The sequence below is a fragment of the Bubalus kerabau genome, chromosome 2 (assembly GCF_029407905.1).
Source record: "Bubalus kerabau isolate K-KA32 ecotype Philippines breed swamp buffalo chromosome 2, PCC_UOA_SB_1v2, whole genome shotgun sequence".
In the NCBI taxonomy this organism is placed as follows: Eukaryota; Metazoa; Chordata; class Mammalia; order Artiodactyla; family Bovidae; genus Bubalus; species Bubalus kerabau.
The window spans coordinates 123,527,587-123,771,379 of record NC_073625.1 but is presented as its reverse complement, the minus strand read 5'-3'; the positions used below and the strand labels follow the sequence as shown (position 1 = coordinate 123,771,379).

General features: G+C 38.8%; 1 protein-coding gene across 1 annotated transcript; it reads right to left on the bottom strand.

Annotated features, from left to right (window-relative positions):
- Window positions 1–577: 577 nt before the first annotated feature.
- Window positions 578–176,036, bottom strand: P3H2 (prolyl 3-hydroxylase 2). The gene is made up of 15 exons (XM_055568708.1): window positions 175,418–176,036; window positions 44,370–44,522; window positions 41,993–42,182; window positions 31,771–31,902; window positions 29,825–29,967; window positions 28,880–28,969; window positions 27,007–27,047; window positions 24,634–24,728; window positions 17,996–18,123; window positions 17,103–17,198; window positions 16,393–16,543; window positions 15,399–15,516; window positions 14,130–14,205; window positions 7,047–7,187; window positions 578–1,622 (listed from the first exon to the last, which is right to left on the bottom strand). Exons 1-15 carry the CDS (start codon window positions 175,889–175,891, stop codon window positions 1,530–1,532), a joined length of 2,121 nt encoding a protein of 706 aa, XP_055424683.1. The 5' UTR covers window positions 175,892–176,036; the 3' UTR covers window positions 578–1,529.
- Window positions 176,037–243,793: the final 67,757 nt, after the last annotated feature.

Sequence of the window (243,793 nt, the reverse complement as noted above, 5' to 3'; positions counted from 1 at the left end):
TGGCTGTGCTGGGTCTTCATTACAGCGCATGGGATCTTTGATTTTCACTGCAGTATGTTGCAGACTTTTTTGCAGAACTCTTAGTGCAGGATCTTAGTTGCAACATGTGGGCTCTAGCTCCCTGACCAGGGATGGAACTTGGGTCTGCTGCACTGGGAGCAATCTTAGCCCCTGGACCACCAGATAAGTCCCTAGAAAATGTTTTTATCTGTTGGTTTTCTTAAGGGCTACAGCCTCTACCACTGCCCATCAAAGAGGCAGGTGATCTCCCCTGGCTTAGTGGAGCAGACTCTCTCGGCTAGAATAACCCCATTCCCCACCCCCGCAAAACACTGTCTTGGTAGTATCTTCCTTAGAACCAGCATCAAGGACCCCAGATATTCTCTGGATTAACATCTTTTTGCTAACCATCCCTGTTTCTTCAGAAGGAATGCTCATACGTTCCTTGCAGCCCCAAGCCCCTGCCAACAAAATGAACCATGATCCAGTATTATCCCTGGGTGGTCCCCAAAGTTCCTGTTTGGATTACCTGGAGATAAACCAAACATTTGGGAGAAGAAAAACAAATGCTGGATATTAAAACAAGCCTCCCTTTATTAAACAAATCAGATACAAACACTAAAATCCATGAGCTGGAGAGCACCAAAAGTGGGGGAAGGGGTAGGGGGGGCTCAAAATACACTCAGATGAAGAGTGGAATGAACCAGAAATCCATTTTTTCTCCCTGAAGAACAAAATATCCCTCTCTCGGGCAAGGTAGCCATGGTGCCCACTTTCAGGTGGGATTAAAGATTTTCTTCCAGAATCGCTGGGATGAAGAACCATTCTACTTCAACCCTTGAAAAACACTTTTTAAAGACAACACTCCTAGGGCAGTCCTTTCTGGACTAGCGCATAGTGGAGACTGAATCAAAGCTTCCAGTGTAAGGGTGCTGTATCTAAAAACACCAGAGTCAAAAACTGCACCCAGGCCTGGGAAGGCTGACCCCTCCATCTCACAGTCTTCATCAGAGTTGTCCCTTTGCAGAGCCCGGGGGGCCTCAGGGCAGTGACTTGAAGCAGTTCTGACCTCACCATGGACTCTTCAGAGTCACAGCCGTCAGCTCTGGGAGAGACAGTAGCTGAAAGTCACAGCCAGAAAGGCCTTCTGAGTCCCATCACATTCTAACTTTAGATCTGGGCATGCATGGGAGTCGTTGTTTCGCCAGGAATGGACTTATTCTTTCTGCTTGAGTTTTAGGATCTGCAGCAAATGAAGTGTGTGTGTGTGTGTGTGTGTGCGTGCGCGCGCGCGCGCACACGTGCACACACAGTGGGGAAGGGGTGACTGGGCTTTGAAAGACAATCTGCTGAGAAAACCAAGACAGACAGACAGACTGAGGCAAAGAAAGCATCCTTAGGCACAGAAGGGAGATTTGCTGATTCATATTAACCTGTTAATTTATACCGTGGCTCTGTACAAAAATAAAAAAGTTCTCATAAGATTAACAATTTAAATAAATATTTGATAGAGACTCTTTTTCTCATTTTTATAGCTCATCTTTGGGATTGATATTCAGTTCGTGCTTCCCTTGCTGTTCTTGATCTAGGATTGCGATCACTTCATCGGCCTGTATTCGCTCCTGTAAAAAAAGACAATATAAACATTGCTGTTACAAGCGATGCCAGTGCCAGATGCTCCCCCAACATTTCTAGGTATCATCTGTACATGAATGGATGCTAAATCCAGCTAAAGGTGTAGCCTCATTCTATCCCTATCTAGGTGCCTTCTCCTGACTTCCCTGTATACTCAGCAATTACCTTCCAAGACTACTCTCTTGTCAAGAAATCTTATATATTCAACTGCAACTTCCATTTCTAACTTGTGGTCCCACAGACATCTCCAACTCAGTTCTCCAGCTCAGTGGTCAAGCTGAATTCTGCAGCTTCTTCCCTGCAGACCTACTCTGTCCTCTTCACAGAATTCCTCTCTCAGTAAAGACCATCAGGACTTCCACATTCACCCCAAAGCCTGATGATAGTTTCTTGGATCTGATACACCACCTAGTCCTCTCTGTTCTGCCCCTTGTTTCTGCCCCTTTCTTTTCAGTACATGTACTGTTGCCTTAGAGGAACCAGAGATCAAATTGCCAACATCCGCTGGATCATTGAAAAAGCAAGAGAGTTCCAGAAAAAACATCTATTTCTGCTTTATTGACTATGCCAAAGCCTTTGACTGTGTGGATCACAATAAACTGTGGAAATATCTGAAAGAGATGGGAATACCAGACCACCTGACCTGCCTCTTGAGAAACCTGTATGCAGGTCAGGAAGCAACAGTTAGACTTATTTTCTTTCCCACACATCATTTCTCACTACCTGAAAATCCTTCAATTGTTTATTCTTTATTTATGTGTTGTCTTTTTCCACTAGAAGTTAAGCTCCATGAAAACAGGGAATCTTGTCATTTGGGGGGCGCTGTTCTATTTCCTGTGCCCAGAAAAGCAACTAACATTTAGCAGGATGGCTCAGTGGTAAAGAATTGGCCTGCGATGCAGGAGACACAGGAGACACAGGTCCTATCCCTGGTTTGGGAAGATCCCCTGGAGGAGAACATGTCAACCCATTCCAGTATTTTTGCCTGGAGAATCGCATGGACACAAGAGCCTGGTGGCTATAGTCCACAGGGTCGCAAAGAGTCAGACATGTCTGAGTGACTGAACACAGCACAGCACAGTATAACAGTTGATGAATAAATACATGGGTAGATGTCTAACATGCCAAAAATGTCTCTCCCTTAAGAAATCATGCTCATCCTTTAAGGCTCTTGTTAAATGCCATCTCCTCCATGAAACCTTTGCTGGTTCCCTTTTTCTGTCCCGTGAACACCATGCATTTTTGGCTCTAATAATTCTTGCTGAATTTTGCCTTGTGTTTTAATTACTCAGGTCCCTGTATTGTCTCTTCACTTTGACTTCAAGTTCCCTGAAAATAAAAGTTATGCCTAAATAATTTGCATCTCCTGTAGGTAGTCCCCAGCACAGTTCTCAGCATAGTAAGTTATACAAAGAACTTGATTATTCTATGACTTGATAATAAAATCCACTTTATTCAAGAGTTTGTAATTGAGCATAATGTTGACATAAAAGTACCTACAAGGACCAGATATACTAAATAACATAAAACTAGTTTTCATAATGTCCAAATAAAATGTGTGAGTGTGTGTTTATTTATTTGCATTTTATTTATCCAAATAAAATGCATGCTCAGTTATGTCCAACTCTTTGCGACCCCATGGACTATAGACTGCCAGGCTTCTCTGTCCATGGGATTTCCCAGGGAAGAATACTGGAGTGGGTTGCCATTTCCTCCTCCATGGGATCTTCCCAACCCAGGGATTGAACCTGCATCTCCTGTGTCTCCTGCATTGTAGGCAGATACTTTACTTCTGAGCCACTAGCGAAGCCCCTGCATGAGTACTACTTTATTAATGCAGGGAAAACACCTCGTTGATTAGCAAATTGATGTAGATATAAAACACTCCGATCTGACCGCACAAGAGACTGTTGCAATTTTGTCTCTCTTGAAAGAAAAGAAGTTTAAAAGAGAGATGGAACTCTCTAAAAAGGAATCAAAACTTCTAATTTTGGGCATCCTTAAGAATTTATGATGCTTAATACTCCTTGAGAATGTAATGCCTTTAAAGTAAACTCTAATGAGCATGTAAGTCCGCCAGCTCTGATGATGTCTTGAAAGGCAGGCTTTCTTTGCTCAGGGATTTAACCTGAAAGGAGGTGCCTAACTCCTGGTTCAAAATTGGGAAAGGAGTACATCAAGGCTGTATGTTGTCATCCTGCTTATTTAACTTATATGCATAACACATTATGCAAAAAGCCAGGCTGGATGAAGCACAAGCTGGAATCAAGATTTTGGGGAGAAATATCAATAACTTCAGAGATGCAGGTGACACCACCCTTATGGCAGAAAGTGAAGAGGAATAAAGAGCCTCTTGAGAAGGTGAAAGAGGAGCGTGAAAAAGCTGGCTTAAAACCCAACATTCAAATAAACGAAGAGGATGACATCTGGTCCCATCACTTCACAGCAAATAGATGGGGAAACAATAGAGACAGACAGACTTTGTTTTCTTGGGCTCCAAAATCACTGCAGCTGGTGACTGCTGTCATGAAATTAAAAGGTTCTTGCTCCTTGGGAGAAAAGCAATGACAAACCTAGACAGTATATTACAAAGCAGAGACATTACTTTGCTGACAAAGGTCCATATGGTCAAAGTTATGGTTTTTCCAGTAGTCATGTAAGGCTGTGAGAGCTGGACAATGAAAAAGGCTGAGCGCCAGAGAACTGATGCCTTCGAACTGTGGTACTGGAAAAGTCTCTTGAGAGCCCCTTGGACTGCAAGGAGATCAAACCAATCAATTCTAAAGGAGATCACCCCTGAATATTCATTGGAAGGACTGATGCTGAAGCTGAAGCTCCAGTACTTTGACCACCTGATGTGAAGAGAACTCATTTGAAAAGCCCCTGATGCTGGGAAAGATTGAAGTAGGAGGAGAAGGGGACAAGAGGATGAGATGGTTGGATGGCATCACCAACTTGATGGACATGAGTTTGAGCAAACTCCAGGAGATGGTGATGGACAGGGAAGTCTGGCATGCTGCAGTCCACGGGGTCGCAAAGTATCAGACACGACTGAGCAACTCAACAACTCAGGGACTCTCAAACTTTGTTACACATTGAAATCATCTGGGGAACTTTTAAAACTTCCTACACCTAAATTAATCAATCTAGGATTTTTAAATGTGGGGGCCAAAATGTCAATAGTTTGTAAAGATTCCCAGTTGACTACATTGTGGAGCAAAGTCTGGGAATCATGTCATAGGCAAGATTTTCCTGGTAGCTGCCATAGAAGCTCTGGTCATTTTCTTCTGTGACCACTAGATGTCGCCACAGCCTGGAGACTAGAGGATTTTCCCTACTACTTTCCAGGTTAGGAAGGAAAAAAGAGAACTTTGTATTGTGTGTGTGTGTGTGTGTGTGTGTGTGGCGGGATGGGGGTGGGGGGTGGGGGGCTTATTTTGATAGAAACAAATATCTTGAAGGAGAGGCTGAGATACTGAATAATAAAACATTAAATGTTTGTTTAACACTAAAGATTAAAAAACAAGAGACAGTTCTCCAACAATGTCGTTATCTCCACTGTGTACTCATGTACCTAGATTCTTTAGTCAAGAAGGGGTGATGTGGGGAACACTGGCATTTTGGCCGTGGAGAGGCAAGAGGAGAGAGGAATTACATGTAAAGGCGACTACTCAGTCCCTTGTGATGTTTTCAGATCTCTCCCTGCCCTGCTCCCTCTGTCAGGAATATTCTTTCTCTCTTTTGTGCCCAGCTGCCATCCTCTGCTCTTTTAGGGTTGCCCTATGCTAACAATCCTGGAGAAGGAAAGGAAAATGGCAATCCAGTATCCTTGCCTGGAAAATCCCATGGACAGAGGCCTGGTGGGCTGCCGTCCACAGGGTCGCAAAGAGCTGGGCACAACTGAGCGACCAACACTTTCTATGTAAGTCTCCTTTGATATCTCCCTACAAATGCAGATGGCTGTCTTCTCCCCATCAGTTTCCTGTGGCCTCTCCAAGCTCCTTGTGGTCAAAGCCCTGCCTTGTTCATCATGTACCCCCAGGGCCCACCTAGTGGAGTTTTCCAAGCACACAGTAGATCTTTTATAAACATTTGTGAAACATGTGAAAGAATGTTTAGAAATGAGGCCTAAAAACTGAGTTAGGTTTGGATGGCAAAAATAGTATAGAGAAATTCATTTTAAACTGTTTCTGATGCAATTGGATCCAATTGAGGGATCTAAAGAGGAAAACTGGTTCGCATCCCGGTTTAAAGACTAGAATTTCATAGCTTCATTAAGACTCAAGGCTGGAGGAGACTTTGAAGTCACTTGGTTTAGCCCCTGCCATGAAGATTCAGGTTCAGGCTCAGCTTTGCATGCCAAGAAGTCGCTGAGGCTATGATTAGAGTCATCCAGTGACAAGTAACTCTGTGCTTCCAAAGGAGAGACTTCTACCAAATGGTGGAGTCGGTTTGAAAGTTATTCCTTATGCTGAGCCTAGATATTCCTCCCAGGGGCTGTATCTATAGGATTTAATTCATTCCTCTATAGCTTCACGTGCTATGCCTGCTAAGTCATTTCAGTCATATCCAACTCTTTGCGATCTTATGGCCTGTAGCCCTCCAGGCTCTTCTGTCCATGAGATTTTCCAGGCAAGAATACTGGAGTGGGTTGCTATGCCCTCCACCAGGGGATCCTCCCAACCCAGGGATCAAGCCCAGGTCTCTTATGTCTCCTGCATTGGCAGGTGGGTTCTTTACCACGAGTGTCACCTGGGCAGACTTACGAACACTATAACCTCTGCTCCGAACATCCAGAAGGGTGAGATCACAGTCTCTTATCCAGACTAAGTGTCCTCAGTCACTTCTAAGACAATAACAATATTTTAATATTTAACTTAATAGTAGTAAATAATAAATTTTCATGTCCTCTCATTGTCTTCGATAAGTGTTTCATAAATGATTCGGTGAACTTTTTAAGGGTTTGTTGAGACAACAAATCAGTCTTCTTGGTGACCAGTGGAAAATGATTGCGCTCTCTGGATGCTACAATTTGTTAATAAGCTCCGGACTAATTTAGGAGAGTGCTGAATATCACTGAGATGTCTATTTCTGCAAACATTCACTTATAAAAACCCATCTGATCAAGAGCTGCATTCTTAGCCCCTTTTCCTAAAACTTACAGTGCAAAAATCAGATGTGTAATTGTTAAGTCATGGATCTGATTAAGAAAATGTGTTCTTGCTTAGAAAACAGGGCCAGTACTGGAAAGCAGACAGAAAGGATTCTGTAAAAGTTTTTTCCCCCATGATCTCTTAAAATTGCTGAAGGGCTATGAATCAGCTCATAAGAATTTTCAGATCAATTAGTTCGTGAAGCAGTTCTATAGGGTGTCTCATTGACTTTCTGAGGGCGAGGGGTCAGAAACTCACCAATTCTCTATAAAGTGGGTCCAAGGTAAACCACAGAGCCACAGCACACCTCTGGCCCTTGGTGACTGCCTTCACCCCATGTGGGTTCTCTCCTCCAGACGAGAAGCTGATCATGCGCCCACACTTTGGTTTTATAGAGGCCTGAGGAAGAAAGTGAAAATATGACTCTCAATTTGAATACTGTGAACATTCCTACAACCCCCCTTCTCTAGCCTTCTGCTCAATTACTTGAGTCAAGTTTTGTCAAAGAACAATGGAATCCTGGGGCTGAAGAAGACACAGACTGTTTCCAATTTCCTGATCTATAAGACAAAGATAAGGTCAAAATAATACCTAATTCAGGAAATAAAGTTGTCAGGTAAAATGGTCATCACAGTCCATGGCACGTGGTAACTGCTCAATACGTGCTGTGTTGGTAGCTGGCAAACGCCTTGACAGCAAAGGCTTTCTCTTTTAATTCATTTCTCTAATTTTGGTACCAGCACAGCCTACGTAAATATACATTTAATATTTGTGGGATGACAAAAACAAATGGAGGGGAAATCTGGGGTGCTGGTAATTATTACAATTGATCTAGGTAGTGGTGTGTATGCTCAGTTGTGTTTGACTCTTTGCAACCCCGGGGACTGTAGCCCACCAGGCTCCTCTGTCCATAGACTTTTCCAGATAAGAATACTGGAACAGGTTGCCATTCTTCCTCCAGGGGATCTTCTGGACCCAGGGATGGAACCTGCATCTCCCGTGTCTCCTGCATTGGCAGGCAGATTCTTTACCACTGTGTCAGCTGGGAAGCCCAGGTAGTGATGCACCCTTTCTAATTCCTTAATGGTGCATTTATGTTTGTGGACTTTTCAAAATACAAAAGTTTAAAAAATTCAAGTCTAATCTAGTTGCTATTTTAATTCCTGTTACAATATTCCTGCCCTGGAGCCCTCAGCCAATACTTTTATACCCCTAGTGATGAGAACACATCACTCCTTTGGGTGACCCATTCCATAGCCTCTAGGGCTCTGAAATGATTGGCACAGTCCTTCCAAGCCTGTGCATGGCTCAGGTGGAGTTGATTAGGGAGAACAAGGTATGAGGGAAAGAAGCACTGCTTAGATCAAGCAAACAGGCTCCCTAAACCAAATAAGCTGAAGCAATGGGATTTTAGGGGTCTTGCTTTCATATTTAAAGTGTCTGATCTAAGCAGAGTTCATTTTTCTTTCTTGAGAAACATAGAAACCAGACTTATTCCATAGTACAGCTTAGAAATAAAAGCAGGAAAGTGGTACCAATTGTTGGACTATTTGATAAGATGGACACATTCTAATTAGCTATTTTCTGAATTGACTTGAGTTGATAGATGCCCATAGAAGAACCTTTGGTTCCCTTCACCATAAAATTCAATGGCTAAGTTTTCTTACCGACAGCTTCAGGAACAATAGTTGGAAAATTTTCTGAAATTCTTGAATGTTAACTAACTTAAGTACTCCCAGACTGTGTGCCAACAAGTGGAAGGTCAAAAGTAAGTGGAGAAGTGAAGAATCCTGAGACCCAGGTGTGTGTGTGTGTGAAAGGGAAGAGCAGGAAAAAACAGTCACTTTTCTGGTTACTCCTCTATTCTCAATAATTGAGGAGTGATTTGTCTTTGCTAGAGAGAGTCATTTTTTTAAGCAGCTTTATCAAAGTCAAAGTAACTTTCTGATGTAAATTTAGAGTTTCCTAGTTACTGGTGCCTTTTGTATCAATCTGATTTTGTGTTTCTGGAGGAGGAATTCCTACATAGAAACAGCAAAATCACTGAAGCAAATGAGGCAGGACAGGAAAGCCTTCCTATATACATGACTTTAGGATCTACTTTTAAGTTTTCTGAGCTGCTCATCCCCTGGTGCTGGTCAGGACTCACTTTTCCACATGTGGTTGCTATTGCTTCTGTGTGATTATAGAGTCTTGGCATCAGCATCTTCCAGTTCTAAAGAGAGGGCATGGGGACAACTTAATGCTTTGTCTCTGATGGAAGAATTGAAAGTATGTTTACACATGAAGGACTCTGGGAAAGCTTAGGAGAAGAAGCTATCAATTGCTTGAAGCCATTGGTATTAGTTATAGGTGCGTGGGGTGACAAAGGACTAACCTCATCAAATGGAGAGAATCACCTCTCATAAATCAGGTATGTGAAGAAATAAACAGGTTCCACTGGTAATGTTGCTTCTATGAGAAAATGTATTCTGAAGTTTAGCTAAATGATTATAAACACACTTTTGGAACACAGCCTCACTGAGTTTAGTTTTTCATGAAGTAAATGGAACTCATTAGATTTTATCTTTTTCAAACTTGCACAGAGAAACTAAAATTCCTAAATAACTGTGTTTCACAAATATACTGCTGTTGAAAATAATCCATGTTTTTTCAAAGTATGATAAAAGAAAGTTCATTTTGCTTTATATCTAACTGATGATTAAAGTCAGAGATGGCTCTGTGCTGTACTTGTCTTGAATAAATGTAAATCTTAAGCCACCAACCAGTATTTATACAACTTCCAGATTTTTCTTTTAATGTTTTTTGGCTACACCACACAGCTTGCAGGATCTTAGTTACTTGTACGTGCATGCTGCTAAGTCACTTCAGTTGTGCCTATTTGCAACCCTATGGACTGTAGCCTGCCAGGCTCCTATGTTCATGTGATTCTCCAGGCAACAATACTGGAGTGGGTTGTCATGCCCTCCTCCAAGGGATCTTCCCTATCCTGGGGTCAAACCCGTGTCTCTTACATCTTCTGAATTGGCAGGCGGGTTCTTTACCACTTAGTTCAGTTCACTTGCTCAGGCGTGTTCAATTCTTTGCAACCCCACGGACTCCAGCATGCCAGGCTTCCCTTTTCATCACCAACTCCTGGAGCTTGGTCAAACTCATGTCCATCGAGTCGGTGATGCCATCCAACCATCTCATCCTCTGTCGTCCCCTTCTCCTCCTGCCTTCAATCTTTCCCAGCATCAGGGGCTTTCCTAAAGAGTTGTCTCTTCACATCAGGTGGCCAAGGTATTGGAGCTTAGGCTTCAGCATCAGTCCTTCCAATGAATATTCAGGACTGATTTCCTTTAGGAATGACTGGCTTGATCTCCTCGCTGTCTAAGGGACTCTCAAGCATCTTCTCCAACACCACAGTTCGAAGGCATCACTTCTTTGGTGCTCAGCTTTCTTTATGGTCCTACTCTCACATCCATACGTGACTACTGGAAAAACCATAGCTTTGACTAGATGGACCTTTGTTGGCAGAGAAATGTCTCTGCTTTTTAATATGCTGGTTCTAACTATTGTTTCCTGACCTGCATACAGATTTCTCAAGAGGCAGGTCAGGTGGTCTGGTATTCCCATCTCTTTCAGAATTTTCCACAGTTTTTCGTGATCCACACAGTCAAAGGTTTTGGAGTAGTCAATAAAGCAGAAGTAGATATTTTTCTGGAACTCTCTTGCTTTTTCTATGATCCAATGGATTTAGCAAGTTGATCTCTGGTTCCTCTGCCTTTTCTAAATACAGCTTGAACATCTGGACTTCTTGGTTCATGTACTGTTGAACTGAGCTTTACCATTTCTCAGGGAGCTTTACCACTTCCCAGTAGCTTTCCCACTAGCTCCCTGGGAAGCTCCTTAATTCCCTGCTGCTGCTGCTAAGTCACCTCAGTCGTGTCGGACTCTGTGCGACCCCATAGACTGCAGCCCGCCAGGCTCCCCCGTCCCTGGGATTCTCCAGGCAAAAACACTGGAGTGGGTTGCCATTTCCTTCTCCAATGCATGAAAGTGAAAAGTGAAAGTGAAGTCGCTCAGTCGTGTCCAACTCTTAGCGACCCCATGGACTGCAGCCCACCAGGCTCCTCTGTATCAAATCCCAGTTCCAGACAGGGAGTCCTACCAATGAACCACCAAGGAAATGGCAGATTTTTTGAAAGTAAAGAATTTAGAACAATTTTCTTAATGGAGCCAAACGTTGGGGTATTTCCCTGCTCCAGAAATAAATCAATTTTCCCTTCAGAATCAAAGAGGGGAGAGGTAAAAATGAAAACTACCCATTTCTCTTTGTTATTGGCACTCGTTACCTCAGAATTTTAATTAGCTACAAAACGCCCCTAAACTCCAGCATATGCATTCATCTAAAGTATAACTTATTTCTGCAAATATATCTCTCAACTTGGAACTTTTTCATCAAAACATTGTTTAAATTAGTACTTTTGTGTATAGTTACACCTTTATCTTAAAAATATAAATATCTAAAAGGGGAGTAGTGTCTGATTTCACATCTTTAAAAAGCAAAATTACAATGAGCTTGCATTCAGAAACTGGTGAATTCATATATGTTAGTGATTCATTAAATTAAGGATTTATACATAGTATTCCCGGCTGGTTCACTTTCAAACATTGGGCATTTCCAAATTTGGCCACTAGATGGAGTAGAAGCAAAGAAATCTTCCAACCACCTGTTTGATTCCCTTTCCAACTGTGTGAGATGTACGCATTTCTGAACCTGTTAACAGAGCTCAGAAATCAAATACGTTCTGCACAGAGGATTTTCAAAAGGTGATAGTCGTGTATCAGGATTTAAACTGAGTCCAGATCACCAGTCTTGATTTAATTTCCCAGATCATGAAACATCAAAATGCTGACATGTTAAAATTTAAGCTTTTTACCAAAAAAAAAAAAAAAAAAAAGTTTGAGGCACCATGACCTTTTAAATTACAGTATATTAAACTACATGGAATATTTTTCTTAATTATATTAATATTTATGGACAATTTTAGCCAGAATTCCCATAAGTTTTCCCTTTAAGTCTGATAATACATTTTTTTTATATCATCTGCTTAAACCCCAGTTGGTATGACATGAATGATACTGAGAGTACAAATATGAAGTAAAATACATAAAACTCATATAAGAGTTGTGGAAATAGCCTATATAATGGGAAATCCTTGAAGTTTATCACATACATGTTTCAGTAATTTTAGCTTTGCATAGAGGAAAGAAATGTGTCATAATCTATTTACAATTCAATTATCTCCTCAATCAGAAATTCTGTTTTTTCACCGTCCATGTTTTCTACATGCTGTTTGACTTAAAAACCAAAGATTCTGGCTATATGGTTTATAAGTGCTCAGTAGGCTGGTTTTCCAAAGGCATTCGTTTATTTAGGAACATCATGGCTGATTTTAACTTTTGATTTTTAGTCTATGATGATGTGTTTAGAATCTCATCCAAAGTGTGAACATGTAACACATATGTGTCTGTGTGAATGTATATATATCAAGTTTCAAGTATAGGTTTACTTACCACCATAATTATGTGAATATATATATATATACATATATATATATATATATATATACATATATATATATATATACATATATATATATATATATAAGCCTTTGACTGTGTGGATCACAATAAACTGTGGGAAATTCTGAAAGAGATGGGAATACCAGACCACCTGACCTGCCTCTTGAGAAACCTATATGCAGGTCAGGAAGCAACAGCTAGAACTGGACATGGAACAACAGACTGGTTCCAAATAGGAAAAGGAGTACGTCAAGGCTGTATATTGTCGCCCTACTTATTTAACTTATATGCAGAGTACATCATGAGAAATGCTGAGCTGGAAGAAGCACAAGCTGGAATCAAGATCGCCAGGAGAAATATCAATAACCTCAGATATGCAGATGCCACCACCCTTATGGCAGAAAGTGAAGAAGAACTAAAGAGCCTCTTGATGAAAGTGAAAGAGGAGAGTGAAAAAGTTGGCTTAAAGCTCAACATTCAGAAAACGAAGATCATGGCATCTGGTCCCATCACTTCATGGGAAATAGTTGGGGAAACAGTGGAAAAAGTGTCAGACTTTATTTTTCCAGGCTCCAAAATCACTGCAGATGGTGATTGCAGCCATGAAATTAAAAGATGCTTACTCCTTGGAAGGAAAGTTATGATCAACCTAGTGAAAGTGAAAGTGAAGTCGCTCAGTCGTGTCAGACTCCTAGCAACCCCATGGACTGCAGCCTACCAGGCTCCTCCATCCATGAGATTTGCCAGGCAAGAGTACTGGAGTGGGTTGCCATTGCCTTCTCCGATGACCAACCTAGATAGCATATTAAAAAGCAGAGACATTACTTTGCCAACAAAGGTCCATCTAGTCAAGGCTATGGTTTTTCCAGTGGTCATGTATGGATGTGAGAGTTGGACTATGAAGAAAGCTGAGCGATGAAGAATTTATGCTTTTGAACTGTGGTGTTGGAGAAGACTCTTGAGAGTCCCTTAGACTGCAAGGAGATCCAACCAGTCTATCCTTAAGGAGATCAGTTCTGGGTGTTCATTGGAAGGACTGATGCTGAAGCTGAAATTCCAGTACTTTGGCCACCTCATGCGAAGAGTTGACTCATTGGAAAAGACCCTGATGCTGGGAGAGATTGAGGGCAGGAGGAGAAGGGGACAACAGAGGATGAGATGTCTGAATGGCATCACCGACTCGATGGACATGAGTTTAGGTAAACTCCAGGAGTTGGTGATGGACAGGGAGGCCTGGCGTGCTGCAATTCATGGGGTCGCAAAGAGTCAGACACGACTGAGCGACTGAACTGAACTGATACATATATATATGTGTGTGTATATATATATATATATATATACGCATATAATAATTTGTATAATGACAGGTATGATGACCAATGCTCGCTCTAAGCACACAGGACACCAGGGTACATGAAAGTCAATCTGTAGAGACACGTGACTTATCCTAGTAGTGGGTGATTTAAGATCAGGTGTTTTTATGTCTCCATCAAATTACTTGAAAAAGAATCTGAAGACCTACGTTCTGGTTCTAACACTAACTATATGATCCTTAAAAAGTATTCTTTAAATCACCCATATGTAAAATGAACAAGAAGATTTTTATTGATGATTCCATTTCTAACATTTTATGATGTATAAATTTGCTGGATCTCTGTTCACCTCTTGAATTCTCAAGCTCAGGAATATTTGAAATCCAGCAGCCCTTGGAAAATGGCATAAGTGAGACTGAAAAATGCTAGATAAATTTGCAAGAACAGACTTGCTTACAGTCACAGTCTTGGCGTCCATCTCAGTGAATATGAATTCTCCTCCTTCAAAGTCATCATTCATATATAGGAGAGCACTGAAAGAAGAAAGGGAAATCATTTGTCCTCTCATATACCTGCACAACATCACTGCAGAATCCTGGACACTGGACATGAACCAACCGGCCTGATTAGTAAGTTTCCTCCGAACTAGAGATGAAAATGATTGACCTTCCTAAACTTCAAGAGTAAGATCAGATGTAGGGTCATATAAAGTGAAAGTGAAAGTCGCTCAGTCATGTCCAACTCTTTGCAACCCCACTCCATGGAATTCTCCAGGCCAGAATTCTGGAGTGGGTAATAGCCTTTCCCTTCTCCAGGGGATCTTCCCAACCCAGAGATCCAACCCAAGTCTCCCGCTTTACAGGTAGATTGTTTATCAGCTGAGCCACAAAGGAAGCCCAGGGTTATATAGGAAGTATTTATTCATTCTTACGTTAAAATTTTAATTATATTTCAAACCTTATTTCAAACCTGAAACCTTATCTCAAACCTCAAACCTTATTTCAAACCTTTATCACTTTCCAAAGTAAAACCTAACTAGGTTTAATCTAGCTCTTCGATGTTGCCCACAGAATCGAAAACTCTCTTCTTGTCTTTTATGCTAGTAACTCTGAAGGACGCAATTTTTCCTTAAGCAGCTGGAGAGTTCCAAGGGGTGTAGCCTAGCCTTGCAGGTAGGGGGCGCTCAATAAACGTTTTTGTATAGAGCACAGTGTAGTTATGAACACATTATAGTCATGGTGACTGCATCTCCTGATGCTTTCCTTTACACAGTAAAATATCATTCAATAAGAGAATACATTTTTTTCTCCTGAGTTTCCAGTTTCTTATTTACAAGACGCAGACATAAGTAAATGATGTGATGAGATCCCTCTGCATGTTGAGATGCATCTCCTCTGTTCTCAAAATAAGATGCATATACCACAAGGATATATTTAACTGAAAGCCAAGTGAGAAAAAAAAAACACATAAACTTCACTTTTTGGTATGAAAACAAAACGGATGTTCTGTGAAATAGGATGCAACAAAATGAGCAGGGATTTTTAACATAAAAATACGACATGCTGAAGGCACATCTGGGTGTGGCAGCTGCTTAAGAAAATTATCTGAGCATCTCTGCTTCATCGAGATGAGTGTGATGACAGCAAAACAGATCAGCTTCTAATTTCCATGGAGTTTTGATAACTGTTGGGCAAAAGTTTTATTTTGAAGCAGGCGCTGGTGGTACCTATAGTCCCGGAATGTGTAAGCAGGAGGCTCCTTCCAGCATTCATTGGCCTCTGGATCCAACAGGCAGTTGTCAGCATGGATGGGATGACTGAGGTCATTTCTTCTATCCTGTTGACCTGCCAGAAAAGGGAACAGGGAAGCATGAAAGATGGAGTGCCATAACCTCCAAGAGCAAAACTGACAATCTATCTGTCTTCTCCTATGGATGATGTCCCTTGCAAATTTGAGGAGTCAGAAGGCAGAGCAGACTAAAGAGCACTGGGCAAGTGCAGTCAAGTGATTCTGATCCTGTTTTGATATGAACTCGTTTTAAAAAACTGTAGGCAAGTCGCACCTGTCTTCTTCAGCTATGAAAGCTCTCTATAAATATACATGCGGAAATTCCATGCATTTCACGTGCTGTGCTTTGTGTGCAGCAGTAAAAGGTTGAGGATAACATGCCAATGTCAAAAAGAACAGAGTTTATGCAGCTGAGAATTCACAAGTGGAAAGTCTACTTCTGTGACAGTCTTTGCCCCTTCCTCCTTAGGAGGGTGTTGAAGAGAAGATGTGGAGAAGAAATAGTGATGCCAGGGAGTGAGGAGGTCTCTGTCTTTTTAAAGAACATTTCTTTTAATGTTTCCTTTATCTTGCAAGCACTTCCCCTCAATGCTTGTGGACATAATGGGGACTGTAATTTCCAGGTTCTTAAACCCTGAAAAGGGAAACCTAGAGCAGAAAAGTATTTTTTTTTTTTTAATGTGATTGAAACAAACAGAAGCAATGGATTTGGAAAGGAACACAGGCAGAGTGATGGCCTTCCAATAGTTTAGGGAAGAGCAAAGTAGAAAAAGAGGGAAGGGAAAAGTCAGAATGAGTAAGCTTTTTTTGTTTTAAAAATGTAGAACTCTTCTGTATCAAGTCTGACACATTCCTAGAGCTTTGTTCCACATTGTTTTCTTTCTCATTTCACAGAGAGTAAAAGGGAACAAGTCCAGACTCTGAGATCTCACCAGACAGGGCTGTGCGGCAGACCATGTGCGTATAGGAAAAATACAGGGTTGAGTTCAGCATGAAATAGGATTCTACAATCTTTCGAGCCTTCTCGCTGATGTCATAAAACAGACGGGCACTCTTCAGGGGGACTCGGCCTTCATAACCAAACTGAAGAAAAGGAAGAATGTTAGAAACCACTGGGTTGATTGGAGGGCTTGAGGAAATCAGACGCCAATTATTGAGGAAATCATTAAGCCAATATAGGATGCTCAGCTCTCTGTTGGCTTGTGGGAATACTACTACAGACTTGTGGGTTTGGGTTAGGAAAATGAGCCCTTGAAAGAAGCCTAATCACAGAGGGAAAGTTAAAAGTTAATCACCCTCTTTTCTCGCAGAACACTTCCATCACTCCTTTCCAAAAACATTTCTAGCAGTACAGAATGATAACTTGAGTATGTTTTCACCATTGTACCTTGAGCTCCTTGAGGACAAGGGTATTGTATATTATTTGTCAGATGCAAACTTAGGAAATTACAGAGTTTGTAAGTTGATAACTGAATGGATTGATAAATAAATTAGAAACAATGAAGGTGTCATTTCATACTTGCTCCCTTCAACAACCTGATAGGTCTATATCCTAAACCCTTCCCTTCCCTGAATCTGGCATTTCTAGAAGATCTTGCATTAACACTTGGGAATTTAAATCCAAAAGAGTTTAAGTCTTTACTTTGAGTGCTTTCAGGACAGTTGCACCTTCGAACTTTTCATTGGGTGTATGGGGTGAAGTTTTTCCTCTGTATCCATCACCAACGAGCATGATCCCCTGGAAGCAAAATACAAGATGCTCTATTAATGATGATTATGGATTCATCACAACCCCCTTTCTGCCTTGATTGCCAGAAAACTGAGAACCAAAGTCAATAGTCAAAACCATCCCCATTTTATTCCAGGATTCTGGTATCAGTAATTCTTCCAATCAAAAGAGGGATATTTACTTAACTTTCACCCCACATTTATATTATCAAATGCCACCACCACATGCTGTAGAAATAGCTAGAATATAAATAATTAATATATTGACTGTGCTGTGCTGTGCTAAGTCATTTCATTTGTGTCTGGCTCTGCGTGACCCTATGGACTGTAGCCCACCAGGCTTCTCTGTCCATGGGATTCTCCAGGCAAGAATACTGAAGTGGGTTGCCATGCCCTCCTCCAGGGGATTGTCCCGACCCAGGGATCAAGCCATCGTCTCTTACATCTCTTGCATTGAAATGCAGGTTCTTTACCACTAATGCCACTTGGGAAACCCAATATATTGATTAATTTCTGTCAAATATAAAGACATTTCCCCAGTGACTTCAAATCATAGGGGGACACATGCTAGATACTGAAGTCCTAGGAATTAAGCCTCTAGCTCTTCCAGACCCAACAGCCACGTCCAGATCTGAACAAAACTACAATGACCCAACCCAAAGGCTCTGAAAGTGCCTCCACAATCAATGTCCTTCTCCTATAGAAAGTAGTATTTCAGGCCTGGTTCCCTGGCTTCAAGTAAGCCCAGGATCAAAGCACTCCCAGGCTGAGGCCAGGCCAGCTCAGCATTAGGCTTCCGGTCCTCACACTGGCCACGCTGTGCAGCTCCCGGCATTGCTCCTCCGACAGGACGTTATCCAGGAGGACGCGCTGAGTCCCGTTCAGCTGCTCCGAGTTGTAGACAAACGTAATGTTCTCATAGAGCAGAGGGCCACCTGCAGAGACAAACACATGGCTGTCCTTGTTATCTCTGTCCCTAAGCTGGGAAGGCTGGAACACCCAGCAGCTTTCAATGTGCAGTTCAGGAGAGTCGGCTTCCTCACTAATACCAAGGAATGCAAAGGCAGAACCACACACTGGGAAGCTCTAGAAGCTCAATATAGATTCAAGAAAAAGGGAGATGTCTGGCTAGCAGGTTTCTCCATGATGTCATAATTAATACGTATTATTATACATATAATATAATATTTTTTCACTTGATTCCAGGGAAGATTCTGCAAAACAGACTGGGCATCTCATGGGATTCTGCTCAGAAAATCATAGAATTTTCCAGAATTCTCTCAGCAGTTGGCCCCTCCCTTCTCCACAGCTTCTCAGTTTCTACTTCAGCTACAACATCTCATACAATTATCGGATGACAAAACCTCAAGGTAGGTGAAGACCTTTAAAAAAGACAGCAGGACAACCACACACTTGGGAAAAAAGAAAAGCATTTCCTTGACATATTTGTGCTGTCAGTTTCACAAGTATCTAGAGCAGTGCCTTCACCAGGTAAGTCAGGGAGCAAATGCACATCAGGAGAGTCACACTCAAGTCACCTGACTCCTTCTTAGTCTTCTTTCCACCACCTATTGATTACAGATGGTCTGGCTTTTGGAATACTTATTTTTATGTGCACACACACACACAGTTTATAAAATTAGCCCCACATAGACTCTTCAAAATGTGGTGCTTTGGGGCTACATTTTATGTGGTGAAATTACAAAATCTAGATCTGACATGGTCCTTTCCTTACAGAGAATAAGACTGAAGGACAAAGCCTCTGATGGTGAAGAAATCTTCCACTGTAGCAAAGTACAACCATCTTGAACCAGAAAACTGAACAAAAAAGCAGAACTTGTTTTTCTCTTCTTTATAATACTCCTAAAGGACCTGATGTCTGTCAACAGCAGCAGCTTACCATGGAGGCCACGGGGGTGGGTGGGGGTCCCACAGTTGTTTCAAACGAGAAAGAGACAATTGAAATTGATGTCTACCCTCTGGCTTTAAATTAGATTGGTCAAACTAGGGAACAGCACTGAATGTTACTAGTCCAGTTGGGATAAAAGAGTCACTACAGCCCATGATTAATGGAATATTAAAATAATGAGTCAGTGTTTCTCAGTCTTCAGTAATGTATGGTTATCTCTGCTGACAAATTATTTGCACTGCAATTTTACTTTCAGATTTGCAGTCATAAAAATATGAGTACAGTATTTATTTTTACAGCTTCATATAACTATCATATCCAAACCAATTTACAAGATTCGATACAAGCAGAACCATAAAACCAGCTAAATTCAAATCAACAGTGTTAATAAAATGGCTAATGTTATTTTGTGGAAACTAAAAGGCGATGTTCCACATGAATATTCTACTGAGCAGTCTGGCCCAGGTTCTTCTGAGCCGGCATTCCTCGGAGTGCTTTCGGTGCGTAATGACTCATTCTACTACAAGTTTTCTCTGTTGAAACTACTATGGAATCTTACTGGACCATGAGGAATTTTGGCCTTCATCTGGTCCTAATACATTATTCATAAGTTTGTCCTACTTCATTTCTTATTAGTCTTTGACCACTGAAGTGTTATTAACAGATACCAGTGTGACAGTAACTGCATCCGTACCCACTGAGGTATGAAATCTCATGGCATCCTTGGCTAGAAGTGGTTATTCAGATGATCCACCAGTTGCTCCTCTTCATTTTTCTAACTGGCCAGCAAAATTTATAAATATAGAATTTCTTGGGAGCCAGGAAAATATCAATATACCCACAAGCTCCCAGTTTTAGTAACAATCTTTTGGATAAATAGAAAATATACGTACAAAGTCAATTTTTCAAATTCAATATTTCTCAAACTTTATACTACAGAGAAGTTTTTAATGAAAAAAGAGTTTCTTGATCAAATATGTTTGGGAAGTAGTGGGTTAAACAACATTTAAGAGGATATCGTAGAACTTTAAATATGTGAACAGCCATTATAAATATCCTAAGCATCAATATAATATGCAGCAGTTCTCACCATAAAATAAGCATAATGTCCACCCTTTCTTCCTCTCCTCCTTTGTCTCTTCCTCTTTCCTCCCTACCTCCCTTGCTCCTTCCCTTCCTTCCTGTCCCCCCTTCCTTTCTATGGCAAAGAGACTCTAGGTTGGCCCCTAATTATCACTGCCAACTCGTACTCATAGGTTTGTGTACTTTGCTTCTCTCAAGTGTAGATGGGGCCTGGAGTTTGCTTCTAACTAAGAATATGGCAAATGTGATGGGATGTCACTTCTTTGATTGGTTACATAAAATTGCAACTCCTATCTTCTGGTTGACTTAACCTGTCACCTTCTCAGCATACACTCTGATGAAATAAGTTGCTATATTGGACAGACTCACATGGCAAGGAATTGAGGGCATCCTTCGGCCAACAGTCTGCCAGAAACTGAGAACCACAGTCCAATAGTCTTTAGGAACCGGATTCTGCTCTTGAACTTGGAAGAAGATAGTTCTTCAGCTTTAGAAGAGATGTCAGTCCTGATCAACACTTGATGAAACCTTGTGACAGATTCTGAAGAATGGATCCAGCTAAGCTAACCCCAGAGTCCTGCTGTCAGAGACCCAGATAGTAAATGTATGCTGTTAAAAGCTGCTACCTTAATTCTTGGAGAAGAGCATGACAACCCACTCCAGTATTCTTGCCTGGAGAATCCCATGGACAGAGGAGCCTGGAGGGCTATAGTCCATGGGGTTCCAAAGAGTCGGATACAACTGAAGTGACTTAACATACACACACATACCTTTGTGCAATTTTTTTTTCACAGATTGGAATGGACTTCTTAACAAAAAACACAGTTCACTTGAGAAAGGTTGCTGTAATCCATATAGTTAAGATTTATAGGCAGTTCCTCAAATATTAAAAAGCAAACTGCATATTCTATTTCCATTCAGAGATATAGAGAAAGATGTTCCTTTAACAAAAAAGACAAGCTACTTGGAGATTCACTGGAAATAATTTTCTAGTATAAAATTCAAATAGAAATGGAAGACAGACCAAGGGTTTAGTGGAACAGGTTGGTTTGTACTTTGCTGTTTTTCTCATTTTCAATATTGAGAGTATATTACTTTAAATATATTTAGCTTATTTTAGAGCATGACTTCAAAAGTTACCTAAAACTAAGACATTCAGAAAAATGCCTACCATGCTCTGTATAAGTATTTTCTGTGATGATGATGATGATGATTGAATTGGTAAAATATGCCTGGTATATTGTGTTAAGCTCTGAATGAGATCTCTCTCTAAATAAGCACATGACATACTGGGGTATTTTTAAAAGCAGGCTTATAGTTCAAGCTCTTTTCAGGGCAGGAATAGAGAGGCAGATGTAGAGAATAGATGTGTGGATATGGTGGGGGAGTGGAGGGATGAACTGGAAGACTGGAACTGACATATACACACTACTATATGTAAAACAGATAGCAAGTGGGAAGTTGCTGTTTAGCACATGGAGCTCAGCTTGGTGCTCTGTGATGACCTAGATGAGTGAGATGAGGGGCGTGTGGGAGGCCCAAGAGGAAGGGGAGATGTATATGTATACACACATATAGCTGATTCACTTCATTGCACAACAGAAACTAACAGAACATTTAGCACCAACTGTATACCAATAAATAAATTTTTTAAAGTCATTTATTAAATTATTTATTAAAAATAAAAAATAAAAGAGGGCTACTGAGATATTGCAAAATTTCCCCAACCATGCCATAAGTAACATAACAAAGATCAAGTTAAGGGACAAAGTGTAACATGGAGTCTAAAATACCTAAGCTCCAACAGGCTCAGGCAGAATCTATACTAGAAATCTGCCTTTCATGTAGCTATCACAATCACCACTAAACACAGAGTTTCATACAGAGGTTTCCCACATATACATTTGACAAAAGACAATCAAAAACCTACCTACTGATCAAAAGAAAAATATATATAAAAGGAAAAATAAATCCTGCCATTCAAAAATGCACATGGTAGAAAAAATTCTACCAGCCTATGAATGACTAGTAGCACACTAGACAGAGAAAAACATTAAAATAAAAATAAAAATGTAGTCCAATAAGTTGTGGTTCCTGGGATCTGATTTGATGGGTTCAGCCAACTCTTAACCACAGCCCAAGGAAAGTTAGTTGAACAACTTAATTCTTCTCTCATTCATAAAGTATGTGCCTGGCTCTGGCTCTCTCATTGCAATAAAGAAGAATCATCTAAGAAAATGCTCCTTTGTGTTCACTGCCCATGACATAGCAAGAAGATCTCTTTTATCGTAATACAACAAGGTTATACAAGTAACAACAGGAGTGTGCTACCAAGCTCCTATATGAGCTCAGTCCCTCAGTTTACAAAAGACTTTTATGTTCATCCTCTCCAAAGAGTTACTATTTTTCTGTTACATGTGAGGATCACAAAGCTCAGACAGAATGAGTCTCCAGTTACCAGTTACTCTGGAGAACATCAGACTAAGATAAGCTTCCTGATTTCAAGGTCAAAGTTATTTCTACTATACCCCCACTGACTCAGGGATTATTATCAAGTGGGGTTTTTGGAAAACCGGTGGTTGAAAAAAGAATGGATAAGTGACAGATGTTTTTAATAAGATGACATGCATATTCCATGGACTGGAGTCACTCTGGGATGCAGTAGCCCTGAGTCACTCCCATCTAAATGCCTGGCAATCATCCAATATGAATACTATTAAATACTGTTAGATAACCAGAGTAGATGACAATATTTTTGTGGAAGATGAGAAAAGGTGAAATATATTCTACTCTGGAAGCATGTATTCTTTTGTGCTTCCCTGACACACGCTTTCAGCCAGACTGATGTTGAAAGTGTTTTCTGGTTGGGAACTTAACCTCTGTCTACCACTGTACGTAATTTAGACCTTATTTTGATCTCCAGTGACTGCACAGAAGGCTTTCAAGTAGCTTCCCAGAGAATATTCTAAGATCCTAAGATTAGCTCATTCAACTGCAGAAATGATAGAATTTGATAACCCAGTCATTCATGACCTTGCTCCATCCTGTGTAGTCTTCTGTTCTACTCTTCCCACTAGCTTTCCTAGTCAGTTTCTGGACATCAGATCCCCTGGTAGCCAGGCACAGGGGTTGGGGAGAAAATGCTATGAAATTTGGCGACTGTCCTAAAGTTTCCCTGACTTTTACAGCAAAGTGCCCGGCTTACTGGCATTCCCTTCCTGGGTGATTTCTCGGCTTAATTAGCAGCATGAACTCTGGCTGACCATGAAGCTCCCTGGCACTTGTAAAACAGCCTGGGCTTGGTGGCCACAAACTGAGGTCCAGGTCAGATTAGATGAGCATATTATCCTGTTTACTGCCTCAAAGTGACTTGGAAGCTGAGGAAGGAAAAGGGCTGGGAAATGTGAGAGGTGCACAGAGCCAGATGTTTTCAAATCACTTAGAGGAAATGTGCTGACAGCTCATTTGTCAGGGAAAGGAGGACTGTACTTCTTCTCCATGCAGGTTTTTGAAAACTTCTTATCTTGCAATGATTTAATCAATGGGGGATACATTTTGGATATCTAGACATTTCTATGTTCCATCATCAGATGAAGAGGAGAAAATGAGATTTGGATTCAAAATCCTCCTCATGCTAATATGAGCTCTGGGGCTTTGAATGGGTGAGTAAGTCTCTGTGACCCTCAGTTTTCTTGCCTGTGAAGTGGGGAACACTTGTCTCACAGGAGATGCTACCAGTATTAAAATGAATTGTATATAAATTTTCTGGGAAAATTGGGAAACATATAGAGGTAGTAAAAATTGTAAAGGATTGCTACTGTCGTTTGTACTACACTTGCCAATAATTTATGATAACAATAATGTTTAGCTCTATTTAAAAACTACTTTTGGCAACACTCCACCTATGTCTCCATTCATTTTGAAGTTATGCAGGTAGACATCTAATATCCTGTTCTTTCCTTCTCAATGCCTTTGTGGCATTTGTTGTATCCACTTGAATGGCTTCCTCCACACTTCTGTCAATCCAATCTAAATTCTACTGATTTATCAGAGCCCTGATCAGATATATGCCTTGAGGATTTTAGGTTAACTAATCCAATATCTCTGTGACGTGTCTCTTCAAGTTCCTCCCAATACACAGTCTAGTCTGTGAGTTTAGCACTCATCTGCCATGTGAGGGAGGCAAGACAGGTAACCTCTGCAAGCCTGGGGTACTCAACTCAGGACTGCACAATCATACAGTCCCTGCCTAACTCACAGGACTCCTGTGAGTGAATTTGGAAGCCCTTTTGGTTAAAATCAAAGGTAATAATATACAGACCTGAGACATTCTTGCTACAATTTGCTTTCAGAATTTTAAGAACTGGAGTAGTTTAGTCCTATTCTTCATTTTTCAGTGAAAATGTATTCTGCCCTGTTCTGGGTGAGAACTGGCCTAGTCAACAATACTTACCCTCTCTTAGGTCTCGGTCTACCTTGGGCAATGACTTTTTCCCCATTGACAATCCATGAACTTCTGCCGCCTCCACATTCACTCCTGAAGGGACCCTGCCCATTAAAAAAAAAAATGTTGTTGATATTTGGCAGAAATCAACACAATTCTGTAAAGCAGTTATCTTGTAATTAAAAAATTAATTTAAAATTTAAAAAAGTTGAAATAGCAATATCCTATTGAATAAAATTGTTCAAAGGCAAAGGATACCTTACCCAAGTAGTCTATAACTTCATATTATACATTTAGATCATACATAAGTCCCCATCTTTCAAGATCAAATTAGATGTCATTGCTTCCATGAAGCTCTTCTCTATTTCCCCAAAGAATGTGCTCTATTTCACTTCTCTAAATCTTTTTTGCAACCTTTGTATTCCTTGTATCCATAATGTAACTCCTTGACATTAGACTTTGAAAACCAACACAGCAGGAAAAAAATGATTATGTACATGTTTATGATGCTAGGAGCACTGTGTGTATAATGCTCAATGTGTTCTTTGTCTTGAACATAGAACAATGATCAAACTGACATAAATCATGTTTGGGTGTAGTGGGTCTTGAATTTTCCAAGAAAGAAGACTCAATTCTGTGTCAAACTTTGTAAACACACTCATGATAGCATGTGATCAAACTGACATGATCATGAACAATGATGATCAATGAACAATGATCAAACTGACATAAATCATGTTTGAGTGTAGTGGGTTTTGAATTTTCCAAGAAAGAAGACACAATTCTGTGCCAAACTTCGTAAATACACTCATGATAGCATGTTGCCCTTTCTATATATACAAACTGAGCAAATCTAAATATGTATATCGCATTCTTGGATATCTTGAAAAATTTTGAGGCTACCAGGGGGTTGAGCCTGGCATGTTGTAGTTCACGTGGTCATAGAGAGTTGGACATGGCTTGGCGACTGAATAACAAGGGTTGAGCTCTTGAATCTTATAGGAAGACTGTAAGATTTTGAATAAGAAGATCTGGATCTGCCAGTCAGTCCTTTGTGCTGAGACACTGAGTCCGAGTCTTTTGCCCTGTCAGGGCCTCAGTTTTTTGATTTTGATAATAGTCTGGACCTCATGATCTTGTGGATTAAGAATGTGTATGCTGACTCTTGACTCTCTGTGACTCCATGAACTAAATAGCCCACCAGGCTCCTTTGTCCATTTTCCAGGCAAGAATATTGGAGTGGGTTGCTGCTTCTCTTGTGTTTCCTGCATTGGCAGGCAGATTCTTTACCATCTGAGTCACCAGGGAAGTCCTAAGATAGCTGAGTGCATATCAAAGAAATGATTTCAATGAGCCCAGGCACGTCCATCTTCCCATACAAAGGAAAATGCTAAATTAACTTGAGATGTTTTTCTTTAACAGTAGTTTTTTGATGTTCTGACTACCTGGTTTTTGTAACAAAACTCCTATACATCCTGGTTCCTCCCTTAGCTCTTTGGAGTAGTCCCTCAGAACAATCTTAGAGTCTGTATCCTGGGCTTGCAGTCTTCAGAAAATTTGCTAAATAAAACATAACTTTCAGCTTTCAGATTGCATTTTTTTTTTCAGCTGACAAAATCAAACATGTAACTATCAGTCCAACGTTCTATGAGTCCTTGAACTTCTTGGAATATGTAAATTTTTGACATCTATCATTTTTTAAAAATGCATTTATTCATTTCTGATTGAGTGCATGACACTCAATATTTTAGCTTGCAGGAAAACTTTCTAAGTGTGATGCTTTCAAATAAATGCAGTGAGAAAATTCTGCATTAAAAAGATAATTTTGTTGCTTTCTTTCCTATTAATAAATCAAAAATAGCATCCAACTTTCTCTGATTTAGAGTCATAGAATGTTTAGCTATCAGAGATTACCTGATTCAATCCATTCACATAAGGAAAAACAGGAAACCCAATTTTGTTTTTTGTTTGTTTAGTCGCAAGTCATATCCAACTCTTTTGCAACTGCATGGACTGTAGCCCACCAGACTCCCCTGTCCACGGGATTTCTCAGGTAAGAATACTGGAGTAGGTAGCCATTCCCTTCTCCAGGGAAGCTTCCCAACCCAGGGATCTAACCTGAGTCTCTTGTATTAGCAAGCAGATTATTTACCACTGAGGCCCCAGAAAAGCCCCGAGACTCAGAGAGGAAGATAAATTATTTAAGGTCCCTCAGAAATAAGAGGAAGAGCTGAGGCCAGAATGCAGAAGTCCTAATTCCCAGTTCAAAGCTCTCTCAATTATGTCCTGTTACCTATTCCCTAGAGCCAAAGTTCTTTATGATAAATATAATTCTAAGTGTTCCGTCTCTTTAAAAATAAACATTCTATATGGAGAACTTACCTATTCTCGTCTTGTCTTCCTCCATAACGAATCCAATAATTCTGTTTTAAATTAAAAAAAAAAAAACTTGGTAGTTTTGTCACTAAAATTCCATGTACAGAGATAAGATAAAGTAAAACACTCAAAAGACCTAAAATATTAGAAAACTTGCATATTTTATAAAGCTATAATATACTTATTTATTTTAAAAGTTTAATGAAAGGAAAGGCTAAGGTTGATGCAATTTTGGCAAAGACAAATGGATTTAAAAAATAAATAGCATGGAATTAGCCTAGGAATCCACCTTTTTGTCAAAGCAAGTTATTTAGAATTTGGTGGCAGGAAGACACTTATAAAATCATTAAGTATAACTCCTACCTTTTTTATAAATAAAAGAAACAAAAAAATTTAGTTTGGTTAATCATCTGTATAGGATCATAAAGTAGGTGATTTTTTCCCTAGGATCATTTGGGATAACATAATTTTCACAAATAGCAAGTAAGACTGGAGATAAACATATTAGAAATGTACATTAAAATCATCTTAATTCTAAAAATGTGCCAATAAAAATATAAACAAAAAGAGATGAAAAAATGTATTATATATAGGATATATTACAAATAGTGCTTTTTAAATAGTAAGTATAACATGTAAATATATAAATTACTTGTATAATAACCAACAGATAACTGAAAAAAATACATGTCCAGGTAATTCAAATAAGAGGGAAAATAATCAATAATAATTTGTGAAAATTGATTTTTGCTGATCATCAAAGGAACATAAATTAAAACTAGTGATGCACTATTTTGCACACAATGTATTAGGAATGTGAATGATTTTAAGATGTTATTTCTCATTGCTGAGATGTTCAGGGTAAACTATACTATAAAAATTTATGTATTTCTAAGAATAATAAAGGTAGCAGAAAACTCTCTTAGAAAAACAATCTCAAAACTTTAAACCTTCTCATATCTTTTGTTGGCAGAGTTATCCCACTTCTGGGAATTTATTCTATAGATATTTAGTTCAATAGAACAAAAATACTTAATGCACTCATTTTGACAAGAAAAAAGGCAAACCAACTGTTTAGCAAAAGGAAAATAATTAATTTCTTTATTTTACATCAATTGTTGTTTAGTTGCTAAGTTGTGTCTGACTCTTTGCAACTTCATGGACGTAGCCCGTCAGGCTCTTCTGTCCATGGAATTTCCTGGCAAGAATATTGGAGTGGGCTGCCATTCCCTTCTCCAGGGATGATCTTCCTGATCCAGGGATCAAACTTGTGTCTCCTGCCTTCGTAGGTAGATTCTTTACCACAGAGCCACTAGGAAAGCCCAACACCAACAATAGGTGTAACTAAAAATAATTTTGAAAGGTGTAATGATATAGAAATTGCTTATGTTATTTGAAGATCAGAACAGAAATCTGTCTATACTGTGTCATTAGTTCTACAAAAGGAATATATTCCTATGACTAATATTTAACATGCAACATGGGCAAGTGGAGAAAGACCAGCATGATGGGTAGTACAATTGTGTTTGATTTTGTTCTTTCAAAGTCTTTTTAATTTTTAAAATGTTTAAGAGAAAATACAAAAGGTACAGAAGTTAGGAAATAAAACAGTCCTGAGGCAAACATATCATGTATAAAACACTTCTTTCCCATGCAAATATATTTGCTTTGACTTTAGCGCTCAGTGCATGGAAATCTATTAAAGTTTGTTAAAAGTTCATCACATATACAGAGTAAACACGCCCTGCTCCCAGTTTTTTTAATCGCAAAGTTGGGGATTAGAATCATCAACAAGTGCATCTGGGGAGTAAAATTATAAGTAAGAAGTACTCTGAATAGTTCTTTTAAATAACTGTTCCTCTCTCCTCTTTGCTCTTACTGGTTCAGTGTATGAAAATCCCAGACCCTCTGCAGCTGATTTTATTAGTTCTGATTCCAGTTTATGTCGCTTCACAAACATCGCCAAATCCTATAGAAAAAAGGAAAGAAAACGTATATTCAAATAACAGTTAAAGGTTAAATGTAAGTTTAAATAACACTTCAGGTATGATTAATGTTCAAAACAGAGACATTACTTTGCCAACAAAGGTCCCTCTAGTCAAGTCTTTGGTTTTTCCAGTAGTCATGTATGGATGTGAGAGTTGGACTATAAAGAAAGCTGAGTGCTGAAGAATTGATGCTTTTGAACTCCAACTGTGTTGGAGAAGACTCTTGAGAGTCCCTTGGACTGCAAGGAGATCCAACCAGTCCATCCTAAAGGAAATAGATCCTGAATATTCATTGGAAGGACTGATGCTGATGCTGAAACTCCAATACTTTGGCCACCTGATGCAAAGAACTGACTCATTTGAAAAGACCCTGGTGCTGGGAAAGATTGAAGGTAGGAGGAGAAGGGGATGACAGAGGATGAGATGATTGGATGGCATCACCGACTCAATGGACATGAGTTTGAGTAAACTCCAGAAGTTGGTGATGGACAGGGAGGCCTGGCATCCTGGAGGCCTGCTGCAGTCCATGGGGTCGCAAAGAGTCGGATACGACTGAGGGACTGAATGTTCAAGTGGAAATATTTTTCTTTAGACAGTAAAAAAATGAGTTAAAAAATACCAAAGCTTCAAAAAGTATCTCTATTTCTGCAGATTTTGACAAGCTAGCATGTGTGTGAAATATAGGCTTTTATGACTAATATTTAAAGTTAGAAAGAATAGAATCCTAGAACCTTTACTCCGTTGTTAGCTATCTTTAAGAGAAGTGTTATATTTCTGCCAGCTCTCCCCAGAGCACCCAGCAGGATAAAGAGTTTCTTCTCAGACATGGGTCTCACCTCTCTGGCCTCGATAGATGCTGGGTCAGCCCTGTCACCCAGTAGGCTCTCATAGTAATCCACATTGTCGAGGACATCCTCGTCATCCGGATGCAGTAGAAGATAGGCTTTGGCACACTCCAGGGCTTTTACATATTCGCCGACTGAAAAACCCAGGAGTTGGGGCGTTAGAGTCAGCCTAGAATTTTACACAAAATTTTTAAGAGACATGTCAACATGTCTATGAAAGTCAGCATTAGATGATCAAAACAGGGAAGGTGCTACCTATTGCACAGCACAGGGAATTCTACCCAACACTCTGTAATAACCTATATGGGAAAACACTCTGAAAAAGAACAGATATGTGTATACGCATAATTGAGACACTTTGCTGTACACCTGAAACTAACACAACATTGTAATCCACTGTACTCCAAGATAAAATAAAACTTAAAAGAGGGAAGATACTGTGAAGTTGCAAAAACAGCTGCAGATAAGAGGAAGGATGGGATTTCAGATATTCCAAAAGTACTAATTTTGGTCTGCTATGCTGCTTGATGTCTTCAACAAATTATCAAAAGCCTATACCCAAAAATGTTTGTTGGCAATTTATATTATTTAATCCTGAGCAGAAATTTTGGAGTTAATTTTGATTTCTGTACTGAATTTGAAAACATGATATCTAAGACCAACTTCAGCAATCCAAATTCTAGTAATTGCTTTTAAACATAAGGTATTCACTCTCTCTCTATTTCTCAATAGGATAAATGGAAATTAAAACTTTATGGAGATATCAGTTTTCACCTAATATAAGATTTGGGAATATCTAAAAATTTGATAATATATTTTGTTGCTGGGCAATGAAAAAGGTACTCCATGTGGAGGAAAAATTGGCAACATCTGTCAAACTTACAAATGAATAAACAGTTTGATGCAGCAACTGTACTTTTGGAAATTTATTCTATACATGTTTATGTGCAAATGTAAATGACATACATACAATATTTATTTTATCATGATTGTAAGAGTAAAATATTACAAACAAAATAATGCTCATCAGTAAGGTGACACATGAAATAAATTATACTATGATGATAACCAGATATAAATATGAAAAATTAATAATGAAGTTCATTATGTATTTAAACAACTAGATTGAGCCAAATAAAACTGCCAAAACTTGACCATTTTTAATCAAGCAAAAGGGAATTTCATAAGTTCAATCTACCAAAAAATATCTGATATGTATTGTTAAGTGAAGAAAACAATGTAGTGGTTGAGTTGTTGTGAAGTCGCTCAGTCGTGTCCGACTCTTTGTGACCCCATGGACTGTAGCCCACCAGGCTCCTCCATCCATGGAATTTTCTAGGCAAGAGTACTGGAGTGGGTTGCCATTTCCTTCTCCAGGGGATCTTCCCAACCCAGGGATCGAACCCAGGTCTCCCACATTGCAGGCAGACGCTTTACTGTCTGAGCCACCAGGGAATGTAAGAACAAGTATAAGTAATGCATTATCTTCTATTTATAAGAGGAAAACATAAGTCAGAGACTGGGCTTGTGTGTATGTGTGTTTGTGATGTTTCTGTATAAAATTTTGGAAGAGTAAATAAGAAACTGTGGATTGTAGGACATGAAATTAGGTTGTAGGGAAAAGAAATAGAGAAGCTTTTAAATATTTAATTTTTTAAGCCTGTGAGTATATTATTTTTAAAATTAAATTTAAAAGTCACATAAAATATCAATGCAGTATAACTTTCAGGGCATTGTCACAACATTCGTGCACTTGCAGTTTCACCTTCTGCTCTTGTTCTGAGCTGCAGTGACATGAGGTGACAGAGAAAATGCACCCACTCCTATCTCTTGATTACAACTGAGGAAGGCAGAGGGCCAACTCACAACAATTCAATGTCTGCTATGGTAAGCCACACCCCTCCCTTCAAGGTCTTCACAGATGATCCATGCTTTACCTCGGTAGTAGGCAAACTGTAGGTAGTCATAGTGCAGGGGAAGAAAGTTCTCGATTGGCGAGAGGCGGCCGGGGCGTGTGGCAAGTTCTCTCACACATTCATGCTGACAAACCAGCACCTGCATATAGTGATCTGGAAAACAAGAGCCAGGATGTGGGTCCCTCTCCACTGCTCAATGACCAGACTTCAAAGTGAGTGCCATGGTCACACATGGTACTCTAACCACACACTCTGAGAGCAATATCATTATTATTATTATTATTCTCACTTATGACCAGAAGTTGTTTTCATGGTGAAGAGAAAGCAAGTGACTTGTCAAGGCTTCCTAACCAATGATCACTAGACTAATTACTGAAATGAAATGAAAAGTGAAATGAAATTGCTCAGTCGTGTCTGACTCTTTGTGACCCGATGGACTGTGGCCCACGAGGTTCCTTCATCCATGGAATTCTCCAGGCAAGAATACTGGAGTGGGTTGCCAGACTCCAAATCTTCTGGCTCCCTCCTCCATACATCTCTCTTTCTTTCTGTGATCCTTGTCATGGCTCTTGAAATTGACACAGGTTATCTCATCTCACCCACCCCCAGCTGAATAGTGACTTCCTTATTTAACAACTTCAGGTCTTTCTTTGGGCTTAGATGGTCTGAGGTGTCCTGGAGTCATGATGGGAAGTTCAGACCCCAGTTATGTTAAGGACCAGATGAGAGAAAGGAACTACTCTGTACATGGGGAGACCATACAGAGAAGTGAAGCCACAGTGCTCCTTTTCTTGGTTAATATTTTCAAGCAACCTTAACTAAAGGAGAAATAGAAACAACACTCCTTTACATCTATTGACCAGGAACTTATTCTCAGTTCAGTTCAGTTCAGTTCAGTTGCTCAGTCTTGTCCGACCCTTTGCGACCCCATGAATTGCAGCACTCCAGGCCTCCCTGTCCATCACCAACACCCGGATGCTACCCAAACTTATGTCCATCTAGTCGGTGATGCCATCCAGCCATTTCATCCTCTGTCATCCCCTTCTCCTCCTGCTCCCAATCCCTCAAAGCATCAGGGTCTTTTCCAATGAGTCAACTCTTTACATGAGGTGGCCAAAGTATTAGAGTTTCAGCTTCAGCATCAGTCCTTCCAGTGAACACCCAGGACTAATCTCCTTTAGGATAGACTGGTTGGATTTCCTTGCAGTCCAAGGGATTCTCAAAGGTCTTCTCCAACACCACAGTTCAAAAGCATAATTCTTCTGTGCTCAGCTTTCTTCACTGTCCAACTCTCACATCTATACATGACCACTGGAAAAACCATAGCCTTGACTAGACGGACTTTTGTTGGCAAAGCAATGTCTCTGCTTTTGAATATGCTGTCTAGGTTGGTCATAACTTTCCTTCCAAGGAGTAAGTGTCTTTTAATTTCATGGCTGCAATCACCATCTGCAGTGATTTTGGAGCCTAGAAAAATAGTCAGCCACTGTTTCCACTGTTTCCCCATCTATTTCCCATGAAGTGATGGGACCGGATGCCATGATCTTATTTTTTGGAATGTTTAGCTTTAAGCAAACTTTTTCACTCTCCTCTTTCACTTTCATCAAGAGGCTCTTTAGTTCGTCTTCACTTTCTACCATAAGGGTGGTGTCATCTGCATATCTGATGTTACTGATATTTCTCCCAGCAATCTTGATTCCAGCTTGTGTTTCTTCCAGTCCAGCATTTCTCATGATGTACTCTGCCTATAAGTTAAGTAAGCAGGGTGACAATATACAGCCTTGACGTACTCCTTTTCCTATGTGGAACCAGTCTGTTGTTCCATGTCCAGTTCTAACTGTAGCTTCCTGAACCTGCATACAGATTTCTCAGGAGGCAGGTCAGGCGGTCTGGTATTCCCATCTCTTTCAGAATTTTCCACAGTTTGTTGTGATCCACACAGTCAAAGGCTTTGGCATAGTCAATAAAGCAGAAATTGATGTTTTTCTGGAACTCTCTTGCTTTTTCAATGATCCAACAGATGTTGGCAATTTGATCTCTGGTTCCTCTGCCTTTTCTAAAACCAGCTTGAACATCTGGACATTCACGGTTCACGGATTGCTGAAGCCTGGCTTGGAGAATTTTAAGCATTACTTTACTAGTATATGAGATGAGTGCAATTGTGCGGTAGTTTGAGCATTCTTTGGCATTGACTTTCTTTAGGATTGGGATGAAAACTGACCTTTTCCAGTCCTGTGGTCACTGCTGAGTTTTCCATATTTGCTAATACTGTTGGTGTTTTAGTAACTTAAGTTGTGTCTGACTCTATGTGACCCCATAGACTGTAGCCCTCCAGGCTCCTCTGCCCATGGGATTTCCCAGACAAGAATGCTAGAGTGGGTTGCCATTTCTTCCTCCAAGGGATTGTTCCAATCTAAGAATTGAACCCTCGTCTCCTGCTTGGCAGATGGGTTCTTTACCACTGAGCCACATGGAAAGCCCCCTAATACTATAGAAATTGGTAAAATAGGAGAAGGATGAAAAGTAAAGAATCTGAAGGAGCACTTTGTCTCTTTTTCTTTGTTTCCCATTCTTTGTCCCCATTCTTGTCACTTGCAAACGGGTGGGGATCCTGAAGTGTAGCAGTTTTCATGCTCCTTTTATTAACAGCTCTGGGTTCTAGCTCATCCAAGCAGGAGCTAAGGAAACACAAGAGGCTAATGTCCCAGAAAGAAAACCCTTTTTATACTTTGCCCTGACTCTGATTTTTACAATAAAGAAGGAGGCAGTCTTTTCCATTAAGAAAACAGTCCATTCATGCTTGTGCAGAGTGAGTTCTCTTGAGAATAATGATAAAACTTCCCTACTTTATTACTGTACATTCTAATTCACAACTGCCTCTTTTCAAGAGGCTGTCTATTAGGCAGAGTTTGGCTTATATCTGGATGACCTTGAAGACGGAACACAAAACAAAACAGAAAGGAAATACATGTTTTCTGGTGTGTAGGACAATGTGCCAGTTCTCTAAAACCTGGCTAATCAATCCAATATAGGACAGACAATAGCATCACTATTATCCTTTGGTTCTTAATTCCACTTTGAGGATGTGAGGAGAAGAATGGGTTCTGTTTATTTGATTAGTATGTTGGAAATAAATAGCTAGATATTTTATTTCTTAAGAAAATAACAAACAACTCTCAAATGTTTCTCCTAGTTTTGCTGGCCATTTGCTTTCCTCTTTACCTTGTAATACACACTACTAATTTCAAATGACAAGCAAAAGGAAAAGGTGGGAAATATACACAACACAATCTGAATGAAAGTATTTTTCAAAGCAAGGTATAAAAAGCAGCAAAATAAGACTGATAAAATTATATCCTTTAGGGCTTTCAATGAACATGGCTAGCAATAAATAACTTCATTCAGAAGTCATTTGTAGTTTTCTCCAATTTTCAACATTCTTCTAAATCTAAAATTAAAAAATTCTGGCTTTCTAAATACATTCTGTAGTTAAAAAGCCAATTTTACTCCTAATTGAAAATAGTTTTGAATCTGATAGGAATTTACATGGAGTAATGATATCCTTTTTATTAGTTAGATTCCTTGCCTCTGTTCTATATCAAATTTTATTGTGCAATTAATGTTTTAATATGTTTGAGACTCAAGATACTTGTATGGAAATACTTTTAAAGATTTCTATCTCATAATAAAGTGGATATGCTTCAAATTCCCAAGAAGACAACATATTTCTGTAACATATAATATTTGATTGAACTTGAGAGACTATGATTTTTTTTATTGCTGTTCTTTATTGGAAGTGGAGTGATGGTGGTGGTAGCTGTGTAAAGTATTAATAGCCTGAGTTAGGAGACTTCTATTCTTTTCCAGCAACCAAGAGCTGTGGTGACCTCAGAAATGACAAAATGTTAATCTGTAAGAATTTTTCAGTCAATTCTCTTAAACCAGATATAGGACATTTGCCAGAACTGTTCCATGGCCATTGGTAGAGGCAGGTGTAGAGACAAATGCGGGCATGAAAACAGGGCACCTATCCTTAAAAACAGAAGATAGTAAACTTTAATAAAGGAAATCAGTGAACCAAATAATACCGCTGCTACTGCTAAGTCGCTTCAGTCGTGTCCGACTCTGTGCAATCCCATAGACGGCAGCCCAGCAGGCTCCCTCGTCCCTGGGATTCTCCAGGCAAGAATTCTGGAGTGGGTTGCCATTTCCTCCTTCAGTGCATGAAAGTGAAAACTGAAAGTGAAGTCGCTCAGTCATGTCCGACTTGTAGTGACCCCATGGACAGCAGCCCACCAGGATCCTCTGTCCGTGGGATTTTCCAGGCAAGAGTACTGGAGTGGGGTGCCATTAAAAGTAATCAGTGAACTAAAATGGACGGGAGTGGGTGAATTTAACTCAGATGACCATTATATCTACTACTGGGGGCAAGATTCCCTTAGAAGAAATGGAGTAGCCCTCATAGTCAACAAAAGAGTCTGAAATGCAGTTCTTGGATGCGGTCACAAAAATAACAGATGATCTCTGTTCATTTCCATGGAAAACCATTCAAGATCATAGTAATCCAAGTCTATGCCCCAACCAGTAATGCTGAAGAAGCTGAAATTGAATGGTTCTATGAAGACCTTCTAGAACTAATAACCAGAAAAGATGTCCTTTTCATTCTAGGGGACTATAACACAAAAGTAGGAAGTAAAGAGATACCTGGAGTAACAGGCAAATTGGCCTTGGAGTACAAAATGAAGCAGGTCAAGGCTAACAGAGTTTTGCCAAGAGAATACACTGGTCATAGCAAACAAGTTCTTCCAACAACACAAGAGAAGACTCTACACATGTACATCACCAGATGGTCAATACCAAAATCAGACTGACCATATTCTTTGCAGCAAAAGATGGAGAAACTCTATACAGTCACCAAAACAAGACTGAGAGCTGACTGTGGCTCAGATCATGAATTCCTTATTGCAAAATTCTGACTTAAATTGAAGAAAGCAGGGAAAGTCACTGGACCATTCAGTTCGGTTCAGTTCAGTTGCTCAGTCGTGTCCAACTCTTCACCACCCCATGAATCGCAGCACACCAGGCTTCCCTATCCATCACCAACTTCCGGAGTTCACTCAGACTCACGTCCATCGAGTCAGTGATGCCATCCAGCCATCTCATCCTCTGTCGTCCCCTTCTCCTCCTGCCCCCAAACCCTCCCAGCATCAGAGTCTTTTCCAATGAGTCAACTCTTCGCATGAGGTCGCCAAAGTACTGGAGTTTCAGCTTCAGCATCATTCCCTCCAAAGAAATCCCAGGGCTGATCTCCTTCAGAATGGACTGGTTGGATCTCCTTGCAGTCCAAGGGACTCTCAGGAGTCTTCTCCAACACCACAGTTCAAAAGCATCAATTCTTCGGCGCTCAGCCTTCTTCACAGTCCAACTCTTACGTCCATACATGACCACAGGAAAAACCATAGCCTTGACTAGACGGACCTTTGTTGGCAAAGTAATGTCTCTGCTTTTCAATATGCTATCTAGGTTGGTCATAACTTTCCTTCCAAGGAGTAAGCGTTTTTAATTTCATGGCTGCAATCACCATCTGCAGTGATTTTGGAGCCCCCCAAAATAGTCTGACACTGTTTCCACTGTTTCCCCATCTATTTCCCATGAAGTGATGGGACCAGATGCCATGATCTTATTTTTCTGAATGTTGAGCTTTAAGCCAACTTTTTCACTCTCCACTTTCACTTTCATCAAGAGGCTTTTTAGTTCCTTCTTCACGTATGACCTAAATCAAATCTCCTATGATTATAGAGTGGAAGTGACAAACAGATTCAAGAGATTATATCTGATAGACAGAGTGCCTGAAGAACTATGGATAGAGGTTCAGGACAATGTACAGGAGGCAGTGATCAAGACCATCCCTAAGAAAAGGAAGTGCAAAAAGGCAAAATGGTTGTCTGAGGAGACCTTACAACTGCCTGAAAAAGAAGAGAAGCTAAAGGCAAAGGAGAAAAGGAAATATATACCCATTTGAATGAAGAGTTTCAAAGAACAGCAAGGAGAGATAAGAAAGCCTTCCTCAGTGATCAATGCAAAGAAATAGAGGGAAACAATAGAATGGGAAAGACTAGAGATCTCTTCATGAAATTAGAGATATCAAGGGAACACTTCATGCAAAGATGGGCACAATAACAGACCTAATAAAAGCAGAAGATATTAAGAAGAGGTGGCAAGAATACACAGAACTATACAAAAAGATCTTCAGGACCCAGATATACATGATAGTGTGATCATTCACTTAGAGCCAGACATCCTGGAATGCAGTCAAGTGGGACTTAGGACGCATCATTATGAACAAAGCTAGTAGAGGTGATGGAATTCCAGTTGAGGTATTTCAAATCCTAGAAGATGATGCTGCTAAACTGCTGCAATTCAATAATGCCAGCAAATTTGGAAAATTCAGCAGTGGCCACAGGGCTGGAAAAGGTCATTTTTAATTCCAATCCCAAAGAAAGGCAATGTCAAAGAATGTTCAAACTACCGCACAATTGCACTCATCTCACACGCCAGCAAAGTAATGCTCAAAATTCTCCAAGCCAGGCTTCAAAGGTACGTGAACTGTGGACTTCCAGATGTTCAAGCTGGATTTAGAAAAGGCAGAGGAACCAGAGATCAAATTGCCAACATCTGTTGGATCATAAAAAAAGCAAGGCAGTTCCAGGAAAAATATCTACTTCTGCTTTATTGACAATTCCAAACCCTTTGACTGTGTGGATCACAACAAACTGTGGAAAATTCTGAAAGAGATGGGAATACCAGACCTCCTGACCTGCCTCCTGAGAAATCTGTATGCAGATCAGGAAGCAACAGTTAGAACTGGACATGGAACAACAGACTGGTTCCAAATCAGGAAAGGAGTACGTCAAGGCTGTATATCGTCACCCTGCTTATTTAACCTATATGCAGGGTACATCATGTGAGATGCTGGGCTGGATGAAGCACAAGCTGGAATCAAGGTTGCTGGGAGAAATATCAGTAATCTCAGATATGCAGAGGACACAACCCTTATGGCAGAAAGTGAAGAAGAACCAAAGAGCCTCTTGATAAAAGTGACAGAAGAGAGTGAAAAAGCTGGCTTAAAACTCAACATTCAGAAAACTAAGATCATGGCATCCAGTCTCATCACTTCATGGCAAATAGACGGGGATACATTGAAAACAGTGTGAGACCTTATTTTGGGGGGGCTCCAAAATTACTGTAGATGGTGACTGCAGCCATGAAATTAAAATACCCTTGCTCCTTAGAAGAAAAGCTATGACCTACTTAGACAGCATATTAAAAAGCAGAGACTTTGCCAACAAAGTTCTGTCTAGTAAAAGGTATGGTTTTTCCAGTAGTCATGTATGGATTTGAGAGTTGGACTATAAAGAAAGCTGAGCCCAGAATTGATGCTTTTGAACTCTGGTGTTGGAGAAGAGTCTTGAGAGTTCCATGGACTGCAAGGAGATCCAACCAGTCCATCCTAAAGGAAATCAGTCCTGAATATTCATTGGAAGGACTGATGCTGAAACTGAAACTCCAACACTTTGGCCACCTGATGCGAAGAACTGACTCATTGGAAAAGACACTGATGCTGGGAAAGATCGAAGGTGAAAGGATAAGGGGGTGGCAGAGCATGAGATGGTTAGTGGTTAGATAGCATCACTGACTCAATGGACATGAGTTTGTGCAAACTCTGGAAGATAGTAGAAGACAGAGGAGCCTGGAATGCTACAGTCCATTGGGTTGCAAAGAGTCACAACTTAGCGACTGAATGACAATAATCTTTGTATCATGACATATTATAACTAGATTTATTATGGCAATCAGTTTGAAATGTGTAGGCATATACATTTCTAAAATGTAAAAAAAAAAAGGCCAAACAAATGCAAATTGATTTCCAGTTTACTTCCTAGTCTAAATTTTGATAGACATTTCCTAATTATCCCACTAAAAAACCTCAATATTTTGACTTATATTTTCACAGATACAGAGTATTATTAGCCCTTTTAATGTCTAAAATATGATTAATGGATATATAGTCTCCTCCCTTCTTTCCCTCATCCTTTTCTTCTTTTCTTCTTTCCACCCATTCATTTAACAAATATTCACTGAACACCTGCTATTTGCCAGTCACTGTAAGTAGGCTAATGGAAAAGGAAATGGCAACCCATTCTAGTATTCTTTCCCAGGAAATCTCATGGACAAAGGAGCTTGGTGGTTGACAGACCATGGGGTCACAAGAGTCGGACACGACTTAGCAACTAAACCACCACTACCATAAGTAGGCACTGAGGATTAAGTACTTAAGAAGATTGGACAATAGCCAAGTGATAGAAAATATTTTCAATTTTCTATGAGTGGAAATGAGTATGGCATACCCTAGGAATTAAAAGAAGTACAGCAGGAATGGATTAAAGAGAGAAAGAGGAAGAAAATATATACTATTATGCAGTGATGAAAGTCTTTGTTAAAGGTTTTGGATTTCAAGTGCAATGGAAGCCACTGGGGGTGTCTAGCGATGTCAGTATGTCTATAAACAGAATTCCAATTTTTTGAAAACTGTCCTGTCTGCTCTACAGAATAAAACCTGATCAGAACATGAGGACCAGGAGGGAGGCTATCACAGCAGATTAGTCAAAATACACTGCTGATTTGAGCCAGAAAAGTAGCAAAAGGAGTGGAAAGAATTAGAAAATCTTAAATGCTGTTAGGAAGCAGCCTCCATCAAAGTTTAGTAACAAGTGGGAGGGGAATGAATAGGAATTGAAGGAAATGTATAGTTAAAGATATCTAGGGCTTTGGTTTGAGCTACTAGATGAGTGATGTTTTCAATGAAGACAGAAAACACTGGAAGTTGGGGAAAGCAAATTGACTTTATTAATTTGGATTTCTATGAGTTTGTGTGTGGGTAAACATTGTTTTTCATGGTTTTATAACTTGGAACATAGTATATACTCAACAAATATGTATTAAAGATTTATTATTGACTAAATAAACTTTGTCAATTTTCAGCTGTGTAGATCTTCAAAGTATAGGCTTCAGAGTGAGAAAATCCTAGGATTGATTTTCAACTTCACCTTAATCCCATTACTTAATCTTTCTGAGGTCTAAACTGCTCATTTAAAAGGGGAGAAGAAGGTGAATAACAATACCCACAGGGAGTTGTTTAGAGGATTAAAAGAAATATAAAAGTGATATAACTATATAAAATGTATACTGCAACTGCTAAAAAAAAGTTGCTTATTGTTATTACTACCAATAAGCAAAAATAAACTGTTACTAATAATAATTCACAGACTGTTTAAATATTAGTGATAGTAACTGTTTACCTATAAACGTTTTGCAACTTTTGACTTACCATTAAAAGTCAACTTGATTTATAGTATTTTTTGTATTTATCGATCTTTTAAATTCTTTTTCTTCAACCTTCTCATCTTTTGTCTGAGAACTATCCTTTTGTTATATTAATATTCTCTTACATTTTCTTCTAACAGTTCTATTTATTATATTAGTATAATACAATTTAAACTAATACTAAACTAATATAATACAATATAAACTAATATTGTATTAGTATAATACAATTTGTCTTTGTGTATTTTTTCATATGCAGCAGAGAACTCACTTCCCACCATAACATTAGGTTAGGTTAACTAGTCAACCTCCTCAGTTAATGTCACTTTGTGATATATTAAATCCCTGTATGTAATAAGTTATTCATTTAAGTAATTGAAGAAAACTATACAAAAGTATTCACTACTACATGGGTAAACATAATGAAAAATTGCAACTTTCTTAATATTCATCAGTAAAAGACTGGTCAAATAAATTATGCTTTCCCCATATAATGCAGTAAGGTAGATCTACATGTACTTACATGAGAAGAAATCCACAATATGTTGTTAAGCATAAGTAAAACAAAAACAAAACATATACTTAAAAGCAGTATTTATAATATTGACTCATTTTAATAAAAATTAAATAATAATTATAATAAATACATAGATATTTAAGTATACACATGAAAAATCTTGGGAGCACAGTCACCTAAATTTAAACTAGGGAAAATAATTCATGGGAGACATGATGTGATATGTACATGAGAATCTTTTTACACTATTTAATTTTTACAATACATACTTCTACATTGTTGGAACAGTTTGGCATCTAGTTTTTTCTACAATCAGAAAATCAAAGAAAAAATAATCTTTACCTGCAATGGCTTCATAGAGACCAGCTTTGTACCCTAAGTATTCATATTCCTCAAATCTCTGAGGACCCTCACACAGGGCTCTGCACTCCATGTCTTCATTGAAATATTCTCTTAAAGCTTGTTCAAAGTACTTGATAGCTAGTTCAAAGTCATCAGCCTCATAGTGTTTGACTCCTGCACTGTAACTCTCCTAGAAAGAAACAGAAAAAATAAAAATTTTAAGACCACCCAAGAAGAACCTGAATGGCAAGATGCAGGCAGATTCTAGATCACTTAGGAAGTGGGGCAGGGGATTCTTTCACTGTGAAAGATAAAGAAGGGTCTCACTGGGAGATGAAGGGTAACTGCCCTGGCTTCAGTTCAGTTCACTTCAGTCGCTGGCTTCAACTCATTATAAATGAGAAGGGATTGACTGAGTAAGCCTACTGCTGCAGCATCAGTCAATTTCATTTTCTTCCTGAGATCACTCAAGACTTTGATTTCTAACCTGTTTGAATGTAGGTAGGGCTATGCAACCAAGTGCAGGAAGACTGATGTGGATGGATGAGATGCTCATTTCCAAGCCTGGTTCAATTTTTTAAAAAAGAAGAAAAAAGACTTCCATCTAAAATCTTCCTCTCTTAGCCTTTTCTTCAGTCCCTTGAAGGTCATACTTTGAGAATAGTGATTTCATTTAAAGGAATAATTGTATACATGCATGCTCCATCTTTGCATGGCAGAAAGCAAAGAGGTGCTGAGGAGCCTCTTGATGAAAGTGAAAGAGGAGAGTGAAAAAGCTGGCTTAAAACCCAACATTCAAAAAACGAAGATCATGGCATCTGGTCCCATCACTTCATGGCAAATAGATGGGGAAACAATGGAAATGGTGACAGACTTTGTTTTCTTGGGGTTCAAATATCACTGTAGATAGTGACTGCAGCCATGAAATTAAAAGATGTTTGCTCTTTGGAAGAGCAGCTATGACAAACCTATAGAGCATTTTAAAAAGCAGAGACATTACTTTGCCAACAAAGATTCAGATAGTCAAAGCTATGGTTTTTCCAGTAGTCATAAATGGATGTAAGAAGGCTGAGTGCTGAAGAATTGATGCTTTTGAACCGTGGTGTTGGAGAAGAGTCTTCAGAGTCCCTTGGACTGCAGGGAGATCAACCCAGTCAATCCTCAAGAAAATCAGTCCTGAATATTCATTGGAAGGACTGATGCTGAAACTGAAGCTCCAATACTTTGGCCACCTGATGCGAAGAACTGACTCACTGGAAAAGACCTTAATGCTGTGAAAGACTGAAGGCAAGAGGAGAAGCGGGCAACAGAGGATGGGATGGCTAGATCATATCACTGACTCAATGGACATGAGTTTGAGCAGGCTCCAGGAGTTGGTGATGGATAGGGAAGCTTGGCGTGCTGCAGTTCATGTGGTCGCAAAGAGTTTGACATGACTGAGTGATTGAACTGAAATGATGCTCAGTCGCTCAGTTCTGTCAGACTCCTTGTGACCCTATGGACTGTAGCCCTTCAAGCTTCTTTGTCTATGGAATTTTCCAGGCAAGAATACTAGAGAGGGTTTTCATTTCTTGGGGGACAAGAAATGTTCTTGGGGGATCTTCCCAACCCAGGAATCGAACCCATGTCTCCTGCATCTCCTGCATTGACAGGCAGATTCTCTGCCACTGAGCCTCTTGGGAAGGAATAATTATGTAACTTTGTTGTTGTTTTTCCATCTCTAAGTTGTGTCTGACCCTTTGCAACCCCTGGACTGCAACACACCAGACTTCCCTGATCATTATCTCCCAGAGTTTGCTCAAACTCATGTCCACTGAGTCAGTGATGCCATCCAATCACCTCATCCCCTTCTCTTCCTGACCTCAATCTTTCCCAGCATCAGGATCTTTCCCAGTGAGTTGGCTCTTTGCATCAGGTGACAAAAGTATTGGAGCTTCAGCTTCAGCTTTATGTAGCTTTAAAAAAATAAAAAATTGAAATGTATGAGTACCCTGGAAAAACCACTGAATTGGTTGCTGGGAAATCATGGGGTGACTTTGAGCAATTCACATGGGTTTCAACTCCAGTGGGTAAAATTAAAGTGCTGAAGGTGGGAGGCATGGGGACACAGGGGAAGGCTGAGGCTCACAAAGGGCTACAAATATTTATGTCATGTCTTACTTTTCACCATATCATACTGCTTTTCTAAGTTAATTTTAATTTCTGTCTCAATATTTTTAGCCCTGCACTACAATGTTCCATCTTAAAGTACAAAAATGAAACTGTATTGGAAATTGAGAATCAGTGTGAGATATCCACTCATAGGAATTTGCTCTGAATCCATTGAACCTTGGTAGCACTAGCTCCTCATGGTTAGTGCAGGATCCCCAAAGCTTACCAGGTGTGGTTTGGCCTCCCGATCTACCAGCTGGAGGTCTTCAACTCCTGCCATTGTTCTGTAATTCTCGATGTTCTGCTGCATTTCCATGTGCTCGGGGTTGGCCATGAAAAATGTGTGTGCTGCGGCCACTGCCTTTTCCATCTGGTTAAGCTATAAAGAGGGGGAGAAAAAAAGGACCAAATGAAGGCAAATATTTCTAAACCACATTGAGTACCAGTCCAAGGGTTCACAGACTGAAGGTGCCAGGGCTGGGTTCATTCCCTCCACCCAGCCTCCACACTAAAGGGCAGGAGGTTAATAAACAAGTGCTCCTAAAATGATATGTGGGTATGGGTATTTTGGCTATGGTGAAAACGGATAAACGTGCTTTGTTCTAAGTTTGTTCTCTTCTCCCTCATTTCGAAGCCATCTGTGTTTCCTGGCAAATTGAATCGACATGCTTCCGTTTGTTTTTTGATTGATCAAAATTAAAAACTGCCAATGCTGTGCCATGTCTGATTCACATTCTCAATATTTTTGTCTCTTTTCTCTGATTTTCTTTTTGTTCCTTTTGGCTTTAATCCTGACAATAGAGGAATAAACCGTGACTTTCTGAAGTATAAGATTGGGGATACATTCCACTACACCAAGTTTGCTATAAAGGCTTTAGAATATGAAGAACACAGATTTTAAAATAATTATTCCAATCCATACAAGATACTAAATATAGTACAGAAAATGTACTACTATATTTCTTTGATTAAGAAATTGATTCCAAACTTACACTTGGATTCTCATCAGTACAAAAAGAAGGATTTTCAATAAAATACAAAGACACTATAAATCTCCTCTTAAACCACTTAATATGCTGTTCCCCATGTAACATGCAATGGTGTATTGTTTTAAACAAAATGAAAGTAAATTTGTTTGATTTAATACATTTTGCCCTGTTTTCTCCATGGAGAATATCTATAGACAGAGTCTGACCTCAATTCAGAAAAGTGAATAGTCACACTAGGACTAGTCATTTTCACAATGAAATATAAATTACATTAGGTCTATTTTGAAGTGTCAGTTCAGTTCAGTCACTCAGTCATGTCTGACTTTGTGTGACCCCATGAACCTCAGGACACCAGGCCTCTCCATCCATCACCAACTCCCAGATGCCACCCAAATCCATGTCCATTGAGTTGGTGATACCATCCAACCATCTCATCCTCTGTCGTCCCCTTCTCCTCCTGCCTTCAATCTTTCCCAGCATAGGGTCTTTTCGAAAGAGTCAGCTCTTCGCATTAGTTGGGCAAAGTATTGGAGTTTCAGCTTCAACATCAGTCCTTCTAATGAACACCCAACACTGATCTCCTTTAGGATGGACTGGTTGGATCTCTTTGCAGTCCAAGGGACTCTCAAGAGTCTTCTCCAACACCACAGTTCCAAAGCATCAATTCTTCAGTGCTTAGCTTTCTTTATAGTCCAACTCTCACATCCATACTTGAACACTGGAAAAACCATAGCCTTGACTAGATGGAACTTTGTTGGCAAAGTAATGTCTCTGCTTTTGAATATGCTGTCTAGGTTGGTCATAACTTTCCTCCAAGGAGTAAGCGTCTTTTAATTTCATGGCTGCAATCACCATCTGCAGTGATTTTTGAGCCCCCCAAAATAAAGTCAGCCACTGTTTCCCCATCTATTTGCAATGAAGTGATGGGACCAGATGCCATGATCTTCATTTTCTGAATGTTGAGCTTTAAGCCAACTTTTCACTCTCCTCTTTCACTTTCATCTAGAGGCTCTTTAGTTCTTCTTCACTTTCTGCCATAAGGGTGGTGTCATCTGCATATCTGAGGTTATTGATATTTCTCCTAGCAATCTTGATTCCAGCTTGTGCTTCTTCCAGTCCAGCGTTTCTCATGATGTACTCTGAATATAAGTTAAGTAAGCAGGGTGACAACATACAGCCTTGATGTACTCCTTTTCCTTGTTGGAACCAGTCTGTTATTCCATATCCAATTCTAACTGTTGCTTCCTGACCTGCATACAGGTTTCTCAAGAGGCAGGTCAGGTGGTCTGGTATTCCCATCTCCTTCAGAATTTTCCACAGTTTGTTGTAGTCCACACAGTCAAAGGGTTTGGCATAGTCAATAAAGCAGAAATAGATGTTTTCTGGAACTCTCTTGATTGTTCGATGATCCAGCAGATGTTGGCCATTTGATCTCTGGTTCCTCTGCCTTTTCTAAAACCAGCTTGAATATCTGGAAGTTCAAGGTTCACGTATTGCTGAAGCCTGGCTTGGAGAATTTTGAGCATTACTTTACTAACGTGTGAGATGAGTGCAATTGTGTGGTAGTTTGAGCATTCTTTGGCATTGCCTTTCTTTGGGATTGGAATGAAAACTGACCTTTTCCAGTCCTGTGGCTACTGCTAAGTTTTCCAAATTTGCTGACATATTGAGTGCAGCATTTTCACAGCATCATCTTTCAGGATTTGAAATAGCTCAAATGGAATTCCATCACCTCTACTAGCTTTGTTCGTAGTGATGTTTCCTAAGGCCCACTTGACTTCACAATCCAGGATGTCTGGCTCTAGGTGAGTGATCACACCATCGTTATTATCTTGGTTGTGGAGATCTTTTTTGTACAGTTCTTCTGTGTATTCTTGCCACCTCTTCTTAACATCTTCTGCTTCTGTTAGGTCCATACCATTTCTGTCCTTTATCGAGCCCATCTTTGCATGAAATGTTCCCTTCATATCTCTAATTTTCTTGAAGAGATCTCTAGCCTTTCCCATTCTGCTGTTTTCCTTTATTTCTTCGCATTGATCACTGAGGAAGGCTTTCTTATCCCTGCTTGCTATTCTTTGGAACTCTGCATTCAGATGCTTATATCTTTCCTTTTCTCCTTTGCTTTTCGCTTCTCTTCTTTTCTCAGCTATTTGTAAGGCCTCCTCAGACAGCCATTTTGCTTTTTTGCATTTCTTTTTCTTGGGGATGGTCTTGATTCCTGTCTCCTGTACAATGTCACGAACTTCCATCCATAGTTCATAGGCACTTTGTCTATCAGATCTAGGCCCTTAAATCTATTTCTCACTTCCACTGTATAGTCATAAGGGATTTGATTTAGGTCATACCTAGTGGTCTAGGTAATGGTCTAGTGGTTTTCTCCACTTTCTTCAATTTCAGTCTGAATTTGGAAATAAGGAGTTCATGATCTGAGCTACAGTCAGCTCCTGGTCTTGTTTGTGCTCACTGTATAGAGCTTCTCCATCTTTGGCTACAAAGAATATAATCAATCTGATTTTGGTGTTGACCATCTGGTGACGTCCATGTGTAGAGTCTTCTCTTGTGTTGTTTTGAGAAATGAAATTCACTGTTACTGAACAAGTAAATATGGAATCATGGAAGGCATAAAATATTCAACTGAGTTGGCTTTTGACAGTCTGGCCCTCAAGTATCTGTAAGAAATCCTGAGCTATTTCATGATATATAAAAAATCTTATCCATCACTATAGAAAACATAAACTGCTGTATTTTAAGATCTGACATCCTTATCTTTGTCGAATAATAATAAAGCCTTCCCTTTTTAATTTGCATATTCTTAGCTACTGCTCTTCCCTTCATTCAATCTTCCCTGATACCAGTTTTGCCTGCCACCTTTACTCTTGTTCTCACTTCAGGGGTTTCAGAAATTATTTTTGCTGTCAAAAATCACTAATTTAGGATTTCTTGTTTCTTCATTAATTAAAATTTCCTTAATTCCTCATACACCAACACAGACAAATATGAATTATATGGACTCTACATAATGCCAAATATATAGATACAGAGGAAGAGGAATAGGTTCTAAATTGGGTATATATTTACACTGACTGAACAAATGAGCCTGAAAAAAGTCATTTAAACATCTGTGTCTTGGTTCTACATTAAGAAACCCCCATAACACCACCTACTACATAGGCTTTTGGAAGAATTTATTGATACTACATAGGATTTTGGAAGGATTTATTGATAGTGCTTCAGGAATCACTAAAACCTTGAAAAAATAAATAACAGGATACAATTTATATATGATCTATTAATTTCAAGGAAGTAAATATATCCTCATTAATGCTGAGTATGCATAGTCTGAAACTGCCATAAAAATGTATTTTATGAGGATATAATAAGATAAGGAGGTCGGTGAAAATGGCCTCCATTTAAGAGTCGACTATAAGTTATGAACATAACAGGTTAGCATTGACACACTCTAGTTTTATAACACCAGCCATTAACATTGAATGAACATATATTTTTTACCTTCCTACCTTCATGTTTTGCTCAGACTGTACCCCGATCTTGAGATCTTTTATTTTTTGTTTTTTTCTTATTGAAATCTAACATATCCTATAAAGGCAAGTTTAAATCCTGGCTTCTCTAAGAGATTTTTTCTCAACCCTAAAGCTATAGTCAAGCACTGCTTATCATCTTACCCTCATTCCTCTACTGACACTGATGAGACTCTGCCGTACATGGCACTTAGCTGACTACACTTGTTACTCCCAGTAAAGCTCTCTGAGGATAGGGACCACAGGACTTATTTATCTTTTTTTCCATCTACTTTATAAACAGATGATGTCTATGATATGTCCAAGTAAAGATAAAAACAAGTTCTAAGAAGCAAATTTACACACAAATCAAAAGGTATATTACATATGAGTATGCTTCACAAGCTATAATGGACTAAAAAGATGGAAGCTTAATAGCAAAATCTCTGAAGTTATTATTCACACTGAGAGCTTCCAATATTGATTATCACTGATGAATGTGATTCAATAGCTCTTGAAAATGGTCAGCCAACACTGACAAATTGGTTCCTTCTCTTAAATTTGACCACATTAGTTTCTTTGCTTATTTGGTGCTTTCCCTATTTATAGCCCATTATTAAACACAATCCCATGTTCTCCAATATAAATATAAAGAAGATTCCATGACTTAAGTTTAATCCATAAAACTGGCTTTTAAATTATTGTGAACCAGTTCAGGAAACTAGCATTGTCTTCCAGAGACTATAAAACAGGCCATTATTTTAACTGGAAGCCTGATATCTGTGTACACCTTTTTAGAAATTAGATACACACACCTAACACAGTAGGAAAATCCAGGTGAACATGTGTATGCTACATATACAGCTGAACTGTTAGATGGAGATTATTATAGGGTCTTATAAGAATTAGGTTTCAGCTAAGGAAGATTCTACCAACTATTCCACTGAAACAAATAAGAAGCTAACTGCCTTTAAAGGCTTCAAATTGGATTTCCTCTAAGAACAAATTGAAATATACCCACAGGAGAGAGTAACTCTAGTGTGAGGGTAACTCCATGCATTAGAAATATAAACTGTAAAATAAAGAACAGCTGGAGAAAGGAGGATGATTCAACAAGACGGCATGACAAGTTTAAGGGAGTTTGCTGCTCTACCGTGATATGAGAAATACTGTTAAGAAATGCTTTGAGAAGCACTGAGCCATTTCATCTCAGGCTATGCAGAGCTAAGGCAAACATTTTCTCCTGCCAGCCATGCTACATGGAAAAAAACTAATTAAATCAACACCCTGCTGATGTTTGGAAGTTACTCTTCCCACTGCTGAGTGAATCAGACTCTTGCTGTTCAGTCGCTAAGGTGTCTGATTCTTTTGACCTCATGGACTGCAGCACACCAGGATTCCCTGTCCTTCACTATCTCTGGGAGTTTGCTCAAACTCATGTCCATTGTGTTGGAATCAGACTCTACTGACTCAAAAATGATTTTTCACAATAATAAAGTAGTATTTCAAAAATATACATTGACTACTTAAAAACCTTCAATAGCTATCTAATGACCACTGAGGTAATCTCAGAAACTATGTTCCATGGCATTCAGGACACTGTAGGATTTGGCCCCTGCTCTATCTTTCTATTCCTATTCACCACTATGCAACTTTTCCCAGGAAATTTCTAGAAAATTTCCTAGAAATTTTATAATTTCCTATCCTCTTATTCAAGAAAACACAGATAGACCCAGAACTCCAGCCATACCAAGTTCTTTATTTCACTCATTCACTTATTCAGCAAATATTTGCACTAAATCTATGCCAGGCACTGTGAAAGTCAATGAGAATAACTACACAGCCAAAATAGACAAAACCCCCACTTTCCAGGTGCTTATGGTCTCATCCAAGGGGACAAGCCTTAAATAAATAAATCATTAATGAAAGTAAGTGTAGATTGCATTAAGTGCTACGAGGAAATGAACAGACCGTCCAGTACAAGCTGATTGGGTTGGGATAGGACTCCGTTAGATGAATTAGTCAAGGAAGGACTCTGCAATGGGATTTTTGAGCTGATACTTAAATGCTGAAAAGCCAGTCATGAGCAGAAGAGGTGGAAGAGTGATCCAGGCAAAAGAAAGTCAAGGGCAAGAGCCCTGAAATGGAAAAAGTCTTGACATGTTTCCAAAGCAGAGTGGAGACTAGGGAGAGTGACTTGAGAAGTCAGAGAACAGATCGCTTGTAGGCTATGGTAAAGAGTTTGAAAATGATACCATCAACTCAAAGGACATGAGTTTGAGCAAATTCCTAGAGATAGTGAAGGATGTGGAGCCTGACGTGCTGCAGTCCATGGTGTCACAAGGAGTCGGACACAAGCGAGCAACTGAACAACAACAAAACTAAGTGCAAGAAGAAATCATTAAGGAATTTTAAGTAATACCTAATTCATATTTTCAAATGATAATTCAGACTGCTACATGGAGAAAGATCTTGGGTAGCAGGCAGGAGAACATTTCAGTAATGCAGAGCAGAGGTCATGTTTTTACATAACAAAATAAAAATAGGACAGCACAGGTTTGCCACCTCCCTCCTCCTTTTCCACCCATCCCTCTTCCATTCCTTTCTCCTCCTTTCCATTTTTGCCCATTCTTGACATAGCAATGTTTCTCAATTCAGAAAGCAGACACATAGCCCAAAATGAAACAATTCTAAAATTTTCAAACTTATTTTAGGAAAGATGAACAAATTCCTTCGCTTCTGAATTAGCATAAATATGAAGCTCAAGCATTTTGAATATGAGTTTAGAACAGCTTGTAAGACATGTGCAAGAAAGGAAAGGGATTGATTCTAAAACACATTAAAACACATTGAGAACACTGTATACTTTTGAAACAGAGTATTTAAGATAATGTTGGATCTTCTGAAGCCTTTTTATACAGTCAGGGTAAAACATCAAGCCTGAAATAAGTAATTTCAATTCTTGTATTCAAGCAACATTTTCAATAAAGAGGGGAATTCTTTCTCTATTTTTATCACCCTAACTGGGAATTCATCCGATACCATGCATTACAGTTTGATGCAATGCTATTAAAATATCTTTTTATCTTGGCTCTTTGCTTAAAATTCCACAATAGTAACTTAAGAGAATTTTTAACCCCATGTGAAGTTTCTTACCTACTACCAAACATGTAAATAGACAGTGAAGACATCCCATTTCTAAGCCATAGTGGAATTTTTAAGCTTGATTAGCAGTATAATCACACTAGCTGGAAGGAAGGGAAGTCACCAGATTACAGCATATCATGCAAAACACTAAAAATTTATGGGCTAAAAACTTCCATCTTTCTTTTATGAAGCAGGAAGATTTTTTTTTTTAATAATAGTGACACCCAATCTTTTCATAGATGTTTCAGCTCTTGTTAATGTCTCCAAATTTACCTCAAATTTTTGCTAGCCCAAAGTTAATTTTCCTTTAAAAACCACATCAGTAAATAAGTAAATTTTACATAATTGAAGAACATATTAAAAGAAGACTGTTAAAGACCCACCAAATTTTAAAAAAAAATTGAAAGCAGTTTGTTCAAACCACTGAATTAAACTAAATCCTACTAATTACAGTGTTCCAAATGTAAAGACCAGGCTTTTCAATGAAAATTCAAACTCAGGAAATTCCCCAACATTTCCATATAATGGAGTCAGATTTTCAGAGTCCAAAAACAGCTATATGAAGAATAACTTTACATTCTTATTCCACCACTTCTGGTGAGGTTACTGGCCTTTATGTTGCTAATTTAACTTGTAAAAAGCCCCATAAACTGAGCTATTTTCATAATTCAGCTATGCTAGATAATTGTTTGATTTTCCTAATTCATATAATTAATTTTAGCAGACATTGAGGACTACGTGATAGCCTGTGTTGTCCTTGTTGTCGTGACTACTAAGAAGCTCAGAACTAAATTTTATTCTCATTTGCATTAACTGTATTATGCTGTGTTCTAGTATATCAAACTGAAGCTAGTATATTTTCATTATTTTCTTTAAGTTTGTTTTTGTTATTTTTCCCCATTTCAAAAATCTCATTATAGAAATAATTGATTTAGCAAGGTAACTTCAAGTTCTTTTGGACACAGAAAACGTATAATTTACTCAAAAGATAATGCCCCACAGTAAAGGAAATTTCTAGTAATTAAATTCTTTCCTACTTGTCAAGGTAGAACATATAGAATTTTTTAGCTTTAAAGAACATATATTAATTCACAAATTAGGTGTTCATGTTAATATAGAAAGGGAACTTATCTTTGCATGTATGGAATGTTAGTCTAAAGTGTAGTCATGGTTATGAGTAAATATTTGTAGCTTTCAAAATGCTGTTTGGTAAGGATTAGATGAGAAATGACACATTTAAAGAGTAACGTTTTCTCTTGAGGATTAAGTTGGAAAGGAAAGATATGTTTTTTAAAGCACTTTCTTTTGCCAAACAGCTTATACCCTTATTTATTGTCCTGAGCCTGATTAATAGACTTTTGTTTTTTCTAAACACTCTGGTGCAGTTTTAATCTTATGTTTACAACTTAATGTTAAACACAGATAGTAACTTGCCACCATCAAACGAGCTCTGTGGAACAACAAATCTATCAGTTAAGCATGCTAGATTTCTTATCTAAATAAAAACCATATTTTAGGGTAAGGAAAACACTAAAGTAAAGAAGCAAAACTTTTAAACGTGTTATTTCATATTGGAGACTATTTAAAACAAAAAGTCCTTGACTTTTTGAGGAAAACACACACACACACACACACACACACACACGGAACTCAAAGCATTAGCCAAAAAATATGTGTGTGCTTAATTTGGACCAAACCTCTCAAGCTGTCTGTGTATTATCTAAGTTCCTAACAAGACAGCGGCCAAGACTTGGATGGCTGCTGGGTGAGCAGAGAGGACTATCTCAGTGATGCAATGTGGAAAAGCCCTATTTACCACATATCAGATGAAATTGATGTGTGGTTTATTGGTATGCCACTGTTATTTTTGGTTTTAAACATTAGGACAGGGTAAGACTGCACTACTGAGAAAGCGTCTCAACTTCGGTGGTATTGTCCAGAAGTCTCCCTTGAGGTGTCAGGGAATGACTAATGGTTACCGAAAAGTAAGTTTGGGCCAAGACCTCTCTGACATTTGCTTCCTGCTACTGTTTTTGGAGACACAGTTTTAATCCTCTTTGAAAATGTCTTTGGAAGGTGGCTGTCACTCATTTTCAACTCCAGTTTTGCCAATGTCACATGTCTATTGTAGTAGTCATTACTGCCATGTAAAGAATCTTACTCATGTCTGATTTTGAAAAATAAATAAATAAATAAAAATCTAATATTTCTCTTTGTGAGCTCAGAACTGCACTCTCCTTTGTGACTCCCATATCATGTGAGCACCATTTTGTTTGTGAGCTTGTTAATAAGAATTTAACCTTGTATGCTATTGTATAGTTTGCAACACAATTTACAATACTACTGATAAAAATTAAAATAATAAAAATGAATCATTTATCAAGTGTATATTCAATTCCTCTTGTGAAATTCTTGAAAAATGTGGAAGATGAACCCCTACCTCACCTTAGATCCAGTACAAAAGTGGTTGACTATTATTTACAAGAACACATTATAATACAAACAATGATCTATAGCTTCACGGGGAAATAGTGCTGGCACAGACTGAGTGGCCCTTAATGAACTCGATGGTATAAAAACAAAGTTTGTTGTTCTAACTGTTCACGCATGCTTAACTTCTGCCTGGTTTTCATTATGATAAATGGAGATGAGTGCTGTCTATCCCTAGTGACCCATTAAAAAAGTTCTAGCTAGCCATCACTTTGCTCGAGCCAACAGCCTAATTGCTTACAACCAGAGTTATGTCTCTGTAGTCATCAGCAGCCAGATCATATGTTTTTTTCACTCCAAACTGTACAAAGGTGCAATCTTTTTAATTTATCTGTCAAATAACTGACAAATGATTGCAAATGCAAATAAACTAAATTCGGGCTTTCTGCTTCAAAGGTATCCTTTAAAAATCAGCAGTGAAAGCTTAAAATAGATCTGACACTGATTTTTTATTTCTTGAGAATAGAAAAGCTTTTCCAAACTTTTATGTATGTTAGTCGCATGGTTTTGTGAAATAAAAAAGTGACGGGTATAAAATGCTTGTCATAGATGAGAAGGAATGGGAGAACCAAGGACTGAGACTCAAAGTTTGCGTTTATGTTCTGTTTCTCTTGTAAGCACTCAGGTATCCTAAGTGGACCACAGATGGAAGAGTATGTGCCAGGGAAAGGAAGTAACACACTGGGCTTTGCCTCGATAAAAATTGTAACAGTACTAGGATAGCACTAAGAGACAGCTTGCCAAAACTGATGACTTGGGGAGGGGCTTTGGAGTTTAGTGAGTATATAGAAAAATTCAGTCATTGCAATTTCTCTTTCTTTATTGAGGTGGATCATTTTTAAAGTCTTATGTTGAATTTGTTACAATATCACCTCTATTTTATGTTTCAGTTTTTTGGCTGGGAGGCATATGGGTTATTAGCTGCCCCACCAGGGACTGAACCAGCACCCTCTGCATTGGAAAGTGAACTCTTAATCATTGGGCCACTAGGGAAGTCCCATGTTGTGACAGTTTCTAACATCTTTTCATTTTGGTCTCCCTTCCATTTTGCGTTTATGAAACAAAATTTAACTTCCTACCCAAACCAGTCCACTGTGAGAAATGTAAGAAAAGCAAACAAGCAAAGCAAACACTTTCACACGTGCACCTTTTTGGGATAAATATGCCATGTTCCTCTATGAAATACAAACTTTTTCTTACTCTTTTAAGGGTGGAGAGACTTACTTCAAAAAGTATTTCAAAGCCTTCGTTTCAGCTCATATGGAAGAAAGCACCATGGCTGCAAATCAAACGGAGAGTCACTCCAAAGACCACTCTTGGAGGGGACTTCTAAAAGAGTCTAAGGTCCTTTCAGGGTTTTAACCCATCAGGCAGACTAATGGGGACTCTTAACCTGACAGCCCACAGGGTCTTACTAAAGAGGTGGTTTTTGATGATAAGAGTTCTTTCAATGTTTCATAAGCTCCTCTGGCATCATTCCTGCATTTTGTGAAACATTCAGCCACAGCAATAACCTTAGGCTATACTGTAAATTAAGTATTCCTGCATATGCACAGGTTAACTATAAACCCAGACATTTCCTCCATACCTCAGTCAATAGACTATACTGGAAAGAAGTTCCAGTCAATTTGAATTTCTTAGGAGGCTAAAGCTTGTAGAGAATTTGCTTACTTATTAAACATATCAGGTAGCATTCATTTTCTGTTACTTTGGTGGCAGCTGCATTGGTCTTCTGAGAACTAACTTCTATTAACCATAGATAACCCGGGCTAGAAAGGCCCTTTAAATCATACAGTACCATTGCTTCATTTAATGTGTGGATAAAACATTTGCAAAGAAAATCAGGAGCAAAACTATAGTTAGAATCTGTATCTTTTCTTAAAACATTCACAAACACATACTTCGGATTTTAATCCCGTAATTTCAAAGTAGAGGTGGGTTCATGCATATCTGGCCCATGTAAAAAGTGTTTGCTGATCACCTCTTCCATAGAAAGAACTATGATAAGTGTTCTCTGGGGATATAAATTGTTTATAATATTGTCCTCAATCATTTGTTAAATACAGCTCAACAGGACAAAGAGACACACAGATTATTAATCTCAAGAATTCAGACTCTATGTGATTAGAGGGGAGAGTAAGTTACACTCAACACAGTACTATAGAAATTGAAAGAAATTTGAAACCACAATAACCTATAATGTACAGGAAAGACATCATTGAGAAAGTGGGATTGAGACTTGGTCTTGAAGAAAGGAAACATGTGTATATCTCAGATGCAGAATAGGATGAGCTGAAAGAAATAGGGATGACTCAAATATTCTTATAGAAAAGTAATTTGGCTGAACTGGCTCATGCAAAAGGTCTAGATTGCAGAGTAATGGAAAACAAGGTTGAACAGGGATGGAATTTGGTGCTCTTTGAACACTAAAGTGCTTTGATTTTTTATTCTTGGAAAAAGAGACTCAGATGTATCTATGTGTGCATGTATGTGAGTGTGGTCATGAAAATCTCCCCTGCTTCATTTCAAAAAGAATTTGGAAAATAACAATTACAATATTTGAGGTAACTACAAAAAACTTTTTCTTAAGATTTTGTTTTTTTGGAGCTCTTTTAAGTTCAGAGCAAGATTTAGAAGAAAACAAAACAAAACAAAACAGAGATTTCCAATATCCCCTATGCCACCAAACAAGCATAGCCTCTCCTATTATCAGCATCCCTAACTATAGTGGTATATTTGTTACAACTGAGGAACCTATATCAACACACCATAATCACCTGAAGACCACAGCAATCACTCTTGGTAGTGTATATTATATGGATTTAGAGAAATGAATAGAGACAAGTATATATCATTAGGGTATTATATAGAGCATTTTTATTTCCTAAAAATCCTCTGTTCTCCAGCTATTCATCCCTCCCCACCCTAACCCCTGGCAACCATTGATCTTTTTATTGTCACCAAAGTTTTGCCTTTCCCAGAATGTTATATAATTATAATCACAGTAGTGTGTCTTTTCAGATTGGCTTCTTTCATTTAGTAATATGCATTTGAGGTTTCTCTGTCTTTTCAAGGCTTCATAGCTCATTTTTTTTTAGCATTAGTATCTGGATGTACCACAGTTCCTTTAGTTATTAACCTACTAAAGTATGTCATAGCTTCTTCTAAGTTTTGCAAATTACCAATAAAGCTGCTACAAACATCTGGGTGCAGATTATTGTGCAAAAACAAATTTTCAACTCCTTTGGAGAAATACCAAGGAATGAGATTGCTGGACGGTGTAGTAAGAGCAGTTTAGGTTTATAAGAAACCACCAAGCCATGTTCTGGAGTGACCTCACCATTTTGTATTCCCATCAACAATGAATGAAAGTTCTTATTGCTCCACCTTCTTGCCAGCATTTGATGTGAGTGTTCTGGATATTGGTCTAATAAAAGCATATTAGCATTTCCTTTTTCCTTGGATTTGCAATTCCCTGATGAAATATGCTGTAGAAAATTTTTTCATATGCTTATTTATTATTTGTATGTCTTTATTGGTAAGGTTCTGTTAAGGTCTTTATTCATTTTTAAATTGGGATGTTGGTTTTCTTATTTTTGAGCTTTAAGAGTTCTTTGCATATTTTGGGTAAGAATTTTTTATGTCAAATGTGCCGTTTGCCAATATTTTTCCTAGTCTGTTGCTTGTGTTCTAATTATCTTCCCACTGTCTTTTGCAGAATAGAAGTTTTAAATTTGAATGAAGTCCAGCTTATCACTTATTTCTTTCATGGATGGTGCCTTTGGTATTGTATCCAAAAAGCTACTTCCATATCCAAAGTCATTTGTATTATCTTCTAGAAGTTTTATATTTGTGCATTATACATTTAGATCTATAATCAATTTTGAGTTAATTTTTGGGAAGGACATAATTTTTTTTTAAAGACTACCTTTGCTGCATGGTATTGCCTTCACTCCTTTGTCAAAGATCAGTGAATATATTTATATGGGTCTATTTCTGGGCTCTTTACTCTGTCCTATTGATCTACATATCTGTTTTTGTGCCAGTACCATACTGTTTTGATTACCATAGCTTTGTAGCATAGTTTCAAATTTGAGCACGTGATACATCCAGCTTTGGCTGTGTTATGTTTTGTATATTTTTCAAGAGTTTTTTGGCTTTTTGTGGTCTTCTGTGATTCCATACAAATTTTAGGAGGGTTTGCTCTGGTTTTGTAAAATTGTCCTTCATATTTTGATAGAAAATATATAAAATCAGAAATTAATGACAAGAAAAAATTGAAAAAAATAAACACATGGAAACTTAACAGCATGCTACTAAACACAAAATAAGTTGATGGATAAATCAAGAAGGAAATTAAAAAAAAATACCTTGAGACAAATGAAAATGGAAGCACAACTGTCCAAATCCACAGGATGCAGCAAAAGCAGCACAGTGAGGAAAGTTTGCAGTGATACAGGCCTCGCTCAAGAAGAAAAATCTCAAATAAACAATCTAAATATATACTTAAAGGAATTAGAAAAAAGAAGAATAAGCAAAGCCCAAATTTAGTAGAAATGATCTTTATAAAAAGATCAGAGCAGAAGTAAATAGACTAAAAAACAAAAAAGATCAGAGAAACTAAGATATGTTTCTTTGAAAAGATAAAGCATAATTGACAAATCCTTAGTGAGACTCATCAAGAAGAAAAGAAAAAAAGAGAAAAAGTTTAAAGAAATAAAGTTAGAAATAAAAGAGGAAAAATTACATTGATTGCCACAGAAATTCAAAGGATCATAAGATATTCTCTTATGAGAATATTCTCTTATGAGAATTCTCTTACTACAGATAATCATTTCACCACACACTGTATAACTTAGAAGAAACTTCCACTGTATGTAGAGTCACACAACTATCCAAAACTGAATTGTGAATAAATAAAAAAATCTGAATAGACTGATTTCCTAGTAATGCAATAGAAACAGTAGTTTTAAAATCTCGCCCAAAATAAAAGTCCAGGTCCAGATGACTTCACAAGTGAATTCTACCAAACAATTAAAGAGGAATTAATACTTATCCTTCTCAAAAAAAAAAAAAAAATGAAGAGGAAGAAATATTTCCAAATTTATTTTATGAGGACAGCATTACCCTAAAACCAAAACCAGACAAAGACATTACAAAAGAAGAAAATTATCGTCCACTATCCCTGGGGGATATAGATGCAAAAATCCACAACAAAATATTAGTAAACAAAATTTAGCAGTGTATTAAAAGAATTATATGGGGCTTCCCAGGTGGCACAGTGTAAAGAATGTGCCTGCCAAGGCAAGAGACTCAGGTTCAATCCCTGGATCACAAAGATCTTTTGGAGTAGGAAATGGCAACCTGCTCCAGTATTCTGGAAAATTCCATGGAAAGAGAAGCTTTGTCAGCTACAATCCATGGGGGTGGAAAGAATTGGGCACAACTGAGCATGCACCCATGCACTCACAAGAATTATTTACTATGAATCAAGTGGGATTTATTCCAGCGATATAAGAATGATTTAACATTCATAAATCAATCATTGTGATGCACCACATTAACAAAATGAAGAATAAAAGTCATATGATTACCTCAACAGAAGCAGAAAGAGTATTTGACAAAATTCAGCATCCATTTATGACAGGAATTCTCAACAAACCCCTCATAGAGGAAACATATATCAACATAATAAAGGCTATTTATGACAAATTCACAGCTAACATCATACTCAACCCTGAAAAGCTGAAAACTTTTCCTCTAAGATCAGTAAAAAGACAAGGATTGCCACTCTCATCACTTTTATTCAAGATAATATTGGAAGTCCTTGCTACAGCAATTAAAAATAAAAAGAAATAAATGGCATCCAAGTTGTAAAGGAAAAAGTAAAACTGTCACCATTTGAAGATGACATGATACTATATATAGGAAGTCCCAAAGACTCTAGTCCTCCTGAAAAAAAAATTAGAACTAATAAGTAAAGTCACTAAAGTTGCAGGTCCCTTCCCCCAGGTCACTTAGTCTCTGATAACACTAAAGCAAGTTAGGCACTGGTTAGTTTTTCCTGAGAATGAGCCTTGTTTAGAAGAACAAAGTTTCTCTAGTATACTTCAGAATGGTTTCTTGTCCCTTGCAGGAAACATGAGCAGATTTTTCTTTAATACTTAGTTAGAACCCAGTTGAGTTCCTAGAGGTAAATCTCACAATATTGAGTGTGCCCCTCTATGGCTGCCTCCACCAGCCCAAAGTTTTTAACTCTCAGAATTGTCCACACTGAGCCAAATGCAATTTGTTGACTACAGTTCAGGATTTCCTACCTCTGCACTGATTCCCTGAAAGGTTTCTGCTCACGGGTCTCTGCTTCATAAGCCAAGCCAACCTGTATTCATCACTTTATCTTTCCAATCTTGGAAGCAGTTGGTTTGCTCTGTAGTCTCAACCTCTTTTATGGATCCTAGTATAATTGTTGATTTTACTGTCTGTTTAGCCTTTACTTGTTGCTAGGATGATATGGCAACATCCAAGCTCCTTACATGCAGACCTGGAAATCAGAAGTCGGAAATACATTTCATTTCTCATCAGGAAGAAGAGTATAAGAATGGTGCTATATCACCAACTTGATAGCCTTCCTCTTGTAGAAAAGTTAGCCTGGTTTTTGTAGGATAATCTAGGAGTAAAGAGAAACTGGAGAAAAGGTAAAATTCCTGGGAAACATCGTAATATTTTTCTTATAAAAAGAAGAAGCAAGTTGATTGTCTTGGCTTGAGCTGTCGTAATGAAATACATTGAATGGGTGGCTTAAACAAAAGATATTTATGTTCTCATATTTCTGGAGTCTGGATCTCTGAGATCAGAATGCAAGCAAGGCCAGGTTTTGGTGGAAACTCTCTTCTTGGTTTGCAGATGGTCACCTTCTCCTTTTGTCCCCACAAGTACTGAGCAAGCTTTCTGGTGTCTGTTCTTACAAAGGCATTAATCCTATCCTGAGTGTCCCGCTCTCATGACCTCATCTAAACCTAATTACCTCCTAAAGCCCTCATCTTCAAATGCCATCAGGTTGGTAATTAAAGATTTAACATGTTAATATTGCGGGAATCCAATTCTGTCAACTGCATTAGTCAAAGGAAATGTAAAAATTAAGAACATCCTTAAAATTTCAAAGGCAGTCAATTTTGGAAAATGATCGAAACAGCAGTGGAAATCAGCTTTTAGGTGATTCCAAAATTTTACTGTGGGTTGAAGAAAATAATCATTTCATTTCGAACTAGGTTGTGTTTGGTATAATGGGAGGCATGCAAAAGAAGACAGCTCTTTAGCAGTGAAAAATCTAGACTGGAGAACTGATCTGCGGAGGACTGGGCAAGGCCTTCACTTGAGGCACACTTGGAGTCTATGGTTAGAGAAAGTAAGAAAAGACTTTTTAGGATGAAGCCATGATCAATTATTACAAGTAACTCAGAGCAATCCACAAGCACAGGGAAAAAAATGTCATTGAGTTTGTAGTTAACCTTTATCTTGCTAAAAAGTGTACTTTCCTGGATGGTCATGAGACAATTAAAACAAAAAGTTTTTGTAGTTAATTGCCTTATAAACTGTATTAAAGGGTAAACATTTAAATAGAGGAAGACTTTTAGAATCTTTAATATGCTACTGTGATTGTTCATTTCTATGAATGGAATATATATATATATATATATAATATATTAGCCAGAAAGCCACCTTCCTGTTTCAGTGACTCAATGGACTACCAATCAATTTTCTGAGACTCTACTTCGTTGGTATGAATATAGCAACCCACATTTTGGGTAAACTCCATTACCTTTGATGAAAGAACAGCCTTAAATGTAAGTGAGCCCAGAATCACAAATGCAAAGACTGAAATGATCCTTAGACATCATTTGGTGTAAGACTTCCTCCTCTATTATACTTACATGATTAAGATAACTAAAAGATCGGGTGAAAAATTGTTTTCAGGGTCACATGAATCCTAATAGAAGTGTTAGATCTTACAACATGCTCTTCTGATTCCAAAGTTAACGGTGTTTCTAGTAAACTTCATTTCATGTAAGACTAAGTGGTCAATCCTCCATATTCAGCAGGAAGATAAAGAATGTACCATTTTAGACAAGGACATATAAAAAAGTTCACCTAAAAAGTATCCTTCCAAAAGACATAAAAGAATGTTTTTCTTCATGCCACCCAGAGTAAGCCAAATTAAAGCTGCCAAGTGGCTGCTAATGAGTACAGTAGAGAACTGTAGGATTGGGTTCAAATGAAGAACCTGTTTGAATTGAACTACAGCCTAGAAAAATCATATCAAATAAACTATAAAATTATACTCAGTGGTTAAAAAAAACTCAGGGTTTCTGATTTTGATTTTGTACATTCTGTGGGTTTACATTGGCTTCTTTCCCCTCAAAATGTTACTTTGTGGCAGAGTTTAGCAGCTGCATGTTCCCTTTGTACTAAGAAAAAATTGCCATTATGAACTTCCACATATGGAGTTCAATGTTCCCACTTCATTTGCGTGGGACAATATAAGCTTTGTACTTCTAGGGAAGGGCTTCCCAGGTGGCACTAGTAGTAAAGAACTTGCCAGTGCAGGAGATACAAGAGATTCAGACTCAGGTTCAATCCCTGGCTTGGGAAGATCTCCTTAGGAGGTCATGGCAACCTCCTCCAGAATTCTTTCAGGGAAAATTCCATGGACAGAGGCGCCTTGTGGGCTATAGTCCATGGGGTTGCAAAGAGTCAGACACAACTGAGTGGCTGAGAACACGCATACACTTTTAAGGACACTGAGGTTCAGGCTACTTTACTTTGTCGTTCGGTTCAACCCAACCAACATTTAATGAAGTCCTAAGCTGGGTATTGGGTGGGTGCAGATGGTAGAGGAAAAGTGAGATAATTACTGCTTTTTTAGTAGCTAATCCGGGGGTAGGAGGCTTCCCAAGTGGCACTAGTGGTAAAGAATCCACCTGACAATGCAGGAGACATAAGAGAAGCAGGTTCCATCCATGGATCAGTAAGATCTCCTGGAGGAGGGCATGGCAACCCACTCCAGTATTTTTGTTTGGAGAATCCTATGGACAGTGATTGGGCTTCCCTGGTAGCTCAGACGGTAAAGCGTCTGTCTGCAATGCAGGAGACCCAGGTTCGATCTCTGGGTTGGGAAGATCCCCTGGAGAAGGAAATGGCAGCCCACTCCAGTATTCTTGCCTGGAAAATCCCATGGACAGAGGAGCCTGGTAGGCTACTGTCCATGGGGTCGCTAAGAGTTGGACACGACTGAGCTAAGGGAAGAAGATGGACAGTGAAGCTTGGTGGGCTATAGTCCATAGGGTCACAAAGTGGTGGACATGGCTGAAGTGATTTAGCACGCATGCACACTGGCAGGTAGAGTAGGAAATCTGACAAACACCTATAACTCAGGGTTGAGTGTGGCACTATAAGAGAAATCAAAACATATACTATAATTCTTCATGGAGATATTATTATGAATATGGCATTTGTAACAGACCCTGAAAAGTGAATGGAATCTCAATAGAGGCACCAGGAAGGACATTTCATCATTGGAGAGACACCAATAAAAAGTATTCTCCATGTATAAGGATTAGTTTTTTGGGAGTACAAGTGTTGACAGTGCGGTTTAGAATATATGAGAATACTTAAAAATTAGGCTGAGGTCAGCATGGTATGGGTATGAAGTTAGTTACATGTTTTGTCATACTCAGAGGAGCACTTGAAACTTTGAGAGCAAATAGAGTGACTGAAATCTTTTAAAACTCACTTCCCGAAACATTTCCATCTCATTGGAAAGGAGTGAGCCTAGGTTACTGGGGTATACTAGGACAGTCTGTAGTGAGATAAGCAGCTAAGATCAATCCACTGAGCTCCAGGTGCCAGGTCACCCCTCCCCCTCCAAATAGGTCTTGATTTGGCCTTGGATCCTGATTATTATGGAATAGGTCACATAATCACACTCTGAAAGTTACAACTGGTCAAGCATGCCAATAGAGTGCTAAATCGCTGCATTTCCCATTACTGGAAGACCAACTTTCTGTTAATCTAAAGCCAATTTAAGGTTTTCAAAGCATAAAGCCTTTTAAAGACTCCATGGCAAGTCCAATTTTCAATCAGAAAGGAATCTAAGCCAAATTATTTAAATGAATACAGCCTTTCATTTAGGAGTTGCCATCTCTGCTCTTTCTACTCAGAAGAACATGTGGTCCTACTCCAAAATAAAATAAGCAGCGTTCATTCTTTTCATTTGAAAACACTCCCACAAGGCACTAAAGGAATTCTCCCTTGCCTTTCCTTAGAGACAGTGAGGCAGAGAGATTCTGTTACATTTTCATTAATCTTTGCTTCATGCCCACATGATCAGATGAAGTCTTATAAGAAAGGGAATATGAATTGCAATGATTAACCTTGTGCTTTCCTGTTCAGGAAGTGAGGATGCTGAGACCTATGAGCAAAATGGATCCCTAAATCCTACTCTTCCTACTCCCAGTTCTAGTGGAAAAGAGTGAGTTAATGAGTGAAGTCACTCAGTTGTATCTGACTCTTTGCGACCCCATGGACTGTAGCCTACCAGGCTTCTCCATCCATGGGATTCTCCAGGCAAGAGTACTGGAGTGGGTTGCCATTTTCTTCTCCAGGGGATCTTCCCAACCCAGGGATCAAACCTGGGTCTCCCGCATTGCAGGCAGATGCTTTAACCTCTGAGCCACCAAGCTCAGAGCAAATGTTCACTTCCTTAAAGGGAAGAAAGTAAGTATGTGTGTGTGTATACTTAAGATAAACAGCAGTGCCCTACCACTTATTTTATGAAAAATTTAACATAACTAATCTCAAGTCATTATCATATGTAGGCAGAGCAGATGTGAACGTCCCGATTTCCACAATGACAAAAATATCTCAGAGAGGTTAAATATTTAGTTGCTACTATTATTGAGCATATAATATGCCAGAAACATGAAATAAATGTCATATATATCATCATATCTATATGTGAATATTTGTATTTACATATTATCACATTCATATGTGAATTTAGGTGACTTCTCACCCTAGGACCTAAGAATGTGACTGTATTTGGAGACAAGGCCTTTAAAGAGGTAACTAAGTTAATGGCACCCCACTCCAGTACTCTTGCCTGGAAAATCCCATGGATGGAGGAGCCTGGTAGGCTGCAGTCCATGGGGTCGCTAAAAGTCGGACATGACTGAGCGGCTTCACTTTCACTTTTCACTTTCATCCATTGGAGAAGGAAATGGCAACCCACTCTAGTGTTCTTGCCTGGAGAATCCCATGGACGGAGAAGCCTGGTAGGCTGCAGTCCATGGGGTTGTCAGAGTTGGACACGACTGAAGCGACTTAGCAGCAGCAGCAGCAGCAAGTTAAAATGAAGGCTTTAGGATAGGCCCTCATCCAATCTGACTGGTACCTTTATAAGAAGATGAGGACACGGAGAGAGGTATCAGGAGCACCAACGCACAGAAGAAAGGCCATGTGAGGACACAGGGAAAGGGGACTACCTGCAAGCCAAGCAGAGAGGCCTCCAAAGAAGTCAGTCCTGCAGACAACTTCTAGACTACAGAACTGTAAGAAAATGAATGTCTGCTGTTTAAGCCACCCAGTCTGTGGTGTTCTGTTATGGCAGTCTTAGCAAAGTAATATATTACATTCTAAAAGTGAAAATAACAGTGAGGGAGGAATCAATAACTTTATTTACAATTGAGAAAACTAAAAACCATAAGTAGCTGAATCTAATTTTAAACCCAATGCTGTCTTACATCAGAACTCTGGCCCTTCATCTCACTGTTGTATCTTCCCAAGTGATAAGCTGATCAATGACAATGCTAGCAACTAAATTAGAGTATTATATCTTTTAATTCAGGGTTCTTTCCATAAAAATATCATGAATTATGTTGGTAGGCCAGTTTTGACTTTAAAAGAGAATGGGAAACAAAGTTAAGAAAAAAATAGAGTTCCAAATGAAAATTAAAATAGCTGTTTCCTTTATAATTTCTCAGGATAAGACCAAAATATTCAAGGCAAATGAATCTTCTTTTCTAGGCATTCTGGAATTGCACAGCTGTTTTAATTTATGGTACTTAAACCTCTCAGTTTGTTTTATTCTGAAAATAAATTTGATCAAAACTCTTCCTCTAAGCATTCCTTTCACTTTATTATAAGCACAAAGTTTTCCTAATGCAAAAGCTCCCAAAGGGAAGATACTTCCCTGGTATTATTTTAACTAGCTGGTAAAGTTCCTGAAAAATGCTGAAAATGCATAATACCAGGGAACTAGACAGAGAAAGCTGCCTGGGAAATATCATCCCAATTTTGTTAAGCAGAATTTCTGAGACTCCACACTAACGCTGATCTGATTAAAAGTGAAGTTTATAACAATAGGAATAGACTAAATCATAGCATAATTATCTCGTAGAATATTATACTGAGACTAATGAGCCATGCAAAGATGTTCATGATACATGTGAAAGAAAAAAAGCAGACTATATAAAGCTATGTATAGTAGGAATCCACTGATGTTATCAGTGGATTTTTTTATCAGTTCATAAAAAAATTTCATACATCAAATGCTAATAGTAGCTGTGTTCAAGTGGAGTCAGGGAACTTAGGACTTAATAATTAATCACTATTGTTTATCTTGTTTTCTAATTTTCAAACACAAGTATATGGTATAGGTGTGTTATGTGTTATGGTATAGGTGTGTTAGGAAGAAACAGGATGGAAGTCAAGTGGGAAAGTAAGCAAAAGTCAAGGTTTATCATGAATTTATCAGGAAATCAATATGCCAGGCCATTTTGATTTCTAGAATTTTAGTAAGACAAATGAAATTCTAAGAATCTGTCTGTGTGTGTATGCATAAAGGGCATCATATTTAAACGTACAAAGGCCCACAGTATGGGGAACTTCTTGTAAACTCCTGTTACCCTTAATCTATTTACTGCATTGAAGCCAGAATGATGTTTCTAAAATGCAAATCTGATCTTATCTCTTCCTGGTCAAAATTTTCAGAGGATCCCCCACCCCTCCCCGGTCTAAGGATAAATTCATATTCCTTAAGTATCTCACAAGCTCCTGCCTAAATGGCCCTGGTCTACCTGCCAAGATTCACTTCTCACTGTTGTCTGTTTCTTTCACAACTACAGCCCTGTTGAATTTGTCTCAGTTCCATTTACACTCTTCTTTCTGAGTTTCTATGTCCCTTTCTTTCAAAAAATTCTCCCAATTTGCGTCCTAATTTTTTTCTTACTCATCTTTAATGGTTTGCTTAAACATCATTTCCTCTGCTGTGTCTGCATGAATAAACAAATCTCACATGCCTGGACAGACTCCTGAATTCCCCTCACAGTGCTTCCCTCAAAGTGTTGCAATCATCCATTGATGTGCCTGGGTGTTCTCCATTGGTTCTCTGAGGGGCAGAGTTCTGAAGATGTTGTTTACTAGTAGACAAAAGAAGATTATGAGATTTTGCAAGTTAAAAAAATTAATGCATTGTAAAAAAAATAGAACAATAGTCTCTCTTTTAATTTGAGGGCATACTCAACTTACAAAAAGCTGTGTCTCTCTGTAGCTCTGATTGGCTATTACATTGCTAGGGATTAACCTCCTTGGCACATCTTGGGTTTTTAGTAACTGGATGAAAGGCTGTTCATGAATTTGTCCACGCATCATACAGTGAAGAGTTTTGCTTAGTGTGTCCCTGTAGGCTAGTCAGCAATTACACATGGCAGGCATATGAGGTGTGAGTGTATCGCTCAATATATATCAATAACAAGAGAGTGAGAGATGATAGCATCATCAGAGGTAAAATAGTAGCCAGACAATAATCAGATAGTCATGTGCAGAAGAGAATGATGTCGGAATGCAGAAAGAACACTTAAAATATGTGGCATTTATTATATCATCAATTTTTCCAATTATGGAAGCTGATTAAAAATTATAGCACTATCCTGACAGCTGTTTTCTGAAAGGAGTTTGGTTCAACGGGAACTAGCAAGTCATTCTTAAACAATTTTTTTAAAAAATAGAGCAAGCTAATGGTAATGATAAGGATCTGTTAGCAAACTAACTGAAAGACATTTACTCAAATAGGCATAGACTTCAGTCAGCTACCCAATGACAAATTCATCGCTGAAAAGACAAGCAGGTCTGTCTTCTTGCCCTATGGGTTGGGGAAAGGGTGAGACGAGAAGAGAAAAATAGACAAATAAAACCTACAAATTCCAACAGAAAACAGATTTTCCTTGTAAATACTTTCCCGTAGGACTTCTGACATCCTTTAGGGAAATGATTACTTTAACAACCCTGCCTTTGCATGCTGCTGGGTTTTCAAATACTTTTTCCAGAACTGGAGGGTAAATGGAATGGTCCTGACTGCCAAATGGTGATGGGTTCAAAATCCTTGATGAGAAGAGAAAATTAAGAGTCAATTAAATAATCATTTCCTCATTTTTGCATATGAAATATTACACTGAGACCAGGAATTTGGTTTGGTTTAAGTATCAGCAAATTGGATTTGATCCAATTTTTTTAACAGGAAAAAAATATTTATTTTTTCTTTGTATTTGTCCTCAGTAAAAATACTTCTTTGGGAATTTACTGTCTACGATGGAGAAAAGATTTTGGTGGCAAAATTTAGACAATATGAGGAACACTGATTACTGAAAGGTGAAGAATTAGGGAGAGATACACGGAGAAAAGTTATGACCAACCTAGACAGCATAATAAGCAGAGACATTTCTTTGCCAACCAAGGTCCCGTCTAGTCAAAGCTATGGTTTTTCCAGTCGTCATGTATGAATGTGAGAGTTTGGAGTACAAAGAAAGCTGAGTGCTGAAGAATTGATGCTTTTGAACTGTGGTGTTGGAGAAGACTCTTGAGAGTCCCTTGGACTGCAAAGAGATCCAACCAGTCAATCCTAAGAGAAATCAGTCCTGAATATTCATTGGAAGGACTTGTGCTGAAGCTGAAACTCCAATACTTTGGCCACCTGATGCAAAGAACTGACTCATTGGAAAAGACCCTGATGCTGGGACAGATTGAAGGTGGAAGGAGAAGGGGACGACAGAGGATGAGATGGTTGGATGGCATCACTGACTCGATGAGCATGAGTTTGAGTAAGCTCCAGGAGTTGGTGATGGACAGGGAAGTCTGGCGTGCTGCAGGCCATGGGGTTGCAAAGAGTTGGACATGACTGAGTGACTGAACTGAACTGAACATGAAGAATATAATATGTGCTGGTCTTTAAGGAGAAGATGTGATTTGGATTGAGATGTAGGCACTTAGCAAAGGTTTGTTAAACCAAAACAATAAATGAATGAATGAATGAATACTTATTTCAGGTCTACATGAAATTGGAGAACTTCTTGAATTTTCTTGTCACCAAAATTACATTTTCCAGTTTTAGTTTTTAATATAATTTTATTTTCCAGTTGCATTATTTTAGGAAATAAAATAATTTTTATTCTTTCTGATAAAAAATTAGAGGATCAAAAGGTATGGTTATGTGAGGAAGCATATCACTGGGGAAAGGGAAGTAAGACTATATGAAGGAAGGGAGGCTTGGCATCAACCTTGACAGATGGATAGGGTTTGACAGGTGAAAATGGATAGAAACATGTGTTCTAAGAGAAGTAACTATAACTGAAAAAGCATGCTATGTATTGACAGAGAAGTCCTTAATTGGCTGCAGCTGAGGTTGATGATGGACAGAGTGAGAAATTAGGCTGAAGAGGAGATTTTCATTGTGAATGTACTTGAATGAATGAACAAATATAGACATCAACCCTGAGCTCAGAACATCCTCTGTGGCTTAGGTCAAAATGAGGGGTTCACTGTCTTCTATGCCATTCATGGGGTCTTATGACTCTTCCAATGCCTTGGTCTTAGCATGGAAACCATCTTTATAATTCTGATCTAAATCACTGTTCCCAATAGCCAGCATCATGCTCTCAAGCTAATGTCTTCAACTGCAGAAAGTTCTTTGCAGAGGAAAGAGGAAGGAGATACTCAGGTAACAAAGTGTGAGGCCAGGACACAGGAGACTTGAATTCTAGTTCTGGTTCTGCTGCCAACTTGTTGAGTAACCTTAAGTAAGCCAATTAATACCTCTGAATCTGCCACTTCACCTGTAAAATGAATGGGACCAGATGATCTTTAAGATGACTTCTAGCTTGCTACCTTTAAGTAAAAAGATGATATAAATTTCAAGAATGAAAGGCATAAATAGCAAAATCAACTTAATCCATTTTAGGAATTAACTGTGAAAAACTTAAGAGTGTTTCAGTATATACAAGCTTTACCCAAAGACCCTTTGGCTCACCCTACCTCCCTACACTCCGTTCAGTTCATTTCAGTCACTCAGTCGCGTCCAGTTCTTTGTGACCCCATGGACTGCAGCATGTCAGACTTCCCTGTCCATCACCAACTCCCGGAGCCTAGTCAAACTCATTCCTATTGTGTCGGTGATGCCATCCAACCATCTCATCCTCTGTCACCCCCTTCTCCTCCCACCTTCAATCTGTCCCAGCATCAGGGTCTTTTCCAATGAGTCAGTTCTTGTATCATGTGGCCAAAGTATTGGAGTTTCAGCTTCAGCACAAGTCCTTCCAATGAATATTCAGGACTGATTTCTTTTAGGATTGACTGGCTGGATCTTCTTGCAGTCCAAGTGTTGCAGAAGAGTTGTAGACTCTTCTTCAACACTACAGTTCAAAAGCATCAATTCTTCAGCACTCAGCTTTCTTTATAGTCCAACTCTCATATCCATACATTCCTGAAGAACAATTCATTCTCATCCCGGGCTCTTCCTTTCATGGCAATAAGACTGTATTCTACTAGAAATACAATTTATCTAGGAATCTGGCATGAACTCTCTTTGTCTACCATTCTCATCCCCTTTTGACCAACCTCAAACTATTCCTTAAGCTAAAATATCTACTTGAGAATGGGTTCAGCATTTCTGGTCTTTTCCAAACTGGCATATTTAGGATCTGGTTTAGTTCAGCATCATTGCACTCACCATAGGCTCCTTACAAAAGGCAAGTTGGGGCCCTCACTACTTGAACCTTTTAAGGGTGTTCCCAGAACTAGCTAGGTTCAGCACCTTTGAAGAACCACTTTGGAAAAATCATAATTGCTATATTCTTGCCTGGCCTTAGATTCTTCCCCAAGGATAGCACCGGAGATGAATGGTCCACTGGAAGTAAACAGTTAGGAAAATCTGGATAGAGGAGTTTGTGTATATATTTGTGGTTGGAGGAGGAGTATTTGCATTCTGCTTCTTGAATGAGTATTTTCCCTTGGAATTCAGGCATGCTGGTGGTTTCTAGTAAATGCATTTCTCTTTAGTTCACTATTCCATCTCCTAGTCCTCTTGCTCAATCATCATTCACTCTATCTCTGCAGGAGAAGAAACTCACAATAGAGATCACTGGTGGGATTTCCTTTTCATTTGCTGATTTTGGTATGTGATGAATCATAATCTAATTGCCTGGTGTGTTTAATGAGAATAATAGTAATTTTTAATTTTTATTCTGTTTACCTCATTTTTTAATCTGGAATGTGATTTGTGGAAAGAATAAGTTCCTAAGTTACAAATCTAATATAAATTTACTATACTCCCACTGCTTTTTTCCATTCAATCTCATTGCAATTGAAAAGATCTTAAGAGTCATTTGGCCAAAGCTCTACCCTCTCTTCTGGTGCTTAATCCTCTGCAAAGTTCTATCAATGATCATATGACTTCTACTTGAATACCCCCAGTGACAGGAAATTCACAACCTTCCAAAGCAGCCTATTTCAGCTTTGGACAGCTCTGGCTATTCCAGTGTCCTCTCTTATGCTGACCAGTATCTCTCTTAAAATTTCTACCAGCTGGTCTTCAATCCACTAGCCACAGTCATTTCAAATAGGTCTTAAGGTAGCCCTTCAAATGTGTGTACAAAATCAATGAGTCTTTTCAGCAAAAAATGTGGTTCCCTTAAGAATATTTTACCAGTGGCTACTACTATGCTATCTTAGATCTGAAGCCAGATAGGTGGCAGCACTTTGTCACGGGACCTGCTCCACCTTTTCCTTCTGTGTTCCATTGCATTTGGTCCTCAGTCCTTTCCAGCTGTCCTGTCAGTCAATAGTCTCCCATATCCTAAACAATTTTGTTCATGGAAGCAGTATATCATATGGCAATGCCATTTATTTTTCCTTCATAAATCAGACAGCCATGACTTAAGCAGTGCAGTGAAATTCTACCTACAAGTACAAATTTAAGCCACCTCAGCTGCTGTCTCAGGAAAGAAAGAAAGAAAAAAAATTACTGTTGGTTCTCCAGTTACCAAGTTTGGGAATCATCCCAAAAAACATTTCAAAAGGAGATATTATTTCCAGAGGGCAAATAGCACACACATGGGATGGGAAAGTTTTGTTGATTCTATGGAGCCAGTTAACAGCATGGTAAATATGTCTAATTCCTGACAATAACCAAAACAAGTCCCAAAGACAGCTTGGTTAATGTGAAATGAATTTAAAAAGAAATTCTCCTCTGGATTTCTCCTTAGCACATTCACTGCCAGAAGTACACAGTTATGTTTGCTATCAAGCCACACCCCTAAGCCACAATACATTATACATGTGGTATGAGATGTTGAGTGTTGTTGGTGCTACAGCTCCTGTTAGTCTTGGAACAGGAGTCAAGCTTTGTTTGTGGATTCACAAGGAAACAGATGAACACTATAACTCTCCACAGTCTCTATTTTCTGAAAGGTTGATCTTCGACTTGATCTTGTCTTTGTGATTAAAGCCAAACTTTTCAGAATACTGCAATGGTGAAAATTGATCCCAAGTGGGCAGAAAGTTAATGCCAGAGAAAACTCTCTGATGCCATAGACCCATATACACCCATATACACATACATATTAATTTAAGTATAAGTGATTTGAACAAGTCCGTGAAAATGAATGTGTTTGGCTTATCTATCCCATGAATTGTCAGATAAGTGAAGACACAGTGGCCAATTTTATAGTCTTTTTATGAAGGTATCCTCTTATTATCCTCTTATTAGTCTGCTTTTTCAATCAACTGTTTAAGAATTATATGAAACTTTATAAGGAAGTGTTATTCTACTCAGTTGTGATCATTTCTAATAAGGGGACATTTAATTTATTTTCTTAGCCACTGCTGTCTGTTTTGCTAATTATTCACATTTCTCACCAGTTCAGTCTCACTTGTACACAGATGCATATTTCTGCAAAGTAACAATGATAATAGTAACAGTAATAACAATAGTAATAGTTACCATGCATTGTACTGTTGTGCTGAACACTTAAAATATATTATCATATTTAGTCTTCTTAACATCACTATGTCGGGATTCCCTGGTGGCTCAGTGGGTAAAGAGTCTGCCTGCAGTGCAGGAGAACTGAGTTTGATCCTTGGATTGGGAAGATCCCCTGGAGAAGAAAATAGCAACCCACTCCAGTATTCTTGCCTGGAAAATTCCATGGTTGGAGAAGCCTGGTGGCTACAGTCCATAAGTCTCTATAAGGTGGGTGGTAATAATCTCATTTTACAGATGAGAAAAACAAGACTTAAATTTTCAGGTCATTCTAACTCCACAACTTCACACTGATAGTTTGTTTTTAAACTATAAGCATAAGGTTTGTTGTTGTTGTGTAGTTGCTAAGTTGTGTCCAGCTCTCTGCAATCCCATGAGCTGTAGCCCTCCAGGCTCCTCTGTCCATGGGATTCTCCAGGCAATAATATGGAGCGGGTTGCCATTTCCTTTTGCAGGGGTATCTTCCCAACCCAGGAATTGAATCTGTATCTCCTGCTTGGCAGGCCGGGTCTTTACCACTGAGCCACTTGGGAAACCCATAAGCATAAGGAAAAAATGAATTATAAGTGGTTGTGGACATATTTTCAGATGTTAATACTTGGATTGTTACATTCCTCTCTTTAAGTTGTTCAATAATTTAGAGCAGAGTAAATGTTTCTCTTTCCCTCTAATACAGATGTCTGCAAGCTCCTTATATGGTAATATGCGAGATTATTATGGAAATAGATGCAGAGTTCATAATGCCACTGTGACTAACGCAGGAAGAAATCATTAGATTCTGTACAACCCATCCCTATCCAAAATATACACTGGAGACTTAGAACACAAAGGAACTTTAAACTTAGTTTGACCAAGGGCTCCCTTGAAAAAGCCAAGAGAACTGCCATTCATTCAATAACTGGGAAGATTCAGTACACTCACTTCTTTGACCTGACATTTAAGGAAAGGTTGGTTAAACAAACAGAGGAGGAAACCCCCATGGGGAACTGGCCCTCCCAGTGTCTGTGAACACAGACTCCTCTGAGGCAATGGAGATTAATGACACCAATATTACTTTTAACCACATTTCCCCCTAGAATAGACATCTATTTTTATGCCAAAATACAAGGTATTTCTTTCTAATCCAGAAGTACAATATCAGAGTTTCATATTCAGAATGCTTGGGGAGGTTAAGCTTAGTTTCCAGAACTGAGGAATGGTCAAAACACTCAGTGGTATTTGTTCAGCGATTTATTGATTTAGTCTTACATGAGAATATTCCTTTACCATAGATGGCAGGATGCTCACGGTCATTCCCACTTCAGCTAACCCTTGAACAGTGCATGGGCCCCATCCTCCATGAAGTAAAAAAATTCATATAGGTTTATATTCAGCCCTCCAAGCAGTTCCCCTATACCCCCAGGTCAGCATCTTGGGATTCAACTACTGAAACCAACGTGGATATAAGTGGACCCATGTGGTTCAAACATGTGTTGTTCTAGGGTCAAGGCTATTGTTAGGTCGACACTTTGCAATAATAAGCAGACAGATGAGGTGGGTCTGTCTTACATTTACAGAACCTTACCCAAGTCGCCACACTTCCCTCCTTAGTTTCAATAACCTCATTAATGAAAGAGCAATGATGATTTCTAGATGGTCTACTTTGAGGAGCTGCTGTAAGGAACAAATAGAAAAATCTATGTGACTCTACTCCAAATCCCACACATTAATGCATATACAAACAAACATAATTGATGTTGCTGCAATTATTTCTATTTAAGTATGTCTTCTCTTCATTCTGATAACAAAAACTTGTCATATTTCCTTGTTATTGGATAGGCATTCAGTGGATGTTAATGATAGTGATGAGAATGAAATTTATAACGACTTGCACAGTAGACACACTTCTGTTAGTAGTCATGATTACTGGCAGCAGGAAGCAGCATAAGCCTGAGGACTTTTATTAGAAAGGTTCACAGTTGGTCTACTTCTGTAATAAAGTGGGATTCCAAAGTTTCTTCCATTAGCTGTAGGGCCCACTACCTCCAGAAAGCCTGGAGGTTTCTGGTACAAACAAAGGTAGTAATTCGAGAAACCTGTATCAGATGTCTCCATGGTACTGGACACAAAATCAGCATACAAGTGGGTTGTATGAGTGAAGTAAAAGTCAAAGAGATTTAGGAAAAAGTAAAATCAAGTAAAATATTCCCTTCGGGAAACACTAGAAGAATTTTCCCAAGAGCCAAGATGCTTCTTTTCCATCTTAATCCAATCATATTTTCCTTCTTCTTTTTTTTTTTAATTGAAGCAGCTTACTGGATCCCCAAACATAGTATCAGCAGTAACTTCAAAGAAGCTACAATGAGTCCTTCAAGAACTTTCCCTCATTAGCATCGTTTTTATGGCTGAACAGACCTGACCTCCAGGTCTCACCTTAAAAGTCAAAGCTTTCCCCTTTCATGAAAGCCTCCTATGTCTGATCAGTCCCAGCTACACAGCAAAGTTAAATAGGGTCACAGTTAAGTGTGGGTCTCTAGTGTGAAGCCCATCCAGGGGTGGGGTGATTTTTCCTGTGCAAGGCCTACTTGGGCAGCTGCCATAGAACATTTTGAGTATTTAAAGCCCACTGAAATGCCTGAAGCCTAACTGGCCTTTCAGAAAGGCTTCCTAAGGAGTCATTTTTCCAAGGAGGAGTAGACTCAGTCAAAAATGTAAAACAAAAGGAAGCAATGTCTACAGAGTCCCAGTTAAAATGCTGTAGTGAAAACTGGCTAGTTCTGGAGTTGCAAGAAACTTTGAGGCATATTTCAGTACAAATCCCACAATTTTATAAAAAGAAACTGAGACCCAGAAAATGGGAATTATTTTCTTAAAGTCACTTGGGAAAACTCCATCCCCAAGACCCTAACTGATTATACTTATACTACTTGAATCTTCCAGATGTTTAGTCTTAATAATGCCCAAATACTACAGACATTTGGAAACCCATGCTTACAGAAAACCCAACGTGAAATGTTTCCAAATAATAAATAATTTGGATTGAAAAATCAATATAACAACAAAAAACATTTGGGCTATTTCAGAAATTTCACACCAGTTATATAAATGTTTTAATCTGCTGAAGTAAACATATTAGAAAGTACAAACGTGGTTCCTTTTCTTATGCCATCATTGTGGCTTACTAAAGCAATAATAATTTGCTTCTGTCTCTGTTTATTTTTTTGGCATTTCTTGAGCCTGGAAAAGTGAAATTCAATTGGCCTGTATCACTTTGTTTTTAAAGTCTTCCTTTTTTGAGATTGTCAGCACTGTTAAAATACCTAAGTCCAAAACAAACACATTTTTTTCGTTCATAATTTCCTTTTTTTAAAAAGTAGCTTTCTTTTCTCTGCAAATATTTTATTCCTAGATCATGTAAACCCTTTCTCAGCCAGTTTTAAAAAATTAAGTCTATATTTAAATCTTAAATTGTAGAAATTTGTAATATTCATACGGACAAATACTTATCCACCTGTCTAGACACTGGCCATCCAGCCACCCATCCATTCATCCATCCATCTATTCCTTGACTTCCTTTTTGTTAGCTTATTTACTTAAAAATTACATTCTTGAGAATTCTTATAGCTCCTCATAGTATTGTTATAACAATTAAACTGAAATGAGCCGAGTTTTGTAAACAACCTATCATATAGATATGACTTCTAACATCGCAATATGGTTTTTCAATCAGTGGAATTCATGGCCCTGATTATAAGCTCAATGAAAATTTACTGGGTATATAAAAGTATAACATTAAAAATTTAGGCTAGGACAGAACCTCTAAATTTTATTTAAAACATTAGACTTTCTAAAAGCCAAGCCCTTTTAGGTTATTATGAGTTATTAAATTAACTCATTTAATCCACATCATAAAATGGGTACTGTTGTCATTCTCATTTAAATGCAGGGAAACTGAGGCACTGAAAGTTAAAGGAAATTGCCCAAGCTAACAGAGCTAGAAATAACAGAGAACATATTTCCAATCCAGGCAGTTTGGCTCTGAGGCATGTGGTTTTAAACTATGATGCTTAATTAATTCCATGTGTCACCTAGCTACAGAGAGAGAAATGCCCAAATAGGTAATATCTTGCTATGAGGTACAGATGATATAAATTTGCCTTGTGGTATTATACCTCTGTGTTCTATCCATAAGAGCAGTCAGGAAAGCATATCATAGCCAGCTAATTCAAGCCCTATGCTAGAGACTGGCTATCTGGGTACCCGAGAAGTCTAAAATAAAAGAATTCACTGTGAGAAATTTTGACCATATAATAAAACAACAGATTATAAAGAAGGAGGTCATTAGTTAACCTGCATTGTAAATATGTGTTGTATTTTCTATAAGATAAAATTAAGTAGTTCTCTAAATAAAGAAAATACTGTTAATATTACTGACTCTTACATGAGTAGTGGACTCATACACTTAATTTCCAGTCATTCCCTGCTCAGGATTTCATGTAGCTGTCTTGCCTGTCTCCAAATGCCAGTGCATCCATGTGTGCTAAGTTGCTTTAGTCATGTCCGACTCTGAGCCTGCCAGGCTCCAAGGTCTGGGGGATTCCCCAGGCGTGAATACTGGGGTGGGTTACTATTTCCTCCCTGAGGGCATCATCCTGACCCAGGGATTGAACCTGCAGGTGGGTTCTTTACTACCAGTGCCGTCTGGGAAGTCCTCTGGATGCTGGTACATGTGTTTTACTCACAGGAGGTCCTCTGTCCCAGGTCTGAGCAACCACCCTCCTCCCTGTTATCACAGAAAACAGCTTTAAGACCAGGTTTCTGCCACCTTGTTTGCCTATATTGCTGCCTGAGGCCTCTATCCTCCATTCCTTGGCTTTTCATTAGATGTGACTCTCCTATTTATGTCAACAAGTTCCCTTGATTTCCAGAAGAGTGACTGATCATCCCCACAATTTTCATGATTTGAAACCCATGCCTAATAAGAGGCAAATAATAAATGTTAGTTCTTTCCTGAAAGGAATAATTGCCATATTTGGTAAGAGACTAGGAAAGCCATTCTCATGCAGGATACCCAAAAATGATTCCTTTCAGTCCTACTTTCCCAGAGCACAAAGCCAGGGTTAAAGTCAGGATTGGGAGGAACAGACATCCATGTTTAAAGAGCTTGCTGGCCAAGCCCTGGAGTCCAGAAATCCCCCATCTCTTCAGTTGGCACACTTGAACAGGATGTTCTTTGCAAGAAGTTTCCATGCTGAGATGCTCTTATCCAGATCGTTAGCCACAGATCAGACTAAGAGTTTGTTTGACCACAGATGTCTTGGCTTAATCTTTGTAGTGCCCTACACTGGGTTTGGTATGCAGTGAATGCTCCTAGAATTAATTGAAACTCTATGATTCTTAGAATGGAGACCCTGTGTTCTATTATGATATTATCATTTCTGCTTTTATTTAATCTAGGCAATGGTTTTTCCGGTAGTCATTTATGGATGTAAGAATTGGACTATAAAGAAAGCTGAGTGACAAAGAATTGATGCTTTTGAATTGTGGCATTGGAGAAGACTCTTGAGAGTCCCTTGGACTGCAAGGAGATCCAACCAGTCCATCCTAAAGGAGATCAGTCCTTAATACTCATTGGAAGGACTGATGTTGAAGCTGAAACTCCAATACTTTGGCCACCTTTGCTGGGAAAGATGAACTGGCTCATTTGAAAAGACTCTGATGCTGGGAAAGATTGAAGGCAGGAGGAGAAGGGGACAACAGAGGATGAGATGGTTGGATGGCATCACCGATGGACATGAGTTTGAGTAAACTGTAGGAGTTGGTGATGGACAGGGAGGCCTGGCATGCTGCAGTTCATGGAGTCGCAAAGAGTTGGACATGACTGAGCGACTGAACTGAACTGAACTGAATCATTTTCTCTTAGTTTCCTACAAAGTCCATTTTTAAAAAATCCAAACATATCTCTGAGATTATAAGAAAAGAAAACAATGATGTGTCAGCACCTGTGCTAAGCAAGTCTAGGGAGAGGAGAGTGAGGAAGACAAGGGAGAAATCTCCAGAAGCCAAGATAGAGGTAGAAATTCTGAAATTACCACCTACTCACAATGTCACTAACAGGTCTTTTTTATTTTTTTTTAGGCTTTTGCCAACTCCTAGAAAGCCGGCCTCGGAGAAGGCAATGGCACCCCACTCCAGTACTCTTGCCTGGAAAATCCCATGGATGGAGGAGCCTGCTAGGCTGCAGTCCATGGGGTCATGAAGAGTCGGACACGACTGAGCGACTTCACTTTCACTTTTCACTTTCATGCATTGGAGAAGGAAATGGCTACCCACTCCGGTGTTCTTGCCTGGAGAATCCCAGGGACAGGGGAGACTGGTGGGCTGCCATCTATGGGGTGGCACAGAGTCGGACACGACTGAAGCAACTTAGCAGCAGCAGCATCAAGGACTAGAGTGAGGGTAGATAATATTTACTGAGTGTCTATGGAGAATTTAGCATCTTGCTGGCATCTCACATATACTATCTGATTTAATGGAGCTCTCAATAACAGAATGGAAAAAGCTGGTGATGCCAACAGCTGAGACTGATTCAATTCGCCATGAAGTGGGCTAAGTTGATTCAGTCCTGTCCCACTCTTTGTGACCCTATGGACTGTAGCCTGCCAGACTCCTATGTCCATGTGGAGTCTTCAGGCAAGAATACTGGAGTGGGTTGGCAAGCTTTCCTCCAGAATACTAGAAGTAGAAAGTGAAAGTCGTTCAGTCGTGTCTGACTCTTTGTGATTCCATGGACTGTATAGTCCATGGAATTCTCCAGGCCAGAATACTGGAATGGGTAGCTGTTCCCTTCTCCAGGGGATCTTCTCAACCTAGGGATCAAACCCAGGTTTCCCACATTGCAGCCAGATTCTTTATCATCTGAGCCACCAGGGAAGCCCAAGAATACTGGAGTGGGTAGCCTATCCCTTCTCCAGTGGATCTTCCCGACTGAGGAATTGAACTGGGGTCTCCTGCATTGCAGGCGGATTCTTTACCAGCTGAGATACTAGGGAAGCCCTATTAGAGGTAGACCTCTAATTTAATCTCCTGCTGATAATTGTTAAGAAGAACATTTTAGGAACTCAAAGAAATCCAGGAATTAAAAACAAAAAACAACTACAGACTGTTATCCATAATTATTCTTTAATAGCCCCAAGTGTACAACTTCACTTGGTGAGAGCTATATATTTGCATGTCAGATTGTGGTTAAATGTAGTCGTTCAGTCGTGTCTGACTCTTTGTGACCCCATGAACTGTAGGCCACCAGGCTCCTCTGTCCATGGGATTCTCCAGGCAAGAATACTGGAGTGGGTTGCCATTTCCTTCTCCAAGATTGTGGTTAGTCCCTCACAAATGATAATCCTCTAGAAATGCCAATAGACTACAGGAAGTTAATGACTTTCCTTTTTTTTTTTTTTTCAATTAAAGTATCTGATCTGTGTTTTGCATTCAACTTAATTTTGGACTCAAAATCATATTTAATGATAAATATTAGAGAATTGTTAGCACAGTGCTATTAACTCTGTTATGGAAATTTGATCAATAAGTCAAGATATGACAAAAATTATAAAAATGAAAGTGACAAAATGTATCACTATTTGAGGAAAATGAAACTATTTGCTAAACTGTTAGATTTAATGAGTTCAATGAAATAATTGTATAAAAATTGATCATATAAAGATATTTCATTTTCCTATATTTAGTAAACAATTTAAATATATAAAGGTAAAACTATAGCATCTACACACTGAATATGCAAGGCTTTAAAATGATTACCTCTATAAGTTATATATTACAGCTATATGAAGAAAACTATAAAATTTTATTAACAGGTACAAAAGACCTAAAAATTAGAAAAACAAAGATTTGCTTAGAGCTTGACCAAATGATCCTAATGCTCACTTAAAAAACTGAAAATATCAAAGAGATAATATTTTGAAAATCCAAACCAATGAGGCTAAACTTGCTATGAAAGATTCACAATTATGAAAACAATCCAGTAGTGAAAGACAACTGGACAGAAATCAATAGAACAAATTAAATAGTCCAAGAATGGATCTTAGAATATAAAGGAAATTACTACAGTAAAAATGAGGCAATATCAATTAATGAGAATAGTACATGAATTCAGTTAATGATATTAGAAAAATTGGTTGTTATTTAGAAAACATCATTTTGATCTTAGCCTGATATCAAACTAAATAATAAACTGCAGATGAAGTAGAGTTACAGGCATTAAAATGCATTACAAATTATATATTTTAAAAATTTAGGATAAAGATACATGTGAATATTTCTTATACATATGTAAGGATGATTTTATTATGTTTAGAAGTGATAGAATACACAGTAGACTTGAAGCCAATTAAATATTAATACCATAAAACAAACTATAAAACAACTAGAATAAAATACTTGTAGCTATTTCTGATTTTCAGATAACAATTTCTTATCTAAATGATAAAACATATCACAAGTAAAAAGGTTTCAATGTCAATGTACATAAAATAGAAAAATAAAACCAAAATAAACCCTAATGTATATATAATAAAATAATTATTCTGGGAGAAATATTTTAAAACAAATGTTAAAATCTTAATATACATATATGGAGTTGTTGTAACATTTAAGCCAAAAATCACTAAAATTAATAAATATGAGCAGGTACTCAAAAAGCAAAAAGCAAAGGAGAAAAGGAAAGATATATGCATTTGAATGTAGAGTTCCAAAGAATAGCAAGAAGAAAGCCTTCCTCAGCAATCAATGCAAAGAAATAGAGGGATACAATAGAATGGGAAAGACTAGAGATCTCTTCAAGAAAATTAGAGATAACAAGGGAATATTTCATGCAAAGATGGGCTCAATAAAGGACAGAAATGGTATGGACCTAACAGAAGCAGAAGATATTAAGAAGAGGTGGCAAGAATACACAGGAGAACTGTACAAAAAAGAACTTCATGACCCAGATAATCACAATGGTGTGATCACTCACCTAGAGCCAGACATCCTGGAATGTGAAGTCAAGTGGGCATTAGGAAGCATCACTATGAACAAAGCTAGTGGAGGCGATGGAATTCCAGTTGAGCTATTTCAAATCCTAAAAGGTGATGCTGTGAAGGTGCTGCACTCAATATGTCAAAAAATTTGGAAAACTCAGCATTGGCCACAGGACTGGAAAAGGTCAGTTTTCATTCCAATCCCAAAGAAAGGCAATGCCAAAGAATGCTCAAACTACCACACAATTACATTCATCTCACACGCTAGTAAAGTAATACTCAAAATTCTGCAAGCCAGGCTTCAGCAATACATGAACTGTTAACTTCCAGATGTTCAAGCTGGTGTTAGGAAAGGCAGAGGAACCAAAATCAAATTGCCAACATCTGGTGGATCATCGAAAAAGCAAGAGAGTTTCAGAAAAACATCTATTTCTGCTATATTGATTATGCCAAAGCCTTTGAGTGTGATTCACAATGAACTGTGGAAAATTCTGAAGGAGATGGGAATACCAGACCACCTGACCTGCCTCTTGAGAAATCGGTATGCAGGTCAGGAAGCAACAGTTAGAACTGGACATGGAACAACAGACTGGTTCCAAATAGGAAAAGGAGTACGTCAAGGCTGTATATTGTCGCCCTACTTATTTAACTTATATGCAGAGTACATCATGAGAAATGCTGAGCTGGAAGAAGCACAAGCTGGAATCAAGATCGCCAGGAGAAATATCAATAACCTCAGATATGCAGATGACACCACCCTTATGGCAGAAAGTGAAGAAGAACTAAAGAGCCTCTTGATGAAAGTGAAAGAAGAGAGTGAAAAAGTTGGCTTAAAGCTCAACATTCAGAAAACTAAGATCATCATGGCAGCCCATCCCATCACTTCATGGCAAATAGATGGGGAAACAGTGTAAAACAGTGGCTAATTTTATGTTTTTTTGGACTCCAAAATCACTGCAGATGGTGATTGCAGCCATGAAATTAAAAGATGCTTACTCTTGGAAGGAAAGTTATGACCAACCTATACAGCATATTAAAAAGCAGAGACTTTGCCAACAAAGGTCTATCTAGTCAAACCTATGGTTTTCCCAGTAGTCATGTCTGGATTTGAGAGTTGGACTATAAAGAAAACTGAGCACCGAAAAATTGACGCTTTTGAACTGTGGTGTTGGAGAAGACTCTTGAGAGTCCCTTGGACTGCAAGGAGATCCAACCAGTCCATCCTAAAGGAGATCAGTCCTGAATACTCATTGGAAGGACTGATGTTGAAGCTGAAACTCCAATACCTTGGCCACCTGATGCGAAAAGTTGACTCATTTGAAAAGACTCTGATGCTGGGAAAGATTGAGGGCAGGAGAAGAAGGGGATGACAGAGGATGAGATGGTAGGATGGTATCACCCACTCAATGGACATGGGTTTGGATAGACTCCGGCAGTTGGTGATGGATAGGGAGTCCTGTCATGCTGTGGTTCATGGGGTCACAAAGAGTCGGACATGACTGAGCAACTGAAGTGAATTGAACTCAACTCAAAAAGGGGCTTACAGGTAGTATAGTGTAAAGAAGGAGCTTGCCAATTCAGGAGATGCAGGAGATCTGGGTTTGATCTCTAAGTCAGGAAGATCCCCTGGAGAAAGAAATACCAACCTGCTACAGTATTCTTGCCTGAAAAAGTCCATGGACAGAGGAGCCTGCTGCTGCTGCTGCTAAGTCGCTTCAGTCATGTCCGACTCTGTGTGACCCCATAGACGGAAGCTCACCAGGCTCCCCCGTCCCTGGGGTTCTTCAAGCAAGAACACCATGTTGCCATTTCCTTCTCCAATGCATAAAAGTGAAAAGTGAAAGTGAAGTCGTGTCCAACTCTTAGCAACCCCATGGACTGCAGCCCACCAGGCTCCTTCATCCATGGGATTTTCCAGGCAAGAGTACTGGAGTGGGGTGCCATTGCCTTCTCCGACAGAGGAGCCTGGTGGGTCACAATTCACAGGGTCACAAAGAGTTGGAAACAATTGAGCAACTGAATACATACACACAACTAACAAAGAAACAAATTCAGGCTGGTAACAAATGTTTATTTGCCGGGAGCCGGCGAGAGACATTCCACTCGTGACAAAGGTCGGAAGGAGGCTCGGCATACTCAAAGTCGGGATCAAGCCTCAGGAGTTCCCCTGGATATTCTCGAGCATCTACCCCCCAAAAACCAGAGTCTGCCTACTTTATTGCTTTGTGCTCTCACCTCTGACTTTACTGGGGGCTGTACCCCACCACCATCTCTCTCTCTCTGTCAAAGAGTTAACTTACAGCTCCAATTAATAAAGTTCCTGGGCAACTAGGAGTGTTTAAATCCAAACCCCTCAGATGGCTCTCTAACTTGCCTGACAAGTTTACCCGGACTCCTACAGCTATGCATATGATTGTTTACAGTCTCCCAGCCTCGAGAGGCATGGGAAGCTTAAGATATTCAAATAGCTTAGAGCCTCTCAGAGAGTTAGAAACTGTCAGAATAAAACTAGTAAAAGATTTCATTGATGAGCCAATGCTTGTTGCCAAGTTTTCACATCCCCTGTATTGTATCCTTGAATGTGTATTAATTAATATAGTTGGTATGTAGAAAAAATAAGTAGTGGCCTTGGTGTTAGCAACTTTAGACCCTTAAGGTAATAAATTCTTTCCTTTGTTGTAAACCCATTACACATCTGCCCTATAGGAATGCAATTTTATCTAACACCTTCAGAAGATGGCGCCAAACCTTAAAATAATTACTCTTAGAGAAAATAAGTCTTTGTTGATAAGTCTTTGTCAAGAGTCATAAAATGTTAATAGGCCTTCTGGCCAGAAGATGATGTAAATCACCTAAACCATTTGTATATGATAAATTCGCAGGAAAGAAACCCTGGTTTTTGATAAGGATCAAAGACTGCTGACTTTGCATCCCCTATTATCCTCTATGTGTAACTTAGGGTATATAAGCCCCTGTTGAAAATAAAGCTACGGGCCTTGCTCGCCAAAGCTTGGTCTCCCCATGTCATTCTTCCCCTCAATTTCCAGCTGAGTCTCCATCTGGAGCACGGAAATCCTCTGCGACCATTTATTTGCCTGGGCTTCTAAGACCCACTCGAGAAGGTGTCTAAGGTGGGGCACCTTCCGCTATTCGAGAGGGCGCCTGTGGCCTCCGTGGTCAGAGCTAACCTGGTGTCACGGGTTATATTGATTTTCCTCATAAACCAAGCTACTCAGCTTCTTTTCTCCACTGAATTTTCCTACTGAGCTATCCTCATTCTATTACTCTTTATATCTTTGATAAATAAATAAATAAATAGGTTGCCGAAGCCATCTCTCCTTTGAATACCCTGGATCAGCCAGGGCTGGACCCCGGCATTTATTTATTTATTTATTTTATTTTGGGGGCTCCAAAATCACTACAGAAGGTGACTGCAGCCGTGAAGTTAAAAGATACTTGCTCCTTGGAAGAAAAGCTATGACAAACCTAGACAGCATATTAAAAAGCAGAGACATTACTTTGCCTACAAAAGTCTATCTAGTCAAAGCTATGGTTTTTTTCAGTAGTACATATGGATGTGAAAGCTGGACCATACAGAAAGCAGAGTGCCAAAGAATTGTTGCTTTTGAACTGTGAATTTGGAAAAGACTCTTGAAAGTCACTTGGATTGCAAGGAGATCAAACCAGTCAATCCTAAAGGTAATCAACCCTGAATATTCATTGGAAAGACTGATGCTGAAGCTGAAACTCCAGTACTTTGGCCACCTGATGCAAAGAACTGACTCATTTGCAAAGACCCTGATGCTGAGAAAAAGTGAAGGCAAGAGGAGAAAGGGACAACAGAGGGTGGTATGGTTGGATGACATCACCAACTCAATGCACATGAGTTTGAGCAAGCTCTGGAAGTTGGTGATGGACAGGGAAGCCTGGCATGTTGTAGTCCATGGGGTTGTATAGTCAGATATGACAGAACAACTGAAATCAACTGAACAAACATTTAAATTTTCAGTTAAGATCAATAACAAACTTTTTTAAAGTTCAACTTCAATAATTGATCAGTACTCACTATAGGTTCCAAGATCATGAAAGACAAATATTGACTGAGACACCATCACACACGCGTGGAGACTAAGCAGACATACAACTGATACAATGCGGGATCTTGGACTGAGTCATGGAGCAAAATAGTGACAGTACTGTAAATATTGATGAAACTGGAATAAGTTCTGTAGTTTACTTCATAGTATTGGCATCACATGTTAATTTCCTGGTTTTGATCATTGAATATACCATGGTTTTAGTAGTTAATAAGAACAACAGGGTAAATGACATCTCATTTTTGCAAGATGTCTGTCCTATTTTTGCAAACTTTCTATAATTCTAATATATTATTTCAAAACACAAAGTTAAAAATTAAATCACCATGTGACTAAAGGGGAAAAAAGAAAGCAAAATAAGAAGTGTTGTGTGTTACCAGTAAAAATAAACTACAAAGTTTTTCTCAGAGAAAAAATAGCTCAATTGCATAAGAAACAAAGAATTACAAACAAGAATTAAACCCTATGGTTTAAGAAGTTTACAAGAGTACAGAAGCCTGTCTAGCCTGAAATCCCATGTTTATGTTTCTTTTCCCAAGCAGAAGGGAGTAAAATTCACATCCTATCACTCAAGAAGAAGTTTTCCCCTTTTCAACAGTTTTGTTCTTTCATAGTAAAACATTCAATAAACATAAATTTGCATACAACAGTTCCCTTGGCAACCAGGGAAGCTCATATTTTCTACTTTTGGATATATATTTAATTTCCTAACATAGTTCTCCCTACAATTTCATATTCATGTTATGAAATACTTTTTAAAGTAGTATTCAAACTGAATCAGATCAGATCAGATCAGTCACAAAAAGATTTAATGTTTCCTATCAAATGGCAACATAAGACTCCGAATTATGCAAAAACGAGAAGGCAATGGCACCCCACTCCAGTACTCTTGGCTGGAAAATCCCATGGACGGAGGAGCCTGGTAGGCTGCAGTCCATGGGGTCGCGAAGAGTCTAACATGACTGTGTGACTTCACTTTCACTTTCACTTTCACTTCCATGCATTGGAGAAGGAAATGGCAACCCACTCCAGTGTTCTTGCCTGGAGAATCCCAGGGATGGGGGAGCCTGGTGGGCTGCGGTCTGTGGGGTCGCACAGAGTCGGACACGACTGATGCGACATAGCAGCAGCAGCAGTATGTAATAATGTTGTGCAGAGGGCTAATTAAAGAGGAGGCTGATATACCTAATCACATATCAATAACTGTTCCTCAGAATATCAATCAAAAGTTTGACAGTAATGATAGAGATGCTCAAAAATAGTGACAGCCAGATTTCTATTCTCCATGGTGATTTTACCTCTAGACATATTAGGTCCAGCCATTAAGTGGTATAATTTGAACAATGATTTACCTCAGAAATTGGACATCACCTTTCACAATGAACATGGGAATTCAGCAGTTTCTATAGGATGGGAGTTTCTGATATAAATACAAATATAGGGAAATATTCACAAATATTCCAGGTAATTCCAATCATTCAAAATATTTTTGAAAACAAAAAAGTAGACTCAAAACTTCAAGAATGTCTATAAATGAGGCTTTGATTTCACTTATAGATATTGTGGAGGACTTTCCAGCTGACTCAGTGGTCAAGAATCAGCCTGCCAAGGCCAGAGTCACAGGAAACGTGGGTTCAAACCCTGGGTTGGGAAGATCTCCTGGAGGATAGAATGGCAACTCACTCCAGTAGTCTTGCATGGAAAATTCCATTCACAGAGGAGAAGTGTGACAGGCTCCAGTCCACAGGGTTGCAAAGAGCCAGACACAACTGAGCACACACACGCACAGAATTGTTGAAACTTGAGGAACAAAGAGATAAATAGTAGTCAGGAACTGGGGACAAAAGAGGGACTGACTGTAAAAGGGCAGCATGAAGAAGTTTGGGGGGATGATGGAATCTCTGTATCTTCATTTTGGTGGCAGTGGTTACTTGACTATCAAATTATCTATCAATTATCAAAATTAATAGAACTGCATACCAGGAGTAAATTTTACTACATGAATATTAGAAATATATTTGAAATATTTTACTGAATATTTCCTCTCCTCATCCTCCTCAACCTTTTCCTTCTTCCTCTTCTTGTCTCCTCCTCCTTCTTCTCTTTCTTCTCCTCCTCCTCCTCTTTCCCCTCTAATCCCCCTCCTTCTCCTGGTCCTTTTGTTTCTAATTTGCTTCCTTTGCCATTAGAAAGAGTTGGCCAAAAAAAGGACTTGGCACCAAAAGACCAGCATTTGAACTTTAACTCTTCTGCTACTTGTTGCACGATGTTAGAAGCGCATTTTAACTTCTCTGGTACATTATAAAGAAAGTGAGTAATAGCAGAATCGACACCCCACCCATACCATTGTATCTGGGAACTGTGTGAATTTATTGATGTAACAGACTATTAACATTATCACATTTTATATGACTATAAAGCTCACTAAAGAGATATAAAAAGTTTTAATTCACTAAAGATTACAGGGTCTTAAATTCTTTAAAATTTTATTCTCTATTTTGAACTCTGGATTCTATTTTGGGAGACATCCTCTTTGACATTCCCTTTTGGTCCATCTGCTATGATCTATAAATTAATTTCCTGTCACCCATCAAGGATCCTATGGGTTTCCCTTTTACTTCTGCTATTTTGCTGATACTGCTTACAGGACCTTTGCCTTAATTCTCACTAAAAGTACCAAGGGTAGAGGTGTTGTACTATTGATAAATCAAAGTTATTCTTTTTTTTTTTTTAAGTGTAGAGCTCAGTGAATTTTTTTTTTGGCAAAACAATACAATATTGTAAAGTTAAAAAATAAAATTAAATTAAAAAAAAAAGTTATTCTCATTTAAACAAAAGCAAATGACCAAGAACCATCTCTTGAGCTTAAGGGGATTGAGGGATTTGAAGCAAACCCAGATCTCATGTAGGAATGTCTTGTTGGGCTTTTTCCCCTTAACTTATATGACTAATTATAAGTGATATTTGGAGTTAGGGCTGGGAATAAGAGGTATAAGCAGAATATGTGCCCAATTGTTAACTAAGTTTAAGTCATAGATGGTACACTGAAGTGGAAGAGTCCCTAGAAACTACCTACCTACCAGTTGGATGAGTATCTTCTACTAATAATTTTATTCTATTACAATCGCTGACTCTATTGTTTTGCTTTTGCATCATTTGGCTTCCCATTTTTCCATATTTAGAATAAAATTTACTTCTGAAAGTCCTAGCTATCCCTACTACCTCTTTCTTACCTCTCTAATATGAAGTGGCAGTTTCTTTTTGTCATATAACTTTCCCTTTTTCAAATTCTTTCTCACTTTTGTCTGCTAGTCTCATTTTGAGAAGTTTGCTCTCCACTAATGATGCATTCCACTCATCTCATGTGTCCCCGATCAAATACTAAATAATGAGCATACACAAACTATATATATATATATATATATATATATATATATATATATATGAGTGTGTCTATATATGTATGCTGCTCCTAAGTCACTTCAGTTGTGTCCGACTCTGTGCAACCCCATAGATGGCAGCCTACCAGGCTCCCCTGTCCCTGGGATTCTCCAGGCAAGAACACTGGAGTGGGTTGCTATTTCCTTCTCCAATGCATGAAAGTGAAAAGTGAAAGTGAAGTCATTCAGTCGTGTCCGACTCTTCGTGACCCCATGAACTGCAGCCCACCAGGCTCCTCCGTCCATGGGATTTTCCAGCCAAGAGTACTGGAGTGGGGTGCCATTGCCTTCTTTGCTATATATGTATATATTTAAATAAATAAAACACTAGTTAAATTCCATCAGAACAAACTCCAAGAGAGTGATCCAGTAATTTCTCACTTTTGAAATGTGCTGAAATGATTATTTCCTTAATGATTAACAACATTTAAAGTAGTATATCACTTTATAGTTGACAAGCTGCAATCTATAGTTATAATTACATCATGCTTACTATAATCTTGTGAGATCATTCTTTTTATCTCCATTTTAAAAATAGTAACATTGAGTCTCAAAAAGAATATGAGAATTTAGGATTGCATGGAGGAGACAAGGCAGGGAATTCCACTCCTAATGTAATCTCAAAACACATGCATCTCCATTCTTTCCACTTCTTCCTCAATCTCATTCACTTAACCTACCATTAACCTTTATTCAAAGAAAACAAAGTAAGTTCTTCCAGTTTCCCTTTGTAGAACCTGACACAGGCCAGTAATATTCCCAGCTCTGCCCTAGCACATGGTCCCCTGCTCCTGCCCTGACTATAATACAGACCAGGCAGTGGCCATGGTATATTAGATAGTTATGTTGATTCATTTAAAAACAAAGGCCTCCAAACACATGGAAAACCTATAAACTGGAGAATCATTCTTTGAAAAACTAGGTTGACAAAACTGGCAAGATAGGAAGGATATGTTGACTTGATCACACAATATAATTTTTAACTAAAAAAAAAAATGTATCATGGATTAGCAGATGCAGAAGCCCAAGTAACTTAATACAATAGTAACCATCTCTATAACACATATCTATTATTATTATTTATTCTGGTCAATCACATAACCCATCTCATTTGACTCTCAGAAGGGAAAGGATTATCTGCCCACTTAAAAATAATGATACTGTAGTAGAGTAACTTGTCTGAAGTCACACAAATAGAAAGGAAAGCATTAAGTACTATAATTTATGCCTTTTCACTCCAATTTTAGGATCCTTTCACAAAGCACACTGTCTTCCCTAAGAGGAGAAACAATAAGTCAAATATGCATTAGTGATTCTTAACATTATTGTAATACTAACTAAGCAATTAGGATCTAGTGTAGCTCAGTCAGTAAAGACCTATTTGCAATGCAGGAGACCAGGGTTTGATCTCTGGGTCAGGAAGAGCCCCCAGAGAGGGAAATGGCAACCCCCTCCAGTATTCTTGCCTGGGAAACCTCATGGACAGAGGATCCTATTGGGCTACAGTCCACGGAATTGCAAGAGCGGGACATGACTTAGCAACTGAATCACCACCATCAGTGTAAACTTTAAAAAAATTGACATAATTTTTCTCATATATACACATGTGGATTTTGCATGTAATACAAGTGGATCTCATAGACCCCCTAAGTCTCAATGAAAATATGGACTCTGAGGGAATATCATTCTGCTCTGGATAAAATCTGCAGAAAATAATAAAATACTATGATTTGAGATTTTAGCAAATGGATTATTTTTTACTATCAATCCTTTTCCCTCAGTCTCAATCCCTCAGTCTTTCAAACCTACGCATTCCATTTGCATGACACTGCTTCCCTCTTATAGTTATTAATCAGCATGCTTTTCAAGGTTATTTTAAATTACTGACACACAGTAGTCATTGGAAGTATGAATGTTGATGATTCTATGGAAAAACATTTTCATAAATCAAATCATAAGCAATTTAACTATGGAGGTTGTGACTAGTTCTTTTTTGGTTGTTTTTTCTTTCCTTCTGCTGTCATATATTGCAGCAGACATTCAATGTTTGTTAAATGAAATAATGATTAAAAAAGGCGGGGGGCGGCGATGGATTATTCCCACTGCAGTGAATAAACGGAAGCTGTGAGCTTCTACCCAGGGAGCTAAGTACACAAATGTGATAAGTCTGGCCTCTACCACAAGCACCCTTTCCTTCCCTCTCCTGACTATGATCTGGTGACATTCAACACACTCAGAAAATCCTCTAGTACTTTTTGCTTATTCTACCCTCAGTTCAGTTCAGTTCAGTCGCTCAGTTGTGTCTGACTCTTTGCAACCCCAACAAAAGCAGTTGCCTATGGGTCCTCTCTCTCACTTAGTTCCCCCAGCTGCTTGGTTGCACTGGTCCCTTGATATTCCCACTACATGACTACCTCATGGTGTGCAATGCCTCTCTCTCTCTCTCCAAGCTGTGAATATAATACGTTTTGTTTTCCTAAACCTCTTTCTTTTCTCTTCTTGCAACCGTACCCGACTAACCATCTCATAAAAATGCAAAACACACTGAAATGGTTTCACAAAATCCTCATCTGCTGCACCCAAAGACACAGCAAGTCAAGACTGACACTGGCATGGAATCGTGATTAGTCCCAAGCCTCCTGGAGACCATGAGTGAGTAACAAGGGAAGATACACAAGGTGAGAACCTTTCAGCACTTGACCTGCTGAGGTCTCTCTGCCTCCTGAGTATCCACTTTACCTCCAAACTTCAGGCACGACTCGGTATTATCTCAATCATCTCCCATATTCTAGATAAAAACCTAGATATACACAGGAAAAACTCACTCCAGAGTGGGAAAAAAAAAGTAAAAGACACAAGCAAGAGTCAAAGAAAACAGCTATCTAAAATAAAAGCTAACTATTTTTCAGTTCAATTTCCATTTAAAATTCCAGGGATGAAATAAGGATAGCAACTGGCATTGTAGCCTAAAGAAAGTTGCTCCTCTAAGGTGCATTAATCATCAAAACCAGAGATGGAAGTGACTGCATAAGCCATTTATTTCTTCCTCAAGGCAAGCCAGAAATACACCTTATAGTTTCCTTCCTAAAGTACATACAGTATTATCATATCCTGAATAGAACCATATGCCATAATAATTCATATTTTATGGACGAGACAGAGGTTAAAAGTTTGAAGAATAAACTTTAGACTCAGTATGCTTCATTATAACTTTCTTTAATTTTTTTAACAATTGAGCACTACAAGGAAGGAAAATTTTATGGGACGTATGATGGCTGAGTTTTCCACTAATAATAAGACTCCTGCAAGCCCTCCAAACACTATTGCCAGTTGTAGTTAAATGGCAACTGACAGTTAAGTGAAAGCACATATTCCATTTTAATATGAGTGATTCTGTACATCAGTATAGTGTGTGGCAGTTTGCAAGAATTTAATGCATATAATTTTGATATCATGCAAAGTAGCATGTTTGAGGTGTGGTGAAGGTTTTAACTTAAGACATGCACATCTTTTAGTTCTTTGGTTTTATACAAAGTGGCCTCAACTCACAGCAAACTGAATTATTGTCTGAAAAGCTACTGGCCTTGCAGACAGATTGAAATCATATCTATCATTCTATATGCAAAAAAATGAGTTAACCAACATGCAATCCATTCAACAAATACTTATTGAGCGTCTACTATATAGCTCCTATGTAAGAGACATTTAAAAAGCTCCATTTGGTGACTCGTGTAACCTTTAGCGAAGCACTAAAATCTGCATTCTACACAAGTTCTTAATTTTTTATTTTCATATCCTGTTTCCTTTAACCTTATTAAGAGTGCATTTTCACCAAGAGGGTGGGAATAAAGACAAGAAAACTTTACTGCCTACTCAGCAAAATGTTTAAAATCTCAGTCCAATAAAGGGTCCTGAGAAACTCACAGCTGGCTTCAACTCAGTGAAATTACGGAATGAAAACAGTGTTTTTGTCAAAGCCTGCTTAAAAGTTTCCATGCCTGACTTGCAAATACTTAAAGGAAGTAATAGCTACTCTGCAACCTGAAAGGTCCCAAAGACCTGGGTCAATAGCTCAGCATCTGGTCTGGTCACTGTTTACCTTCTATTAACATTTTAAAACTTAAATGAAGTAATTTCTCTCAATTGCTTTTATATGGCTTTATATGTCCCCAAGGACAGAGAGAGACAATCTGCCTTTATTGGCCATAAGGACAATTTTGAATTGTTAAGTGGAAAGTAATACTATAAATGGAACTTAGACTTCATGATCACAGGAAGTTCAACTTTTTGAAATTTCTCAACAAAAGAAAGTAATTACTTTGTTTTGCTTACCTAGTTTTTTTTTTTTTTTTTTTTTTTTTTTTACAGTTTAGAATCACATAACGCAAAACATTCCTCAAAGGGAAATATGTTAGTGTTAAAGTCTATAATTGCCTCAATGTCATCTGGCAATTAACTGCTTTTAAATACCATAAACTGGCCCCAATTTTCCCAATGCAGTTGTTGGAGCAGTGCAGAGAGTGGGAGGAAGAAAGATATTTATTTTGTTGAAGACCTATCTGGAGTAGAGTCCCCTGATGTGTAACTAACCTAGCAGACAATGAATAGGAATCTCAGATTCTATACTGTGTTGGGGACTGGGGCTCACTGGATATTTGCTGATTTTTAAAAAACCAATCCAGTCCATAAAGTATGTTGCAAGTATCTATAAAATTGCAATAAAGAGAGCAGAAAGAGTACAGTGTCAGGAGACAGATGACATGGTTACAAACTTTTTTTCACTTGTTTACTTTGAATTCTTGTCAGGACACTCTGCAAATGTCATAATGTGTGTGTGTGTGTGTGTGTGTGTGTGTAGGAGTATGTGTGTCCGTCTATCTCACAGGAGTATTGCGAGATACAACAAAGTATATCAAAGAATGTTACAAATGCTAAAGCTAAATAGTAATGTAAGAGATTATTGTATTTGTAAGGAATGATTTTAAAAATTAATATAACATCTTCCTTCAGAAAAACTTATAAATAAAACTATAATACCATATTTTCTATTTCACATAATTCCCAGTTCCTACATTAAAATTTTTGGCCTGGATTTAAAGGACAGTTTCCTATTTTACATTGGCATAGTTATTGTTACCTTTTAAGGGTATGTGTGATTCCAGAATGCTGACTGTTCTTAGTAACAAGAGGCAGTGAAAATTTGTCCCCAGAGCTCCACATTCTGGAGGAAACTGATGAAATCTTATGTTTGCTTTTCACGGAAATTAAGAAAAAAAGAAAAAGAAAAAAAAAAAAACCAGTTTGGTAGAAAGCCCAAGTAGGAAAGGAAGCTGATGACTCTATTGAAAATGAAGGTAGGTAGAGATTTTCATTTGACATGGAATCATCAGAAATGGTCACTGTATTTTTTACCTAAAATAATCTCCAGTAACTGAACAGAGCCAGATATATAGCCTTTTAGTGAAGGCTTGTGAGAGAGTAAATATAAGAAAGTGCTTGGAAATGAATGAAACAGAATTGCAAAATCACTTTTACAATATCACTATTATAAAAGAACAGAAATGGAAATATGTGTGTGTGTGTGTCTGAAGATGGAGTCTTACATTTATCACATTTCTAGTTAACTTAATAAGATTTCATCTGAGGCTTATTATATGCCTTCAAGGAAATGCAGGCAGTTCTCACCTGCTAAGAATTGGAGCAATAAATCAAAATTAAGGAGCCAGTGTCTCTAACATCGAGAAGGCCATGCAGGATTCCACAGACAAATGGAGATGCTGAGGCCACAGGGTGATCAGTAGAAACAGTCCTGATTTGCTACGGGCAATTCACAGCTTTCAGCAACTTTTCATTCTTGAACTAGTACCTTATACTGCTGGGAACAACAAAGGCAGCTTGTAAGATCTTTACTGGGAAAATAGTATACCTCTATCAAGCCCTTATACTGTTCGTGATATTGACTCTATAGATCATGATTAGAAATGATAATGAGAATAATGATAATCAATTCTCAACTGAAAGCTCCACACATCCTCAGCAATGTCTCCCAGGGTTGGGTGGAGGAGGCTGATGCCACAGAGTGACAGTGTCAGGGCTGCAAGGAAGCACAGAGGCCGTCCTCTTTGATTTTTCTCTAGGGGACACTGCAGGTCAGGAGCAAATAGCATGAGGAAGAAAGGTTTGTTCAAGGTCTTAAGGGTCAACAGCAGAATCAGAGCTAACTTTCAGGTTTTCAGACCCTCAGTAAAATATTCTGTCTACTGTATTCACAGTCTCCTTTTTAGTTTTTTACAACTGCAGGAAGAGGAGATAAGGAAATCTAATGAATTTAACTGCCAAGTCAGTCAGTTCATTTTTGATGGAAAAGGGGGAAAAAATTAAAACACTAAAGCTTGGAATCCAAAAAGAATTTGAATCTCAGTTTTATAAACTACTGGCAAAAGTACTGAGCCTCTATGATTCTTACTTGCTTGTCTGAAGTTTAACTAGGATATGACTTGTGTTTATTTTCTCTTCCTAGTTTCTAGGACAATATTTTTCATTTAGTAAATCCTTAGTAATTGGTAGTGCCTGAGGGAGGCATGCTTTTTTAAAACAAATTTGGAGCTTTATAAATACTCTAATCAATTTCCTCCTGTATGTTTGTATCTACAATATCACTGGACTGTCGGGGCTCTGTGTGAGGTCTTTCAGGGATGAGAAGCTAATTGGGTTATTATAATAGATTATAAGAGAATATATAATTATAATACATTGGACCATGCTGAACTGTGACTTTATAAAATCCTCCCATTTGTTCTGATCTGATTTCTCCAGCCATTTCTAAGAAGTCCCATCTTATTTCTTCCTTATATTCACACTGAATATTGAACACAGCTCTTAGATTTTCCCATTTCTTAGACCTAAATGAATATACTATCTTATTTTCATTGGCAACTATTACAACATGTTTTATGTACAATGTAGGACAAAACAGCTACTGATGACACGAAACCAATTCAGAAGCCCATCTAACTACAAGATGGTTAGTCATTTGATGACAGTTTTTCATCCTGCCCAAAGGTAGTCCAAAAATTTCTATAAATGACATGTTGCTAGTTGGACCTCCATAAGCAACATTCCTCTCATTCACCATTTTAGGTTTATAGCTGGAGAAGACATTCCTTTTGTAATTTATAAATATTAGCAATGCTACTGACTATGGGTCAAGGTTAACCTCTTAAATAGTTAGCATATGTAAATAAATATGAGTCTCCTGCCTTTATCTATATTGGTGAAATTTCCTGGGAAAGAATTCAGTCAATCTAGTTATTTCATAATTCAAATACTACTGGCAATGTAGGTGGTCTTTAGTGCATTGAGATACAAACAGAAAATTGCATTCTTGCAATTGTGACTTCATAAAAGCAAATGACATTTGGGGAAACTTACTCCTAAAACTAAAACACTCACATTTACTGAAGAGCAATCATAAATCACAAGTATTCTTTTCTGATAATTATTAAAAATATAATTTTCTCTTTTGAGTTCTATTTTGCTTAGTAACTACTTTCATTTTTTTAAATTTTATTTTATTTTTAAACTTTACATAATTGTATTAGTTTTGCCAAATATAGTAACTACTTTCTATCCTGTTGTATATCCTTTTATGACCACCCGAGTAGGAGCTGGTAAAATTCTATGTAGTCCATTTCCAATTCATAAATTCTTCAGTTCAATTCAGCTCAGTTGCTCAGCCATGTCCGACTCTTTGTGACCCCAGGGACTGCAGCACGCCAGCCTTCTCCGTTCATCACCAACTCCTGGAGCTTGCTCAAATTCAGGTCCGTTGAGCTGATGATGCCATCCAACCATCTCATCCTCTGTCATCCCCTTCTCCTTCATCCTTCAATCTTTCTCAGCATTAGGGTCTCTTCCAATGAGTCAGTTCTTTGCATGAGGTGGACAAAGTATTGGAGTTTCAGCTTCAGCATCAGTCCTTCCAATAAATATTTCAGACTGATTTCCTTTAGGATTGCCTGGTTGGATCTCCTTGCTGTTCAAGGGACTTTCAAGAGTCTTCTCCAACACCAAAGTTCAAAAGCATCAATTCTTTGGCGCTCAGCTTTCTTTATAGTCCAACTCTCACATCCATACATTACTACTAGAAAAATCATAGTTTTGACTAGATGGACCTTTGCTGGCAAAATAATGTCTCTGCTTTTTAATATGCTATCTAGGTCTATTATAGCTTTTCTTCCAAGGAGCAGGCATCTTTTAATTTCATGGCTGCAGTCACCATCTGCAGTGATTTGGAGCCCCCTAAAATAAAGTCTCTCACTGTTTCCATTGTTTCCCCATCTATTTGCCACTAAGTGATGGGACCGTATGCCATGAACTTAGTTTTTAGTTTTCTTACAGTGGACATAATCACTCATCCATTATCATTACTGCCCCTATGATATCCTGATAATCTATATAAATTCATGTTCTTCCTACCAGTGAACAATATAAGTGGTAGAGAAAATAAAGTACAACATATTTCATAAATATGTGCTGACTATGATATTCAAATTGTGCATTTATAATCTGCTCATAAGATGATGCTTTTTTTGAACACACACATAGCAGAGTAAAAAAAAAAAAAAATCCAGAAAATCTATCTTAAAATCAAGTCTTTGTTACTAAAATAGAAGTTTTGGAATATTATCTGGATGAATTCCAGGGAAAAATCAAAACAACAGAAATATCTTGCTTTACAGTCTTTCCCAGGTAAGAATAAATACTTTGCAAATAAATATAAAATAGAAAAGAAAGCTGTTTACTTTTTATTTTACTTTTAGCATATTGCACATCTGTTAAAATATATCCAGGGTCAAACTAATATTTTTAAAATGAAAGCAAAATAAAAGCCCAAAAAGGGAATGAAAGGTGTCCAACTTCATTTTCCAGATAGTTTGAAAATCATCAGCCCATTGTTCAGCACAAGTGAGAAGTAGAAGCTATTCCCTAGATAGTCACCATCTTCTCACGACACTTCATAATCCCAACACATTACATATTAGTTTCGGCTGAACCAGATGCCAAATGGAGAAATTTTACAGTACAGAGGAGTCAGCATGGTGGAATGATACAGAAAATTTCAGCCAAGGCACATTCCCTTGGCTCTCAGTTCCCTTACAGCTGTAACAATACTTCCCAGGACACATCACATACAGTACACCCTCCTGACATCTGCCTCCCTGTGGTCCCAGTGAGGATTCTATAGGTTGATATATTATATTCCACTCAGGACTGGAGCATGAGACACTTCACCAGGGACACTTGATTAATTCTGCAAAAGCACACATTTATCAACAGAGTGTATACACATAAAACTTCCAAAAATAATATTTATTATAAGGCAGCTTACCATAAAAATGTATATAAGAGGAAAATATAGTGTTAGAAGGAAGGATCAAAATTATACAGAAGGAGTGATACCTGGAAAGATATACAATAAAATTGAATAGTGGGGTAAAGTGGATGAGGGGACCCCTTAAACTAGGTTGGCCAGGAAGACCTCTCTGAGGAGGTAATATCTGAGCTGAGACCACAATAGCGAGACCAGGAAAGAGAAGATGTGGAGAAAGGTATTCAAGGCAAAGAGAAGAGTGCAAAGGGTCTAGAAGAAGTCCTTTGGTTTCTTTGAGAAAAAAGAAAAAAAAAATGCTGCTTTGTCTGGAAACTCACAGGCTGGATAAGAAAGCAAAGTCCAGATCATCTAAGGCATTGCAGGCCAGGGTAAGGAGCTCAGATTTATTGCTAAATGATAGGAAAATTAATGCAAGTTATACTTAGACTGAGCTCCCTAGAAACTAAGATCTTTATACTTGTTTTTCCCTAAGCAAGGAAAAATAGGGCTGTCATTGAAAGAAAAGGCATCTGAAAAAAACAATAAACAAAAATATTCTTTTTTCCATTAACTTGCCTTCCTATTTACTAGATTTTATTCTCGCCCATCCCCTTGCCCCCAGATTCTTTCATAAATCCTAGTTCCAATTACAGCAGAAAGAAAGGGACACACAGAGATAGAATGAAAACTAACAACAGAAGTGTGATGGTCAGTTTCATGTGTCAAATTAGATAGGCTACCATCCCCGATCAAACACTAACCTAGATGTTGCTGTTAAGATGTTTTGTAGATGTGACTGATGTCCATAATCAGTTTACTTAAGTGAAGGAGATTATCCTTGATATTCTGAGTGGGCCTGATTCAATCAGTTGAAAGGCCTTAAAAAATAAAATTTCTTCTTCCCTAAAGAAAAAGAACTCTCTTCTATAGTAGCAGCTTCAGCTCATGACCAAGAGTTCACGTTTGCTCTTCCTGATGACCTGTCCTATACATTTCATACTTACCTGCCAGCTCCCAAATTGTGCAAGCCATTACCTTGCAGTAAATCTCTTAAAATATATCTTGTTCTATTGAACCTGACTGATCCTACGTCACACTTACTTTGAAGTAAAATAAAATCTATGCCAAACATCAAAGGGGTAGGGATAAGCATAGTTCCTTCACTTCTATGACCACACAAAATGGATTTATCTATGTGGAAGATGAAGAAAACAGTTAACAGTCAACTTGTATAATGGAGCCAAATTCAAAATTCCTTAGTTCTGGACAGATGAACTCATGGACTTCCCAGGTGGCTCAGTGGTAAAGAATCCTCCTGCCACTACAGGAGACACAGGTTCGATCTCTGTGTCAGGAAGATCCCCTGGGGAAGGAAATGGCAACCCACTCTAGTATTCTTGCCTGGGAAAACCCATGGACAGGGGAGCCTAGTGGGCTACAGCCCATGGGGTTGCAAAACAGTCAGACACAATTAAGCGACTAAACAACAACAATCAGTATCATGCTGGCAATTGAAACCACTAACTCCTTTAGCCTGAAAACCGAATGACACTATGATTCTATCCTTTTGTGGGGAGGAAGAAAAAGGAACCTAGAGCAGCAGTAGTTCCTAAAGCTGGGGGCACAAAAGACTCACCTAGGTAGGTTTTTCTAATTTATTTATTTTACTATTTTGGATGCAAAATATTAAACATAATATCTACCAATTCAGACCTTCCAGGTCTGTGAGCCCCAAACTTGTGTTTTAAAAAGCTTAAGATGGCTCCTGAGACACAGAGCTGGCTTGGGGCATCTGACCTAAGAATGTGTCTTTATGTTTCCCTGGTTCAGGATGCAGTAATACTAAGAAAAACAAAATATAAGCTAAGCCATATTATCTTTAAAAAAAAAAAGAGGTAATTTTTTTGGCTATCGATCTAGATTTGCCTTATACTTAATCACAGAGAGCTTATTTCATCTGTCCTGATGGCGTGCTGCAGTTCATGGGGTCGCAAAGAGTCAGACACGACTGAGCGAATGAACTGAACTGAACTAATGCATATGAGACTTCTGATTTCCCTTATTCTAGAACAGTGGTGGTCACACCAAGTTCTTGGAGGTATCTCAAGGACTGTAAGACACAGAAGAGACACAGTTTTACCACTAAAACTCTCTTCATTCATTGTTATATTTTTCTTCTTTTTAAAAATAAAAACCATTCAAGAATTTTCATTTGAAAAATGACGTACTACTTTTAAGAAAAGTGGTTTGAAAATAATGGCTCCAGATTTTGCATCAGTTTTTTAGAGATCTTTTTGACTTAGGTTACTGATGGACTCTGACGTTAATAACTAAATATTTTAAAAAGAGAGAGTGAGAGACAGAGAAAGTACAGAAAACATAAACTTGATATTATACCTTTGACCTATTTGAAAGCTATTATTTTCCATTTCTGTGGCTAACTGTACTTTATGTAATATTTATATAAAATATTCATACACATATTCTCCTGAAGCAGCTTATCCTATTTGAAGACTTAATGTCTGATTGCACTATAGGGACAACAGCTGGAGATCAACTGCAATATGTTTTAGAAGCACTGTTTCTTCTTGATCAGTATCACATCATTCACAAGTTTAAAAAAGTCCTGCAAGACACAGGGAAGGGATTCTTCTTGCTCTTTCTTATCCACATATACTCCAAGTCCTAGAATCTTCCAGAGGAACAAAATAATAGTTTTTAAAAAAATAGCTTTGCAGGTGTGTGCATATGTGCCAAATAGCATTTCAAGAACTAAACAGCGGTATTAGAATTTGCTTCACATTTTGGCTTCAAATTACTGAAGACGTGAGTAAGGGCATGTCCGTGACTCAGTGTTCAACCCTTGCCAAAGTAGTAGTTTTCTAGGAAGAAATCTACAGGGGGGAAAACCCAGAAAGTCAGAAAAAAAGAAGAGGCAAAGAAACTGCTATACATGTTGATAACTCATGCACATAACTAAATCTTGACAATGCCGTAAAGAGCACAGGCTCAGTGTTTAGAAAAGAGAAATACACATACATACGGTCTACCCAATATTTCTGCAGACACGTGGTTATTTTCAGTCACATTAATTAAGCTCTGTGCATGGTGCTTGCACATAAATAAAACCAGATGTTTAAGCTGTGGTTCAACCCTGTATTCTCTCACATCTACTCCTGCCCTTCCTTAACACGCTCCAGAAATTGGCTTTTTGCCCAAACAGGCAAGGGAGGGAAGGATAGAATTAAAAAAAAAAAAAGTTCTGGGGTTGCAGGCTTACTTTTCTCTTGATGAGTAGTTGATGATGTGTGGTTACTATAACTGGCTTTCATGACTTCTCTAAGAAAAAGTGGAGAATTGTAGTTTTCTCAAGGCAGTTGGGATCCTAAAAGGATCATTTATTCATCATGCTATCAATTTATCAACCATCGAGACAGCTATGTTTCAATTTTGTCAGTTACAAGCATGCCCTAAAACTCCTCTCTGAGGGCATTATGCCAAGTAAAATAAGCCAGAGAAAGACAAATACTGTAGGATATCACTTATATGTGGAATCTAGAAAATACAACAAACTAGAGAATGTAACGGTGTAATGGCAACCCACTCCAGTATGCTTGCCTGGAGAATCCCATGGACAGAAGAGCCTGGCAGGCTTTATAGTCATAGGGTTGCAAGAGTCGGGCACGATTTAGCCACTAAACCACCACCACCAGAGAATATAACAAAAAAGAAGGAAACTCACAGATATAGAGAACAAACTAGTGGTTACTACTTGGGGGTGCAGTAGAAGAGTAGGGGACTCGGAAGTGAAAACGAGTATGCATAAAATAAGTTACAAAGGTATATTGTACAACACAGGGAATACAGCCAATATTTTTTAACTATTAATTGAATGTAACATTTAAAAACTGTGAATCATTATAGTGTATACGTGTTACTTATATAATATTACATAGCAACTATCTTTGAATAAAAAAGAATAAAAGCCTAAAAAATTTTATAAAAAACTCACTCTCTGATACACAAGCAGAAGAAATGCACACACATACACACATAAATACAAGTGTTAGTTAACATGTGACTATGTTAACAAATATGGAGAGAATCCTTTCATGGAATTAAACTCATTAGGTCTGCTCCTATAATAATGCATTTCTCAATACGTATTCTGAAGCACACTTGTTCCACAAAATGTGACCTTGTTTTTAGGATTTAAGTAAGTTTGAGAAATGCTAGGTTACACAGTTACAGAGATTTCTTTAGTGAGGGACTTTCAGAGCTTCTACTATGCTGATGCACACTGAATATTCAAGAGAGCAATATCCTATATATTCTCTCAAACAGAGTTGACCCAGAGCTTTGTGGATTATCCTGTGAGGGTAGTGATCTTCAGGACATGTTGTAAGAAATGCTAATCTCAGTTAACCTAACATATCTGTCCAGGCTCTGGTTGAATTTTTCCTGAGTGAATTGCTACTTTCCAAAAAAGTCCCTTGTGTCCTACAAAATGTCTAAATCAAACATAATCTCACTAATATTGAACCATAATTTACTTCCCTATAACTTCCACCACTGCTCTTATTTTTGTATTTTGAAAGCCAAAAGCAGGCACAATGTAATCCCTTTTTCTAGTGATATATCTTAGGCAACAATTATATTCCCACACAGACTTTCATTGTGCAGGGGGGAAAAAAAAAACAACCTCTAGTTCTTAAATGTGTTAAACTACATGCTCTAATCCTATTTGAATGTCTTCTTTAAGAGAAGGCACCCAGAAATGAACACAAATTTAGATATGCTTCAATAGATGAAGTCTTAGATCTCGTTAGTTTTTGTCTGGTGGACATGTCTTACTGATTCCTATTAATTTACCAAAGTTTTTGAGTCCTCATAAATTTCGTGATAGTGTGTGAATGTATGTATTGATTTTTTGAGAAATGTTGGGAGAACAGAAGTCTGCTAAATTTCATTTGCCCTTCATCACAGAAACTCTTCTGTATAATAAATTGGTTCTCTTTTCTCAGTCATCTTACCTCGGTCTCATGCACATTTTATCATTTATGAGAATGGGGTGTAGTATCCTGGTGCATGCGTGCTCAGTTGTGTGACTCTTTGAAACCCCATGGGCTGTAGCCTATCAGGCTTCTCTGTCCACGGGATTTTCCCGGCAAGAATACTGGAGTGGGTTTCCATTCCTCCTCCAGGGCATCTTCCCGACCCAGGGATAAAACCCATATCTCCTGCATCTCCTTCATTGACAGGCAGATCCTGGTATTTTCTACCAAAGTCCTCTTTCCAGTTTAATACTTCTTCATTTTCTGACACCATATAAATCCTTCCAAGCCACATGATATCAATCAGAAAACATTTCTCTAGATAGTCATGAATATCATAAGAGGCACTGTTTGAGATAAAATGCCTTTTGAAATTAAGATATTGATCTGTAACAATTTCCTGGTCTGCAAACCCAAGTAGCCAGTCTCATAGCTATAGATCATGCAATTCCTATTAATTCACCATGTATGGCATCTTTAACAGTACCATCACATAATTTGATACGTTGTGAATGTTATGGAATGGAATAGGACAATGTTAATTGTAGTTGATGTAAGTCCAGGTTAGGATTTGAAGAAAGTGTGTTGTCGACAGATGACAGGTCACTTTGAATGACAGGAGAATGAGGAAGCAAATGAAGAAAACTATCAGCATAGTCATGATGATAAGCAACCAGTACACAGAAAGGCTTTGCTTTCATTTTTGTTTTTTCTTTGTAAAAAATGGGAATGGGAAAAGAGGTGACATAGACTTTTATAGCATCAAAATAAATAATGTCATTTCACTCTTTGCTCAAAAAATGCACTTTTATGTGAAAGGGATAAATAATTTGCTCAGTCTTCTGTCCTGCTAAAAAACCAAACACCCAAATGGATATATATCCTGGATATTCAGTAGCTACAATAATAAGATTTTACCTAAAGAAGAGATGAATTTGAAAAGTTGTATAGCTTGGTCTACTTTCTTTTGAAAAATTAAAATAAGCAAAGGAAAACTGTCATTTGGCAAATTCAAGAGTCTTGTTGAATTGTCAGTCCTTACAAAGTCTCTCATCTGTAAAATCCCCAACGATTTAATTGCAACATTTAAAATAATAAATATCTGCAATACATGTTTGTCATTTTAGGAACAAACATTACTTTCAAATTACTTTTTCTCCCGAGGATTTCATCTGCCAGGTTTCAGCCCACAGTGAATTCTTGCAGCTGGGTTAGGATCCCTCAAGAAAGGGCGTTCAAAACAAAAGTGCTGAGGGAGGCAATTCAGCCAAGGAAGGCATTTCAGCTGCGGAGGAGGGTGGAATGCTTCTGAGTACAAGGTTTTCCCTCTCAAGCCTGGAAATGCCGTCTTACAAGGCTTCTTCACTATTTGTTCTATTCATGCTTCCACAAAAGTCAGATCTTACACACACACACACACAAAATACCAAACCAAAACAAACAAAAAATCCTGTAGAAAATAGTTCTTGAGGGAACACAGTTTTGCTCCTGGTAACTGACATTCTCCAAAAAAAAAAAAAAAAGGCAAAATAAATCAGAAAGGTTCAAAAAAGAGGTGAAGTATTACTACAGGGACATAGTTTTATTTAGCATTTATTGAGTTCTTGCTCTGTGCCTAGCACTGTTGGAGAGATGATATCATATCACCACATTACACAAATATAAACTGAAAGCAGAGAGCTTATTAATTTGACTAAGAACACGTGGTTGTGTGTACACAAGTGTAAAGGAAGTTTATGCCTGTGAGTATGCATATGTGTGTGTTTATATGTGTGAGTGCATAAACATGCATATATATAATCTTTACTGATGTATAATTGGTGATCAACAAATTGCAATATTAAAGAACACAGCTTGATAAATTTTAACATATGTATTCACCATGAAGGCGCATCATAATCAAGATAATGAGTATATCCATTGCCCCTACAAGTTTCTTTGTGTCTGTTTGTAATCCATCTTTTTTCCTTTGTACATTCTAAGGCAACTACTGATATGCTTTCTAAAAGAAATTTCTATCTAATTTTCTATCCAATAGAATTTTATGTAAAAGGATTTATGCAACATATAATTTTTTAACTGGTTTCTTTCATTCAGCAGTTTGAGATTCAAGTATGGTGTTGCACATATCAGTATGTGAAATTATTATCAATTATTCCTTTTTATTGTTAAGCAGTATTCCATTGGATGGCAATACCACAATTTATTTTGTCAAATTCTTGTTGGTAGACATCTTCTTCCAATTACTAACAATACAAATAAAGCTGCTAAAAACATTCAGGTACAGGTTTTTAATTTCTCTAGTGATTTTTAGTATCTTTTCAAGTACTTATTTGCCATCTTTATATCATCTTTGTTGAAGTGTCTGGTCAAATATTTTTAAATTGGATTATCTTATTATTGAGTTGAAAGGGTTCTTTACATATTCTAGAGACATATCCTTTGTCAGATACATATTTTGCAAATAATTTTCCTTGGGCCATGTCTGTCTTTTCATTTTTATTACAGTGTCTTCTGAAGAGCAATACTTTAAAATTTCAGTGGGATCCAAGTTCTTTATTTTTCTTTCAGCGTGTGAATTCCACTCCCAATTAAAGAAATAATAACCAAATTCAAAGTTACCAGGATTCTTCTCCTATGCTTTCTTTAGAAGTTTTATATTTTAATTCTTATATGTAAGTTTATAATCCATTAGAATTAATTTTTATATGTAGTGTGAGATAAGGATTGAGGTTAATTTTTTTTTTTTTTTTGTATATGGCAATCCATTTTTCCATCACCCTTTGCTGAAAAACATTATTCTTTCTCTATCGAATTTCCATGGTACCTTAGTTGACTATATATGTGGAGGCTTATAACTAGACTCTTATTATACTATGTTCTTAATCACTACAGAGAATTACAATTAAAGGTCATTAGCTAAACAATGAAGTCACTGAAATAATGCCTAATCAGAGCCCCCGACACCCATTCCGCACTTCAGTTTCCAAAGGTATAATTAAATTAAAAGACGTTTGCTCCTTGGAAGAAAAGCTATGACAAACCTAGATAGCGTATTAAAAAGCAGAGACATCATTTTGCTGACAAAGGTCTGTATAGTCAAAGCTATGGTTTTTCCAGTAGACATGTATGGATGTGAGAGTTGGACCATAAAGAAGGCTGAGTGCCAAATAATTGATGCTTTTGAATTGTGGTGCTAGAGAAGTTCTTGAGAGTCCTTTGGACAGCAAGGAGATCAAAGCAGTTGATCCTAAAGGAAATCAACTGTGAATATTCATTGGAAAGACTGATGCTGAAGCTCTAATACTTTGGACACTAGATGTAAAGAGTCAACTCATTAGAAAAGACACTGATACTGGGAAAGATTGAAGACATGAGGAGAAGGGGGCGGCAGAGGATGAGATGGTTGGATGGCAGCACTGACTCAATGGGCGTGGGTTTGAGCAAACTCTGGGAGAGAGTGAAGGACAGTTAGGCCTGGCATGCTACAGTCCATGATGTCGCAAAAAGTCAGATACAACTAAGCAACTAAACAACAAATAAGTGAAGCAATTTAGGCAATGACAGTATCTGACTTATATAATTATAGTGTTCAAAAGAAAATCATAGTCCGAGGAACCTGCATTTTGAATAATCTGCAGTGGACTGGCCTGGTCTCTGAGAAGCTGGTAAAGTTATCACTTGCTACTCAGTCTGACCTGAGAGCTCATCTCAGAAAGGATATTCAGCTTTGTCTTATCTTTAGGGTGTTGGGGGAACACAGGGAAAAGATTATAGAATCTCAGAACCAGTCTGGCATTTCAGCTGTTTGACAACATCTTTATCATGCTGATACCTTTACTCAGTTATCAAACTTTGATTGGATTCCTACAAAGAAGTCAATTCTCTCACTCCCTTTCTCAGGGCAGCTTGATCATCTATGGAGAGTCCTCGTTCTATGATCTTGCACAGAAGTTGCTTTCTATGCAACTTCTATGGTCCTGAAACTCTCACCTATGAATCCAAGTTTTGTGGCCTCACATGGATTTTACCTGCCTGGCTATCAGTCATATGAAGACACAATCGGTTACTGCCATAATTGCCCTACCCCATTCACTGTTATCGGGGGGCGGGAACTATGGAAACTAATCTTAACATTCCCCCCTCTTCACATTATAGAGTTGCATGCCCCTTACCATCTTGTTCTCTACTTTGAATAACTCTCCTTTTATAATATTCTTAAATGATTAGCCCACAACTGAACACAATCCTTCAACACAGGTATCATATGGTAACAAGAACACTGACCTCTGTGCCTATAAACAAGCTTTAATAGGGCATTTTTGAGTTAGAAATAATAACAAGGTGTGCATAATATATGGTCTCATGTTTAGTAGTCTCCTTCTTACTTATCCAAGTTTGTTTTAGTTTGGATTAAACTAGACAGTTTCAAGTCCATTCTTCTGCCAAACAGTGATGTTACATTTAATTTTTTATAAATCTAAGTTCTACAAAATTGAAATTCACATTAATATGTTTTTAATTATTCTCCTTTACTTGAATAACAACCATATGTAACAAAATGTTTTTCAGTTCTTTTAACAAGTACCTTTAGATGTTAAAATGTAAGCAAAATTCTTGGCAGATACAAAAGTCTTGCCAGATACAAAGTGTTACTTTTCTCTTTCTCTAGTTTCACCAAATACCAAAAGGCCCAGTACTTAGATATGTAAGGCATCTGCTAATTACATTTCAAGAGTAAGGGCAATGGTAATATTTATATTTCACAAAACTATCACATTCTCTTGAGGGAAGTCAAAGATTATTATGTGGGCATTGAAGCAAGTATGAATAAAATAGACTCTGGTTTTCAAAAAGAGAATATAGAATACAATATCATTCTCAATTTTATCCTTCTGGCTTTACTGATATCTTTGATGAATGATAAAAGTAATATTTATAAAGTAATTCCAGGTAATACAACTCTAAAAATAGCCTATATCTTTCTTATTCTTGGCATGTATCATACTTTGCAATTAGGTGTTATTTGTATACTTAGTGGTTTTGTAAGGATGCTTGTGTTCCTCTCTCCCTTCCCCGTTCATATGCTGATGCCCTAACCCCAGTGTGGCCACATTTGGAGGTAGGGCTTTTAATAAGGTAATAAGGTTGAATAAAGTCATAAGGATGGGACCCTGAGCCATAGAATTGGTGTCTTGGATTGGGCTATAAATCAGAGGTTTTATAATACCCTCATTAGATTTGATTAATTTGCTGGAGCAGCTCACAGAGCTCAGGAAAACCATTTTACTCACTAGATAACTGGTTAATTATAAAAGAAAATAACTCAAGAGCAGCCAATGAAAGAGAGGTCCCGGGCAAGGTATGTGGGAAGAGACACAGGGCTTGCCCTCTTCAGTTATGCCACCCTCTCTGCATCTCCCTGTGTTCACCCAAAAGATCTTGGGGGTTTGTCCTTTGGGACTTTTAAGGAGGTTTTGGTACAAAAGCATGATTAATTAGTAATTGGCCATTGGCAGCTGAGCTTAGTCTCCAGACCCTCTCCCCATCCTGGAGGAGTATAAGCTGGGCCTGAAAGTTCCAATGCTCTAATCACCTGGTTGGTTCTTCAAGCAGCCACCTCCCATCCTTAGGTGACCTAAGAGCTTTCAAGAGTCAACCCATTAACATAAAGCAAGGCATCTTCATCACCCTTTCCCTGGGAAATTTCAAGCGTTTTTGAAGCTGTGAGGCAGGAACCCTGGACAAGCACCAACTAAGAAGTATATTTTGGTCATCTGAATGACCAAATATATATTTCTTACAAATCATAATATCACACTCTGAAAGGCCATATCTATAGAAAACATTATTTAAGGAGGGTATGGGTGAAAATCAGGGCTAATTCTTGCCTCTTTAAGAGTCTTAGACCATAATTAAGTTTCTAGGCACTAACAAATGGCAGAGACATTTTCCTAGCTGCAGGCTACTGGATGCCTTAAACACGCCAGCACAGTCTTATTTCATGAGTCCAGGAGACTGGATTAGAAAAGCACATGCAGCCGCTCAGGCCTCCCCACTTCCCCTGCCTGGGGAATGTCCTTAAATCTATGCTCTGCCCAGACACTGCTCTGTCTTACACGGGCTACCCTTCCCAGGCCTCAACATCCCAGACAGGCTCTTTGCCTTCACCACAGGCTAGAAACACATCTTTGGAAAATATGACCTCATTCCAGGGTGACCTGGGTTCATTTATAATGGAGACAACCCACGAAGCTGCTGCCAACCTTCAGGCAAGGGAGAGGGGATAGAGGGAAACAGACAGTGATGTAGAGCAGAAAGAGATGGAACTCAGAACTACTTATAAATCAATTCTGAGACATCTCAAAGGTCTGACTTTAAATATCTTCTTATCCAGCTGCCTTTTACATAGTGATGAGTAACTTAGAGTCTTGCACCTCGGGTGTGATCCCCAGAGCAGAAGCAAATATACCATGTGGGAACTTTTCAGAAATGCTACTGAATATAAATCACATTTTAATGAAATAGCCTAAGTGACTTGTACATACATGAAGGTTTAAGAAGCACGGGTTTTCAGGGTTAGGAATAAGTTGAAACCTACCAGTTCTGGTTCCCAGTCGGCCCTGGATGAACTCTTTGCTCCCTCACAACCCTCTCCTGAGACCTCTCTACACCAGGGCAGTCCCTTCTCTTGTCCCCTGGGAACAGAATCTTGCATCACTCCCCCACCTGAAGCAAGCACTTGGTCCTTTGAAGGTTTCCCATAGGTGTCTACCTAGGTTAATGATGTGGATGTGAAGAAGGAAGAAAGAGGCTTCCAAACCTCACAGATCCTCCTGTAGGAGACAAAATTCAATCAAACTTGCTAAAGGGTGGGGCAAATAGAGATGGTGTGGGATGAGGTCTTTGTTTTAAGTAGAATCTAAATTCATCTATAGATTTTCCTGGTGGTCCTGTCTGCAGTGCAGAAGACCTAGGTCAAGAAGATCCCCTGGAGAAGAGAATGGCAATCCACTCCTGTATTCTTGCCTGGAGAATTCCATGGACAGAGGAGCCTCGTGGGCTATACAGTCCATAAAGTTGCAAAGAGTCAGATGTGACTGGGCAACTAACACTTTATCTTTCAAGTTCATCTGCATTCCAGAAAAACGAAAACCTTTGGCTATCAAGAGCATCTTTCCATAAAAACATGGGAGTGGAAAGAAATAGGAAAGGATAGGAACAAATCTATTTTCAAAGCATATGGAAAATGGGGGGGTGGATCACCATTACAAGATCCTCTCCCCTCTTCCCTTCTCTTTCTCCATCATTTCCAGCACAAATGCACAGTTGACCTTCAACCTACAATAGTCAGAAATAAGAAAACAATGTGAGATCTGGCTGTGAAAAATGGGGGTAATTGAGATAGAGAAACAGCTGCTGCTGCTGCTAAGTCACTTCAGTTGTGTCCGACTCTGTACGACCCCATAGACAGCAGCCAACCAGGCTCCTCTGTCCCTGGGATTCTCCAGGCAAGAATACCGGAGTGGGTAGGGCAGATCAAAAAGGGGATGAAAAGCTATCCTCTGAGCACCCCTCCCCCAAAATAAAAGAGTACAGGGGAGAGCATGGAAATTCCCAATAACACATCAGTAGCCCCTGACTGAATATAACTTAAGAGTGCTTATTCTTAACATGTACCCTAGGGGGGCCAGCACAGGGCCTTGTACATAAGAGATTTTAGTCCATATCTTTTAACTATCTTGTTGAAGACCTAGTCCTTTTCCAATAATATGAAGATATGTATACTTTCCTGTGTACAGTTCAGCAGCACTTATCAAATATCTTATGAGTCAATTCTTTTTAATTTCACAGTTAAGATAATAGGTCCTGATGACCCTTCAGGAGGTAAAAGTATGCCTGAACTAAGGCAAAATCTGCTGGGATCTACAGGAACTGCAAGAGACAGACTCCTGTAGTTTCAACCAGGGTCAAAGTTCTGAAGATGGAATGGGGAGTAAATGATCCCAAGAATGCTGGAAAAACTTGGTAACAGAGTGCGAGAGAGGGCAAGAAGGGGAATGACCAGGAATGGAAAGGATGACATGTTTATATCAGCTTAAAAGTGATGTATTGTCTTGACAGGTTCAACCACATGCTGGAAGCTGGAGGGAGAAGGGGCCTCCTGCTTTGCTGATAGACAGCAAGTTACAGGGACGATGTAAAAAGGTCAGCAAATTCAATCTTCATTTGAGCTACTGCTGTTATTTTAACTCTGTTGCAAAGGGTCACAGCATTCCATTCCAGATAATGAAAGGATGTTGGGAAAAGATCAGAGAAGGCACACACAGAATGGAAACTAACCAAACAAAGGCCAGATTTCATGCAGGGTGACATCAACTGGCTTCTGTTGGAGAGTCTCTGTAGTGACACACTTTTTCCTCTTTTCCTTCTTTTTCTTCCTTTCTTTCGCTTCCTTTTTCCTCTGCTGATAGTTTAATGGATTGCGGAAGGAGGCCATTATCATTAACTATCAACAAGGCACATCCAGTGATGGAAGTTCCTCTTTAATAACCACTTTCTGGGATTGCCTCCTGGTACCCAGGACCTCCCTTGGACAAAGCTAGACCAGAGAAGACAAGCATCTGCTTCATGGCAGTCGGTGAGGCTGCAGTGACTTCCTACCCTGTGCTTCCAGAGGCCTGTTGGCATGCCTCTATTATCCATCAGTCAGTGCCACATAATGACTTGTCTTCACATCTGATTGTATGTTCTTTGAGCAGATCTTGCACTTTCCATTATATAAAGCTGGTGTACATTGCAGGTACAGAGGAGCCTGGCGGGCTACAGTTCATAGGGTTGCAAAGAGTCAGACATGACTTAGTGACTAAACTGTAGCAACACTGTAGGTGCTCAGGATGTGTTTGAGAAATATATCACAGAGAGACTGTCTCCATGAGTAAGGGACTCCACAGCTGCAGCAGACAGTTGCACTCTCAGTCCAGCTGCACGAGGCAATGTCAAAAGTGCATGATTGTCATTCAACACTGGAGAATGAAAAATTGAAAAGGTCACTGGTTTCCATCATAGAGGTCCTTCCCTCCCTGCATTTCCAGCTATAATGGCATCTTGAAAGAAGCAAAGACCAAAGGAAGGAGAAAGCTATGAATTGTCAGAACTGGGGGAAAAAAATGACAATTTCCTCTTCACCATCATACCCTCCTTTCACTGCTCTACTTGACTCCCAGGACAATTCCACTGGATCTGCCACCCACACCCTCCAAAAGCTCTGTACACCACCCACTAAAGCAGACCTCCTGGTTCTGGGAGCTTTTTAGGATGTGGGGGAAAAAATAAAACAACAACTGATGTCAACTAATGGACCAGGCCAAATAAATTCTTGAACTTGCTTTTATATCCTGCAAGAAGCCTAACCATGCTCTCTTCACAGCACACATATGTTCATAAGTCTAACTGACATATTATTTTTCATACTGTGGAAGTGAGGGTTTCTTCTCATAAGCTGAGTTTTTGTAAGGCCAAGGAGTACCATCATGATTCTAAACTACACTGAGAAACCCTAACTATGGGAAAACATACTTAACCCTGAGTTATGGTTCCATTTGTGAAAGAAAAGATAAGTTTTTACCAACTGCAATTTAATGAAGGAATTCAAAGAAATAATCTTGGACTGCTGAGATATGAAGGTTTTGGCCAAAATCAAGATTTTTTTTTTTTTTTTTTTTACATAGGCTTTATGTGTAACTTGAGCATTTCAAACATTTTGATGAAAACATTTTGCTTAAATCTAATCAAATGCCTAAGAAATACCTAGTTTTGTAACAAATAGCTGGAAATGTTTGTATTCAAGTAGCCTTTAGAAGGAAGCACCAAATTTACTGAAATTCACTTCTTTAGAAGTTCCTAAAATGGGTGGAAGTCAAGGGAAAGTGGTAGCAGTTAGAAAAATACAGTATCTGTCACTACTAATAAAGCATATGGCTAAAACCTAATCTAGGTATCTATTTTTAAATTAGGCTTAAGATTTTAAGGAAGTTCATATCTAAATTGGAACTCATTCAACAGTCAAAGCTGCCAAGTTTCTGAAAGTTACAAGTGAACACAAAATCTATTCAAGCTCACATACTAATTTTGTAGGAATTGGAGGGAACATCAATGCCAAATAAGAAAAAATTCCTGTATATTTTAAACAGTCATTGACTCATGGAAGTATTTCCCTCTTACTTGCTCTAATTCCAACTTTTTTTTTTTTTTTAGTAATTGTTCATGCTTTTGGTCACGTCATCATTTCTCTGTTTTTAAGTAACTAAATGATATACTGTATCTTAGTCTCAATAGCCTAATTTAGACAATGATCTCTACTTCCTAAGATGAAGTATACCTCCAAGGGCAAAGCAAAGATTTCACATCAAAGTATATTTTACTCGTCTATCTCATAAATTGGTGAATCTGATGATAAAACTTTAGAGAAATAAGAGTGGATTGTAAGCCAAAATCCACATATTAACATGCTAGAAATGTAGAAAGAGGGTGGGATGGAAGGAATGACTGCACGGTTTGCTCTAGTTTGATTACCCTTATATAACACCAAGAGCTATGGTTTTTCCTGTGGTCATGCATGGATGTGAGAGTTGGACTGTGAAGAAGGCTGAGCGCCGAAGAATTGATGCTTTTGAACTGTGGTGTTGGAGAAGACTCTTGAGAGTCCATTGGACTGCAAGGAGATCCAACCAGTCCATTCTGAAGGAGATCAGCCCTGGGATTTCTTTGGAAGGAATGATGCTAAAGCTGAAATTCCAGTACTTTGGCCACCTCATGCAAAGAGTTGACTCATTGGAAAAGACTCTCATGCTGGGAGGGATTGGGGGCAGGAGGAGAAGAGGACGACAGAGGATGAGATGGCTGGATGGCATCACTGACTCGATGGACGTGAGTCTGAGTGAACTCCGGGAGTTGGTGATGGGCAGGGAGGCCTGGCGTGCTGTGATTCATGGGGTCACAAAGAGTCAGACATGACTGAGTGACTGAACTGAACTGAACTGAACTGAACACCAAGAGCCATTAGTAACATTCATTACTGATGGTGGGGTTCTCAGCACAGCCAATGCTGCTGTTTCTGACCATAGAGCATTTACGGTCATTTATATGTGAGATTGAGCTGGAATCAAAAACAAAACTAAAACATCTTCTTTCCTTGCTTTCCTTTTTTCTTTCCACACAATTGCCTGATAATTCCTCCTCCAGTTTATTTTTCCCTCAGCCTCAGGACAGCATTCACAAAGTACGTGTGTTTGGGAATGCATCATGTCCTAATCTCAACTGAGGGAAAACTGATGTCCCATAAGAACACAGATTCCATTAAAATGTTGATGTCAACAGTTTATGGGTAGATTTTACTTACTGATAGATGTATGGATTTTTTTTATTAAAAACTCTGGTGATAAGGTAGTTCAGTACAGTTCAGGTCACTCAGTCGTGTCCGACTCTTTGCGACCCCATGAATCACAGCACGCCAGGCTTCCCTGTCCATCACCAACTCCCAGAGTTCACTCAGACTCACGTCCATTGAGTCAGTGATGCCATCCAGCCATCTTATCCTCTGTCGTCCTCTTCTCCTGCCCCCACTCCCTCCAAGCATCAAAGTCTTTTCCAATGAGTCAACTCTTTTCATGAGGTAGCCAAAGTATTGGAGTTTCAGCTTTAGCACCATTCCTTCCAAAGAAATCCCAGGGCTGAGATCCCTGAGAATGGACTGGTTGGATCTCCTTGCAGTCCAAGGGACTCTCAAGAGTCTTCTCCAACACCACAGTTCAAAAGCATCAATTCTTCGGCGCTCAGCTTTCTTCACAGTCCAACTCTCACATCCATACATGACCACAGGAAAAACCATAGCCTTGACTAGACGGACCTTTGTTGGCAAAGTAACGTCTCTGCTTTTGAATATGCTATCTAGGTTGGTCATAACTTTCCTTCCAAGGAGTAAACATCTTTTAATTTCATGGCTGCAGTCACCATCTGCAGTGATTTTGGAGCCCAAAAAAATAAAGTCTGACACTGTTTCCACTGTTTCACCATCTATTTCCCATGAAGTGATGGGACCAGATGCCATGATCTTCGTTTTCTGAATGTTGAGCTGTAAGCCAACTTTTTCACTCTCCACTTTCACTTTCATCAAGAGGCTTTTGAGTTCCTCTTCACTTTTTGCCATAAGGGTGGTGTCATCTGCATATCTGAGGTTATTGATATTTCTCCCAGCAATCTTGATTCCAGCTTGTATTTCTTCCAGTCCAGCATTTCTCATGATGTACTCTGCATATAAGTTAAATAAGCAGAGTGACAATATACAGCCTTGATGTACTCCTTTTCCTATTTGGAACCAGTCTGTTGTTCCATGTCCAGTTCAAGCTGTTGCTTCCTGACCTGCATACAAATTTCTCAAGAGGCAGATCAGGTGGTCTGGTATTCCCACCTCTTTCAGAATTTTCCACAGTTTATTGTGATCCACACAATCAAAGGCTTTGGCATAGTCAATAAGGCAGAAATAGATGTTTTTCTGGAACTCTCTTACTTTTTCCATGATCCAGCAGATGTTGGCAATTTGGTCTCTGGTTCCTCTGCCTTTTCTAAAACCAGGTTGAACATCAGGAAGTTCACGGTTCACATATTGCTGAAGCCTGGCTTGGAGAATTTTGAGCATTACTTTACTAGTGTGTGAGATGAGTGCAATTGTGCGGTAGTTTGAGCATTCTTTGGCATTGCCTTTCTTTGGGATTGGAATGAAAACTGACCTTTTCCAGTCCTGTGGCCACTGCTGAGTTTTCCAAATTTGCTGGCATATTGAGTGCAGCACTTTCACAGCATCATCTTTCAGGTGATAAGGTAGAAGTGAGACCAAAGGCTCAAGGAAAGATCGGGAATTACAATGACTAGCAGCAGGATGATGGGAATGGAGTTTAACCACAAAACCCAGAGATAGAGACAGGTCACTCAGTCTGTGTTTACCTTGCCTCCTACTATAGCTAAACAATTGCAAGCCTTGCAGATTTTAACTCCACAATGTCCTACAGGCTGTTTCTTATTTCTGTTATTTTATCACTATCCTGCTTAAGGCTACCAGTATCTCTCAGTCTTGCCTCCTTTCTACTCATTAAGCAAACTGATGCCTAAAGAGTAAATATACTCATGTATTTCTCTCTTAAGAAATCTTAAGGGTTCCTCATTGTGTTCAGAAGAAATAGAGTATTATGGAATGAAAAAAACATATGTTAGGATCCATGCAAGTTTGGATTCCAATCCCAGTGTACTTCCTGCTGACCTTGGGCAAGTTCCTTAGTCTGTCTAGGCTTCAATTTTCCCCTTGGTAAAATACAGAAAACAATAACTACCTGTGGTTATGAGAATTACATAAGAAAAAGCATGTAAAATGCCTGGCCACCTTCCTGGTCTTTCATTCCTTACACACCCTACATCAAAAGTGTTCAAATGCTATCCACCCTTCAAAATTCAACCAGAATACAATCTCTTTGTTCTCAAAGAGAGTACACCTCTACTACTCTCAAAGAGAGTAGTACATTCCTACTTCCTTCAATCTCATATTTCCTTGTGAATTTCATAGCTATTTATATTTACTGTCTTTTGGCACTTTTCAACCCTGTGTCCTGTAGTGTAGAGAGATGTACATGGTATATCACACTTCCTCCTACTGGAAAGTTGGATGCACATATCATTTTATTTAACTCTCTAATCTCAGTGTGTTTTGCAAGGGATGGCCCCATTTAACAAATTCAAGTTGAGTAAGTGAATAAAATTATTTCTTATTTTCAAGAACAGCTCTGATAACTGAAACCCCATGGGCAATGCATTACCCATTATCCACCTTTCCATCACTGAATGTTGAAAAACTATACTTATCATAGGCTTTATAGGTGTCCAGTGAATACTTACTGATTATAATAATTCTGGCATTATTTTCATGTGTGAGCATTGCATCTTAAAAACAAAGCTACCATACCTATGTTGGAATCCTAGCTCTTCTATTTACTAACTTGGGCAAGTATCTTAAGTTTCTTAAGCTCTTTGTGCCCTGGATTGATCATTTGTAAAATAATATCTTGCTTCAAAGTGAGTAACTTTTTCCTCATAAATACAAATATCTCTTATATCCACGAACCCTACTTTCTGCCCTAACCATCCCCAGGGATTTCAGTAGGGAGCAAGTTCCTGATATAATGAACTTGTGAGAAGAGAATACAGAATACTAAAGTAGTATAATACCAACATTGGGAGAAAAGATACGAGTGTGGAGGCAGGTGGTAATTGGGAGGTAGGCAGTAACTGGGAGCCATGTACAAATCTTATGGGCCAATTCTATTTGTGTTTAGTTCAAAGCTTCCATTACCACAGATCTTCATGTATTAAAAGAAGTTATGTCAAGCTATGTTTCTATTAAGCCAGTATACTGGGTCCAAACCATTCTCTGATAAATGGCTTCCGAGATGTTTTACTTCAAAGTTAAAAGTTCTACCTTTACAAATTGCTTCATAATCTATGAAAAATGTGCCATGTGTGGAATGCAGCTACCGATAAAGGGCAGGTTGCTTCTAGTTAGTCAGATAGCACGAGCTGTGAGTTATTGAAAGGTAAACAGTCATTCTGCCCTGGAGAGACTCAGAATTCATTATTTTCAAGCCCAAGCTCAGAATTCTAGTTCCCAGGATGCCAAAGGCAAAAGAAAATGTTCTTGGGACAAAGATATTTTGCTAAACTCTCATGCTGCTCAATGCATTTTGATATTACATTAAGGACAGACTGCAGTGCTAAAGGTTTTTTTTTAAAATAGGACAACTCCACCAGACATTGTTTGGTTAAAAGAAAAAAAAAAGTTATTTTTAAAAGTTGTGTCTGCAGTTGCTTCCAAGACTTCTGTTTTGCATTTTTTTGGTTTGAAAGGCTCTGTTTGAATGTTTTATGTTCTATTAAATACCAGGTATGTGCTTTGTCAGAAATTCAGATGATAGTGCTTTGGTAAAATTTCCACCCCTGGTGTTCAGTGCTGTGTGAGTATGTCCAAGTCTCCTCCCCCTCATTGTCATGGTTGTTTTGATTGTAGATAATATTATTCTTGGACTGAGTGAAGCCTGTGGTGACCAGCAGAGACCCTCCAAGCTGCCTCTGGAACTAAAGCTGTCACTCGGGATCTACAGGGAAATAAGTGGGAAGAGAGACGCAGAGGTCTTAAAGGAAACATTTCATTTCTTAACTATTTTCTGCAAGGAAAGAAATTGAGGAGCTTCCATTCTTTTCTTTGTGATGAGTTAGTCATGACATTGTTTATAATTAGCTATGTATCCATGTAAACAGTTAAATTTAACTCAATGCTGAATAAAAAATAAACTGAAATAATTTTAGCATAAACACTCCCAACAACAAAATTCCAGGTCAAAATTAGGTCATTTTGTTTCTGATCCTCTCTGTGGAGTGAGTGGGGAAACAGGGCAATGCTGAATGGCCAAATGATCTGAATACTGAGAGACTAGAACTAACAGATTCAAGCAGGGGCACATTTTGTAACTTGATGTAAATACAAACAACATCTCATATACCTGTCCAGTCTTTGTGTGTTCACATATGCTTTTATTGTTTTAACCTAAGTTTACTGAGAATCAGGATGTGCAAAGCACACCAATAGGCACCAGGAATAGATGCAGAGAAAAACAGCAAAGCTCTGGGTTTTACTGAGATGATTCAATGGTCTAAATTTGTATATGTTAAAAGTCAGAGATGCTCACATTTTAAAAAGATGAAATTCGAGCCATTCTGTATAATTTTGTAAATCTCCTCTAAACGAACATGGCGTCTTGAGCATATTCCTGGCAGAGGAAATAACAGGAAGACCTATTGGAGGAGCACAGGTAAGCCTTCCTGTTTTATGCCAGGCAAGCTTCAGGTACACACAAAGCCTTTGGATACAGAAGTGGGTGAGTCAGTGAAGTCGCTCAGTCGTGTTCAACTCTTTGCGACCCCATGGACTGTAGCTTAACCAGGTTTCTCTGTCCATGGGATTTTCCAGGCAAGACTACTGGAGTGGGTTGCCATTTCCTTCTCCAGGAGATCTTCCTGACCCAGGGATTGAACCAAGGTCTCCCGCATTGTAGGCAGACGCTTTACCGTCTGAGCCACCAGGGAAGATCAGAACAAATTCAAAATGCAATGCAGACATATTAGATTCAAACAGGAGACTTCAGGGGTTGTTCAGCTAATTTCATCTTCAAGGTCAAAGCTGCTTTTGCATAGAGTTGGGGTGTAGGCTGGCTCACCCTGATTGGAGGACTCCCTGCCTAAAAATTCCTTGCTACAGAAAGCAAGATGTCCAAGGCCTCTAGGAAAGCATGATCTCTATGGAAGAATCCAATCTCTCCCAGGATCAGTGCAGACATTGCTAGTATTTCAATGTCTGGCTTTTCACTAACTAAATCTGCTTTCCTTTCATCTTGAGCACAAAGCTAGAGTATATTTTCCAGCCCTTTTGCATTAATTGTGGCCACAAGACTGAATTAGACAGTGGGGAAAGTATGCAAGAGATATGTCATTTCCAGGTTTGATCCCCCAAAACCTTCCATATAATCCTGGTAATCCTGCACTCTCTCTTCCCTTGCCTACCAACTGGCTGACCAGTTGCCAATTATCCAAGATGACCTTGGAAGCCATTCTGAAGTTGAAGATGGTATAGCATGCCCTCCCACCCCCTACAACCAGCTGGACATTTTATGAGAACTAAACTTTTATTATTTTAAGTCTTGAGATTTATGAGTTTATCTTTTACAAAAGCCAGAGGTTATATTAATAAAGATTGCAGAGGTTTATTTGTTTTTTGTTTTTTCCCCTGTACCTGCTCTTATGGAAGTCTAACTGAAGTTTCTCTCTTCCTTTCCCTCTCTCTTTCTAGCCAAATCCTTCATTGACATAGCATTCAAGGAGAAATATTGTTTGATATATTTTACCATTTCCTTAATTTTATATATAACGGCCCAGAAATATTTGGTCATCATATCTGCCTTTGTCACCATGATATGAGAAAATCTTTCTGGGCTACTGCAAGAGCTGGTATTTAATACTGGTATTTAATTCAGTCATACATCAGTCTGTCCTCTCACAATCTATTGTCTGTACAATTTAATGAAACAAATCTGAGAGTGACGTTCCTCTACTTAAAATCATTGAAGACTCACCATCTACATTACAGATTTCTTAATGGGTCATTCAAACTCATGGGCAATCTGGCTCCAACCTACATCTCCAGCCTTGCCTATTCAGAACTCATAGAAAACAAAAACAAAAATGCCAGAGAGCCACTCATCCGGGCTTTTTTTCACATTGATCCTCCCACCTAGAATGCCTTCCCCTCCTACCTTTCAAGATACAGTTCAAATGTCATTCTCTGGGCAAAGCTTTCTCTGAAAGTCACTAGCTGAACAATAATTCTCTCCAGAATGTTCACAAGTAGTTTATCTTGACATTTAGCTATAATTATCAGATTCTTAGGTCTTTGTACACACAAAGTGAATCTGACCCATCTTTTTAACTAGTAGAATGAATGGCTTTCAAGAACTATTTATTGAATAAATAGTAAATGAGGAGAAAGGGGAAGGAAGACAAGAAGGAAGGAGAAATTAATAACTGTGAGGTCCTTTTCCACAGTCTAGAAACTTAACTTCCATGTTTCTTTCACAGAAACAAACAGACAAATCCTTCTGTGATTCTCATATCCCTTTTAGTTATTTTTTTCCCTCCCATACATAATTAATGACAAAAACTCCCAGTGACAAATCTTCAGTGTTCTTTCCACATATGGTGTCAGCTCAATTTCTCGAGGGCTTTTCATTCGATACTTAGTGGTTCTCTCATGAGATTACTCTCTGATATTTAATATTAATTTACCTATGGTGATGACCCATTTATCTATTAAGCATACACTTATGATCCTTCTCACCCATAAGTGTACAACAAAAAGTTATTTTTTAAGTATTTACAAAAGCATGAATAATTTTAGAAATATTTAAAGCATCCTTTCTCAGAATTTTAAAGAGAGTTTATCATCAGCAAACATTTCAAAAGGACCTTAAGAAGGAAGGTAACCTGTTAAATTTCAATAGCCAATTAAAACTAAAAGCGACATTAAATAACAAGAATGGAAGAAAGTAGGCAAGTTAACCTTGTTCCATCCTTTGATGCTGACAAGACTCCAGATACCTCAACCCTAATGGTCACTGAAAGTCCCCCATTGGTCTGGCCACACAAGGGAATGCTCACCCTGATGAACACACATAGATGTTGGTGGGAAGTTATTATCTAGTTCAGTTCAGTTCAGTTCAGTCACTCAGTCATGTCTGACTCTCCGTGACCTATGGGCTGTAGCATGCCAGGCTTCCCTAGTTACTGGGTATTAAAAATGCCAGATTTGGTAAACTGGACTTTAAACCCTAACTGATATCAAAACTGGACAATTTCCTATTTTTAAAAAATATTTCTAAGAACTTGGCAAAGACACATAAAGTAAAACTATGTAGTAGATTAGTCTACTTTGAAAAACTACCCTTTCATCAATCTACCAGTGCAATATTCCTGGAGGCTGAAACAGGAGCAGAGAGCCAGTTTTATAATAGTCAAAGTTGCAACTTCCTGAGGAAGAAGGCTTATCACTAAGAAGGGTCACCTGTTTTGCTCAGTGGAAAGACTGACATTTGCTGATCTATATAATGCAGTTTTCTTCTTTGGCAATAATTTTCAGTTCCCCTATATGTTGATTCTTTTACGTCCAAAAACAAAATAAGTATAATTTTAAGACTTTTATTTTTTAAAAAGAAGTTGCAATTTTTTTTCCAGAGACCAGATATAATCTCCTATTATAACTCTCTAAAGTTCTGCTACATATACCATTCCATCCCCAGTGGTATTCTGAGAAACCATGGGGAAAAAATGCTTCATATTAATGAGGTCAATATCTTCATAGGTGACAATTTAATTAGTTCAACAAAAATTATATTCTCTGGCATATTCGTCCAAGACAGCCTCACCCATCAGTGCTTTCCATGAAGTAGAAGCTCAATAACTATTCAGGGAATTAAGGAACAAATGGCTTCCATGTGGTTTGGCCCCAGACCACAGAGTTGTACCCTTTGCAGATAGTACACCAAGAAGAATAAGAAAGTCTATGAAACACTTTTGGTTTCTTTTCTGGAACATTGCTAAGACTTTGGTTCCCAATAAAACAAAATTGCTACCTTCAGTGCAGGGCTTAATTAGCTTGGTGACCTCACCAGGTGAGCATCCTTTACTTTTCTTTGATTTCAGGGCTAAAAACACTCTGAGGGTTCAGAGTCCCTAGAAATCTTTTCCTAGTCTCAAAGTAGATAAAACATATTTCATGGCACATTTTAAACTTTTCTATAAATAAGTCTCCTCTTCTCCTCCCCTAAGTTCCAGCCAAAGAAAATTTCCTATAAAATTTATGGCACGGTCATCTTTCTTCCTTTCCCAGTCCTTCCTATGTTTTAAAATTATACCCATCTCTTCAACAACTGAAATGTCCAAGCACTCAAAAATTCAGAGGTAAAGTAAAAGAAAAGATCCAGCAAAGGAGATAGAAAACAGTTAAATAGAAGGAAATCTAGCAAGAGTAAAGGAAAGGAAGGCTAGGGAAGGGAGAGTTGCCCTAGAGATACAACGTCATGTGAGTGAAATAATAGCTGAGAGGTCAAGAAAGTTAATTCGGATAACTGACCAACAGTTCTAAGAAAGTGTAGACCACTGGGGATGTTTATGAATGCCATTACAGTGCATGGCATAGATGGAAATCTAGCATCAGCACTGAAATAGGTGAGAGGAAGTAGAGACAGAAAGTCCAGATAAGTTTTTAAAGTTGTGATAATGGAGGGAAAGTGAGGTCAAAGGTGGTTTCTTTAAGATGGGTGAATTAAGGTAGGTTTGTGAGCTGATGGCAGTCATCCAATGGTTATAGAGAAACTGAAGATATAAGAGAGAAAAAAGAATAATTGAACGCATGAAATCCTTTGGAAGGCTAGGGGAAATAGGCTAGGTCTAGGGTACTAGTCAAAAATCTCGATAGCATTCTGTGATTTTGCATAGAGATTTATTTTCTTTCCTTTCATGTTGTTGTTATCATTAGTGTTAGTATTGAGATTGGAGGGAGGGGCTTCCCTGCTGGTCCAGGGGTAAGACTGTGCCCTCTAGTGCAGGGGGTACAGGGTCATCAGTCCCTGGTTGGGGAACTAAGATCCCACATGCTTCGTATAAAAACCAAAACATAAAACAGAAGCAATATTGTAACAAACTTAATAAAGACTTTAAAAATGGTCCACATCAAAAAAAAAAAAAAAAAAAAAACTTTAAAGAAAAAGAAGAGATAGGAAGGAAATAAGCAGCGTCTATCTACCCACAGAAGCTGGTGGACCCATGGACTTGAGTTTGACAAGATGAAACTGTTCTCATCACATGATCTCTATCTCATTCTCTTGAAGTCATAATACATCAGTAGATGTAGAAGGGGTTCTAAAAAGAATCTTGATTAAATCTTGTCTTTCAATTAAGTTAATTGAGGAATTAACCCAAAGGACGTTAAGCGCACTGGGACAAAGGACATTAAGGACATTGAGGAATGTCCAGTGTGTTTCTAGTTACAAAAATCGATGCATCCTCTGAAAGAGTATTGGGAACTTTGCTTAGTCCTGCTCTCTCTCCTTTTCTTCTCCTGTTTATCAAAAGCTGTAATCAAGAGCACCCCATCAAAGGAGCAAGTAGTCATACTTATAGCAAGGAGGCGAGAGCTGACAGGAAAATAAATCCTGACTACATATATATATATATATATATATAGCCATTTATCCCTCCCATGTTAAACATTCTTATTTCTAACAAGTCATATTCACAGTCTGGCCTCTCAAAACTTATCTTTAGTAAAAACAAATCGTCTGCCTGAAGTGGTAATTTCCATTACCTCAAAACCGCCTCAAATACCAGACTTCTCTACAGTTTCAAGTATCATGTTATGTGTTGCCATCACTTCATTCACTTCTGTTAACTGAGTCAAAAGGTTGGTCTTTAAGCTTAATAATATTACACAGAGACTTCTCAGGATCTTTTTTCAATGATTTAAAAGCAGAATAAATAAAATTAAGAAAAATAATTTATTAGAGAAATTTTAGAAAGTAAAATAACTTGGCTCTAATTCTAGGTTCTGAAACATTTTTTTCCCTACTAGCCTCCAAGAGATACATCAACTGGGACGACCCAGAGGGATGGAATGGGGAGGGAGGAGGGAGGAGGGTTCAGGATGGGGAACACATGTAAACCTGTGGCGGATTCATTTTGATATTTGGCAAATCTAATACAGTTATGCAAAGTTTAAAAATAAAATAAAATTTAAAAAAAAAAAAAAAAAAAAAAGAGATACATCAAATCTAAGTATCTAATTTCCTCAGTAAATCCCAACATATTCCTGGATGACATCTTTGCACTGAAACTGATGAACTAAGCAACGTTCCAAGACCTTGGCTTTAGCTGTCATGATTTGCTTTATACAGTAACCAAATGTTGACCAGCTAAATGCTGAAATAAATTTCCTTTAAAAGGCTTACATTAATTTTGAAATCTTCTATTACAAACTACAGTAAAAAGGCTTTTCAATACCAGTTCCTAAAAGGAATTTGTCACCTAGACAAAACATTGAAATAAAATATTCACTAAGTTTTTCCCAGGAAATCAGCTCAATATGCTCACAGTTCTGAAGATACATAAATCCATTCTAACTTCTATTATTACTAAAAAATCCTGCATTGCATAATCAATGAGCAAATATTGGTTGATAGCCACTATCAATTTTTATTAGAAAGGTTAAAAATAGGATAATTACTACTCAAATTATTCCAATGAGGATTTTAAAAGTACTGTTGGACTATTTCACTACTTTCCATTCCAGAAAAGATCACAGTCACTATCTTCTTGTACTATTCATGGGTCTTTCTAGGCACACATGTTGAAATCATAAAGAAAAAGTTGCAAATGTAAAACAGTCTTTTGAGGCTGATTAAAAGGGGATTTATTTTTCTATTCTTTAAGATTTATTTCAAATTAGCTCTTGGTAAATGTTCTTATCTCAAGTCTGAGTTTGAGTGATAATTCAAGAAACAAAGACAACAGAAGAATATGTGTAAAATTACTATCTCCTTAATCATAACATAAATTCTGTATAGTGATAAGAGAAATAAACAATGCCTCAGTGTGATGGACAAAAGACATAAGCAATGATTAACAAATGTACTTTACAGATGATTTATATTGATAATCAACAATGCATATGAAGACAAAATGAATTTTTTTTATCCATCAAATTGTCATAGTTTCCTTTAAGTATAATTTAGAAAGTTGGCAGTGGTTTTAGGAAACAAATACTCAGCCTCTGATATTTAGAGTATTAAGTGATACCAACTTTCTCAAGGGCAATTGGCAATATATATCAAATGTCTTAAGGCATGTATACTATTTGATCCAGCAAATCTACTCCTAGGAATGTATTTTTTAAAAAAATGATGAGAAATGAAAATTTAAATTAAATAATGAGCATCATGTAATATTTATGGGAGTATAAAACTGAACACAGTTCAAATAACTAAGCACGTATTTGTTAAATAAATTACAGTATATTCATATAATAGCTACATTACAGCCATTTAAAATTTTAAGAGATTTATTTCATATTTTTAATTGATAAATGTTAGATAATAATATGCCTAGTATGATTCAAATTTGTTTAAATATACATAAACATGTGGTGTGTGTGTATCTGAAATGGTATACATTAAAGTGTTATGAATGGTTAGGCCTAGGTGATAAAGTTGAGTAAGTATTGATTACTTGGATTTTTTTTAATACTTTGCTTCTCTCTATTTTTCAAATTAACTACAATGAACATATATTATTCCATAAAAATAAATATTATTCTTAAATCACTTAAGAATAAATATTATTTTTAAACTGCTATTTTAACAGTTTCATATCATAGATACTACCTTCCTATACTATACTTAAACTGCATTTATATCACTGCAAATAACAAAAACAAAATCAAATGCTGTACAAGAAGATGATATAAACAGTAGCATGTAATCAATCCTGTAAAAATGTTGATTGTCAGAATTTGGCAATAATGAAACAGACATATCTAATTTGGAATTTTGAATAGATTGTGAATGATGATAAATAGTCTGCATTAAACAGATGTACAGTGTGTGACTTACAATCTGTGCAATTTTATATATGTCATACTTCAGTGAAAAACATTAAAAGCGAATCCAGCCATTGACCCCTGGCTTGCTCCTAAAGACACACAGCCGAGTTGGCAGGAAACCTGAAAGGTCACTGAGTCTAGCCCCTCACCCCACCTCCTCAGAGCTACAGATAAGAAATGCTGCAATGGCTTGGGAAGCATTCCACTGTTTAAACAGCCCCGATAACACCTTACTCCTCACAATGAACCACAAACCATCTGCCTCCTTTCAACTTCCAGGCATAGTCTGAGATAATCAGCTGCAGGCATGCTTGAGTGTAGACAGTTGAGAAGATCATCAACCACGAAGGCCTAGAATGCATCCTGTCACGTGGCCTGGGGACTGTGGCTGTCATCACAGCTCTGGTGGGCATGATCGAAGGATGATGACAGTCGTGTGCCCAGAAATTACAGTGTGGTCAGAGAAAGTAGGACAAGTGCAAACAGCAAGGCCAGAATTTCTATGGCTTGGCTGATGGTAAGCTGAATTTCTTTTTCCAAACCCAGTGGTGCAGTGGGGTATGGATGCCCCATAATCCAGAACTAAAGGAAGAGATGCTTGCAATAGATAATGGAAACAGACAGTTCAAGTGCAGCCAAAGACTTTTGCTCCTTTGGAACTAAGGCCATACCTCAAATGAGCTACAAATAAGACTGTTCGGTGAATCAGGGCTTTGCCGGAATTTTTAAAATGATAAAGAGGACTTAACTAAGAATCCTTTGAGGGCAGTTCATTTTTTTGACTCAGGTCACTCAGTGAACAATTTATCATTAGATTAAAAAATATCCCCAGACCAACAAAAAACAGGATATTTATCCTATGATTTAAGATTGGATTTTACTCTTGAGTCTTTATTTTAAAAGCTATACAACTCTAACTAAATTACTCGCTCTTGTATAGTTTTGACACATTAATTAGTAAAGTGTCATTGAACCATTTAAGATCACATTTATTCCAGTGAGTCTGAAAGTAAATCTAGAACACTATGATTCTAAATTTATAATCCCACAGTAAAGACATCTCTGTAAAGAAAAAGCAATCTCCTAAGATTTTTAACACAACATAATTTCCATGTTTACAAAAGCTTATTGTGTATGAATATTATGGAACCAACCCCATTTCATTACAGTCACAAGGGGAAAGATAGAGAGAGAGGGCATGTCCACAAGTAAAGGGCAACCTATTGCCTCTGTAGCCAATCAGTGAATCCCCTACATATGAATGAGTTCTATTTGGAGGGCACATTTGTTAAGTTCAGTTGTTCCTATGTCCAACAAAGTTAGCCTAGGTATCTAACATCATCAGCTATATAGTACTGTACTGTAATAGATGTACAATCCTTCTCACACAAATAATACATAAAAAATCAACACAAAAAATAAAGAAAACACTTTAAATCTTATAGTACAGTACCTTGAAAAGTACAGTAGTACCAGCCACATACTGCTGTTTTTATGCTTGCTTCCAGAATCCTGGGCTTGAAGTAAAGATACTGTATATCTGTACTCTCTACAGTACTATATAGTAAAGCACAGAAAGGCATAACTACTTGTACAGGATGCACACAGGTGACAATATACACCAGACATATGAAATAACTTACGTGACTGGACATGCAAATGCATGGTCACATCTTTGAAAGTTTTCAACTCGAAGGTTTATATATAGGGGACTTTGTAACTTTTGATTGTTCCATGCCTTTTTCTTTCACTTTCTCATGCATCCTCTTAGTTCCCTTTGATAAATTCAGGTCAGTTCAGTCGCTCAGTCATGTCCGACTCTTTGTGACCCCATGGACTGCAGCACACCAAACTTCCCTGTCTACCACCAACCCCCAGAGCTTACTTAAACTCATGTCCATCAAGTCGGGGATGCCATCAAACCATCTCATCCTCTGTCATCCCCTTTTCCTTCTGCCTTCAATCTTTCCCAGCATCAGGGTCTTTTCAAATGAGTCAGTTCTTCACAGTTCTTTGATAAATTACAAAACTATAATTAAGAAAGAAAAGATCTGAAAGTACAATAGAGAGAGGAACATTTGCAAAGAATTAAACCCTTGGACAATTAAGACAGCTCTGCCTACAATCACTTCCTTGTGAAACCTCTCCTTTTGGTTAGAATGGATTTGCCCTCTCACTTTGTACACTGCTGCTCTCCCTTCACCCTGCATGAGGTCACGTGACAAACAGCACTTCCTCCAGATCTCACTCATCTACTCCATCACTTATTAGCATATAATCCATTCATCCAGTCCATCACCTATTAGCATATAATTAGCATACTTTGACCAACCTGGAAGTAAAACAGAAAGGGACTCTGTTCTCCAGGAGTGAAGAGCCTAGTAATGAAGAGAAAACTGGACCATGAAACAACTGATCTACAAGGTTGAAAAGAATAAATGCACTCAGAGATAAAGCCTTGTGAGATTTCTGAGATGGGAAAACATTCTCCCAAACTGCACAGGTCAGAGAAAGCTTCCTGAAAGATAGAGCACTGTAGAAGGGGCTTGAAAAGGTGATAGAATCCAGACATGTAAGATGAGAGAGAGAGGTCCAAAGGAAAAGATGAGCAGGAAAGAGTTTGGGTTGGTACCTGGGAGACAGGATTAGTGGAAGATCAGCCTGAAAGATAAGATGGCTCAGATCCTAAAAGCCTTGAATTCCAGACTAATTCAGACACTATACACACCATAGGAATCACTGAAAATTTCACATTAGAGCAGCAATATGATGAATCTCTACTTTGGAATGGTTCATCCTTAAACTTCTCCAAACGAAAGTATTTCTTCTGAAGATGTATCAGAAACCTTTCAAAGAAAATCCTCTAGGGAAATTTAAACACAGCTTTGTCTTATACTGCTCATGGTAACATAAACTGTTGTTCTGCAAAGTATTCAAAGGGGATTAAGCAGATTTTATTTCATCTATTCAGTTCATATTTCTTGGAGAACTTTGGGTTCATTTCTTCCTGGGCTCAACCTTCACTGCCAGCATTGGTGGCTTCCAGCTATTTTAGGGTGTGAGATTACATATATGTTAAAACTGAAACAATTAAAGAGAAATATCCTTAATTTTGAGAAACTTATATGCTTTGGCAGGCGTACACTCCGGATTTTGAGAGCCAAGAGCTCCCTGCTTCCTGCAATCTTGACAAGTGAGAGAATGTGTTTTACCAAAAACCAGCAAAAGCCAGAACATTCCCTGAAACTGTTCCTGGCTCTAGGAAATGAAATGCTGAGCAGTTCTTAAATACATTGAAGTGCTAACTTAATCATGCAAAGATGAAGCAGCTATTATTATGGCTCCAGCAGAGTGACAGGACTTGTTTAGTGACCCATATCATCTCCAAGTTTACCTTGTGATCCACATAGGATGAATGTAATTGATCAGGTTGGTGACATCTGTCTGTGGTCCTGAAATGAAATAAAGCTAAACATTTCAGAAGATACTGTAATCCACAAACCTGGCCTGAGTGATCTGAGTAAAAGCAAACCCACAGAGAAAAGATGACATGCATGACTGTAATGACTACTTATATGAGTACAGAGATGAATAAAAAGGTTTTTTGAGTCCAGGTAAGAACACACCATGCTGTCCTCTCTTACAAACAGTACAAAGAATCTTGACCTTAACTCAGTAACGATGATTCATTTGATCAATAACTTCAACTACCTCAAAGGAACTCTGAAAACAAGCAAGTTAAAAGTCCCTTTTAGTTTACTATTTTCAGAGAAAGTGTTTCTCATTCTGAATTATGGTTTAAAACAGTTTATAACCCTCTGGCTCAGCATGGTACTAAAAATGGCTAAGTATCCCATATTTACCACTGAATCTTTAATTAGGGGTTTATACCTAAAAAAATATTTTTTATAAAAAAAAGAGAAAAAAATAAAAAAAGAAAGTAGGAAAACTTTCTCCACTGCTTTTAGCTCTGTTTGGTTCTGACTCAGCCTCACTGGCATGCGTGATTCAATAGTTTATGTCAAACACAAATTCCAGCCCAATGCCCTCTATCCAGTGTATTCTCATTCCTGAGCCTGACGGCAGAACTGGTCTCCTAGCAACACTGGACATTTTCTCTGCCTAGTCATCTGTAGCAATTGGCTCTTTTTCAAGGTTTTCTTCTCATTCTCTGTCCAGACAAACCAAAAACCTTTATGCCATTAAAAAGATCTGAGGTCTGGATTCAGATCTGGAACATTTGTTGAAATTGAAATTTTTTTCTCCTCTAACTAGATCTCCTTTTCCTCTTTTCTCTAATCTCTTTTTCTCTCTCTCACTCAAATACACACACACACACACACACACACACACACACACACACACACCAGCAAAAAGAGTGGCTGTTGCTATGTATTCTGAGTAATGGCAGTATTGTGCTTAGTTGCTCAGTCATATTTGACTCTTTGTGACCCCATGGAATATAGCCTGCCAGGCTCCTCTGTCAATGGGATTTCCTAGGCAAGAATACTGGAGTGGGTTGCCATTTCCTACTCGAATGGTAATATTGTCTAGTACAAAAACATGGAATGCTCTCTGTTGCTTTTTAATTTCTAAGTTGTGTCTGACTTTTGGAACCCCATGGACTGTAGTCCACCCCATCCATGGGATTTTCCCAGACAAGAATGCTGGAGTGGGTTGCTGTTTTTTCCCAACCTAGGAATGGAACCCGTCTCCTGCATTCTCTGGTGGATTCTTTACCGCTGAGCCACCTGGGAAGCCCAGGATGCTCCTTAACTAGTGGTCAATTCAGGAATCCTCTTCACCTCTTTAATTACCTCATTATGTAAAACAAGGATGATAAATATCCATCTCACAGAGTTTTTGTGAGAATCAAAAGTTACAATGAACAACAAAGCGTTTTGAAATAATAAAGACTATATGCACATCATATAGCCTTGGTTATAGTTGTAATAATTTGGTTATTACATTAACCAAATTAATTTAACAACAAGGAGAGGAAGTATCCTTTAGATACATATTTAGGAAGAGAAACAAAGGAGCAAGGCTGTGAAAACTAGTCATTATTCACTTAGGATCAAAGTTCCTATCATGACATGACCAGAATTTACCATCTCTTCATTATCCAAATACCACATTTAATCAGAGCCTCCCAGAGAGTAGTGACTGGAACTGATGAGAATATGAGACCAGGAAAAAGGAAAATGTTGCTAAATGTAGCAGTTTTCAAATGGTTCAAAACTCCAATGGACCCAAGGTGAATCAATAGAGGGCCCTTCCAATTGCATCCAACATAGCTCAAGAGATAATAGAGGTACAGTAGCTACTCTGAACGCTCTCCATCCCCTTCCTCAAGAGACAAGATAGTAAAACTGGAGTTTAGAGACAGGTGGGGGGTGGTGGGAGGGAGAATACTTAAGGGGAAGAGGAACATGGTCATCCTTCAATGTCCCTAGACTGTAAACTTCATAAATCCAGGGATCAAGATTTGCTTGTTTGCTTTTTTCTTGAATTACCATTATATCTTCATTGCTTAGAATAGAGTCCAGTATTTGGTAACCTTTTGATAAACATTGAGAGATGGAAAACATCTATTTCTGCTTTATTGACTATGCCAAAGCCTTTGACTGTGTGGATCACAATAAACTGTGGAAAATTCTTCAAGAGATGGGAATAGCAGACCACCTGACCTGCCTCTTGAGAAACCTGTATGCAGGTCAGGAAGCAACAGTTAGAACTGGACATGGAACAACAGACTGGTTCCAAATAGGAAAAGGAGTACGTCAAGGCTGTATATTATCACCCTACTTATTTAACTTATATGCAGAGCACATCATGAGAAACGCTGGGCTGGAAGAAGCACAAGCTGGAATCAAGATTGCTGGGAGAAATGTCAATAACCTCAGATATGCAGATGACACCACCCTTATGGCAGAAAGTGAAGAAGAACTAAAGAGCCTCATGATGAAAGTGAAGGAGGAGACTGAAAAAGTTGGCTTAAAGCTCAACATTCAGAAAACTAAGATCATGGCATCCGGTCCCACCACTTCATGGGAAATAGATGGGGAAACAGTGGAAACAGTGTCAGACTTTATTTTTCTGGGTTCCAAAATCACTGTAGATGGTGACTGCAGCCATGAAATTAAAAGATACTTGCTCCTTGGAATAAAAGTTATGACCAACCTAGACAGCACATTAAAAAGCAGAGACATTACTTTGCTAACAAAGGTCCATCTATTCAGGCTATGGTTTTTCCAGTGGTCATGTATGGATGTGAGAGTTGGACTATAAAGAAAGCTGAGCACAGAAGAATTGATGCATTTGAACTGTGGCATTGGAGAAGACTCTTGAGAGTCCCTTGGACTGCAAGGAGATCCAACCAGTCCATCCTAAAGGATATCAGTCCTGGGTGTTCATTGGAAGGACTGAAGTTGAAGCTGAAACTCTAATACTTTGGCCACCTGATGCGAAGAGCTGACTCATTTGAAAAGACCCTGATGCTGGGAAAGATTGAAGGCAGGAGGAGAAGGGGACGACAGAGGAAGAGATGGTTAGATGGCATCACTGACTCAATGGACATGGGTTTGGGTGGACTCAGGGAGTTGGTGATGGACAGGGAGGCCTGGCATGCTGCAGTTCATGGGGTCACAAAGAGTCGGACATGACTGAGTGACTGAACTGAGAGATGGAAGAATCAGGTAGTCTGGGCTATGAAACTCCTCATTTTAGCAGTTTTGCTTACATTTACAATGAATTTGATTAAAACTAATATGATTACTGCTGTTCAATCATTTGGCATTTAATAAGATCCTAGATAGAGTCAGATATGGCTTAGGCACTGAACAACTGCTGCTGCTGCTACTGCTGTTAAGTCACTTCAGTCATGTCTGACTCTGTGCGACCCAGTAGATGGCAGCCCACCAGGCTCCGCCATCCCTGGGATTCTCCAGGCAAGAACACTGGAGTGGGTCGCCATTTCCTTCTCCAATTCATGAAAGTGAAAAGTGAAAGTGAAGTCGCTCAGTCGTGTCCGACTCTGTGCGACCCCATGGACTGCAGCCCACCAGGCTCCTCTGTCCACGGGATTTTCCAGGCAAGAGTACTGGAGTGGGTTGCCATCACCGTCTCCGTGAACAACAACAGTATCCCAATAAATGGGAGCTGCTGTTGTTTCAACTTCTACTACTATCTAATTCAACCATCACTTCTCATTACCTGCTCAAGGCAAGTGATTACAGGAAATTATATACTAGAAGCTTTATAATCTAGCAAAGGAGACGGGCAAGCAATAACAGCCCCATGAGACAGGAGAGTATATACTAAGACCAATTTGTATATGTGTCCACAGACTGGGAAGGGCTATAGAGAGCAATGTCAAGTATTAACTATCTTCACCCCTAATTTCATAGGGAAGGAAACCCAGGTTCAGTTCTCTCAGTTCTGATTGTACATACAGACTTGTCATTTGTTTTGTTTTGTTTTTAATTTTTTTTTGTCATTTGTTTTTTATTTATTCTTTCTAAGATTATCACTTACTTCCTGCAACTAAGATTTTGCACTTTCAGGGAAGCAGCAATGAAGGCAACATATATGCCTGAATATTCTTAATTCAGTGGTGCAAGAATGGTTAAACAGCTCTCTTGGACTCTTCAATAGAAGGTGCAGGAGGGCAAGAGGACCATCTGAATGAAAGCCATATGCACAGTGGTTGGAGGTGTGGGCTCTGGAGCCCAGATGCCCACCATGCCTCAGTCTGAGCTCAGTCATTCACTAGCTGTGTGACTCTGGACAGCAACGTAACTTCTCTGTGCCTCAATCATCCACTTTGTAAAGTGGGGACATAACAGCACCTACAATAAAAGATTATTGTGACAATAAAGTAATACATGTAAGCACAAGTGAGCGATAAATAAATTTTAATTTAAATTGGGTTTTTGTTAGGATATGATCCGGCAGCATTCCTTTAGATATATTCCCACAACTCATGACACCTTATTTCCTCATTTCCTGGTTTCCTGGGATTGTGTGAAGGACCTTGGGTGTCATTATCATGACACTCAAAAGTTTCGGTCTTTATCCCATTGTCTCCAGATGATCTTAATGACAAACCTGTCAGAGAATTAAATTTGCATAATTTTTATAACCCCCACTATGGGTGGGAATAAAACTTGAGGGAAAAATCATTTAAAAACCCACTAATCCAGGCAGTGTCTGTGATGAAGAAATACGAGAGAACAAAATTAGAATAATGTCCTGCTGGATTCACAGACACCTTCTAGAACCTCTTAGTTAAAGAAAAAGAAGCATTCTGTTTCATTCCTTTACAGACAATAATTTACTTCAAAAGAAGTGCAAGGTTTAGATTACTATGTTTATGTGGACAGCTGACATTCATACCCAGGTAGACGATCTAACACGTACAGTGATACCCAGCAGAAAAATGGTACTTCCATGCCTCAGTTTCTGAGTTTCCCGTGTAATAAGAAAAGCATACATATCTTTTCCACTGGGTTATAGAAATTATCAGAGTATGGTATTATACATTTAAATAAAGTCTTTGAGGTTTTCTTACCTGATTTATTATTCTTACTTTAGTATATAATATATAAAAATATAGTTTCATGTTACCATTGACTCCAAAATAAATGATTGTAATAGAAGGACTTCCTACGTTGAGTTGTATATGAGTATATTATATGTTCATAAAACTGAAATTGAATATAAGTGGAAAGAAAAAGAGTGATTTGAAAAGGGGAAAGGCCCTTTGCATTTTTTCAGGAAAGCAAGTCTGATTCCTAGAGTACACTATCATCTACTTTGACCATATTTTGCTTTTTAGGCTGATAAGAACAAGAAATTGTTTCTAAGCCCATCATTCTAGTCTGGGACAGAAGCAAAGTGATACAGCTGCCAGCACTGTTTCTATGTCTGCCCTAGATATTATCATGTTGCATTGTATCATTTTCCTCAAAATCTTAAAATGATCAATTTACTTTAACTCAAGACTATCTTAGAACAAAAACTAGGTTATAATATGAAATGCAGAAAAACTGAAGGGATTCAAAGAATCAATGATAGGACTGTTTCAGTAGGAAGAATGTGAAAATAACTAGCCATTCAGTCTAACAAAATTATAATTCATGGAGTTAAAAATGTTCTGAATTACTATGGTAGTCTGAGGCATGAGACTCAAGACACTCAGCTTAATAGGCTAAACAATTCATGACTAAAACACAGGCCTTGCTGTGAAAGGACCCTCAGATGCCAGTCCTGAATTTGTCTTTCCTAATTGTATGGATGTGCAGAAGGCAGTCTGTTTCCTCAGCTATAAAAAAAAAGAATGCCTACCTCTAGACTTATGGGAAATGAGTGAGTTTCTGAAGGGGATGTGCTTAGCAGAGTGCTTTGCATAGAGTAAATGCTCAGGAAGGATTAATTACCACTACTACCATCCATAAGGAAAGCCATGACAAACCTAGACAGCATATTAAAAAGTGGAGACAATGGTCTCCCAACAAAAGTCCATATAATCAAAGCTATTACTTTTCCAGTAATCATATATGGATGTGAGAGCTGGACCATAAAGAAGGCTGAGCGCCAAAGAACTAATGCTTTCAAACTGTGGTGCTAGAGAAGACTACTGAGAGTCCCTTGGACAGCAAGGAGATCAAACCAGTCAATCCTAAAGGAAATCAACCTTGAGTATTCATTGGAGGGACTGATGCTGAAGCTGAAACTCCAATACTTTGGCCACCTGATGCAAAGAGCCAACTCATTTGAAAAGACCCTGATGCTGGGAAAGATTGAAGGCAAAAGAAGAAGGGGACAAACAGAGGATGAGATGGTTAGATAGCATCACTGACTCAGTGCACATGAATTGGAGCAAACTCCCCCAGGAGATAGTGGAAGACAGAAGAGACTAACAACAACAACAAACCATTCATCATAAGGGTAAATGGAGAATAACTTTCCATAAGAAACTAATACAAATACATTTTTTGATGAAAATTGAAATTCTATTGCAATCATATTTTGGTTAAAGAACACAATATGCCAATTTTAAGTGGGTGAAAATATATGTATAACTAGAAACCCATAATGCAGAAAATCATGGAACTTACCTGCATCTGCCTAAGATCATCAAATCTGAACAGCTAATAAGTGTCTAGGATTTCCTCTTATTTATCTTGTGATAAAATTGATTTTCTGAAGTCTTGAAAACCAAATTATGAAAATAATTTGCAGTCTTCCTTCTTCAGCATTTATCCAAGATCACATTTGGCCTAAGAAATGCAAAACCTCTTATGTATTTTAAGGAAAGACAGTGAGAAAAGGTGGGAGGCTCTTGTCAAAGTCTGAACAGCAGGAAATATTAAAGTCATCAAAAGTGCTGGGGAGGAGGTATGCCTCATGTATCCACATCAAAGGGAGAAAACCCACACCATTTCTATTTTGGATAAGGAAAAGAAATCAACTCCCTGATGTGTTCTTTTCCACTAAAAACTACAGCCTGCATAAATTTCTTCAAGACTCAAAAAAAAAAAAAAAAAAAATCCATATGTGAAAAAAGGACCAAGCCATTTTCAAAGGGTTTTTTAAATGTTAATCTTTCAACTGGGGAAAAATGAGGGGGTGGAAATTACATCTGTCATCAAAGGATCCTCCCTTCTAAAATGTGTAATTGTGGTGTGGTCTGCCCCATCACTGGCATAAAAGCAGCTCTAAATAAAAGTACTTTCTAAAATCAACTGTGTATAAAAATTCCCGAGGCACCCATAGAGACCAAATCCATCCTCAAATCACACACAGCCTTTCAGGAACATTTCAGATTAACAGCAAACATTGTTTTCCCTTTGCCAACTGCACTCAAGATCAACCCTGGGTCCATACAGGACAATCTTGCCTTGTGGCTCCCACTGGGCTTGTATTTGTGTTCCAACAAAGTAACTAGCTTGTTTAAACTTGACAAATAAACAAAAACCACAGACTTGTTTGGAATTTAAAAATGGGAATTTGGATGTCTTTATTATAGTAACAGTTGATAGATTAAAAGCCTTTTAATGTGTTCCATGCTCATTATTCTGAAAACATATTACCTATGCAAAAGATATGTGTCAAATCAACTTGAGTACTTAGCAAGAAGATAATCTGAAGAGTGGTGTGATCCCTCAGTGATTTACTTTGTGTCAAACAGTTGTAAAAAGGCAGAGTCAGGGTTTGCGTTAACCCATGAGAAGCTCAGAACTCAAATGAGCTGATTGTGTATTCTGTGCATACTGTGTGTATGTATAGTTAGAATTCCTGAATAACTTCTCACCAGTCACCTCCTTTATCCTACAGCAAAACCTCCTCAATGTGTTTGTAGCTAATGAAGTTCAGAATGGAAAGAGTTTATAAATAAGAGGTCTCTACCAACAATGGGAACGTGGGTAACAATTAATTTGAGGATTTTTTAACCAAACTCTGCCATGATTTAAAACAACATCTTTCCATCATCTAAAACACAAATAGCATTATTTTGTATCTATCAGAAAGTTGTCTTAATTTTCCCCATCGCTTGGCCAGAAGACACACCTTTAGTTAGGTCATGTTATTTACATACAAGTTCTAAAAGCATTTTAGAAAGGGTGAGAAACTCAACTGTGAAGACTATAAAAGCCAAACACCAGTTGAATAAAAGAATATTGTGAATGCTAAAAGTAAACATGTTATTCTAACCAATGGCTTTGCAGTTTTAAAACTTCATTAAATGTTAAAAAATTTATACATAAAAATATGTCAATATTATAAATTGCCTTTTCCCCCCATCCCTTTATTCTTCCTTTAATGAAACAAAATGCATGAGCTTTGTGGTCATACATAACCCATTTCCAATCTATTGTTAACTGAACTTTTTGAGCCATAGTCTCCTCAGTCCTGGTTGTGGTGTTTGTGGTTTAGTCCTTAATATATGTCTGATTCTTGCAACCCCATAGACTGTAGTCCGCCAGGGTCCTCTGTCCCTGGGGCTTTCATTCAAGAATGCTGGAGTGGGTTGCAATTTCCTTGAACTTTCTGAACCATAGTCTCCTCAGTCCTCAGTTCAGTTCAGTTCAGTTCAGTCGCTCAGTCGTGTCTGACTCTTTGCAACCCCATGAACCACAGCACGCCAAGCCTCCCTGTCCATCACCAACTCCCGGAATCCACCCAAATCCATGTCCATGGAGTCGGTGGTGCCATCCAAACATCTCATCCTCTGTCGTCTGCTTTTCCTCTTGCCCTCAATCTTTCCCAGCATCAGGGTCTTTTCAAATGAGTCAGCTCTTCGCATCAGGTGGCCAAAGTACTGGAGTTTCAGCTTCAATATCAGTCTTTCCAAAGAACACCCAGGACTGATCTCTTTGAGGATGGGCTGGTTGGATCTCCTTGGAGTCCAAGGGACTCTCAAGAGTCTTCTCCAACACAATTCAAAAGCATCAATTCTTCGGCACTCAGCTTTCTTTATAGTCCAACTCTCACATTCAGACATGACTACTGGAAAAATCATAGCCTTGATGAGACAGACCTTTGTTGGCAAAGTAATGTCTCTGCTTTTAATATGCTCTCTAGGTTAGTCATGGCTTTCCTTCAAAGGAGTAAGCATCTTTTAATTTCATGGATGTAATCACTATCTGCAGTGATTTTGGAGCTCAGAAAAATGAAGCCTGCCACTATTTCCACTGTTTCCCCATCTATTTGCCATGAAGTGATGGGACCAGATGCCATAATCTTAGTTTTCTGAATGTTGAGCTTTAAGCCAACTTTTTCACTCTCCTCCTTCACTTTCATCAAGAGGCTCTTTAGTAGTTCTTCATTTTCTGCTATAAGGGTGGTATCATCTGCATATCTGAGGTTATTGATATTTCTCCTAGCAATCTGGATTCCAGCTTGTGCTTCATCCAGCCCAGCATTTCTCATGATGTACTCCATATATAAGTTAAATAAGCAGGGTGACAATATACAGCCTTGACGTACTCCTTTTCCGATTTGGAACCAGTCTGTTGCTTCCTTACCCGCATTCAGGTTTCTCAAAAGGCAGGTCAGGTGGTCTGCTATTCCCATCTCTTGAAGAATTTTCCACAGTTTATTGTGATCTACACAGTCAAAAGATTTGGCATAGTCAATAAAGCAGAAATAGATGTTTTTCCGAAACTCTCTTGCTTTTTCGATGATCCAGCGGATGATGGCCATTTGATCTCTGGTTCCTTTAACTTTTCTAAAACTAACTTGAACATCTGGAAGTTCACGGTTCATGGATTGCTGAAGCCTGGCTTGGAGAATTTGGAGCATTACTTTACTAGCGCGTGAGATGAGTGCAATTGTGCAGTGGTTTGAACATTCTTTGGCATTGCCTTTTCTTGGGATTGGAGTGAAAACTGACCTTTTCCAGTCCTGTGGCCAATGCTGAGTTTTCCAAATCTGCTGTCATATTGAGTGCAGCACTTTCACAGCATCATCTTTTAGGATTTGAAATAGTTCAACTGGAATTCCATCACCTCCACTAGTTTTGTTCGTAGTGATGCTTTCTAAGGCCCACTTGACTTCACATTCCAGGATGTCTGGCTCTAGATGAGTGATCACACCATCGTGATTATCTGGGTCATGAGGATCTTTTTTGTACAGTCTTCTGTGTATTCTTGCCACCTCTTCTTAATATCTTCTGCTTCTGTTAGGTCCATACCATTTCTGTCCTTTATTGAGCCCATCTTTGCATGAAATGTTCCCTTGGTATCTCTAATATTCTTGAAGAGATCCCTAGTCTTTCCCATTCTATTGTTTCCCTCTATTTCTTTTCATTGATCACTGAGGAAGGCTTTCTTATCTCTCCTTGCTATTCTTTGGAACTCAGCATTTAAATGGGTATATCTTTCCATTTCTCCATTGCTTTTCACTTCTCTTCTTTTCACAGCTATTTGTGAGGCCTCCTTAGACAGTCATTTTGCTTTTTTGCATTTCTTTTTCTTGGGGATAGTCTTGATCCTTGTTTCCTGTACAGTGTCACAAACCTCCATCCATATTTCATCAGGCACTCTGTCTATTAGATCTAGTCTCTTAAATCTACTTCTCACTTCCACCGAATAATTGTAGGGGATTTGATTGAGGTCATACCTGAATGGTCTAGTGGTTTTCCCTACTTTCTTCAATTTCAGTCTGAATTTGGTAATAAGGAGTTCATGATTGAACCACAGTCATAGAAAAGACTTAATATCTATCTCACAGATTTTTATTTAGATTTTTTTTTAAATCAGATATACAGACTTTGGAGGAAAAAAATTAGAATTATGTTAATCCCAAATGTTGACTTAGAGAGCACATGTACGCTTGGCTTAAAGAATTCTGTTTGGGGCTTAAAGAACTTGGATATAAATTATTTTTTTGCTTGCTCCTGGTGAAACTCTGTCATTTCATGGAAATAAAAACTGAGGTTCAGGAAAGAATTGAGATTTTTTCAGAGTCACATCAAATAAGAGGAAGAGAAGGTGCTAGAACACAGTGATCCTTCTGCTGTATAGCATTGTCTAAGGATGCAGCCATTTGTGATGTTTGCTGTTTTTATTGGGGGTTTTAAGTGTAACCAATTCAGAAAACTAAGATCTTGGCATCTGGTCCCATAACTTCATGGAAAATAGATGGGGAAACAGTGGAAACAGTGGCAGACTTTTTTGAGGGGGAGCTCCAAAATCACTGCAGATGGTGATTGCAGCCATGAAATTAAAAGACGCTTACTCCTTGGAAGGAAAGTTATGACCAACCTAGATAGCATATTCAAAAGCAGAGATGTTACTTTGCCAACAAAGGTCTGTCTAGTCAAGGCTATGGTTTTTCCAGTGGTCATGTATGGATGTGAGAGTTGAATTGTGAAGAAAGCTGAGCGCCGAAAAATTGATGCTTTTGAACTGTGGTGTTGGAGAAGACTCTTGAGAGTCCCTTGGACTCCAAGGAGATCCAACCAGTCCATCCTAAAGGAGATCAGTCCTGGGTGTTCATTGGAAGGACTGATGCTGAAGCTGAAACTCCAATACTTTGGCCACTTGATGGGAAGAGCTGACTCATTTGAAAAGACTCTGATGTTGGGAGGGATTGGGGGCAGGAGGAGAAGGGGACAACAGAGGATGAGATGTTTGGAGGCATCACCGACTCGATGGACATGAGTTTGGGTAAACTCCGGGAGTTGGTGATGGACAGGGAGGCCTGGCATGCTGCAATTCATGGGGTCGCAAAGAGTCGGACATGACTGAGTGACTGAACTGAACTGAAGTATAACAAAGACGGCCAAAATGATGATATACCTATCTTTGTAGATGCAGACATAACTTACATATAGCTAACCCCTTGAGATACTACAGATCTTAGATATGTGCGTGCGTGCATGCATGCTAAGTCGCTTCATTTGTGTCCAACTCTTTGCAACCCCATAAACTGTAGTCTACCAGGCTCCTCTGTCCATGGGATCCTCCAGGCAAGAATACTGGAGTACATTGCCATGCCTTCCTTATAAGCCTTTCAGTGGAGATGTGTTGCCACCACAGGAAAGTGACTGACTTCCCAATTGCTACACAAATGCCTGCACAAATTATCTAATCATGTGCAGCTCTGCATAATCTAATAGGTTAAACATGCTTCTTGTAAATGAATGACTCTTCAGAATTGTTACTCTTATTGGAGCTACGTATTTTCCTGTCCATTGTTCGAACAACTACTTTTAAACTTTTATTTGAAATAGATTAGAAAATCCAGAGGGAGAAAATACTACTGGTTATGTATAGAACTGACTTTTGAATTGGCATATTTAGTATGTTTGTTAAAGTTCCACCCCATTCATTAACATGGATTATTAAATGTGGTGTATTTTTACTTTGTTGAAAACTTCCTCCTCACCTTAAATTAAAAAATCCACACTTCGATATGTTCCCAGTAATTTTACAAAATTAATAACATGCAATGCTTTTGATTTGTAAGTTCTCCCTGAACAGGCAAAGAGAGATGAGCATATTCTATTGAGTACAGCAAAACATATTGAAAAGACTTAAGCCTATTCTCTATTACTGCTAAGACAATTACCAAAATTAGCCTCACTGAATTTACTTCCAAATGCATTATACTATTTATTTGACTGACAGCATCACTAGCTGCATCATCACCCAAGCAACAAATGCTGCTGTCTTCTTCAGCTACTCATCTCCCAAATTCAAACTACATCTGTTTAATCTTCCTAATATATCTTGACCCCACTGTTTCCTCTTATTTTTCACAGAGTCCTCTAATTGGTGTCACTGGATAGTCTCTCCCTGGATGAGAAATGAGGATGGATAGCTCAGAGAGGCGTAGAAGGCAATGCCAACCCACTCCAGTACGCTTGCCTGGCAAATCCCATGGACAGAGGAGCCTGATAGGCTGCAGTCCATGGGGTCGCTAAGAGTAGGACACGACTGAGTGACTTCACTTTCACTTTTCACTTTCATGCATTGGAGAAGGAAATGGCAACCCACTCCAGTGTTCTTGCCTGGCGAATCCCAGGGACGGCGGAGCCTGGTGGGCTGCCATCTATAGGGTTGCACAAAGTCCGACAAAACTGAAGTGATTTAGCAGCAGCAGCTCAGAGAGGAATTTCTAGAGAAAGAACCAGATTTTTATGAAAGAACCTAAGTACCATAGCAATAGGCATTGGCTTCCTTGGGTATGCCCTAGGAGCACTGCTGATGCCCAGATGCCCAGCTTTTCCTCCTGCCTCCCACCCTGCAGCAGCCCTCCTGGTGTCCTCAGCCTGCACATAGTCCAAAGGGGCTCTAGTGCTTTAGCTTGCATACGAGAAACTTCAGCATTGGTACAGTGGTGGTTGTGCGGAAGCCTGAAGTCATGCAATAAGGGTACAGTGTGTAAAATGTCATAAAAGATTAGGGCTAAGGAAATCATAAATCTGGACTCTTCTCCCCAAAAGGTCAAGTGGGACCAACTGTACCTCAGTGAACACCAGTCCAGGGACCAAAGCCAAAGGATTCCATGAGGATCTGGACAAATCTCTGCTACCAAAAAGTCACATTAAATCCTTTCAAATATCCAGAAAAAAAAGTTATATTACATCGGAAAGGAGCATGGGGAAGAAACGGAAAATCTGAAAGACTGAGTATTTTCCCTGAAAGACTGAATTATTTAAAACAGACAAGACCATAAGGGAATGAAATTAACTGGCAAGTTAAGTTCTTCTCCATAACCCAGTCCCTGGTCCACTACTCAGCAGGATAGAAGTTTATGAAGAAGGTTAGATCTGTTATGGAATATAAGCTTTAACTTCTTTCTGAATAGTAAGTAAATTTGTATCCTCTATAAGATAATCCATTCTATTGACTCTAATTTGAACTCTGCAAACTCTTACCCACCTACCTAGACCCAGTTAAGGTCACCTCTTCTTATGAGGTGACTTGCAGTCTTAAAAATACTACCAGGTAGGATAAATTCCTTTCTATGCATATTCTGCAACACTCTGCATGTACCTCTCTATGAAAATAATTTTAATTCTATCACTGCTCTTTAAACATCTGTATCACCTGCTGTAACATAAGACTCTTTAGGGAATGGTCAATGTCTTGTCAATCCACACTGCTTTGCAATATAAATTAAATATCTTAGTACACTGCAGGATCTCAATATTTGATGAAGAATTGATGAGCAATTCCAAACTCATATCTATCAAATTGCATAATGCTCCCAATTCTTGTGGGTTTTTGTTAGTTTTGTTTCTGATGATGATTCTTGGATAGAAAATTAGTGGGAAGAAAAAGCCAGGCAAGTGGAAGAAAGAAGAGAAAGACAAAAACTATCTGGATTACTATAAATTAAAGGGAAGGTTGACTATCCTATAGTGTCATAGACAACAAATCTGAAAGATGCCTGATCATATTTCACCAACAAATACATTTTAGAAATAAATGCATTGGTCCAAGTTTTAACAAATTCTTGAAGTGATTGCCTTCTGACTCCTCAACATATGAATTACATTGTTAAAGTTTTTCTTATCAAAACTTACAGGCCAGATTTTCAACTTGACTTCAGTCAAGGTAAATTTAACAGAGACCAAACATAAAATTCCATCTGGAACACATGGAAATAATCTTCAATTCAATAGATCTAAAGGCTCAGTTGTTGATAAGCATACATGTTAAAGCCTTTTTAAAGGAGTTCTTTCTTAGGTCCTTAAAACTAATATCTCCTTTAAACATTTTTGGAATCACAAAAATGTTATTTTCTCAGAATATGAATATACCTTGTATTGTATCTCAATAATCATGCTGTGGGGTAAAATCCCTTGGCAATAATGAGTGACATAACTGTGCCAGACCACATTAGAAACTTCTGAGATGTCTTGGGTAGAAGGGAGAGAAGACAGAATATTCATTAAGCTCAAAAGTTTCATACTTCTTTGTTCACCTGGAAACTAAATCTGTGCTTTTTTCTACATTGCTGATGGTAAAGAAAACATGTGGGTCTGTCCTATGGCTGGATTGTCAACAAAATGAGTCAGATTTGGGGATAGAAGGATAAAATGTATGACTAATATCATACCCTTCTCGAGAAGTTATTTTTACTTGATAACTGCAATACTGGGGTGAACATTAACACAACATATGAGGCCAGATCTAAAGAAGGATAAAGGGAAATTGTTTTTTCTCTCCTGAGTAACAGCTATGGACTTTTAAGAATATCAAGGACTGATCTAAAGAAAGATCTCTACTTGGATATCTTCTCACTTTAAAAAAATAAAAATTAAAAACTACATGTATCTCTTTCAATTCTGGTTTCCTTGGTGTGTATGCCCAGCAGTGGGATTGCTGGGTAATAAGGCAGTTCTATTTCCAGTTTTTTAAGGAATCTCCACACTGTTCTCCATAGTGGCTGTACTAGTTTGCATTCCCAACATGTAAGAGGGTTCCCTTTTCTCCACACCCTCTCCAGCATTTATTGCTTGTAGACTTTTGGATCGCAGCCATTCTGACTGGCATGAAATGGTACCTCATTATGGTAAGAAAGCTGTGGTACATATATACAATGGAGTATTACTCAGCCATTAAAAAGAATACATTTGAATCAGTTCTGATGAGGTGGATGAAACTGGAGCCTATTATACAGAGTGAAGTAAGCCAGAAAGATAAACACCAATATAGTATAATAACACATATATATGGAATTTAGAAAGATGGTAATGATAACCCTGTATGCGAGACAGCAAAAGAAACACAGATGTATAGAACAGTATTTTGGACTCTGTAGGAGAGGGAGAGGGTGGGATGATTTGGGAGAATGGCACTGAAACACGTATAATATCATATAAGAAACGAATCGCCAGTCCAGGTTTGATGCAGGATACAGGATGCTTGGGGCTGGTGCACTGGGATGACTCAGAGGGATGGTATGGAGAGGGAGGTGGGAGGGGGGTTCAGGATGGGGAACACATGTACATCCGTGGTGGATTCATGTTGATGTATGGCAGAACCAATACAATATTGTAAAGTAATTAGCCTCCAATTAAAATAAATAAATTTAAATTAAAAAGAAACTACATGTATTTTTTGATTAATGAGATTCATTTTTATTAAAATGAAAAATCTTAAGTAGCATTTTTATATATATGACAGCCAAGAAAATAGTCACTGTAATACTTGGGGATATTCAGTAATGAACTTCCTTCCACCCACAGAATGTGCAATACTTGACTCGCCTATATCCACCCTCCAGCTCCCCTGAACATACACTGTCCTGAGCATTCAGAGTGTATGAGAGCCAGAAGCAAAAGAAAAACTACACCTAATTTTGTTAGAAGTCTTCCCCATAACCCCTAGTATCCCCAGGCAGATGTTGGGGGCTCCACAATCATACCACAAGCTTAGTTCTTTATCTCCTAGGATTCCTGGCACCACCATCCACAGATAAGGACCAGGGAAACTTTCAACTGAGTGAATCAGGTGTTGAATTCAATTAAAAATGCCCAAGTAGCCCTTTGAAACAAAAGGAGTATAGGATGGGACCCCATGTACTGAAGACAGATTATCAAGAACTGCTTAATCTCTCCTTCCTTGTGACCTTCTCTCTCCACCCTGGTCCTCCTAGCCAGCAGCAGGACCAGAAAGATACTCTCTACCGACTCGGGTGTCACAAATGCCTACCTGAGCTCCCATCCTATATTTCTTCTCTTTCTGTATCTTGTCAGTGCATGGATTACCTTTTACAGGAATAAGCCAGGGAGGCCTTTGAGACATTTAAAGGAAAACACGTCAGAAACTGGGAGACAAGTGCTTGATTGTCATGCTGGGGCTTCCTAGCTCCATGGACTCATCATAATCTGGGCAGGTCTAGAAGGGTGTCCAAGTTGTGAGGTCTGTTAAAAAAAAACTTGGAAACCACAAAGCTACCACCCTAGTGCAATTTTGGTTTTCGATCCTGTATTTAGCTCTACGATTGCCTGCTTCCACATCGCATTTCAGTCACAGGGTGAAGAAATGATGAATGGGGGCCTTTGTGGGGAAGGCGTTCCGGGCCTGGCACAGTCTCAGTGGTTGATGAGGTAAAGGACTTGTGGTCTGGTGTCTGTGCCATAAAGTGGAAAAAATGTGAAGTCAATGACTCTCTGTAGGTAGATCATCAGGGAGGACCTGGTGGGTAAGACTTCACAACTGCTCCCTCCTTCCTGCCCCAACAGCACCTTTTCATTTCTCATTATGCATCAGGTCACATATGTTTCTTACCTAAATAAACATGGCTATGTCCTCAAATAATTGGTCATTTCTTTAGAGGACATTACTTGTTTCCTTTTGCTTTTCTTTCTGGGGTCTTCCAGATCATAGGCACTAACCATGTTGAGTTAAATGTTTACTGAAAACAAAATATTAATCTGGTAAACAAACAAAAATTGTATAGATCTCATTTTGCAGTTCTCACGGAGCATATTATAGACTTGAAAAATCTTTACCAACTAATACTTTAGAAAAGGGACTGTATTGTATGCCCAGTAGAATTCCTCATTGGGCATTTAAACATCTCCAAGTCTTTATACAGGATCCTCCTCTTATTTGGATCTTGTTTGCTCTGTAGGAGGACGTCTCACTCATTTGAAAGGCATAACTTCAATGTCAACTTCCCAGAGAAATTTTCCTCGACCCACCCAGAATTTTCCATCCCTGATGAGTCCTTCTCACATACTATTTTTAATTGTGACTTATATGTCTGTGTACCCCTCCTAGAACTATAAACCTCTAAAAGTTTTATAACTAAAACCTCTAAGACAGAGTCTGTCTTTTAAACAGTCATTCTGTTATATTTAGTTTATGATGTTTGTTCTATAAATGAATTAAATACTAATTTAATTTTTTATTGTACAAATGAGAAGGACTATCAGCCACAAATAAATCATAAGGCAGGTAATCCAAAAATTATGTGTGTTGATTTTCTTATTAACTCTCACTTGAAGACACAACTTTACCTTCTAGGTAATGTTTGTCAAGGGATAACATCAAGCTTAAGTTTGCTAAGTGCCTTCTGGTCTGAGGTAAAGCATCCAGATTGATGGAAGAGTTTCTAAGAGTCACATTTTTTGCCACATGGAAACACAAAGTGAACACATTCATTACCCTGATTTAATGGTTACTAAATTTAATTAATATAAACTCTCAATTTCATGCTTCTCCCTAAATCACAATGAGTGAAATCATACCATAAGCTGTCCCAGGCTGCTTCCCAGTTCAAGGAAAGAGAGGGTTGTTACAAGCACGCGGCACCACTGACAACTTAGGTGAAGAAAAGAAATACCTCGATGTCTGTAAATGAATATTTGGCACTATTACATATGTTTATGATAGATAATTTTAATGCCATCTATAAAAGTTTAAGGAAATAGGGCAGAAGACAAACCTCCAACAAATAGACAACTTGGATACCTGAAAAGTATGATGAAGTTTTTAAGAATCCATAGACCTGGCAGAGTAAAAAGGCATCTTGACATTATGAGAGGAAAAGGATGCTGGAAACTCAGTATTTTTTTCTTGTGTTTTGACATTCTCTATGAAGTAGGGAAGGCAGGAGACAAAAAGGCTGGAATTTTAAAGAGAACATTATAGAAAAGGAAGAAAGAAGCTGATCTGAGCTTTATGTGTAATCAAGGATGTGAAGCCACATTTCCCAGTAGGTCATTGTCAGACTATATTTCTATCAAAGAGGAAATGTGTGTCTGCTGAAATAATACACAAGGGCCATGTAGATAGATATTCAGGACAACTTGCTACCAAAAAACAACCCCATGGCATGTGTCACTTGGCACCGACTCTGTCAATCTTCAACTTGCTAAAAAGCAAAACCCTCTGAGGAGAGAGTTGGCTCAGCAAAATAGCTGGTGCTTCAGAAAGACATAAAAAGTCTAGAAAATATCCCCATTAAGAGCTGCATCTCACCAACATGGCTATTTTTAAAAATAAGAGGAAGGGCAAAGGACGTAGGGCATGTTTCCAAAGACAGAATGCTGCTTTAGTTATCTGACATTACAGAGCTTAAACTTGATTTATTAAGAGGATTATTCTTTCTGGAAGCCAGGACTTGAACTCTTTTTTTGTCTCTGGTATGTGCCCTTTTATTTTGGAAGCTCATTTATTTGAAGCAATAAATTATTCTATTTTATGAAAGGTAATTAAGCACAAATAATTAGACTTTTTACAAGAGCAAAGAGGAACAGAAGTGGCAAGGGAAATTCATATTCTCTCTCCCTATTGTACTTTCTTTCGTATATATTTGTTTATGTTCATGGAATCACAAACCCCAGTCTCCAAATCTCTGGGTCAGTTCTGGTCTCCCTCTTTTTCCTTTTCCTTCCTATCAACAAAAGCAATACAAATGCCTATTAATTTCACTTTCTTAATGTCTCATTAAGACATGCCCTCCCTTTTTTCCCCCAACACATCACTTTAAATACTGCCCATTATTAAGGCTTGCCTTTGTAATGTGGGAGACAAAGTTACTCCTAGAATAAAGGATTACATATTTGGGGACTATAAATAATTCTGGACATCAACTCTAAGTAAAAATATTGAACAACACCAGCAGAAAACTTGCAGACAATATTAAAACCCTAGCTGTGAGTACACAGTGACAGGAAGTGGTAGACCTTAAAGGCATGGCCGTGTGACAGTATCTTCAGCGTTCAGCAAATAGTGGTGCATGTGTGCGTGCTCAGTTGTGTCTGACTCTTTGTGACCCTATGGACTGTAGCCTGCCAGGCTTCTCTGTTCATGGGATTCTCTAGGCAAGAACACTGGAATGGGTTGTCATTTCCTTCTCCAAGGGATCTTCCTGACCCAGGGATCGAACCCCTGTTTCCTGTGTCTCCAGCATTGCAGGCAGATTCTTCACTGCTGAGCCACTGGGGAAGTCTAGTGAATAGCAGCTGAGCCCTACAAAGCTTGACAAGATGGAAAATTATGAAAAAGAGTGACTGCAATCCTACTACATTGCAAATGCCCATAGGCCCCTATCCAAGGGACTACTTAGAGTAGCTCTCCATAGGGTTGGTTTGGACAGAAAGGTAAGTAGAGAAAGAAATAAGCTAAGTTCTGAAATACTATGGAGCTGGTAAGGCAAAATCAACTAAAGATATTTGAGAAGATTAAAGGAAAACATTCAAAGCAGTGCCCTTGTGATGGTTGAATTCACCAAGGTTGGTAGTCGATGAAAGTAAGGGCAGTGATAAATTGACAAACAAGAAGCTGAAACCATCAGGAAAGGTATCCAGAATGGCAAGAGGGAGACCAGTAGATGGCACTGGTAAAAATGTGACAGGATGTGGGGATCAAGTAAGTGACTGTATAAGGACTGTTTGTTTCCTTTGTCTTATTTTGGTTAAATATTATCATTGCTGTCAGATTAGCAGTGGATACATTAGAAATAACTGAAAAGTCAGTGGCTTGTTTTTAAGTCTTGCAAAACTTACCACATGAATCTTTAATAAAACTTCCATGAAAATTGAAGATTAAATACTATAAGTTTATATTGTTCACTGAAAGATTCCATTGAAGTTATTTGGGTTTCCTTTCATATGGTAAGAAATGCATATCCTTTCCCTATTATCACCTCTGCTTCCAAGAAGAAAAATAGCACTGTGCAGCATAAACCAAGGTAACGTGACTTAATTCTGAGAATTTCACAAACATTGATACAGAGCAATGACTAATGATCCGGTACACTGTTTAACCAGATTTGGGAATGTGCTGATCTGGCAAATTAATCTCTATTCTATTGCCTGCACCTGTGAGGCTATATACATTGCAATAAACACTAAACAGCAGTCTAATGCTATTTCTTCCACCCAGGAAAACAAAGCCTTGGACCACATCCTCACATCTCTATCCACATCCGTTTTGAGTTACAAGCAGGAAATCTCAAGCCATGAGCTACGTTTCCTATTTAGCTTTCTTCAGCACAACAGTCCTAGCTTTGGGATTCTTGCAGAAAGCATTACTTTGGGAAGTTATTTTTCATTTCTCTTGCATGTCTGATGTCCTTCAATTCTATGACCCTGGTTGCTGGTAGCAACGAGAACCATTCAATACAGATCTGTCCAAATGTATGAAATAGTGAACCAAATTTAGCAGCCAAGTAAAACAGCCCACTGATTCACATTTTCCCCACAATTTCCATGGAACTCAGGCCCAGTGCCAGAAAAACTGGGACAATGGTGGCCTTGGAAAGGCTGACTCAAGGTCAACAGACCTGATATAACAGTTTGGTTGTGCTTGAGTACAACACAGCAACAACAGTAAGGCACTAGATTCATTTGACATTCCGCTCTGCCCAGCCCAAAAGCAGAATTGATAAAACTGGGATAATAAGAAGCCACATATGCATAGTATTTTGAAATATACAAAGTTCTTATACAGCTAATACAAGAAAGAAATATCTCCCTAATAATTCTACAAAGATGAACAAGTATAAGTATGCTACTTTTCGTTATCATAATAGAAACCTCAGATTAAAGATATAAAATTATTTGTCCAAAGTCATGCAGCTAGAAAGGGAATGACCAGGACAATTATCCAAATTTCCTGACTGAGCATCTACAATTATTTGGTAAATCAAGACAATTTTGCCACAGCCAAGCCAAACTAAATCAATACTACAAATTTGAAAACTTACTAAAAGGATAGACTTAGTATTTCCCAAGGTATGATCTATTAATTCTACCAGAAAAGTTAGCATGTGTTTTATGCTAGTAACTTGTTGCTACTGCTGCTAAGTCACTTCAGTCGTGTCTGACTCTGTGAGACCCCATAGATGGCAGCCCACCAGGCTCCCCCGTCCCTGGAATTCTCCAGGCAAGAACACTGGAGTGAGTCGCCATTTCCTTCTCCAATGCATGAAAGTGAAAAGTGAAAGTGAAGTCGCTCAGTCGTGTCCGACTCTTAGCAACCCCATGGACTGCAGCCTACCAGGCTCCTCCATCCATGGGATTCTCCAGGCAAGAGTACTGGAGTGGGGTGCCATTGCCTTCTCCAATAACTTGTTAGGCATATCTAAGCATTTTCTATGAATTGGCTCACTTAATTGTCATAATACTTCTAGGAGCTGTTCATCTTACAGACAGCAAAACTGAGGCTTATTATCATGCTCATTTTCCAGATGACAAAAGTGATTCTTAGAGACATTAAATAACTTGCCCAAAGTTACAAAGCTATACACACAGAGGGGTTTAAAACTGACTTGTACCTTAAGTCCAAAGTCTATGAAACATAAAGAAACTCCTCAGAATGATACAGTATTCAATATTTTGCTTATAATTCCCAGTGAGAAAGAACCACTAATCCCATCCAAGACTTTAAGAGCAGGGATTTAAGTGGAAATTTCTCTTGGGCCACAAAATGAGTAAGAAAAAGAGAGAGCTAAATCCATGACGATACATCAACTTAGATGAAAACTCAAAAACAAGTTGTAAATCTAACTTATTACAACTCAAGGGAAAGACAAGTAAATGCATCATGAAAGGCAAAATCAAAATGAAAACAACAAAACCATGTATAATTGTAAACCATCTCTTTTAGTGTACCATCTTAGACTCTGAAAATCGTGTTGACCTTTAGCTGATCAGAGAATGGAATCCACATTGTGTATCAGTGTTTACACAGAGCACAAGTAGTATGTTTACAAATGAAATCCAAACATACCCCAAGAACTGGACAAACATAATCGGGGACCATACAACTGTTAACTTCTTTTATGTGAAACGGACAATTGAGACTATTACCCAGATGGCTCAAGGAAGGAAGAGGGGGATGTGTATTCCACCTCAGATGGGAAAAGCTTTGGGATGATCCCACATTCAGCTGTGCCACTGTGCTAGCTCTTGGCTGGAAACAGTATTCTCACACCCAGCCCCTCCCATGTTGTCATAGATCAGTGAGCACAGACATCCAACAAGGCCAGAAGCTACCATATATCAAAGAGACGGCCAAATGGCTGAATAAGAATCTTTTTAGCTTGGAAACACCACATATTAGAGAAGATAAAGAAACAGATGAGCTGCATCATGAGGACCTTGAAATGGAAACTTACTAGAATTGATAGCTCTGTGGTTACAAAGTACTCTTCAAATCTGAAAAGAGAACAGCTGTGACATGTTGGTAAGAACACTGGCTTTGGGGCTGGAAAACCTGGACATTCTCTCAGTGTCTGACTGGACAAACCAGGGAACCTCAGCTTTCCTTCTCACAGGGTTGGCATGATGAAGTGAGGATGTGTGTATGAATGAACTTCATCAATTTTTGAGGATGATGCAAGGATGAGAGGTGATTGATTTTCTTCATTTCTGTTGTCATTTTCACCATGTGGAAACAAAGAGAGCCCAGTTCAGGAAGCTGAATGCAGGGGTATGTTCTGCATATGCTGACTCTGTCACTGATACGCTGCATGACTTGAAGAAATTGCTCTGATTTTTCCAACACTGATTTTTTCCCATGTGTTTGAATGTCAGAAATAATGATGTTGGTTTCTTATAAAGAAAGAAAAAGAAAGAAAGAAAGTGAAGTCGCTCAGTTGTGTCTGACTCTTTGCGACCCCATGGCCTATCAGGTTCCTCCATCCATGGGATTTTCCAGGCAAGAGTGCTGGAGTGGATTGCCATTTCCTTCTCCAGGGGATCTTCCCGACCCAGGAATCAAACCCGGGTCTCCTGCATTGCAAGCAGATGCTTTACCGACTGAGCCACCAGGGAAGCCACTGGCTTCTTATAAAGCCAGTCAATAAAGAGACAGATAAAACAAACAAGTGATTTAAAAAAATTTTTTAAGCCCTAAGAAGGTATAACTCTGATATAACTTCAACCCTATGATTTTTCCAGTTATTAAAAACTAAAAGCTATTGAGATCCCAGTTACTACACCATGGAGCCAACTCCTACCTCTCTCACACAGTCACATTCCTTCATTTCTTTCTACCTCCTGAATCACATCTGTGTGCTATGTCAGTCACTCAGTCGTGTCTGACTCTTTGTGACACCATGGACTGTAGCCCACCAGGCTCCTTTCATGGAATTCTCCAGGCGAGAATACTGGAATGGATTGCCATGCCCTTCTCCAGGGGATCTTCCCAACTCAAGGAACCCGAGTCTCCCTCATTGCAGGCAGATTCTTTACCACCTAAGCCACCAGGGAAGCCCTGTATCACATCTAGAAAGTCTCATTTGAAGGCCCAATTTTGATTGCCTCTAGTTTTCCCACAAATCGCCAGATCATCTTTGGGAGCTGGTGTTATTATAGGAATTCAAAACAAGAAGCTGCAAATATTCTAACCATTGGCCTTATCAAACAATTCCTGCTCCAAGTGTTGTTTCAAGCAACAACTTCCACTCCCTTATTCCCCACCCCCCAGGGATAAAGGCATGCATGGGTCTGGAATGTATTAAAGGAAGTCAGAGATCTTAAAAATTTCAAGAACAAAAAGAAACCTCTACATATGCTCTCTTAAGTCTACACAGCCCATATTTGATTTATGCAAGCTCAAAAGCATTTGGAAAAATACTTTTAGGTCACATTATTAAACTTCATGGCTAGTATGGATGTTGCCATAGTTCAAGGAAAAATGAGAAGCCTAGTGTGGTAAAAAATAAAATAGAAAGTTTTACTGTTATAGTAATAGTAATTTTATGACATAAAACAATTTACTAAAGAATTCGTGTCTTAAATGAATAAATTACTTGCTTTTACACTACATTTGTACAGCACTTGAAAATTTTCAAAATGATTTCCTTGATTCTTACAGTAAACCTGTTGCATAAATAGAGTAAATATTAGTAGTAGCCCCCATTCCAGGGAAAGGGAAATGGCCTCAAAGAAATTAAAGACTTTTTCAGGGGTCTGTGGAATCAGTCTATGTTTTGTAATCAGAGTGTATACCATTTAGGATTTAAAGAGCACTAGGGTAGAGTTAGGGCTTCCCAGGTGCCTCTAATGATAAAGAATATCCCTGCCAATGCAGCAGATTCAGGAGACGTGGGTTTAATTCCTGGGTTGGGAAGATTCCTCTGGAAGAAGGCATGGTAAGCCACTCCAGTATTCTTGTCAGTGAATCCCATGGACAGAGGAGACTGGCTGGCTACAGTTCATAGGGTTGCAAAGAGTTGGACAAAACTGAAGTGACTTAGCATGCGGGCAGGCAGGATAGAGCTAACCTCACACTACTAAATTAAAAATTAAGAGGATGACGTCTGAAAATTAGAACTGTCACAATTCTAAGGTTATATAAGACATATGTGATACAGAATAATAGATGATGGGCAACCCATTAGAAAAAGAGTAATGATAATAATATAACATCAGCAACAATTATTATGTACTAAATGCTTACACTATGAGCCAGGTGCTGTTTTAGGGGCCTGATGGGTATCCTCTCAAAAATCTTCACAACATCTCTATGGACTTAACCTTGTTTTAGACAGAGGTTTTAAGTAACTTGTTGAAGGTCACAAAACATCATCTTATTTACTTTCTAGGCCAGTATTACTTAAAATATATCCATTGTCCATGGCTTATTACATGGATCACCAACAGTTTCAGACTTAAAAATGATTTTGTTAAGGCATATTTAACTAACTGAAAATGTAAGTTTAACTACAATTTTCACAGAAATTTCTCTTTTTTTTAATTGGAAGATAATTGCTTTACAGCATTGTGTTGGTTTCTGCCACACATCAACATGAATAAGCCATAGGTACCATTACGGTTTTAATAATCATGACATTCTTAAGGTCATACAAGCTCTTTGCTGCACCATTCTGGGAGTTTCCTATCAGCTACCATTCAGTTATCAAGGTGCATTTAATCTTTCTTACTTTATAATATTTATAGATTGTTTTATCATTATTAAATTTGCCATTCTATTATCATTGCTATATTTTGATATAGCACCATTTTACCAAAAAAAAAAAAAAAATGATCCTTTAGTGATTCACTAAAGCCTAATAGTAGAGATAAAAACAGTAATAAATATCAGAACTAAAAATAATATAACTGATAAAAAATACATGTTGCAAAGCTATGCTCTTTGTAGCAAAAATAATTACACTAAATAATACTGCCAAGAAGTTTATACCAAAAAAGGGCTAAAATTTATAACACATATTATGACTAGAAAAAAAGAAGAATGAGCTTCTGCAAAATTTCATTTTCAAATGACTGCAAGATGGCACATAACAATACAATAATACCCTATGGAAGGACAGTTATTACTATATGTTTTGCTATAACTATAATTTGTTGTATAGTTGGATAATCCATTAGAGAAGAATCTTATCTGGTCAACTGGTACATATGCAAGGGAAAAAGTGAGAGTAGCTTGTTTATTTATCACTAAAAGCCTGTGCATCATGGAAAAGACTTCAATGTTCTGGTTTAACTCATATTGTGAATCAGAACACTGGGTGGGTTAGAACAAGACATGTTGAAATCAAAATGGATGACAGAGCACCAATTTTTTTATGCAGCAAAAAACAGGTTCATTTCAAATAAGAGGTCTTGCCTAAATTTTGATATTCAAAGTGCTTTATTCATAAAGAACAATTGGTATTAACATTTTATATTCTCATCTTGACATTGTCATTGTCCTTGTCATTACAGGAAATAATGAAAATGTTGAATAAAACTGAATCTTAACTATTAGCTTATAAATTTTTAGAAGGAAGTCTGTAGAACTGTGTAGAAAATATGTTGTTTTTTAACACTGAATATAGAGAAGAGAGACATAGTTATTGAATTGAGTGATGAGATCAAAATATTTCTTCAGACACTGATACTTCTTAAAAAAAAGACATTTCTTTGATTGCAAAAGCTTGCCTATTTGGCTTTCCTCTCCAATATAGTCAGTATTTTATATTGCCTGAGGTTACCATTTTAGTCTATAACATCAAAATTTTTAAAACTGAGGATAAGATACTGGTAGTTACTGAGGTGCAAACAGTTTAATCACTGAAATTCACAGGTTACTAACTTTTAATGACCTGTTTTATCAGAGGAAATATTCAGCCACACATTAAAATATATTAAAGTTAGTAGAGACTTTCAAGATTATACATTCCAAACATTTCATTTATAAGTGGAGAAACTGAAGTCCAGGAAAGGAAAATTCATCATCACAATAGAGAGTTGGTGCTACAGTTCTAATTAGAGCCACAGTTTCCTAGCTCCTTATTCTAACACTGTCTCCAGTGTACCCACCTAAACTCATGTTCATAATCATAAATTGACTTATAAAGTTGGCACCCCCATGAAAGAGCCCACTTTAAAAATTATGACCAAGTGCACAGAATGGTAATTTCAAATACCTAATCACAAGGAGTATTAAACAAAAAATTCATGTTGTAGGAGAGTTGACAGTTCAATTTCAACACACAAGTGTCAAGTTCCTACCAAGCGCAAAAAAAAAAATCAGTGTTGTTAGCCATGTTTGAATGTTGAGGTCAAAGACTTACACATAGTAATCTAGAACATGCGCTGGGCTGAGTCGCTCAGTTGTGTCCAGCTGTTTGCAACCCCATGGACTGTAGCCCACCAGGCTCTTCTGTCCATGGGATTCTCCAGGCAAAAATACTGAAGTGGGTCGCCATGTCTTCCTCCAGGGGACCTTACCAACCCAGGGACTGAACCCACATCTCCCACATTGCAGACAGATTCTTTACCAACTGAGCCACATTATGGGAATGTCATATGGATTTTGGAACACTGAGAAAAAAAGAGAGAGAGAACTGTTTCTTCAGTTCAGTTCAGCTGCTCAGTCATGTCCGACTCTTTGTAACCCCATGAACTGCAGCACGCCACGCCTCCCTGTCCACTACCAACTCCTGGAGCCTACCCAAACTCATGTTCATTGAGTCAGTGATGCCATTCAACCATCTCATCTACTGTCGTAGAATGCTTCTTAGGAGCATTCTTTTCTTATTCTAAATCCTAAATAAACTAGTCTCCCACATGTAACATGATAAATAAATTTTTATTAAATATCCTGTTGGGAAAATGAACTGATTGCATATTTATTTATTTATGAAGTGTTAAATCACATTTAATCTAGTATACCAGAGGGGTCTCCTCTACAGATCTATAAGTAAAAAGGCAGGCAGGTGATAGCTTAGCCAAAGGGCTGGGATATTTTACACCTTTAAAGCCAAAGCAGGAAAGAGTCTTAACAACTTGACATGAACCATAACACAGACTAGTCGATCTACTTAGGAATGATTCAGTGGTGGTGAGATTATTTTTTGTTTTTACTCACTAGATCACTGGTTTACTATAAAAGGATATAACTCAGGAACAACCAAGTGGATAAGAGGCTGAGGGAAATGTATGGAGAAGGAGCACAGAACTTCTAAACCCTCTTCGAATGCCCTACTCACCCAGCATCTCTCCTTGTTCACCAACCCAGGAGCCCTCCAGATCCCATTTTTGGGGGGTTTTACGGAGGTTTCATTATACTCATGATTGATTACCTCATTGACCATTGGTAAGTGACTCGACCTCTTGTCCCCCTCTCCTCTCTGGCAATCAGTGGGCAGGAATGATAGTTCCAACCATTCAATCAAGGCTTATTACCCTGCAACCAGCTCCCCTCCCCTTCTTAGGTGCTTTCCAAACTTCACCTCATTAACATAAATCCAGTTGTGGTGGAAGTGGTGGTGAATCTGACTAGAGTTTTGTTAGAAAGACTTTTCTGTAGTTTTCTTGTGGTAAAGCATTGATAACACAGATTACTTTGAGTTTTTTGAAATCAAGCCCACTCAAATTGTATTTATCATCATCACTATAATTTAAAGATGACTTAAAAGAATCTTCATGAAGACTTCTAAATCTGAACAAAGTGAAATAAACTCATTTCTCCCTAGACTTTCTCTTGAGCACACCAAAAACCTCTGGACCAAAAACACAGGAAGACCCTGAAAGACAGCCTGAAGAGGTGTGCAGGCTAAGGACCTGGCCCTTGAACATAGTGATAAATTTCCTGGTTTTTCCTTTTGTCTCCTATGTACCCCTTGGAAGAAAAGCTATAACCAACCTAGACAGCATATTAAAAAGCAGAGACATTACTTTGCCAACAAAGGTCCGTCTAGTCAAAGCTATGGTTTTTCCAGTAGCCATGTTTGAGGTGAGAGTTGAACTATAAAGAAAGCTGAGCACCAAAGAATTGATGCTTTTGAAATGTGGTATTGGAGAAGACTGTTGAGAGTACCATGGACTGCATGGAGATCAAACCGGTCAATCCTAATGAAATTCAGTCCTGAATATTCATTGGAAGGACTGAAGCTGAAGTTGAAACTCCAATACTTTGGCCAACTGATGCAAGGAACTGACTCATTTGAAAAGACTCTGATGCTGGGAAAGGTCAAGGGCAGGAGGAGAAGGGGATGACAGAGGATGGGATGGTTGGATGGCATCACCAACTCAATGGACATGAGTTTGAGCAAACTCCAGGAGTAGGTGATGGACAGGGAAGCCTGGTGTACTGCAGTCCATGGGTCGCAGAGAGTCAGACACGACTGAGCAACTGAACTGAACTGAACTGGTGCATCCTAGATTGGACTGCAGAAACCTGTAACTTGGACATACCAATGGGAGCAGACACAAAAAGTCCCCCCCAAAGCATGTTCCTTTTAGTTAAAGGAACAGAATATTTACGACAATGGGAGAGGAACATCTGTGATGATACCCTCGGAACTCCAGCCAAATACCAGGGGAAAAAATCTTGCAGACCCCTGACCTTGGTCAGCTCCTAGTGTAGGGAACCTGGACTTTCACTCCCCTCCTCCCCAAGAGTATCAGGCACTGCTGCCGCCCGTCCCCCAATTAAAAAGTAATAAAGTAATTTCAGAGGAGAGGGAGCCAGATAAAGGAATTTCTTAAATATTATTTAGGAACATTTAATATTCTTTAAATATTCTGAAACATAATATTCTGGGCAGACCCCCTAGCAACTCATATGTGAAACTGAAAAGAATTGACATTGGCAAAAGGTTTGATAACTGAACTACAGTGTGAAATATGGCCAGCTTTTCAGTTTAGCCTCTGGATAGCACACAAACAAAGCAAATTAGAATAGCAGCTCCAAGGCTCTGTGAATGAAACTGGGTTTTCGGAGTATATTGTACTTGCTAAGAGAGGTGCACGCACTTTCAATTTCTAAGCATGGATGCTCTGATCGGTTGTCACCCATTTACCCTAAAACTGTCATTGGTCCTATGGAGGTGCAACTAAATCCTTTTCAGATGTTATCACAGCAATACTTGAGCCAGAAATCAGACAACTGATGCAGATCATACATATGGATGCAGTTACTGCTAAATATTCCATGTGTGTGTTTCCAAGTGTGTTTTGAGGCCATGGCACTTTTTTTTTTTCTCTTTCCCTTTATCCTTATTTATAGGGAGTGTGCTGGTGACCCAGCTCTAAGAGTACATTAGCCAGAATTAAGAAGCAGGATAGAAAGCTGCACAGTTTCTCCAATGAAAAAAATCTTTAATGATACACCATCTGTGGATATAAGCCAAATTTTCATTAATAAGATCATAGAGTCTTATTAACTCTGGATTGGAAAATATACTAAATCTTATCTATCCTATAGGCTCAAGGATGTATTGTACAAGGAATACAGTCAATATTTTCCAATAACCGTAAATGAAAGTAACATTTATAAATGTGTAAACTATTTTAAAAATAGAAATACAATTAAATGGTGTGGCAATGGCACCCCACTCCAGTACTCTTGCCTGGAAAGTCCCATGGATGGAGGAGCCTGGTGGGCTGCAGTCCATGGGGTCACTAAGGGTCAGACATGACTGAGTGACTTCCCTTTCACTTTTCACTTTCATGCATTGGAGAAGGAAATGGCAACTCACTCCAGTGTTCTTGCCTGGAGAATCCCAGGGACGGGGGAGCCTGGTGGGCTGCCGTCTATGGGGTCGTACAGAGTCGGACACGACTGAAGTGACTTAGCAGCAGCAGCAGTTGAAAAAAAATCTTATTTCAACATCATTTTAATGTATGAACCTTAAATGCAACCTCCCTATATAAGTATCTGTCTGACTTATGTTCGAACACCTTCTTCTTGGGGTATTTATTATATTTGAACAGCTGTTAGTGTTGGGAAAGTCTTCCATATTTGAGCCGAGATCCCATTTTCCATAACTTTTGTTACTTGGTCCTACTTGCTCAATTTGCTCAATTCCTAGGTGCCATAAAGATCCAGAACAGTTGTCTCAGATAATGATCTTTTCAAAGCCTCTTTTTTTGTTTAGTCTACTCATCCCTATTCCAACTGTTTCTCATAAAACAGTTCTGAGTCTTTTATTTATATCTTTTAGTCCTTCCTGCTCATGCCCTAGTTTGTCTTGTACTTCTTAAAATTCTACCAAATTAAATATTAGCATGTCCTTTTTCAAATTTTATTTTAAAATGATTGTCCAAAGATGAGGACTAGCATCAGGCACACTGAAAGTATCTCCTGTCTTTTGACCTTTCAAACTTCCATTCTACCACTTTGTATTCCATTACACTATCTCATCATTTTTCTTATCCGTAGATAGATTGTTTGGCTCACTGCACCAGTCCATAAAAGTATTCAACAATGGTTTGATCCTTGGGTTGGGAAGATCCCCTGGAGAAGGGAAAGACTACCCACTCCAGTAATCTGGCCTGGAGAATTCCATGGACTGTATGGTCCATGCATCTGCAAAAAGTCAGACACAACTGAGCAACTTTCACTTTCAGGCTGAGAGAGGTAGAAGAGTTCTTATAAGCCATCTGGTCCAATTCTGCCCTTGTCCAAATAGAGACCTAAAGGCATTAGAGACATCCCTGGGGACACAGCCTAAACCGCCTGATTTCTGAACTCATAATTCCCTCTATTTTATCTGAGCTACTCTCCCATTTGCCTGTCATACAAGAAGCAGTCTTATTTTTGGTGTCTATGATGAAGAGATGTTTGTTGATTCCCAAACCTAGGCCATCTCCCAGGAGTACTCTAGATCAGGGTGGTGAAAAGGCTTAAAGCAGTTTAAAATTCCCAGGGTGTGTTGGTCTGTGGGAAGAGATTTTATCTGTTAACAGAAAACAGCAAAGGTTTGGAATGTGTTTGAACAGAGTCCATTTTTGACAAATACAAAGAAGAGACCACAATCTTGTGGAAATTGTGAAATCTGGGGGATGGAGAAGGAAATGGGGAGGAGGAAAAGGACTGTTCTCAAAGCAGCAAAAAACAATCTCAAGATATCAATAAGAAGAACTTCTGTTTTAGTCTGATGCTGAAAGGAGGCCAGTAAGCTTACACTCAAATGTCTAGGGCATTGAACTTGAAGTTAGGAGCTCTAACTGAGCAGGTCAAATTTTTGTTTTGTGTGTAATCAAGTTTTCTCTACCTACTCTAAGTACTGTACTGTACTTATTGTTTTAATTTATCATAATGCCTAAGTCTTCTTTCACCTTTCATATTTCCTTACAAATTTCCTCTCTGCACAGCAGCTATGAGGCAAGGAAATAAGTTGACCCTTGAAAAATATGGAGGGATAGAGGCTCCAAGCTCTGTGTGGTCTAAACCTGCTTATAAACTAATGAAAACCTACTTTACAGAGCTCCACTCAATGTTCTGTGGTGACCTAAGTGGAAAGGAAACCCAAAATAGAGGGGATATATGTACACATATAGTTGATTCACTTTTCTGGACAGTAGAAACTAACACAACATTGTAAAGCAACTACATTCCAATAATTTTCTTTTTAAATCTGCATATAATTTACAGTTGGTCCTCTTTATCCACGGTTCTGAATCTGCAGAATCAACAACGGGATCATGCAATGCTGTAGTATCCTCATAGTTCAAACCGTGCTGTTCAAGGATCAGTTGTACTTCTGTGTCAATGCTGACCTAGATGAACTCAAAATATTTTTTTCTTTTTTAAATTAACTTCTCACAAGAAGCCAGGGAAGTAGGTATCCCCATTTTCCAAATAAGGAACTCATATGTACACATGTGAACTTTTCCAGTGTCATATAATAAAAGAAAGAACTCTTTTCAATACAGGCCTCAGTTCAGTTCAGTTCAGTCACTCAGTCTTGTTTGACTCTTTGTGACCCCATGGACTGGAGCACGCCAGGTTTCCCTGTCCATCACTAACTCTCGGAGTTTACTCAAACTCATGTCCATTGAGTCGGTGATGCCATCCAACTATCTCATCCTCTGTCATCCCCTTCTCCTCCCTCCTTCAATCTTTCCCAGCATCAGAGTCTTTTCAAATGAGTCAGTTATTCTCATCAAGTGGCCAAAGTATTGGAGTTTCAGCATCAGCATCAGTCCTTCCAATGAATATAGGCCTGTTTCACATCAAAACCAAAGTTGTGAGAAGTGAATGAGAACTCTAGTTTTGTCACAGAAAAACTTGGATTCAGATTCTGACTCTTTACCAGCTGGGGGATCTTAGATACACCATTTAGCCATTTAATCAGTGATCCTATTACGAAAAGGAGAACATTTAGCTCCATCTAGGATTTCAAAGAAACCTGAAATGGAAAAATGGCATTTTCCCTTAACATTTGGTAAACATTCAGTGCAGGTCATGTAAAATCTCCCCAAAGACATCCCTCCCTTTTCTGTTCCACACAGAAACTGAATGGCCCTGTTACCCTGGGCCTTATCATGACAGAAATGTCTCAACCAAGTATGGGGCCTCTGGGTGAAGAACGACCAAGATCTGCTTCTGAATGATTGGTTTTACTACAGAGACATGGATTTCAGAGAATGCAACATGCATGTTTGTTTTGTGTAAACTCCTTTCACATACGGGGCCCTCTCAGACTTTAACTTACTGTTCTTGCCTTCCTTTATTAATTTTTGCTATCATCACTCCATCTTTCTCCATCTATTTCTGCATTTCCCTCTGCTATGGTATGAATGTTTGTGTTCCCCAATATTCCTATGTTGAAACCTAGTTCCTAAGGTATTACAAGATGAGCATTTGGAGCTGATTAGGTCATGAAGAAATGAATTCATGCCTTCATAAAAGAGGTCCAGAAATTACCCTGCAATGTGAGAGGTTATAGCAGAGCATGACTCTCACCAGACACTGAAACTGCAGGTACCATGGTCTTCACCTTCCAGTTTCCAGAACTCTAAGAATTAATAGATAATTAATAACTTTTGTTTATAAATCACCAGCATATGGTCTTCTGTTATACAGCTCAAAAGGACTGAAATACGCTCTGAGCTTCTTTCTCTCTCAATCTCACAATCATTCCTTTTTCTTCTGATCCCCTCTCATTTCTCCCACTTTCCAGTATTCTATAAGATGGCATTTTGGGTTTGAGTCAAGCTGTTTTCTAAGAGCATACGTGATAAAAAAACTAACCCCAAGAAAACTAAGAGTTGCAGTGGATTACTTTTAAATGACTGAGTTTGGGTACTTTCCAAGTTGAATAAAAAATACATTAATTCTGGAGTTTGGAGTTCACGATTGAAAGGTATTAGTTTGTATTGCTAAAGTAACCTATGCTGTCATATTTCAATAATAAGTAGAGAGAAGCTAGTTACTCTGGTCTTTCCTGCAACTTGAACTAGCCTAGCCATGAGGGAAGACCAGCTAAGGAATATAAGCCAAGTGATTTGCATCTTGGAGAAAGAGGCTCTATTTCGATTGGAATTCCCCTCATAAAAGGTATCAAGCTAAAGCCAAACTTTTTCATAAATATGATTCATCAGTGGGCCCAGTGCCATCTAGCATATGTTGTCAAACACTTGATTTGTACTTGTCTAATCTTAACGTCCAGTTATCCTAAATATGGCTACAGGTTTAAGTCAGTGGTTCTTGAAATAGGGTGATTTTGACTCCGAGAGACATGTTGCAATGTACAGAGACATTTCTGGTTGTCACAGCTTAGAAGCAATATGAAGTGTGTTGCAACTGCTGTCTAGTAGGTAAAAGTCAGGGATGATGCCATCCTAAAATGCAAATGACAACCTATCACGACAAAAATCAATCATCCCAAATATCAGTAAGCCAAGGCTGAGGAGCTCAAACTTAAGTACCTACTGATCCAAAAACCTGCAGACTTCATTGTGTGACTGAGCCCTTGGTCATCCTATAGAAACAATGATTGTGAAAATCTCCTTCCCTAGTAGCATTTCTAAATGCCTTGGGCTACAATCAAATGGTGATTGTTGATCCTGGATTCAGCCTGAAAAATATTACTAAGAAATAATTTTTACTTCAGTGGGGAAATAATTTTTATGGCTTTCTGGATTAGTTTTTGATACTATAATTTGAGATCATTTTTGAAACCTGCCAAATCTGGCTTTAAGATAATCCACTGTGTCTGGTGTCCTAATTCTGTGTTGATTTCTTCATGCAAGCCTATTGATCTTGGCAAAGTGAAAACTAGAAATTTAGCATTCAAGCAGAAAGAATAAATCAAAACTGGCTCAATTAGCTTTATTGCGATTCAGGGTTTGTTAACAGTTCCTCTGTTTTGTTTCAGATTTATTTATTTTATCATGTCTTTTGCTTTTCTCCATTCCTTTTCCAGAGTTCCAATATAATTACACTGTAATCTTCAGCAGTGTCTCATTGCTTGCAGAAAAACTGAATCTATTATTTGTAGATAATGAATTCCAGCAGAATCATTTTGATAGCTCTGAACTTCTGGAAAATCTGACATCTTGGATCTCCCTCTTTCTGGCTCTTATACCTTAATTTCCCTTCCAAAGAAGATTCTTTGCTCATTCATTTTCATTAGGTTTATTGGAGAACAGTATTAATCCAGGATTCTGTTTCTGAGCTTTTCCCAGTAGTGGGCAGAACAGTAGTGCAAGGAATAACATTCATAGGTAGCTTTTATTTTCAAGGTATATCTCATTTGGGAAATAATGTAAGTGGCATGCTATGCATATGATATTAACCTTGGCAAGTTCAGGTATTCAGTGTGTGTCTTATAAATAGTGGTCATCAGCAATGTCACAGAGGTAGGAATCAGGGTTCTTAGATTCTAATCCTGGTTCTTCCATTAAATTTCTGGATACATGTGGACAACTTGATTCTTTTCCAGAGTTTATTTTTCCCTTCTCTAAAATGAAAGGGTGGGAGCACATATGTTCTATGAATGTGGCAGGAAGCAGTTGCAGAAAGATGGGGACCCAAGAGGAGAGGGAAATGAATATCTTTCCCAACATATACCCAACTCTTGCACAGATCGTATGGGTAAAAAGGACATAAAAAGAATTTCATAGAAGTAGATGCCTATGTCTATGTATCAAATTAAATAAGAGGCTCTCTGGGCTTCATTTTATTAGAATCAGAACCCTGACATTACCTGGACTGCTACTTGCTTCTCTCTTCCCTTGATTGATTTCCTCAACCTGCTCCTTGGCAGATGTAATTTCACTATGGAGATCAACAGGACAAGGAATGGGAAAGAAGAGAGAGAGATGTAGAAAGAAAGTAAAGCAGAGAGGGGTATAGTTAAGTGAAATCAGCTTCTTCTGATCATAGCCGGCAGCTCTCCTCAGTACTAAACCCCCCAAATCATACACACAGCACTGAAACATATCACACAGAAGGCTGACTCCAGCTCTTTTTTTTTAAAATGTGTTTAGGACACTTGGCAAATGAAGGCCAGCCCTCATGGAAATTACATAGCTAGGATGTCAGTCAGCAGAAAAGGAGGGATGAATAAAAGAACAGAAAAAGAATTATAGGAGAAAAGCTGAATGGAAGAAAAGACAGGAGAAATTATTTTTTTCCTAATGAGAAATGCAAAATTTTCCACCAGACGACTGTGACTCTTGACTGTGGCCTACCTCTCATGTGAATGAAAGTGCAGGGTGGGCGGGGCAGTCCAGGAAGCTGGGCCTTGTGTCTGCTCCATCTCTGGAGGCACCAGGTCCATTGCAGGTCTCAGTGGCACCACTGATTTACCAGACTGTCCCTCTGGAGGTAACCATGCCCCTTCCGAGCACTGTGCATGCATCCTAAGTCATTTCAGTCTTGTCCAATTCTTTGCCACCCCATGGTCTGTAGCCCACCATTCTCCTCTGTCTATGGAATGGGTTGTCATTTCCTTCTCCAGAGGATCTTCCTGACCCAGGAATCAAGCCAGTGTCTCTTACATCTCCTGCATTGGCAGGTAGGTTCTTTACCACTAGCGTCACCTGGGAAGCCCAGAAGAGCAGTGGACATTCTGAGCCAGCTCCACTTGCTGATCCTCCTAGATTCATTATGGAACCTTTGAGGCCATCAGCTATCAAGTAACAAGGACAGACTTTATGATTTCTGAGGGTCCTTCCGGTTGTAGTATTTTAATGCTTTTAATAATTATCACTCCTCATTCTTACAAGACCACATTTCTTAGGCAAAATATGTATTCCTCCCTCTCTCACCCTTACTTCACTGTCCCAAACCAACTATTTAACTTGAAGAGACAGAGAGTTGAACAAGATATTCCCTTGGAGTCCCTTCTAGTTCGCTAAGATCTTTACTCAAGTCCTTAATAGTACAAAAGAATCATTATTACACCAAATCAAAAGAATTTTCATTTTAGATGAATCCATCCACCTTTCAAAATTTTTAAACTCCATTCACAAAGCAAGCTGACATTTTATCAAACATTCCCAAAATAATTTCACACACCTATCCCTTTGGAGTTTATCACTGAGCAAATGATATTCATGACAGAATACATTTGAGTCTCAGAGATGGAATCTGTGATGAGAGACAAGTCGTTTATTACTTCCTTTTATTAAAACCTATAAAGAAATCATCCCTTTATAGGTTTGAGACTTGGGAAAAGTTTTTACTAGACTAAAATAGGAGAAAACCTGTTAGCAATTGCTTCCTTCATTTAACTGAATTTTAAGCTACCATTTGCCAGTCACAATGAGTGATTGATAAAGAGCTGACTGGGCCTTCATAAAGTCAGCCTCATAGCAGGAAACAATTGATATTCCATCTCCTTAGCTAAGGAGGACCTAAGAGCTGGCTAAACCAAAAAGTTCCCAGGTTTCTTTCCTAACTAGTGGGACAGAAAGATGATGACTAGTGGATTTTGATAAATCAAGCCTGGAAAAAAAAAATTGTAATAAGAAGAAAGAAAAAAAGCCACATCCCTTGAGGAAATAACCACTAGGAAATTTCAAAACAACTATTTCCAGAAGACATAAATTCAACTCCCTATTTGAAATAATTTGTGGAAAAAATGTACGTAGTCTACAGATGGGTTAAAAAGAGATTTTAATATGAGACTTGGGAAAAGCTTTTATTCTGAACTAAAATAATATATATCCAGCACATATCATGTGATCTAGATTTCAAACTCATTTTTCTTAAGGCATTCATCTAGAAGGAGAAAGAAATGGATAAAGCAGAAAAAGAGTGAGGAAAATCTTTGAGCTTGCTTTTTTTTTCTTTTTTAGAAAACACTAATAAAATAAATTATGGTCAAGAAAAAGGAATTTGGGGGAGATGACTGTAGGAGGGAGATAGAATTGCCTAACTTAATTGCATTTCCCCCCCACCCCCGCCTCTAATCTTAAGAAGAAAAACAAATGTCAAATGGCACACAGTTCCAGTTTAGAAACAAAACATGGAAGGACAAGCTTGTTTTAAGTAAAAATAAAAAAAATAAACAGCACTGGATATCTTTTTTTTTTTTTTCCCCTTTTACTAAATGGCTGGGAACACTGAAAGAAAAACAGATACTGTCAAAGTATTCCTGATTGTAAAGTACACAGATAAGGCAAAAAGAAAAGGATCTCTCTTACGTTTGTTTAAATTCCACAAATGTACATAAAGCAGGCACAGCGTGTCAAGAAGTTTCCGAAGCATAGTTTTAGAAAATAAGGATTAAATTAGAGAAAAGATGGAGAGGGAGGGAAAGGAAGTTTGCAACATTAGCCAGAACTTGCAAATGGAAAAGAGTGAAAAGTCAAGCAGTCTACAGTTCTGTAACTTTCTTCCCCAACTGACCAGCCATGAAATCTGATAACTAATATGAGAAGACTTCCTATCACCATGCAACAATCTTTCTCAACAATATTTTGTACACAAGCAACCAAGCTATCATTCATTCAAAAACATAAGCTGAGCATTTACTGCTACCACCCCCTGTTTTAGGTATTTGGTTGGGGTAGGGGGGATATAGATACTGAGACTGAACTCAGACCTGCTGCTGCTGCTGCTGCTGCTAAGTCGCTTCAGTCGTGTCCGACTCTGTGCGACCCCATAGATGGCAGCCCACCCGGCTCCCCTGTCCCTGGGGTTCTTTTTTTTTTTTTCCCCTTTTACTAAATGGCTGGGAACACTGAAAGAAAAACAGATACTGTCAAAGTATTCCTGATTGTAAAGTACACAGATAAGGCAAAAAGAAAATCCAACCCACATTGGAGTGGGTTGCCATTTCCTTCTCCAATGCATGAAAGTGAAAAGTGAAAGGGAAGTCACTCAGTCACGTCCGACTATAGCAACTCCAAGGACTGCAGCACACCAGGCTCCTCTGTCCATGGGATTTTCCAGGCAAGAGTACTGGAGTAGGATGCCATTGCCTTCTCTGGAACTCAGACCTAATGAACCTAAATCTCCAATTTTAAATTATATTTTTAATGCCCAGGTGATTCATAATAATTATCTATCTACTGATCTTCCAGATCTGGAAACTCCTTCGTTAGGAGGTACAAAAGTGACTATGACCATTCTGTGATCTCCAGGAGCTCACATAAGTGATAACACATACATGAATTTCTCCAAAATAATGTTAAAAATGAAACATGATATGAGAGGATCATATTCTTTACTGTGGATATTCAGAGGAGGGAGAAATAATGGGCTGTTGGGGGCTGCCGATTGAAGAAAAGAGGATGTCACAGAAATAGGTACATTTGTGCTTCCCACATGTTACTAGTGGTAAAGAACCCACCTGCCAATTCAGGAGATCTAAGAGATGAAGATTCTATTCCTGGGTCAGGAAGATCCCCTGGAGGAGGGCATGGCAACCCACTCTAGTATTCTTGCTTGGAGAATCCCATGGACAGAGGAGCCTTCAGGACTATAGTCCATAGAGTCACAAAGAATTGGACACAACTGAAGCAACTTACGGAGAAGGCAAAGGCAACCCACTCCAGTACTCTTGCCTGGAAAATCCCATGGATGGAGGAGCCTGGTGGGCTGCAGTCCACACAGTCGCTAAGAGTCGGACATGACTGAACGACTTCACTTTCACTTTTCACTTGCATGCATTGGAGAAGGAAATGGCAACCCACTCCAGTGTTCTTGCCTGGAGAATCCCAGGGACGGGGGAGCCTGGTGGGCTGCCGTCTATGGGGTCGCGCAGAGTCGGACATGACTGCACATATGCTCATGCTTATATAGTTACCATTTGAACACACAGAGAAGGCGGTGGGAAAATCTACTACTCTTATTATAACTAATCTACTACCACTACAACTAAGTCTGCTACTATTATAATTAAACATACTATTATTATAACTAATAATAAGAGATACATTTCCAGTGTTTCTGGAAATAGACATAGGCCCTGTTCTGGGTGCCTTATATAAATCCTCTCTTAAACCTAAACCAACCAGTTAGGTTCTATTATTTCTATTATCTACAAGATGGGGAAACTAAAGCTTAGAAAGTTTGTGTGAATTTCTCAGTCACAGAGCTGGAGATTGAAGAGCTAAAGTTCAGTCTCAGATTGATCCCATTCCAGAGCCTCTACACCTATCAAAAAAGAATAAACAAACCCAGATGTGCAAAAGTGTCAGACACAAAAGATTAAGCATCCATTGCTCCCTCTGGCTGAAGGATGGCAGAGTGAGGGAGAAACTGAGCCGGTAAAGTTAAAGGTCAGATAGGCTGCAGTAAACACTGAGGGCTCTATACAGTAGCAAAGGGAAACCTGTGAAGGATTCCAAGCAGAGACTATTCTGATCAAAGCTTCATCTTAGATTTTAGGCTGTGAATTATGAGTTACATGATAGAATCTGAAATAATAGAATTTGAAAGTCGAAAGAGTCTTGCCCTGCCTTTAAACAAAAAAGCGTGCTTGGGATCTAAGTAGAACTACCACCTCACCTCAGAGGAATTACCAGCTTGCCAGGACTTAAGGAAGATTCTACAGAACAGCCCTGAAGATAAATACAATGAATGTCTGTTACCTCACAGCACAAGGACTGACTCATTCCTGGAGCTGTCCAAATCTGGCAAATGGATAGCCCGGGGACTCAGCATTCTGTGGGATCCGAGGTTATCCTAGGGGGCAGTGGGTGTGCACAGGTATGATCAATTGTTGGCAGAGCCCAGACCTCTGACTCCCAGTCCTATACTCAATTCATCAAGGCAAATCACACGTGACACTGGGTAAGCCCCTTTTCCTATCTGGATTCTCCTTTCCTCATTATGATGAGAGAAATTGATATCAACAGGCCTTAGATTTCACAATTCTCAATCTCTCCCTTCCAATACTCTAGCATAGAGAATCCGCTTCCATTAGTTGCTCACTAACTGGAATTTGGGGGGAGCAACAGCATCTCTGGAGAGCTCCCAGAGTTTGCAAACCCCTAGCTGAGAACCAATACATTTCCGTATCTTTAGGAAGTCTACTAGCTCTAACTGTATCACAGGATTCACGATCTCAAATCTTAGTTACAAAGTCCTCACTGAATTCCATCTGGCCCAGGATTATCCTTTTCAAGTGCAGAACGCATTACTGATGTCCAAAGTAAGTCAGCAATACAAGGCACCATGATCATATGCAGGCATATTCAGGGAACCACATCTGCCATCAGGGAATGAACACTTTAGAATTCAAACCTGTCAGAGCCCAATGGTACTCTGTTATTTTCAGAATTTTGGTTTGTGCTCAGAAGATTGTGTGTGTATGTGTTTATGAGTCAAATTTCCAAGAAGCCAAGCAAAGGCTAAAAGTGTGGATTTCTTGTGTGGAGGGAACACCTTATTTGATGTTCATAAAGATAGTCCTGATGACTCCAATTCACCAAAAGTGAATTTCCAAAGGGGTCAGAAGACCTCCTCCTTAAGAGGTCATCAATTCTGTAGACCCAAGAAACTGTGCCTATTGGAGTAGAAATGAACAGGAAGATGCAAGATGTGTTCTGCTCTCAGAAACATTGGTGGTAAAACAGAAATTAGCACATGAACTCACATATTTTTTAGGACTTCAACTTCACTGGTTCATCAAACCACACCAGGTAGTTTACCCACAGAACTACCCATGAGCAACTAGCTCCTGTAATCAATTTACTGCAAAAAACTGAGGCACATTAAACCTATGGCTTCATCTTCTTTGACTTTCAACAGGAGATAGAAGCAGGAGCATGATAAATGTTAACATTAGCAGTGAAGCAAGGATAATTACAGAACCAATGATACTCACATTCTGAGAATTACCTCACGGTTATTTATTTTTATAGGAGTGAAAATAAATACACATTCCTTTCCCAGACCTGAAAAAGGAAAATGTACCCAAGATGTGTGACAGAACAACCAGCGGGACTGCCAACCTCACATCTGAGACTCCTGGGAAGACAGTGTTACAGGGACCAATCTGGACCACCCACGTTCTGCTCTGGGAACCAGCCGAGTGTCCCTTCAGCTGTTGGGTACTCACAGGCCCCTCTCTGCCTACTACTGACTGATTTCTCTAAGACTACCCAAAACTGTGATAATCATTTAAGAGAAAGCAGATTTATAATCAATACATGTCTCAGCAAATCCTTAAGGATGCACAAGCCAGTAGAAGACATATGCTGAAAAGAATTCAGGCTTTCTCCTTATTTCTTGCTCAAGATACGAATCCAACACTTTAGCCAGGGCACTGTGAGTTAAGAGTGAGTTACGGTTATGATTTCCTGATCTCCACCAACAACTGCAAATCTGCAAAGACCTTGTGGGATGAGCTGCAAAAGACATCATATCTGCACCTGGTGTGTATTGTCACCGTCCCAGAAATGCAGCCCAGTCCATTGGCTGGCATGACCAACCAACCCTCAGAGCTGCCACTTCAACAGCTGGAGAAGAGACGTTGACAAAGGGACAAAGAAAGACAAAAAGGGGGAGAAAGTATAAGTTCAGAGAAACATAGATAAGAGAGAGTGGGAGACTGAGAAACACAGACTAAATTGTCTCTGCTGAAGCATCCACATGGATCTTCAAAATCGTGACTGTGGGGAAAATGTCAGTACACTGTTTACCTCCCGTCACTAACTTCAGGCAAGTTGAATACAAATAAATAAAACCAAAAGGAAGGGGCATCTGATGGTGAACAACTCAATACGATGCTAACTTCCAGAAACTAGAAGTGGTCTATCAAAGGACAAAGAGTCAGCACTTTGGGTACTTTAAGTGAGTACTACCTCGCACAGAGCCACCCCTTACACGCATAACTCCTCTTTAACCTTTGATCTTCCCTTTTTGTGTAGGTGCAGGGAGAAAAAGGAATGGGATTCAGAGCAAGTCTACCTTTAACTCAGCTGTTCTGGGAACACTCTGTGTTAAACGTCAAAGAAAAGGTGCACACTTGCCTGTATGAGGGATGAGGGAGCTGAGATGGAAGAGAAACGAGCTGAAGCTACACCAAGAAACGAAGCGAGAGGAGATCTTACACTAGATCCGGTTCTGCCATCGTTCAGACATTAGTGCTGAATGGGTACATTTTATCAGTGCAGTCCTCTTTTTGAGAGAGAAGAGGATGCCTTAAGAGCTAATGGCTTGCCCAGATTCATCTAGTCTTGGTTACAGAGCTTAGCTCGGGCCACCAGATATCTAGATTCACATACAGACAGAACCGTTCAAGGAGACCCAGTCTGACCCGCTAAGGAGCCGCGCGACGGCCAGGAAGACGGGAGCCGCGGGAGGGCTCGAGACATCTCGGAGGCGCGGGAGGGCGTGAGGTGTGCGCTCTGGGTACCTTGATGTAGGCCCGCTGCAGGTAGTTGTAGGGCACTCTGCGCTGGAAGTCGCTGCGCACATCCTCGCTGGCGCGGTGACGGGACGCGGGGCCCCCTAGGCGCTGGCTCTGGCAGCTGCGGTAGCAGCGCGCCCGCTCGAGCAGCGCGCGGAAGAAGGGCAGCTCGGCTCCCGGGCCAGCGCCGGGGGGCGCGAGCGGGCGGCGGGCGGCGCAGTGGCGGGCGCAGCGTGCGCGGATCTCCCGCAGGCGCCGGTGGCTGCGCAGAGCCGCTTCCAGGTCGCGCACAGCCAGCTCGTAGTCCCCGCTGTAGTAGGCGGCCACGCCGCTGGCGTAGAGCAGGTCGAAGGGCTGCAAAGGCCCGGGCTCGGGCTCCCGCTCCGGGTGCCGACTGTCCGGGGGGCCGCACCACAGCGGCGGCGGCAGCAGTAGCCAGGGTAGCAGCAGCGGCAGCGGCGCCCAGATGCGCTCCCGCATCCTCCGTGGCGGACGGGCGCCGGCCGGCCACGCTCGCAGTCGGCTCCTCGCACCTGGCGTCCGGGTCGCGTCTCCCGGCTCCTCTAGCGCGATGGCCGGCCCCGCCGCCAGCCGGCTGCCCTGCGAGCCTCAGGTGACCGGCGGCGCTCGGCGGACTGAGAGGCGGAGGCCGGCTCGGACGGCCGCTCTTAAAGGGACGCCCACAGCTCACACGCTCCTCCTGCTGCCCGAGCCTCCGCGAGCCGCTCGCCGGCGCTCAGCGCGCGCCCTGTAGGCTCGGGCCGCAGCCTCCTGGAGGCCAGAGGCAGACACCCTGGTGTCAGCCAGACAGCCAGCGCCACTGGGGGCCAGCCAAGGAGGGGCCGGGGAGGCGAGCTTGATATATGGGTTCCCTTCGAGGTTGCAGAATGGACACGATGACTCCGTTTTCTTAGAGAGGAAGAAAAGCCAGATTAATGACCTTAGACCTCTCATTGTTTGTAATTTGTGATTTCGCTGTTTGTCCATCACCTTCGTGTGAAGTCCTGAAGCTCCAGCTCAGACTGTAGGAAAGCCCTGGAGGACCACTTGGCCCCTTTGGGAGGCTTGAGGAGGAAAGTGCTTAGTCCACGTTCACAGAACTGGAGTCAACCCTGGGCCTTTGGAATCAAAGCTTACTGCTCATTCTCTTAGGGAAGTTCCCACCCTCGCTTCTCAACCCACTTTGTATGGGTGTGCGTCCGTGCATTAGGGCAGGGAATAGGGACAGAAGGACAATGAACAGCCTACTTCTCTGTGTAGAGGAGGGCATTACAGGACCCAGAGAATTGTTGGAATGGTTATACTTACATCCTGCCTCCGTCAGGTTACCAACCCTGTAAACTTGTGCACTTGAGTCTAGTTTCCTCTTCTTCTAGGACAGACAAATATCCCAATATGTCCAATGGTTTTAAGATATAAATTATTTTTGCAAGAGCTGAACAAAGAGGCAATTTAATAAATCCAGTACCCCCAGGACTTAAGCAGTGAGCATCAGCCTAGGAATGGGAAAGCTGTCAGAATGGCTGCCAAACTCCAAAGGACTAGCTGGAGGCTTTCCTGTTCCTCTGTTTCTCCTCCCTTATAAATACCTCCTGAGCCAAGGTGTTCCCTTCATTCCTGTTCTTTGGCTTCACACTCTTACAAGGATTCCTGAGAGCTTATGCACTGGACCCTTGACTCCAGTCTGCCTCCTGGAAACATTCCTGTGGTCTCCTAGTACTTGTAGCAGTTTCACTGGAGTCTCTCTGGACACTGGGGTGGTGAATGAGAGAGAAGGGCAACAGGAAAGAACACTTATCACATAGTTGATATGAAGTCCCCAAAGAAGGCTTTTATGTGGGATCACCACTATGCCCTGAAGGCTGCCAGAGTTTCATGCTAATTCCTTCACTCATTTTCTTGGGTTTGACCACTTTGGCCATAAACAGTCTTGGCTCTGTAATTCCAAGGAACCCCAAAGAATCTTGCTCTTATTACTTTCCTCCCCCAAATGTCACTGGTGTGAGGCTTATTAAACTGATGGAGAATCTCCACTTTGGAGCTGAGTATGTACTGAATACTTTGGATGTTCAGTATTCCAGAATTTGAACTTGGGTCATATGCCCAGACGTTTGCTCTAAGGATTGTCTCTCTTTTCAGATAAAATCTTTGGAGTCCAGAGTTATTAACCAACCTGTGGAAGGTTTTGAAGCACAATGGCTAGAAAATCCTGCTATGGGACTGAGGGCAAAGCACCAGGATGCTTTACTATAGATTATCTCTACATTCTGTGACATGTACACATCATTTAATACATGCCACTTAAATTTACATCTTTGTATAAATACTCTCAAAGTAGGTATTTTGGGGAAAGGGTTATAATATAAGGTAGAATGATAGACTAGATGGCACATGTTAGACTAAATTCAAAGTGCTATAGAAACACAGAGCCTGCAAAGATTGAAAGCTTATTGGTTGTAGCCTTACTAAACTTTCTATTGATCCCCAAAGTGACGTGTGCTATCAAACCTTATTCATGTTTTATTGTTATAAGGAAAAACAAAATCTGACTCCATGTTTTATGTGTTTCTTTTACTTTAACCTTTCTTTCCCTATTGTTTTTGTCCACTAAAATGATAACTGTCCATACACAATGGCTTGCCTTGGAGAACCCTGCCTAAACGGTAAATCAGAATGCCTTTGTTTAAGACCCTGTCCACCTGTGGATGGCTACAGGAAGGAAGAAATTAAAACATACTCTCCCTGAGGCTGGCCATTCCAGGAAATATTTGCAACATTAATGGCCTTTTTGCTTTTCTTCCTCACCTCCCCTACCCCACCTCTGTTCCACAAAAGAACCTAGCATCTAGACCCCAATAAGATGGTTATTTTCAGACATTAGTCTGCCATCTTCTCAGTCTACTAACTTTCTGAATAAAGTCATTATTCCATGCCTCAACACCTGATCTCTGATTTATTGGCTAGTTGTGTGGCAAACAGAGGGAGTTTTAAGTCAGTAAAACTATTATCTTATCTTCCTTGGTACAAACCAATTTTATAAAAAGTGTTAGACATCTCAATTTTTCCTATACATTGGAATCATTTGAGAAGGCAAAAATACCGATATCTGAGTCTGATTCTGAGAGCTTCTGATTTAATTGGCCTGGGGTATGGCCTGATCATTAAGATTTTTTAAAGTTCCCTCAGTGATTCTAATATGAAACCAGACCACTGGTCTGGAGTCAAAGTCATAACCCAAAGTGTAAGTCTATGGATCAGGGCACCAGGTGCCATAGAGGATTCGTGAATCTAAGATGAGCCATCACTCAGATCTCCCCTCTCCATGAAGGAAATCTGATCTACCTTTTAAGACTCAGTCAGAACAGAAGTGCATAAACATATGGTAATAAAATTCGTTCAAGGTGAAGAATTTGATTCCAGCCAATGCTTTGCCTAATGGTATCAACTTTGTGCTGAGAAAAAGAGTCCTCCCTGGGTCTCTAACATTCCTTAATGTCTTTCTGAGTATGCCAAGAATGCACTTCTTCTTTACCTAGGCAACTTCTTAGACAACTGGGTACCATCTCAGAGCTCCTGTTCCATCAAATCTTGAATGTGCATTTCTAACAAGTTGCTTGGTGATGCTGAGACTTTTGGTACAAGAATCATACTTTGAGAATCACTTCATCAATACAATTCCTCATGAACAGTGGTACTAAAACTTTGCTGTATGTGTAAAAGCTAATTAAAAAACAAAATACAGAGGCCCTATCTTTGTAATATATTCAAGTCTGGGCCATTATGTTTTTACCAAATTTCCTAGAGGTTCTGATACCCACCAAAGTTTGAGAACCACTCCTTTAATTAATGACTTTTTCACCCCATTTGACAATGTCTGTGAAGAAGGCTGAGCACCGAAGAATTGATGCTTTTGAACTGTGGTGTTGGAGAAGACTCTTGAGAGTCCCTTGGACTGCAAGGAGATCCAACCAGTCCATTCTGAAGGAGATCAGCCCTGGGATTTCTTTGGAAGGAATGATGCTAAAGCTGAAACCCCAGGACTTTGGCCACCTCATGCGAAGAGTTGACTCATTGGAAAAGAGCCTGATGCTGGGAGGGATTGGGGGCAGGAGGAGAAGGGGACGACAGAGGATGAGATAGCTGGATGGCATCACTGACTCGATGGATGTGAGTCTGGGTGAACTCCGGGAGTTGGTGATGGACAGGGAGGCCTGGCGTGCTGCGATTCATGCAGTCGCAAAGAGTCGGACACAACTCAGCGACTGATCTGATCTGATCTGATCTGACAATGTCTGGAGGTACTGTTGGTTTTCACAACCAGGGGAGAGTACAGTTGTACTACAGGCATCTAATGGGTAGAGGCCAGGGGTGATGTTAACTACCCTTTGCTGAACAAGCTAGCCTCCCACAAGAAAGAATTATCCAGTGTAAAGTATTCATAGTGTACAAGTTGAGAAACCCTTGTTTCTCAAGGGATAGAACATGGTTTGAGCACTGCAAGTCTTATTCAATTCCCTTACTTTACAAATGAGGAAACTTAGGCCCACAGGTCACATAGATAGGCAGTGTCAGACTAGCATGCTTAATTTTATATACCAAAGCATAAAACTAGTATGCAGAATATCATGTAGCACTGTTTGATAGTAGCTTTGTTTTAAGAGAAAGAAAACAAATGAGAAAAGGAGCCATTGGAAATATAGACGTTGAAATTGCTGCTAAGGTGGGTATGAACTGAGAGCCTGCAATTTTGCTTTTGTTCTCCATTCCTTACAAACTCAGAGAACAATCAATGCACGAGAGAATCCATCCAAAAGTTCTAAGAGGGATTCAATCATTGTCTTTTTTTATTATCTTTGGAATAAGTCTTGACAGAAGATTGAATTTCCTTTTGACTTCTGTTTATAAGTCAACGGCATCATCGCACCCCTTGCATTTGGGAACCTCCAGCAGGAAGAATTCAGGAAAGGGAAGGTCTTCAAATGCTTCTTATTTTCCCCAAATCAGGTACTTTCTTTTTTTTTCAAAGCTAATTTTTCACTTTCCTACAAAATCTTTATGGAGCAATAAAAAGTATGCTCAGACTTTAGCAGTAGACTCAATAGACACTTTCCAAAAGCAAATCTAATACTCGGTTATTTTGATCATGTGTAACCAGAGATCTTGCTTACCCCAAACATCTTTGATTCTCTTGAAATGAAAGGGATAATTCTCACTATGCAACAACCTGGGCCTGTTCAGCTGCTGTTGATTCTGGCCACAAGGGAATTGTTTGGAAGATTTTTTTTTTCCTCTTATTCAAATAGCATCATCTGAAATTTTTTTTCCTCCAAATAAATTAGTGTGAAAGGCAAGCCACCAATAATCTGTCAACATAAGAGAGAAAGAGAAAATAAGGCCTCCCTGCAGGAAGAGGGATTTTTTTTTTGAAAAATTAATATTTAACTTACATTTAAAATCAAACAGGAGCAGCCGCATTCCAGGACTGTCTGTTCCTTTCCAATTTCCTTAATAGCTCTGTCTCTGTGCTTACCTTAATTCCTGATTGAGATCTAAAATTCCAAATCAAATACAGCACTTGCGAACAGCCTGTTTCCACACTCTTGTCATGGAGGCATTCCAACTTCATTTCTCAGGGGACTCACATTTTAGTTGAACAAGAAAAAATAGTGAAATAAATAATAATAATTATTCCCCATAAATCTTGAGCTAAAAACACAATATAGATTGAAATTGAGAATTGGTGGGCCTTCCCTAATCCAGTGGGCTGGGCATCATGCCAGTTCTTCTCACAAACCTTTAGTCACTTAACTTTCCAGGGTCTCTTTGAGTAAGGCATTAATTCATATTGTAGTTTCACCAATGAGAAAGTTGAGGCTTATAAAAGAAGCATGACTTACCAAAGGTTAGTTTGCAAGTTACAGGGCAAGGACCAAAGCTTATTTAGTGTTTCTCCCACCACACTACACTACCTCTTTCTAGGCCTACCTAAAATATCTTCATCAGATCAGATCAGATCAGATCAGTCGCTCAGTCATGTCCGACTCTTTGCGACCCCATGAATCGCAGCATGCCAGGCCTCCCTGTCCATCACCAACCCCGGAGTTCACTCAGACTCACGTCCATCGAGTCAGTGATGCCATCCAGCCATCTCATCCTCTGCCGTCCCCTTCTCCTCCTGCCCCCAATCCCTCCCAGCATCAGAGTCTTTTCCAATGAGTCAACTCTTCGCATGAGGTGGCCAAAGTCCTGGGGTTTCAGCTTTAGCATCATTCATTCCAAAGAAATCCCAGGGTTGATCTCCTTCAGAATGGACTGGTTGGATCTCCTTGCAGTCCAAGGGACTCTCAAGAGTCTTCTCCAACACCACAGTTCAAAAGCATCAGTTCTTCGGCACTCAGCCTTCTTCACGGTCCAACTCTCACATCCATACATGACCACAGGAAAAACCATAGCCTTGACTAGACGAACCTTAGTTGGCAAAGTAATGTCTCTGCTTTTGAATATGCTATCTAGGTTGGTCATAACTTTCCTTCCAAGGAGTAAGCATCTTTTAATTTCATAGCTCCTCTCAAAATTCTGCTTTGGTTAAACTTATATGTACCACATTTTTTATTTAGTTACCAACTTTGTTTTATGTTCCTCACTCAGCTAGACTCACAGACTCATAAAATTTTTCTGAAGAATAAGTGTGGACAAGGTGTGTATATGTGTGTAAAACCATATGTATGGGACAGAAGCTGAATATGACTGAAGTCAACCTGATAGGGTGATATGATGCCTGTAGAAACAGTCATAATGATGAGAATAAACAGGTTTAATCTGTTCTTAGATTAGAGATGTCAGATAACTGTGCATAGATGCAAAGAAAAACCTTACCAATAGGAAATTCTGGGGGAGATGACTCTGCATATGAGTGGTCTATCATTCTGAGATTGTATGTGTGTGTTTGTCCCTTAGTCATGTCTGATACTTTGTGACCCTGTGGACTGTAGGCCACCAGGCTCACCTGCCCATGGAATTCTCTAGGCAATAATACTGGAGTGAGTAGCCATTCCCTGCTTCAGGGATCTTCCTGACCCAGGGACTGAACCCAGGTCTCCTGCATTGCAGACAGATTCTTTACTGTCTGAGCTAGCAGGGAAGACCTATTCTGAAATCACTCTCATGCCATCTTTGAGATCCCTTTCCCTTCTCCATTCTTGAATTCTCCATGTGAGATCCCATATTTCAGGCTCAGCTCTGCTGCAATAATTAGAGGAGGTTTTCTCCCCTGGAAAAGACAGTTTCACAGTTCTTCTACTGGTCTACTCTGCCCTTAAAATCCGGTTTAGAAACTAATATCCTTGTCTTCTTCTGTTACAAGATATTTGGGTTGATAACTAATAACTTCTCTTTTTTTTTTTCCAACTACAATTTCTAAACCATTTGAGTAGATTCAGAAATGGACACATAAATTCCCCAATATTACCTTTGTTACTGAAAAGCAGTTTGGAGAACATGAGTTTTAATATGAGTAAATGGCCTTTCTGTACTTTCCAGGTGGCTCTGTGGTAAAGAATCCACTTGCCAATGCAGGAGATACAGGAGATGCAGGTTTGATCCCTGAATCTGGAAGATCTCCTGAAGGAGGAAATGGCAACCGACTCCAACCCAACCCAAGACCCATTCTTACATGAAAAATCTCATGGACATAAGAGCTTGCAGGGCTACAGTCCATGGGGTTGCAAAGTGTCAGACATGATTGAGAACACATGTAAATGGCCTTTATATTCCTTCTGCCACCTAAAGCCCTCAAATCACTTACCTGCCTATGCTCAGGCCAAGCTGGGAAACTTCTGAAACATTCTTCTAGAGATTTTCTCAAGACAAAGAGAATAGGGAATCCCTTCCAACACTTTACTTATCTAAATAGAATAATTATCACCCTACTTCCTCTGAAATGGATCCCTGCTTGCTGTGAGACTGTTTTTTAAAACAATCCCCCTATTCCCAGCTTTTGGACATCACCAATGCCATTAACCCTGGAGAAAGAAATAGCAACCCTCTCCAGTATTCTTGCCTGGAGAATCCCATGGGCAGAGAAGTCTGATGGGCTACAGTCCATGGGGTCACAAGAGTCAGACACGACTTAGTGACTAAACCAACCAATGCCATTAAGCTGCTTGGACCAGTGCCTAGGTCTTGCCGACAGTGTCCTTAGAAGTGAGCTTTATCTGTCTGCTGTGGCTCCCTCTGTCTCTTCTTATAGCCACTCCTGAAGTTCACTGCTTTACTTTGGGCCACCTGGTTGACTTTCACCCTGTTGCTTGCTGATTCTGTTATTGCTAAGCCTGGTCCACCAAAGTGTTTCTGATCTATTGTCCAACCTTCCATCCATGTCCAATTTACCCTACTTGTGACTGGTTTCCAAGCTGACACCAGAACCTGTCCTGGCTACAGCAGAGTTGCAGATATTCTCATCTCTTTGGTCTCAGCTTCATGGGGAAAGGATAGAGAAGATCACTTCAAAATGAAACATATTCCTTTCCAGCAAAAACAGCCTGTTGAAGTTTCCACATTTTGCCTCAGGATCTAGATGGAAAGCTAAATGTAGAAAACACAGGAAGAAATATTGACATAAAGCTATCACTTCTTTGGTAGAGAATTTACATTAAATTCCCTCAAAGCATTAAACTTTCATCTTTGTTCAGGTTCAGCTAATGCTAATTGAAGACATTTAATTAGCTGGAGACATTTTGTGATTTTATTTGTTCTTTGGAGTTGGGATTTAGGGAAAAATTAAGGATATATAATTACATAACAGTTGGAACTGGACATAAAACAATGGACTGGTTCCAAATTGGGAAAGGAGTTTGTCAAGGCTGTATATTGCCACCCTGCTTACTTAACTTATATGCAGAGTACATTATGTGAAATGCCAGGCTGGATGAAGCACAAGCTAGAATCAAGATTTTCAGGAGAAATATCAATAACTTCAGATATGCAGATGACACTACCCTTATAGAAGAAAGCAAAGAGGATCTAAAGATCCTCTTGATGCAGGTGAAAGAGGAGAGTGAAAAAGTTGGCTTAAAGCTCAACATTAAAAAAACTAAGATCATGGCATCCAGTTTCATCATTTCATGGCAAATAAATGAAGACACAATAGAAACAATGACAGATTTTATTTTCTTGGTCTCCAAAATCACTGAAGATGGTGACTGCAGCCATGAAATGAAGACACTTGCTCCTTGGAAGAAGAGCTATGACCAACCTAGACAGCACTTTAAAAAGCAGAGACATTATTTTGCCAACAAAGATCTGTCTAGTCAAAGCTATGGTTTTTCCAGTAGTCATGTATGGATGTGAAAGTTGGACTATAAAGAAAGCTGATCACCAAAAAATTGATGCTTTTGAACTGAGGTACTGGAGAAGACTCTTGAGAGTCCTTTGGACTGCGAGGAGATCAAACCAGTTAATCCTAAAGGAAATCAGTCCTGAATAGTCATTGGAAGGACTGATGCTGAAGCTGAAGCTCCAATACTTTGGCCACCTGATAAGAAGAACTGACTCATTAGAAAAGACCCTGAGGCTGTGAAAGGTTGGAGGCAGGAGGAGAAGGGGATGACAGAGGACAAGATGGGTGTATGGCATCACTAATTTGGTGGGCATGAGTTTGAGCAAGCTCTGGGAGATGGTGAAGAATGGGGAAGCCTGGCGTGCACAATCCACGGAGTCCTAAACAGTTAGACATGACTGAGTAACTAAACAACATGATTATATAAACTTTGCAAATATAAAAATTTTGGTAGAAAAAGTGAGAAGTTCACAGTCAAATAAGTTAGGGAGTCCCAACTTGAATGAGTCCAGAGCCCACTTTCCTGAAGCTCTTTTCCTTCTCCTGTTAGGGTCTCTAGAGGATTTTTTTTTTTTTTTAAGTACCTGGTGATAGAGGTTTTGTTCTAGATAACTTCTTTAGCCTTTCTGGTAAGCTCCAAACTAGCTTCTGGTAGGATAACAGAGAAATTAAAAAGTCAAATATTTGTCAATAAAACCTCAGTTGCCTTCCCTGGTGGCTCAGATGGTAAAGAATCTGCCTGCCAATGCAGGAAACCCTGGATCAATCCCTGGGTCAGGAAGAGCCCATTGAGAAGGCAATCACAACCCACTCCGGTATTCTTGCCTTGGAAATCCCATGGACAGAGAAACTTGGTGGGCTACAGTCCATGGGTTCACAAAGAGTTGGAAACAACACTGCCACTTTCACTCAAATTCTCAGCTACTAAGATCTCCTGAATTCTAGAGTGGATGCTTGTCTCTCTCACACTGTCTGCTTTGCCCACACATATCACCATTTTCCTCTTTTTGGACCATCTCCAACAATGTCTACATCACAAATCATCCAGCCTCTTTTACTCTGCATGATGGCATCCCTGTTTCTCCAGATAACATCTAGATGAGCCTCTGTCAGGTCTGCTGAGCCTTCTTCCCTGTTCTGTTCTCCAGTGTCTGATCGGTACTAGCAGGCCTCCCAAACTGCTGCAGGATGAAGTGAAGTTGCTCAGTCATGTCCGACTCTTTGTGACCCCATGGACTGTAGCCTACCAGGCTCCTCTGTCTATGGGGTTTTCCGGGAAAGAATATTGGAGTGGGCTGCAGGATGAGGTCTCTCCAAGTCTCAAGGAGATGTATCATCTTTCCCCATCCTAGCCCAGAAAGTTTAGTATCTCATTAACAGCTTTGTCTGTGGCAAAACTAAGATAAATTGCTTTGAAGGTAATAAAATAATGTAACATATACTTTTTTATTTTAAATATATATATATATATATAATATCAGTGCCCCATATTTTACCAGAATTTGATTTGCAGACACAAAGATTGATCATTTATATGATTTAATACCAACTATAGAATAAAAGGAAAATTTAGAGAAGAGGCAACATATACTATATAACCTGGTAGGAAAAAGAAAAAAGTTTGTTTTTCTATTGAATAAAGAAAGGTATCCTCTGCAGAATTTTTCAAACTGTTCAGTAAAACTTAGTTATCAAAATAAAGTTAGCAAAGCTAAAATACCAAAATATATGCTTTTTTAAAATAGATAATTTTGCATATCACATTGATTTTAAAGAATATATTCGAACAAAAACATTGGCAGAACTTGCCATAAAACTCACCAATGTGGCTCTGCTGGAGAACTTGTCACTCACTGTATTGGAATACTTTAGATTCTGACTTTAAGACTCATTTTGGCTCCCCTGAAAATAGACTCCAGCTTCCCGATTACCTGGCCACCTGTGCCTCCTCAGCAGCCTGGCTGAGTGCCTGCCTGTGGTTTCTTTAACCATGCTGCCCTGGTTAACCAGTACACTCCTACTGATTCTATTCCAAATTGCCTTTCATTAGCAGGACCTGACCTTGTATAGATTATCCAAATGGAAATTTATTTTAGAAATCCCTAATGAACATCATCCTCTTATCCTTTGGGGAAGAAAGAGATTTACGAGATCTTAACACTGTGTTCTAGAAAATATTATTTGAAGGAGTGAATTAAATGAATGTGTTTCCAAAGAAACATGTGCATAGTATAACCCTGGACAGAAAGTCTGAATGCCCCGGATCTGACTCTGGCTCAGCTGTGATACTCTAGGCAAGACATTCCTTCCTGGGTCTCCTTTACCTCCAGTCACTAAAAGAATTTGTGGAACTGGACTTCTGAGTTGCATTCCAGGTCTAAGTAATTTCTGATTCTTTCATTTTAAAAGTGTAATATTATCACATTCTTAGTGGTTTTCCAAAGAATTGCTTCCTTTCTTCCTACATTTATCTCTGGGATAAAGCTAAGCTCTGATTCCCAAGCAAATTTCCAAGCTCCCTCTGGGATCATTAAAAGTCTCATCTTACTCAGAGGTTTTTGGTTTTGCCTTGAAATATCAGCCAGCCTTAGCCAGTAGGGCAGGAAACTGGAGTTATTGTTTTGAGGCAACGCATAAGTAAATAAGTAAGTGTTAGTTGCTTAGTCATGTCCAATTCTTTGTGACCTATGGACTGTAGCCCTCCAGGCTCCTCTGTCCATGGGATTCTCCAGAAAGAATACTGGAGTGGGTTGCCAACATCGAGGAAGATGATCTTCCTGACCCAGAGATCAAATCCTGGTCTTCCTCATTGCAGGCAGATTCTTTACCTTCTGAGTCACTAGGGAAGCCCATAGCAGAGTAACAATTCCAGGTGCTGAAGAACTGATCCATATGTCCCCACTCCCTGGGGAATCTCCAGCTTCAGTCTATCCAGCATATGTATTCTCGGCTGTCTTCCTGCTTCTAACCCCAAGAAAGAATCATGAAGATAATCCAGGATTAGAGAAAATAATGAGTAGAGGTACAGCTACCCTATTCTCCCATCTCAGTTGAAAAATGGAGAAGATTAAGACCCAAATTTAGTATAAAGTGACTCAATTGAAAAAAAAAAAAAACTTGATAAATAATTGACCAAACCAATATCTTAACTCCTCTCCTACTGAGTCCAACCCTCTTGTCACCTTACCCTTGGAAGAGGCCAGAATGTAAGTAGTATTTTTACTTGAGTCAATTTGCTTTTGGAGGAAGGGACAGTTTGTGTTTATAATTTAACTTAAATTTATCTTAATTATCACTTTAACATAATTATCTCCAAACAATTTTCAAATTTTTTATCATAAATTTTCAGACACTGTGAAATATAGATATTTATACATATGATATATATGTGTGTGTGTGTATGCTTAAAAACTTTTTAGATAACTTTTTCCTCTTTGTTTCAATGTTGTAAATTAAATAAAGTACATCTAAGAAATAAGTAAATAATGTAGATTAAGTAAAATCTCCATTTTTCCCCACTTCAGTACTAAATACCTACAGGAAAATAGAGGACCCTAACTTGACATTCTGCATCTCAAAGACTGCTAGACCTTGGATTCTACCATGCTAAGTATAATCATATTTTTATTCATTAAACAAATGTGTTGATAGGCTTCAACATAGACACTCCAGATGTCATATCATATGCTGATTCCATTTTTGATACCAGTGTTTTAGGAAGGATTTGTAGAGAAATTTTGCATATTATTGTATACTCAAAACTAAATCTTTACAAAAAAAAAGGGTCTTCCTTAACTTACTTTCCAGAACCAACTTCAAGTGACACTTGGATGTTTTCTGGAGTCAAGAGTACTTTGAAAGAATACTCTCATTAAAAATATTGCAGTGACTGAAGCCAACCTTCCAATGGGTCAGAGACTTTCCTTTTGACTCATGAATAATTATTTCATGTATAATAATATTACTTTTTAAAAAATAGCATCATCTTAATTTTTGTCATACTTGATCATTTTCAAAATCCTTCTCTACACGTAAAATGATAGATTCTGTCTCGTCACCTGATGTGGTCTCCTGGGCATTTCCTATTCAAAGGTTTTGGGTCATATTGCAAAGCAAGGGAAATTAAAAATCTCACTCAGCTGCTAAAACTACTTTTAGCAAACCAGAGGCAATATACTTGCCCATATCCAGAGACTGAATACTCCAAAGCAATCCATCCCTCCTCTTCTTCCAAACTTCATTCCATGTCTCATTAGAAACTTTAGCCAGGAGAGAAATAATTTTATTAAAGTAATATACTTAACTTTCTGAAGGTATTGTTGCATGTTGAGAGATAAACTTAACCAAAATGATTCTCAAATGTTGGGATATATGAAAGAGTTACTGTTGAATGTCCTATTCCTCTATTTCTTTTCCCCACATCATTCCTGATATACCCACAAGAAAACAAGACTGACTTCCACACTGAACATCTGAAAGACTGCCAGACCTCAGATTCTATCAGACAAAATTGGAAATTCTCTAGAGATCTGCTTCTGTATTATTTCACAAGAGCAGAGAAGAACAGATGAAAACAGCAGCTTATCCTCAGCATCCCATTTTAATCAGCAAAACTATAACTCTTTCCTTGGAAGATTATGACATAATTGTTGAAGGCTTTCTGAAAAAACTTAGAGACATTAAAAATCAGAGATAAAATGTTTTTTCATTTATTAATTTTTCCACAAGTGGCATTAATCTTAAGAGGGCCTCTCATCTGACATTTTAAGAACAGATCAATGAAGCCAAATTATATATTTATTCATGATCTTGATTCTTTTTCCATGAGTATAAATCAAGATTTTTCAAATGTTCCTGATAATGAGCAGATCAGGACCTGAGGATTTCCATCATCTTCAATCCCACAGTGAGTCTGGAACTAAGTCAGCAAATGAAGCTGGGTAACTAGCTATCTGATGGTGGTGAGCCAAATCACCAGACTCCTCCAGCAGGCTTGTCCTAAACTCCCATTACCTTCCCTTCCTGCCATGACCACACACTGACCTACCATTCAAAGCAGAAAATTGAAGAGGTTATCATGAGCATCAGTCTTCACAGAGACAATCTGGCATAGTTAAAACTCACACTATGTTCTGGAATGAGAGAAGCTTTTAAGATTATTTAGTGCTTTTAAGATCCCAGATTCAACTGAAGGCTGCCAGGCCTAGGTTGGAAAGTTAACACACAAGCATATAATCGCTGATGGCTAATCTAGCATGGAAATACACTTTTGAAGATAAAGCCTTTGCTGGGGAGAGAGACCTAGTCAGGATTGAGGTTTGAACTCTTTCTTTCTAATTTGCTTGGGTTTCTCAGGTGCATTAATGGTAAAGAATCCACCTGCCAATGCAGGAGACGCAAGAGACTGGTTTGATCCCTTGGTCGGGAAGATCCCCTGGAGTAGGCATCACATTCCAGTATTCTTACCTGGTAAATTCCATGGGCAGAGGACCAGTGGTAAATTCCACTGGTCAGCTACAGTCCATAGGACCACAAAGAGTCTGACATGACTGAGTAATCCACCCAGTTGCTAATTTGCTTAGATTGTTAGACTGCAATCTGTGGGATGCATAGAGGTACTTAGAGTGCCTGAAACCTTTTGAACCTCTGCTCCCCACTTCAGCCAGAGTTCTTAGATTTTATTTGCATATAATGCATTAGAAAAAAAGATACTGTGGTTTGAAAAACTCTCATTTCAAAGATACCACATTTTCAAGCAGCATAAACTCGTAAAAGACCAGGCAGGATCTGACAAGAAGACATTCCTGAGGACAAAGAAAACATATACATAACTTCTCAAGGGTCCAAAGTTGAAAACATCAACATTGTTCATTTGCACGAGACTTCATAAATTGGAAATAAATTGTTTTTGCTTTTATTTTCCATTGCATTTGTGATATGTTCATATTTCTGTGGAAGAGAATATTATTTGCTTCTAGGCTACAAGTCAAGATGCCCATGAAAACAAACAAAGCACCCTGAAGTCAGCAGCTCTGAATCTGAATCCAGCATATCTATTGTCTGAAGATTGATTGAGACACAATGAAAATTCAACAAAGCATCAGGGATGGACTCTAAAAAATAATTTTACATCCAAAAGGCAAGTCAGATAAACTTGCAAAAACAAAGACAAAGCCACTAGGTAAATCCAGCCTATTTTCTCTGGGAACACTATGTAAGAGAAAGTATGCCTTTATCAAGCTTTTCCCCTCAATTTCATTTGTTCTTTTCTGGTCTTCATATCATTAAATTTACCAATATCCATCTAGTTGTTCAAACCAAAAATTCTAAAAATTATTGTTGAGATTTATTTTTCCTTATACTCAATAGCTAATCACTTAAATTAAAAAATATATTTATTCATTAAAATTTTAAAATACATCTCTAATTCATTCCCTTTGTCTCCAATCCAGGCCATCACTCTAGAGTAATCACCATAAACTGTCACTTGGTGAATGGAAACAGCCCTTATCTTCTAGTATCCCAGCTTTCTAATTGTTCTTCAATTTATTCTCAATACAACAATAAAATGATCTATTAAATTCATGTAAATGTAATTTTGTCATTATTCTTCAATGTTTTCCCATTGTAGTTGAGGTAAAATGCAAAATCTTTAATTTTTCTGCAAGGTAATACATGATCTAGCCAATGCCAAATTCAGTCTTATTTCTTGCAAATTTCTTCCTAATTTCTACTCTATCTATACTGGACACCTTTCATTTTCTTAAATGTACTCCAATATTTCACACCTAATATTGTTTCTACATGTTACTTGCTCTTTTTAGAATTCTCTCCATCCTTCAGTTATTTTGGGCTTCAAAATTACTGCAGATGGTGACTGCAGCCGTGAAATAAAAAGACGCTTATTCCTTGGAAGAAAAGTTATGACCAATCTAGGCAGCATATTAAAAAGCAGAGACATTGCTTTGCCAACAAAATTCCATCTAGTCAAGGCTAGGTTTTTCCAATGGTCATGTATGGATGTGAGAGTTGGACTATAAAGAAAGCTGAGTGCTGAAGAATTGATGCTTTTGAACTCCAACTGCGTTGGAGAAGACTCTTGAGAGTCCCTTGGACTGCAAGGAGATCCAACCAGTCCATCTTAAAGGAGATGGGTCCTGGGTATTCATTGGAAGGACTGATGTTGAAACTGAAACTCCAATACTTTGGCCACCTGATGCGAACATCTGACTCATTGGAGAAGACCCTGATGCTGGGAAAGATTGAGGGCAGGAGGAGAAGGGGATGACAGAGGATGAAATGGTTGGATGGCATCACTGTCTCAATGGACATGGATTTGGGTGGACTCTGGGAGTTGGTGATGGACAGGGAGGCCTGGCATGCTGTGGTTCATGGGGTCGCAAAGAGTCGGACAGGACTGAGCGACAGAACTGAACTGATGGTAAGGGTTGGAAGGAACAAATAGTCAACAAACATTGGCTTTGACATTTTGGATGAAGTTGGATTTTGTATTATGAGTTGAATTAAATCCATGTAAAACATAATGTATAATTTGAACTGATAAAATAAGCAAATATTTGTAAATGATAGCAAATTGTGAGAACTTTACATCTGCAAATATTTTACATCTGTGTATGTAAATTTTGTTATTAAACATTCTTTTTCCAGCAAACTGATTAAAAATCAAAGCACCCGAGGTCTATGTTTTACATACACAGTAACAATCCAAGATTAAATTCCAAAGATCCTCTGAAAAGGCTCTGTTTTTAATGGAAAAAACAGGAAAACAAAATTCCTCTCTTTTATTCAACATATAGCAAATAAAATTCCAACAGAATCAAAGTTAAATATAAAATCTGTAGTCATAAGGAAATAGGAAAAAATAAAAGTCAATGTTTGATCTGTGAGGGAGGAATTTCTGAAACATGAAAACTAGTAAGTTACAAAGTAAAAGATTAATAGATTTAATAACATTTTAATATGAAAATTATAAATGAGTTATTCTGAAATTTTTCAAAGTAAATTATACACAGAGGATTTTTGTCTTAAATATAAAGAATTATTATAAATAATAAGCTGAATATTTCAAATGTTAAAAAGCAAAAAACATCCTAAGAAACCAAAAGAAAGAAAAAACAAATAAATAGCATTTGAAAAAAACGTTAAACTTTTTGAAATACTCCATTTTCAGTCATCAAATTGGTGACATGTTTAAATAATAGTGACTGAAAATTCTATGAATTATTCTTCTCATTCACTCTGGGAAGGATTATAAATTCTTCTGGATCTGCAAACTTCCAAAATTCAAAGGGTTTTCATCTCTTGTTTATTTGGCAAACCAGACTTGAACTGATAGAAGGTTTCTGAAAATTTTAATTTATTCTACTTAGCGAGAGTATTAACACATTTTGTTTAAGGAATATTAGTGTATTAGATTGAAGTTTCTCTATACCTAAAGAAGAATGTTGGGCTTCTGAGGTGGCCTAGTGGTAAAGAATCTGCCTGCCAATGCAGGAGACACAAGAGACGTGGGTACAATCCCTGGGTTGGGAAGATCCCTTGGAGTAGGAAATGGCAACCCCCTCCAGTATTTTTGCCTGGAAAATTCCAAGGACAGAGGAGCCTGACGGGCTATAGTCCATGAGGCAGCAAAGAGTTGGACATGACTGAGCATCTGAGCAAACACACAGCACACATATACACACAAAGAAGGATGTAACCTAATCATACTATCTTTCTAAAATCCTAAGATTTCTGAATTCCAGAGCATATATGACTCTAAGGATAAGGAGTTGTGTTAATTTTGGGAAGAGGAACCATTTTTCAGCAGTTTGGCTAATGTCTTAATAATACACTTAGGAACTTATTCTAAATAAAACTAGTTTAATAATATGCAAAAATATTTATAAGTGAGGATATCCATTAGTGTTATGTCTAATATTAAAAAATTGAAAATAACCTTTATGTTCATTAATAGGAGAATGTAAGATAAACAGTGGTGCCAACTTATGCTGAATACCATACTAAAAACATACATTCAAGCAAATTGGATGACAGGTATAAGAGTTGATGTAAGAACAAGACACAGAAGTTTGCATGAAATAATAGTACCAACTATATATTTATTTAAAAAACATATTTGAAGGAAATTATTAACTCTAAAAAAGTAGAATTATGGGTTGTTTCAATGTTTTTAAAACTTCACACTTACATTTTATAAATCCTCCACGAATAACATATGACAACTGCAAGCAGAAATAAGTAATTGTCATTTAATTTTAAATTTTTAGAGTCTTTCAATCACTTAATCTCAGAATTTTAAAAATAGAGTCGCACCTTAGATATCTTCAGTAATATTTTCATGGCTGACTGCCTGACTTGATTAAATCACAGGCCATATATTAGCCTTTGAAACTAAAAGAAAATACTTTTCATTCAGCAATTATTGACTCAAGCATATATTTCAAAGTATATGGTATTATTTGTCATTTATTGTAATGGAATGTCAAAAAGCCTCAGACACGGTTAAAACCTCAAGATTAAATGTTATAATGTTTAGAACGTCACCTTCTGTTTCTATAGCTTCTTAGAGTTTGTCAAGCATTTTCATGTATGTTTTCTAATGTGCTCTTTATGTGCATTTCTGTGATTCTGGATTTTATAAAAAGAAGATTTCATAAATGCAAAAAAGCAGGAAAAAATGACAAATTTCTGAGTTTTCACAATCTGGTGTTAATAACTATTAACATTTGCCATTTTTATAAATAAGAATAAACATTCTCTAGATAAAATGTTTCCTGAATGTATGTACACATATGTACATACGTACATCTCTCCATGAACAATATATAATCTTTGTGTTGTGTTTCAGGGTTATTGTAAATTTTATACAATTTTATATTGAATGTATTGTTTTGCCCCTTATTCTTATTTCAGTATTATAAGTTCTATCCTTATTACACATACACACACACACATGCCATTTGTGTAAACTAAACAAATTTTATTGTCATTTGCTCTTCAAAATAATCATATAAGTTATACAAGACAAAAGTTTTCATCCCACTTTACAGATATTTACTGAGTTACCAAGATGTATGACAAGAGGCTTTACCTTAGTCCAGTGTTCAGTATTTCTTCTCTGACAAAAAGCAACTTTAGATAGAAAAGCCAGACTTACATTAACATAGAAACTTACTACTAGTTACAAATCATGTTGCCCTAGAGAATATCTGGAGATTTGTCTCTTTTTCAGGGACTAAAAGAGCAGGAAACAATGACTTCAACTTTTATTAGTATAAGTCATATATTGAATTCATGACATAAATATGTTGCTGTATGTATTTCTTTCACTGTCATTTACATTTTAATCAAAGGGAATAAGTCTTCCAGGCCCTGCATAACAGATCCACAGGTCTCATGATTTCAATTCTGGTCTTTGTTGTTCTTAAGTCGCTAAGTCGTGTCCAATCTTTTTCTACCCCATGGACTATAGCCTGCCAGGCTCCTCTGTTTATGGGGTTTCCCAGGCAAGGCAATGGCACCCCATTCTAGTACTCTTGCCTGGAAAATCCCATGGATGAGGAGGAGCCTGGAAGGCTGCAGTCCATGGGGTCTCTGAGGGTTGGACATGACTGAGCGACTTCACTTTCACTTTTCACTTTCATACATTGGAGAAGGAAATGGCAACCCACTCCTATGTTCTTGCCTGGAGAATCCCAGGGACGGGGTAGCCTGGTGGGCTGCCCTCTATGGGGTCACACAGAGTTGGACATGACTGAAGTGACTTAGCAGCAGCAGGCAAGAATACTAGAGTGGAAGCCATTTCCTTCTCCAGGGAATCTTCCCAACTTCCCAGTCTTCTCAGGGATGAAAACAGTGTCTCTTGTATTGGCAGGCTGATTCTTTACCACTGAGCCACCAGGGCATAAAGAGAGTCTGAATTTAGATATTATAATATTCTGTCCAAGATATTGGACAAATTTCTGAACAAAATTTCTGTTTCTTGACAAAGCAGCTAATTGATCCCTGGCCAAGTCTAGATCTATTTCAGGCTAAAGACCTACAGTGGGGAAGCGGCTGGGCTGAGCATGGTAAGTTCCTTCTGCTTTCTGTTCCCTTCCTGCTTCCTTTTTTGTCACCAGCTATTTACAGATTTCCTTCTACCAGAATGTCAGCAGGAAAAGAAGGGAAGAGCAAGGATAGCACTTTTCTTACTGGGGTTTCTGTCATTCATAGGGTGAATGATAAGAGCCAAATCTTTTCCTGGTTAAGTTTTCATGAGTTCTGTGGATGTCCTTTGCTAGATCTCTCATTTAATTTTTTCTGGATAACTCTATTCCAGGTGGCTAGTATTCGTAATTCTTTCTTCAGCACCTGGTTATCCAGGTTACACGTTCAGTCTCTTCCTTGAGGTCTTCTTGCCATTCCAGGCAACCCTTTTGGAGAGGACCAAGAAGACCCTTCACTGGCATTCTCTCATATGATCTTTACTTGAACCTTGGAAATAGTCAAGCATCCCAAAGCCCTTAGTAATGGATCCCAATGCAGAAGCCCTTTGGGGACTCTCCCCACCAAACCTGAACTACTTTTGTCCTTTAGAATTCCTTGTTTGCAGCTTGATTAAGTTTTCTCAGGAAAGAGGCAGGCACAGTGTTTTGTACTGCCCAGTTTTTGAGGACACATTTCAAAGTTCTTTCAGTTATAACCTCCTAAAGCTTGGGGTAAAATGTTAACCGTGTCCCTCCCCTCAAATGGGTGGGGTGAAGATTTAGAACATAACAGGATGTTTCCAAAGAAAAGTCTCTGCAAATCCCCTCATCACACTTTCTCTTCCAGTCTTTTTTTATTTTTTTATTCTTGATCTGTCTGAGCGATTTCATGGCTCCAGTATCATTTTAGGTAAAAAATGTGTTGATAAGAAGGGGTTTGCTTTATACTCTGGTAACCAATATTTATATTATTGGCCCCTCAGTCAAAATGAAGTGGGAAAATCTCATTCTAATTTCCTGCATCACCTGACCAAGGGACACAGGGCTAATCATTGAACCACTCTGCAATTTCCGCCTCATTTAAAATGAAGTGTAAATGACGTATGAGATAGTAGTAGTATTTAATTCATAGGATTGTTGTGATTATTAAATGAGTTAATACATAAGGTTTTTTTTTTTTGTTCTTCAATTTTATTTTATTTTTAAACTTTACATAATTGTATTAGTTTTGCCAAATATCAAAATGAATCCACCAAGGTATACATGTGTTCCCCATCCTGAACCCTCCTCCCTCCTCCCTCCCCATTCCATCCCTCTGGGTCGTCCCAGTGCACCAGCCCCAAGCATCCAGTATCGTGCATTGAACCTGGACTGGCAACTCGTTTCATACATGATATTTTACATGTTTCAATGCCATTCTCCCAAATCTTCCCACCCTCTCCCTCTCCACGTTTGGCTTGTCATAAGAACTTTGTAAATGCTATTATTTAACTTTTAAACTTTCAGTTATAAATTGAAAGTCATAAAGATGCAAAATATAGCATGGTAACTATAATCAATAATAATCTTTTGCGTATTTAAAAGTTACTAAGAGAGTAGATCTTAAAAGTTCTCATAACAGGAAGAAATTGTATATCATGGTGGATATTAACTAGACCTAATGAATGGTGATCATTTCAAAACATACACAGATATTGAATGGTGTTGTATGCCTGAAACTAGTATAATGTTATATTTCAATTGTACCTCAAAAAATAAAAAAGACAAAACAAAAGAATTTAACTCAGTTTCCATTTTCCTAACAAGTTTTTTCTGATTTATTGTCAGTGTTACGTGCCTTCTTCGGTGTTCCCAGAACAACTTAGGTGCATCTGTCTCTTTGTGTTTTCAAATTCATGTACCGCATTCATATAAATGGGTGTTTATATACATGTTTTCCTCTTTACTCATTTAAGCCAGGGATTTTGATTTGTTTTTGTTTCCCAAGCATGTCTGATGGATGCACAAGTGAACATGACATATAAGATGGCTAGACACTCAAAAATAAATAGATCCATTTGCTTAATATTGTCAGTAGATCATCAACTTTGCTGAGGTAGACGAATGAATAAAACCTGAATAGCAAACAAGCCTCTGAAAGCTCTAAAAAAGCACAGAAATATGCACAGTTTACACATGACAGTGCCAATATTTTCCTATTAAAGCCCTAAGAATTTATAACAAAACAGACTAAGAAAGCATTGGATCTTACTGAATGTTTAATGATACAAGGTTGTGTTCAGGAAGGAAAGCACAAAGTTGATAATCATCCTACGCGATACTTTGTTGAAAGAAATATCAGTCTAAGAAATGGAGATAGCCATTGATCCCTATTGCTTTTGGATAATTCCAGCTAGTCAATATTCTTTAAACTTCAAAAAAACAACATGGATACTCAAATAGATCAAAGAAGCTAGATGATGAAACTATTGAGTATTAACACTGAAAGTTATGATAAAGTTATGATAAAATTATAAATAATAATTATAATTGCTTTATATTTGGAAATACTAAAGATGAGACTACAATAAATAGAGTTAAATCTAGTACAATTACATCTTTTTTATTTTGATTCATAAATAAATTTTAGTATTAAATTAATTCCTTAAAATGTTATAAGGTTATTTGGGACTGAAAGTCACTCAAACAAATAAAATTGATTTCTTTGATATTCTAAAAGAATTTATTTTTTCAATATTTTTCAAATGGATACTTTCTTCAATGGTACAAGGCAGCTGCTAAAAACATTAGCAATCATTAAGAGAAAATAATAGTGAAGAAGAGTTTTGCTTTTTTATGTGTTTTTCCTCTTCAAGCCAAAATGTTCCTATTTGGTTCCATCAGATCTGAAACTTGGGAATGTTTTCAGCCATAAAAAATAAAGTTATATTAATTTGTAATTCTCCATGAATTCCTCTCTGTAGCATGGATAACTACTTTGTAAGCTATGTTGAAACTTTAAATATGTCTTCTTGTGGAATTGTTATCCTGACTACTTCAGTCCTAGTAAGTCCTGGTAATTCCCTTTAAAGGCCTGGATAGTAATATGAGATATGGGAAATGAATTAGAATCATTCTGCCTTTGCTTTGCTATTTGATTTTGGGCAAGTTATTCAAGTTCAGCTTTAGTTATAAAGTGGACATTTGTTTATTATTGGTAAATTGGAGATGAGTACGTTTATATCCCAGAGTTATTTTAAAGATTAAGGTCAATCTTTATTCAAGTGCTCTGGAAATACCCACATAACCTATAAAAATAAAATTATTGCCTTAAAAATAGATTATGATTCCAAGGAACAGAAACTAGTTCAAATAAAGGAGGGATGAGTGGGCAGTACTCTGCAGGGAGGGCCAGAGTGAAGTGGGTTCAACTTTCCTCTGTTCCCAACTTGGGATATATTAATATATTCAGTCCAGCTCAGAGAGACTTACCCCATAACTGAGCAGGTTTAAGCATACTTACTTGGTATATGAAAACTTGAAGCTCAGGGAAGACATTTAATGAACTCACAGTGTTGACTAGATGTTTAAATCAGAAGTACAGGAAGGATGATATTCCTCTTTACACTAGAGCAGCTCTTCCTAAGCAATCGTTAGCTGGCCAAGGTACAGAGTTACTTCTATGGAAAACAGCTCTGAGCACGTAGTTGGTCCTCAGGTCCTGCTGATGTAGAAACCACAGACCACCTATAGACTACTCCAAAGGATGGAGCCCATGAAGCATCTTCATCCCCTTTCTGTTTTCATAATCCTTCCTCTTTGGACTTTCTCTTTGAGAAGTTCTCCTTCAGTTTCTTGTCCTGCTTGGGCTTAATACTAATCAGAAAAAGTTTAATGGCCAGTCAGATGGAGCCTTAAGACCTAGCAATACAAAATACATTTTATACCCTCATTGAATGCATGGGGTCAAATCATTAGAAACACAACTGCTACTCTTTGCCATCTGTGAGGGCAAAAGAGTAATTCATTTCCTTCTTGATACATCAAGAGGTGACAACTGTGGATTCCTGACAAGGCAGCAAAATAAGTAAATACATAGAAATCCAAACATAGGTAGCTTCCCAGATGTTCAAGTGAAGAAATAAAGTACTAAACTTAGACCTCCCAGACAGTAGAATGCCAAGTAATAGGGAGACTATCTCTCAGCGGCCACACCATTTTTCTCACTGCTTTTTCTCTCTAAATATGTTTGCTCCTTTCCCTCATTTATTATCCAGCTCCCTTGATATAGTCATCTTGCACATAGTTCAATTTGATCATTATTCTTGGCTATGCATTATGACTACTTAGGTCTATCACCTATCTACTGTTCGCAACAATCTCTGTGTCTCAGATTAGAGACAGTTAAATTATCCCAGATTAGTATCAACTCTCTGAAAATACCAGCAAGATAACCCAATGACCACCAAAGTAGCATCTTGATAAAGGAAAGTAGAGTTTGTTGTTGTTCACTAAGTTGCGTTTGATTCTTTGCAGCCCCATGGATTGCAGCATGCCAGGAATCCCTGTTTTTCCCTGTCTCCCAGAGTCTGTGGGTTGGTGATTCCATCCAACCATTTTATCCTCTGCACCCCCCCCTTCTTTTGCCTTCAATCTCAGGATACAGATGAGGATTTGAAGGTGTAGTTTAAGGTAGATTGAAAAGTTTGTGACATATAGTTTAGGGTTGATGGACACAAAGAAGTAAGAGTTTCTAAGGGTGCTGAATAGTCTTCTGATGAATCTACAGAAGTTACCTATTGTTCTAAGATAGAGTCAGAGTAGTTGAGCAGTTCGTTGTTGGGATAAATGGATTTGGAAGGTAGTTATTGAAACAAACATGAAAGTCACTTGGAACTTCATCCTCTTGGACCAGAGTTTCCTGAACTCATGTTAATTTAGACAGTAACCTGTGTATTTTCAATAGTTTTCTGTTCTCAATTCTCAATGCTGGCTGTTATTAGAATCACTTGGAGAAGGGAGGGAATTAAAACACACAAATCATTCCACATTGGGATATTTAAATGTTTATCTTCAGGAGAGATTCTTGGGCATTGGTAATTTTTAAAAAAAAATTTCCCAATGACTCTAACATTCAGGTGTGTAGTAAACCAATGACCCAGAACATCTTTTGAAGCCAGGCCACATAAGTCAGATATATCTGGTCACCCAGTGGTTTTGTTGGTTTGTTCAGCTGTCCATCAGTGGTGGTGAGGGAAGAGGGGAGGAGGATGCCAGGACATGTAAAATATGAGACTGATCCTTCTACAGGCAGTGGGTGTGGCAGGTAACTGGAAACTTGTCTGCTAAGAGGTATTTATCATTTCTAGGGAGTGCCTGATCTGAGTTGAACCATGGTTTGTACACGCCACTTACATTTTTTATCCAGGTGTTAAAAGACCAACACCCCTGGAAGTCATAGGGGTTTGAACTGCCAGGACATGAGTGTGTCAGGAGCCTGTGTAGGCTGGATACCCCAGGTGCCATGGTTGCTGTTGATGACTAGAAATGGGTGGAGGCAGCAGAGGGAATCTTGTTTTGTTCCTGGAGTGTGGCCCAGAGGCACCAAAGAACAGACATTGAAAAGATGATGAATCAGCTAATCACTGTGGTAGTGCTAGATTATGGTCAGAAAAAGGCAGTGGGAAACATTAAAGGAAAATGGACAAGTGGGAGAAAGGCTGGGGTCTGTTAGGACAGAGAATGGGTTTAAACCAGTGTTCCATGGTACTCTTGCTGGAGAAGGATAAACAAAGCAGGATAGAAATGAGGCACTAGGGAGAGCAGCAGAAAGAATCCAGTCATGCAGCAGCAGAGAAGAAAAAGGATTCAGTAGGGGATGGTTGCTGGTGGTATTTCGATCTCAGACTACTTGACAAAGGTAAAATTGTAAAGACTATATATGATACAACCACAGTTAGCATGGTATAGTAGGTTCGTAGCAGAAAGTTGGAAGAGACAACCTTTCAGTGTTTTCCTCAGTGAGACAAAAGACAGGTGAGTAAAGAAAACCTCAGAGAGTCATTGTTCTCAGGGAGGAATCCGATGGCACCAGATCTATGAGTCAATTACTCATAAACCAGGAAAATTGGAAGGGAAGAAAGGTAGCCATACTATTAAATAATGATATTAATAAGGCAACTAGTTTGACAAGATTATGGAAGCACAACTATATCCTACCACATAGGGAATCGAGGATGTAAGGAGAATAAGATTTAGTCCATGCTTCCAAGACACTTAACAATATCTAAAGACAAGTACAAAGAAAACACAACACATATAATTATAAAGGTAAGTATAAACTTTTATGGAAAGACATATAAAGAAGATATTAACTTTTGTTAAAGAACAGAAGTAAAAAAAAAACTACAATGTGGATAGAATATTTTAGATTGGTGCCTACAAAAAGTAATTTTTTACGGCAGGCACAGAAAGAAATGGTGTTCATAAAAAAGAGCATAAATAAACAGGCAAAGAGATACAACACTAAGATATTTTTAGTAACAATACTTAATATTGTGTGATTGGGTCATATAGATTGTAGAGGGAAATGGAAGAAAATGGACCTAGAAATTGGAGCTAGTTTGTAAAGAGCCTGGGCTCCCCTGGTAGCTCAGACTGTAAAGAATCTGCCTGCAATTCAGGAGACTCCGGTTCAATCCCTGAGTCAGGAAGATCCCCTGGAGAAGGGAATGGCTATCCACTCCAGTATTCTTACCTGGAGAATTACATGGGCAGAGGAGCCTGGCAGGCTATGGTCTATGGGGTCACAAAGAGTCAGACACAACTGAGCGACAAACACGGTAAAGAGCCTAGAATGCCGTATTAAGAAGTTAGGGGTCCAAGGGAGCATTTCGGCAAAATAATGCTGCTGGTGATATGGAAAATAGGTTGAATTGATGTTAATCTAGAGGGAAGAATATAAGAACATTATCCATCAAGTATTACTAGATGTTGGACCATGTTTAGATGGAGTCTCTTCCATGTCAGTCACTACAAATTTAGTCTTGGGTCATCAGAGGTGAACTAAGGGTCAGAGCTGGAAGGATTAGCCTACTCATGGCACCCAAGAGAGAAGCCAATATTGAGGCTCAAAATAACTAGAAAAGTAGAGCACAAAGTTGCTCTTCACCCAGTGGAGAAAGCGTTCTGTTGACTATTTCTCATTATGAAGAAAAAATAAATATGTTTTTCGAGGCAAAACCAGCTTTCTTGAATGGTTCCACTGTAAACAGGAGCCCTTTGTAAATGCACTCTTAAAATTCCAGTCAACCTGCCAAAAGGTGGGTCCCCTTGGCTGGAATAGTAACACAGATTGGCTCCTTCACAGGAAAACTGAGAATTTGCAATAAACCATTAATGACCCTGAGAGCACTTGTTTGAGTGATATTGGTGGTTGTTATTGAAGTGACATTCTGGCTGAGACAGAGTTTTTTCTTTAGCCCCCACCCTGCTCTCCACACACCTTCAAAAGTATACAGTTCTGTATGTCAGAGGCCTTTTTTCCCTTAGTGAAACCCTTTCATCCTGTGAGTTATTTATAAGATTGCTTCACCTCTCTGGGTTCCAGACCCCCTCATCTGAAAGGAAATTTTATTTCTCTGAACTAATTGTGTCTTGGTCTGGGAATACGATAACGTATTACTCAGAAGCTTGGCTTGATTTGCTCGTTCAGTGTCCTTCTTCAAATCCCTTCCACTAATAAAAGTGAAGGGAATGGAATGTTTCTGACGTGTCTCAAAAACATTCCTGGTGCCTTCTAGCCTTTGAGGGAAATGATGATCCAAATGTGGTTCCTGATCCATAGAGGGTTTGGCATAGAGCAGTGAGTAGTTCAGGGCCCAACCAGATGAAGATGGGTGTAATTCAGCTGATCCCAAAGGATGTCAGAACTCAGCACCAGATGACTCTCCTATGAGTGTGTGGGTGTATGCTCTGACCTTTTCAGGCTTCCTGAAGAACTCCTTTGAGGATGAGTTACCTGCTTGGCTCCACATCAGACTATTTTTATGGTTTTACTTCTTATATCTGATCCAAGCAGAGTCTTTCTCTTATGATGAGGTTGAAGTCCTTACCCATCTTACACCTCAGAGTTTTATTAGCTAATTCAAAGTATGCCATATAAAGAAGGAATTTGAAACAGATGATTAAAGATCATTTCAAAAACAATCTTCTTAGTCTCATCAAGATTCAGTGCTGGACTTAGGGCATGGAAGGCAGTGTAGAAAAAGCTTTGATAAAGTTCTTTCATTAACTGTTAAACTTTAGGGAAATGATTTACCTCCCAGGATCTCCAATTTATTTTTAATTAAAATCAGAAACACAGTGACAGCATAGAAAAATTGTTACAATGGTCCTTTGGAGGAGAAGATTCACTTAAGAAATCTTGGAGCCAAGAAGGTGTTAAGCACAGGTTAGTTCAAGTTACTACTCTACTGAGTGTAACTAAAAAAAAAAAAAAAGTGCTATTGCTTTGTAGTAGCAATCTTGAATTTTAAAATTGCTTTTTTGTAGGTCATTTTCTTTCAGTTTCATTTTAAGATTAAAATAACCTTATTATAAATAACTTATAGCAATGAGAATGTAACCAAGGAGGATGTCATGGGACTTTAGGGGGTGGGGAAAAGGGCTTCCACCATGTCCTCTGCTTTAGTTTCTCCCTGAAGTACCCACATAACAGCATCTGATGCACACTTCCTGAGTTGTTTTACAGATGTGAACCCCCACCATCAAATGGAAGATGTTAACTGTTAACTACTTGATGACTGTGAGCACATAGCCGCAGGCCTCCATGGGTACATGTATCTGTATGGCGGAGTCTCTTCACTGTTCACCCAAAACTATCATAACATTGTTAATTGGCTATATCGTAATACAAAATAAAAGGGTTTTGTTTTGTTTTGTTTTGTTACAATGCTTTGCTGAAACCCTTCAGAGAGCTTGGGGTTTTTAAGGCCAGAATTTCCTTGCTTGGCCCTGCAATGAAACTTTCCCTGCTCTAAACTTCAATGTTTTGGTTTGCTTGACCTCACTGTGCATCAGGGCACATTAAGCTGCCTTAACAAGATTGTGAAAAATATGGGAGATGGGATGGCAATTTTACTTATTCATATTCTGATCGTCTCAGCTGGCTTCACCACTGTCTATTGTTGTCAGACCTCACAAGCAACGTATTGTATTTCTCTGGGACCTAAAAGATGATGCTGTTAAAGTGCTGCACTCAATGTGCCAACAAATTTGGAAAACTCAGCAGTGGCCACAGGGCTGGAAAAGGTCAGTTTTCATTACAATCCCAAAGGGAGGCAATGCCAAAGAATGCTCAAACTTCTGCACAACTGCACTCATCTCACACTCTAGCAAAGTCATCCTCAAAATTTTCCAAGCGAGGTTTCAATAATACGTGAACTGAGAACTTACAGATGTTCAAGCTGGATTTAGAAAAAGCAGAGGAACCAGAGACCAACTTGCCAGCATCTTTTGGATTGTAGAAAAAGCAAGAGAGTTTTGGAAAAACATCTATTTCTGTTTTATTGACTATGCCAAAGCCTTTGACTGTGTGGATCACAACAAACTGTGGAAAATTCTTCAAGAGATGGGAATACCAGATCACCTTACCCACCTCCTGAGAAATTTGTTTGCAAGACAAGAAGCAATAGGTAGAAGCGGACATGGAACAATGGACTGGTTCTAAACTGGGAAAGGAGTATATTGTCACCCTGCTTATTTAAATTATATTCAGAGTGCATCATGGGGAATGCTGGGCTGGATGAAGCACAAGCTGCAATCAAGACTGTCGGGGGAAATATCAATAACTTCAGGTATGCAGATGATACCCCTGTTATGGCAGAAAGTGAAGAGGAACCAAAGAAGCTCTTGATGAAAGTGAAAGAGGAGAGTGGAAAAGATGGCTTAAAACCCAACATTCAAAAAAAGAAGAATATGGCGTCTGGTCCCATTACTCCATGGCAAATAAATGGGGAAACAATGGAAACAGTGACAGACTTTCTTTTCTTGGGCTCCAAAATCACTGCAGATGGTGATTGTAGCCATGAAATTAAAAGACACTTGCTCCTTGGAAGAAAAGCTATGACCAACCTAGACAGCATATTAAAAAGCAGAAACATTACTTTGCCAACAAAAGTCCATCTAGTCAAAGCTATGTTTTTTCCAGTAGTCATGTATGGATGTGAGAGTTGGACTATAAAGAAAGCTGAGCACTGAAGAATTGATGCATTTGAACTGTGGTGTTGGAGAAGACTCTTGAGAGTCCCTTGGACTGCAAGAAGATCCAACCAGTCAATCCTAAAGGAAATCAGTCCTGAATATTCATTGGAAAGACTGATGCTGAAACTGAAGCTCCAATACTTTGGCCACCAGATGCGAAGAACTGACTCATTTGAAAAGACCATAATGCTGAGAAAGTTTGAAGGTAGAAAGAGAAGGGGATGACAGAGGATGAGATGGCTAGATGGTGTCACCGATTTGGTGGACATGAGTTTGAGCAAGCTCCAAGGGTTGGTGATGGACAGGGAAGCCTGGCATGCTGTAGTCCATGGAGTTGCAGTGAGTCAGACATGACTGAGTGACTGAACTGAACTGAACTGGGACTTCTTTATACCTCTCTTTGCTTTGGTCTTTCTTAGTAGAAGCCAACTTTTTGATTACTCTGTGTTGGCACCTGAGTAGTCAAAAGTAGCTGGAGAAAAGCAGGTACATATTCTGTCACTTATAGCTCTCTTTAGATTTATTTACAACACAAACCTCAGATGTGACCTCAGGGCTATTGAGCAATCCAACTATACTGTGTGAGTCAACACGCCATTCTCTGTTTAGACAGTTTACACCTTCTCTATCTTACCTCCTTACTGATGCATGTAACTTTATCATATTCACCTGAAAAACAAAAAATCCCTCAAAATAGAGATGTGACATTCTCCCTTCAGCAAACTAAAGCTGAACTGCAGTAGAATCTGTATTTTGTGCCATCCTTTCTTTTAAAATGATGAACTATCCCTGCTCATCATGTTAAAATAGGCATTTTCTTGCATGACAAACCCTATTTCTTCTTAACTTCTCAAGGATGTTACTCATACATTGTAAATTTTACACTTCTGTTTTTTGCTCCTCGGAAATTAACCTGTACCTGCTGCCCTAGCCTCCTCTCATCTGCTCCTCAACACGCTCTCATCAAGAACCCATTCCTCTGCTGCACTGAAACTACTTGTCAAGGCCACCAACAGGCCCATTAACCAAATTCAATGATCAGTCCTGTCTTTACATTATTTACTTTAAGAACAGCATTACCAGCATTAATGTTCCTTTTTAAAATACTTCTACTTTTGGTTTTCAATATGTTCTCAATTAAACAAAGGTATTCTAAGTTTATGAAGGGTACTAACCCATAGTAGCTTTGCAAGTATATAAAAATAGAGAGACTTTTCTCAAAAAAAATTGTGGATGTGACTTTTGGGGTAGGCAGTGACATCTAATCAATTTCAAGGAAAATGTATAAAGTTTAAAAGATGTGCTAAGAAAAACACCACCAACTTTGATTAAAGGAGACTAAGAGAGTCCAAAAGGTTAAAAAAAATATACCTTTGGACTCCTAAATATCTACGGGAAGGCAGTAGGTTGAGAAAAATTGTCAGCTACAAACACAGGCCATTTTTTGATGAAAAGGAAAGACATCTTAGAGGCAGAAATGAGAAAGACAAAAACACTGGATTGGATATGAAAAAGCATATATATGTATGTACTCTCTCTCTCTCTCTTTCTCTCTCTCTATATATATGCATACATAACACATATATACTATATTCTGTGATGTGTGTGTGTATATATATATATATATATATATATATATATATATATGTCACTTTGTTGTACACCAGAAACTAACACACATTGTAAATCAACTATATTTTAATTTAAAAAAATTTGAAAAACATTGGATTAAAGAAGAACTCTAATTGGACTGGAAATGTTGAATTAAAGATTAAGGAATTTAGTTCAAAAATATTCCCTGCTCTTAGAGTAGGGAGTTCAGAGATTGTTTGCTAGCTGTATTTCAGAATTGCTTAGAGGCAATAATGGCTCAGCAGGTAAAGAATCTGCCTGCAATGCAGGAGACACAGGAGATATAGGTTGAATCCCTGAGTTAGGAAGATCCCCTGGAAGAGGAAATGGCAGCCCACTCCCGTATTCTTGCCTGGAGAATCCCATGGACAGAGGAGCCTGCTGGGCTCTAGTCCAGAGGATCTCAGACCTGACTAAGGACACACACACACACACACACACACACACACACACACACCTGAATTACTCTGTCACTCCCCGTTCATCCTCATTTTGATAGACAGTGTCTATAATTGTTTTGGTTTTGTAACTTTATTGTTGGATAACTTCCTTTTTAAAAAATAACTCCCTAGACTGGAGCTTTTTCCACTATAGTTAAGCTTCATCTATATCCGAAAATAATGCAATTCACAAGATTCAGCACTTTGAGTCTAATACGATTGGATGATATTTGAGGATCTTGATATGGTTGAGTGTAATCTGCATGTGAGAGGGACAGATATTTTACTGGGAATGCTGGACTGGATGAAGCATAAAGCTGGAATCAAAATTGCTAGAAGAAATATCAAGAACCTCAGATATGCAGATGACACCACCCTGATGACAGAAAGTGAAGAACTAATGAGCCTCTTGATGAAAATAAAAGAGGAGAGTGAAAAAGCTGGCTTAAAACTCAACATTCAGAAAACTAAGATCATGGCATCTGGTCCCATCACTTCATGGCAAATAGATGGGGTAACAATGGAAACAGTGACAGACTATATTTTGAGCTCCAAAATCACTGCAGGTGGTGACTGCAGCCATGAAATTAAGACATTTGCTCCTTGGAAGAAAAGTTATGACCAACCTAGACAGCATATTAAAAAGCAGAGACATTACTTTGCCAACAAAGGTCCATCTAGTCAAAGCTGTGGTTTTTCCAGTGGTCATGTATGGATGTGAGAGTTGGACTATAAAGAAAGCTGAGCACTGAAGAATTGATGCTTTTAAACTGTGGTGTTGGAGAAGACTTTTGAGAGTCCCTTGGACTGCAAGGTGATCCAACCAGTCCATCCTAAAGGAAATCAGTCCTGAATATTCATTGAAAGGATGGATGCTGAAACTGAAGCTCCAATACTTTGGCCACCTGATGCGAAGAGCTGACTCATTTGAAAAGACCCTGATGCTGGGAAAGATTGAGGGCAGGAGGAGAAGGGGATGACAGAGGATAAGATGGTTGGATGGCATCACCGACTCAATGGACATGAGTTTGAGTAAACTCTGGGAGTTGGTGATGGACAGGGAGGCCTGGCGTGCTGCAGTCCATGGGGTCACAAAGAGTCGGACACGTTGAGAAACTGAACTGAACTGATTACAATAATAGGTTCCCAAGAACATTGCCTCCAGGTATGTGTATTCTTATGTTGCACTCTTCCATATTTATTTTGGGCTCCATGTTCCTCTCTTCGATCAGTGAGAAAACACCAGCTACAACAATGGAGAGATTTTGAAAAGGGCTCATGCTCTGGGGTTCACGTCTTAAAATCCTTTACTATGCTATGAAGAAATCCAAGAGGAATGACAATGTGGAGAAAGAGGCCAAGCTTTATCAATATCACTGCTAAGTCTACCCTCCAACCATCCTGCCAGCTGCACATAGCCTCATAAATGAGACCAGATGAGATGGACAGAATAAGCACCCATTCAATCTATAGAATCATGAAAAATAATAAATCATCATTGTTTTAAGCCACTGTGATTCGGGGTAGTTTTTTAATCATCAGATATAACTGATGCAATATATTCCTGACTTCTAGAAAGCAAAGTGGCAGTTATATCTTTATTAATTAGGACTATATGTCCAATGTCTCATGTAGTCAAAATTTGACAAAAGTATCTTAATACATTAATTGCCCTTGGCCAGATTGTCAAGGGATGGAGAATGGCAAAATAGTGCTAAGAGACCTGAAAGCAGCTAAGAAAAAGATTTTAACACATGCTAATATAATTCTTTATTTTATTAACATCCATAGTTTAATTGGTTGTCTTCTCAACACATCCTTATCTTACACAGATATGCATTTTGGGAGACAATATATTATGCTAAGACACTAATAACGTAAGGTTGGTCACTTACTATTTGGGTGATATTTGGAAAGTTAATTTAAAACTTCATTCTATCTTAGTGTCCTTACAGGTAAAAAGAGAAATGAAAATGATGCCTCTACTTCATGGGTTATTGTGAAGATTCATGGAGTATTAGCAAGTAAAAACCTTAGAAAACCACTCAGTGTAGTAAACACTACATCTATATTAGTTCTAACGAAATATTAGTGGAGAGAACGTAAGTCTTCTAGTTTTAGCTGTGCTAATGATGTGATTACCTACTAATCTCTGATTCTGTATGATTTGGGTAGTATATTTGAATCCATTGAAGCAGTCTCCATTTTATGATCTGTAAAATGTGGATATTTGTTTATGATGTTTTAGCAAGATAATGAATATGAAAGCATACATTAAAAAAAAACAAACTTTACATCATTTATTTTTAAAGTATTTACAGCATGGGTTAGGAATAATGGGTGAAAATTATGAAGAGAACAAAACAAGCAAACAAAAAATATCCCCTAACACTCAAAGAACAGTCCAAACCCAAAGATGGTAGTCTGGTTTGAGATAGTTTCAATCCATTCCAGCAAATCTTCTTTCCTTATTGGTATATTCAATCATTTATCACACATTTGCTGAGTAGCTATTCTGTAATAGGCCAGTGATATTTAGAAAAGCATTCTCTGTCAGAGGAGGTGTTTAAACAGAGGTAAAGACCTGACCAACCTAGATAGCATATTCAAAAGCAGAGACATTACTTTGTCAACAAAGGTCTGTCTAGTCAAGGCTATGGTTTTTCCAGTGGTCATGTATGGATGTGAGAGTTGGACTGTGAAGAAAGCTGAGCACTGAAGAATTGATGCTTTTGAACTGTGGTGTTGGAGAAGACTCTTGAGAGTCCCTTGGACTGCAAGGAGATCCAACCAGTCCATTCTAAAGGAGATCAGTCCTGGGTGTTCTTTGGAAGGACTGATGCTAAAGCTGAAACTCCAATACTTTGGCCACCTGATGCGAAGAGTTGACCCATTGGAAAAGACTCTGATGCTGGGAGGGATTGGGGGCAGGAGGAGAAGGGGATGACAGAGAATGAGATGGGTGGATGGCATCACCAACTCGATGGACGTGAGTTTGAGTGAACTCCGGGAGATGGTGATGGACAGGGAGGCCTGGCGTGCTGCAATTCATGGGGTCGCAAAGAGTCGGACACGACTGAGTGACTGAACTGAACTGAAAGACCTGACTTCATACCAAGTGTCCATTGGTGAACGGGTCACACAGGGAATTCAATCTTCAGATAAACAGTTGAACTAGATTAGAGGTTTCACAAACTAGTGATCTCAGCATAATTTAGATAAACTTTTTTTTTTCCTAAAGTTGAAGTATAGCTGATTTACAGTATTTCCGAGGTATAGCAAAGTGATTCAGTTATATATATATATATATATATATATATATATACTTTTTCATTTTGTTTTTCATTATTTGCTTAGTTTCTAAGCCATGTCCAACTCTTTTATGATCCCACGGACTGTAGCCTGCCAGGCTCCAGGCTGTCCATGGGATTTCCCTGGCAAGAATACTGGAGTGGGTTGTCATTCCCTTCTCCAGGGAATCTTCCTGACCCAGGACTCAGGGATTGAGTCCAAGTCTCCTTCTTGGCCGGCAATTTGTTTACCACTGAGCCACCAGGAAAGCCCATTTTTAATTATACATTATACAAGATACTGAAAAGTTCCCTGTAAGTCATTCAGTCGTGTCCAACTCTCTGTGACCCCATGGACTATACAGTCCATTGAATTCTCCAGGCCAGAATACTGGAGTGGGTAGCCATTCCCTTCTTCAGGGGATGTTCCCAACCCAGGGACTGAATCCAGGTCTCCAGCATTGTAGGTGGATTCTTTACCAGCTGAGCCACAAGGGAAGCCCTGAAAATAGTTTCTGATGCTATAGGAAACTAGAGTAGGTCCTTCTTGTTTATCTTTTTTATATGCTATTGCTCAGATGCTCAGTCATGTTTGACTTTTTGTGACCCTATGGACTGTAGCCCTCCAGGCTCTTCTGTCAATGAGATTTTCCAGACAAGAATACTGGAGTGGGTTGCCATTTTTTTCTCCAGGGGATCTTCCCAACCCAGACATCAAACCCAGGTCTCCTGCATTACAGGCAGATTCTTTACTGACTGAGCCACCAGGGAAGCCCTCTACTTTATGTACAGTAGTGTATATCTGTTAATTCCAAATTCCCAAATTATTCCTTTCCCACTCCCTTTCCCCTTGTAACCAAAAGTCTGTTGTCTGTGTCTGTGAGTCTATTTCTGTTTTGCAAATAAGTTTATTTGTATCATTTTTTAGGTTCCATATATAAGTGATATCATATGGTATTTGTATCACTCTTTCTGATTTATTTCACTTAGTTTGATAATCTCTTGGTCCATCCATGTCACTGCAAATGGCAACATTTCATTCTTTTTTCAAGTAGTTGAGTAATATTCCATTGTATATGCCACATCTCTTCTTCCATTCACCTTTTGGTGGACATTTAGATTACTAAATGGAAAAAGAGAATGTGGTATGGGTAACTTCTCAAAAATACAGATTTCTAGACTCTACTTCTTGATTCTACTGAATAACAGTCTAGAAAATTAGGGAGGGAGATCATAAGGAATCTAAATATTTCACAGAAAAATTCTAATGTAGACAGTCCACAGATATTGACCAATTTAAAAATGTATTGAAAGACCTCTTAATTCATTTCAATATAAAAATATAATAGCTGTGCATGATCTGTTGCTCAATTGTGTCTGACTCTTTGTGACCCCATGGTGTATAGCCCACCAGGTCCTTCTGTCCATGGGATTTCCCAGTATTCCAAAAATACTGAAGTGGGTTACCATTTCCTCCTCCAGGGATCTTCCCAACTCAAAGATCAAATCTGCATCTCCTGCGTCTTAGGACAATCTCATATAAAATGAACGAATGGTACTGCTTTCTTAATTTTGACATTTGAGAATTGTGATACTAGTCCTGTTCAGACTTTCCTAAAGAGAATGTCATCATTCAGAGAGTAATAATACTAATCATAATGTTAGAAAAAACACACTCCAACACCTCTTATACCAAGATCCAGAACTTTTATCCAGTGGTATTAAGCATCTTGCTTAACAGATCATGATAGGGACAAATCCTCTTTTTGAGCTTAGATGGTTTTGCTCCATTTTTACTCCATGTTTGAGTCACTACAAAATTATTGATAACAAAAAGGAAAGAGGTGAGAAAGCATAGTAGAAATAACCCATTTCTACTACTAGAAAGAGCATGCAATCTGCAAGCAATGGTTATTATCTTCATCCTTAACAACAAAAAATGGACTAATTGTGGATATTTTTATTTCAGGTTTCAAAGATGAGAAAGAAATAGTAATAAAAATTGGACTTTTATTGTTATATTAAGTAGTTTCTGGTTTTCTAATGATTTATAGGTCAATTTGTTGTTAATGCCTAATAAAAAATGAGGATAAAATGTTCTCTTTTAAAGGCAGAAAATAACATCATTTTGAAGACAGATCATTAGAAATGGAGGCATTTTAGATTTATCTGTTTAATTTTCTTGTTTAACATGTATTTTCCCTATGTCCTGGAGAGGTAAGTCGTAAAGTATAACTGGAAGAAATGGAGCTAGAATTTGTCTTCAAATTTCTGTTTGGTGATTTTTTTTTCTTGTTAAATAATACCTATGCCAATTATAAGTCAAAACTCTATTTATAGTTATAAGATTATTTTATATAGATTTCAGAGCAGACACCATAAATGTATAAATATTTATATGTTTATTTTAAATGCTAAAGTGTGTGAGCATCTTGGTGTCACATTTAGTTAAAAGCATCTTTCCACTATTTGCATATTAAACACTAACAAGTTTTAGTTAAATTCCTTTGGAAATTTGGCATTGCTTCCTGAACTAGAATTAAAAAATGTTTTCTCCTGAAACAACTGGAAACATGGTACATGTTCTATTCATTGCTTTGTACCAAAGCCAGCCTTACAATTCCTTTTCTGCTTTTGTCCCGACAAGCCCAAATTAGCTACTACATAACTAGCCCAGACACCCTTGCATAATCACAATTGGTTGGCACACGCCATGTAAACTTTGGCAAAACCTGTGTTTTCTTGTGCTTTTATAAGTTGCTTAGTTTAGAGGGAAGTGAAAGTTAGACCATTGCTGTTTTCCTAATGTTACCTTCTTAGAATCATACAGTGGTAGAGTTTACTAGAACAAAAAGGTACTTTGGGGATCATTTGATTCTCTGTTTCTGTGAAAAGGACCAGATGCTTGGTTCTTTCACTCCACCACCCATCTATCAAATACTGATACTTTTAGAAAAACAAAATTAATTGGTAGAAAAAATGATAAGCAAAATATGGGCCTTATATTTTATCACCTTTCCAAAAGAAACCTGATCAGTTTTATCAGGTTTCAAAAGACTGTCAGAATGTGATTGAATGTCTTTAAATACTTGCTTTCAATTTCTGTACCCAGAGCAGTAACTAACATTTTAAGAATTGGCACTAGTCTGAGGGTCCTGCACTAATACAGTTATCTCTTTCATTTTATAGATAACTTCCCTGAGATTCTTGGGGGAGAACTGACTTACATGAGATTATAGGGCCAGATGGTGCCAGAGACAGGATCTGTTGCCATGACCTTCAGTGTGTAAGCCAATGCCTTTGGTAATTTGTGCTACCTTCACTAGTAAACTCTTAATGCAGAACTTAAGGAGATCTTAGAAGTCTGTGCAATTCAAACACTTGTGCAAGTCACCACCAGAATTCAAATGGATTTAAAAAATGTTTCACTTTTATATAAATTCTAGAACAATTAAGAGTTGAGTTCTTCAACATTTCCTTCATAGATAAGAAAGGCTAAAAAACTTGTATGTAACTTTTATGTTTTTATTTTAAAGCTTAAGAGTATTATTTTTGTTAAGTGATTAAATTGAATATAACAATTTTAACATTTGACTTTACCCAGAAGTTTAAAGCATAACAAGTCTATGTGATTTATGCATTTCTTTTTTTTTTTTTTAATTTTTCTGGATATACACTGATATTCAAACAGGTGACCGTTATTTTTGCCTTCTTAATTAAATTCTCCCTGGGTAATAGACTACCTAACTGACCTTGATAGTTTCTATAAGTGTCACAAAAGACTCACAGAAGAAGATAAAATATATAAAAAAAAAGTCCACATAAAATTTTGCATGTTAAAAATGTGGTCCCTCTTAGACACCCAGTAACACCTCCTAGTGCTTAAGCTTTATTTTCGTGTTACTGATTGTTCAATGAGAATAATTAAGAAGTTAATAATATCAGAGACATTTTAGTATGTGTTCATAAAATTATATTTGGTATAAATATTCAGTCAGTTTCTAATTTATCAATTGGCCGGTGTATTAATGATATGAATGCTAATTTCAGTATAGGACTTTTCTAACTTATTTTTTCCTTAATGGAATGATATTGACTGTTAGAGTGATGCAGTCCCTGGTTTAATCAAGGATGAGTCAGGTTTATTCTTGCTTCCCTGGAATACTGTATACCGCAATTCAAAAGGGTCAGTTCTTCGGGACTCAGCCTTCCTTATACTCTGACTCTAACATCTGCACATGACTACTGGAAAAACCAAAGCTTTGACTATATATACCTTTTTTGGTAAAGTGATAGCTCTGCTTTCTAATACTGTTTAGGTTTGTAATAGCTTCTCCTCAAAGGACCAAGTGTCCTTTAATTTTGTGTCTATGTGCACCATCTGCAGTGATTTTGGAGTCCAAAAAAATAAAATCTGTCATTATCTCAATTTTTTCCCCATCTGTTTGCCATGCGGTGATGGGACCAGATGCCATGATACTACTTTTTACAATCTTAGTTAGCTAGTTCAGTTGCTCAGTCCTGTCCGACTCTTTGTGACCCCATGAATCACAGCACGCCAGGCCTCCCTGCCCATCACCAACTCCCGGAGTTCACTGAGACTCATGTCCATCGAGTCAGTGATGCCATCCAGCCATCTCATCCTCTGTCGTCCCCTTCTCCTCCTGCCCCCAATCCCTCCCAGCATCAGAGTCTTTTCCAATGAGTCAACCCTTTGCATGAGGTGGCCAAAGTACTGGAGTTTCAGCTTGAGCATCATTCCTTCCAAAGGAATCCCAGGACTGATCTCCTTTAGAATGGACTGGTTGGATCTCCTTGCAGTCCAAGGGACTCTCAAGAGTCTTCTCCAACACCACAGTTCAAAAGCATCAATTCTTCGGCACTCAGCCTTCTTCACAGTCCAACTCTCACATCCATACATGACCACAGGAAAAACCATAGCCTTGATTAGACGGACCTTAGAAAAGCTTAAAAGGAAGATTCAAATGGGTCAAACTGTTTCCAAGTAATTTAACATCATTCCAGAACAAAGATGGAGGATCATAATAAGAATACACAAGTATCCAGCACAAATATCCTTTCCTAGCTGCCATACAGGAGAAGGCAATGGCATCCCACTCCAGTACTCTTGCCTGGAAAATCCCATGGATGGAGGAGCCTGGAAGGCTGCAGTCCATGGGGTCGCTGAGGGTCGGACACGACTGAGCAACTTCACTTTCACTTTTCACTTTCATGCATTGGAGAAGGAAATGGCAACCCACTCCAGTGTTCTTGCCTGGAGAATCCCAGGGACAGGGGAGCCTGGTGGGCTGCCGTCTCTGGGATCGCACAGAGTAGGACATGACTCAAGTGACTTAGCAGCAGCAGCAGCAGCTGCCATATAAAGTAATAAAAACTGTGTGGCTTAAAACAACAGAAATTCATAGGGCATTAGTCACATTGTATTACGGCCCACCATAATAGCCTCACCTTAATTTGATTACCTCTATAAAGACTTTTTCCATGTAAAAGGTTACATTCTAAAGTACTAAGGATTAGACTTTAACACATCTTTTGTGGGAACATGACTAAACTCATAAAACATACTCTATAATGTAAAATTCATGCTCTCTGGTATCCAGTCAAAATGACTTGGCTTGCAAGTTTCCTTTAACACATGAGTAAATTAACTCAGAGAGTTAAAGTGAATTTGAGGCTATATACCCTTGAATAACGATCAACATTTATGATTTGGGAGTTATGACATAGCCTTTTTCTTACCTTAGACACAAGAAGCTCTAAGTGACTGAAAAATATATAACCTGAAGGCATTGCATAGATGGCGAAGTATAAACAGTAGCTGCTGCTAAGTCACTTGAGTCGTGTCCGACTCTGTGCGATCCCAGAGACAGCAGCCCACCAGGCTCCCCTGTCCCTGGGATTCTCCAGGCAAGAACACTGGAGTGGGTTGCCATTTCCTTCTCCAATGCATGAAAGTGAAAAGTGAAAGTGAAGTCGCTCAGTCATCCCCGACTCTTAGTGACCCCATGGACTGCAGCCCACCAGGCTCCTCCATCCATGGGATTTTCCAGGCAAGAGTACTGGAGTGGGGTGCCATTGCCTTCTCCAGTAGAGACCTGGCCAATTTCCCTTTCAGAATTCTAGTACTCTCCAGAATACACATTCTAAGACCAATGCAATGCATTTATTTGGGGCTTTATTGGAGACATGACCAGGAACATTCACAATAGAGACATTTTACAAGGTTTGGTCAGGAGACTCTGGTGCATTTTCCATGTGATACATCTTTTAACTGAAGATGTGGTTTGAGGATTTAATTCCTTTCAGCAGTTATTGCATACTATAGCACTTTCTTCATTTGAAAGACTTATGGAATTAAATGGTGGTAACTTGCAGTGAAATACAAAATAGAGAAAAACAAACTCCTTGAAGTGGGATATATGTTGAAGAAAAACACATTTTATTATCTTAGCCATTGGCTGGAGGAAGATGACTTAAATAGCTGCTGTCTGCCAGGCCACAGCCTGTGGCACAAACACAGAGAAGAGTGAGGTCATAGAAGTAGCTCATTACCCCTAACACAATATTGATTTTAATAGAAGCCTGGTTGGGGCTTGATGTGATGTTGAAAAACTGGATTGGAAGTTAAGACATGTGGGTTCTAATCCTAGTTTGACTGGTAACCAGATGTTAGTCTATTCCTCTTTTTTGACCTTGGTGTCTGACTCCTTGAGACCCCATCGACTGTGTGGCCCACTAGGCTTCTCTGTCCATGGGATTCTCCAGGCAAGAATACTGGAGTGGGTTGCCATTTCCTTCTCCAGGGGATCTTCTGGACCCAGGGATCGAATCCTGGTTTCCTGCATTGCAGGTAGATTCTTTACCGTCTGAGCCACCAGGGAAGCTTGGTGTCACTATTTGTGAACAAATAATGAAGGGACAAGTTGAGATGATGCACAGGACTTTTTCCAGCTTGGCAATCAATCAATACATATTTATTTAGCAATGATATGTGCCAGGAACTTTATTATGTTCTGGGAATACATTAATAAGCAAAATAGACTTGCTGTTTCTCTTTATTTCGACAAGAGAAAGAGCCAACAAATTGATGTAGAAGGTCTTTATGGCTACTGCTAAGTTGCTTCAGTCGTGTCCGACTCTGTGCGACCCCATAGAGGGCAGCCCATCAGGCTCCACTGTCCCTGGGATTTTCCAGGCAAGAACACTGGAGCGGGTTGCCATTTCCTTCTCCAATGCATGAAAGTGAAAAGTGAAAGTGAAGTTGCTCAGTCGTGTCCGACTCTTAGGGACCCCATGGACTGCAGCCTACCAGGCTCCTCCATCCATGGGATTTTCCAGGCAAGAGTACTGGAGTGGGTTGCCTTTGCCTTCTCCAAGAAGGCCTTTATGATGCCTTAATATTCTTGAGGAGTTAGAAAGCTGCAGGAGTTCTATTGCTGTGCCTCAAGGGGGCTATATATTTGTATTAAAATTTTACTGCAACTCCCCATTTTATCCTCTCATTAAATTTTGTTGAAGTTATTGTAACCACCTCCTCACTAGTGTCTTTGTCTCCATTCTCAGTCCCTCTGTGAACGTGAAAGTGTTAGTCACTCAGTTGTGTCAGACTCTGTGTGACCCCATCAACTGTAGCCTGACAGTCTCCTCTGTCTATGGGGGTCTCCAGGCAAGAATAACAGAGCACCAACACATGCCCATGTGGTGCTGCTGCTGCTCCCTGGCCGCTCATTTCAGAATTTTTTTTTCTAAACTTTATTAAAATTATTTGGAAATTCAGGCAGCAGTACAAAGTCTCTGACCACTGGATACACTAAACATCGAGTTCATAGTTTTAGTTTGTTGTGGGTTTGGGTACCTGTACTTTTTGAAATCTTCTGCCCTTCATTTAATTACCAAATGGCAAAGTGCCTTAAGTTTCTCTATCTACTACCCTATTATTTATAGAACAGGAATTTGTAAAGTAAGATTGAAAAAATAAAATGCACAGAATGGGTTGCCATTCCCTTCTCCAGGGGATCTTCTTGGCCCAGGGATCGAACCCAGGTTTCCCACATTGCAGGCAGATTCTTTGCCTTCTGAGCCACCAGGGAAGCTGGTGCTTCCACACAACCATATAAATTGTTATCATAAGTTGCTATCAGTGTTCCAAGAAAAGATTAATATCTTTCCCTTTTTAAAACATTTTGTCTTTCTATGGCCAGCAAAAGCATGCAGATTCCTTAAGATGAGATTCAAAGCCCTTCATGCTCTGGTTTGAAACTTTCTTCCCTATTTTTGCCCAGCACACATATTAGTCTGTGTTCTAGTGGAAATGAACTACTTATGTGGAAATCCATAGTATGTATTGCAATCTCACTTAGAATACAATGTAAGTTTTCTGTCACTATACTAGGAGCCCTGGGAGAGCAGAAATAGCATCATATTTATGTCTGAATTCCAGGGTGTCAACCAGCACTTGGTAGCACATTAGGTACTCAGTAAATATTTGTGGAATTGATTGGATACACTTTTGGTGGATCTTTCCCCACCTATTATGTATTTCATCAAGCTCTCAGTGAATAACATTTGTTTGATGCTCCACTAGTGCTAGGCATCAGTGAGTCCCAGTATTAACTTCCCCTGGGAACCTACAAGAAATGCAAATTCTTGAGACATGTCCCAAGCAGCTTTGAAGGTGGGAACTACAGAATTGATGCTTTCCGATTTTGGTGCTGGAGAAGAATCTTGAGAGCTCCTTAGAGAGCAAGGAGATAAAAACAGTCAATCCTAAAGGAAATCGACCCTGAATATTTATTGAAAGCACTGATGCTGAAGTTTCAGGTTCAATACTTTGGCCACCTGGTGCTAAAAGACAACTCATTAGAAAAGACTCTGATGCCAGGAAAGATTGAAGGCACAAGGAGAAGCGGGTGACAGAGGATGAGATGATTAGATGGCATCACCGACTCAATGGATATAAGTTTGAGCAAATTCCTGGAGATAGTGGAGAATAGAGAAGCCGAGTATGCTGCATACATGGGGTCACCAAGGGTCGAACATAACTTAGTGACTGAACAACAACAACAACACAAATACCAGATCTCTCCAGAATTCTTATGCATAATAAAGTTTGAGCAGCAAACCCTCTAAACCATCCAGTTCAGTTCAGTTGCTCAGTCGTGTCCGACTCTTTGTGACCCCATGAATCGCAGCATGCCAGGCCTCCCTGCCCATCACCAACTCCTGGAGTTCACTGAGACTCACGTCCATTGAGTCAGTGATGCCATCCAGCCATCTCATCCTCTGTTGTCCCCTTTTCCTCCTGCCCCCAATCCCTCCCAGCATCAGAGTCTTTTCCAATGAGTCAACTCTTTGCATGAGGTGGCCAAAGTACTGGAGTTTCAGCTTTAGCATCATTCCTTCCAAAGAAATCCCAGGGCAGATCTCCTTCAAAATGGACTGGTTGGATCTCCTTGCAGTTCAAGGGACTCTCAAGAGTCTTCTCCAACACCACAGTTCAAAGACATCGATTCTTCAGCACTCAGCCTTCTTCACAGTCCAACTCTCACATCCATACATGACCACAGGAAAAACCATAGCCTTGACTAGACGGACGTTTGTTGGCAAAGTAATGTCTCTGCTTTTCAATATGGTATCTAGGTTGGACATAACTTTTCTTCCAAGGAGTAAGCGTCTTTTAATTTCATGGCTGCAGTCATCATCTGCAGTAATTTTACCAGAAGCTAATTTATAGACTCTGACTCATTTTTCATTTGATAAAACTGTAGTTATTCAACTAGTGCCAGAACATTTTGGCCAGGGATTCCACTAGTTGATTAAAATCTAAAGTCAAAGCCAGAATAAAGCCTGAGAATTGGCAAGCTTGAGACAAATATCAAGATTTTTTAAGCTACTTTGCTTATCAAAGATCCACTGTAGTCTTTAGCTCTTTTCCCAATAGCAAAAATAAACACTTGCAAGGGTTATATAATGTGATCAAACTCCCCTATACTATAAAATGGGTGTGTATTGGACAAGGGCTAGGGAAGTGTTAATATGTTAATCTACCTTGATATCACAAGTTGAATTTACAGAGACCTCCATGCTATCAGTCATTTATTCACTAATTAGGTTTATTTATTTTTTTATTTAGGGCTTCCCCCCATGGCTCATGGAGAAGGAAGTGGCAAACCAGTCCAGTATTCTTGCCTAGATAATCCTGTGGACAGCAGAGCCTGGTGGGCTGCCATCTATGGGGTCGCACAGAGTTGGACACGACTGAAGTGGCTTAGCATGCATGGATGCATGCCTTGGAGAAGAAAATGGCAACCCACTCCAGTGTTCTTGCCTGGAGAATCCCAGGGATAGAGGATCCTGGTGGGCTGCCATCTATGGGGTCGCACAGAGTCGGACACGACTGAAGCGACTTAGCAGCAGCAGCCCATGGCTCAGTGGTAAAGAATCTGCCTGCAATGCAGGAGACAAAATAGATGAGCATTCAATTGCTGGGTCAGGAAGATCCTCTGGAGGAGGGCATGTCAACCCACTCCAGTATTCTTGCCTGGAGAATCCCCATGGACAGAGAGTCTGGTGGGCTACAGACCAAAGGGTCGCAAAGAATCAGACGTGACTGAAGCAAATTAGCACACATTTATTTATTTACTGAAGGTCTACTATGTGTAATTATTATGCTAATTATTATGGAATTGCACAAATAATTAAAAGGCACTGTCTTTGCATGCAAATTGCGAAGTATAATGGGGGAAATATTCAACAAATATGCAGTTTTAAAACAATACCATGTGTGTTAATTAGGAGTAAACATCAGTGGTCAACCAGCCCAGCACATAAGCCTTAACTCAACTTCCAGGGTTTGGGAAGCTTCCTGAAGGTACTAGTGTGTTGACTGAGGTCAGAAGCACAAGTGGGAGCTATTCAGGCTGAATGTGCAAGGAGAAACAATAAAGTGGAGAATAGGGTAAAAGGATGTTCCAAACAGAGGAAATTGCATTTACTTTGGCCATAGAACTGTGCAGAAAAGCAGCAAAGTGCCTTCATGTGACTGTAAGTTGCTCAGTCTGGGTGGAACATAGAATACTAAAAAAGGTGAGGAGAGATCAGAGTTGTGTGACATGGACCAAATTGTGAATGCCTCCTAAGCCATATTAAGGTGTTTGCACTTAATCCTTGAGAAGGGGTGAAAGGAATTAGACTGAGGGAATGAGGAGACAAAGGTCAGTAAAAAAGACCTGAAAGCATTTCAAGCATCAAAATAACCAGTGTACTTTCTGCTTTAGGAGGATAGCCTGGCTGGATTGTGTATGACTGATTGGATTGGGACAAGACTGGATGCAGGGAGGTCCAATAGAAGTATAGCAACCTGAACCAAGTCACAGTAAGGATGGAAGGAAGGATGGCTGCAAGAGATTAAGTGCCAAGAAGCAACAGGCTTGACTGGATGTAGGATGGAGAAACAAGTCTAAAGATGGTGCTTAAGTTGGATCTTGGGACAGTGGGTGGGTATGAGTTCACTGAGACAAGGAACTTAAGATGAGGGATTCAGAGAGTGGACAGCAGTAGTTGAGAGAGCAATGAGGAGGCGCTTATCTCATAGTGAAGTTTTTTTGAAAGTTGGAAGTCTGTTCTGCAAAGGAATACGATGAGACCACCAGTTCTGCTCTGAACGTTCCTTGGATGTTTTTGAGTACATATGTTCCATCTCACAGACCTAGGATCTGCCAAGGATACTGGATTGAAGAGGAGAAGTAGCCATAAAACAGCTCTTTGTCTCATTATTCAGTTCAATGAACCAAGGAGAGGGCTGAAGACATAAGACTCTGCTCCTCAGTTACTTATAACCTCTATGCTTATCTGTTTTTGTTTGAGAAGAAGGAAAAATATTATATTAACCTACTTTGCACCACTGCCCAAAGGAATTTCCAACTAAAATGTATATAAAAATTGTATAACTTGAACATGATAATAAATGCATTATAACTGACCTGAAAAACTTAAAAAATTTCTTAATCTGTGAAACTTTTCACCAATCTGTAACTTCTTTGAAGCCACAAGTCCTGAGTTTTTTAAACTATTTACTACCCTGTCCCTTACCATAAGATCAGGGAGAATATAACATTTTCTCTGATGTAATTAAAAGCAAGTGAAATCTTGCATTGAAACATGTATATTACCATATGTGAAATAGATGACCAGTCCGAGTTAGATGCATGAAAAAGGCCACTCAAAGCTGGTGCACTGGGACAACCCAGAGGGATGGGATGGGGAAGGAGGTGGGAGGGGGATTCGGGATAGGGGGCACGTGTACACCTATGGCTGATTCATGTCAGTGTGTGGCAAAAACCACCACAATATTGCAAAGTAATTAGACTCTAATTAAAATAAATAAATCAATTAAAAAATATTTTTGCTCTGGGATTAGAAATCCAGAACAGTTCATGTACTGCTGCTGTCTAAATTTTGAACCACTGGTTCTTTATTGTTATTGTGTTTAAGGATTCTATTATTCCATTTTGATTAGAAGATGATATTTTGAAGGGAAAAAATATCATTATTAGATTTGATATTGCCTAGCTTGGTGACCTTGGGCAGACCTCTTTGTGTCTCATATTTCAATCACTTCTGTTCTGTGGAATGAAGGTGATCATTTTTATTTTGCTTTCCTCACTGGCATCACTAAAATTTTATTTGAAAAGAGTTTACTTAGGGCTTACTATATATTGGGCAGTTTGCTAAGTTTGGTGAAGGAGGGGAAATGCGTAGAATGACTGTGGAGATGCATATTTATTCAGAAACATTACAAAACAACATGAAACTTACTGTTCATTTCTTCAAACAGCTATAGGAGGGAAAAATAACAAAACTAACAGCCTAAGCCAATCAAAGAAGACTTGATAAAGAAGGTAACATCAAAGCTATTACCTTGAAGAATCTGATTGAGTAAATGGGGAGATGAAGTCCTCTGCATTCTAAATAACACATAATAAAGACATAGGGTCATGCTTGGGACCCTAACATGAGAGATAATTATTAATATTGAGTGTTATTTATATGCCCAAGTACTACTGAAAAAGAGAGGCAAGGCTCAGATAATCTTTTCCACCTACAAAGCCCAGAGCTTTGCCTGTCATTACCTCTTTTACTCAGCACGCAAATATAAGCACTGCACACTAATTTGTGGTCTGAAATAAGGGAAAGATTATGGCCCAAAGGATATTACCCAAGGGATCCAGGAACAACGAACTGGAAAGGAGTATGACTCAAAGTCGTCAGCACTCGATGAAGTTCAAAGTCAAGGAATCCAAGTACACATGCCAAGTCTTAAGGTCAGAAGGTAGGCCACAAGATGGAAATGAAATCAAAGGTTAAGCACAGGATGGAAAGTGGCATGACACCAGCTCACAAAAGGAGGAAAGGTCCTGGAATCTAGTACTGAAATAGTGTAACTTTCTTTTACTGCTCATGGGGTACATGGAATGACTTGTATGTAATCAGTTTTATTTATTTTTTCCTAATTCTGCTTTTGCATTTCATTGATTCCATTTCTTGTATTATAAGACATGCATTTTGGTTTAAAAAGTGTTCTGGCTTTTAAATCCCACTTGAACTATCTATCTTTACCATCTATCTGTACCTTCACCCCATCTTCGCCAGACATTAATTCATTCTGCAGATAGCCTAAGTCTCTCCTTTTTTATTTATTGAAAGTTAACTTTTAGAAAGTGAAATGAAAGTCACACAGTCGTGTCCAACTCTTTGTGATCCCATGGACTGTAGCCCACCAGGCTCTTCCGTCCATAGAATTCTCCAGGCAAGAGTACTGGAGTGGGTTGCCATTTCCTTCTCCAGGGGATCTTCCTGACCCAGGGATCAAACCTGGGTCTCCTGCATTGCAGGCAGATTCTTTACCATCTGAACTACTAGGGAAGCCCCAACTTTTAGAAAGATTTACCCAAATTTTATTTAAATACCTGTTAATGAAAAACTAATTTTTTTCTTCTTGTAAGATTTGAGGTGAAGGTTGGAAAATATACTTAGGATGCAAGAAAACAAACATGTTCACATCATTTTCAAGGGGATGAGAAATGAATTTTTCTTCTTATAAATGAAGAATGTGAAAGTTTACTGATAAAAGAGTTTTATCTACATCATTGAGCAAAATTCTTAGGACTGAAAATTCATACTATATTCAAAGAAATATAAACTGTAATAGTAAGTCAAAGTTCATATTCCAGTAGATTTTTAAACTCTAAAGAAAGTTTTTGAATATCCCAATTTTGCAAGGCAGTGGGAAAATGGACATTCTTTAGGATTGCTAATGAGAGCTAAAAATAGTCAAAAGCTCACTAGTGAGCAGTTTGACTATGTATGCAAAACTTTAATAAATGTCTTGCTCCATTTGTCTCAGAAGATCTACTTGCAGACATTTAGCTTCTAGATGGAAAGCCTTATGTCTCCGTGTTCTGACTGTCCCAGAAACTCATTTCACAGAGAAGAAGATATAGCAATGAATGCACATCCCTGGAATACAAAGGCTTCTAATGTTAATTTTAAGTACTTTTGGAACTTAGGGTCTTCCCTTCTCTCATTAGGAAGGGAATTCTAAATTCTAAGTCTCAGTTTGTGCAAGAACTATACATTTGGCATTTCTAATGCTGTGTTCAGTTCAGTTTCTTGTGTGATGCTGTAAATTCATGCTCCTCTTTTCTTTTTTCTTAATTATTAAGTATGTCTTTATTTGAGATTTATTTTGCTTTCCAAATGAGAATTTTCTTTTAATTTTACTGGAAAGGAGTTATATGTGTTTAACATAAAAGTTGTGTAGCTTAGAGCTTAGAAAATCAGTGCACTTCAAATTCCACAAATAACCTATATACTGTTAAAAAATTAAAGCAAAATTAATTATTTCCCATTTTAAATAATGTTTTTGAGTTATCTTGTCTGTGATATATATTCTATGTATTATATTTCATGTAATACCTTAAATTGCACCAAAGTCTTTTAAACTTCAGTACCATTTCTTTCTCATAACAACCTTATGAATAAGCTCTAATTTTATTCCATTTGACATATAATGAAAATGAGTCTCAGGATGGTGAAGTAACTTGTAAAAGATTTAGCTGGTAGTTATAGTTGGACTCAGGCTCTTCATATAACACTAGATGCGTTTCTGGTCTCCTCAGGAAGACCTCTCATAATTGCACCAGAATCTTTGGCAATGTCTGCCTCCTGGACAATACATTATTTCCCAAAGGTCTTCTCAGTGGGATCTTCTGACTGTGTCTGAGAGCAGAACATTCAATAGCACAGTTGCTTTCTCAAGATCATCACCTGCGTTCACATCAGAGTCCTACGTCACATCAGTGCAATTTCACCAACACCATGTTCTCAGTCCTCGAGCCTCTTGTTGCTGTGACCATCTCACTTTTCCACCCCACACATACACAAGATACTTGGCTGGATAGCTACATATCAGAGTCTGGAAAATCTTAGGATATTTCTAAATTTAGCCTAACATTTATATTTCTCTTGGTATACCTTAAAAATCTTACTACATCTGTTAAACAGATTTCTGGAGCCCAACTTCAAATCAGGCATGCTTGGAAACTGAAGAAATATTTAAACTGCTTCTGAATTAGTTGTGAAAACAATAGCATATATTCAGTTGTTATTTATAGAAGCTTTATGGATATTACCAGATGCTATAGAGTTCCCCAGAGAATACTGGCTCTTGCTCTGGTGTCAACAATAAAGATCAAAATCTACATGGGAAGAATTGCCTATTAAATCCAGTAAACTCCTACCTCTAGTGTTTAAGGCCCATAACCATATTGCTTAAATGTATTTTTTCAGTCTCTTCTTGAATCAAATCTCAAGGACCCAGCTAAATATGGATTGTTTGCTTTCTTTGACATGCCTTTTGTGTTCACACTTAATGACTATTATTCTGACCCTTTTCCACTGTTCATGGGGTTCTCAAGGCAAGAATACTGAAGTGATTTGCCATTCCACGTTTTGCCAACAAAGGTCCATTCAGTCAAAGCTATGGATTTTCCAGTAGTCGTGTATGGATGTGAGAGTTGGACTATAAAGAAAGCTGAGCACTGAAGAATTGATGCTTTTGAACTGTGGTGTTGGAGAAGACTCTTGAGAGTCCCTTGGACTCAAATCAGTCAATCCTAAAGGAAATCAGTTCTGAATGTTCATTGGAAGGACTGATGCTGAAGCTGAAACTCCCATACTTTGGCCACTTGATGTGAAGAACTGACTCACTGGAAAAGACCCTAATGCTGGGAAAGACTGAAAGCAAGAGAAGGTGATGACAGAGGATGAGATGGTTGTATGGCATCACCAACTCCATGGACATGAGTTTGAGCAATCTCCAGGAGTTGGTTGATAGACAAGGAAGCCTGGCATATTGCAGTTCATGGGGTCACAAAGAGTCGGACTTGACTGAGCAACTGAACTGAACTGAACTGATGCTGACCCTTTGACTCGGCAGAATAATAGTCCAGTTATTAAGGAAAGTCTACATTTTCACAAGCATCTCCATATATATTTTATTTTATGGTCTTAAGAGCCATTTTACAAGTGAAGAAAATGAAACTTTAGGAGGAAAATGCCTTATTGAATGTCTTACTCTTGAAATCTAGGCTTCAAAGCTTCATCATGCCATACTGCCTTTCTAGGTACAATGCAACTGAAAGGTACTTTCAAAACTACAACTGCATATTTATGATGGGGTTTAAGGGAATTATATACTGACAAACTGATATAAATGTCATTCGGATAAAAGAATAAATAAAAATAAAAGAATTTAGACTTTAAAACAGCAAAAAATAGAAGGATCCTTCACACATAGTATTCTTTCAGAGTAGAACATTCTTTCCCTTCCTCTTTTTAAAATTCTTACTCATCAATGTGATTTTAGCTTAAGTATCACTTCCTGTAGGGAGCTTTTTCTGACCCCCTCTTGCTTCAGGACTGGAATAAATAGTCTTTCCAGGGGATTCTATGGCCCTGTGATTTCTCCACCATAGCAATTAACACATTGCTATTCCTTGCTTCATTTTTCTATTTTACTGTTAGATTGAAAGCTCCATAAGGGACAAAGATTGTACTCTTCTTTAATGTATACCAGCACCTTATACATCGGCTGGCACATGGTAGTCACTTATATTTGATGAATGAAAGAAAGAAAAGAGAGAGAGACTGGGGTGGGGGGTAGATACAGAAAGGGGTGATAAAAAGCCCTTAGATTCTAGAGTCTAACCAAACTTAGAGTTTTTTACTTTGAACAGTTACTCAACTTCTCTCAATGTATAGTTTCTCATCAGTAAAATAATCATGTTAGTTAGAATAACAGTAAAAGGGTCATACTAGCTAGAATAACAGCTATTTATAAAAGGTCTTATGAGGTGCCAGGAACATAATAAAAAATGAAAATAATTTCTTTCTGATGTCTAATTGCATGGCATTCTCTCATTCTCAGTTTATAGTGTGACTCTGAAGAGCTTCTATTTATATACTTTTGGTAGAAGTTCCTCTAATAACATCCCATGCTCTAATCATGCAGAGAGCCCTTGGACATTTCAAAATCAACACTTCAGACTTGAATTCATTGGCCCTCCTCTCAAGACTTTTCTCTCCCTTTATTTCCAATTCCCATTAAAGGTACCACTATTCACACAAAAGACAAAGTCTGAGCCAGAACCCTTGAATGCTGCCTTCACCGCTCTCATTTATTCTTAGTCTATAGCTCTGCTTTTCAGCTCGGGGACGCTTGGGATGTCTGGAGACGGTTTTGGTTGTCACATTGGGGAACAGGTGGTAGGCAGCATCTAGTGGGTAGAGGCCAAAGATGCTTTAAAACCTCTGATAATGCACAAGACAGCCTGCTACAGCAAAGAATGATTCCACTCAAAGTACTAGTAATGCTGAGGTTGAGAAAACTTGGTGTAGAGTGAAGAGCTAGTAATCTTCCAAAACTGGCATTGTAATCACTGGTCTTTGAAACTGCTGACAGTACTGCATAATTTACTGGTGGCAAAGAAAGGCTGACTTCCTCCAGATGGTGCTGTAATTACCCCAAATTTCAGTAGAACTGATGAGACCTGAGATTGACTGCTGAGAAATATAGATTCTACAGATTTTCTCTAGAATAGCAGTCTCAAAATGTGATCTTGGGACCTCTATAAGCCCCTGAGACTTTTTTAGGGAGTATTCAATATTAAAATTATGTTTAAAATAATATTAATATAGGTTATTTGCTCTTTCATCCTTTATCTTATGAAAATAGAGTAGAGATTTCCATAGTCTATATGACATACAACATTGCCACATGTTAAATTCAGGAAGAAGTATGAATATCCACCTGTATTACATCAAATCAGACATTAAAGACATTTTGAAAATTGCATAATACCTCTATTCTCACAATTTTTTTCTAAAATATATGGTTATTTTTCATGAAAATGTTGTTATGTTAACATATAATGGATTTATTAGTTACTTCACTGTTACTTAAAACAGCATTATTCCGATTATACAGTAGAAGTGACAAATAGATTCAAGGGATTAGATCTGATAGACAGAGTGCCTGAAGAACTATGAGCAGAGGTTCATGACATTGTACAGGAGGCAGTGATCAAGACCATCCCCAAGAAAAAGAAATGCAAAAAGGTAAAATGGTTGTCTGAGGAGGACTTACAAATGGCTGTGAAAAGAGAAAAGGAAAGATACACCCATTTGAATACAGAGTTCCAAAGAATAGCAAGGAGAGATAAGAAAACCATCCTCAGTGATGAAGGCAAAGAAATACAGGAAAGCAATAGAATGGGAAAGACTAGAGATCTCTTCAAGAAAATTACAGATACCAAGGGAACATTTCATGCAAAGATGGGCATAATAAAGGACAGAAATGGTATAGACCTAACAGAAGCAGAAGATATAATGAAAAGGTGGCAAGAATACACAGAAGAACTATACAAAAAAGATCTTCATGACCCAGATAACCATGATAGAGTGATCACTCACCTAGAGCCAGACATCCTGGAATGTGAAGTCAAGTGGGCCTTAGGAAGCATCACTACAGACAAAGCTAGTGGAAGTGATGGAATTCCAGTTAAGCTGTTTCAAATCCTAAAAGATGATGCTGTGAAAGTACTGCACTCCATATGCCAGCAAATTTGGAAAACTCAGCATAGGCCATAGGACTGGAAAAGGTCAGTTTTCATTTTGATCCTAAAGAAAGGCAATGCCAAAGAATAATCAAACTACTGCACATGCTAGCAAAGTAATGCTCAAAATCCTCCAAGCCAGGCTTAAACAGTAGGTGAATCATGAACTTCCAGATACTCAAGCTGGTTTTAGAAAAGGCAGAGGAACCAGAGATCATATTGCCAACATCTGTTGGATCATCGAAAAAAGCAAGAGAGTTTCAGAAAAACATTTACTTCTGCTTTATTGACTATGCCAAAGCATAGTCATTGTGTGAATCATAAGAAACTGTGGAAAATTCTGAAGGAGATGGGAATACCAGACCACCTGACCAGTCTCCTAAGAAATCTGTATGCAGATCAAGAAGCAACAGTTAGAACTGGACATAGAACAACAGACTGGTTCCAAATAGGAAAAGGAGTACGTTAAGGCTGTATATTGTCACCCTGTTTATTTAACTCATATGCAAAGTACATCATGGGAAATGCTGGACTGGACGAAGCACAAGCTGGAATCAAGATTGCTGGGAGAAATATCAATGACCTCAGATATGCAGATGACACCACACTTATGGCAGAAAGTGAAGAAGAACTCAAAAGCCTCTTGAATAAAGTGAAATAGGAGAGTGTAAAAGTTGGCTTAAAACTCAACATTCAGAAAACTAAGATCATGGCATCTGGTCCCATCACTTCATGGGAAATAGATGAGGAAACAGTGGAAACAGTGACTTTATTTTGGGGGGCTCCAAAATCACTGCAGATGGTGACTGCAGCCATGAAATCAAGATGCTTGTTCCTTGGAAGAGTAGTTATGACCAACCTAGATAGCATGTTTAAAAACAGAGACATTACTTTGCCTACAAAGGTCTGTGTAGTCAAACTTTGCTTTTTCCAGTAGTCACGTACGAATGTGAGAATTGTACTATAAAGGAAACTGAGTGCCAAAGAATTGATGCTTTTGAACTGTGGTGTTGGAGAAGACTCTTGAGAGTCCCTTGGACTGCAAGGAGATCCAACCAGTCCATCTTAAAGGAAATCAGTCCTGAATATTCATTGGAAGGACTGAGGTTGAAGCTGAAACTCCAATACTTTGGCCACCTGATGCAAAGAACTGATTCATTTGAAAAGATCCCGATGCTGGAAAAGATTGAAGGCAGGAGAAGAAGGGGATGACAGAGGATGAGATGGTTGGATGGCATCACCTACTTAATGGACATGAGTTTGAACAAGCTCCGGGAGTTGGTGATAGACAGGGAAGCCTGGTGTGCTGCAGTCTATGGGATGGCAAAGAGTCGGACACAACTGAGAGAATGAACTGAACTGAACTGAAAACTAATTAATAAGGAAATATTTTAGAAGCCTTCAGTTTTCATTTCTACCACAGGAAATACTGATAGATGATAACTTATTCAAGCAGAAATACTTTGGGTTGCTCAATAATTTTTAAGAATGTAAAAGGGGTTAACAGAACCACAAATTTTGAGAATTGTTATTGCAGTGCAGTGTTTCTTATATGCTGTGTATTAACTACATGTAATATATTAAAACACAAAACACATACTCTGATTCAGTACATATGATGGTTAATTTTGTGTGTCCACTTGACTAGGCCATGTAGTGTCCAAATATTTGATCAATTATTATTTTGGGCACGTCAGGGTGTTTCTGGATGTGATTAACACTTGCATCTGTAGATTAAGTAAAGAAGATTGCCCTGCCTAATGTAAATGGGTCTTATCCAACCACTTGAAGACCTGAATAGGACAAAAAGACTGATCTGCCTAGAGTAAGAGGAAAATTCCTCCAGCTTTGACTGCCCTTGAGCTAGAGCATCGGTTTTTCCCCAACCTTCTGATCCAGACTGAAACACTGGCTCTCCTTGACTTTCATGAGCTGTCATTTAGACTAGTACATGCCATCTTCAATCCTGGTTCTCACACCTTGAGAATCAGACTGGAACTATACTACCAGCTCTCCCAGCTCTCCAGCTTGCCCAATGCATTTCCTGGGACTTGTCACCATACATAATCACATGAGTCAATGCCTTATAATTAATTTCTCCATATGTATTTATCTCCTATTGGCTCTGTTTGTCTGCAGAATCCTAACATATTAGGTCTGGGGTGGGGCCTGACATTCTGTATTCTAACATCTTCCCAGAAGATGCTAACATTGCTGATCCATGAAACACACTTCTAGTGGCAAGGGTGAAAGCATTAACATGGGAGTTTATTAGAAATGTGCAATCTCAGATCCTGCCTAGAAGCTATGAAATTAGAATCTGCATTGGAAAAGTCCCCTCCGGCTCATTCATGTGCACATTGAAATTTGAGGGACACTGGTCTAGTGGACCCTGACTTGCGTAGCTTTTAAAAAAGAGGCTTGGACTCCATCCATGTTGATCAAAGACCAATTAAATCAGAATCTCAGATAATGGGGTCTAGAGATCCTTACATTTTAAAAGCTGCACACATGACATTAATGTGCCATCATGAATGGAAAACATTGGTCTAAACAAAAAGCTGAAGATTAATAGTCGCAACAGTTTGAAACGTTTGAGGCTTTTTTAAGAAAGGAAATTAATTACCTAGGGTATGGGATGAGAGCAAAGGATGTCAATTAGTCAGTTGGTATTTTTGGATATGTAACTGTAAAATAAAATATGAAACGAATATTGTGGCACTACTGTCTGGAAGAGGAGATCATACAACTTGTGTGTCTGATGTTATTTTTTCCTGGAGTGGGAACTTAGCTTTGAGTGTTTACAGAAAGTTCTTTCTAAATCTAGAGTTCTTAAATTGTTATGTGAAACAAATTGTTATTTAGAAGCAGATCCACAGAACTGGATGGAGAAGGAAATGGCAACCCACTCCAGTGTTCTTGCCTGGAGAATCCCAGGGACGGGGGAGCCTGGTGGGCTGCCGTCTATGGGGTTGCACAGAGTCAGACACGACTGAAGCAACTTAGCAGCAGCAGCAGCAGCCACAGAACTGGAAGGTGTCTTAGGGATTATCTGGTCTAATTGTTTCATTTGTAGATGAGGAAACTGAGGCTCAGAGAGGTGCCCTTCACTCACCGTAAGGGCAGCTTCCTATAGTGGAGGCAACAAGCCTGGGTTTGACTCGCAGTTCTTATACCACCTCTGGAGTCATTTCTTTGTCCCAAGAACAAGTTGCATGCTCTGGCTAGTACTCTTGAAGTCTAGAAGTACAATGATCAGGTAAGTGCAGTGAAGCCTTCATTAAAATTTTGCTTATTACTGAGTTCTTTAATTCTGCAACTGTTTAGTGAGCTTCTGTCAAGTAGTGCCAGAAACACAGTAGATATACTTAAAAATAGTTATGTTGTCATACTGTAATTATCTGTGGAATTACACAGTAAAGCCAAAATCTCCTGATTTGTGCTTTGGTATTTGTTTAGCTTTCCAAGGCCCACTTGACTTCACATTCTAGGATGTCTGGCTCTAGGTCAGTGATCACACCATCGTGATTATCTGGGTCGTGAAGATCTTTTTTGTATAGTTCTTCTGTGTATTCTTGCCATCTCTTCTTAATGTCTTCTGCTTCTGTTAGGTCCATACCATTTCTGTCCTTTATTGAGCCCATCTTTGCATGAAATGTTCCTCTGGTATCTCTGATTTTCTTGAAGAGATCTCTAGTCTTTCCCATTCTGTTGTTTTCCTCTATTTCTTTGCATTGATTACTGAAGAAGGCTTTCTTATCTCTTCTTGCTATTCTTTGGAACTCTGCATTCAGATGTTTATATCTTTACTTTTCTCCTTTGCTTTTCACTTCTCTTCTTTTCACAGCTATTTGTAAGGCCTCCCCAGACAGCCATTTTGCTTTTTTGCATTTCTTTTCCATGGGGATGGTCTTGATCCCTGTCTCCTGTACAATGTTATGAACCTCATTCCATAGTTCATCAGGCACTCTTATGTGAAGTCAAGTGGGCCTTGGAAAGCATCACTATGAACAAAGCTAGTGGAGGTGATGGAATTCTAGTTGAGCTATTCCAAATCCTGAAAGATGATGCTGTGAAAGTACTGCACTCCATATGCCAGCAAATTTGGAAAACTCAGCAGTGGCCACTGGACTGGAAAAGGTCAGTTTTCGTTCCAATCCCAAAGAAAGGCAATGCAAAGAATGCTCAAACTACCGCACAATTGCACTCACCTCACATGCTAGTAAAGTAATGCTCAAAATTCTCTAAGCCAGGGTTCAGCAATATGTGAACCGTGAACTTCCTGATGTTCAAGCTGGTTTTAGAAAAGGCAGAGGAACCAGAAATCAAATTGCCAACATCCGCTGGATCATGGAAAAAGCAAGAGAGTTCCAGAAAAACATCTAATTCTGCTTTATTGACTATGCCAAAGCCTTTGACTGTGTGGATCACAATAAACTGTGGAAAATTCTTCAAGAGATGAGAATACCAGACCACCTGATCTGCCTCTTGAGAAATTTGTATGCAGGTCAGGAAGCAACAGTTAGAACTGGACATGGAACAACAGACTGGTTCCAAATAGGAAAAGGAGTACATCAAGGCTGTATATTGTCACCCTGTTTATTTAACTTATATGCAGAGTACATCATGAGAAACGCTGGACTGGAAGAAACACAAGCTGGAATCAAGATTGCTGGGAGAAATATCAGTAACCTCAGATATGCAGATGACACCACCCTTATGGCAGAAAGTGAAGAAGAACTCAAAAGCCTCTTGATGAAAGTGAAAGTGGAGAGTGAAAAAGTTGGCTTAAAGCTCAACATTCAGAAAATGAAGATCATGGCATCTGGTCCCATCACCTCATGGGAAATAGATGGGGAAACAGTATCAGACTTTATTTTTCTGAGCTCCAAAATCACTGCAGTTGGTGACTGCAGCCATGAAATTAAAAGACGCTTACTCCTATGAAGGAAAGTTATGACCAACCTAGATAGCATATTCAAAAGCAGAGACATTACTTTGCCAACAAAGGTTCGTCTAGTCAAGGCCATGGTTTTTCCTGTGGTCATGTATGGATGTGAGAGTTGGACTGTGAAGAAGACTGAGTGCCGAAGAATTGATGCTTTTGAACTGTGGTATTGGAGAAGACTCTTGAGAGTCCCTTGGACTGAAAGGAGATCCAATCAGTCCATTCTGAAGATCAGCCCTGGGATTTCTTTGGAAGGAATGATGTTAAAGCTGAAACTCCAGTACTTTGGCCACCTCATGTGAAGAGTTGACTCATTGGAAAAGACTCTGATGCTGGGAGGGATTGGGGGCAGGAGGAGAAGGGGCCGACAGAGGATGAGATGGCTGGATGGCATCACTGACTCGATGGACGTGAGTCTCAGTGAACTCAGGAAGTTGGTGATGGACAGGGAGGCCTGGCGTGCTGCGATTCATGGGGTCGCAAAGAGTCGGACATGACTGAGCCACTGATCTGATCTGATTTGTTTAGCTTCCTGTCATACTGCCTTCCTTGGCAGATGAAGAAGGCTGAGTATTGAACTATTCACCCAGCTGAAAAAGTGAGATTGGGACATTGGTTCTGGACTGATTATACTGCTTTCTCTGCAAACAGACCTGGGCCTGAAGAGCAGAAATTCACATTGGAAATCCTTAGTAACTGAAATTTCCTCCCAGCTTTTCCTTCTTTCTCTGAAAATAGAATGACTTAAAAAGAAACAGAGAGATGGATAAAGGAAAGAAAAGAAAAGGCACACTGTTGATGTACTGTATGTTGGAGGGTTCTGGAAAAATTTATAATGTGTTCTGTACTCAGAGACAAAATTTTCCAAAAGGACATTTATACTATTTCCTTCCAAGAGTCTGCATCCTGTTATAGTCTGGAAGAAGTGACCTCATGGTGTTTGTATTTGTCTCTCTCACAAAACCTCTTTTATAGTATTAATGCATGTGCCGATCCTAGGATATGTAATACATGAGGCTCTGACTTTGGCAGGTCATTCAAAGAACATGGAGCTACTTTCATGCTGGCGTCATCTTGTTTTATAGTGGCAAAGGGTCTGGGAGCGAGAGAACCGGCTAGGACGAAGTTCTATGCCAAGTTTCTTGGAAAATATATGCCACAGCAATCTAAGGAACCTAATAAAAGTGAACGAATATTAACTAGTGATTCTTATTATTGGTCTCCAAGGAACTGACAGTAATCACTATAATCCCTTACAGCCTTTTAGAATTATAAGGTGATCGCTTGCACATTACCTCATTTGTACAGTACTTTACAGTTTATAAAGTACTTCCTCATAGATCAGCTCAGTTGTTTCTTCCAATGTCCATCTGAGTTATGCAGGACCACTGTTTTTGCAAATTTCTCGGTACAACAATTGAGGCTTTGAAATAAGTAAAAATATGTAAATTCTTTGAAATAGACTTTGACAATATCAGAAAGTATATATATATATTATATATATATGTATCTATATGAATTCATTTGGTTTCCACAAAAAAATATCTGCAGTAAATAAAATTATGATCAATCCCATTTGCTTATAAGGAAGCCACGAAGTAGAGAATAGATGACTTAACTGAGATTTTGCAGCAAATTAAGTGGCAGAATGAGAATTCAAATCCAGACTGACTCCTTAAAAAGTGCGGTTTCTACCGCATAAAACTGCCTCTCTAAAGAGCATGGGCTTGGAGTCAGCCAGACCTGTGTATAACTCTTGGCTCTTGCACAAGAGAAGTGTAGGGTGAAGTCTGAGAAACTACTTAACCTCATGAAACACAGCTTTCTAATCGGTAAAAGAGGAAAAGGAATCCCTACCTCATGGGATTAGCGTGAGGAAAAAATGAGCTAATGTTTGTAAAATGGTTAGTATAGTGCTTGACACACAGACTGGGCCCAATGACTGTCATTGTAATAAATTTTATCACTGGCCCCTATTACTATACAAGCCCATCCCAACTTTAGTCCCACCAGTGCTGCTCAACAGTGTTGGAAAACATCATTCATTTTTTTCCAGGTAAAGCTGTATACTCTTCTCCCAACAGAGCAGAAAGATCTGCACTAATCTCTGTAACAGAAGTCAAGATTGGAAGGGTCAACACTTTCATCTCTCTCTTTCTCTGTCCCCTAGATCTCAGGCAAGCCCTCTCGTTTTCAGTCTCTATTCCCAGCTGTAGGTCTGAGTGAACAGCATAAAGTAAGAGCCACACTCCAAAGGAAAACAAACTGAGGCTGTGTCCAGACATCTGGTTGAAACTTCAGAGCCCGGGACCCCACACCAAGAGGCTCCTGCTACTTTATGGGGTGTTTTGTCAATCTCTGCTGTCTCCACTGCACCTCTAAGAAATCAAGATCTGATACTAAAGGTGGGTTTGAAGTAAAGCAGCACTTATACTCAGGGAATACATAAAGAAAGCATGTAGAAATCAGTCTTGATCATTTATTTGTTAAACACACTGCTTGTTCTCATGGGGGATAGATCCTTCCCAGAACTTTTCCCTTCTACCGCGGACTCAGCACCTTATTGTATTCGAGGGATCTTCAGGACCCTGCCTCACTGGCTAATATGTCTTAGCCTCTGACACTCCCTGACATACACTTTGTATTCCCCTCATTCTGAACTGGTTTGAATTCTTCAAATGCACCTTGTCTCTCACATTGTAGTGCTTTGCACAAGTTATTCAACAAGGATTCTCATTCATTCTCTGAAATGTTACAAGGTGAGTTCCTATTCTTCTTGAAGATGTAGCTCGAGTAACTCTTTGAAGGAAGGTCTCCTGGAGGCCTCTCTTCCTCAGGAGCTGTCTGGGGTAAAATCAGGGATTTTTATCTTTTCCCTGTCATTGTTTTTCTTATGATCTTTAAATGCTATATATATATGTGTCTGCTCAGTCTCTTTGGTTGTGTCTGACTCCTTGCCAGCCTATGGACTGTAGTCGGCCAGGTTCCTTTGTCCATGAGATTCTCCAGACAAGAATACTGGAGTGGTTCATACCCTCCTCCAAGGAATCGTCCTGACTCACTGATCGAACCCACTTCTCCTGAGTCTAAAGCACTGAAGGTGGATTCTTTACCTGCTGAGCCATCAGGGAAGCCAAAGGAATGAGAATAAATGTGAGGAAAATATCAGACACTATCTGTAATAATGTGTAACATGTGGCCACTGCTAAATACTATTTACTTAATAAATCTATTAATAATGATTACTATTATTAATTTAAAAAGCAATATTATTATTAAGCAGCATTATTAGTTTATTGAGATTTCATGGGACAACAAGAGAAGCCCAAATACTCTGGATTTGAATCTGAGCCTTGGTTTTTTTAATTTGTTATGTGACATGAGCCCCTTTAAATATCAGTTAATTCATCTGGAATGTGGGGCTAATAATACCTACTATAAAGCTTTTTATAATGAGTAACACAGAAATCTGCAAACAAAGTCTTGGAAAATAGGAAATGCTCAATAAATGATCAATTGAATGAATGAGTGACTGGTATTTTAAAAAATTAATTCCACTTCATTGGGTCTGACAAACATCATTTCTCAATGAAATTAAACATTCTCAAAAAGATAATACTGATTGCATCTACTCATTGAAAAATCAATGAAAATTATGAGCAACTATTTTTAAAAACTGAAAGTTAAAATTTAAAGGTGAAATTAACTCTACTTTTACAAACACATTTTTACCAGATGCCAAGATTTTTCTACAAAAATCTGAAGAGGGGAGTGGGTTAAATAAGCAAAACATTTCGGTTAAAAGATCAATACAATTATAAGAAAATGAAATTTAAAATGAAGTTTACTTATTAGTAAACACTATTTTTTTATGTGTCAAATAGCTTTAACATGTAATTTAAGAACACATTTCAATTGATGGAGAAAGATGCAAGGAAATATGAAATACTTTGGAAAAAATCAGCTAATTGAATATCTAAATAATTAGTGTATGCAAAGGCTAAGCAGTTACTGAACACAGGTGCTGGTGACACAGAGAGGTGGGACAGTTAGATCCCACACTCTGATTGCTCAGAAGAGAGGACCAGATCCTGAGCCACATCGCAGACTTGCCCTTTGATTAACTGCTGACTCTCACATTTTCCTCAGCTGTTCATCTGTGCTCCAGTGTCTCAGAAGCCAGAGTGGATGCAAAGTGTTGCGTGTGAGCTGCAGAACTCTGGCCACCCCAGAGGGCTTGTCCTGAGTCTCTAGTTAATGTTTAACATGAGAATAAAACATTACCAGATGCAGTGTCTTAACTTTGCCTGCCATCTGCCTGACTTCTTCAGGGGGTCCCTCTTGGCTAATGATCATTTGACTGTAATTTTGGAAAGCTGCCTTGTAAAGGGAGGCAGAGAAGAGAGAGACGAGGAACGCAAAGCAAAACATCTTGTGTTGTGCTGGGAAGCTAAAAACCTGGAGCGTAGTTTCACTGCAGCAATGAACTTGGTGAAGGAATTTGAGAAAGATACTCCCTCTTTTTGTGCCTCAGTTTCTTCATTTATAAAACAAAGCAATAGGAAACCTGATATCCCTTCTAGAGCTAGCAATAATAGTCACAGTCTAAATTTAAGTTTTAAATTACCATCTATCCTATACAGTAATAGCCTTACCAAAACAATAAAATCTTTACAGTAGAATAACTGGGGTACCTGGAGAAATAAGTTTTATTATTCAGTCAATAAAAGAGAGGAGAAAACCAATACACAGCATGCTTACTATCTGCCATACACTTTCATAAAGTTCCCACTTTACATGATGACAAAAATGTAAGTACACTTTCCCCATTTTAGAGAAGAGTAAAATTAAGTTCTGCTGTTGTTGTTGTTCAGTCGCTAAGTCATGTTAGACTCTTTGTGACCCCCTAGCTTGCAGCATGCCAGGCTCCCCTCTCCTTTACTACCTCCCGGAGTTTACTCAAACTCATGTCCATTGAGTTGGTGATGCCATCCAACCATCTCGTCCTCTGTTGCCCTCTTCTTCACTTTTCCTCAATCTGTCCCAACATCAGGGTCTTTTCCAGTGAGTCTGCTCTTTGCATCAGGTGGCCAAAGTATTGGAGCTTCAGCTTCAGCATCAGTCCTTCCAATGAACATTCAGGGTTGGTTTCCTTTAGGAGTGATTTAGTCTCCTTGCTGTCCAAGGGACACTCAAGAGTCTTCTTCAGCCCCACGATTTGAAAGCATCAATTCTTTGGCTCTCAGCTTTCTTTAAGGTCCAAATTTCATATGTATACATGACTACCAGAAAAACCATTGCTTTGCCTATAGGGACCTTTGTCAGCAAAGAGATATGTCTGCTTTTTAATATAATGTCTAGGTTTGTCATGGCTTTTCTTTCAAGGAGCAAAGGTCTTTTTTTAAATTTCAGGGCTGCACTCACCATCTGCAGTGATTTTAGAGCCTAAGAAATGAAAATCTGTCACTGATTTCACTTTTCCCCCTTCTATTTGCCATGAAATGATGGGACCAGATGCCATGATCTTAGTTTTTTGAATGTTCAGTTTTAAACCAGCTTTTTCACTGTTCTCTTTCACCCCCCTCAAGAGGTTCTTTAGTTCCTCCTCACTTACTGCCATTAGAGTGATATCATCTGCATATCTGAGATTGCTGATATTTCTCCTGGTAATCTTGCTCTCAGCTTGTGATCCATCTTCCTGGCATTTTATATCATGTACTATGCATAAAAGTTAAGTAAGCAAGGTGACAATCTACAGCTTTCCTGCTGGGTCAGAAGTAAAAAATCTGCCTGCAACACAGGAGACCCAGGTTACAGCCTTGACATACTCCATTCCCAATTTTGAGCCAGTCCATTTTTCCATGTCCAGTTCTAACTGTTGCTTCTTGACCCACTTACAGGTTTCTCAGGAGACAGGTAAGGTGTTCTGGTATTCCCATCTCTTTAAGAATTTTCCACAGTTTGTTGTGATCCACACAGTCAGAGGTTTTAGCATATTCAATGAAGCAGAATTTTTTCCAGAACTCCCTTGCCTTCTCTATGATCCAACGAATGTTGGCTGTTTGATCTCTGGTTCCTCTGTCTTTTCTAAATCCAGCTGGAACATCTGGAAGTTCTCTGTTTACAGACTGCTGAAGTATAGGTTGAAGGATTTTGAACATAGCCAATTATCTTGAAAAGATCTCTAGTCATTCCCATTCTATTGCTTTCCTCTATTCCTTTGCATTGTTCATTTGGAGGTGGGAGGGGGGTTCAGGATGGGGAACACATGTACACCCATGGCAGATTCATGTTGATGTATGGCAAAACTAATACAATATTGTAAAGTAATTAGCCTCCAATAAAAAAAAGACAGTCACATAAGAAAAAAAATATTAAAAAAAATTTTAAATTGAAGGATAATTGCTTTACAATACTGTGTTGGTTTCTGTCATACATCAACATGAATCAGCCATAGGTATACATATATCCCCTCCCTCCTGCATCTCACTCCCACTGCCCACCCCATTCCACCCCTCTAGGTTGTCACAGAGCCCCAGTGTGAGTTCCCTGAGACATACTGCAAATTCCTCCTGGCTATCTATCTTACTTATGCTAGTGTATGTGTTTCCATGCTACTCCATTTACCCTACTCTCTCCTTCCCCATCCCCTGTGTCCACAAGTCTGTTCTATTGTCTGCTTCTCCATCGCTGCCCTGCAGATGGGTTCATCAGTGTGCTTACTGTGTGCATAGTCACTCAGTTGTGTCCGACTCTTTGCCACCCCATGGACTGTAACCCACCAGACTCCTCTGTCCATGGGATTCTCCAGACAGGAATACTGGAGTGGGTTGCCATGCCCTCCTCCAGAGGATCTTCCCAATGCAGGGATCAAACCTAGGTCTCCCAGGTCTCCTGCACTGAAGGTGCATTCTTTACTGAATGAGCCACCAGGGAATTCATCAGTATCTTCTTTCTAATATCTCTCCTTCCTAGTCTCTGGAACTCTGAATTCAATAAGGTATATCTTTCCCTTTCTCCTTTGCCTTTCACTTCTCTTCTTTTCTCAGATATATGTAAAGCCTCCTCAGGCAACCAGCTTGCCTTCTTGCATTTCTTTTTCTTGGGGGTGGTTTTGGTCACTGCTTCCTGTACAATGTTATGAAGATCCTTTCATAGTTCTTCAGGCATTCTGTCTATCACTTGATCTAATCCCTTGAACCTATTTGTCACCTCCACTGTATAATCATAAAGGATTTGATTTAGGTCATACCTGAATAGCCTAGTGGTTTTCCCTACTTTATTCAATTTAAGCCTGAATTTTGCAATAAGGAGCTCATGATCTGAGCCAGTCAGATGCAGGTCTTGTTTTTGCCGACTGTATAGAGTTTCTCCATCTTTGGCTGCATAGAATATAATCAGTCTGATTTTTGTTCCAGAGGCAAATAACTTGACTAAGATCAGGATATTAACTAGCAAAGTCAAGATTTGATTCTTTGTATTTACTCATTGGGACTTCCCAGGTGGCTCAGTGGTAAAGAATCTGCCTGCTAATGCAGGAGACACAAGAGACACGGGTTTGATCCCTGGGTTGGGAAGATCCCCTGGAGGAGAAAATGGAAACCAATTACAGTATTCTTGCCGGAAAATCCAATGGACAGACAAGACTGGCAGGCTACAGTCCATGGGGTCTCAAAGAATCAGACATAACTGAGCGATTGAATGTGCACGCACATATTTACTTATTCCTTCAATAAACATTACTGAACACCATGCCAGACACTGAATTAGGTATAGAGTTAGAACAGGAAATAGTGTTTCCAAAGATCATATTTCTTTTTGTACTATAGTAAAGGTATACTCTTGCCAGAGCATCTTGAGAATGTTAATCTTTAGTGTTCTGAGACTCAATTTTCAACGTGGGCAATAGAACAAGGAGAGTGGTGGGGAGGAAAAAATTTCAAGAAAGAATAAAAAACATATTTATATAAGGAATTTAATAAAATATAATTTATGTCAATTATCGTGAAGTAGGGATCATTGACATATTTAATATTGACTTTTCTAGGTCAATATTATTGCCAGTGAATGCTGGTGTGTTGTGGACTATAAAATAATTTATTCTTCTCAGTGGGGTTGTAAATCAGTTATTTCTTTCTAAATAAGGTTTACCAGTTCAGAAAAGATGGCTTTTTCTGCCATCTAGTGGTCTATTTTATTAAGTTATCAGCTATAAAATGAAAGTACCAAAATTAACCTGAAGACATATTTTAATTATGTTATGTGCTATGTGAATATGGGAGTCTAGCCAACAGACCTAGAAAATA

Coding starts and splice junctions, on each gene's coding strand:
- P3H2 (XM_055568708.1), bottom strand. CDS start 175,891: ATGCGGGAGCGCATCTGGGCGCCGCTGCCGCTGCTGCTACCCTGGCTA. Junction 24,729..27,006: donor GGAAGACAAGACGAGAATAG/GTAAGTTCTCCA, acceptor TTTAATGGGCAG/GGTCCCTTCAGGAGTGAATG. Junction 7,188..14,129: donor TGGACGCCAAGACTGTGACT/GTAAGCAAGTCT, acceptor TTTCTTCCTCAG/GCCTCTATAAAACCAAAGTG.